At 41.4% G+C, this 288,358-nt stretch overlaps 12 protein-coding genes across 42 annotated transcripts in view; 3 read left to right on the top strand and 9 right to left on the bottom strand.

Moving 5' to 3' along the window:
• Nucleotides 1-3,029, bottom strand: part of LOC124066233 (arginyl-tRNA--protein transferase 1) — a 55,496-nt gene extending 52,467 nt beyond the window's left edge. The window contains exon 1 of one of the 8 annotated variants that reach the window (XM_046402480.1): nucleotides 2,817-3,029. In XM_046402480.1, the coding sequence (XP_046258436.1) occupies nucleotides 2,817-2,916 (100 nt within the window). In that variant the 5' untranslated portion in view covers nucleotides 2,917-3,029. Of the gene's footprint in view, nucleotides 1-52; nucleotides 197-266; nucleotides 307-2,816 lie in introns of those variants that run through there. The other 7 variants (XM_046402487.1, XM_046402485.1, XM_046402479.1 and 4 more) reach the window with 7 other exon arrangements.
• Nucleotides 3,030-3,269: 240 nt separating this feature from the next.
• On the bottom strand, nucleotides 3,270-10,352 carry LOC124066231 (delta-1-pyrroline-5-carboxylate synthase-like). Its single transcript, XM_046402477.1, has 17 exons — nucleotides 10,215-10,352; nucleotides 9,559-9,676; nucleotides 9,286-9,434; nucleotides 8,633-8,782; nucleotides 8,406-8,510; nucleotides 8,156-8,314; nucleotides 7,450-7,540; nucleotides 7,029-7,153; nucleotides 6,789-6,933; nucleotides 6,629-6,702; nucleotides 6,032-6,131; nucleotides 5,529-5,749; nucleotides 5,299-5,436; nucleotides 4,979-5,174; nucleotides 4,647-4,768; nucleotides 4,161-4,443; nucleotides 3,270-4,011 (listed from the first exon to the last, which is right to left on the bottom strand). Exons 2-17 carry the CDS (start codon nucleotides 9,653-9,655, stop codon nucleotides 3,830-3,832), a joined length of 2,337 nt encoding a protein of 778 aa, XP_046258433.1. The 5' UTR covers nucleotides 9,656-9,676; nucleotides 10,215-10,352; the 3' UTR covers nucleotides 3,270-3,829.
• On the top strand, nucleotides 10,245-14,049 carry LOC124066234 (E3 ubiquitin-protein ligase TRIM41-like). Of its 2 annotated transcripts, XM_046402489.1 has the most exons (7): nucleotides 10,245-10,367; nucleotides 11,341-11,780; nucleotides 11,881-11,976; nucleotides 12,076-12,309; nucleotides 12,425-12,447; nucleotides 12,552-12,685; nucleotides 12,773-14,049. In XM_046402489.1, the coding sequence occupies exons 1-7, from the start codon at nucleotides 10,358-10,360 to the stop codon at nucleotides 13,357-13,359; spliced, it is 1,524 nt and encodes a 507-aa protein (XP_046258445.1). In that variant the 5' UTR covers nucleotides 10,245-10,357; the 3' UTR covers nucleotides 13,360-14,049. The 2 variants fall into 2 exon arrangements, with proteins under 2 accessions (XP_046258445.1, XP_046258444.1); XM_046402488.1 differs by lacking the exon at nucleotides 10,245-10,367 and having other exon boundaries at nucleotides 10,478-11,780.
• Nucleotides 14,050-14,809: 760 nt separating this feature from the next.
• Nucleotides 14,810-19,885, bottom strand: LOC124066232 (hyaluronan-binding protein 2-like). Its single transcript, XM_046402478.1, has 13 exons — nucleotides 19,737-19,885; nucleotides 19,385-19,493; nucleotides 18,733-18,828; nucleotides 18,485-18,595; nucleotides 18,283-18,399; nucleotides 18,079-18,189; nucleotides 17,118-17,289; nucleotides 16,939-17,036; nucleotides 16,449-16,845; nucleotides 16,169-16,311; nucleotides 15,738-15,872; nucleotides 15,427-15,572; nucleotides 14,810-15,290 (listed from the first exon to the last, which is right to left on the bottom strand). Exons 1-13 carry the CDS (start codon nucleotides 19,794-19,796, stop codon nucleotides 15,123-15,125), a joined length of 1,863 nt encoding a protein of 620 aa, XP_046258434.1. The 5' UTR covers nucleotides 19,797-19,885; the 3' UTR covers nucleotides 14,810-15,122.
• Nucleotides 19,886-20,450: 565 nt separating this feature from the next.
• On the bottom strand, nucleotides 20,451-23,360 carry LOC124066278 (probable E3 ubiquitin-protein ligase TRIML1). Its single transcript, XM_046402547.1, has 6 exons — nucleotides 23,328-23,360; nucleotides 22,939-23,034; nucleotides 22,532-22,765; nucleotides 22,278-22,297; nucleotides 22,101-22,243; nucleotides 20,451-21,998 (listed from the first exon to the last, which is right to left on the bottom strand). The coding sequence occupies exons 1-6, from the start codon at nucleotides 23,358-23,360 to the stop codon at nucleotides 21,400-21,402; spliced, it is 1,125 nt and encodes a 374-aa protein (XP_046258503.1). The 3' UTR covers nucleotides 20,451-21,399.
• Nucleotides 23,361-24,828: 1,468 nt separating this feature from the next.
• Nucleotides 24,829-63,633, bottom strand: ablim1a (actin binding LIM protein 1a). 10 transcript variants are annotated; one of them, XM_046403051.1, is made up of 25 exons: nucleotides 63,372-63,633; nucleotides 44,469-44,606; nucleotides 41,793-41,976; nucleotides 40,648-40,757; nucleotides 37,989-38,115; nucleotides 37,776-37,869; nucleotides 35,753-35,840; nucleotides 35,263-35,327; nucleotides 34,094-34,171; nucleotides 33,799-33,957; nucleotides 33,535-33,579; nucleotides 33,174-33,209; nucleotides 32,935-33,064; nucleotides 32,252-32,371; nucleotides 31,352-31,456; nucleotides 30,921-30,968; nucleotides 29,746-29,886; nucleotides 28,900-28,985; nucleotides 28,572-28,695; nucleotides 28,277-28,338; nucleotides 28,090-28,150; nucleotides 27,833-27,840; nucleotides 27,250-27,324; nucleotides 26,105-26,185; nucleotides 24,829-25,881 (listed from the first exon to the last, which is right to left on the bottom strand). In XM_046403051.1, exons 1-25 carry the CDS (start codon nucleotides 63,382-63,384, stop codon nucleotides 25,768-25,770), a joined length of 2,292 nt encoding a protein of 763 aa, XP_046259007.1. In that variant the 5' UTR covers nucleotides 63,385-63,633; the 3' UTR covers nucleotides 24,829-25,767. The 10 variants fall into 10 exon arrangements, 8 of the variants coding, with proteins under 8 accessions (XP_046259007.1, XP_046259006.1, XP_046259008.1 ...); XM_046403050.1 differs by lacking the exon at nucleotides 63,372-63,633 and adding an exon at nucleotides 52,794-52,965; XM_046403052.1 differs by lacking the exons at nucleotides 27,250-27,324; nucleotides 63,372-63,633 and adding an exon at nucleotides 52,794-52,965.
• Nucleotides 63,634-64,251: 618 nt separating this feature from the next.
• fhip2a (FHF complex subunit HOOK interacting protein 2) lies at nucleotides 64,252-74,163 on the top strand. Its single transcript, XM_046403041.1, has 17 exons — nucleotides 64,252-64,571; nucleotides 65,560-65,638; nucleotides 66,224-66,393; nucleotides 66,534-66,638; nucleotides 66,762-66,884; nucleotides 67,045-67,269; nucleotides 67,373-67,569; nucleotides 67,735-67,849; nucleotides 68,003-68,079; nucleotides 68,187-68,379; nucleotides 68,789-68,952; nucleotides 69,764-69,910; nucleotides 70,003-70,093; nucleotides 70,255-70,398; nucleotides 71,471-71,611; nucleotides 72,176-72,279; nucleotides 72,368-74,163. Exons 1-17 carry the CDS (start codon nucleotides 64,527-64,529, stop codon nucleotides 72,477-72,479), a joined length of 2,232 nt encoding a protein of 743 aa, XP_046258997.1. The 5' UTR covers nucleotides 64,252-64,526; the 3' UTR covers nucleotides 72,480-74,163.
• A 2,082-nt stretch (nucleotides 74,164-76,245) lies between these two features.
• Nucleotides 76,246-95,205, bottom strand: srfb (serum response factor b). Of its 7 annotated transcripts, none has more exons than XM_046403044.1 (8): nucleotides 94,131-95,205; nucleotides 90,233-90,499; nucleotides 81,549-81,789; nucleotides 79,399-79,563; nucleotides 78,978-79,088; nucleotides 78,343-78,540; nucleotides 78,144-78,245; nucleotides 76,246-77,529 (listed from the first exon to the last, which is right to left on the bottom strand). In XM_046403044.1, exons 1-8 carry the CDS (start codon nucleotides 94,776-94,778, stop codon nucleotides 77,492-77,494), a joined length of 1,770 nt encoding a protein of 589 aa, XP_046259000.1. In that variant the 5' UTR covers nucleotides 94,779-95,205; the 3' UTR covers nucleotides 76,246-77,491. The 7 variants fall into 7 exon arrangements, with proteins under 7 accessions (XP_046259000.1, XP_046258999.1, XP_046259003.1 ...); XM_046403043.1 differs by having other exon boundaries at nucleotides 78,169-78,245; nucleotides 79,399-79,560; nucleotides 94,131-95,203; XM_046403047.1 differs by having other exon boundaries at nucleotides 78,169-78,245; nucleotides 79,480-79,560; nucleotides 94,131-95,203.
• Nucleotides 95,206-97,418: 2,213 nt separating this feature from the next.
• ptk7b (protein tyrosine kinase 7b) lies at nucleotides 97,419-168,449 on the bottom strand. 2 transcript variants are annotated; one of them, XM_046401438.1, is made up of 21 exons: nucleotides 168,131-168,449; nucleotides 167,849-168,000; nucleotides 121,036-121,332; nucleotides 113,387-113,489; nucleotides 112,945-113,129; nucleotides 111,110-111,257; nucleotides 109,094-109,224; nucleotides 106,426-106,692; nucleotides 105,495-105,631; nucleotides 105,240-105,375; nucleotides 104,496-104,615; nucleotides 104,011-104,160; nucleotides 103,489-103,636; nucleotides 102,891-103,018; nucleotides 101,948-102,148; nucleotides 101,219-101,380; nucleotides 100,836-101,068; nucleotides 100,656-100,736; nucleotides 99,916-100,067; nucleotides 99,615-99,793; nucleotides 97,419-99,392 (listed from the first exon to the last, which is right to left on the bottom strand). In XM_046401438.1, the coding sequence occupies exons 2-21, from the start codon at nucleotides 167,967-167,969 to the stop codon at nucleotides 99,232-99,234; spliced, it is 3,240 nt and encodes a 1,079-aa protein (XP_046257394.1). In that variant the 5' UTR covers nucleotides 167,970-168,000; nucleotides 168,131-168,449; the 3' UTR covers nucleotides 97,419-99,231. The 2 variants fall into 2 exon arrangements, with proteins under 2 accessions (XP_046257394.1, XP_046257395.1); XM_046401439.1 differs by lacking the exon at nucleotides 168,131-168,449 and having other exon boundaries at nucleotides 167,849-168,014.
• A 1,894-nt stretch (nucleotides 168,450-170,343) lies between these two features.
• Nucleotides 170,344-192,780, bottom strand: klc1b (kinesin light chain 1b). 5 transcript variants are annotated; one of them, XM_046401442.1, is made up of 17 exons: nucleotides 192,677-192,780; nucleotides 185,814-186,084; nucleotides 185,198-185,428; nucleotides 184,208-184,289; nucleotides 183,492-183,720; nucleotides 183,270-183,357; nucleotides 182,602-182,703; nucleotides 181,893-182,066; nucleotides 181,193-181,292; nucleotides 179,837-179,889; nucleotides 179,469-179,536; nucleotides 178,773-178,881; nucleotides 178,612-178,620; nucleotides 178,189-178,341; nucleotides 172,093-172,220; nucleotides 171,915-171,972; nucleotides 170,344-171,791 (listed from the first exon to the last, which is right to left on the bottom strand). In XM_046401442.1, exons 2-17 carry the CDS (start codon nucleotides 186,060-186,062, stop codon nucleotides 171,717-171,719), a joined length of 1,908 nt encoding a protein of 635 aa, XP_046257398.1. In that variant the 5' UTR covers nucleotides 186,063-186,084; nucleotides 192,677-192,780; the 3' UTR covers nucleotides 170,344-171,716. The 5 variants fall into 5 exon arrangements, with proteins under 5 accessions (XP_046257398.1, XP_046257397.1, XP_046257399.1 ...); XM_046401441.1 differs by lacking the exon at nucleotides 192,677-192,780 and adding an exon at nucleotides 189,795-190,202; XM_046401443.1 differs by lacking the exons at nucleotides 178,612-178,620; nucleotides 192,677-192,780 and adding an exon at nucleotides 189,795-190,197.
• Nucleotides 192,781-194,568: 1,788 nt separating this feature from the next.
• Nucleotides 194,569-197,606, top strand: mrpl2 (mitochondrial ribosomal protein L2). 2 transcript variants are annotated; one of them, XM_046401360.1, is made up of 8 exons: nucleotides 194,569-194,717; nucleotides 195,164-195,247; nucleotides 195,364-195,532; nucleotides 195,947-196,088; nucleotides 196,171-196,286; nucleotides 196,391-196,501; nucleotides 197,076-197,149; nucleotides 197,234-197,606. In XM_046401360.1, the coding sequence occupies exons 2-8, from the start codon at nucleotides 195,173-195,175 to the stop codon at nucleotides 197,441-197,443; spliced, it is 897 nt and encodes a 298-aa protein (XP_046257316.1). In that variant the 5' UTR covers nucleotides 194,569-194,717; nucleotides 195,164-195,172; the 3' UTR covers nucleotides 197,444-197,606. The 2 variants fall into 2 exon arrangements, with proteins under 2 accessions (XP_046257316.1, XP_046257317.1); XM_046401361.1 differs by having other exon boundaries at nucleotides 194,652-194,900.
• Nucleotides 197,607-198,779: 1,173 nt separating this feature from the next.
• Nucleotides 198,780-242,198, bottom strand: zmp:0000000755 (phosphofurin acidic cluster sorting protein 2). 2 transcript variants are annotated; one of them, XM_046401358.1, is made up of 24 exons: nucleotides 241,790-242,198; nucleotides 223,959-224,046; nucleotides 216,596-216,685; nucleotides 215,585-215,710; nucleotides 213,714-213,876; nucleotides 212,407-212,498; nucleotides 212,009-212,089; nucleotides 211,607-211,666; nucleotides 210,026-210,177; nucleotides 209,749-209,842; nucleotides 208,710-208,793; nucleotides 207,850-207,977; nucleotides 207,488-207,617; nucleotides 207,277-207,381; nucleotides 206,902-207,008; nucleotides 205,958-206,112; nucleotides 205,762-205,872; nucleotides 204,613-204,715; nucleotides 202,458-202,500; nucleotides 202,288-202,330; nucleotides 201,879-202,017; nucleotides 201,552-201,775; nucleotides 200,713-200,826; nucleotides 198,780-200,520 (listed from the first exon to the last, which is right to left on the bottom strand). In XM_046401358.1, exons 1-24 carry the CDS (start codon nucleotides 241,993-241,995, stop codon nucleotides 200,405-200,407), a joined length of 2,754 nt encoding a protein of 917 aa, XP_046257314.1. In that variant the 5' UTR covers nucleotides 241,996-242,198; the 3' UTR covers nucleotides 198,780-200,404. The 2 variants fall into 2 exon arrangements, with proteins under 2 accessions (XP_046257314.1, XP_046257313.1); XM_046401357.1 differs by having other exon boundaries at nucleotides 207,488-207,620; nucleotides 241,790-242,195.
• Between the last annotated feature and the right edge of the window lie 46,160 nt (nucleotides 242,199-288,358).

Here is a 288,358-nt window from a genome sequence, read left to right as displayed (position 1 = left end):
ATTTCTTTATAAAAAAGATTCTGACTCTGTGAGTGTCGGATTTTATCACTACCTGAGCATCAGCTCAGGGGCTTGTGACAATGAGGCAGCTGAGTGTGATGGTGAGGAAGTGATGTTCCAGGTTCGAATCCCGGTCTGGGCCCTTCTGTGTGGAGTTTGCATGTTCTCCCTGTGCCTGCGTGGGTTTTCTCCGGGTACTCCGGCTTCCTCCCACAATCCCAAAAACATGCACATTAGGTTAACTGGCTACTCTACATTGCCCTTAGTGAATGTGTGAGTGTGTGGTTGTCTGTCTTTGTGTGTCAGTCCTGCAATTGACTGGTGACCAGTCCAGGGTGCACCTCGCCTCTCGCCTGCAGTCAGCTGGGATAGGCTCCAGCGTCCCTGTGAAAAATCAGATGTTTGTATTGTGGTATTTTTCAGTAAAGTCATGAATAGGAGGGAAACCCAACCCAGAAAAGTAGAATGAGCTGGATGTGAGAGCAGCAGCTGCCATCAGCAGGGCACAGGAGTGCTTTTCTATCATTCACACCTGATCTGTATGACTTCACTGAGGCATGAAAGACGCAATAAAACACAGGAGGGCAGATGTTTTACTTTAGCGCAGGATTGCATTTGCATTGCCTATAACAACATTGCTGATAACATCACTGTACCAATCACAAAAAGAAAACCATGTTACATAGCACCTGCTTGGAAAAGTTCACGACAGAAACACTGCTCATATATCTGATGATCATGATGTTGATCTACAGACTGTTCCAGTAAAAACATGACACATTATAAAAGAAGAACCACTTGAACTCAGAGACCTGGAACAATGGCTTCATTTGTACAGTTGTAAGCTTAGTGCACTTTCATTTAAACTGCATCCACACAACCTATAACCTTTTCACACCATCACTGATTACTTACAAGAATTAGAGAGGCAGTCGTTCTTCCTCCAAAGAAACTGCTATACCCACATGATGTAACATATCCAGATTATCACTCTTATCTTACTTTAGAGAACAGCTCTCGTCTGCGGGCTTTGAGCCCAGTCACTAATCAACTGCATTAGGAGCTGCCTGAAACCTAATTATAATCAACCTGTCTCGCCCCTGCTCACCTCCGATGAATAACACCATTTGGTCCAACACAGGAAATCCCTTCTTCTTATATAGCTTTGTGTAGCTCTTTGTCAAAATCAGAACTTTTTGTTTTTTAAAAATGCAGGGTTACATCAACCCTGAGTGCCATTTAACAGCAGCCTCTCAACACAAGATATACCACAGCATCATTAGTACCTTTAAACTTTCTGTGATTAAAGCAGAAGGATTCTTAAGGGCTAAAGAAACTCTACCCCAGAATGAATATAACAAGCTATGCTTACTTATCATTAAGTATACAGTTATACAGCATGGGGAAGGCTCCTTCCTGGTTTGCAGCTTTCTATGATACAACACTCAGTTCTTCTTGTACAAATCTGGCATTTATTTCAAAAATGTCCTGACAAACAAATGTGTAAACAAGCAAACACAATTTTGTTTCTACTTCATCTGAGATTAGGCATTTGAATACACATGCCAAGTAAGAAGTGGTGGCATGACACGAAACTGATAAATGACATTTTGAAAAATAATATTAAAAGAAACAAAGGCATGCTCAATCCATTGGTTGGTCTCTCCTTGTTTCATTACTTTGGAAGTGAGGCTTGACGAGACCTCACGACTGGAACAGGAAGAGAGGCTTTTCCACTTTCCACTCCTTAAACTGAACAAAAACTGAAAACTCTTCAGACTCGGCTTTTACCACAAAATAATAATGATAATGATAGTGATTAAAAATGAATGAGTAATTATCTGTGCTACTATGCTGTTTTGTTTTTATCTCATTTCTGCTTGTCATACAATCTACAAACATTATGTTTTAAGTCTTGCTAAAGTGAGAAAGCTGTAGATTGCTGAGAAAACAAACAGTAAACATGTTGTCTCCTCTTTCAGCATGTTGTGAAATCTCAGCCTCTTTAGTCTCGTGTTTATGCAGTACTCCACTTAGTTTACATTCTGCGTTGCCTGTTACACCTGAAAAAGTACAGCAGATACTATACCATCCACCAAATGATAGACAACTATTATATTGTGCGACTTAGGGCATTTTGACTGTGTAACGTTAAGTTAAATAAAACCACACTGCTCTTACTAAAAATCACTTCTGAGCTTTCCACACCAGTAGATGTAAATACACACTAACGTCCTGGATTTGCGCATTGAATTGTATTTAACTGACAAATAACATAAAAGCTTCTAATTCTTGTACCACATCAACTGTACTTGGCTTGTGAGGACAACAGCACAGGTTCCCTGTCCAGCCTGCCAGTCTAGCTCTGCAGAGACTGGCCTTTGGCTAGCTTGATGCTAAGAGAGCTGTTAACGAGTCCACACTGCTTATGTTACAGCGACAGTTTTGAGTAAAATATTATGTCCCAAACTGAACAGGAATTCAATAACACCAGCCCTATCATTTCAAGTGCTTTAACTCATTTTATTCTACAATATATCTTGGGTTGTTTCTCACGATGAATGATGTGATCTGTAAGGTGCTAAGGGCTAAAGGGTTAATGTAACGTTAGCTGAATGCTAACTACACTTAGTAGATATACTGTTCATTCAGTGAAAGTACAGCATATATAACTTACTTCAACTTCTTGAATTTAAGATTATACTACAGTGCCAATATTCTTTGAAAACCGGTTACTATTCCAGGAAGTAGACGGAGGCCACAGGTCGTTATAGCCAGTTCAGTAAGAGCTAGCTGATTCTTCAGTAGACACTTACCATGAGAAAAGTTCCCCTTTTCATTTTTACAGTAACCACAGCGGTAACCATCGTCTCCGCCGAAGTATTCTACTATAGTGTAAGACTTATTCCCTGCCATGTTTAAGATCCAGAGAGGTGACAGCTGAGTTTAGCAGTGTCCGGGTAAGTACTGTACTGTTAGGCTGGATTCCAACCCCGCCCACACCCGAAACGTCACTAGTGCTGCGTTGAAGACAAATGGGAGCTTTCAGGCCTCTTATATCTAGAGAGCTGTGCTGTAGTTACGTTGGTTTGTGTGAATTTTCAAGAGCAAAATGATCCATTTTAACGGTTTACTTTTATTCAGTCTTTGAACAGTACTTACTACGGGTAATGTTATGTTCCGGTTGAAAATAAAAGGTGCAAGGCTAGCAAGGAATTAATTTGTAATAAGTTTGTGATGTGTAGTACAAAATCAAAACCATCATAAAGAACTGTACAGAATATTTATTGTCATCTGTGCAAAGATGATGTTCAGCAAAATAAACCTGAACCATGATCCTGCACAAATATTTAGACTAAATTACAAAGAGACCAATGGAGAGTGTGTACGTAGAAAAATAAGTTAAAAAAAATCACAGCTGGGCAATAGATTTTTTTTCTGTCACCATAAAAATGAGCTTACAAAGGAAAGGAGCATTGTTTGGGTAATGCTCAGACCGGTCACATACACACAGCTTTATCAAGAGCTTTTTCAACACATTTTCCTCAGTGAAGTAATTTTCTCAGGAGATTAGCATTTAGCCAAAAAAAGGAAAAAAAAAAAAAAGATTTGCAGGTTTATGCACGGGTTCACAAAACCAGAAACTTGGTTGTCCAGTAAATGTTGTTTCTGGTCTGCATGCAAGTTTCCTTCACCAACATATTGGATCAATACAGGTGATGAAGCAGCAGCTAAAAAGTTGAAGTTCTACTGACAGAGACAAACCTTTAAAGAAACTCTGCAGACATCAGTTATCTTGACTCCTGTTGATGAGTCTTTGGTTGGACACTTAGCTAAAGCTGCCCTGGGGGACAGGGATGTTTTCATGAAGGTATTTCATACTGCCTTGCTCAGAGAAGTCAGCCACAGTGTGCCCTTCCCCACGAAGAACCCATTTGGTGGTCAGAAGCCCCTCCAAACCAACTGGACCTCTGGCATGTATCCGTGCTGTGCTGATACCAACCTCAGCTCCTGAAATGTAAGTAAAATTAATTCTTTTGCATCATGTTCAATCCAGTGGCTGTTTAGATCCATTTACAAAAGAACATATATCCCCATAGCTTTCACAGAGAGCATTAAATAGATGGAACCAGGAGAACCAGGATTAATCCTGTACATACCTAGACCGAAGCGGTAGCCATCAGCAAAGCGAGAGCTGGAATTCCAGAATACACAAGCACTGTCCACCTGCTGCAAAAACTGTTCAGCTGTCTCTTCATTTTCGGTAACAATGACATCAGTGTGGGAGCTGCCGTATTTGTGGATATGGTCTATAGCTTCCTGCATGCTGTCTACCACCTCGATGCAGCACTCCAGGTCTCCATACTCTGTCCTCAGAGACTTCACCTCAGATGGGCTGAAAGTCAAGTAGGATGCAAACCGGGGGCCTGCATGGATCTTCACCTGAGAGAAAGTAAGGCCGCGATGATTTATCAACCAAATACAGAAACAATCAAAAACTAATAAAAAAAAAATTCTTTCTTGAATTATGTGCTAAACTCTCTCCAGAAAATCTATTTCTAGAGCTTAAGCCTACCCACTTGACCCCTTATTTTAATGCTATGTGCAATACTACAAATTATGGAATGTTAGTGCATGTTTCTCACATGTTCTGTTCTCAGCATATCAATGATCTGGTCAAACATAGGAGTTCTCAGCAAATCTCTGTGAATAAGCAGGGTCTCCATGGCATTGCAGGCCGCAGGGTAGTCACATTTGGAGTCTCTGACTAGAATGAAACATAAATTAGTAAATGCTTATTAACTGAACACTTCCGGGTTCCCCCAACAAGTTAATAACCACACCTTTTGAGCAACATGTGAAATAAAAACAATAACAAAATATTTCTTCCACTTCCACAACTTGGAAATCACGGTCACTCTAAACCAGTCCAGAAATGACAACTACATCAAAACAGCTACACAAAGGAACCACATACCAACATTGATAGCTTTGTCTATGCTAGCATCGTTGTCTATGTAGACGTGGCAGACGCCCTCACTGTGGCCCAGTACAGGAATACCCTTGGCTGCCTTTTGGATATCCCGGACTAGTTGGGAAGAGCCCCTTGGAATGATCAGGTCAATCAACTTGTCCAGTCTGCACAGATCTTCAACTTCTTCGCGTGTGCTCACCTACACAAGATAGGGGTAAATTTAGCATTTAATTTTATTAATTAATTTAGCACATCACAGGATATCTGAGTTAATACTATAATCATGTACCATGTTAGAATAATATGATGCTTTCATTTCTTACCAGCTGAATGGCATCAGACACTCCATGAATGGCAAGTGCATCTTGAGTGAGCTGATGCAGAATCTTATTAGTATTGGATGCTTCTTTACCCCCTTTCAGCAGCAAAGCATTTCCACTGGCAATAGCCAGAGCTGACACCTAAAGTACAAAATGAAATACATGAAAACGTGAGTTTAATTTTCAGTGACAACGATCTAAAGTTTCCAGGCACAGCGTTGAAGCTGACTGACCTGTGGAAGACAATCAGGACGTGACTCAAAGATGACAAGCAGGACACCGATGGGGACAGTGATCTGTTCCAGCTCGAGGTTGTTGGCCACCCTGGTCCTCCTCAGCACCCGACCCACGCTGTCACTGGAGGACACAGCAAGCTGACGGAGGCCAATGGCAAGGCTGTTCAGTTTAGCAGTTGACAGACTCAGGCGATTGATCATAGCCTGGGACAAACGACCTATGAGGAAAAAGAATTACAAACACTTTATAGTTCCATGTGGGGAAAAAAAAGGAATGACTTCTGCCACACTTACAAGAGCCATACTGATGCACGTCAGAGCTAAGATAAACACTAACCAAAGCTGACAAACAGATGATTCGAAACTTTCTTATGCCAGTTTCCATCAGTGGAAGAGGTAAAGATGAGTGATAACCACTGGCAGAGCATGACAACTGAGTCAGTCGATTGCATGCAGCTGTGGATTAAGGCGTTCAGTGCTTCTTCACTGAGCCTCTGTACCTGATGCTATTGCTAACTCCATGTCTCTCTTGTTGGCACTGAGAATCTCATCTTTCTTCTCTGTAAGCAGCTCAGCAATACAGCAGATGATTTCCCCTCTCTGGAAAAACAAACACACACACACACCAGCCGGTATGATTGACAAACACCAGAATCAAGAATAATTAAACTCATTGTGTGTTTTACATTATACTGTGATCAGTATAATATAAAACATAATGAGTTTGGCAACCTATTGCATCCAGTTGTGAAAATTATTTTTACTCCTTTCTTTCCTCTGTTAGTACTGAGAGGGTTTTAAGTTCACATCTTTACTGAGTACTGAACAACGCTAATCCTGTCATTTAAATTAATTTAGGAATGGTATACTGGATTTAGATGACTTAATTTATAAAAATTAGTTGAGTTAAATCTTAATTCAACAAATTAAATAAATTTCAATAAATGCCATTCCTCTGAGTCATTCAAAGAAGATACATGATTCTAAACACAGCCTAAAAACAATTTGGAACCCATACAATAATCTTCATCACAGACTATGGCATTTTTAAACTCACATCAATTAGCCGGACCACATTGAGAGAGCAGGAAACTGACCTGTTCAGGGTGCAGGGAGGCCAGAGCCCTGCCTGCATGCCGAGCCATCTCCGTCTGCTGCTCCACAGTTGGACCTGGTGGTGTCAATAATAATCACATCAAACATGAAAACACAAATACAACAAGTGCATAAATCATTCCAGATGTTTGTATCCATTACCTGCAGGTTTCACTTCAGAGAAGAAGGTGCCAACTTTTTTCCCTTCCACAATGTCTGTGATGACGTGGCCTGTGACTTTGGGATGTGTGCCATTGGCAATGACAACAGACGTGCCACCCTGCAGTGCCCAAAGGGCTGCTTTTACCTAATGCAGACAACATGACAGATCATAATGCAACTTCTTCATCATTCAATCGGCCCAGTTCTGTTTACACTTAAAATATTATCCGTCATGCTGACCTTGGCTTCCATGCCCCCAAGGCCGACTCTGGACTTGGTGCCATATGTGATCGACTGCTGATCACCAGGATAGAATATATCAATGAGCTTGGCATTATCTGTTCCTGGGGGACTGTCATACAAGCCTGCAGAATAGATTTTTCTTCATCATTTTAATCCTTCACAGAATCAAAGCAGTCACATTGATATGAATATCTTATATCTAAATCAATAAACCCTTATCAAAAAAGGCCAGACAGTATACAGAAAGTTTCTGTTAGCATATAACTCACTGAAGATGTTTGTAAGTATCAGAAAACATTACATAAAACAAACTGAGTAATGTCCTGAAAATAATCCTTGGGAACACTCTAACAGAGCACCAAAATTAATGCATACATGTAATAGTAAATCATAATCAAATTAGTGATTATTTCTGTACCTTCAACATCAGACAGTGCAATTAGGAGGTCTGCTTTCATTTCAACTGCCAGCCGTGCAGCCAAGCTGTCGTTATCTTTGACACTGATTACCTGAAATACAAACAGAAATTTCATTAAGCCAAAAGGATAATCGCTGTATCAAACATTGAACTAACAGAGCAGTTTAATGTTGCTACCAGGCAACAAAGGCCTCCCAGTTCCATGCAGAACAAATAACGTACGTATTCACATCTTTCCAAAAGTAGACAACACAAGCAGGTTCATGCACAATAGCATGGCAGAAAAGAAGACCATCAGACACGGAAATAGTAGAGAACATTTGAAAAGATCAACAAGTTATATGTTAATGAGGATGGAAATGTACACGCAAAGAAGCCTGTGAATATTCTCATTCATCCAGGTCATGGTTATCTCAAGGAAATTCAATCGAATGCAACTGGACTTAGTTATTTGTCTTTGAAGACGTTTCACCTCTCATCCAGGACTAGTCCCAGCCTAGTCAAGCGAGCATCAACTGATGAAGCCTCTTGGATGAGAGGTGAAACGTCTTCAAAGACAAATAACTAAGTCCAGTTGCATTCGATTGAATTTCCTTGAGATACACGCAAAGAACAACACATCTTTCATTTATTCAAGATTTAAACAAACCAACATCACAATTATGGACAGTTTGCATTCCAAGCATGCCCTTCGGAGAGTACCCACGTTTACCCCCTGCAGATCACTGTTGGGAACAGTAGGAGCAACAACAGCATCATTGGTGTTGATGATAGGAACGATGTTCATCCGCAGCAGTTCATGGAGGGTGCTGTTCAAGTTACGACGCTTCTGCTCATCATGAAAATCCAAGTTGGTGACTAGAATCTGCATAAGAGAACAGAAATGAATAAAACTAAGTAACATTTAACTAACTTGCTGTAGGCGTGTTATTCTGTGAGGATAGTTGAAGACACACTTGTGCGGTGCAGGTGCTATACTGTGTGAACATGGCTTCATACAACGCCATCAGACCACTCTGCCCAGCAGCTGCACATGCTCGTGCCTCCAAAACTGGAACTGACTGAAAAACAGAGAAATTTCATTTAGTTAACAAGGCTATGAGCAAAATAGAACAAATGCTCATATCTGAGCATGTGACTCAAAGGGGACCAAAATTGTCAGTGTTCCAAGGTTATTATTTACCATTTCTTTGAGTTGATTCTGTCCCGAGTGCAGAGCTTGTCTGACACTCTGAGACAGGAGGATCTCATGTCTCAGTCTCTGCTTCCCAAATGCCACAGCACCACTGGTGACAATCATCATCTCCCTGCCTTGATTCTGCAGCATGGCCACCTGACAGGAAACACAAAAACAACGTCTCAAGCCAAGATCACTTCTCAGTCTAGTTCATTTTCAAGTCCTCCTTGAGTCCACACATAATATTATGCTCACATTTTATCACACAGCCATCAGCAACTGAGTTCTTCTATTGTCTGCGTTATAGGAGCTTAGTCTATTACAAGCTACTGAGGGGTTTGACCCCAGAGCGACTGATCTGACACGCTAAGTTGTCCAAATTTCCTTACTAGGTCAGGAATGAGTCCACATGTCTCATTGATTGTTCCATCATACGAGGCTGGTCGAAGTCTGTGTCTTAGCTGTCAAAAACCATTTGCCCTTCTGGGGTCGCACACCACCTGATGGCCCCAGAATTTCCATTACCTTTATATCCTTTATGGCCTGAATAACCACAGCGCCCCCTACGGTACCCACAACAAATACAAATTCACCCTGTTTCCCCATAACATTGCATTTGGCTCCTACAGTCTGCATAAACAATATTAATGTGGCGTTACCTGCTCCACTATTGAGGCCAGTCGTCCCAGTGCCAGACCACACTCATCCCGTGTCACCACAGCACTCCCAAGCTTCACTACAATGCGTTTGGCCTGCTTTAACTCACTGCGGTGTGCAAAAGACTTTCCATGGGGACGTGGGAGCGAGACTGCAGAGAAACACATTTAATCACACATCAGCATGCACCAAACAGTATTATGGCATAAAGATCAAAAAGATGGTGAGAATAATGTCCCCTTTGTGTATCACAAAGAAACTGGCTGGTTACTTACATTTAGCCTGGGAAAGCGCTCTGATGGAGACCGGACAGACACTTGACTGCCGGATTCTGGATGACAGGCGAGAGCACAAGGCCAGCCTGGCAAACATGGCACTGACACTTGAGGACAGCTGTGATGACCACACAAACCAGTGTCAGATTAACAGTGCAACAACCTCATCTGAGATAAGCAGCTTTTGGATATGATAAACAGACCGCACGGTTAGCTTAACATGTAAACAAAATAAAACATCATAAAATAAATTAATGAACATTACTCATTTGATTCTCACGTGAAAGCGTTTCATCATGCGCCATGGGGTTATCAGCACTGTGTTGGAAAGTTAACTGAACTTGACACACTGACCCAGTAAATGTGAAGTAGTTTGAATTAGTTAGTGTTGCCTTAGAAATATTGTATTGCCAGCGAAAAACCCCAGGAATTAAGTGTTATTCCAACAAATAAACTCTAACATATGTGAAGCCACTGAAGTTTGCAAATTAGGTAAGGAGTCTAGCAGTAGCTATATGTCTAGGGTTGCTATTGTCAATACCCGGGGCTAACAGACGTTAGCTAGCATTAGCTACTGTCAGCTACCACACTGACTAGCTTAGCTTCCTCGTTTCAACAAAATGAACAGAAGGTGTTTTGTAAAAATACCTCCTTACCTGACAGTGTGAACGCTACAAAACAAACCACTACACTTGAGAGTGCACTGCAGGAGACACGTAATCAGCCAGACTGGCGGTGCTTTGCTGCCACATCCACAGCCCACGTTGGGTGGGAAGTGCCGTAAAAGAGCTATGCACGAATGTTGTTACGTAAGTTATCCGGATACGTTCATGTAGTTTGGTTGGAGCGAATCAGTCTTTACGCACGCAGAAATAGTACTTTTGATGAGTGTAAAGTTACACTTCTGCAGTAATGGGAAGTACAAGCACTGGGGGTAGCGATACGCAACACTGGCTGTTCATATTTGAATTTTATTTTTAGCTTTAAAAAATGCGACCGAAATTGTGAATATCTAACTACAAACAACCGCAGATAGCTTTGAGAATTTATGAATTATTGTTTTATATTTTAAATTTTGTTTTAGAATTAACCTATTGCATTAATTATTTAAAGTGTCATTAACAAATGCCTTCCAATGAACAGCAAATTGTACAACTCATTGTTTTAATTATCCTTGAATATTACTGTAGGCACATTTTGTACACGATAATCTTAACTCAAAGGCAAACTTTATTTGTTGGTTTAAGACCTTGAGATGGAGTTGAAAACTCCCGAAAAAGGAGGTTGGTGGATTGTTCTGTCGAAGTACTGTTCTCAGAGTAAAGAATGAAGCTTCACAAATTAGTTTGTCTCATGAAATTTTAAATGACGCTGTGCTCAGGACAAATAATTGGTCATTCAATTCACTGAATCCAGTTTGTTGGAAAACTGCCATTCGATTGTGTGTGGTCTCCAGAGACTCAATGACTTGAAAAAGCTACTGCAGGATGTCAGCTCATCTTTAGTAATCTGATACTGAGGCATATCAGTGACATGTGCGTGCCAAGAGAGGCCTGTGAATCATTCATGAGCAGGAAGGCCACGGGCACGACACACTTTGAGTTGCCATAACAGGCGCAAGCAGAGGTATGGGCACTGTTGAGGAAACTTTAAAGTGTCCCGTCTGCCGGGAGTTCTTCACAGATCCTGTGACACTGCAATGTGGACATGACTTCTGTCTCACCTGTATCCAGGCTGTGTGGGAAACAGATGGGTCTAATGATGGTCCTTTCTTCTGTCCAGAGTGTCAGGTATTTCTCCCCTCTGACCTCTCTCTGGAGATAAACACCAGCCTTCAGGACAAAGTAAAGGATTTCAGTACTAACAAGCCATCGACAGGAGAGCTACGGACAACACCAAGCAGGGAAACCAAATCATCTTCAACTATCCACTGTGATCAGTGCATAGAGACGCCATCGGTGGCCATAAGGACCTGTCTGACCTGTGATGCCTCACTGTGCCAGGCTCACATCCTGTTGCACCAGCAGAGGTCTGCTCTTAGGGAGCACACAGTTGTGGAGCTGACAGGGGATCCACTGTCTCTGAAGTGCAGGGAGCACCATGATGAGCTCAAGCTTTTCTGTATGGAAGAAAGGGTCTCTGTGTGCTGTTTGTGTGTCCTGGTCGGTATGCACAAAAACCACAAAGTGTCTCAACTCCAAGAAACCTGCACAGACTTTAAGGTAAATGTTACTATTGTTTTCTCATTGGCTAATGTGTTTTCTAAATGATTACTTCTTTATTTATTTTCTATAGGCCTGTTGTATTTCTGTTTTCTGTTAGAGCATGCTAGAGAACACTATGACCCAGCTGCTGAAGAGAAGAGGTGAAGCAGAACATGCCATCAAAGACTTGGAGTCACTGTACACACAAATAGTGGTACAGTCACATACATAGTGACATACTCCTATTTTATCTTCCATTTTTTATTGGCAGAACCCCCAGTTATGTGTATTTAAATAATGTTTTTCTTTCTAGAAGTCTGCTGCAGATTACAGAGAGAGAGTGTCAGACAAATACAACAGGATTCGTGTTGTTCTGGATGGTGACGAGCGTTTGATGATGCAGATTATAGATGCAGAAGAGGCACATACGACAGAGTGGCTTGAGGCCCAGAGGGGCGCAATGGAGGCTCAGATTAAAGAGATAGACAACCTCAGAGCATCCAGCAAATCACTCCTTGAGGAGACAAATGATCTGCGATTCCTACAGGTGGGTTTTTAATAGTACCTTGTATTATGACGTATCGACATGTGAAAGTCTTGTACAAATGCAGCTGAAATAGTTTTTTTCGTACAGTAATGCACAACCTGTTTATTTTCAACAGCAAATCACAGCACGGAATCTTTGGTGAGTATATTGTCATGCTATCATCACTCTTACCGTTTCCTTTTGTCACTGTCTATCTTTTGGTACGTTTTTTGTCTTCTAATGGTTTTCAGTTGTCATTGCAGTGACCCTCCGGATTTAGCCCCAATCCAGGAAATAGACAGAGATCTGTGTGACCTTGAGAAGCTGAGAACAGTAGAGGGGCTGGTGGATGACCTCTCAATGGCTCTGTCCCAACACTTTCCACGAATGTGGTCATGTTAGTAAGAAATCTAATATTTTGCAGTCAAAAATCAACACCCACTATCTTTGTAGTTGTGTACTGAATGTAGGTTTTTATTTACAGACCTAAGTTCTCCTTCTCTGGACTCAAACACAGCCCATCCAAAATTGGAAATATCCCAGGACAGGAAACAAGTTCACTGGAGACGGCAGCCTGCCAGTGAGTCTCTGAGCACTCAGCCATATGACTCCCAGTATTGTGTACTGGCTCAGGAGAGTTTTACAACTGGCCAGCACTACTGGGAGGTCATTGTCCAGGAGAAACCTTATTGGTTAATAGGTGTGAGCACTGGGCGTGTCGATAAAAAAGATGGTACAAGTCAGAATTCCCCCAGTCTGGGTGTGACTGACTTGAGCAAGACTTCTTGGTGCATCTACCATGGAGATGGACGGTACTTGGCCTGTCATGATACCCAGGAGAAGCAGCTTACAGTGGGGAAGAGAATTAGGAAAGTGGGAGTACTGGCAAATATCCAGAAGGGGGAGCTTTCATTCTACAATGCTGATTCTATGGCCCTGCTTCACTCTTTCTGTGTGCAGTGGACAGAGCCTCTTTACCCCATGTTAAACCCATGCATAGATGTGAATGGACTGAACAGGCAGCCTCTGACCTTGCTTTGGATTAAGGAGTCGTGGGATTGGCAGGTATGAGGTAATGAGGGCAAAGAATGAACTTGGACTGGATCCTTAAATGACATGAATGAAAATTCACTGATCAAATTCAGCCTTTTAATTTTCATGTTTATTCCAATTTTGCATGCTTTTAAAGATATATGGCTGTCACACAGCCATATATCAAACTAAATCAATGCTCAAAGAATTGACATACATCTTTATTTATGAGAAGCTAGAGCTAAGATGATGAACATGCATTTCTCATTAACAATAACAATGGGAGGGAAAGCAAGGTTTACTCTATTATGATGTTTAGATGTCATATTATTGTGATTGTATAGTGCTGAAGTTTTGCACTGTTAAGGAAAAAACATAAATCAGAATAGATTTTTCAACCTTTTACTCTAGGCTATGGTGGTTGTATCTGTATTACTGTTCTATTGTTTGCAGTTGTCACTTACATTGGATTCAAACAGCACGTTTGTTCTGTGGTAAAGTCTTTTTGTTCAGTCAGCTGCTTAGCAGCTCTCATGTTTGACTTGATTTAATTCAGGAAATAAATGACCCATGTGTAAACTACTGGCTTGCTCTATGTGCAACTGTCCCTTTGGTCAGACCATGGAGAACATGCGCGTATCCATTCTCACTTGTCAGTGGTACTACATACTTGTTGCCGTGCAGCAAACAAACAAACCCACGGAAGCCAAATAACATGGCAGAACAGAAGAGACTTAATTCTGTTTCTTTGACTATTCATGCATTATAGTAGTCCTCTGTGGACATAAATACCTACTTTCCGAAATCTTGCATAACCCAAGACTTAAAAGCTGGAGCGTGTTTTGTTTGTTTGGTTTATTAAAAGGTGAAAAGCCGGATGACAGACAGCTAATACATGTGTAAAGAAAAACTACATTTTTACCATGTTACATTATCATTTTACACACATTCCAGTACTGTGACTCCTGAATCTTGAGTTGCCATTGTTGGGTCTGGCGAGGGCATTTTATTGACTGCATATAAAGATGGATGATATGACAGCTCCCCAAAAGTGAAACCAAACATCCTGATCGCCCCTTGGTGTCTGGCTACCCTATAGGTCATATACTCACCACCTCCATGTTAGCAGGTGGGACATAAGCCAAACTAGAAACTCAAAGAACATGTCAAATAATTGTTTCCCCCTAAAAATGGTGTCTGTTACTTTAGGCAGTTGTCATCACGCTGATGTAAGACTGAAACATTTATCAGCATGGTCTAAATAACCACTCACTGATGTAGGACTTACTGTTCTGGCATCAATTATGCATTTGACCCCATTTCTCCAAGCAATGTTGATAAATCCCCATATTGTCATAGTTTTTTTTCCTTTACATTCATCTCCCATCTCACTACAGTTCTAAAATAATTCCTCCTGAGAGACCACTGACAAATACTTTGCTTTGATTAATAATAAAATATGAAAATATGACACCTTTTCCCTGCTCAGGCCAGTCACATTTTAAATTTATTGTGTCTTCTTCTTCCTTTTCCACACACACACATCATTAATATAACCTTTTAGCTCATCCTTGGCCAGGATAAGAGTAAATCTTCAAGGAAAAACATGGAAATATGGCATTCAGTTGTACAGAGAAAGCTTGGACTTTAGCATTGGAATTTTTTAAAATGATGGTGTAGAGCCGAAAAGGCACACCTGCACAAAACACAAAAGTTAAATCACAATGAGTAAGACTTACTCCATACATAACCAAGTCCTAATGGCTACACTTTCTGTTGTGCTGCTGAGTAACAGAGGCTTCTTATGGAGATGCTGCTTGAGTCTTTGACTTTATCCAGTCCAGGAAGTGAATGACTCGTGTGTAGACCCCAGGCTTGTTCTTCCTACCACACTGGTCTCCCCAACTCACCACACCATAAACAACACTGGCGTTGTTTTGATTACAAGTCAGTGGTCCTCCAGAGTCGCCCTGGAACAAGAACAAACAGCTGACCAGATTGCAGATGCAGTGTTGCACACAACTATTTTAAGAACTTACTCAATAAATAATCCATGCACTTTTTGAATGATAGCACACACTTAATTGGCAGCTTTCCTCTACTGACCTGGCAGGAATCCACCCCTCCCTGTAGGTGGCCAGCACAGAACATGCTATTATCCAGGACACTGCCATAAACAGTGGGCTCAGAGCACTTTTCCTGGTTGATCAGCAGTACATTGGCCTTGAGTAGATGATTGGAACCATAGTCAGCTAGAGATATGAGGTGGAAAATTTCAATTTTGACAAAACAGAAGAAAGGCAATAAAATTGTAACAGAGGTAGTTCCTCATTTCATTGATTAAAGATTCAAGATTTATGGGGTCTGTAGATCTGGCTGGTTTTATTTTGAGGCGCAACATGTAAAAGGGGCCTTACATTCCTCAGTGGCACCCCATCCAGAAATGGTGCACTCCGTGCCATCAGGCAGTTGGGCGTCAGGCAGGCACGCAGTCTTCACAAACTGGGTCTCATTGGCACAAACTCCATTGGTACCACTCAGTCTCAACAAGCCTGAGTGCAGTTTGGATAAAAATCAAACAAAAAATGAAATGATAAAGTATTTGATGTCTTGTATTTTTTTTACAGCAACCCCATGCCTTTGTTGTTATTTTAGAGTTTACTTTATCAATCATATTTGACTCTTTCCCTAATTGGTGACACTCTCACACCCAATCATTGGTTAACTAAAAAAGGATCAAGATGCAGATTTAAAATGCTGTCAGTAAGATCTTTGATTTAGATATTCTAATATTGTTGTTACTGTCAGAGCTCATTTTTAGATAAGATTGGAAAGACACATGAATTACCTATGTCGTTGTAAACAGCTGCAGGCGTCTCCCTGTAGTTTTCATGTACAATAGCTTCCTCAACTTTTATAGTTTGTTCTGTGGGCTCATCCATGTCCAGTGACAGACCTCCCACAGCCACCTGCATGTCCTTGCTCTTATCACTGTTCAAACACAAGCAACACGTGCTTCAATAAAGATTGAGACCACATATGAAGGCTATTGTATAATCAGCCAATGTTTGAGATTTTTGTTTGTTTGTTTGTTATCTCAGATTCCTAGTCATTGTGATTGTGCTTACATGCAGTGTCCGGCTGTCAGTACCCAGCAGCTCTCAATGAGAACTCCTCCACAAGTGTGTTTGAAGGCATGGTTGGAGTTCTTTGGCCTCACTTGCAGAGACACCTGCCAGGGAATAGCCCCGGGATTGACCTTCAGGCCCCCAAAGATTCGGGTAATGGCCTTTTTTGGCTGAGGCTTTCCACAGGTGGAGAACTGTTGCGGTGGCACGGTGCCATTGGTGATGTCAGAAGCATTAGTGGGAATAACAGGAGGTTGTGGAGCCTCAGTGGGCTTCTCAGGCGTCAATGGTTTGGTGGTCACTGGCTTGGGGGCTGATGTAGGTTCAGCTTTTGTGGGCTGGGGTTTGGGAGTGGTGGGACTGGGATCTGGAGGGACAATTGCAGTTGGTGCCACATCTGAAAATACATACAAGAACATGGCAGAAGATGTGAACAATTTTTGTTGGCTACACTCATAATCAGAAAGTTCTCTGAAGCTTCAAAGCTAACCTGTCGGTTTAGGACACTCTGTCACATCACAGTAGTCCCAGAACAACCTGTGACCTCTTCTGAAGAAACACCAGGGCATGTGGTCTCCATCTGGGTTTCTGCATCATACAAAATGTAAATCAACTTTTTTAAGTAGATGTCCCCTGCTATTTGAATGCACATGTTTCTTTTCTCCTGACCTGCAGAAGTTGTGAGGGCCAAGTCCATCTTTGTCCTCAAAAGATGTGAAAGGATTAACTCCTCTCTCCAGGATGAAGTGAGAGTTCCAGTAGAGGCATTCATCTCCATCATCTGTCTCACTCACATTGCCACGGTATGACTCTCCATCATCCACATAGCAGTCATCTGGGCCTAGGAAATATTCAATTCAAGGATTCAAGGATTCTTTATTGTCATTTCACACATGTGGTGGAACGAAATTAAACCTACAAAATATGTAACTGCTATAAATATAAAACAACACTATATAAATGTAAAAGCAATCAGAATAAAAAAATATAAATAGTGTCAGGGATGACAACTAGAGGGAGGGTGATATATATATGTGTGTGTGTGTGTGTGTGTGTGTGTGTTGGGGGAGGGGGTTAGCAGCAGAGGCTACAGAGGTCCTCCAGAGTTCAACAGTCTCACAGCTGGTGGTCCTGCTCTTAATGCTCCGCAGCCTCCTGCCTGAGGGGAGAGGAGCAAACAGTTTGTGTGAGGGGTGGGTGGGGTCCTTCATGATGCAGGAGGCCCTTTTCCTGCATCTGGAGGTGTAAATGTCAGTGGTTGTGGATAGGTTGCGTCCCACAGTCTTCTGTGCAGCTTTCACCACCCTCTGCAGAGCCTTCTTCTCTGCTGCAGAGCAGCTGCCGTGAAACACAGTGATGCAGGAGCACAGAACGCTCTCCACCACACATCGGTCAAAAGATGTCAGGACTGAGCTCCCCAGTCCTGCACGCCTCAGCCTCCTGAGGAAGTAGAGGCGCTGGTGTGCCTTCCTGATGAGGCAGGAAGTGTTGTTGCGCCAGGTGAGGTCGTCCGTTATGTGGACACCCAGGTACCGCACACATATACCACACACGGTGACTATATGAGCTATGATGATGCAGATATTGGGCAAGGAAAAGGAAAAACAGCAATGCAGGGTGTAGTATTTACCAACACGGCAGAAACGTCCTCTGAACCCTGGAGGGCACTGGCAGTCAAAATCATGACCATCCCTGATGCACTGTCCACCATTCTTACATGGATTAGGCTCACACACTGAAACTGTGGAGAAAAACAGCTAAAATGAATGCTTGCTTTAAAGGAAACTTTGGAAAAAGGCATCCCATAGTTTTTGGACAAAGAAATACTCCTTACAGCTTGTGCAGCGTGGAGGCTGGAAGGGCTGTTTGCATTTGCACTCATAGAATGGGGGAGATGAAGTCAGCACACATTCTCCACGCCCGCATATACCCTTCCTACAACGTTTTGGACCTGATAACACAATAGTTTAATTGCATTTTTGCTCACCAGTCTGCAGTCCTATATTGTATGGAAAAGGGACATTATATTTTCAAACCTTTTTCGCATTTCCTTCCCTTGAAAGGTTTGGGACAATCACATTTGAATTTTTTCTTGCTTTTCTGCTCACACTGTCCGTTGTTAAGGCAAGGATTTGGGTTGCATTGGCCTGAAAAATGGCAAGAGTTAAGTGGAGAATGAGAGATTTAAATTAGAGCTTTCCAGCGTCATGTAGCCAATGGAAAACATGTGGCACTGCACAGAATGATAATAGTTTGGCAGAAACAAAAGTATTAACTCTCTCACCTTCTGGTTCCTGAAGTTCAAAAAGCCACTCTGAATCACTGTGGTCATCATCTTCATCCTCATCACCACTTCTCTCTTGGATCTCAAAGAAGCTATCTAAAAGAATATTTTTTTCTTTATTAGATATAAAGCATTTATGGTCTTCATCTCTTTCTTACCTTGTAAAACTTGTATATATTTCAGATTTAGGGGGGAGATATGCTGCATACTGTAAAAAAAAATTACATGAATCATTGTACCTTTGTAGGAGATTCTCTTCTTCTCTCACTGTTTTTGTATGCTATCATCACCATGACACCATGAGTGTTGTTCAAGTTCTACCTAACAGTGACACCCAAAGCTTTTCAACCTCCTCTGGATCCACACTCTTGTGTTTTACAGTCTTCATTTATCTCATTAATAATTTGCATATATTGTGTGTTGCATTTTTTTTTCTTATCTATTCTGACATCAATGACATGACATCAATCTATGTCATGATTAAAGGTTCCCTACACTGTTGCTCTTTTATTTGAATCAAGTGTCCAAGGACCAAACTTTGATGTCTCCCAAGGCAAACTGTAATTTATGATTCTGTGCTGTATAAATCAAATTCACTGGATCTGACTTCTATATGTAATATATTAAGAAATAAATACAAAGAAGCTCTTACCTTCTGTTATGTCCTTAAATGTTCCTTTCTTGCCACGTTTAGAATGTTCATGATCATGATCATGATCATGATGGTGATGACGATGCTTCTTGTGCTTCTTAGGTTTTAGCTGTATCATAATTTGACAGCACAACATAAGACTGATAATAATAAAAATAATGTGCAGTTGCTAGGATTTTGTTAACATTTCTGAACTCAAATTTTCTTTTTAAACAGAAAAATGGAGAACAAGCTCTACTGCATTTTATTCTCAGCAAAATGCATTATCAAACTTTGCAGCACTGTAAATAAGAGCCAATGCATTTCCACATTGTTACACAGTTACTGTATAATTTAGGTAGTAAATACATACTTCAGCAGGTATGAGGAGCACTGCTAAGAAGAGGCAAAAGAAGAGGAGCTTGAAGTTCATGATGACAGTGAATCAGAAGACATCCAGGAGAGTAAAATGAGAGTGCGCTGTCTGGCAGATCACTCACGCTTTCTAAATATTTGTGAAAGTACTTTAACCTTTGATTCAACGGGGGTGTCTGGCATCCATCCCTAGTACTGAGTCAGTTATATTGATTTTATCTCTGCTCTTGGATAGATATTTTTCTAGTGAAAATATGCAAAACACTACTCATGTTAGCACTTGCAATGAACAAATGAATGGTGCAAATTCAGCAATACCAGCACCCCCACCATAATTTTTCATATTGAAATTCATTAAAATAGAATTAAACAAAATAAGCGTACATTCAGGTGCAACACAGAGGCTCAGAGAGCATATTTGCAGAGTCAGTGTTTGTTTGAATGTAGACTTTGGATCCACATTCACTAGGTGCATACAAGGATATATTACAGTGTGCTTTTTCTCTTTATGAAAATAAAAATAAGTTAAATGTAACATTTAAAGCATGACTTTATGCTCAATCAATTATACCAATAACCTCATTTATATAACAATATGAGTCATTTTTATGAAGTAAAAATGAATGTGAATATTTCTTAAACATAATTTTGTCATAAATAAAGAAAAGATAAACTCAACATGCACAAAAAGCTTTTCTTATGATGAGCCACACTGCTTCTAATATTTCTGTACATTCATTTGAAAGTTCAACACACACTCATACATACGGGCACTAAAAGAAATGGCTAGCTTTCTCCTTAAACATGATTCTTTGTACTTTACTATAAACCTTAATCATTTCAAAGAAGAGCAATTCCAGTATTAGCAAGGGTACCTGTATCGAATAAGGCACCCTTTATATTAATTATTAGTTGTAACTAACGGATTCATTAATGGTTAATATAGTAGACCTAATGCTATATATATTATGTTCATGCTCCTTCAGCATGACACTCTTTTACTCATGAGGGAAGACACTCGTGGACTGGACACACTCCTGGACCTTGATCTCGATTACATAACAGACTTAGTGGACTGTAGGCGGGGTGGATTGTTATAAAGTGAGAAAGCCATCAGCATTAATTTAATGTTTATCAGTTGTATTATTACAAAATAGAACAGATAAACATCAGTCAAATAAGTGTTTCATAGTCTATTCATTGTTCCTTTGATTCTAACTGATCTATAAATCATTAGATTTTTAGCCATAGCAATGTTGGTCCGTTGTATGAGAGTTTGTCCACCACTTTGGTCCAGACTGAAATATTGGATATATTGCTATTAATTCATTTTGTACAGCTATTAAAGGTCTCCAGATGAATCCACTTGACTTTGGTGATACCCTGAATTTTCTTGTTGTGCTTGCATGAGGTTGATGATTTGAGGCCTCTAGAGAAACATTGCAACAACTATGTATTGATTGTCATGAAATCTGTATAGATATTAATGGTGCCCAGAGGGTGAACTGTAATTCCCTGACTAGTCCTAGTACGTCAGTCAGGTTAAAGCATCAAACTTGTTTAACATCATGTGTGCATGTTAGCATGCTGAGCAATTGTTGCAACTTATAAACTTTTAGAAATGGTGCATTATTAGAAAGTGCTGCCTCAGGAAGGCACTACTAAATGCTTTTCTGAGGAGCTACTAATTCAAGATCACTGGTAGTAGATGTTGTATTACAGATTACGATAGGCTTAGAATTTGTGCCATTGTGGTCATGGCCAGGACACAGGGCCAGGTGGAGGCAGTCCGAAAAGGTACCTGCACAAAAGCAGTACAGTGGTGTCATATTGTCTGCCTCGAGAAACGTCACCAATCCTGCAGGGAAATTACACAAGACACCTATCTGACAGAATTGCTTTGTGAAAGGCAGCTGATGGGGCACCCCTCCATGCCAAGCTGTATACTCCCCATCAAAGAACTCCACACACCAGGACTCTTCCCCCCGGCCCAGCCAGCAGTCCTCAGTGGTGCCCTTGCGGGATATGGTGGGATAGGTGACACCCAGCTCCCAGTAAGTTTTCTCAGTCACATCAATCTCCCAGTAGTGGCGACCAAAGCTGTAGCTTTGCAAACTGATGACATTGAGGGTGGTGTCAAAGCGTCCGGGAAGGTCAGGAAGTTGCTGCCAGGTGTCTGTGTAGGTGGCACTGTCACCGTTTGCGGAGATTATCAGTTTTGGGTGGGCTGTCTCTGGATCCAGACACACCTCACTGGAATCTAGAGACACATATTTAACACATTTTATAGAGAAAAAAATCCACATGTTAAATAGGGCAAATCATGGTTAGAAACACCATTAGAAATAATGTGTGAACTGACAACTCTTGATGAGATTCTTGATTATTGGGGTCTGTGAGCAGATAAGCAGAAGCATGTTGTTGGTGAGTCGAAGGATCTGGTCAGCTTTGACTTCATCCAGGCTCACACTGATCGGGTCTGTCCTGTTCAACAAATCCACCACTCTGAAGGAATCAATCCATAGTAAGAAACATCAGCTGTTGCTCCACTTCTTCATTCTGAAGCTGTTTTTAAATTATCGGTTATGATTTGATTCCATACCTGTTCACCGTCTCCATGTCTTGCTGCTCGGGAAATGAAAAGAAAGACTATAGAAAAAGCAGAGAAGATTAAATAATCTGTGTTTTGTATCATATGACATTTTCCATTTCCATGCACAAATGAAAAGGTAAATATGAAATTTAAGATCATATTTGGTCCACTGAACTTAACCAGCTGTCAAGTTTAATCACCATTGTGTCATTTTCTGTGTTGGTCGGGTCCAGTGTCACAGTGAGTCTGGCCAGGTCCTGCTCAATCTCCTGGATTAGAGAACAGTTCTTTTCCATCAGCCCATCCAGGGCAGAGACAGCAGCCCTCTCCTCCATCTCCAGGTGGGAAAGAGTAATCCTCAAGTCCTCATCAAGGACGGCCTGGATCTCTTGATACTTCTGTATGATGCTTTCTCTTATCAATGAGGACTTTTTCTGAATGAAGCATAAGCATTTATCATTATATCATTCTGTCTTATCACAGGTGTAATTATAGTCTTACTGTTTTTGTTGCAGGATAACTGATGAAATGTTAAACCTTCAAATTCAAAATCCCAACAAAAACAGAAAGAATTATGTAAGCGCTGACTTATCTGAATGCAACTTACTGCGATTTCTGATTGCCGCGCTGCCAGTTTTTTCAGTCTATATTTCACTGCTTCCCTTTGCTTCTTTAGACACTCTCGGTGCTTTTCTGACGTCTCCTGTAGAAAGGGTTGTACACACACTCAGCACAGCTCAGTTCAACACCACTCAGTTAAGTTACTTGTGGTGAAGTGACACAGCCACAGAAGCAGAGGCAGTTTATTATGAGACTTGATGCAGGTATAGCAACAAAGTATATAAAACAAAGACAGAATGACAGGAGTGTGCTTACTGGAACAAATGCCTTGTCTTCAGACTTTCTCTTTGACTGTTCATTAAAAGGCACCACATTTTTAGGAATTTTGTTTCCTGTAACAGCACTGAAGGTTTCGCTGTGTTTCTGTCACCTAACCAAGCAGAAAATGATGCCCATTGGGCTCCTCATTGCCATTACATGACTGACATACTGCAGTGTTGTGATCCCAAAGGCAGGCATCTGTCTTCCATATTCCAAGTGTCATTGTTTGTCAGTGTTGCCACCTCCAGGAGTTTTCATTCACATTTGTCTCATATTAGTTCCCCCATGATTGAATGAGGCCACCCTGCAGCACTGTACAAGTGACACATTACCTGATTCTTAACAGTGACACTGTTTGATTTGTGAAGTTCATACTACAGATCCAACATGGTCAAAGGAGATCATTTTTATGATTTTAAGGACAATGTCATGTTTTTCCAGCTTTTAGGAAGGCTTCTCTGTGCTCACCTTAAACCTCAGTTTAAGATGTGAACTTAAACTGACAGGAAACTTAAACTTCAATTGAATAGGGTTGAAATCTGCAGATATACATCTTCTGTCGAGCAGTTTTAAGCTGCACTTTAAAAAGTATTTACATATTCATAGATCTTGGATTTTGCAGTGAAGGAGAAGAAGTAAATGCAATTTTATTACATCTTCATTAATTTATTGAACTTTTTTGCAGAAAAAAAAACAGATCAGAAAGAATCATTCCAGGCAGAACATTTTATATTTTTAAAACAAGTCTGCAGGGGAAACTATGTTTCTGTTGCTGTTAGGGGAGCCACTGTTAAGTTCATTCAAGAATGAAAATTAAAATTAGACAGACTTACATGTATACTGGGCACGTTATTTATTGGACTGAAAATTACCTTCCTTTCTTTTTTGTCAGTTACATTATCACTGTGGGGTAATTAAGTCCATGTCAAGCATCATTGTGAAAAATGCAGTGTGTTACAGTAATGTCCAGGCACGTCTCTGACATTAGCAGTACTGCTTTCATAAAGAAACTGATGTGCCAAGTTGGATAAACAACAGGAAAATCTTATTTTAAAAAAGGATAAATTAATTTGGGAGTTTCCTCCATTTAAGAGGTTACTGTAGCGGGCAAGTTTCACATGTCTTGCCTTCTCAGTTGGACTTCAGTGCATCAGTCTGGAGGAAGTGTTCAAATGACCGGTTTGCTACAAAGATAACTAACAAAAGAGAATGTAATTCAGTGTTCACAGTGATGCATTATCTTTCTCATGAGAGATTCAAAAGCGGTTTTCTAATTATACCAATGAGAATTAACACATTAAGAAAGGCTTTATTAATTAATCTAAACAAATTGTGGTATGATTTCAAAAATGGTCAACAACGACTTAATCTTTAGCAATATTACTTGTACTTGTATCTAAGTAAAAGGCCAAGAACTATAAAAAAATGTTTCTTCACAGGGAATCCAACTAATGTGTTTGTGAAAAGGGTCAATAGACCCCACATTCTGATTATACCCATTAAAGTCAACTGGTCATCAGACTACCGCTCAGCCTGGGTTACATCACTGAACTGGTGTGTTAATTGGTGAAATGCAAAGAAGAAAACAGAGAACAGAAAAGAGGCGGTGAGTACCTTTGGTATAGCCCAGGATCATATGGTTCATGGTGATTTAAAGCTTTATTGGCTTAGATTTCAATACAACAAATGGCAGTGTGGGTTTTCGTTTATAAAACAGTACTTTCAAATACAGTTGCTTTCTACATTAGGTGTTTTATCTATTGTTGGTTACTGTTGGATACGGCATTAAAATATATTAAGATTTGTACTTCCAATACATGTAAAGGGAAATAGTCTGGCCATGTTTATGAGAGCCTGAGAAGAGAGACATTTTTTTTGTCAGGGTCAGATGAATGTTTGGCGTGTACAGTAGGCAGGGGAAGGAGACTGATGATGTGTAGGTGCTTGGATGGATTATTTCCATGTAGATCCAGTAAAACAGTTGATGGGTCAGCTGACTGCTTTCCCAGTGTTCTTTTTTTTATTCAAAGACTCACTGAGCCGAATTCTTGCAAACTTTGGACTAAAACTCTTTCAGCCCAAGCGGAGGAAAGCTGACACATGTTCAAGCTACGAGCATGGACATTTCATAATGGCGCCATGAGGTTCTACTGTACTTACAAAGTTCCACAGGAATCAACAGCAACATATTAGGAAGAAACAAGCAAGAAAGAAAGGAAAGCAGTTCCACTCAAAGCAAAGCAAGAAGTAAAACAAGCGCAGTCAAACCAAATAACATGATCCTATGCATCATTCATTCTTTGTCATTTTTGAACATGGAAGAGATTCCCATTTCTTATTTCCTGTGCAAATCTACCTGGACAAATCATTCAGCTCACAGTCTCAGGAAGCATCAGAGCAAAAAGAGTCCACGGCTTCCTTAAATATACCAGGATAAAAGAAAACAAAAAAGAAAAAAACAGAAGTAAAGGAAACAAACCAAAACCTACATCTAGATTACAGTTGTTGTGTGCTATCTGGATGAATGTACAGTATGTGCATGCTGCTCTGAGTGCTAGAAGAGCTTGGCCTTCTTTTTCATGTCGTTGCGTTTCCACAGGGGAAGCCTGTCAAACTCCTGGATCTCCATTCCAAAGATGTCAAAGAACGTTTCAGGTGCTAAGTGGCGCTAGAATTGAGAACAAAGGTGGAGAAAACAAAGAAGGGGAGGGTGGGAGGGGAAGGGGGTGTTCGTGGTTAGCACCAAAACCATAAAGAGGGTCACTGGAAAAATTACAAGAAGCAATGGATACTGCACATTCCTTGCTACTGTTGTATTTGTGTAACATGTTATTTACACAAAGTAGAGAAATCCAGTATCAAATGCAGACAGTCAGGTGCAAAACTGATACCTCCAGTCTGGTTCTGTCCACATCCCTGGGCAGTTTAGCTCTCCCTCTACTGGTTATCATGAGCATTTCATAGGGATATACCTTCAGAAGGAAACACTTGTCAGTGAACAGGTCAAACCAGCAAGCTGGAGTTGAGCTTCAAAACTTGAAAACAAACTTTTAATCAAACTAAACTATATAAATTTAGATAGTTTTATAGTTCTGACTGTGACAGAGGGAACACTGGGTGGTAGAACAAGTACGTGATGGGAGGCCAACTGGGAGTGAGTGCTGTTTTGTAGGTCTTTAGGGAAATGCAAGGTGCTATGGTGCACACACCTTTTTTTGGTGTGGAAACGTGCAGTAGATTAGACAAGGGCAAAAACATGAAAACAGAATTACATAACAGGCTGTATTTTTAGAGTAATTTAATGCAAACTAAAAAGAGAACTAGCACCAGTAATGTGGGCCAAGTAAATCCATATGGGAACGATTGTCCTGGAAAACTGAGGCGCTTCTACTTTTCTAAACAGCTAACCCCATCTGTACCAGAAGAAACTGTACAATGATAGTTGTTAATTTAGCTGAAATGCTCAATAATAAGCAACTAGAAGTTCTTTGTGGCCTCTGACCAACTCATATCCAGACAGTAATGTACAATCTCTTATATACTATGCAGTATATAGTGATATGAGTTGTTTAGATGACAATCTGAGCGTTGGATTCTCCACTGTATGCCGCATACAGTATCCAGCCACATTAAGTCAAAGCTATATGCAGATGAGCATGGAGAAGCCAGCATGCTAAGCGCTAGAGTGACTCGGCAGCTCCTGAAGCGGCATGCTGAATCAGGAACCCGGCTAATGTGAGTCTTTCACCTCCGGTAAAAATCTCCTTTAGCTCCCTATTTCTTCCACCAATGTCCCCACACTGAGAGGGTTAATAAATACAGCTTGCTAATTATTTCATTTCATGCTCCTCCTTTGGGCTGGTCTCTTTTTCTTCGTTGAATTGTCAAGATTGGACTATCTCTAAATTAGTTGCTACATGTGTCTTTGTTTACTAATTACAATGCACTTAGATAAGTGAACAGTGTATAAATTTTGTAACATATTTCTGTGTAGATTGCAATGTTGTCATCAGTACAAAAAGAAGAAGATACTTGCTTTTGGTTCCAACATATTAGGCATAGATACTCCCCTGTCCATCCTTGCAAGTGCTGCACGGCCATCCTTAATGTGCTAAAGAATAGAACATACACAAATGTAATATAGTGGAAGGGGACTGCAGAGGTAATGGCAATGAATATGTCCACTAATGACAGTGGGCACAGTTTTCACTGGATGGATCAAGTAGCTTGGATACTGTTAAGTATCGTAATTAGTATTCAAGATGGGCAGTCGTTTACATGTTCTCTGCAGATTTTTTTTCGTTCTCTGAATATATTTAAATGTGACATTTAGCTGGAGTCATAACACTGGTAAACAACACACAAAACGAGACATGAGGCTATGATTGTACATTGCATTACAGAACTCTGGTTCAGCTACTGGGCAGTGCATGTTTGGGCATCTGAAATCACTGCACTGCATGCCCTGTAGCTGACGTTAATCCAACAGTGATGCAAGCATGTAGCAGGAGTGGGCAGTGTGCATTCAGGGCAAGGCGCCTCTTGCAACCCATGAGCAAGCAAATATATGATGCCAGGTGAGGAAGCATGCCATGTGAAAAAGCAGATGAGAGACATACCTGAAACTCTGCAGGACAACATGGGACAGAAAATGAGACTCACAGTTAATGGTTTTGCTGTCAAATCCCTTGCTAGGCTACTATCTACAACACTGCTGTCCCTGACAACACACTGTGTGAACCATAATGCAAATATTTCAAAGTGCACGTTCATTTATGTAAACGTAGCGTGCCTTTTTTGAATACTGATGCTGAATAGCTCAGGTGAAATTGACAAGAGATCTGCTTGGTGGCCACATTTTGGTTGCGGCTCTCACCTCTGCCTCCTCCACACATGTCACCATAGCTGTTGTACTGGGTGAAATCTGTAGACTGGGGCTGCGGGAACACACATATACAGTACATCAACATTAACATTATAAGCATTTCGTTGATGGTTTACTATGTTGAAAACATGTACACAATTGGTGTTTCCTCTGACTGCTAGTATAAGTAAACTCTCACCCGATGCAGCCCGTTTCTTCCATATCCAGGCAGAGAGTTGGTTTTGGTAGGAGAAGTCAGATCTGAAACATAAATATGTTGTGTAAATTATCAAGTTTGTGTTTGGTTTTAGATTTAAAAACCAGGAGCATTTACATTAACAGTGAATTTTTCAAATCACAAATATCATCAATTTCAAAATCCAGACCTGTTACAATAAAACAAAGGCAAGGATTGACGGGTTTAGCATGGACCTTGTTTCACAGTACATTGCTGACAACTCAAGAACATATTAGCCGATGAAACTGCTCTGTACCTGCGTCACAGTTGGTCTGTTTGGGGTCGTAGCGCTGAGCAGAGAGGCTACGTGCATGACGCTCCCTGATCTGTTCTTTTTCCATCTCCTCCTTCAGAATGAGCTTTCCCAAACCAGACTGAATCTGTACACACCCATACAAACACACATGATCATATAATTTACTGTATATCTACAGATTCAATGACTCAAACATTAGAGATGCAAAGCATGCAAGTATGGCTTTAAGGGATATAATTAATGGAGAATATATTGAAAACATAATAATCACTCTGCACTTATGTTGGTACTAGATGCCGAACTGAAGATTTGTGATCATCTCACCGACCTTGCTGAGATGTTCCTCTTGGAGCTGCTTTCTCTTCAAGGCCTCTTCTTCCTCCTCCTCTCTGGATCGTCTTCTCCCTTCTGAACCTAACGGTGCCCCACACAAACCCAGAAAGTTTCATAAAACCTAAAAATAAAGGTCTTATAAAGACACAAAGACATCGTTCTGGAAGAAATCATGCTTGACGTGTACTTGTGTAGTACAACCAGATGAAATGCTTCATTCAGAGTTCAGTTTTTGAGAAAGACAAACAAAACATGGCTGCTTCATTTGGCTGTACAGCAGTGAGGAACACAAACACACACACACACACACACACAGTGAATGAGTAATAGGTGGATGGAAAAACACAAATGTGAGACAGAGTTGACGAGACAGACAGACAGAGGGACTTATTGGAATATTTGGCTACACTGACATGATGTTAAGATTTTCCTGGATGTTAAATACACAGAACAGCACAATGTAAGACAGACAAGACAAAAGTCAGTTTGAAGTCAATCTCAGTTATCTCTGTCCAAGTCATTTGTGGCACTATTGTGTATAGCTAGTGCCCCCATCATGTGCAGTAGGTGAACATAAAATGGTGAAACTGATGCTATCTCAAGCAGAAAATAACATGGCAGCAACAGAAACCCAAAGAGCGCTTCTGATTTGCGCAAGCAAAACTTAAAGGCAAATACTGTAATGCCTGAATAACAGCGTGAGCTCGGAGTGAAGCAGGGATGCAGTTAAGCTTTTGGGGCAGCTAGAAGGGAGAAATTAGAACAGTTAGGTTGTGGTGAGGTGTCTGTTGTACTGCTAGAAGGTATCAGTGGAAGCATGCCCATCAGGAGCCTACTGTACCTAATACAGCAAGAGAGTAGGGCCAACGGTCACCCTCACTCCGTGAGCTGTCATCCGGAGAGGGAGCATAGGCAGCGGGGAAGGTGGCGGATCTGATGATGTCATCAGCAGACTTGCTTTGGTGTGCTATGGCAGCTGTATCTAGGTTGGTAACCATGGGAACTGCTCTATCAGTGTCTGGGTCACAGTCTCAACCACAGGAAAACATCTTCTGATTGTCTGGTTTCAAGATCATTTAGGTCATCCAGGTTTGAAATATATGGCGTCTATGATGCAAAATATCTTCTTTCCTAGCAATTCTACAAGTTTAAGGATGTTTAAGGAAGAGGTTCCACGATTTCAGTGATTACACCTGTTCTGAGAAACATCACGGACTTGAAAAAAAAAAAAGTCTAAAAACCAGCTAGCGTGCATAGTACACAAGGGAATTCTGTTCATACCATCGGAATATTTTTTCTTATACATGTGAAAGAGAGACTATGTAATTTTTTGCGGAAAAAAAGTACCACACTGTTTGTCTTACACAAATGAAAGTCTAGTTCATAAGCAATAAAACACACCAATTAAGTACAATGAGCTGCCACAGCTTGATGTGGTCACCACCACAGTGGCTATATAGCTAAATTTAGCAAACTTCAGATACGCATCACAGTATCACTGTTGGTACTGAGTCCACTTTGTCAGTCTTCTTTACTTTTGCTACTGCTATATTACATTCAAGGCACAAATAACATTTCAACGGTTTCATCACAAATGTGGTGCCATTACTCTTTGTCTTAGTCAGGCTTCCTTTAACACAGATGGCTCTGTGTGTTCAAAGTGTTATTATCCTGTAATGGTCACATCTCAGCAAAGGTTACATAGTCTCGCTTTAAGAAAAGGCTGACTAACATTACTGCTGTGACTTGATAAGATGGACAAAGTGCAGTGTAAAACAAGCTACAGGACAGACAGAAGAGGGTTGGAGACAGACTTCAAACAGTACTCGTACACTGACACTGGGGGTGAATACATGGTCAGATGAATACACAGTTCCAGTTCATTAACAAATGCTTTTGCACTAAAGAGCCAACTCTGTAACTCAATTACCTGGAGTTTCACTCTGAATTAGCTAATACTTAGACAGACATTTTTCACTTTCTCTTCTCACACTAAAACAGACTAAGGAAAAGTACCGTGTTGTTTGTAGATGGGTGGTTTTCTGTAGATGTTGCTCCCCTGATCTGAAAACATTCAAATACAGACAGAAAAGACATTTATGGAGTATGCAGTGCCTCTGTCATACAAATGAAAAATCTATTGTAAACAGCTCAATACCAAGCAATGACGCTGTATTTGCCCATTTTCTTGTGATATATCTGTATAGTTGTGAAAAAAGACAAGAAAAAGCAAAAGCTGACTCCAAATGGAGTATAATGAGATAGATAGATCGATAGATAGATCGATAGATAGATCGATAGATAGATCGATAGATAGATAGAGACAGACAGACAGACAGAGAGAAAGAAAGAAAGAAAGAAAGAAAGAAAGAAAGAAAGAAAGAAAGAAAGAAAGAAAGAAAGAAAGAAAGGGGATGAGCAGTGACAGGGTGCGCTCCAGCTCCTACCTGGGAGGTGGAAATGTTTAGGGGTCTGACAGAGAGGCGGGGTGACCGGCCGGCTGTCAGGCCTGAGTGGGAGGGGGGAGCTCCGGCCACTCGGCGGGTCAGTGCCTCCAGCGAGAAGAACCGAGAACAGAACATAAGCACGGATACTAAAGGGGAACCACAGTCTGAGCGGTGCAAAACACAGGGACCGATGGGACCAGCTGAAGTCATTTTGAGCGAATGGATGACATTCTGGCTGGTTTTGAATGATGCAGTTAATGAAGCTGCATGTGCAAGATGAAGGCATAAAAGATCATCAAACTAGCAGAGTTTAAAATAGCAAGATTACATGCTTGAGAGATATGTTATGAGTCATGAAGTACAACATCTGATAGTTTGTTGCATTATAAGAATTCACAGTTCAATAAGAGTTCACACTTAAGAAGTTAATATCTCCCAGCATGCACCAGCAAACTTATATTACAAAGCCTTTCTTTTTATCTCAGCATTAGAGTATACTACAGTCTGGAGACTCATTCTGACAAGGCAAAAAGGTCATCCATCATCCAACAGTCAGGGAACCGTCAGCTTGAATATTGGATTTGGATTACTATTATCTCTTGAGTGCTTGCAAAGCTGCAAAACACAAACACAAAAGGCCTGACAGCTACTTTGGCAGTGCCTGTGTTAGACAAAGGTGAATAAGTGCATGCTAGTAAGTGAAGAACCAGTACCTTGGCCGCATGGGTTTGACCAAGACATGGGTTTGACCATTCAGCATGACAATTATAGTCTAATGACAAATGGCCATGTATTCAGAATGACGGATGGGACATTGACAGGAGGTGTCATCCCAGGTGACGATGGAGATGATGTGTTGCCTTTGGGCAACCATGGAGAGGAGTGAAGTGGGGCCCTTACCTTGGCTATGGGGGAGGAAGTGGTGTCTGAAAGGGGAGGTGGGGCGGGAGTCACTATTTCTGGAGCCCACACTGTTACTGCACAGGGAGGAGCAGAGCTTCTGCATGCCTGTCAAAGCCTCTGCATGAAGGGAGGGCATGAAACAGGGAACAAACCCCAGGACCAGGCAACAGATGTGGGTGATTTGGGGAGGAGGTAGAAGTTGAGAAGGTGAGGGACAAAAGAAAAGGAAGATATACAGGAATCAAATGTCGAAAAGAGGAAACAAAAGACAACCAAAGTGAAAGGTAAGGCATATTTAAGGTGAACAGTAAGAAATAACGGAAAATATCTTATCATAAGTTTTTTTAATGGGAAGAAAGCAAACTCGTGAGAAAATTGTGTTTTTAAAGGTGCAATTTGACTTTAAGGCAGTTAATCTGCAAGAGGTGTTACAAGGAAAAAAACAACAATAAAACAACCCACAGTCAATTTTGGTGAAGTTCCACTGTAAAGTGATGAAGAGTTCAGAATGTGAAGGAATGTGAAAACTCTAGTGAGCTTATCCACTGTGTTTTAACAAGAAACCAATAAAGATCCACCTGAAATCCATGATTTGTCACAAACGATGCAAAAATATACACGCACCAGCGCACGCATGCACAAACACACACACACACCAGATGGTCTCTTTTAGTACCCACCTGGTCTGTGAAAATGCTGTGGTGACCGTGACAAGGTGGGGGTATAACCATGGCGATTATAAACTGGTGATCCTATGGAGCCCTGACTGGTGGACCGTTGGAGGATGCGTTCCCTCCTGTCATAAGAGCCCTGACACACACACACACACACACACACACACACAAAACGTTACATACATATAATACGTGACATACAGCATTTACAGGGGACAGTGAATTTGACAAAATGAAATGCTCACCTCACAGGGTGGGGTTGGCGACATGTTTCTTGAGGACTAGAACAATCAAACAAGTCTGAATTATGACTTTATTTTTAAGACCTTTAATAAAAATCAACTAATTTTGATTATTTTAGACTGCTCATCTACAGAGGCAAAAAACCCAGACAGCCAGACATGAGTATCAGAGTATTAAAGCACCACCGGCTTTAAATACCACCATTGTGTATCAAGACTGACAATGAGCTAGTGCAAGCTTCCACATTTTTGCAAGCTGTGTACCTACAACACACATGGTCTCTTTTTTTATGTGATGCACACCAGTGTTCCTTTCTTTGCCTTCTAGGATAATTTATCATCCGCACACAGTGACATATCTTACCTTGTCATCAGGCAAGGGGGAACGCTCCCTCCTGGCAGTGTGGAGCTGCAAGGGACACGGAAGTTCATCACTGCATGAAAGCTTTTATTACAGCATAAAAAAATCCCACAAAATCAGACATTTGTGCGAATTAAAACTTCTTTTCTTGTTTATTTCCTATTAGAGGAAAAACAGAGGTTCATTTGAGCCTCTTAATGCACAGTACAGTATGTGCATAAAGATGGCATGCATGCAGGAAATGATGCATGCAGTCTGTGCGTTTACCTCTCCCACACTCTCTCGTCTCTCCTCTCTCTCATCCAGGGAGGTGGAGTACAAAGGTTCATAGGTAATAAGATCAGGGCGCTCAATGTCATAAATGGCTTTGACTTTTGGAATGGCAGCTAGGTCTCTGTAATCAAGGATCTCATTGTCTACTTTTGCCTAGGGAAACAAATAAAGACAAACATGCACATACACACACAAGGATCTCTTAATGAACAAGGAGTAACTTTCAAGAAAGGGAATTTCTGACTAGTGAGACAAAAATTTCGACATATAACTCCATAACATTTCTTACATAGATCGTGTGACCCGGTGAGCCAGGTATGCTTGAACCAGGTCTGGAACAAATACTCTCGGATGACGACCTCGTAGGCTGTGAGAAGCAAACACACAAGCGTCTGTCAGTCACAATAACGTCTGTCAGGCACACAGTCTCCCATGATCCACAGCCCCCTGCCATCTGCATATCACCGTCATCTTTACCCAAAACACTCCAACATTATGTTTGGCTTTTATACTGTATGAGAGATGAAAAAGAATTGCAAACCCTACATTTATGTTGAATTTATTACATGAAGTGCTTTCAAATACTCACATGTCATCTCATGATTAGGTCATTCATTTGCAAATTTGCAAAGTGAATGAGTGCTGTGATTTCATGTTCTTATATGGGAAATGAGCAGTTTTGGATGGCAGCAGCAGGCCTGAATGTAATTAAATGAGCTTTTCACCTAATGAGCAAATGGGGATTTAGAAAAGACAAATTAGTCATCTGTGACATTGTGTGTGCTCCTCCAAATGTGTGCGCATGTTTGCCTCATGCACTCCTGATATGAGCATAACCTAAGGTGTTAAAAGACAAGACTGAATGGCTCCATGTGACACACAGAGAGGGCACTGCAGGCTGTCTCCAGTAGATGGCAGCATACAGTGCATTGTGCCCTATATATGGTGGAACACAGGATGATGCCATCTCATAGCCAATAGCGAATACAGTACCTGCCTTTCTGTTTTTTGGAGAAATAAGAGGGACGGAGGCAATAGCTGTGGAGGAAGGGAGAGGGGGGGTTCACAGGACATCACACAGGGGGTTGTGCCTCTCCAGCCCGACACACAATTCACACATACATCAAGACCAACGACCAACGTATCAACATCTAAATATGCACATGAACAAATATTTATACACATACACATACACACACACACACACACACACACACACACACATGCAAAGGCACACGTACAAGCAGTATCGTCAAAAGAGGCAAATGATTTAGACCACAATAGGTTAAGGTTTAACAGTTCAGTGAGGGAGTGGTAACAGCCTATGCAGATTTTCTCGTTACATATTCTGGATGACTATCTTTGTCAGTGAAACACTGTCACAAGACATGACCAGAAAGGTGCTTTCAATCAAGACAAAGTCATGGACAATGGAACCAGTGATGTCCAAATTCCTACCCGCTCCCTGTGTCTCTCCTCTGTTCTTGTGGTGTTCTTGCAGCCAGGATGCCAGACTGTTGATCCTGAAGAGGAACACAGAGAGAAAATACTTTGAGCACAACATCAGGTTATGAATGTATGCTCATTATTGAAAGATTTAGTTTATTTGCATATATGAGAAAATGTCTTTCAGAAGCGTTTCTGAAATGTTCTGAGACACTGCTTTCTTTCCTTGATGAAAAGAAAGCTTAAATTCCTGCACACTGTGTGCACTGGGTAAAGGGTAAAAGATAAGCTACATAAATTTAAATTAATGGAGGCACATTGGAGTCACTGCATGTATGAAAAGGCCACATTCCACACCACCATCTACAAAACAACAAATGGATTTTAAGAGTTTCATACCCCTAGGAAGATTGCATACTGCAATCCTTCAGTTTCAGTTCAAACTTAAAAGTGGAGTAACAAAGGTTCCTGTGACAGTGACAAAACAGGCATGTCTGCTCACCTTGCAGATACATCTCTTCTCCTTCTGTGAACATCTGATTGCACCTGCTGCATCTCGCACAGCTGGGGTGGTAGTGCTTATCTCCTGCCTGGAAAACAGAGAGCGCACAAAGCAAACCTGACATCACAAGAAAAGGAAGATCAATGAAGCCTGCAGTAAAGCGAGCGAAGTAGAGCTGTAACTTCCAGGAAATAAGCCCAATGCTCTACCTGTTCTCAGCTACATGTCTTTCCCTCAACACTCAAACCCTGTCAGGGATGGTTTCATCAGATCCCGTGAGCAGGTAACTGCTCCCCCTCCCTTTCAAGAACAACTGCTTATGAAATCTTAGCACTGGGTGCTGTTAGTGAATACGTTCCTTTGAAACAGGTCTTCTGCAAATAAAGTGTTTCTCAGCATTCTATTGGAATGTGAAATCCTTTTTTCCCCCCACAGTTCATATTCTCTTTCAACAAAAACTTTGGTGAGGTTGTTTTGCTTATATTGAGTATGACCACTAACATCTGCCTGTTTGACACAGTCAACCTGCCTTCATATATCTGTGAGTGTTCCTCTTTGAGGTAACCCACACAGTGCAATCCAATAAAATGATCTGACAGCTAAAGCACCTGAATTTCCATCTACACTGATGTGGCACTTTGTATGCAGAGTGCACCATTATAAAGCCTATGACACTTTGACCAGGGTGATAAATACCCAAATGAAATTCTGCTGTGCAACAACCCTCAGTGACATGTCAGCTGGCAAGTGGCCACTCAGAGATATGAAGCCACTGACTAATATTTGCATTTTACATTTCACTGTATCAAAAAGTCTACAGAATGACTATAGCAGACACTTCATTGCACCTCCTACCCAATACTCTTCTCACGTCCCTGTAAAACTCAATATCTCTCTCAGGTATAATAAAGGTACTTATGCTATATGTGCAGTGTGCCATTAAACACTCTCCCAATTTCTCTCCTCACTTAATAGCTGCATTAATTACACCTGCTTTAATAAGACTTTCACATTGCACTCCCAGAGGAGTAGACAATATGCAAACCCACCAATGGCTGTATTTGACCTGGGTCTTGGGTCAGTGATTAGACTATCAGACAGGCAGCTATGGCTCCGGCCTGACTGAGCCATTGGCATCAGCTCAGGGGTAAGATGCCAAGGCCTTTTCGCCATTGTCATAAAGGCCTGTCTTAGTGCTGGATTACTATAAGCCCAGCTGGCTGGCAAGCAGTGACATTTTCATGCCATTAAATGACACATAACTCAGTGTCTGACTGGAACACCGTCTGCAGAACAGGAGAGAGCGTCGAGGGCAGAGGTGTCTATAATGTTTTACAGAAACTGAGTTCAGACAACGTTAATAACGCTTAGACAAGAACTTGTAACAGAGTGATGGTCACTTGCTGAATGTCAAATAATATCCACTGTTTTATGCAATATTTGCATAATTCGTTGCAAAGCAGGCTTGTATGAATGCATGCATGCATGTGTGCTTGGGCAGAGTTGGAAAGACCTAAAAATTTGCTAAGAACTAATCTTTTAGTTGACTACAGTTTAGTTGCTCTGTGATGAGGGATTACGGCAGAGATTATCAAAGTACATTTCACATTTCCACTCCCATGCAACATCCTCTGTCTGTTTGAGAAGCAGAATTTGGATGTTACAACCAGCTCTCAAAAATGTCTTAACTGTGAACATATTCAAACTGCAAAACATAAAAACACATAATGCAAACATTAATTTGAAATTTAATATATGCTTTCCAAATATATTTGCTAAAAATATAGCTCTTAAATAAACCTTAAGGAGATCCAAGTGAAAGTATTTGTTCCTCTTGGAATTCTTTCAAACTTACCTTAGGCAGGATTCATGTAAAATCCAGGTACAATATAACAGTCTGTTTGCAGAAGCATATTATAAATTCCACATCAGATAGCTGGGTGCACGGAGAGACATCTGCCTGTACGACAGTGCTATTCAGAGGGATCCTGCATTTGAAGAATGTGATGTGTGTGTGTCTCACCTCTAGCACCTTCCCGGTAATGAACTGATGACACGCCTCACACTGGACACCAAAATGGATCTGGTAGTCCTTCTCACAGTAGGGGGCGCCATCCCTGAGAGGAGAAAGGCAGCCTTGAACACCAAATGGCAAAAACGTCTTACTGTGTGTTAACCTGAAGTAGGCTTGAATTTAACTTTAATTTAACCAAGCAGTCCGTAATGAGGTACTAACTTGCTGATGTACTCCCCGGTCAGCACTTTGCTGCAGGCCTTACACTTGAAGCAGCCCAGATGCCACTGTCTGTCCAACGCTAGGAGAGCCTGTCCATTTTTTATGTCTCGTCCACATCCTGCACAATCTGCAAAAGTGACAGGTTTTAAAAAAACATACACTATATATATGAAAGTATCCAGACGCACCTCTTTAGTCAGCTGTTTTTCAGAAGTTGGGTTTGGCCCTGTGATGGAAATTTTGTATGCTTTGCAGTAACAATGAGATAATGTCATACTTCTACTTTATACTTGAAGTAATCAGTCTGTAGCCTTAGTTGTGTACTGCTATAGTGACCAAACAATGACCTGGTGAACCTACTGCTATAGCCCCATCATAAATAACTTCCTGGGTAAAGCAGAGGGCAGGATGACATCTCAGGAGACACACTCAGTCCTAAGTTCTTGAAATGGATCACTGCCTTTTTATTGTACCCGACTGTTTTGTTGTCAACCTGTAGAGGAATGTTTGTGAAGCTCCAAACAAAGGACCAGAGACACATCAGAAAGCATAAAAATGGGTTGAAGTCTTCAGTCAGTGGGGCACACCTCTGAACTGCTTACTGCCGTGTGGTTCTGTGTGTTGCCTCCTCTCTATATAGAGATTGAACATTTTGGTGCATGCTACCCTTCCAGTCCTGTTTTTTCTTGATTAACTCACTACAGGTAGACAAGAAATAGCCGTAACAGCCCCTAACTTCAAATTAAGGGAAAGCTTAAATCTTACAACATAGCAAGTCATTTTTGACAATACTATGCTTCCAACTTTGTGGCAACAGTTCGGGGAAGGTACTGTGTGCACTGTGCCCCAGTGCACAAAGCAAAGTCCATAAAGGCAAGGTTGGATGAGTTTGGTGTGGAAGAACCTGACTGGCCCACACAGAACCTTGACCTCAACAACATTCAACACCTTTGGGATGAAATAGAACAGAGAGTGTGAGGTCTTTTTGTCTTGTTTTACTGTAGCAATGGGCAAAAATTCCCACAGAAACACTTCAAAACCTTGTGTAAATCTTTCCCAGAAGAGGGGAAGCAGTTATAGCTGCAAAGCTGTCTGTGTATGTAGAATACAATGTCACCATAGTGCCTGTTGGTATAATGTTCAGGTGTCCCAATAGTGCCAATATAGTGTTTTAAGAAATCAAGGAAATGCCTGTAAAGTAAATTTACGCTCTTTTCCTATAGAAACACAGCTTTTAATGTGCTCACTGTATTAAGCTATTGCATGCAGAGTCAGATATCTTTTCAGTTAGGACCCAAGACACTAGATGGTGATAGAGGATTACCAACCCTGTTCTGACAGCTGCCTCATTCTATCATCCACATCTCTCTTACCATGGCTCTAAAAGCTCCATCCATATCCAAGTAGGATCCCGAGGCTCTAAAAGTGTAAGAGGTTGGTTTCTAAAGGAACAATCATCTTGTCATCCCTTCTTTAATGAATAGAGGATTAAAGCAACACAGACCCCACTGCAACCACAGGGGACGATAACTACGTATGGCATAACGAGGTTGCAATGATGACGTGAGGAGAATCAGCATGCCTTATTTATAGGTGACCTTGTCTAAAAGCTCTTCAAACGCCAACAGAGACCAGGAGGGTTGGGGCAGAGAGAGAGAGAGAGAGAGAGAGAGAGAGAGAGAGAGAGAGAGAGAGAGAGAGGGAAGAGAAGGAAAGATGATGAGAGAAGTTGGAAGAGGAGGGGATTGAGGGATTGCATATTCCCTGCTCCAGAGCAAAGGAAATGCATGGCCATGCATTATTTAGCAAGGCCTGTCTTAGTGTTATTCATAAAGGAACATGGCTGGTCAAGCATGGCTGTGAGACGAGGAGAGAGAGGTGCAGGAACACCCTCAATGTTACCACTACAACATTCAGCTTTCAATCAGAACTGAGTTTCACGAGAACTGCAGTGTATCTTCTGCTATATTTTATATTAGGTGGAACTGTTGAGTAGTACTAACTACAAACTGTTGTACACACTTTCATAACCTTAGCATTTTCCCTTTTATTTCCACTGAAAGGAATAGTTTGCCATTTTATGAAATATGCTTATTTGATATCTTGTAAGGGGTTAGGATAGATGATAGATACCACTTTCTTAACTGTATGTTCAACATGAGGCAGCTCCATGGTTAAGCCAAGCCAGCTTCATGATTAAGCCAATCTAAGCTTGGTTTGAAAACTTTGAGCTCTTTGAAAACTTAGTAGTAGTATTAAAAATACATTTTTGTTAGTTTAAACAATGTTTAGTATGACCGACCCAAAAGCATGTTGCTGCTGCTGAAGGGCTTAATGCTGACCATGGATCTTTATAAAAGTCTTGAATTGGTTTAAACATTTTGAACAATGTTAAATTAAATTAATGCTGATAATGTGTGGACAAGAAGACTGGTGCAGACCTGAAAATGACTCTTCACAGCTAAAATATCACAGCTAAAATGTCATGCAAAAACCATATCTGAAAGCTCTTTTTTCTCTAGACTTTTTTGCTTTTATGAAACTTTCACTTTGAATCCTACTTTAAACTTCTTCATTCTAGGTGGAAGCCAAATAGAATAATGTAAAAGTGAATGTCTTCCTGTGAGGAGCATATGTTCGATAGACGACGGTTACTTACTGCTGGATCCCAGGATGTCCTTTGGTCCTGGAGACATGGGCTCGACACAGTACTGACACAGACAGTCCTTCCCGTTAAAGGTCACCCTGTCTCCAGCAGGGAACGGTCGTCTGGAAGTAGAGTGACATCAACAATCAGTCAACAAGACATGAGCTGTGGCCCCGTGGTAAGTGTAAGAGTTTATTATCTGCGGCTTCCAGGCTGTTTGACAGAGTTAAAGATGACAGGACCTGGTGATGCGGATGTGTGTCAACACTGTGTGCCTGGGGAGGTCATTTAGTCTGATGACACAGATGTGACATACAGCACGGTATTGTACACTGCTGGTATTCCTGCCATCTTAAACTCCACCTTTGTTCATCACGATCTTTTTCTTCTTATTATTATTATTATTATTATTACATAATTCTGAGCACAAAGTCATTATTACTGCATTGGAAGTCTGCACACAAATGTAAGAAAGTAAGATCTAGTTAACTCTGTAGAACAGCATCTGTAGATAAACTGAAAACCAATCAGAAAATCTGGGTCAAGTTTGCCAGAGATATGTTTTAAGTACAAATTCAATCAGGATGGCTGAGATAGTTTCATGCCCTGTTTCCTATTAAATTATTACTGTCATATGGCACTTTCCAGGCCACTAAAATGGGTATGTTCCTGTTTTCTCTTTTTTAAGGCCACATTTTTTTCTGTGGGTGCAAAGAATTTTCTAAACCAAGATATGATACTTGTGTGTTTTGCAATGTAATAATAGAATTTGTACAATTCACAAAACCGCTGCTACAGGTGTCTCAATGAAATCATTGAAAACAAATGATGTCGTTTGATGACGTTGCAAAGTAGCAGTGGATCGCAGAAGTTCTTGTCTTCATTGTTAAATAGTATTGGACTGATAAAAATCTATCTGAATTTTATTCATGTTACACTTAGTTACATTCCCACCTCACTCATTAACTCTCTCCTGGAAGTTACACCAACAGGTGACCAAATGAAACGTCGTACGTTGATTTCTTTGGGTTTGAACATTGATGGGAACATTTAGGACAACGTAAATACAATGCAGAAATATTAAATATGATATCTGAAGTCTCTCTGGTTTGATCTGTGATTTAGCAGCTGGTGTAAAATGAGTCACTGTGTCTTACTTGCAGATGGTGCAGACAAAACAGGCAGGGTGGTAGGTCTTGCCCAGAGCAGTGACCACTTCCCCCTCCACAAAGTCCCCACAGCCATTGCAGCGGGTGCCATGCATGCGCTGGTAGTCCAGTGTGCACAGATACTCTCCATTCTTCATGAAGAAGCCTCCCTGGGCAAGGTCACAGCCACACACTATATGGTACACACACATTGGCACTCTGAGAGTCAGGTCATGTAATGTTCTGTCCATATAACACAAAAAGCATCCAACCATCACACTGTCCAACTCCTCCACGCATCAATGGCTTTGTTAAGACTCGCTAGTCTGTGTAATCCCGAGAGGCGCACTGACCGCATGCAATGAATGCTGACTACAAAATCAGTGAGAAATACATTTTAACAGCTCTGTCTGGATACAATGTGAAGTGTAACATAAAATCATTTCATCAGAGGTGTTCACAGTCACAAGAACAAAACATGGACCTTCTCCATTTGGAGGAACATGGAGGGCCAATGTGGATTAATCAGCACTTCCACTGCAAGGTCTTTCCATTGTCAGTGGGGAGGTGGACTGTTCAATGTAACAACAATTCTACGATTGTCCAGCCAAGGAAATGGCCTTGATCTGTTTCTGAAGATAACTGGCTCTAAATACTTTATACAACGCTGTCAGTCTCCAACAAGCTTCCTCCTATTCAAACATAAAAGACTGGCAATGAAAGAAAGATTACTGAGGAAACAAATAAGAGTTTGGGATATCTTAGGTTGAGGTGATCTTGTTAAATATTGGAATGTGGAATACAACAACTGTGGCTTTCATCTCTGCGATATCAAACAGACACTCAGGGTAGTTAAAAGTTTCTGGCTTTTCTCTTTATGGCTGGTCCAGAGTGAGCCTAGGAATGTATTGTAGTAGCCTTTAGGAAATGCCACAGCAAAGAGGGAAAATATTTTGATGTTTGAGATGACTGCACCTAATCATTCTTATGCAATAAGCCACACTAAATCCTGGGGATGAATGGGAGCGAGTGAGGGAGAGAATCAGATTTAATTGCATTAATGCTCAGGGGTGATGAGATTGGCTTGCAAGCTAACTGAGTCAAGAGCTGCAATGGAGATTTGGTGGCCTTTGACTGTGATGTCCACCTGTCTCAGATTTTCAACAAACGCATGCAATTACATAAAATGTCTTTTCACAAACTTGACTTGGAGCCAAATTATGAAATTGAAATGAAAGTGAATTCGGGGAAACTGTGTTGTTTTGCTTTTGTGCATTTCATGAAAAACACATGGAATGTATGGGATTTGTCTGCCAAGGGATAGTATCTTTTAGTAATCTCTTGAGTGTCAATAAGCTCAGCCAAACTGGCATGACTGGGTTTTTTATTATTAGTCTTCCTACAGGCTGGAGACTGACAACAGCAATAAATTTAGAGCAAGGACCAGGACAGTATGTCTTTTGGCTATCAAAGCTGTCCTTGTGACTTCTTTTGACAACCGCTCACACACACACACACAGACACACGCGCACACACAATTATAGTACTACCGACTCCCTAACGGCATGTATATCCACTTGTAAAGGACAGAATTAGGTACTAATCTCAGTGTTTGCTGGCGTTATTCTTGGCCTTTGGTGAACTAAGCTAACAGTGCTCCAGTCACAGATTAACTATAACGGCTTCAGCGGGACAGGTTCACCCCACAAGAGTGAGTCCACTGTGGGCAGCTAGATCATAATCATGTCAGAATGCCAGAAATCCACCTGCAATAAGGCTAAACGCAGAAGGATTTGCACTTAAATTGAAGTATGTAGGTCTGAGAAGTGAAGTCACAACACTGTGGATCCCTCTTGTTAGTGGAGGGTGGAAAGGACATTGTGACCATTAGGGACTTGTACTGCTCCCACACAACTTTGTGCGATTGGGATGCTTTTGGGACAGTCATGGAAAAAAACCTGTTTAGTTTGACTTTTGTTTTTTGTTTTTTTTTTACCTAAAGTGCTTATCAGGCATATGACTCCTCTCTACCTGTGAACTGTCATTATATTATACAAAACACAACTGTGGTCAGCTCAGGCAGTGTTTAGCAGCATCTACTGAATGAAGGAAAGCAAATTTCCCACCATTGTGAGAGTATCAAATTAGCTATGAATTTTAAAACTTCACACCTTAGCTGCCAATTTTCACACAACCCCCACATTCTCTTCTGTTCAAAAAGAATTAAAAAAAAATACTTGTCTAATCTGTCTGAGGGCTCATTTTTAAATTGTAAACAACTTCACCAATGACTGGTTTATTTGTTGATAATATTAGAGTAGTCTCACACTGAGTACAGTTGAGCCAAATCACAAGCAATGAATGCTAGTGAAATCCATTCAGTACTTGATATTTAAGTACATAAAATTCCCACTACCTGCTTTGCAAATAAGTGAAAAAAAGGGCTGTGGCAATATTAGATTTTCACCATTATTTTTGCCAACCTGTTCTCTCAAAATATGAGTATTGAGAGAACAGTTACATTTTATGAATAGTGAAAAGGCAACCAAGTGAACTGATAAACAAAAGGTAAAATCTGCACTGAAAATGATAAATACTTCAGTTGTCATCAATGCTGGTATGTTGCAATAACTGATATCACTGAGAAGCTGATGATTATTTGCATTACGCTGTGAGTTACTGTACCTTTACAGGTGAAGCACTTGAGGTGGAAGTGCTTGTTCTGCACCCGCAGCACCTCGCCCTTACATGGCTCCCCACACTTGTAGCACTGAATCAGGGGCTTCTCTGTGGTGTGATGATGTGTGTCCTGCGCATGAGCCACTGCAAGAGAGGAGACGTTCACATTACCACTGAACTGTAATGTTGATGAGTCATCAGGGTTGCTGGATGTGGTAGTCAGAACAGTTTTTTTTAACAGTGCTTGTAGTGGGGTCTTTTTCAGTTGTGTGCACCTGAGGACCCACTCTGAACAAGGATGTAAATCTGCAGCCTCACATGAACACCAGAGATAAAGACCAATTGCTGAGAGTCTGTCACGGTGTAAAAAAAGAACAACAATGAGCAGGACAGCACAACTTGGGGTTCATGGCCCAGATAGTCTCTCCAGAAAGAAACAGTCTAAATATAGTCGGTCTTGATCAGTGGAGGATAGGATGAGAGGAGAAGGGCATGGTAAATGGCACGTTAAAAGGGTATTGATAAAATCAGTTTTACCGTCCTCAAAGGAAAATATTATGGGCCATTTGCTGTCTACGCCTGCTTATGTTCCCAGTAATCATTCTGCAGTGCATGCTATATATAGCCTCTTTTTAGCACATTTAAAAGTTTTAGTGTCAGAGTTTGAGATTAACATATGTCCCATGCTAACAAAAACAGTGAATAAACCGACTGGAGTATGTTTTAACGCTACAGAGTTTTTGCAAAGCCAAAGAGTTCTGCTCTTCCCCTGTGGATGTCAAGTGTCTGACAATAAGCAGAGCAAGGCAGCAGTAAAACAGAGCAGGCTTTAGGTTTGCTGTGACTGATTATCTCTCTGTGGAAGCTGCAAAAGAGTGAATGAAAAAAGCAGCAGTTTTTCCAGTAATGTCTATATCCTGTCATACCAGACTGTAAAGGCAGGAAATCAAAAATAATGTGAGTTAAGTTGAAAAGCCTTTATCAGTGCTAATTCACAGCCATGCTAAGAGCTGATGGGCCTCCACACTAGACGTTTGAGCTTTAAATGGTAATCAGCACGCTGACATGCTCAGGGTATCAATGTTAACATGCTGATGTTTAGCAGCTGCAATGTTTACTGTGTTAGCAGTCTTTGTATAGTGTGTCAGCATGAATTAACATTAAACTCAAATAACAGTGAGCCAGACAGGAATGAAATTAGCTCATACTTGGACAAAGTTTAAATTTTGACCTGATGATTATGCTCTATGAAATGTTTTCACCAGCATGACAACGGGTCAAATTTCATGGCAGTCCATCCAAATCACACAAAGCCATCAAGCCATCACAAAAAACGTCAACCTCATAGTGGTGCTGAAGGAAAAGCACCAAATTCATTTGGATCCATTGTGTGGAAACCACAAATGTTGGTACCAAGTTGACCAAACCATAAGGCAGACGTCGACACTAGAGGAAAGGTCAGAGGATCACCAAAGTGACCAAACGCTTTGATGGCAACTCAACAAATAGCTGTTGAGATATTTCACTTTGAAAAAAAGTGATGGACTGACACCCCAACACTGCTGTTAACATGACTACAAATGGTACTGAAATCTACCTCTGATGACAAAATTTTAAAATGACTCTAAATTGCACTGACATGAATAGATCTTAATCTGAGTAAAGATTAAGCCATCACTCTCTAAATGTGACATGTTGTGACAGCCATCATAGTCATATAAGACAGGGAAGCTTTTATCAAATTGCTTCATCTCTACAAGCCATATCCCAGTGATATCTTTAGATCCACAATATGTCTGCCTGTGGTCCTCCTCACTAAAATGTTTGGGTGTTGCTGACATACCGACAGACATTAATCCAGCTCTACTGTACAGGATGTAAATACTACTGCAGTGCCGCACTGCACATAGCTTATCAGCTATTCTGAAACCAGCAGATTATTTTACATTCAGGAGCATTAACTAGCAAGGCAGCCTCTTTCTTTCTTCATCTCATTTCGCTCTCTTTTTCAAAGATGCGTGCACACACACAAACACGCACACACACAATAAGAATACACATGAAAGGATCTTTGCTCTTTCTGCTCTGCAATGAATCATTAGTTTGCAAAGCTAAAATAAGACAGATAAAGACAAAGGCACAGAAATAGCATCATGACCAATCGATGGACTACCAGAAAGAGGCATTACTCTGGGTTATTGATGTGACTTGGCCTACCTTGCGTCCCATTTCCATAGTTGCATTGGCTGATAATGAGAGACAGTTTAATTGCAATAAAATCAAATCACCAAGAGAGCTCAGCCTTCAAAACACTATTTCCTTAATCAGACACTTCAACAGTCTTTGAATCATCTTCTGGAATCTAAAACGTCCTTACAGGTACCATTTACTTGTAAGATTTGGATCAGTCTATATTTGTCTACTCATAATTTGGATTTAAAGGGAACTGAGAGATGTTGTGAAGAGCAGTGAAAGAAGAAGACAGTAGGGAGGATGGGAGAACGTGGGTACGAGGGGTTGGAGGGTGGAGGATCTGTCACCTTGGTGTTGCTGATGTGATTACACTCAGCAGGACAATGAGTCATCTCTGGGCCAACCAGACTACTGTGACAGTGCACTAAGTCTCAGCAGCTCTGTGTGTGACATCGCACCTCTATGGAAAAACACAGGCCATCTGTGCAACTGCACTCTGCATATATATACAATCTAACAAAGCTCATACACACTGTTCATCGTAGAATAAATACTAATTTATTATAACTGCTCGTTTTTGTAATTCAGACATATCGGTAATGATAGCACTGTACTCGTTAAAGCAATTACTGGGATCGCAGACATCACTACAAGAGTCTGACAGGTCAAACATATGAGTGGTCAGACAATGAGAACGGGTGTTTGTATTACCACTGCATTTGGAGGTAAGATGTTCATAACAATCCATCACAGCCACAACTACAGGAAGAACGGAAAGTCAAAGCTGAATCAGGAATTTGACCTGCAAACTGTGGATCTGCAAACTGTGGATGGATGTTTACAATATAAAGTTTGGGTTGTAATGTGACCATTTCCCTTCATTTTCCCTTTCAAATACACTTAGCTTACCCAAGAATTTTTTGCCTGCCTGAATAACGACTGAGTGCTTGTCTTTCTTGACCCGTCTATTTGGAATGTCATCACATTCTCAGGTCAACATAATTGATTAACGTAGTTGAATACAATGTATTACTGATAGGAATCATGGCTGAGACTGGTCAGAACAGTAATAATAGGTATGTCCTCTCATATTAATGAGAGAGACATAGTTTCACTCTTTTCAAAAAGATAAGACTTATTATATACCATTTATTATTCTACTTGTTTCCAAAACATAAACACACTACTGTAACATGTTAGGTAATGCAACACTGGACTTGGACCTCTAGCTCTGGTTTGCTCTCCAACAACAGCTAATGTCTTTTTAGCTTAGTACACAACTCAACAAAATATATAACAAAGGGATAGTCATTTTTAGGCATTTTAATGTGGAAAGGTTATATCTTTCTATAAAAATACTGATCAGACCAGATTTAACATATATATTTTTCATTGTTGTGATGCCAACAAGGTCTCTTTGAGTCTGCTTGTATTACTGACTGAGAATGTCAGAATGTGCTGTCAGCGCTGCTAACGTCATGACAGGCTGACAAAAATCCAAGACAGATGTTTGAATCTAAAAATGAGTTTTGGATGGGAATCTCGGAGCGCTGTGTGTTTTTCCATCTTTACCCTCTCTCTCTCTCTCTCTCTCTCTGTCTCTCTGTCTGTCTGTCTGTCTCTCTCTCTGTCTCTCTCTACAGAGCTGTGCTTGCCTCAGCAGCCGTTACAAGAGGGGGAGAGGCTGTGGCAAAATCAAGCTGAGATGGGTACTCTACAAGGTGTTTCATAAAAATTAAAGAACCCAACATAAAACAGGCTATTAAATTTGATGAAATGATTCAAGCTGAACCATATATAAGATTTGTTTGGACAAAAAAGCCATTAGTGAGATCTTTTTCAAATTAGCAGGCATTCTTTAGGCATTCTTGTTGTAGCAACAAAACGGCACTTGATTTGTTAGAATGTATATTATATATCATGCTATAAATAAGTAACCACGTACATGAAGCAACCTCAGCACAGAGCAACTTACTGTGAAATACACAGAAGTAAAATTTTTCCGACTGCTGCTCACATTCCTCATTCTGGGCTGGATGTGTTGGCTGTGCTGACAGAGTCATCTGTCCTGCCTCATCACCAGGGGATAAAGTGACTGATATGAGCCTAAACACACACACACACACACACACAGCCATGGTGCTGAGGGAACAATAACCAGCAGAGCATCCCAAAGCCAGGCGCAAAGGAAAGGGGGCTGCTCTCTCCACCCCTACATCCCAACCAGCCCCCACCCATTTAAGCAGAGTCTAGCTGCGCTGGCAATAATAAAGGCTGCAGATGATACTCTAGAGGGAAGTGAAGAAGGCCATTGTGAATCCCCTGAGGACAGACTTTGCCGTAACACGTGCCCCTGCCTTGCTGGTAAATAACAATAGAGCAGGGTTATTGACAGAGAGTGCGGGATTTGCTGAGGAAGCTTCAGACTTTGTTGTCTTCATTTCCCACCATAAACCCAGAGGAATGCAAAGCCATTGTAGTGGCTTGGAAAAGCACTGGGAAAAGGGGGACTTCAATTAAACAATAGATGAGAGATGAAAAGATCGAATAAAATATTCAGGGTCTTCACCGCCTTTGTTACTGTAAGAGTCATAGACAGAAGAGTTTCCAGTACAGACAGACAGCAGCCCCAAAGGAGTGTATGTGTGGCCCCGTGTGTCAGCACAGTATGCATGCATGCATGAGGGGCAGATGATGAGAGTGGCAAAAGCAGTCATCTCCACTCCAGGCATCCATGCCAATACTTTTGGCCCCCGGTGTGTCTGCTTCAAAGGCAACAAAACACTTTATTCTCCAACATCCATCCAATCCAACCAGTTTGGGGTGGAATATTCCATGGGGGTCTGACCCATAATGAATATCAAACGACACGATATACACCCACCATGAAATCCCAGTGCGTGAGGAGTGTGTGTGTGTGTATGCGCGTGTATTTGGGGGAGGGTGTGAGGAGCTCTTCATCATCCAGACATAACAAGACTCTTAACCCTCCTCTCATGAATATGTATGGCTGCATTCACTGCCTCCACGCCCCTCTGCCCCACCACCAGCATCCCAGACAAAGCACTTCAAACATGGGCACAAATTGCGGGGGGGACCCTATCAGCCTCTACCAGGCCCCCAACCTCAAATAACTAATCCTCAGGGACCTGGGATTGGAATAATGATCTGTTCTGAATGGTTGAACGTTAGAGTGCGGAGTATTTGTTGTTGGGTAGGTTCACAATAATAATACTGCACTGATAAACAGCGAGAGAGACTTCGAGTCCAGTCACTTATCTGAGAGGAGACAATGGCGGCTTCATGAACTATAGAGGCCATTGTGTTTAGAAGTGGAGCTGATGAAGACCTTGGCTTTTTGCCTTTAACTGATGGCTCATCGCGATCCCCACACTCCTGTGTCATATTTCCTGTGATAATCATAGTGACTGATGCCAGACAGGCACAATGTATGGTTACAGTTTGTGTTTCTTTCATGTGATTCTCATGTCACTCTTGTTGTTTTAGCTTGTATATTTTAGGTCAGTGACTGTCTCTTCCAGGCCGACCACTTATCTCATCTGTATATTCTGGTCCTATGTGCCAGCTGTACAAACAGTGCGTGTCTGTGAGACTGTCTGTGAAAGGGTTTAGCTCCTCTTTCAGGGGGTAGACACTGACAAGCTTCAAAGATGAGGCACCACTGCAGTTGTCTGCAGCACTCTGCAAAATCACAGGAGGCAGTTACAGAGGCACATTACATTAGACCTCCATCTCAAAAGAGAGCATTCAGATGTTCAGACAGTGAATGCAGAGAGTTCTGGGAGTTGGCGGGTCTTTGCACGAGGCAGGTGACGCACATGTGATGACGCTCATCTCATCTCACAGAGTCAGCAGGGCTTCTTACGCAATTTAACGCTGAGAAAGAGCATAAATTAATCAACTAGTTGGACAAGCGTGCACAAGTCCCACAAGCACGTGTAGATTTAAGTAAAAAAAAAAAAAAAGATGAAGCTGCTTTGGATACACATGGCTCCAATAAATTGCAAACTATTTCAAGGGTATTCTTGGAATGAAAAATAGGACAGACGCCTGTGAGCAGACAAAATGCTAACACTGCAGTCCCTTTATTATGATTCATCATTCTGAGAATGCAGCTTAATTCAGTATTTGGTCAGCTGTGCAGCCTGATGGTACAGAGCTCACCTGGCCTCTCACAGGTAGCGTGATGAGATCTCTGTAGGTTACACAATGAAAACTTAGGTTGCAGGAGCATTCCCACAGCATTCTGTTCAGAGGAAAGAAAAACTCAAGACCTCTAAACGCAGACAATAAACTATGCTAATGGAAATGCACATTTAGGGGTGTGTGTGTGTGTGTGTGTGTGTGTGTGTGTGTGTGTGTGTGTGTGTGTATATATATATATATATATATATATATACACACACACACACATAGATGTGATCTATATGATATATATACATATATATATATATATAGAGAGAGAGAGAGAGAGAGAGAGATCTGTCTTTTGTAACCTCTTTGTAACCTCTCAGACAAGCCTCCTGCTACCAACAAATCCCAAGAGTCGGCAGGCAAGGTAGTGAGTTAAGTTAACGGAAAACTTTCAGAGGGATTGTGGGAGATGGAACACGTGGCAGCCAGAGGTTACGGGTGTTCTGCCAGCACAGGGACTCGATGGCAGAGGCCCTTTCTTCGTGGTCAGTTGAATCCACATCAAGAGAAGAGCTCCAGAGCTGGACGCCGCCTCCAGCCACCAGTGCTCTGTCAGATACATAAACAAACCTACACACTCCTATCTGTCAAAGAAAATCTGTAAACCTTTTTTATCGGTTGATGGAAATATTTTGAGACAAAACATAAAAATACCACATGCCCACACATAGAAGACAAGCTCTGTTTGTCTACACAAGCTGGAAGATGAACTCATAAAGCAGCCACTGAGACACAAGAGTAATATGTTAAGCTGACGTATAATGACACATTATGTTTTATTATGGAGATTAATTATGTTCATATTCAGCTTCAGTCCAGTTGACTTTAATGTGGAAAAAGGCAATGAAGTAGTTTACTTTTAGTAACATTTATAGATTAAGTCATGCTTATTACTCAACCACTTGTCCTTAACTTTTCCTAAAGGTTAAAAAAGTCAAAAGGCGGTTGTCTGCATTACTTCTCTTTTGAATTTAAACAGGACTTCTTTGTTATAAAAAAAAATTGTGCACATGTAGCTGCTTGCTGTGAGTCATACTGACAAACAATGGTCAATCTCACGACCGCATGCCCCTGTATATTGCCAGGAATGTTAATATCTCTGGAACATGTCCCTGACCTCACCCAGCTCATCCCGCACAACCGGGCGACCTCAGTCGTACGGGGAAACGAGCTTCTTTTTCTTTTAACAGGACACTATGAATGAGGCCACAGCTGACAACAATGGAGTGTACCTTTTAGATGGTTGCCATGGCAACGGCTGCAGACAGAGAGAGCGAGTGAGAGAGAGAGAGAGAGAGTGAGAGAGCAGGTCCATAGCTCTGCGCAGTGTGGATCCCTATACTGGTGCTCCACTTTTTTTCTCTACATGTTACCTTTTCCATCAACCTGCCTAAAAATACAGACTCTTTTAAGCCAGAGCTATCTGCACATTCTCCCTCTGAACATTTTATATTTGCTGTCAAGCTCCTTTACGACAAGCCAGATGCGTTGCTCCAACATACATTTACATAAAGACTGACGCTGCCCGATTAAGCAGACTCCAACCCAAGCATCAGCTGCTCGAGAGTATTTGGAAGGGCGTAGCACATTCAAGTCTTTAAGTACAGAAAATATGTCGCTATGTTGAAGATTCATACTGTGTCATTAGTCATGCTTCTTGCAAGCAACACACACCCACATAAAGAAAACCATGTCCGTATTGCAGTGACTATATCATACATTCACGTCTAAAACTAATAACTGAAAATTCAGTCAAACTAAATCTAATTCAAACAGCCGGATACAGCACTGCAAAACCAACTGGACACGCGGCACATCTACACACACTGCAGACAGTCAACAGCACGACAAGGAAAACAAATCCCATGAAAACACACACTCATCATACACACTCAAACCCTCTGACCACGACTGCTGGAATACCTTTTTCCTTGACCATGACCATTGGAATCCAGGTAAATCTGCACCAGAAAAGGCTCCGGGTATTGATCACCAGTAACACAGCAACTGCTAGTTCCTTTTTTTAGTCAAGACTGAAGAACAAAAAAGAGCCAAGACACCAGAGAGAGAGAGAGAGAGAGAGAGAGAGTGTGTGTGCGTGTGTGTGTGTGTGAGAGAGAGAGAGCGAGAGAGAGAGGAGGTGTAGGCGCCGCTAAGCTCTCCTCCTGAAAACACCGCTACAGAGAGGGGTTTGCCTCCCGACTGCCTGTTTTCCTCCTATTCCTCTCCTCCTCCTCTGCCCACTCCTCCTCTTCCTCCTCCTCCCCTTCCCTCTACCCCTCCTGCTCCCTCTCTCACTCTCTCAGCCCCTCTGTTGTGTCAGCCGCCTCTTCATTGCAGCAACCAAGTGGCTGCTACTGCTGGTTTGGGGCAGATCCCCTTAAGAACATACAGTACACTACAGTAATAATGTAGGGTCACATACTGTATGCTAACGGAGATGTACATTTAGGGGTGTGTGTGTGTGTGTGTGTGTGTGTGTGTATATACACACACATAGATGTGATCTATATGATATATATATATATATAGAGAGAGAGAGAGAGAGGGAGGGAGAGAGAGAGAGAGAGAGAGAGAGAGATATCTGTCTTTTGTAACCTCTTTCACAGCTATTATAAACTACTGGTATACCATGAATTTATAAAAAAAATAAAATCCTATTCCACAAACAAAAGTTCAAAAAAAAACAAAGTGAATTTTGATGGGGATAACCTTTCACCCCATTGCTGTGCTGTATAACCCACCTCAACTGAGACTTTGTACAACAGGACAGCTGGCAGAGGTCAGTTACTTTTCTACTTTACTAATTCCATTGCAGCAAATAGTTTGCTGTGCTGAAGAACTCATTTGACTGAACAGAAATGTGTGTATTTGATGGATGTAAAGAACAACAAACACGCACCTACAAACCTTAAAATCATCTTGAATAAAGTAGTGGAGTAGAAGACTGACTTGAGACAGTAACTAGTGATGGTTATAGCACCAAGCACCAAAATGAATAATTAAAATTAGATAAAAGATGTATTAAATACATTATTCACAGTTCAAAAATTGTTGCCTGAATGATAAGTGCTTTTTGAGCATATTATCCACTGAAGCATTGGCCAAAGTAGGGCCTCTGGGCCAAAGTTGGGCCAGCCTAAAGATTCAGTTTGTCCCATCCCATTTTTAAAATAGAATATAAGACACTATTGATGCTTTTAAACATGTAGGATCCATGATTAAGACTCGAAAGGTTTCACACTATGACAAGCAGTTAAGGGAACCTGGGATTCTAGAATCATTTTACATTCTAACAATCCAGTGTTTGCTTTCTTTTTCAGTTTTGGACCCCCTGATCGACAGTATTTAGAATGACAGAGAAGCAGAGTTATGTAATCAGATCCAATCAACCTGATCATGCACCTTAATGCCAGGCCGACCTTGAGTGACAGCCTGAGTTGTTAATAAATGCACCCTTTCCAGCTGGTCATGTTCTGTATGAGGACTGCATGCGAGGGCAAGAGGGGCCATCTCAGGTCGAAGGTCAGACTTACCGCGATCTCTAGCATGAGCTTTGTATCAATATCTTTAGTGGATCCTCTGAAATCCAATTACAGAGAGCACGGGAGAGGACATTCCTGGCTGCTGAACATACCGGCTCTATCATCATCTGTATATCATCTGCTGCTGAAATGACCAAATGAAAGATTTCTCGTCAACCCTGCTTTGGAGAATTAATTCATACACTTGCAAAAATCTGCAATTTAGTATACTATAAAGTGAAACGGCCTCTGCATCACTACAACCGGATGATAAACCTCATCCATTCACTCCACAAATAAACAACATCTATGAAATAGTTTACAAATATGATTTACAACATGATTGAGTCACTATACCACATCACACCAGCAGCCAGCGGGGGACCACCTGGTCTCTGGTCCCAATCTGTCCCAAACTGGAGCCTCACTGTATGTCTCTATGGCTGAAGGAAAGGAACAGTTGTGCATCAGCACCACCTCTGTAATTGCTGATACAGGCAGCCCATTATGCATTCAGGGTGCATTCATCCACTGCAGTGTCAACTGTGCCACCTGCTGGATGCCCAACAACAAGCATCAGTTTCCACAGGGGCGTTTTCATTTTATTGGGCAATGGAGGCATGCCAGTGAGGCAAATGATAAAAATAGTGAGCAGACATTTCTCCAGCACTCCACCCTTTTTCATTATGAAGGGAGACACACATGTAGCAAGTCTGTGATGACCAAATACTTGGCTTGGCGTGGCTTTTTAATAGGAACTGTTTTCACAATGTTGGCTGGTCAGAAACCACCTCCTTCAGAAAAAGAGATATTTACAATGTGGCTACTACTAATAGTGGCTTTCAAAGGACCAGAGGACGCTGAACATATATTGAGGTCCCGTTATTGTGTCTTCTCACAATACTGTAATGGACTTATTATCATCTTCCGTCTTTTAATAATCTCTGTTGGAGCTGCTGGACTTTCATGCTACAAGAGGCTTGCCAAGACCAATTCCTGATTAGCAAAGCCTATTATCCATGGAGGAAAGGTTTCTACTGTATTTGGCTCACCTATGTCTGACTGTCCATTAATAACCTAGCCAGAGAACTACACCCTGTACAGTCCTCATATCAGTGCAGAGCAACACCCTTATTAAATAGCATGTGAGTTTCACTGACCGTAATAAGTGTCATTTGATTTACAGTTATGGGCTATTGAACTGAGTAGTGAAGCCACACTGACATTATACTGTAATGGAAGAGGTCACATTTACGGTAAACAGCAGTGGTTTGTGTGGATATACTGGACAGTTATCCCTGGGATTAAGGATTGTAGGATGCCAGACAACTAAACACACACACACACACACACACACACACACATACACATACACATACACAAATGCACACAGAACTAATGTGCATAGAACTAACTCTGTGCACTGAGTGGCACATATCATGACAGTTGACAGTAAAATGCTAATAACCTCAATGAACCCCTCAACAGTTTTGGAGAAAAGACAGACCTGCCTTTCTGATGACGACAAGCACTTCACCTGCTTGTTTCTATTTTAAAGTGGGTTACAATACCTTTTGAAAAGCAATGCTGTGCAACCACTCTCACTTCTACAAAGTGTATTTCACCCGTGCCACATTAATATTCTGTGGTCTGTGGAATTTTTGGGCTGTTGGGTTATTTTGTTGTTTCCTTGTGGCATTATCAGTCACTTGAAGACCTCTGGATAACATCACTTTGGAGCAGAATCAGTACTACTCATATTCAGCACCACTCAGCTTGTGAAATAATGTAATTGTTTACAGCGTGGAAACAGTGGACACTATGTGTGTAAGAAAATATTGATACACTTGAGTATTGCAACACTTTCTTTTGTGATCCTCAAAATTCAAAAACAATTCTCAAAACACTGTATTGATTTTTAATAGTTCACATGCAAAGTTCGCAAAGTTCACTGTGACTTTGTGTTGCGTTTAAAGCCCCTGTAGCACAGTGTACGTCTTGCCAATTCACAGCTCTAGTGAACACAGTGTTTCAGATTTGTGAGACTGACGGCTCAACACTACAGAGGTTTCAAATAAAATGTTAAGAATAAATAAGTGATGACTATTGCTTCTTTGAGTTTAAAAGTCTTACAACAAAGTTTTTACAGATAATGTGTCAAACAAAAGTCATGGAAGAATACTTCCAATCTGAAAAGAAAAAGATAAAAGCAGCTATTGTCTGTCAATGTTTGATTGATTTCAGCCGTCTCAGAAGAAATAAAATGGCTAACATAAGCCTTGACCTTGTTGATCTTTGATCTCGGGTCAGTCAGAGACAGAACTTCCTGAGTCGAAATCAAAACTTCAGCCCTAAAATAGAAGAAGTTGCTGCTGTCTGTGGGATGTGCCAAGCAATGATGATTTTACTACAGAGCCTGGCATGCAGTCAGTGAATACATAAGGTCTGGAAATCTCAATTTGTCCACATGCCCATGTTGTAATCCTGTAAGCCATCATGTCACTTGCTCATGTACTGTTGCTTGGCAAAATGCAGCAGGTCTGCCATCGCATATGTGCTTGCATTATATAACTATGGAGAGGACAGTGATTAATTTCCTGACTTTTTCAACACTTTTTTCTATGAGGGAGTTATGGTTGCATAACTTGTGTACAGGAGATCTCACACATATGCGCAGGTCAGATGTGAAAAGCCTCAAGAGGTGTAATCACTCACTGTCATCCAATTAAAATTAAGTAATCTCTGAAACAACTAATCAATTCACTAGCAGACACCTACTCACAAGCAAAATACCAAGCAGGGCAGCCAAACTGCAATACAGGACTAAAACAACAAATCTTTGAGGTATGAAAGAGGGAAAGGGAAAGAGGAAGAAGGAAATGTAACTACAGTTAGTGTGCCTAAAAGTAGAACAAATGTTTTAAATCCATGCAAATGGTCAGTTTTTATCCCTCATTGTTTAAGCAAGCATTAAAGTTGACCGATGTTGACAGTCTGCCACATCTAGGACGGATGGTTGCAATGAGAGATGTGTCATTCAAACAGATCTAAGCACATATTTCCTCCTGTCCTACCTGTTGCGACATCGTTCAGCCTCTCACTTAGATAATAGTCATTTGGGTTGAGGTGGGGCATCTGCTCCATGTATTGTTTAGGAATGAGGTACAGGACCTCAGCCACATGCCCATCCTCGATGATGGACATGCGTTTGACCGAACTCTTGCGTTTCACTCGGACGCGATCAACATTGTGGCTGCGGCTGGAGCTGCACAGCTTGCCCAGGCTGTTGAGATTGGGCAGGGTGGGCATGGTGCCCTGCTCCCCCTCAACTGTCCCACAGAAAAGGGTGAAGCACTGTAGGTAGAAGTTGGCCAGGGTCGGACTCAGACCCGCTCTAAAATCCAGACACCTTTGGACATCAAGAACGTGGGGTGTTCGTTGAGGCACAAAACAGAAACAGAGGAGCCAAAGCCTGATGGACAACTTCACAGCTGCTCATCATTACCACACAGCAATATCCGGCGAAGCCTCCAGTGGAAACTCCTCCAGTTCGGATCCCTCCAACTGTCACTTCAGATGTGCGGAGGATGCAAGAAGTGGAGAGCTAATGTCCACCTTGAGGTGGAGATGCCAAACAACAGGCAGCAGGTATGACAAAGCTGGCTGCTGCAGGTACAGCAGAGTGAGAAACGGTGAAAGAAGCTTACACTATGAGTGTCTTCAGCCCAAACCAGCCTGGTGCCTTAAGCAGCTTAGGGCTGACGTCGAGCCTATGATTATCTTCTGGGTGGGGTTAGGTAGCTCTACGTTAGGTTGGCCCATGTATGGTGGGAGTCTATCCCTGATGTTAGTCATGTGCATCCCAGTAACTGCCCTGCTTATTCACATCTGTGAATAAAGCAGACGTTTCAAAATGCAAATACGTTTCATACTTTCAGTGTGCAAGATTTTAAGCCAAACTAAGTTAATCAACAAAACGGTCCTCTTTGAAAATGCACCAAGATGCTTCTAGACCATTCACAAAGTCTTTTTTTTGTGTGTGTGTGAATGTACTTTATTACTTTACTTTATTTACATTAAGGTGGGTTCATGTCCAGTAAATGGATGCATAACAGTGGAGACGGTGCAGTGCATCCAATACATACTTTCAAGGTAGATTGCTTTCAGAGTCTGCCAGTCCTTGACAAGGTCAACAACTAGCAAGGTCATACCAGCAGACAGCAATGCACAAACCCAATGTTAATCATCAATGGGATCCTTCACAAGACTGCATCAGCAATGAAGTGAAAAAGCCAGCAATGGCTCTCCATCATCCGGTGAAATTGCCGGGTATAGGATTTTGTAGGATGTAACTTAGTAAGATTGCATGTTCTGAGATTTTAATCTTTGAACCATCTAATGCTGGATGAATCTGTTTCTGCAAACACTCACAGAATATTTTCTTGACAGGCCAACACTCTTTCGTGAGTCAAAGATGCATTCACCTTCCTTGGAAATGTTAGTAGAGGTAAATTTTTAGTCTACGACGATGAAGAGGGAGAATCTGACCCCACAGTGCTCTGGTTTGAATTTGAACCATGGAAAAACAGTATAATTTTTTGGAAGACTGTTTCTTACACACACACACACATACAGATTAATAACTAAAAGCAAGAGAACCTTCCATGACATCTAATATTCATCAAACAGATAAGGCTAATCACAGTTATCTACTTTTTCCAAATTAAATTAATCCTTGAGGTACGTAAGCATGATGAAAGGCATAGCAGACAATGACAAAGCACAAAGTATCCTTTTAGCCTGGAGATGTCGGGCTTGGCCTGCACTTCAGTTTTAATGATTTTCCTCTTTGTCTGAGAGGGCGCATAGAAACAGGATGGCTGGAGCTTAGCTGGCTCAGTTAACTACTATTTACATCAGTACAGTATTTAACCAGTTTGACTTTATGTAGGTTCCGCTTACAGCCACACTTCCATTTTCCTGTTTAGAAAGCCAGACAGCCCGGAGTTTCATTCCAGAGAAATGAAGTGTGATAGTGAGGTATGTACACTCTGCCACCCACACATGCAGACACATGGACCTGAGAGTAACTAAGGACATTCTACTGCAGCGAGGCACTGCCCTCCCATTGTCATCCACTCTGTGGTAGCTTTGACACAACTACCCACACACTCAAAAATCAACACATATATGCTCAGAAAGCAAGACTGCTGTCACTGCACATGGAAAAATCAGCATCGCTCACAAAATGCATCCCAAACAATATCACAGCCTCTGCCATTTCTGCAACCCCCCACCCCCACCCCCCCTCTTCATCTGTTTCCCCATGTCTTACCATCCAGTCCAAAGCAAGAGGTGATTTTTTGGGCGTAGTTGCAGATACCATCGTATCCAGGCTTCTGACACACTGTATCCCTCTCCCCCATCTCTACACATTCCCAAACACACCGTCCCGTCCGGCAGCGCTTTTACTCCTTCTCCTGCTCATCAATTATTCAGGCTTTTGCCAGGACACATGCATGCGCGCGCACACCAACACTTATATTCGCACATACAGCACACACACAGACAGAGAAAAGTGCTGATGCGGAGGGTCGTGCTGTTTTGAGCACGAGCAGCCTTCTCCAGTGGTCGGATAAGGAGGGGGCATCAGATTAGCTTACTGCAGTATGGAGCCATGCCTCCTTTTTCATCCACCATTGATCATCCAGATTGTCACTGCAGTGTAACAGGTATGGTGCGCAGAAAGTGATAACCCTGCTCAAGGAAAGGGCGGGTAAGAGAAGGAGGTCTGAGCAGGGCAGAATTGGATATGAACCAGGTATCAGGGGGAAGATTTTTTAAATTTTCTTTCTTTTTTTTCTCTGAGACATTTAAAGCTATGCAGACATCCAAATGCAAGATTCAGAGCCGATTCCCGGAAAATAGCATAAAAGTCTACTCTACTGAACATGGGCATAAAACAGGCCCATAAAATAAAGTAACTCTATTGAATTTCCCTCGGGATCCATGAAGTATCTATCTATCTATCTATCTATCTATCTCTTTATGATTTGGATTCATGCTACAAATGTTTAAGCGGTGCTGATTTGCATAAGCACGTGAAAATAAGCTAGACTTAGCGTAAAAATGTTTTTCACAAAATAAAACTCTGCATATTAAATGTGATCACAGTTTAAACATCAAAATCTTTAACATTGAACCCTTGTAAACTATGATTCATGCTGCTAAGATTTGGCTAAAAATTTCATTAGGAAGAGAGGAAAATCTTCATATACTTCAGCACACATTACTCATTCAATACAGCAGATTTAACAGGATCCATGAAATCAGATATGAAATATGACAATGCAAACTTAAACAAGCTTAAGCAGCAGCACTGTAGAGAACTGGATGCACATGAAACATCTGCCACCCAATATTACGCTGTTTTGAGATTCTGCTGTGGAGCTGAGATAAATGCCTTAAACTGAAGAGAACCAATGTTATCAGAAGGGCAAACTGTAAAAATAAATGAAGACATTACATTAAATGGCATAACTGTGGCAGGTTTGAGGGTGATTTTCCAGACCAAGAGGGAGAATGTATTGTAGATGGAAGAGTCTGATAACGCCACACCATCCCCCAAATGCTACTATAAAAGTTACCTTGAACAATGCACTTAACCCCCTGTTGCTCTGGTTGAACTGCTCAATGGCCATCGACAGCTGACTCACTGAGCAGCTCACAGATAGGAATGAATGTGAAAGTAATTCTTGAAATAATATACAGTATGCACTTGGTTAATAATCAACAATAATGGTTTTATTAAAAAAATTACTGCTTTTAACAAAAGATCTAGACAAAAGACAACAGCACAGGAAATATTATGACACTGAAAGGCCCAGATGCAACAGTCTGCCCGCAAGGGCGTATTATAAGGTGGGGTGACTAATGGAAGGGCCTCCCTTCCAAGGTAAAAGCTGATGGCCTTGTGCTGATAACAGGGGGGAGCGCCTGCAAGACTGAGAGCACAATAATGGCTGATGCTTGCTGGACAGCCGACGAAGGGCTGGTAATCATAAATGAATGACATGGGGATGGAAGAGTGGAGTAATTTGAGGTAATTTCTAACTTCCTGCTTCTATAGGAAAGAAAATGTTTCAGTTGGTTTTAAGATCTTGCCTGTAGATATAGATACATGGATACAGATATCCAGATGCTAGAATGTCTAAAGTAACACAACCAGAGATCCACAATGTAAGCTTAGCCTGCAACAACATATTGATACCATGAACATAAAATGGGATCCCATTTATTCCAGCAAATTATCCATACAATTTCAAAAATTAAATGTGTGGCCAACCAACAGTCAACAAGCAGCAATTCCTCCCTAATCGCTTATCAGAATACTGTAGTTGTCTAACTTTCTGCCAACTGACTAATAATTTAATTGACATTTCAGCATGGAAAAATTGACGTTGATGATGACTGCCTAAACTATTGGGATGTCAGATTTTCTCCAAAGTATAGAAAAACAACATATTTCCACAAGGCTAAAAATATTCTGAATTATTATCTAGACAAAGATGTCTTATGTTCTCAATAAATTGTGCGGAACATGATGTAAATCAAATTTTCAAGTACTACAGCCAGGACAATTGAAAAAGTATTGACTCATGCCGGCCCATGACAAGCATGTGTTTTGTGACATAGTCTTACTAACACTCATGTTTGTACCTGATCTGTGACAATAAATTAATAAACCTCACATCCATGTAACCAACACAGAGATAATTGGCCTTTTACCCTACCATGCTCCTGTAGGGTGCAGGGTAGTTACCTCTCATGAATAATGATTGGCTGTTTGCAGGGGCTTAAGTGTGCTAATCAGATCTATGTACCACAGGGGGGCTGTCAAGCGGTGGGCTCTGAGCTCCATCGATCTCCACCAGCAGCCATGGAGCACAGATAAAGCAGGCCATATCAGTGATGCAGAGGTTCAAAGCCATCTTGTTACTCATGCTCAGCCGTACAGAGCATGAGTGACATATTGTAGAGCTTGAGCTTCTTTGGAAACAGTTGAGGTTTTACCTAATGACAGGATCAGACCCATCATGATGAATCCAGCTGCAGATTCAGTACAATAACCTTGAGGTCAGATTAACATTGCAACTTCTGTGCTTCTGTCCAGCCTTCGTTCAGTCAGTCACACCATCTGATCACAACTTACAGCAGGAGCAGGTGGAGGCTCTTTATCTCTAATGCCAGAAAACACACAGTCACCTGACCCAAACCAAGACCCACCTGGTGGAAACAAACCAGCTCCACCTCCATTGTTTGCAGGTACCAGTTGTTTTATGCTCAGCTAGAAATGAAAACACCTTTTCATCTTGCACTGAGATTGTTGCAACACGCGATAGTTTGCATTTTTGTGGCTTTTTTCAATTTAAAAACAGTACTTTTTGTCACCTCACCTGATACAAGCTTAACATATCAAATTTCACGACTACATTGTATCACAAGCCAGTCAATTACGAATGCACAGCATGTGCTACAAGTCCTCCAACATCTTTCATTTAGGCAACAATTAGGGTGTGTGCAACCTTTCAGTAGTGATATCGCTGATTAAAAATAATGTCAAATGTCAAAACAAAAACAGCAATCAAAGAAGGTTCATTTTCACAGCTGGATTAAAAAAATCAGGGGTCTATTTATAGGTAGTATCACGGCACAAAGTGTCCATCAAAATAAGTTGTAGGCTGCCTCGGAAAGGCTGCAGCGGTGGAAGCTGTAGTTTCTGCTATGCACCGGTGTAACCTACTTACAATAACAGTGTCATTATCACAGCCTGATCCTCCCCAAAGACGACGCAAATGGGCTCTCCTCTTCAATGCATCCATCTTTGAACCAAGACCTCCCTCCCCTCCCAAAATTAAGAGACTTTTTTTCCTCTATATGTATTGTTATGAAGGCTTCTGCGGCAAAAGATACTCACCTCTAGCAGACATGCCTGGTAGGTAGAGCTTCTCTTTCTTTGCCGAGATTAACAACAGGAGATGCCCTGTCGAAGCTTTGGAGCAGGGAAAAAGACCGGTTGACAGCCTGTTTATATCTGTATTTTAAGTTTCTGGCTGTCATTTAATGGGATTAAACGCAGGGAAACATAGAGCGTGCGATTTGGCAGACTAGACTAGGCTGCGCGATGGAGAGAACACTTTCCACAGCGACAGGGCGTGTCCTGGAACAGACAGCATCCTTCTTATTTCCTTCTTCTTTTAAGTTTATGTCCATATTTGAACGTAATGTCACAGAATTACCGAGTTTCAGACGAAGTCATTCTTGAGATTCCTTGCCTCCAAAATGCTGTGGGGTCACCTTAACGTTCAGCCTACTTTTTTTGTCTGGGATGACTGCGCTGTTCTAGACGAAGGAGTTGGTCTAAATCATAAAGTTGACAGCCAATCTGGAGCAATGAGTGTTGTTTTTCATTCCCTCCCTATTAATCTGGCCACTGTAAGGGAAATATTTGGCAATTTTTCATCACATGGACTCCTCAACTTTATTCTAAAAGCAGTGACACTATAAGTAAGCATAACCTCAGATGGGGAAAAATTATAGAGAAATAGCCCACATCAGTGCTTTGAGTGGGGGAGAATCATCAATTGATTGTACAGTTTTTCCATATAACCTATATTGGTTGTTTATCGAAATCCCATACTTGCTTTTGTATTTGAAGAGGACTTATTGACTGTTGTTTCCAAGCTGAAAATATTGATCATCGTCCCTCGGTGAACGCATTGGTGGATGTCTTCATTTGTATGCTTTGATCGTGCTCAATAAAGCCTGTGTCTTATATTCCTGCGCCCCCTGCTGGATAAAAATAGTAGCGTTTGGCGAGGGAAGTGCCACCGTGTCCAAAGTGAACATACGTTACTTGAGTCTGTAGACGTCTTGTTTACAGTGGTTGTACCAGGCCTGCGAGGTCCTGTGGCAAGCAACGTGTTACTGTTTTATTGCTTACACTTTTCTTTCGTTACAAGGGTCATTATATGAAACCTCCAATCTGGATCGAGGCGGTAACAACAGGAAGAAGAAGATAGAGGAATTCTCTAGGTCTTCTCGGGAGAAACTAGTCCAGTCGAAGAACAAAATGTTCTCCAAATTTACGTCCATTCTCCAGCACGCCGTGGAAGCGGTGAGTTATTATACAGTTTTTTTCATCGGCTTGCTTTTGTCTGTCGTCTGTTTTGTCTGAAAGTGGTCGTCCAGCCATCACATACCGTAACGTCAGCATTAGGATACGTTGCTATCTAGCCAGCTAACTAATTAGCCTAAGCTAATGTTAGCGTTTTGTGGTTTTGCAGTCAATTGGGTTGTCCTTGTTAGCGATAGCGAGTGATATCTGTGAGTGTGCTCATTTGTCTGTTCGTTTATGTTACTAACTGACATATTTCCTGAATGTTATTTCCTTTATCACAGTGCGACATCTGTGTTAAAGGCAGTCTGGGAAGCTAAGTTAGTTAGCCGCTAGTGCTAGCTGACAATAGCCCCAGGAAGCTAAAGCTGTAGCTGGCTGTGTCGTTTCAAAACAGCATTCTTATTGTGAGGAGTGGTGTCGAAATATTGGGACACTCGTGTCTGTCGTTGCGCAAACGTGTCATCGTTATATTACTAAGGATATTATAAGGGATACTCTGAGCAATCTCGTTCAGCTATTTCGAAAAACTTAATGTTACACATTAGGCTGCTAGCATTGACTAGCTAGAAACCAGCAGTAACCTGCTTGGAACCTGTTCTCAAGCTGCTTCATGTCAAGGGTTTTAAACAATAGATGTGTAACAGGTGACCCAGTGTATGACTTCAGGTGTAGATGTAAGTTAATAGGGAGGAAACGTCTAATATTAAGATAAAAATGCAAAAGTGTAAATTATTTGCCACTCGAACGTGAAATGTTTTGAAAACTGCTGGCATGTGTCTGTACACACTGATTAAAGTTATCTTGGAGTGGCACATGAGAATCTTTAAGCGCTGAGAAGAAGTTACTGAAAACACACAACAGGTCTTCTCAGTCTGTTTGAACTCTCAGAGTGACTAGAACATGTTGCCATGATAACTGGTGGTGTCTCTCTGGGCTACCAGTAGAAACATACATTATACATACTGTGCTTTTTTTCCTTTTTCAGCTTGCCCCGTCGCTGCCCTTGCAGGAGGATTTTGTCTATCACTGGAAGGCCATTACACATTATTACATTGAGACTTCTGGTAAGAAAAGCCTGAAAAAAATAAGTTAGCAATGGACTCATGCATGTAGACAGGTTACTCTCAAAGATGTTGATGTCTTTTCTACTGATGACACCAGCCATAACTGAGTGTAATGGCAGGACGCTAGGCCTCGCTCACGTATCAGCGCTGTCTATACGTGATGAACACAGGCAGCGCAAAGGGGGTGTCTGTGAACAGGGATACATTGAAGCATGCTGGTTGAGTTTGCAACAGACTGACTGTTGGATCTGCGCAACTAGAACAACAGCGTCTTTGCAGCAGTTCTCCCAGTTAGGGCAGTTTTAACAAAATTTTAACAAACTGCTGATGGGTGATTAAATGTACTGCAAGTATTATGTATCTGAGCTTGTTTCTAGGGGCATTTAATCGCTGGCTTAGCAAGACTTGTCACTCTAAAGCACTTGATCTATTATTCCGAAGTCACTTTTAAACAGCCTTATGTTCACCATGTCGTTTGATTAGGAATTAGGAATTATTTGATAATTTTGATGAAAGCCAACACTACACAAGGCCTATGTAGTTTTAATAGTTCTTCTGATATATTTTTGTGTTTTCCCCTGTTAGATGACAAAGCTCCAGTTACAGATACAAACATCCCATCCCACTTGGAACAGATGCTGGACATCCTGACCCAGGAGGAAGGGGAGAGGGAGTCTGGAGAGACAGGACCCTGCATGGAGTATCTCCTACACCATAAGATCCTTGAGACCCTCTACACCTTGGGCAAAGCAGATGTAAGACAGTTGTGTGTTTGTAACTTCATGCATGATAATTTTAGAGAAATGTACAAGCTGAGGCTAAGCTCAGCTTTTTCTGTTTTTATGGACTATGGTCCACTATGGTATAATGTTCTTTTTGTATGACTTCCCACCAGTGTCCTCCAGGAATGAAGCAGCAGGTGCTTACCTTTTACACAAAACTGCTAGCACACATTCGTCAGCCTCTCCTACCACACATCAATGTCCACAGACCTGTACAGGTGAGCAGTGATGCAGTCTGGATTTTGGTCTGTTTTTTTTCTAGCTTTGTTCCTCAAAATAGTCTGCTAACTGATGGGTTATGTAACTTTGTTTTCCCTGCCACTGTGACATTCCTCTGTCAGAAACTGATCCGTCTGTGTGGAGAGGTGCTGGCTGCTCCTACAGAAAATGAGGAGATTCAGTTCCTGTGTATAGTCTGTGCTAAACTGAAGCAGGACCCATACCTTGTCAATTTCTTCCTTGAGGTGAGTTGCTATGACACCAGTGGGATAAAAAAAAAAAATGAAGTGCATTCACACATTCTTAAATATTAATCTGTATACATGACAAGCAAAATGAAGCATTTTTGACCATTTATAAGCATACTGTTGAGAGAATTTTTCTTGTTTACGATGTTATTTGCAGAACAAGTCAAAGAGACCTGAGACAAGAAGTCCTGAAAGGACAGAGGCAGTAAAGGAAAGTGTGTTGGCTCCGGACACTGGTCAGTCTCTGACAGAAGAGCAGGCTGACCGTCCAGAGGAGCCACAGGCCGCAGCTACGGCCTCCACTTCTAGTCCAACCAATAACAATAATAAGAGCAACAATTACAATCTGGTCACCTCCTTACTCAACCTCACAAAGAGCCCTGTAAGTAATCTCCATGCAAGGCTTTGTTTTTTGGTTTTTTTTTTTAGTGATTTGCTCAAACTTTTTGCTCAGACCATTTGCCATCCATTTGTCCCCTACTCAGGATGGCAGGATAGTTGTGAAGGCCTGTGAGGGCCTGATGTTGCTGGTCAGTTTACCAGAGCCTGCAGCTGCCAAGTGTTTAACTGAAAACACTGAGCTCTGTGAGCTTCTGACTGACAGGCTCGTCTCCTTCTATAAAGCCCTTCCACAGTCCATGGATCCTTTGGACATTGAGACAGTGGAGTCTGTCAACTGGGGGTAATTTTTTTTATAGTATGTGCTACATATTTGATAAAATTTGAAGTGTGATTATTAGTAAACAGTGAGTAGCCCTCTAAAAGCATTCACTGTGAAATGTTAGTTGATGCATTAGAATAGTTGTGTCAGATCTTTGATATTTTTATCTTTTTCTCTGTCTTTCAGTCTGGATGTATATAACCTGAAGGAGGATGCTGCTGTCTTCACAGGGAAGAGGGCTCTTATCTCCTTCCTGTCCTGGCTAGATTACTGTGACCAGCTCATCAAGGAGGCTCAGAAGGTCCTTAACCACTGCTGACTCATTGTGTTTTGATGCTTCATACTGCAGTCAGAGTTATCCCAATAAAAGAACTTCTCTCCAAAGAAGTTGTTTTTGTTTCTGAAAGCCACAGAAGGCTGAACTATATTTTTGTTTTTCTTCACTGTCTTTCAGTCAGCAGCTGCAGTGATGGCAAAAGCAGTGAGAGAACGATTCTTTGTGTCTGTTATGGAACCACAACTGATGCAGACGTAGGCCACTTTGAATCATCAGTCAATCATCCTTTTATTGAGATTCTTTGTCTTGTCTTGTGTGTCGTGACTGCTCAGTAATGTGGTGTTTTTGTGGCTGTACATAGGTCTGAGGTAGGGATCCTGACCTCCACAGCCCTGCTGAACAGGATCATCAGGCAGGTGACTTCAGAGGCTCTGCTGCGGGAGATGGTTTACTTCCTGCTGGGGGAGGAGAGAGATCCTGAGACTTCAGCTACTATTGCCCAGAATCCACTAAGACACAGACTCATTGAGCACTGCGACCACCTGTCAGACGAGGTTCTTATCACATCGTTGTTATTTAGGCTGTACCTTTGTTTGCCTGATCACACTAATTGGAGCCGTTTTCTTATAATCTTTCTTGATCACATTTGTGTGCTTTCAGAAGTGAAAATCATGTATTCGTAATTTATTCTTGTTTTGATATTTTGAAGTGCAGATGGCCATCTGCCCTTCAAGGATTCTGAGTTCTAGTGAATCATATGATTAACCAAAAACACATGAATTTCAATTAGTATCTGACAGAGCCATCGCACACATTTTCATCACACAAAAGAGAGATGAGTCATCTCTTTGATGTTTGAGACATCCACTGCCTACATTTTTGTGTCAGTGAGCACATACTTGGCATGTTGTTCTGGGTTTATAGAGGGAGCTAAGCCTTATTTCTTCTTCTGTTTCCCCCCAGATCAGCATCATGACACTGCGGCTATTTGAGCAGCTCATCCAGAAGCCCAACCAGCACATCCTACACAGCCTGGTGCTGCGCAGCCTGGAAGAGAGAAACTACTTGGAGAACAAACCGCAGGAGGAGCGTGAGCCCCTGGAGAATGGGCAGCCCCATGATGCTGTGTAAGGTCCAGCCTCTGACCTTTGACCTTCCCAAGTTGCCTTAAAATCCTGCCTGGAATAGCACGTGTACAAACACAGACAGTGGAAATAAAGTGAATGCATCAAATAGCTGTGTTTCTTCAGATGTGCAAACAGGTCAAGCTTGACCGTTCCTTAGTGTGTGTATTTTAAAACCGTGATTAGTGGGAAATACATACATGGAGACTTACAGATAATGAGCAATAGCTTGGTTGTTTCCTGAAGTTATGGTTTTGTGACTCGTTTATTGTCACGTAAATGAACTAAGTCACTAACAGCACAGTAATTCTGATGATACATGATATTACATGAACATATTGTTGAAACAGTGTGAGAGGACTGAACGGAAGAATGTCAGTGACGTTTTTATGACCGCAGAGACACAGAAAACTATTTTAACACGGAAGTCCAGATGCAAATACAACTCATCATCCTTCGTTTTCATGAAGAAATTCATTCATTTCTCACATCGCACAACAGAATTTGAATGCTGCCTTACAAGCCCAAAAAGCCCTAAAATGCTATCATCCCATGAAAGACTGAATATTTCTCTCTTTTAACCACGTTTTGGAATACTAACAAAGTCGACTACCAGACTGGGGAGTAGAAATTAAAATATCTTACTCTGATCCACCAGTGGGTGTCTTTCCTCAGAGTTTTGCATAGTGTTGGAAGATGTATATATGCACAGGCAAAAAAAAAATGTCTTTGTTACCACTTGGTACCACTGATCAGTGATCATTAGAGGATATTCTGACAAAAATACTCTAATGATCCTGTGCTTTTCCTACAGAGACCTCGAAGAGGATCCACTGTTTGGTGATGATGTCTCTCCAGACAGCAGGCTGTCTGGTTCTGATTGGCTGAGCTCCTCTCCACCACAGAGTCCTGACCACTCAAAGTCTGATGGGAAGACAGAGGTCCACAAGATTGTCAACAGGTACGCAGTCTACTCATGATACAGCACAGAGTAGAAGTTTGTCAGTTTTTTTTCCCCCAAAATAAAAATTCAACAGTTGAGTTCTGTTGCAGTTTCCTGTGTTTGGTGCCTGACGAGGCAAAGTCGTCATATCATGTTGAAGGCACAGGCTATGACACCTACCTCAGAGATGCGCACAGGCAGGTAAGGCTCCTTCTACAGTATGTTTCATTTTTGGGATAGACTGGACAAAGAGCAACAGTGTAAAAATTCAGGTCATTAAAGTCATTGCTGATGAAAGTCAGCAATGGCATTTGGATCACTAGAACAACAGATACTGAGTGTTGATGAATTGCTCTCCTCAGTTCAGGGACTACTGTGGGGTCTGCCAGCGGTGGGACTGGAGGGGAAATCCAAAACCTTTTGAGAAGTGTAACTTGGACATCCCATTCTTTGAGGGCCACTTCCTCAAAGTGCTCTTCGATAGGATGGGTCGAATCCTGGATCAGGTCAGTTTGATCCACCGTGTAGTAAACATTTGTAGCAATACAGGCTTCATACAGAGCAAGTGCATGCTTTAGTGTTGAAATAGCTGCGTGAAATATGTGTTGCTGTGGGGGTCTTTAGCACAGAGCAAAAAAGGTGACGAATTTCAAAAAGGAATCCCAGATCTCTCCTAAACTGGTAACCTTACCTTGACCTTACCATGTCCAACCAGATTACCTCAACTAAAGATTTCTGCTTACAAATCAGCGCAGCGTTTTATTTAAGGTCAAACTAAGTGAGAGACGTTTTTATCGATTTTCACCAAAAAATGATATATTTTTTTTAAAGAGGCAGATAAATTTACACCAACTGAAAGTTTCTCTGCACCCAGAAGTTGTTGGCTTCATGCTACAACAGAGCATTATTCACTGCATTTTACTTTAAATGAGGTCCATAAACTGGGCTAAAATGCAAATGGGATTCTAATCATGCAGAGAGCTTCTATTTTTTGAATAACAAAAAGCAAAAATAATGAGCTCTGTCCATGAACTCATTCTACAGATGATGTTAGATGTAATTGTGAAGATGACTATTAGCGATTCAGAAGTGAAATGCACTTTTTGGAAGCTCATGGGTTTCGTGTAGCATTTAGAAAATAAAATCTAAAAAGGGTGTGCAGTATTTATTGAGTCTGTCATGAGAAGCCTCTTACTACTTTGTCATTCTGTGGACGTTCTTCTACACACATTTCTGTTTCATGGGAAACATAAATGATAAATGTCATGTTCACTTCCTCTCTATTTAATTTATATCTGAATGGGGGGGGGGGGGGGTCAAGTAAGGACTGTTTTCATTGTCGATTAAATGTTTTTTTTATGTGTTGCTGTTGTTTAGCCTATAAATTGTCCCAAAATTGTGAAAATATCTCATCAAAATTTAAGGTGGAACCAGCAAATGTTTCTTTTGTTTGGAAAACAACTGAAACCAGCAATAAATGATCTCAATACTTGGTGGCTAATTTTGTTTTCGATCAACTATTCGATTAATCGACCTATTGCTGCATCTCTAATCTGTGATTCCCTCTCTGTCCTCCAGCCCTATGATGTCAATCTGCAGGTGACCGCCGTGCTGTCCAAGCTGTCTTTGTTACCACACCCCCACTTGCATGAATACCTACTGGACCCTTATATCAACCTGGGCCCCGGCTGCAGGTCCCTGTTCTCTGTCATCGTCAGGGTAAGGCTGTCGCTCATACAGTGCTTGTCTTATCCATCACTGCTAGCGCTCACTGCCATCCCAAAAGCTTATCTTATCACTTTTATTTGGTTGCTTTGACATGCATGCTTATGTTGATAGATTTTTTTGGCATGTGTAGTATCTTGACATGTTTGATTAAAACATGCCGCAACAAATAATCGCGTTTGAGTCAATTGTTGGGCTGTGTCTTGTGCCGTTTGTACTTATTTTGCAAGTATTTTTGTGCATCTCAAACTTGCTATTAATTTTGTGAGCGTGCTGAAACTTGGCCTGCCTCTTACTGAATTAAGTGTACATTTGTAACTGTTTTGTTCTGTGATTCAGTCCAGCTCTTCTTTGAAATCTATCCCAGTAGCACACGGTGTAAGAGGCAGTTTACAGGCTGGTGGAAGCAGCTAATTTTCTTGTTGATGTTCTGGTTTGTTGAGGGTAATTAAAGTAATGTCTATGAGAGTAGCAGTGATTTACTGTTGCACCTTTGCCCAGCGATGGAAGCAGTGCTGTTGTGTTTTGGTAACTGCTTTATGTTCTTATGTGTGTTAGGTGGTGGGAGATCTCATGTTGAGGATTCAGCGCATCCCAGACTTCACTCCCAAACTGCTGCTTGTGAGGAAGAGATTATTAGGTCTAGAGCCAGAGGGCATCACGTACGTATTTCCCCTTGCTTCTGAGCTCTTTCTTCTGAGTTCTCTTTTTGAAGACACTTCTCACCTTCCTGTCTATTTCTTCCTGCAGTATTGACCACATGACCCTGTTGGAGGGGGTGATCGTGCTGGAGGAGTTCTGCAAAGAGCTGGCAGCCATCGCCTTTGTCAAATACCACGCAGCTTCCTCCTCCTCGCCGTAATCTTCCTGCTGTTCATCCATCTGCTTCGGCCAGGCCAGCAGGTCAAGGTTAAACTGGGCCTTTGGGGTGTGCTGGTAGCGGTGGCACAGGGTTGGCAAAACATTACCACTAACCGCTCATCCCTACAAGACTGTTAAAAGCCCACGCTGATGGGTTTCACTGCTCGCCCTCTTCTGACCTCTCGGGCTCCACCATTAAAAGCCTGAAAGGTCTTGTTTTTGAGCAAGTCAGAGCACAGACACTGCCTGGCCAGCAGAAGAATAAGAGGAGGATAGAGGTCAAGGTGCATAGATGCCCCCCAACCCCCACCATCTTTCTTCCTCACGGGCCAAAAGTTGATAACCCTGTAATTATTACATCAAGGAGAAAATGTGGTTGTGTATTTATTTCCTCCCCCATAATCACCCATTTGTAATCGTCATTGCCTTAGTGTGGAACCACACCTTTCAGTTACAGAAGATTGTTTCCTTTTGAAACATTTTTATCTCCACTTCCATGTGTTGTCTGTTTGAAGACAAGAGGCTGTAGAGAAAAATGCCCACTACCTTCAACCCCAGTATGTACCTGTAGTTACATATATATTGAACTGCAGTATTTACAATACTGCACTCATATTTTACATGCCAAGTTATCTTATTTATTTGCTTTCAGGTTGCCTTTTTAACTGATGTTAAAATGAATTTAAAACAGTCAATAAGGACTAAGCAGATGCTATTTACTTTGTTTTCCTTGTCTTTGCTCAGTTTGTCTTTAAGTGCTCTCAAAGATCATCTGTAATCACCCAAAGATTTCACCATCCATCATGTTTAGACACATGAACATTTTGCAGATTGTGAATTTGCACACAGCTCTCATTGCGTTGCACTCGTTACATTGTTTAAGTTCGTTGCTGCTTTGTTTGGCTGGCTTTTCGGAAATGTCAGTTTGGTGTTTGTTGGAAGAGACATCTTGCTTTTGATTAGTTCTGAAATGTTCTCCAGACCCCGTGTTGCATTTCTCACACACCAGTGTTTATTTTATCCAGCGGATGCTGTTATTGTTTTTACACCTTGTCAGATTGTTTCCTTTTATTGATTGGGAAGGATGCAGAGGAGCCAAACTCATGCTTTTATTGACCAGTGTCTTACAAACTTAGTCTTACTAACTTAGGACATGTTGTTGCTCAGAATGGTTCCCGATCTTTATTTCCTTTTGATCTACCATGTTTCAAGTTGTTAGTTGTTCAAACAATATGCGAGTTCTGTGTTCAAAGTGATCAAGTCTGACAATGAAACCTTTTTGTGTAGGAAAAATACATCATCCTCGCGAGCCCTTAAATTTGTCTGGCTCACAGTATCCTAAGACCTCTGAGTTTCTGCACAGCTTATCATGACTTCAGATGAGGTGTTGTGCTTACTTGCAGTATTACCTTTACATCCTGATCTTGAATGACGAAGACACGTTCTCACGGTGCTGTGCATTGTTAGGATGTGCTGCTTTGTTGTCTGCTGGAAATCTCAGGAGGGTGAAGATTGAGATTTGAATCTGTCCAAATCGAGATGCTACTTAATGTAACTTTGGGTCTTGTTGTGTTCGGTGTGAATGTTTCCATGATTGGTAAGCGTGTTTGCTCATGAGTCTGTGTATGAGTGTCAAGATGTATTATTGTGATGGAGAATAGACAGAGTCATTCACCCCCCCCCCCCCCCCCCCAAACCCATTACTCAAGCACCAAAACTACATTATGCAACTGCTTGCATGGAATCAGATTTGCACATTGTCTTTCCTCATCTTTGTTCATAATGTAAATATAATCAACAAAAACTTTGTTACTCAAAAATGTTTTGTTTCATAAACCAAAAAAATGAAAAGAAAAAAAGGATAGGATGCATTAGGAGTAACATTTCTATTTTAATGGGAAACTTTTTTTAAATTATCAATCATGCACATTTTTTAATCAACTATCTTTCCAACTTGTTCTGTACATTTGTATGTTGTATGTGTACAATAGCAGTAGAGATATACTACCTGGCATAAATGCATGCTTATATATTATTTTTCATTGTTCAAAGAAAGGAAAAAAGGCAGTCCAGCTATCTGGGATGACTTCCTAGCTGTCGGCGCTTTGTCCTTTGAAGATGCTGACAGGTAGCTATGATGCCTTACTTCACACTGTGGAAGACTTCTAGAATCCATGTGGAAAGGGTTTCTGCTTCACTACAGTTTGCTGTGGCTCTATTATGCCTATCTCATGTGTCACATAGACTTTGTGCAGATGTACAGGACTCTGAGTGTAGTCAAAAATCTGATGCCAACTGATTTACTTTCTCATGTCAACTTAGACCAATCACTGTACGATGTTGCTGCATTTCTTTTATGCTCACCGTTGCTTTCTTTTGGTGTGAAATGAGACGAGTCTCATTATGCTTCTTTCTATCACGGTCAGTTTGATTGTAGTGATTGTGCATTGCATAATTGAAACATTAAGTTAAGGTGCATGCTCACTCCTCCCACCTCCCAGATGCCTCACAGAGTGATTGTTAAGCGATTTCTGCAGTCTCATTTGTTCTCTCACAGACGTTTGCTCATTTATTCCTCCTCAGCTGTCTTCATTTCAGCACTGTTGCGTTTTGTTCAGGACAGTATGGTTTTGTTCAACATTCTCCGTCCCAATTAAAAAAACAAAACAAAAAAAAAAACATTCTCCAGCAGGAGATGTGGTTATTCTTTGACCAGTTCATTGTCTTTAATCTTGGTTTTATTACAAAATGTCTGTACAACAAAAGAAAAAAAAAATGCACAAAATAACCATCTTTCAATGACCAGATGAAAACCACAAATTCTGTTCAACCATCCCCTTTTAAAATATCTTTGAAAAACCACCAGATGATATGGGGAAACTGAGCGTCTTTAACCTGTTATTCTCCTAACAGCCCTGCAGGATGATCTGACATCACGTACAGGAACAGACCAGAAAACACTGAGCGTGAAAATGACCTCTCTCACCAGTGAATAAGTGAACAGCAGTCAGCCTGGGTACTTTATCCTCAAACTCTCTTTGGCTTCAAGCCAGCCACACTCAGTCATCCAGCTAATTCTGTAGAAATGAGTCAGAAATCTCTGGGCATGGCAGAGGATTGTAACGACAGGGCCCAGAGTCATGTGAAGTGGTCTGGAAATAAGTAAATCCTACATTTCCCTTGCCTTGCAGTGATTAAGAAATCAGCCATGGAAAAGAGGCACTATGGTGCAGAAGGAAGGCTCTCAGTCTAATAACTCTCTCATTCTTAATGATTGTTGAGGTACATACTGAGATTGCAGTCAGCGAGGGTCTTACAGTTCTTGAGGAGCATATTCATATTTGAAAGCACCTGAAGTCACTTTTCCAAATTAAGAGATCCTTGTTCTTAGAAAAATATTCATCCTCATTACCGTTGTACTAGCACAGCACTGAGGCTGCACTGGATAACAGAGTGCTTCCATACAAGGGAATACCAAGGCATTGATTGCAGTTTTGAAGTGGCATTGTCAAGTCTATACAGTGTCTCGTCAGGCAGGAGATTTGTGTCAAATGCCCTGACTCAAGCCAGTAGTAGCATCACATTGTTAAAAGTTCTGCAGTCTAGTGGAGACAAATCAGAGCGACAGGTTTACAATGGATAACTTTTTTTTTCTTTTTTTTTTTTTTAAACAAGCTGGAATATAAAGTTCATTTATTCCCCTGATGTCCTGATGAGCACTCTGTTTCATCATCCACAGAAGCTTCATGTCAACTATTTTGGCATTCAAAAGTAAGTGAATAAACTAAATATCTTTTTTTTTGGGGGGGGGGGTTATTATTAACCGAGTTACTGTCAGCAGAAATGAATTCATGTTTCTATGTGAAAATGTAGATGGCGTTATGCTAAAGTTTAAAATAAATGAACATTTCTATCAGATTGTCACAGTTGAACAATTTATACCCTCAGAAAAGTGCCAGATCAGGACTTCATTAAGAAACCTGACATGCAAAACTGATGCTAATCACATCAGATGTCTTCCCAGCTAAAGAGTATGTTAACAGTAAGTCATAAATCCCTTCTGTTTTACATTTTGCTACCCAGCTACTTGAACCAGCTTGAAGTACAGCCTCTACAAATGTCACAATCAGAAACCTGTAGTAAACATCCAGCATTCTTTGTCCATCTTGTAGTGAAAACTCCCAACAGCATGACAGTATATCAACATATGATAGTATATTAAATTAATTTACATAGAAATGTAAATAATTCATTTTCTTTATGCAAATCATTTTCATGTACATACAAAACCACTATGTAAAAAAACAACTACATGCCGTTGCACAAACTAAATCAGGCTAAAAATAAAAGTTATCAAAAGAAAAAAAATATGTACATTTCCAAATGTCTGCTTTTTTGTTTGTTTGTTGTTTTTTTTTTTTTTTAAATCAATAAGCATCTCCCGGCCCACTTCTGAACCCCAGATAGGTGCGCGCGCGCACACACTCACACACACGCAAACACACACACACACACACACACACACAGACACACATGCTGGTGCATGAGCTGCTCACACTGGAACATTCAGACAAACAAATGTCTCTTTGGCTGGTGTGAAGCTGTGGCACATTGCAGTGTGTGTGTGTACATGTAATTACACATTTTCAAAAAACACACACAAAAATAACACCATCTAACAGCATAGAAAATAGCTTCCGATGATGGGTGTAGGGATATATTTCTTATACATCTGCGAATATATATATATTTGTATACCAAAACATACTGTATACTGTGTAAGGGTCAGCCACACATATGCCCTTTGATTGTGTGTGTGTGTGTGTATATATGTACTTTAAAGTCACATTCTGAAGTGTGATGTGAAACTCTGTTGGAAGGCATCAATAAATAGAGATGTCAGTCTGTCTGTCTGTGTCCCTGGGTCTGCCATGTTAAACAGCTCCAGCCGTCTGTCAGTCACTCTTCGAGTTCTGTGTCGCATCCAGGTTGACCACCTGGAGCTCCGTCAGGTTACTGCTGCTGCCGCTCGACTGCTGGCCAATCACCATCTGGAACACAACACAGCTAGGTCAGGACACGGTGCAGGGCCTCGAGGACAACCAATCACAAGTCATCACATCACACAACACTCAGCACAGATGGAAAACCTGTTGCGCTGCATGCCGCCTATCATGGAGTCGTGTAAAACAGAAAACACAAACAAAACAGAGCCTGATGTTTTCTGTAATATTTAAGTTATGTAATTATATTCTCTATTTAAACTCCTGGGACAGACATAAGACCACACCACACATAACTTTAAGTTCTATAGGATTTGCATCTCATATAGAGTTACATTTCATTAAAAACCAATATATTTAAAACCAGTTCACATAAGTGAAATCTCTATGATTTTTTTTTTTTTCTGGACTGGACTTAAGGTAAACAAAAAAGATCCAAGCTTTTGATTCCCATGCACCGCTACAGTTGTGTTTTGTTAAGTCTATCTCATGTGTATTTTGGTGCACATCACAGATAAAAACAAACTGCCAGCTGATCATTCACATTCATACAAAGAGGCGGCAGGCGACAACCCTGTGGCCTCTGTGTGCCAGTGCTCTGTTAGGATGCATCAGTGCGATCACGTGACATGCTGGTTGCATAGGGAATATGAGAGTTTCACTTGTAAAATGCAGATCTTGCCGTACTGGGTGTAGCTGCACCGCTGAGACGGGGATCTGCACCGTGCCTGGAGGTCCTGTGAGGAACACCTGAGGGACAGCACCTGGGGGCATTATGTTTATTTGAAATTATTCACAAATGACAAAGTGTTCTGCACTTGTCACCAAGTGAACGGTGTGTGTTCTCCCCGTGTCCCTCACCTGTGTCTTGGGCCTGTGCGTGGGACACCTGCATGGCCGTGGTGCCCTGGGAGAAGGCGTTGAGCACAGCCAACCCCCCGTCGGCCAGAGCCGGCGTGGAGGCGTACATCACTGTGTGGGGGCTCGGGTACATCATGTGACCCGCCACAGATGTTGGCACTGACGAGGTGACGATGGTTGCTGGGAGACTCACTGTTGCTGGAAGGAGAGCAGGGGAGGGAGGAGGAGGGAGAGAAAGCGCGAGTCACGCTGAGGGCAAGAGGCGTGTATGCATGCTGACCAGCAGATGGCGCTGAATATCCATCTAAATTCAACTTATAACTCCTGATGGTGAAGTGTGCTATGGCACAATAACACTGTCCTTGAGGACACAACTCATTTCAGACAGGAGCAGAATGGAAAACATGACGGTGCAAGCAGCAAAAATACAACACAACCTCATTTTAAAGGAGTCTCTACACAAGCTGCTGTATGTTATCAGTACATTGTGTGAATTTTGAACACTGCACGTCACATTTTCTGGTAGCCTCTTTGCACCATCTGGAGTGCCAGTATGCACTGTTTCTAAATGTGACTTCTCTAAGAAAACATACAAATTCTCATCCCAGGAGGTACCCGAAGGAGGCAGGACTTACCGGTGGAATTTGTGGGGGTGTGGGAGATCTCTGGGCTGCTGTCACTGTTGGAGGTGGGCTGAGTGTTGGGGTGAACCTGGATAGCCTGGAGCTGCTGGGGGACTCCCGCTCCTGGAGGCATACAGAGAACATATGGCCACTACGGTAAGTCATGAAACACCCCACACGAGGAACAGCAGAAGCTGCAGTGGGACTACGGGGAGAGCAGCAGTGGGGGTGGCATATGGCAGCACTGGCAGTACTACTGAGCTGAGGGAGAAGATGTCACCGCACAAGTACCATTAGTAATGCCAACAGTAGGTGCACGATTGTTAGTCACAGCAGAAGAGGCAGCAGTACTAGCATCAGCAGCAGCTTTATGAGGATGTGATTATGATAAGTATAAGCAGGCACAGTGGTGGCAGCATGCAGGGCAGGTCACCTGTGAGGGAGACAGCAGCAGGGAAGCGGAAGACAGCCTGCTGTCCCTGCTGTGGCTGTGAGGCGGCGGTCAGGGACTGACCATGCTGCCCCTGGAGGGCCAGGGAGTGCTGCTGCAGCTGGCTCAGAGGAATGGTGGGGGTGCCAGGGGGGAGAGGGGTGCCTGCTGGAGGGGCATGTGCGCACACACACACACACACACACACATAGACACACACCACAAGGAGGAAATTATACTAAGTGCCAAGGGAAAGTACAGTTTGAAAATAACAGAGTAAATTTCTACAAACGACTCAGAAATAAACGACCTTCAGTTGGCAAAGCTCATATAAAATGTATACATTTAGTGATGTTGCAATCTATAACATAATATCATTCATCCATCTAGCAAGTTCTAAGTGATTAGGCTAGATAAAATGACTGCGGTGCAACAAACAGCAACAAGAGTGATTTTAATTTTGAAGTAATTGATATTAAAAGTGTTGAGTTTTCTCTTGTGCAAAGCCATTTGTAAAAATCTTTTAAATTGCAATGCACTGTTTACATCCACGTGTATTTCCTCTGCTTGTAACACCATTTCTTCACAGTGCTCACGGCGAAAAATTCTAAATTACAGCTTAATGCTTCATAAAAGGCCAGCCAAAATCATCTTTTAAACGTTGCATCATGTGTCCGTTTTTTGTTTGCTTTTTTTTCCTTAACATGACTGTGGAGTTACACCCTCACATTTGGTCATATGCTCCACTGACAGTTGCTTCAGGAGGGTGGGCAGGCCCTGTCAAGCTGTCAGCTGAGGAGGTTTTAGTGTGGGTGGGTGTGTTGTTCCACCTGGCACTGCTGCTATGTGCCAGACAGGTGGTGTAGAGGAGAGAGGGAGTGTGCAGGCAAGAGAGGGAGAGAGCAATTGGAGGGAGGGAGAGGGTGGAAAGAGAGAGAGTGTTAGAGAGAAGCTTGGAGAAGGAAGAGAAAGAAAAAAAATGGGAGGGAGGTGGCAGAGGCTCTGCCTGGCTGTCCTTCAGCTGTCAGTTACATACAGGACCCATCAGTGGGCATCATGTGTCTGTCCATTCAGCTGTGGCAGAGCAGACAACCAACACACAGCAACAACTAGATACTGACATTACTGCCAGTACTGAGAAAACACAACACTGATGAGCACTGGGCCCGTTAATCCTCCCAGGTGAAACAGACACTCTTGTACCCGTCAGCATTTAAGTGACAACCAGCCTTGTCAAGTAGTTTATGTCATGGGCGGTCCAGATACATGTTCCAGAGAACTGAGCTCATTGCACAGATGAAATAATATCAAGTGAAATTATGATGAAATTCAAATATTCATCATGCCTTTGGTGGAGTCATGACCCTTGGCATCCCCAGGTCCCACTTGGAGACCCATAGATGTAACCCCTTTATTCCTCAGCACACATCCACAGAAGTGGAATGAATAATTACTGGGGAAAGCCAATTTAGAAAGACCTTAGGGATCCCCAAATCAGAGCCTGCTGCCCCGAGGTCCTCATTGAGTCAGTGTGGTAGAGCTCCCCTGTGTTTCAGAGTGCATCTGTAAACCATACCCCCACCCCCCCAACTTAACACAGGGTCACATCTAGTTCAGGACCACTCTGTCACAAAGCTTCGGCTCCACAGAGTACACCTCAATTATAATTTCAGCACAAGCCACAGATCCTTCATTGAATATTCATGACTAATTATGGGCCGTGTTCATCAGCCCTCACTGCCAAGTCTATTGTGTCCTTCTCACTTAATTATTCCTATCCCCAAATGACAATCAAAGGCAAGGCCAGCGGCCAATAGACGTGGCTTTGCTGTATACTGTGGGCTCTGTAAAATCTCAGGGCGCTGAGTGATGTTGACTGGCTATGAGGGGCTGTTGTGTGATGGAAACAGCTCAAAGAGAGAGAGGCACGACCACCCCGACACGATGGCTGAGGTCAAGCCGAGGCGCCATTCAAATTCTAATCAGCTAATAAACTGAACAACACAGTGACATTCACAAAACATGAAGGCCTGCACAAGTGTCATTGTGATCGTGAAGAGTGATGTTAATCAAAGTGTAAAGAAAAGAAATGAGAATTGTAACAAAACTCTGGATGTTGAGGTAAAGACGGCAGGTTTTACTCTCTTACATACCAGGCATGAAAGTGAAGCCGCTGGGCAGCTGCATGACCCCCGTGGAGGCGCCGGCGGTCTTGAGGACGGTACCGTTGGCGCTGACATTGCTGCTGGCCGAGACAGGCGCCAGGTAGTTGGTGATTGGAAACGAAGGTCCACTGCTCACCTGCATGGTGGTGGAGGTGGTGGGTACTGTGGACTGGGCGCTGCTGGTAGTGCCTGGTAGGCTGGCGACTGTGAAAGTTGGCTTCAGTGTATCCTGTGGCAGAAAGCAAACACTGTGAGTATGAAGACAGGAAAGATCATCTGATGGAATTACATTATCAATGGATTCTTCTAGAGAAGAACAGGACTGGGTTGAGGAGTGCTCCAGTAATTGAATATTGAAATACTATAAACTTAAAACTTAATTGTATAAGAGAACGGTGAAAATTGAAGCAGTAGAAGCTGAGGGATCCATCAACCTTAGTGTGGGTCAAGCTTCCAAAACACTGGCTCTTACAGTTCCCACAATGCAATGTACTATTGCCTTTTGATAGGCCTTCTGTGACTGGTAAATGGCAACATCTTAAATCTACAGTTTCTTACTCAAACTTCCTGTTAAAAATGTTAAGTCTGAATCCAAATTCATTACCTTGACGAGTAAATTGAACTCGATGTGCAAAATCAGATGCATGTGCAAACTGATGCATTAGTAGCCTACTTGCTCTACTCTGCTACAACCCATTTATTCCAGTGACTGCAAAAGCAACAGCAGATGAGTTTCATATGAGGACACCTAAAACAACACCATTAATGAGGCCTTTCCTCTGTGAGAGGCTGAAAGCAGGGTCGGCAGGAGGAGGAGGAGGCCTTAATGCTCACAGTATTTTCAAGGATCAGTGCATGGGTGACAGAATCCAGAGTGGGTTTTAATAGACTTGGGGCAAAAGACATAAACAAGGTAGGGAAACTGGCTGGGACCCCTCTAATTGCATCCATAAGTACGAAAATAATCAGCGCTGAGTTTCACTGAGCAATGCCATTCTTAAATGCAAAACCAGTAGTTTGTTGCATGTTGCAAGTCAGAGACAAAAGTTTCCAGTTGTCAACAGTGAATGTAGGAATTTCAGTGTAAGATATCCAATAGAGAAAAAAGAAACATAGCAGATGAGCAGAAACACGACTGTGTACTCCGACACATACTTAAAGACTCACAGCATCAACCTCAATCCAACATCCATCACCATTTCACTGTGCTCATATTTCGTCGAGCTGCTATGACAACTAGCTGACCATGTTGTTCTGTTAAAATCGGGCAGATGAGATGCTCGCATAAAGCTATGATCAAAGGAGGAGAGACGCAGCATCACACCATACGCTAATGTGAACATCCACTGAACAGCAGAGCAGGATGTGTTGGTGAGTGGGCTGCATCATAAGAGCAGGGTAGGCGTTCAGCCAGGACGATAAAGCACATCGAAACCCACCGTGCCCGATTCCAACGCACTTATACAAACACTTATCACTTGATACTAATGATCTGTAATAGTACAATGGCAATAAACCAGCACACTAAAAAGGCACGTAAGAATTCGCTTTCTCCTGTGGGTGCTATGTTCTTTGAGGGTTTGATTAAACACCGAGACGCTGCTGAGACATCATCAGCAGAGACTGAATACTCCCTATTGGGTTACGTTAATGTAAGACAAGAGGAAAGGCCCGTAAAGATAAATGACAGCTGCAAGTCCAACAAGGATGCATATGTGTGTGTCCCAGTTCACTGCCTTGATCACCTGATTCTCCATGTATTCAGAGTACAGGGGACATCATCAGTTCTGAGGACACAACCTGCGTATTGCAGTCCTCAATATCCCATAATGCTTTGTACACACTTCAATCTCTGGTTCCAGTCAGGTCAGAAGTATTTTTTGCCCCCTCCCCATTTCCTGTCTGCCTTATGGACCAATGAAAAAGCCACTGCATAATGTAAATAATGGATGCCAGACATAAACTTCGATGTTTGTTCTTGTTGCTGGCCGATTTCATATACACAGATTTTTAGTCCAGTAGTCATGGGGTCACTATGGGGTCTTAAGTCACACTGGAGATTAAAAATCCAAATATGTCAGACTTTCTGCTGGTTTTCATTTTGACGATTCCTTTTTAAATCTGTCTCTTCTGAGCACCCAGACTTCATTTCAGTGCAATATATAATCACTAGAGTATCCCTTTAATCACTGAGCGACACAGAGAAATGAAAGTTACAGTGTACCGAAGTGACATGTTACAACTTGCAGTATTTAATATGGTAATGTGGAATTTGGGAACCCAGTTTCATAGTGGTATTTACACTTTGTCAGCCATTTTAGGGCAACTTCCACACTTCACTCTGAGGAAAGACCTCATTGCTTGGTGAGAAGGTGCAGGCTCAGCCAAGACTTTATGTCCTCTGAAGGACATACGTATGCTGACCATGTCCTTTGGAAGATCAAGCAACAGAACTGGGACAAAACTGCTGTGTCATAGACACAAACCACACTGCAGCAGTATGACAGATAAGGTGAGTGAAATAATACAGCCTCAGTAGCTGGAAACAACAGACAGGCTTACAAGCAAATGACTGAGGTGTGTTGCTTGTAAATCTCAAGAGTCACAGTCATTATTACTAAGAGAAAGGAAGCACAGAGGCAGGCAAGGCCAACCTCTCTTAAAAGAGCACTGTTGGTTTTTATATGTGACTGATTACATGGGTGAGAGGTAGAGGATCCAGCAGGGACTCCACTGATAAGGCCTTGCAGCCGCACCACCACTACCATGCAAACAAATAGAGGGAGCTACTAGAAGGCTCGACTCCTAGTCTTCAGCCACAATACACTCAGCTGACACCTCAGTGTATATGATAGTCTGCTAGCATGGCTCATGCAATGACTAAGCCAAAGCTGTTTTTCTTTTCTTTATTTTTTTATTTACTGGACCAGTTAAAAAAGTCATATCATCAGGGGTGCTGCAGTTAACTGCGACTCTCATGAGCCTCGTCACATACAGATGGTTCAGCAGGTGGTGTCTTATACAAGCTGCTCTGAATCAACAAGAGTATACAAAATCAAAACTACACAGTGCTGAGCAGTCAGTTGGTGTGCAGCTCAGATCCAGGCCCTGCTGAGGGGCTCTGACAGTCCAAGGTCCTTTACCTCTTTAGTTAAACAGCAGCTGGAAAGTCAGAGGGGGAGGGCCACACAGACGAATCACAGTTGTTCTGCCCTTTCAACCAAGAGGGAAAACTGAATAAATTTACAAAATGACCAATCATTCCTCTACTGTCCAACTATTAGACCTGTCCTTCACCACGGACTGATTACGGACAGCCAGATTGTGCAGACACAGCTGTCACCACATCCTTATAGTATCATGTTCAGTAAAACTAAACAAGACAAATGGGAATATCTCACTCTATATCAGCACATGTCTTACATATTACATCATAACAAAAGGTGGTGTCAAGAGGAGCAAGAAGCACTTTTTAGCCACAGTAAGCAGCAGAGTCTGTGTGGGGCAGGCGAGGGGTCAGGATCAGAAATGTGTGAGCTTTGGGACAGGGGACAGGATAGGGGAGCGACAGAGACTACAAACAGCTGAGGGTACAGACAGCTGGCGGGAAACCTGAGCACCTCTGAGGGGGAATTAACCCTTTGTGGGCCAGCTGAGGCAACAGGAGGGCACGTGTGAGGACAGACGCCATCCGATTGAGCAGTTCTCACCATCGAGGGCCGCACAAAAATGACTGAATTGTCGTAACGGACGGAGATGCTTCTTATACAAATGTAAAATGGGAGAAAAAAAAAGGACAACATGGCTCACCAAGGGGACAAGGTCACCATGTCCCAGCCTTTCCATATTACACTGCTCAATGGAGAAATAAATGGCTGCTCTTGCTTGAGAGTTTAGGGTTTCAGAAAGTATACACTAATTAGTCACACAGGGTTTATCATATGTCCTAGTCTAAGAGTCTAGTCAAAGTCAATATCTCGGTGACCTACATAGCCAGCTTCCACTGACCTACTGCTTTGTTTGACCATCTCCGTGTGCCTCCTGTTCGACTGTCCAGTCTATAAACAGCGCTGGTCGGGGCGATGCATAGTAAACATAACCTGCTGTGGTGCCATGCATTCCTTCAGGCCAGAAGTGAGAGCAGAGATTCATCTGTGATGCAGCCAAAGCCTGAGCACGGTCATTTCCTCCTTAGGTCCTGTCCATCTCCTGCTGCTTTTACATGCTGACACATTATACCACCGTGCCACACTTTACCTGCTTCTAGCTTCTCAGGACTTACTGCTTATGTTATATTAGGTAAAATATATTTTTGAGGAGTTTTTCCTCAGATGACACGAGCAATCTGAAGATTTCTGGAAAGTTGTTATGGATGTTTTGTTTTTTTAAGAAATTTTCCTGACAGAAAATAACTGAAAGTGAATATAATCATTAGCTGCAGCACTACAATACTTTAGATTTCTTTGTACTCGAGCACACAAGTTGAGTTGGATAGTTATGAATTGTATTTAATTGTTTTATCCCAGATACCCTTTTTACCACTTGTGTTCAAATCAGCCTCAAGACTGCTCTCCTTGCTTTCAAAAAACAAATAACACAAGCAGAGACCAAGCTGGGAAACAAACTTAGTATAATGAGGTACCAGTACATAACAAATGAAGTCACAATTTATAATCGTGCAAATAGAGGAATCAGAATTCAGAGACATTTTCTTCTCCCTCGTTTACAGTTCTTTCAATGTGCTGGTTTCCAATATTTTATGTGTATTTAAGGGATCTATATATGGTAAAAAGAACAGAAGCACCCATTGCTTTCCTTCACAGACATCATATGGAAGACAGTGCTTTAAAGGAGGAGGAAATGAGAGAGTAATTAAAATGAGACGGACATATTTGATTCCCTATTCATGAGGAATTAATCACTCCAAATCGGAGGTGACAACTGGTAGACCAGTCCAGTGTTGGTTGGAGAGAGGCCATTGTGCAGTTGACTGGTGCCTGGCCCTCGTCTAATCTCCCATTTGCTGGCTCCCATCTCCCAGCCTGTCACCCTGCCAGCAACATGGAATTTGCAGCTCCATTTGGGACTGCTAAAAAAGGCAAGGCAGCCCAAGAGGAGGAGGTGCAGCCAATGGCGGCTGACCTGTCCAGTTGCTTGCTGTAAAATAAGGGGGTGGAGGAGGAGGAGGGGGGGGGTGACATAACATTGCTTTTCTCCACTCTAACACAGCCAACATGCTGCTCTCCCTCTGACACCACCACCTCTCTCTTCATACAGTCTGTTTAGGAGCAGCCTTGTGATAAGAGCACATATCTGAGCAAATTAACTTTCCATTATCTCAGTGATTCTCTCTTGTCACCTTCTTCAAGCCACAGCTCTGCCCAACGGTAACAGCTAGACGGGAACACACACCGACACTGTTCAGTACTGTTCTCCGTTTGATGCTGCGAATTAATTATCAAATCACTTTCATTTCTCTAGTGAGGCAAATTCAAATGTATACACATGAATGTGTGCGAGATGTCTGAAGAGCCACAATGCAGGGAAAACAAGCATGTCAGCTGCTGGTCAGTCACTAAGTGATCTTAGTGGGATGGGGGGCAAAGACAATGTGATCTGCACTAACAAGGAGAGCAACAAATAAACTTCACTGGGGTTACAACAGCAAGAGCACTAAAAGCCAGAACAGCAGGGAGGAGAGAGAGAAAGTGAGAGAGAGAACAAGATGGAAGGAAGGCGTTTGGGGGGGGGTTAAACCAAAGGAGACTGATAGAGAGAATTCTATCCTAAGCTAGATCCTCTAAGCAAACATGAGTTGTGGGATTTGCCATTCCCTTCCAAAAATAACCCGGAAAGCATAAAAACATCTGTACTGTAGGAACGTCTAATATTAAGAAGCAGTCACAGAGGCAACATGAGGCGAGAGTTTTCCAGACAAAGCGAGTCATGCACCTTACATTTAATGTCTCATCATTAACACTGCATTCTGCCCAAAGGAAGACACTCTCAGGGGAATAACAGACTGAATTTGACTCATGAAAGTAGTCAAGCCAAATACGGTTTCTAGAAGCCCGTGCACATCATTGCCCCTGATAGATCAGCCCTCAGTACCAGACTGAGGTGTGGTGACACTGACCCAAGGATTTATTCAGCCCAGCTAGATGCATCAGCGCAATCACGATTAAGCGATTTTGGTGTGACTCAGAGTCTTTTCAAAGGCTTAAAAAAACACAAAGCTGAGTGCATACTGTAATACGAAGCATGACTCTGAAGGGAAACCTTAAAATTTGTTTAAAATGTTCAGCAGAACTTTGATAACACTGCCAAGGAAGGAGGAAACTCTGAATCATCAAAGGCTTTAATTTGGTGAGCCAGCCCCAAAACATGAAGTCTAACATTAATGAAATGCACGGTATGGAATTTCTGCAATCTAACAAAAGACATTATTTATTGACCACCGTTGCTGATGAAAATCTATGTGACGTGACTCAGGCAGAGATGTTAACAGACAAGTTAACATTTTAAAGTGTCATTCACATCGCGTTAATCAAGTTTGCTGACTTCATTTAAGATAATGTAAAGTGCACAGGTGGAAATATTACATATTATGTCTACAGACTCAAGCCTACTTATATTAATATTTGTCACTATGCTAGATAAAACAGTAGATGCCCTGAGTTTAGGAAACGTTCCACATCCATCAAAGTCCACTCTACCGGTGCTTGAGCTCATCAGCCATGACAGTAGAAAAAAAATACACAACAAAATAACAAAATGGCTGCAGCGTTACATCACCAATTGCTGTTGATATTTTAAAATCTTTCCATGTGTCTCTCTCTCTTAAGCTAACGAGAGGGATATGGGCAACAAGCACCACAGTTTCACTCATCTCCTCCTCTTTCTCTTTGGCTTCTCCAAAATGTCCTCCACACCCCCCCCTCTTTCACCAGCCATTGCAAACCCTGAACTGTTTAGACTAGCCTGGACTGTATGTATGACATACTAGTCTCTTGATGAATGGTGTCCAGACGCTGCAGAGGTGCACGCATCGTCTGCGTGTCACACTGACAGACCTGCATGCACAGAAACGATCCCTTGAAATCGAGGCCTCCGCATCCTCGTGCCACGTCCTAACTGTAACAGTGCGGATCCTGACATGGATCACACGCTGACAATTTCTCATGTTTCCCACTGTGAGCTGTGTTTAAGGGGCCCATGCTGGTCTCCCACACTCACAACTGCAGCTGGGGGCAGAGGTCACAGTGTCACTGCCAGCCACTTAAATAGACATCACATGAAACAAAAGTATCGCTTAAACGTTTCCATTCCACCTGCTCATATCTACATCCATACCTCTACTCCATATCACTAAATGAGTGGGGGTGGTGTGCATGTGTGTGTGTGTGTGTGTGTGTGTGTGTGTGTGGGGGGGGGGGGGGGGGTCACAGGACTCCAAAGACAGCTGCAGCTTATAAGGAATGTGAGGGGCCTCAGCCAAGAGAGCAGGCAGGGAAACCATACCATATATGGCAACAGAGGCAGAATCTAATTTTTATCAATGAGCAGAGCGGGTATGAGAGTGGCTTAACATGCAAAGGTTGAGCTCCCATCCCTGACGGTGTATGGTACGTGTTAGTTATTGCCTCTTAAAAACAGGACGCAGGCAAACGGGCCTGAAAGTGTCTGTCTTCAAAGGGGCGTACTTAAGACACGTAAACAGTGGAGGGAATCTCGGCTTCCTCGCATGTGATTGGATGAAGGTGAAGACAGTGAAACGTGGGTGCTGATGAGTTTATCGCTTCATTTCAAAATCTCTTAAACCTGACTAACACCGGGAGTAATGCAGCAGGGGAAAAAAAGCAGGGACGTTTGCTGCCGCTTTACACGAGGGGTGACAACAGGTCACACAAAACATCTTTTCATCTTTTACTATTTATCATTTCAACACATCACATCCTAAATTCAACTTATTTCTGCCGTGACAGTTTCTAAAAAAGGTACACACTTACGTTTCGATTAACGAGCGTTTCATCCGTGAACCCAAGTCCTTCTCGAAATCAAAGATAAACACCCAAATCCTCCATACAGCAGGCTTTCTCATCCTAACACAACCCAGACCTGCTGTGATTTATCTCAGCAGCAGAGTGTTACAAGGCTTTCCTGGATGAGAGGTCAGAAAGCGTATGTGTAGATAGCTCCCTTTAGTAAGTGGGATAATAATCCACATTTGATCTGGCTCTCACTGCAGTGTGGATCGCTTTGAAGGACTAGTGAGACTTTCTGGTTTAATTAAAAAATGACTCAGTGCTCAGAACCCAAACCACGAGACCAAAACAGAGGCCTCACATATAACAGGCAAAAGTTCAAAACTGTGTTTACAATAGGACAAAGATTATTTTCCACAACTGCTTGTGGTTTGATTTATTTGCTCTCCTCGTGTGCTAGTCTAGCCTTTTTTGGAGCGATTTCCCACTATATCCATTGGTGACTCTATGGTTCTTTATCAGGGCCTTTTTTAAATTCACACTGTAGTCCATGTCTCCACTAGAAAGCAGACAGTCAGTGAGTCACACTTTAACTTTAAGCATGAGGAATGGGGTTTGGGGACTGGTCAGTTTTGCACATTTACATTATGTATTCTTTAGGAAGATCTTCCTCCTCTTGATTCTCACCTTTGTGTCGCCCATGCTCTCCGACTCCGACACCTGGTAGGTGAGGTCTGTCTCCTCAAAGCCCGTGGCGCTCATTCGCTGGTCCATGGAGGGGTCAGAGCGTGGTGGCGAGTCTGGCGAGTTGAGGCATGTTTGGATCAGGGCTTTGCCCGTTTCGCTTGTGATCATGGGTTGGAGTTTGCGAGTAGCAAAAGTGTAGACGTGGCCCGTTTCACTGGCAACAAGCAGCAAAACCTGGGTTCCTGTCAGGGTGGAGAGTTCGTATGCCTAGGAAGCAGAAAGAAGAAAATTCAAGTGTCTGGCAGAGGGGACGAGTCAGGCTAGAGTTCAAACAACAGAGAGATACAGCTCGCCAAATTGGGGAATGGATTATCTTCATCTCACAGAGGAATTAATCTCTAGTGGAAAGAATATAAGAGATTCCAAAGGTAAAAAAAATAAACTGGCCAAGAAAACACTACAATCTAAAAACACCCTGTAATGAGCTCTGACGTATAGCACAAATGAAGCTAAAATAACATGAGATAAGGCTCCCAGAATAGAGAGAGTGATATAGCTTAGAGAGTGATTGCAGTGAGGGACTGGCTTACATAGGCCAGGGTGGAGGGGGGTGGGGGGTGGGCGGTGGCAGTAACCCAGTCCTGACGGAGGACACAAGGAAAAGTTCATAACATGCACAAACCTGAGGCCGACATCACAGCCTACCAACTCATCATTCATTACGCTGCAAGCACAACAACACACTCACATTCAAACACTCCAGTGTAAAGGAAAAGCACAATAAGATTCAGCTCCATCCAACATACACATACACACACACACACACACACACACACACACACACACACACACACACACTACAAGGTTGCACTCACAGCGAACTCCTGAGAAAAGCTTTTGATCTAAATGAGTCATAAGTTCTGTGGAGGACGCTTCTGGTACAGTGCCATTACCATCACCTTGGTGAACACAGTTACAGCCGCAGCTCGCTGACAAATGTGCCATTGTAAACTGGAGCACACTATTCTATCAGGCAGAGCAAGACGGTGGAGACCAATCACATTCAAATTTAGAGATTTTATTGAGCTGCTGTAAAAGGATGCCTTCATCCTGGTTTACGCAACCTTATTCTAACACTGTGTTCATTATGGGCCCTATCAGCCCAGTCTTCTATATCTGGGCACATGCTGAGGCTGATCATGTAATTGCCTTTTGTGTGTAATAAAATGACGACAGAGCACAGTAATTATGACCAACTACTGCTATATGGGCTCAACGCTACACTGCGCTTCTTTCACCTGAGCAACATTAATCACGTGTGTTGAAGAACTGTTTAAACTGACTGCTATTGCAGCATTGCAGGAGCAGGTAATGAACTACACAGCTCCAGTCATCCTCTTGTCCCACTGTCATCCTGCTTGATTAGCTGTGCAGCAGCCACAGAAGGGTCTCTAACAACAAGGCCTGATGTTTGGCTGACATCCAAGGCAGAAAAGGACTCATTTGTCAACTTAAGTGTGCTAGGTGGCAGCACAAACTGGACCTACACAATACTTTAATAAGTTTCCCTGCTCTGATGATTTTCTCATAAATATTCACGACGGCAGGGGTCCACTCCGGCTGTAATTGGTTCCTCTGTCACACAAAACATCCCAGTCAAGCCTGTATATCTAATAAAGAAGGAACATGGGATACGCACGGATGCAAATATGTGCATCTGTAGCTGTGTAATTCCAAACAATAGAAAACAGTGGCTTTTGTGGCCACTGCTCTCTTCTGTCTGCTGGTAGTTAAAAACATAATCTCAACCACACACTTATCATTATATATTTGATTATTATTATTATCTGTGCAAAGTTCCTGGAGTTGTAGGTGGTTTCTTCATATGGCTTGTTTTGTTCAACCAACACCAACAAACCCCGCCAAAATACTACATTAAAAATTACACAACAACAACAACAACAAAAAACTGCAAATCTTCACATGGAACCAGCGAATGTTTAACAGTCAACTAATAAAGTAATCAGCTGTTTAAACACCAGACATACAATATCAAAACAGCAAAAGGGCAGGTGTAAATAAAAACATTAATAATTGTTGCATTCAATAGAACTGAGTCAGCTGCAGAGCCTCAGATTTGTGCACACCGACCAGCTTCTGAGGCTGACTGTTGCAGCTAAATGGAATGGAAGCGGAATTGCTGTTATCAATAACACCTGTGCTTTTCCTGTAATGACAAGTCAAAATGTCTGCCATGAAAGCAGCCTATTGAGCATAGTGACAGACAGCACACTAATGAAAACATGACCTTTTCTGGACAAATAATGACACAAAAAAGGGAACCACAAGGAGCCTGCAGCACAAATTGAACAATCTGTATTGTGCAAGTGTTTATGTGCACATAATCTAAAGCACATACGAGATGAGAACAAACAGGCCCGTGCTTCACTCATCACATCCCTCACTATGAAACAAGGCTCTTTCTAGAAACCAGTTTGAGACCAGTCTACTATGAATCTTCCCACTCCACCCACCTGTCAATTTCTGTGATGGCTGACATAGTGTAGGCAACATTTTCAAAAATTTCCATTTGCACACTGTGTCAAATAGTGTTCATGCTGCCAAGAGCCTACATGAAGACACCTCAGTTTCCACGACAACAGTCCGGGATACATAAAAAAAAAAAAAAAAAAATACTGCCGAGTACACAGTACAGACACTTCAAAGTAACGTGAGGACAAATGAGAACTCTTCCACTACAATCAAGCATGGCCTACAAGTGTTTATTTACGGCCTTAATGAACTGGCCGTGTGTATAGCAACACAACTGCTGTGCTAATGATCACCAGTTGAGCTCCACACAAAATAATCAACTTAAGATATGCCACACAGCAATCTTTTATCACTGCAGCAACTGTCTGCTTGAGATGCGGATTGTCAGGGAAATATTGCATCGGTACCAATCTTAATAGACAGAAATGGAGGCAATTCTAACAACTGTGGAGCAAGTTCTGTCATATTTAATGTCAACTGCTTATTATGTGCCAGACCCAGCAAGCAAATCTGAAAACAAGACATCGCTGACCGGACGAGGCTGAACGCTTCCATCAAGATGTCCACCGCCACAGTGCACACACAGACAGTCCCAGGCGTCTCTCTTCTGTTTGAGTGCTCTCTGACTGTCCTCTGATCCGTTTCTCTGGGGTTTAGTCAGCTGTTGGCACCTACAGGCCCTGCTCCAGCTCCTGCTCCACACCACATGGCTGCAGCCTGTGAGCAAAGCCCTGCTTCATGCTGATTGGGGGAACAGCCTGTGCACTGAATGATGGGAACTCTTTCCAACACTTCTAGGCCTGCCTGTCTGTCTGTCTGTCTGTGTGTATGGAAGTGTACGGGTACATGTGCATGAATGAGTCTGCCACTTAATCAGGAAATCTGTGTGCATTCGTGGGTCAGGCTCTCTCTCTCTGTGTGTGTGTGTGTGTGTGTGAGAGAGAGAGTGAGTGATAGCTGGGGTGGGCATGGTCATAAATAGATCTGTCATTTGCTCAAGTCTATTTTAAGCAAATTGCTTATCATGAATGTTCTTACTTCCTCGCATCCAGTTAGTCAGTTTGTGCCACGATTGTCTTTTGGAAGAAATAAAAATGAAATGTCATTTTCTGGCCCAAAAATTCACGTCTTTTTTGTGGATATTATAATAACCATGCAGCACTTTCCCCCACCTGAGTGATGCTTGTGCAGATTATTAAGGTGCAACTCAAGCCTCACTGCAAACTCCATGAATGAATACACAGCAGCATGTACTGCTGTGTATTTGGACCAAGCAACACCTGAGTGGCACTCAAATCATATATTACAGTAATTGGCTGAGAATCAAAAACATCACCTGACTCACCTTTTTCATAATACCCGTCTTCCTCTTGCTGAACGTGGTGTAACGTCTCAACTTGTTGTCAATAAATTCCATCTTTATCTTTACGCGCCCACGTGTTTTCTTCCCCGGTTTTGCCCCGGCGACCCCTCCGGGCACCATGCCGTAACCTCCGGGAGCTACCCCTACCTCCTGCCCCGTCACCGCAGCTTCCATCTCTCTCTCCCGCTTCACTCCTCTCCTGCTGTCTCCGAGTGAGCCCACTGGGTCATCGTCATCTCCAGAGTCCGAGTCATTATCCGAGCCGCTGCACAGAGGAGCACATTCTCTGTCCGGATCGAACCTGCTTCCATGAGACAGTACAACTTCGGTGTTTAACCCCACCATGTTACCCTGAACGGCGGTCTGTAGAAGGGTCACCCCAGTCCCGTTCCCCGGTCTCGCACCTCTCGGACCCCCTGGACCATTAGCTCCCAGCATCCCAACGGCGTCTCTTTCCCCCTGTCGCCCGGCAGCACCGGCGCTCTCGCTGACCCCCGGTAAAGCTTGCCCTGCTCTGATCAAAACGGGACGGATCCCGCTGCCGACAACCCCCGAACCGTGCCCTGTAGTACCTCTGCCTGAAGCTGATCCGTTTCCAGATGGTGCCGATCCGACCCGGCTCGGTAACATTCTATTTACTAGACCGAGCCTCTAAACACCAGCCAAACAAGCTGGAGTCTTGTCACGTTGCCTTGTAAAGGACTGCTAAAAATGCATACACGCCTGGGCCACAAAATGTAAACAAACCAGGTCAGTTGGTGGTTTAGAGACTCCAGGAAATAACCAAGACAAACTTTCGAAAGTGATGCTGCCCCCAAGACCCTTCAACCCAGGTTCAGTTTGGTTCACCCTCCTCCTCTATTTCCAAAACTCTGAACACTTTCTCAAAAAGGAAAACGCGAACAGCGCACTCGATGTTGTTCCGCCATATCACGTAGTCCGTGTTGTCAACCAAAAGTAACGCAGTTGTCGATCTGTTAGCACCAATATTCTTATTTTTACTACATCATTAACAAAACATCTATCTCTTCACGGTTCAGGGACGTATAAAAACATCTCCTTTGAAAGGAGCGCTTAAGACAGCGGATTGATATTAGAACGCAGGAACTACTTCCCTCCTTATAAAGAGATACAATGTTTCCTTATTTGGTGCTGTCTCTCCTTATTTGGTGAGTCACAGCGTCGCCTATTGATTGGCTAAGGATTATCTGAGTAAGGCTGTCATTGGTCGATAAGACAGACTCATTGGAATAAATACCAAAATGGTTGCGCTACCGACAACGTCACCGTGGACAGACAGAGACACCAAAATAACAAAACATGCAAGTTTTTATTCCCCACAGGTTGTCCGGTGCCATAACACAAACTACGTTTTCCCACCGTTTGGATGCTGGTATATGCCTTTATTGATCTGTGTTGGTCGAAGGACTTAATATGATTCGGTAGATGAGATTTTAGATAAGATTTTGTGCAGTATTGTTTTACTGTTGATGGATATATGTTAAGATGAATTAAGGTTGTCATGTATGCATTAGGCCACTTAAAGTCCCAAATTATTTTAACAATCACATTTATAGGATTTTATTTTATTTGTGTGCATAATATACTCATCTCTTTCTCCTAAAATAAAAAATAGTATAAACTCTCCTGTAACATGCCAGTTACCTTGAAGACTAGACCTGCCTCACACCTAAGAAAAGCAAGACCACTGTGCTGTGCTGAAAAGCCAAAGATACATTAAGTATTCGTAGTTACAATTTTTATAAACTTGAATTCATGTTGCTGTGCCACATGCTAATCTAATCTACATGTGTGTGTTCCAGTAAGTCTTGACAGTGACCGTGCACAATACCAGGACTTTGACACTGAAGTAGCTAAATGGAATTCAGCCTTAATCAACTGTATTATTTCCAGTTGTGGCATGTCAAAATGTCTTCTGTTGAAAAAGATTATCAGGAAAATCCATCAAGAGACACCCTGGTGTACTTATCTGGCAGTGTCTGAAATGACACGCACCCATCCAGGCAGGTTAAAACGAATGAAACATATTAAGGCTATCAGAAAATAGTTTCTCCTCCAAGATTTGTTAGCAGGATGCTTGGGGATTTTTATTCGAGTGTATGCATTTTTACAACAAGAACGCTTTAAGGTGTAAAGTTGGCATGGTACTACTAGCACTGAAGCAGCTGAAGTTTATCCTATCAAATAAATATGCAAATTTAGCATCAGACATGAAATGACAGAATACATCTAGCAAACCGAACACTGTCAAGAGCTGTGCTATAAAAACCCGTTTGCCTTGTGTGTGAAAGTCCCCTCAAACCACAAACTCCCACACAGGCTACCATGTAACCAAACCTCTCCTAGTCTGGAAGAGGGAACCCAGAATGTCTCAGGATCAGCTCAAATATCTACAATGAACTGCTGAGGTCGCCTGTGGGCACCTAATAAAATGTGATGTTTTAAATGATGACATGTTTATCAGATCAAAGAAGAACATTGTCAGCAATCCAAGACAAATCAGCCTCTTACTCATATGGGAATCTTCTTTTGCAGCTATAAAAGGCCATGCAAGAGTATTCGACTCTAAACATAATTATATGGAAAAAGTATTTGGCATGCTTTCATGGTCAGATTTATAAAGACCTACAGAAGATACACACCTCCCTCTAGTGGTTCAGCAGAAAGAGAACTTTTAGGATTAGCAGTGGGATACGAGGACTGTGACTATAGGTTCATTACATATGAAATATGTATAGTTTTTATTACTCCTGACCATTTTCAAAAGCAACCCATCAGTTCTAAGACTGATTCTGTAGTTACAGGCAGCTATTATTACAGTCTGAAAATCAACTTGCAGAGACTTGTTTGAAGTAGATACTCCGCCTCAGAACAGTAAAGTTGTCTGGTATCGCATTTGCAAGCAGGAGCCATCATGAAAACTCTTCAAGTGGTCACATTTTTAAGGAAAGAAGGGTGAGTAAACTCCAATGATTCTTTTCACAGCAATCAGCTTGAATACCAAACAACACAAACGCAATGTGTTTGAGCAGAGGAGTGCCTCCTTTGGAGTACAAAGATGGACTAAAAAGCATATTCAGTGAGATTTTTGTCATGCAACTTCAAATGATGTGAAAGTTGATTTTCACTCCAAACTAAAAAGGATGAAAAAAAAAAATACACATAAGCGCATGTGCACAAACACACACACACACAAAAATGCATCTTCAAGAACAATATATTGATAACTACAGCATTAATCACAACACATTGGGAAAACACTGTGAACCTTTATTGACAGCAGCATGTATACTTTTGTATATATCTGTGATTATTGTCAACATTTGCTGAAGCAGATTAAAAAAAGACGTCTAGGTGTGAGTGCCTAGCATTCATAAAAACAAAACTTTACACTTAAAACAACGTATAAAAACAAGTTCATAAACAAAAGGCCATTGCATTTGATTAGATAATGTAAAAAAAGAGGGAAACAATTAAGATAATCCTTCATTTACCAGGCACTTAAAAATGAGTACTGGTGACCAGCAGTCACTCTTTTGACCTCCTTTGTACTTTGTGTTAGCATATTCAGCTTGGTTCCTGTCTGAACGTACATTGAGATGGACCATGAGAATGAATACATCAGAGAAGTACCTTCCTAATATAAACATAGTTAAAAAACAAAAGACAGGACCTTCATCATAAATAAACAGGCACCTGCATGTCCTACTACACAACATGATAGAGAGGGATATTATTTTAAGTGAAATTAGTGCATGGCTTCTACATTATGTACACATTGCCTGGTGTGATGGTCCCCTTTGCAGCTTTGCACAAAACAACTGTACTGGCAGGAAAACTGAGACCTCTGAAGAAACTACATTGCAGGTTAAACACAGTGATAGGTTGCATCCTGTAACTGAGACAACACGATAATGTTGACATGGTATGGTGGGTGTTCTTACCCATTGATAGTGACTGATTAAGCACCTCAAAGTTAAAACAAGAACAGACCACACTCATAAAAAAAACAAACAAAAAAACACATGAAGCCCACACTGGCACAGTCTCATTGATTCAATATATTCCTTGGCTATAAACTTGATCTTTTTTAAGTTCCTGAAGTGTTACCATAACACGAATTGCTTTTTCCACAAGTCTCCTCACATAGCAAATTACAAGTGTAACAGACTGGAGAACCTTCATGCAAACCCCATTCCACTTCTCCTTTGAACATACATTGGAGGATGGGAACAGTTCAGTGGCGGGCGCGCACACACACACTTTGGATGATGTTGGTGGGTCCTTGGTGGACAGAGTAGCTAGGTGTCTCCTGCAGGGTTAAGGTGACAGGTTCAGGATGCAACTGGTTGGATTTTTACAGACCTGTTTGAATGGTTTTACTCAAAACACTCAAAAATGGTTGATGGAATATTTAAAAAGCTTCACTGCTCCACTGAAGACACATTAGTTCTCACTTTCCCTTCAATATTCTTTCTAGTTTAATGAGAAACTCTGAGGTTTTGACAGAGCAGTGAGCCTGCATTTCCGGAATTTCTCCTAAACTTCAGACCAATCATCTCTATTGATCTGTGCCAGTGGAAGCACTATATCATCACTACAAAGCTGCTGGAGGTCTACGCGAGTGTGTGTGGACGGGTAGAGGCACTGAGGTTGTGAGGCTCTGTAAAACAAAGCGTCTCTGGGACAGAGCGGCCGCAGACACACGGGCAGGCAGGGTCACAGTGGAACCACAGACTGGGACACAAGGGAGAGGAGGAGGAGGAGGAGGAAGGGGCAGGTGGTCGTCCATGCTGCAGTTAAGGCAAATGTGAACTCCTGGCACTGCTCACAAGAAGCCTTTAACACAAACGTGAATGCGTTTCCACAGATATAACAAGAAAGTCTTATCCACACACCTGCTTTTTGAAATGCATATATATATTTTTTTTTTTTTTAAAAAAGAGTTTTCTCCTCAACCCTCTTCCCTGAAATGTGTGAGACTACTAATCCAGCATTCCTGTCTTTATTTTAGGGGAAGGGGTTGGTCAAAGTTCCCCTCTGATGTGGGGTTATGGCCATCTCAGACTTTGCTGTCAGATGGCAGCTCTCCCAGGGCGTGTACGATGTCAGTGAAGGAGGGGCGCTCTTTGAGGCTTAGAGCCCAACAGCGGGACATGAGCTTGTAGATTTTGGTGGGACATCCGTCTGGAACGGGCAGCTTCAGCTTCCCTGTCTTCAGACCTGGAGCGATGGAGGGTCAGCAGAGAGAGGTTAAACCAAATCAGAACCATGGATTACAACATTTTATAGACCATTAATAGACATTCTGTATTTCCTAGAGAGATGATTATATGCCAACTCTCTTATTCACATTTAACATCTCTTTTCTCTGGAAAGATGTCGTTTTGTCTGTGCTGAATCAGAACCTGGAGTAAAAACGAGCCACTGAAGCATCATACTGACCTTCTAGTGTCTCATCATCGCTGAGTTTGGTATATGGCAGTTCCCCATGACTGAACACTTCCCACATCAACACTCCAAAGGCCCACACGTCAGACTTAGTGGAGAAGTCATCCTCAAACACAGACTCTGATGGGAGCCAGCGCAGTGGGATCCATGCCTGTCTGTAGTGGTAGTACTCACTACATACACAAGAGAAGTGAAGCTCATATTAGTCAGACAAACAGAGACGTCTCGGATTTTTAATCATGCCATTTAGTGCATCTGATGATTGTTATTAAATCAAGCTCCTTTTCTAGCAGACCTGTTGTACACGTCCTTGCTGAGACTAAGCGATGACACTTTCACCCGCCTCTGACTGTTGATCAGGCAGTTTCGAGCAGCAAGGTCTTTGTGAACGAAACGGTGATTGGAAAGATGCTCCATCCCATGAGCCACCTGGGCACAGATAGAAACCTAAAGGGAAAGAGAAAAATACAAGGAAAAAAAACAGTCAAGACAAAGTGAAGAAATTACCAAGGTTTTCCTTGGTTACATCAGTTGAAAATGTTTTTTTTTGTCTATTTGGAAAAAAAAGGCTACTGTGGTTACCCAGTAACCTCACAGGGACAACAACACCAAGGCAGGCACTGACCAGGAGGTGAATTGCCCACCACATAACCCTCTGTAAAACCATGGCTTCTAATGCCTACACTTCTTTTGCATGGATTAAACCAAGAAGACATCACATGTGAATTAGTTGCTTTGGAAAGAGCCAGACTAGCTGTTTCCCCAGTCTTTATGCTAGGCTACGCTAACAGTCTGTAGCTTCATATTTAGAGCAAAGACATGAGATAGGTACTCATCTTTTCATCTAACTCTCTGGGAAGCAAAAAAGCAAATAAGTGCATTCTAACATATCTAAATGCAGTCATAAAGGAACATGATCTTATAAGGAAGGTGACAACTTCAGTGACATTTATGTGACTAAGCTGATGTACATTTCTATATTTTTTGTAATTTGCCTGGTAAAATGTCAACCACAGTACAACATTCATCACTTACTTTGGTCTTGGTGCTGATGGGCTGAGATTTGATCTTGTCATCTTTGCTTTTGGAAATCCTCAGGAACTGCTTTAGGTCTCCCTGGTGTGATAAAAGCAAAAAAGAACCCATATGAGGTAAGAACATTAAATGTGTTTCTTCAACCCCTCTGTGTGTTTGCCTCTTTTTCTGTGTGATTACCAGGTCGTAGTACTCTAGGATCATGTAGTGGGGCTCTGCCTCCCTACATAGGCCCAACAGGCGGACGACGTTGGGGTGGCTGAGCTTGGTGAACATTTCAGCTTCCCGGCGGAAGTCGAGCTGTAGCTGTTCGTCTCTGGTCTGCAGGCTCTTCACCAACACCACCGTCTCCTCATCGTTCTCCTCGATACCCTTAGCTTTGCATAGCAGCACCTCACCAAACTCCCCTTTACCTGAGCAAACAGTGCAAAAACACCAGAGAATAAATGTCAGAGCTGAAAAAAAATTGTAATATTACGGCTTATGCTACACTTTAAATCGCAGCACTAGGACAGTCATTCTCAGTTAATACACACAGGAGAGAATCGTATTAATGAGTCTACCTAAAGCGGTGATGGTTTGCAGGTTCGCTCGAGGAAAGTGAAGCTTATCATTGTTCACATGGCTGTGGCGTTTCTCGGTTGTTGCCATGGTACCCATGTTGGTGAGGGCCACCTCTTCTTGTATCTCAGCGGTGGTGTGTCCATTTTGTTGAACAGCCCCTCCTGATGCACACAAAACACATCCCACAGGGTCAAAGGTCATAGACACAGAACACATCCCAGCAGGTATGAAAGTGTACTGTTAATGTGATGTGTATCCAACAGTCAATTTCATTAGTCAATCAAATCTCTTGAAGAAAAAGACAACAAACACAACCAATACTTGTTGCTCCGCTCAGCCAAATCTAAGACAACTGCCAAAGTGGACAGTTATCCGTCAGTTATTCAGAATAAGATAGCAATGAGCCGAGATGCTGAGAATAAAGATTTCACAGTGCTGTTCTGTCTCAGTTTTATACTACTTATTGTGTACAGGACGCACTACATACAGTATGCATGTTAGCTTACATTTGCTGTTCTCAAACTGTCCTCTCAGTCAGTTTCCAACTTTATCTCTGGCTGCTGCATTTTACATGTTAAATGCAATACCCAAGAAAACCACAAGATGGCAGCAAATACGCTGGACTTCTCAACAATACTGTGAGGGACATGAAGTTGAAGGAATATCAGCTACTCACATAACATTCTGCCTGACCACACGCCATAAACATTTTTCCCCATGAAACATACCATTGAGACACTCCATCTCAGGCTCCTCTCCGTCCTGGCCTTTCTGCAGTCTTTTGGCGTTGCGTCTCTTTTTGCAGTAGAACATGAGTCCCAGAACTACAATGATGTAAGCCACAGCGGCGCCCACTGACAGACCGATGGTTTGGATCATCTTGTATGGAGCCTTGTCTCCCTCTTCATCAATGGAATGCACTGGTTTGTCTGTTGGGGCACAGGCAGCAATTATGGTGATCAATACCACATATTGTTGTGACACGTTTTGTTGTTTCAGCATCTGTTTTAGCATAACTGGTTGGCAAGTTTAAACCTTTCCAACAAAAGGCTTCTGAAAATAAGAGCTGTAAAATACTTTGAATTAGTTGTGGTTTACTGCAGAGCAAATCCAGCAGTGTTAGGATTTGCAAAAGTAATGCAACAAATCTTAGAAAGCAGCTACACTTCCAACCTACGTTTTATAGATTTAAAAGGTAAGGACACAGTTAAAGCCATAATAGTATTTATGAACATACAATCGGTTCAGGCGTTTTTCTGATTTGCCGCTCCGGCTTCCTTTGGCGGTGCTGCTACTCTGACAAACATCTACATTTAATTGCCTCCCACTCTGAACTAATCTGGAACACCATCCTGCTGCTTTGGACAAAAATGAGCAGATATGGGACACCGACGCAAGCGTGTGACCATTAATTTTCAGATTCAGTCAGCACACAGGGAGAGTGAAGCATTATTAGACCTAACGTCTGCCCAATCCCATCACCTCAGTGACAGCTGTGGCGTCAGAGACGTGGCTGTGGTTATTACCCTGTCAAGATGGATGACAGGCAGAGGGTGAAGGTTTAATGAATGCCTTCATCCTTTACAGGTGACGATGGCCCCATATGTGCACCTTTATACCTGATAAAGGAAGCCTGTGTAAATATGTTTGCGTGTGTGTGTATGTACTCACCCACTACATACAGCTGAGCCACACGGTCTTTGATGCTGCAGCTGTTTCCGACCACACATGTGTATCTGCCAGTGTCATCTGTGGTGACATCTATTATCACCAAGGAGCCATTGGGCATCTTCTGGAACCTGGAAGAAAGAAGGGACAGGACAGATAAAGACGAGGGTCTGGAGGTCCAGGATTTGCCACAAATAAGAGAAAAGAAGGGCCAGGAAGGTCAGAGGTGCACTCTGAAATTTCTTAAATTCACATCCTCCAGTCTCAAGCATTCCTTCACGAGGAGTTAAAACAGCTTTACATGCTCAGACAAAAGTGATCAGGTGTAATATGTTTTGCATTTGTCATATTGTAACATACTGACAGTACAGAAAGCTAAAAAGGTACTAAAAAAAGGTACTAAAAACACGTATCTTAAATCATTCCATTGTGCCACTTCAAAACAAACTTATTTGTACGAGATGTTCTTCTTCAGATGTGTAATACTATATTAGCACGCTCAATCTTGTCTGAAACCTGTATTCACACACTTTAATCTTAGCCCTTGATGGTTGAGCCATCTAAAAGGCAGATTGAAAGGACATACACGTGTCTCACTTACCTCCTGTTCTTAATGAGGTCCAATGTCTTGTCTTTGACCATCCAGTGGATGTGAGGCTCGGGGTCGCCGGTGGCCTGACAGTGCAGGACAGCTGTGTGGCCTTGGTACACTGTTGTATTCTCTGGCTCCACTTTAAATCGAATGTACACTACATGTACACAAACACACATTCACACAGGGACACATACACATGCGCTCATTAATACAACACATGGACCACAAACTGGGCCGTAACATTTCCTTTACAGACTGCGGTGACTGTGTACACATCCTCTCAGTTACACCCTAAAACCCAAATGCAATTCATTACTGGGCTATAAAAAGGCCACCAAACAAACGCGGTAAATGCTGCTGTATTTGCCACTTGATGATAAACATCAATGACTCTGTCCTCATTAAAAAAAAAAACCTCAGATGCACCGAGACCACAAGTGCTTTGGATGTGGGACTGATGACTAATATGGTAGCGTGACCCTTCCTTTCATAATTCCCTGCCTCCGGGATGATGAGTGAGCGGTTTACCGGCCACAGTGAGGGTCACCAGGGCTCTGATCTCCCCCTGGAGGCTGTTGGAGGCGATGCACGTGTAATTGCCGGCGTCACTGCGGGTGACTTTGGTGAAGTGGAGCTGGCCGTTCCTCTGCTGCACACGAGGCGGCAGCTCTCCTCCATCTGCAGGGGGAGACAGAGAGAAGCACAGGGGGGTTAGGAGGGCTGAGTCTGGTGCTGCGTGAAGAATTCAAGTGGTTAAATGGACTCCATCATGGCAAACAGATGAAGGAGAAATGATCCATGGTGATGAATCTTCCTCACCCTTTGTTTATTGCAGATTCTGTGCATGTTTCTACATATTCTTGTGGAAACAGTATTTGTCATCATTAGCACGAAAGGAATGAAGGATACCCGCTGCACTGCTGGATGAGTTATTTCCAAAGACAGTGTTTAACAGTGACTCCTTATCCGGTTTAAGCTATTATGAGCTGAGGTTAAGCCAGTGGTGCGCACACCTGCTTTGGTCCAGCGGATGGTGGGGTTCTCTCTGCCTTTAGCAGAGCACTGGATGGTGATCTCCTTGTCCAGCTCCAGACACTGAGCAGGCTGGGGGGTCGGTGTGAACTTCAGCTTCTCTAAAACACAAGTCAAAAGCATCCCACGCACATTACACAACATGGATCGAGGGTATCCCATGCTCTCTATGCCAAAGCCTCATTCGTGCAGCTCGCAGCACAGATGAAGTGGCACATAGCTGACGCAAATCATGTTCGGACACATTCAGGGATATGTGGCTACATGCACACAAGTACACACAGCTCTGAGTATAAAAACTGAGACCTATCAGAGGCTGAGATCATATAAACAGAGAGAATGGCCAGACAAAACAGCTACATGTTAGCCCATCTATCACAGTAATCCTACAGCAGAAGAGCTATGCTGATAAGACAATGTGTGAAAATGGAGGCTGGAATAAAGCTGCTGTACATGAGTCATATTTTTACATCTCTGTGGGTGTCCTGAAGGACGCCAGAGAGACACAACACAGACATGCTCCTCCTATGTTAGGAAACACACACATTCACACACTCCAAGCCACAGGTATGACTACATGTGTATTTTGTATTTATGTTTTCTCTCAACACTGCAGTGGATATGATTTCACTTGTTTAGGTCAGTGTGGGGAATAACTACATGCTCGGTAAGAATAGTATTATTTACTTTACGTATTGATCAGCTGCGTGTGATTCGCATCTTACCGAGCACTGTAACTCTAGCTTGCCCCGACAGTCGGCCGGCCGCAGTCTTTGTTTCACAGCCGTACATCTGCCCGTCGTACACCTCCACGTTGTTGATCCTGAGGGTGCCGTTAGGGAACAACTTAAAACGAGAATCCTGGGGACAAGAAAACAATTTAAATGAAATTACACTCAACAAGTAAAGCAGATATTAGGCAAGGTTTCATCTGCTGGGTGTAGTTATAATGCATGCCAGAAAAGACAACAATAACTGACCTCTGATGTGATCATGATGTTGTTGCGGAGCCACGTGACCTCAGGTTCAGGGTTGGCCTGAGCGTGACAGTGAAGATAACCCGGTTTACCCTCCTCTAAGCTGCTATCCTGAGGCCTCGTCACCCACACGGGGGCAGCTGTGGAGACAAACACACACACACAAAACATGCATTATAGTGCCACATAGGTACAAGTATTTTATACTTGACCACACAGTATATAGGTAACAGCTCGTCAACCACATGCCAGGGCCCTGAAGAAGTTATACACAAAGTGTAATGAGCTTAACCCATTGGTCAGTCTAAACACAGACGTCATTAATAATCCGTGTTTCCAATATGCTCCTGAAATGAAACATGACTTGCTGTAATATGATCTAAGTATAGGCTTGCTTATGTTCTACAGGGGAAAACTGCTGCTGCTCTGGGGGGAAAAAGACTAAAACCTGACATATTTTTGCCATTTACTAAATTATGCTGATTCATCCTATTTCTTCACTCCTGCATGTGTCTCCTGTATTTTGATCCTTTATTTCTACAGAAAGCTAACCACTAGTCATTTGTTAAATGATTTAATCAAATCTGTTTTAGGCGTTTTGGTATTCCCCTTCCATAAAGATTAGAGGTTCACAAGAGACAAATTAAAAAAAGAAAGAACAAAGTTGAGGCAGCAGACTGAGGTATTTTGACACTTTCAGTGTCTTTAATGGGTGAAGCTCAGAGAACACTGGATCCTACAAATCCCACAGGGCATCATGATATTTTCAATAGACACCCCCTCGTTGAAAGGCAGGTGTCATGTTCAGTCTGTACTGTGGACCTTCTGCTGAAAAGTCTGATGACATTATTGGAGTTTTGTAAAACTTTGCACAACAGTTTTTACAGGAGTTTTAAAATTGGGTCCCTTTAGAACAGTCTGCAGTATGACTCACTTGCCACGGTGAAGGTGACCTCCTGTGACTTGCGTCCTGCCTTGTTCTGCGCCACACAGGTGTAGGTTCCTGAATCCCCCTGCTCTGTGGGACTGAAGACCAGATTCAGGCCATCCTGATACACTCTGCCCTCTGTGGGTACCCGCTGACCTTCTCTCTCCCACCAGACCTCGGGCTCAGGTCTGCCGAATGGGGGGCGACAGGCCACACGCTGTAGGGTGTCCACTGTGAAAACCTTTGACATTTTGGGCACCATGTCGTGTATCTCTGTAGCCAAGATCAGGGAGAGCGAGAACATTTTCAGTGTAAAGTAGCAATTTGAATGCTGAAATTGATTTCCATTTACACGAGGCCCCTGATAATCATCAATCTGTCTTCAAAGCCACCGAAGCGTTGCTAATTTTGAATTTCATGAGCAGCCCCGAGCATGCTTAACTCCAGCACGCAGATCTGTTAACGGATTTCCCATCTTGTTAGGAAAAGCAGCCTGATTTGTAGTGCAGGCCACAGTAATTAGAGAACAAAGTGCACAGTAGTATATAGGTTGTATGGGAATTAACTATGGCCTGTGTGAGGTGGGTCATATCAAAACTGGCAGCCCCTATACAGAAAGTGGAATGTGATCTGTGCTACAAAGGCTCACAAGACCTCTCACCACTGTGTGGTTTAATACGCTGTGTGTCCCAAATGGAAGTCATTAATACTTTATTGGCCGACAACACTTTGAAAGCTGGTCAGTGGCTGCGACCTTCTACGAGTCTGAGATCTAAATCAATTAATGAGAACTGAAGAAAACACACATTTCTCAGCAGATGAAAGAAAAACCGAACTGGGAGAGGAGGGGGAGGGCAGAGAAATGAATGAGGTGGAGCTACGATGGAGTGACTGTTTAAACTTGTCCCCTAAATGCTGAATTCTACTGTGACACAAACCCCATAATGCCTGCAGGGATTACCATCAGATTAAGCGAATTAAGGTATTTAAGTGGAGCTGCGGTTCACTGGGTTAAAACTGCAGATACAGTCGAACCTTGTTAATCCAAAACCCTTGGGGAAAAGGGGCTGTTCAGAAGGAATAAAGTACTTGGGACCCTGAAACACAGAAATTCCAGCCCTAAGCTCATTCAAAATATTTGACTTGCATGCACTTGCATTTCAAAATGCTGGCTGATTAGTAAGATGAGAAGATACTACAGCTTGTTCATGCTTTAAGCTCAAGCGGCCCTTTAAATAGCTGTTTAAAAGGAGTTCTCTCTGGAGTCAAGGTTAGACAGGGAGAGAGCAGGTGTTGTTATGCGTAATATTAAAAACTCTGATGTGTCTGGACATGTGTGTTACACTGTTTTCCCTGCGTGCAAGAGTACCCAATCTCTTCATAAACAGCCTCTAAGTAATATTTGTTGAAGTTCTGATGTTATGTTAGGCTTTCATTTTAAAGCACTTTAACCCACCTGCTCATTTGTATGTTGTCATTTCTGAAAAGCTAATTCCTACTCATGTTGGATGAAAATCGCGGGGGCAGGTCTGATGACATTAAACATTTCACGAACTTATAATTACACTGCTCGTTAGCTAGTCTGAGTCATATGTTATCTAATAACGCTTAACGTTAAACGCTTGTTCAGCCAGGTGCTGCTGTATTGTGGAGGAAAACTGTTGTGCTAAACAAGCTGGACTGTTGGAGGAAACAATACGAAAGGGAAGCAGGAAAATGTTCCGACGTGGCGTATGTAGAGGATACAGCTGGGCCGAATGTCAATAAGGGAATGAGATTATCATCGGAGAGATCTGGTTCTAAGTGAAAGAGCCAGGAGAAGAGAGGGGAGAGCAAAGAGAGATGGAGGGCAGGAGAAATATGTAAGCCAAAAGCCCCTTCTCACTCTCACATTACAGACTCACAGGTGTTTATCTCTCACCACTTCAACAACTGCAATTATGTGTGTGTGAGTGCGTGTTCTTGTACATGTATCTTTGTGACAACCAATTTCAGTTTTAAAGCTTAAGAGTGAGGACCTTTGTGGGAAGTGAGGACATTCTGGTCTGTTCTCACAACTTAAAAGTGCTGGTTGAACTTTAAGACCTTATGGTTTAGGTCACAGAGTTTCACATACATTCATTTACTTGTGGGATCCTTCCGTAATATCGACATTGCCTGTTCCACCCCCTGCCTCTCTCTCTGTCACTCTCTTGAACACATCATGTTTCCCACACATACACATACACTACTAGGGCGGACTGCCCAGGTATATTAACGGCTGTTGAAGTATATTTGGCGATCCATTTTAGCATTTTATGGGGAGGAAAAAACCAAAACCCTGAGTTGTGTTTTTTGGGTGACTTCATAAACCATCGCGCTGACAAAGATAGTCAACAGAGCAGAAACAGGGAGAGAGAGAGAGGTGTGTGTGTGTGTGTGTGTGTGTGTGTGTGCAGTCACAGAACAGCAGTGTGAAAAGAAAAGAAAATTGAGTAGAAAAGGCAAGGTGGGCAGATTCACAGAAGTCTGCGAGTAAACAATAAAGTGAGGTATAGAAATAAGTCGAATTCATGTTCACATAAGAAATAGCCTATAAAATACAAACAAATATTTAGTGGTGATGGTTAAGGTTATGGGGAATGCATTATCTCAAAGGCAACCTTCATAAGCATAGACGTATGTGCGTGTATACCTGCGATGAGAAGCGAGGCCTCCAGTGTAACTTGGGACCCACTGAGGCCACGGCCAACACACTTGTAGGTCCCCGTGTTCCTGTTCTTGACCTGGGTGATCAACAGTGTGCCGTTGGAGAGCAGGATCACACTGCGGAGAGGAAACAGAGCATTTTATACTTCCAGTTCGACTCTATACTATAGACACTATAGCAGACACACGCGTGTCACCCATTGGACTGGAGCCAACCAGTCCAACCGATGCTTGCATTTTCTGTGGACTTTTGCTTTTTTGCTTGGCATCTTGCCTGACTCTATCCTGATTCGTACAACACAAGTGATTTGCTGCTCCCAATAGGTTAAAGCAAATGCTGAGAATATGACCAGAGAACACAAAGAAAAGTGACCTACATAGCGAGTTCACTAAAAAGTCTTGTTCTTTTCCTAATGGCTGGCTCCTGGCCTCTGGCAGGCTGAAGGGGAGTATCAGTGCCAGTGACGGACAGGATGAGAAGTAATTAAAGGCTGACCTTAGGCCAGCTCCAGGGATGACAGATAAGGAGCTGCACATCCAACGCACCACAGAAATCAGCTCCACAGCTCCACAGCTCATCACGTCTATATGACAAAGTCATTCCAAAGCCCAGGGGAAATGTGAATATATAAACCAGAGAGGAATAAGTAAAAGCACTGCTTGGTACATTTAGGATGCTGTGGACTTTCTGAGGAGAGTTTTCCAAAAACAGGATTCATTGAGGACTATCTGCTTCTGCACTGGATTCCCTCAGGAGGGCTGATGTTTCTCTCGCATCTCTTCTGCTCTGTTCAATAGCAGGATGGAAATGAGCTTTGGGAGCTTGTGTGTTTCCACCCGAGAGATGGAGAACAAGTCTGTGGAACATTATTTTACTCTGATGGCAGTCTAAAATAATCACAAAACAAAATGAACAAAGGCAGATATTTTTGGGGTTTTTTTTTTTTGAAGGCAATCATGAGCTCAGAAAGAATTGGTACGGTTTCACATTTCTGCCTCCAAGTTGGTTTGACCCATGGGGCAGATGTTTTCTGTCTGCAAAAATAGCTTTGGGCTCACAGTGGCATGCTTTTTCTTAGCTCTTCTTTCACACTTGTGAAAGCAATCTTCATCTAACATTCACACATAATCTAGATTGTGCGTGGGGGGGGGGGGTCGTCTAAACAGTGCAGGTGCTAAACAGATGATAATCCCCGCAGAGCAGCTGAATTCCTCTGGCATTAAATCAGCCAAGATCAATAAACACAAACACACATCACACCAAGCTGAGACACTATTCCATACAGTCTCTCTCTGTATGTTTTTACAGTCACGCTTATTACCATCCCCTGGTGCTGAGTCATCACTACTGAGGTGACCAAACCTGCCTGTGACAAGCTCATTACACAAGTGACTAAGCATTGATATTGGAGTCTTTCACCTTCCTCACTCACTCACTGAACACAATAATCACCTTAAAAACCAGGCTCTCTCTCTCTTCCCATGCGGAACAGGCTGCCTGCAATGTGACTACATATAAACATGAACACTGCAGGTATACTCCGTACTTGGTATAGAAATTGGTTATTATCTAGTGCTTATGTATTTATAGGGGACATGCTGGTAAGCTGATTGTAGCTTGAGGGGTTTTTTTCCGCTCAGTGTGTGAACACTTGGAGAGCTGCCTTTATGAGTCCTTTATGATACGCAGGAGAGAAAAGGCTGTGTTCAGGTGATGTATAGCAGACTGCAGAGAAACTTTACCATGCTCTGTTCCAGCAATAATATTCCTTAATGTGCAATCCATCTTAAGACTGAGTAGTAACAGCACACAGAGAGCTTGGAGCCTCATGCAACAGTTCCACCTCATTGGGTTCAAAGGAATACTTGAAGCTGGAGCTTATATAATGGGAAGCAAGGAGGGGAGATAAAGTCGGGGCAGGGGGCGGGTGTGAGTGGGGGGAGTAAGAGACGTATGGTGAGACAGATCGAAGCAGAGGGGAGTATTTAGCTCTCAATGTACCGAGACTTGTTTGCCAACGGCTCGTTTTCATGGTACCACTCCAACGTGGGGGCTGGCACGGCAGTAAACTGGCAGTGGAACACGGCCTCCTCGTTCTTCAACACCACCAGGTCCTCAGGAGTGACCACCGGACGCGGAAAACTCTTATCTGTAAGAGAGGTAGACAAACATCTGCATGATTACATCTGCAGGCATTGGGCCATCAAGTTCCATCTGCAAGGATGCTCGTGCATCCCACCAATCTGCTGCTGCTTTATTAAAAGCTGGCAACAGCAGCGTGTGGCTGGTGAGCAAGTGGCCTTCAGGTGGCAGTGTGTGTCAACACCTCAGGGGGCCTCCTGGGGAGACATAATGAGGTCAGTGAGCAGACCTTGCACCTTATCTGGCCCATCATCTCCTCCCTTTTTTTTATCTTATGGATTGCAAAATTTAACAGGGGAGATCATTTATCTTCTCTGTGATGATCTTAAGTGAGGTCAACAACTCAAGAAACAGGAGGAGAAATCTAAACCTGAATGACCAATTTAATATACAATTTAAAATCTTCTAAAATCTTAAGCAATGAATAAGAATTTTGTATTTTTAACAATGCAGGTTATTGGATTTTGCTGTGGATTTCATATCCCTCAGAGATGCTTTACCTGCCTAATGTCTTTGCTCCAGTCACACACTTGGCAACACTAGGCTGCTCTAACCTGCCAAAACCAGAGATTTGGTAGCATGCAACCTTGAGGAGGAGTAATACCCCCACAGATTTAGGGACATTGTGATACACCAAATACAAAACTGAAGGGCACTGAGCTCAAGAGAAATGCGAATGTGAAAATTCCCCTAATCCAGGTTAAAGTGTGAGAGAATTTCACTTCTGAACAGCTAATACAGTTTAGGTGCCAGTGGCAGTATTAGGATATGGCCTACTGGTTGGTGTTGTGAAAAAGAAAGGCATGCACTAGGAGCACACCTGGCCCACCCAGGAAGTTGGCAGGAAGGGCTCATCTTAAAGAGCCATGACCGTGCATTGAAAACCTGTCTAAATCTGTCAGCCTTTCCTTAAGGTGAAGCCCTGTGGAAGAGCTGACGGTGGCAACGTGGTAACTGGAAACTCAACAATTATCCATTCTTCATTCAGCCAGGTGCTAACCTTGCGTGTGTGTCTGTATGTGTGTGTGTGTGTGTGTGTTGCAGGTGGCTAATTAGAGTGGAGCCAGGTTTCTCACACAGATGTGCTGCTGTATGTATAGTAGTAGCTCAGTGTTATACTGTGGGAATAATACACAGAGGGGCAGACATACACAGTGCAAACAAGAAAAGTCATGTTGCAAGCCTGCAGAAATACAAATAACCTCCCCATACAACAACACAGTACACCAGACTGTCTGTGAAAGCCACAGTTACGCAGTCACATCAACAGAACGATGCTGCTGCTAAGGGAGCTCGTGTTTATGTTCGCTCTGTTGATATTTATGATGTTGTTTCTGTCTGCGTGGGTGGTAGAAAAGGAAGGTGCTAACACACTCTCAGGTAATCACATTAGGAATGCCACCACTGCCTCTTCCTGCTCTCTCTCAACACTAATGGGCTATATACCCCCTCCTCCTCCTCCTGCTCTTCAATGCACTTCCTGGATGCAGATGGGAAAAAAATTCACTGAAAGCTGAAAATATCTCATTATTAATTACAGGAAACTACTGAAACAACTCATTACTGATCAATTAATAATGAGTCATGAATGGACAAAACAAGCAATTTGAAGATTTGTCTCTTAGAATTATAATTAAAAAATTGAGAAACCAAAGATCCCCTACATGTCACAGTGGATGAAGACACACACAGACCTATAATGTTGAGAGTGAAGTTGCTATTGCTGCAGACGTGTCCGGCTGCATTCTTGGCACAGCAGTAGTACAGGCCGTTGTCATCTGGACTGGCACTCTTGAAGCTGAGAGTCCTCTCTTTGTTGTTGATCTGATGGTTCTTCTCTGTCAGCTTCACCCCATCCTTGAACCACTGGCACGTTGGCCTGGGAGGGAGGGGAGGAATAAAGATAGCAGACATGAGAGAGGTTTAGGACACCACAAGACAAATATTGGGATAAAGCCATGTGATTGATGGGAGACAAAAAAAAAAGTGGAGAGGGAAAGAAGAAGAACAGGATAAGAAGCACATAAGGACATGAGAGAGGCCAACAAGGACAGAAGAAAAGTTTGCAGTATAGTCCTTAACATGATCCTTAACCCTGTGAGCTCTGAACTTGAGGTGACGAGGGAGGAGACTCACCGTGGGTGTCCATCAATGTGACAGCGCAAAGTGACCGGCGAAGAACTCTCAATCTCTCCTTCTGAAGCAGGCTCCTTCAAAGTCACACCACCACTTTCTAACCCTGCAAACAAGTAAAAACAGAAGAGACTGTAAGTGGGAGGAGGGTGGGAGCAGAGGAGGACAGCGGGAATAATCGAGGAGAAGGACGGGAAAAAAAATTGAGTTAAGTGGTTGTCCTGTCTGTCCTTGCGGGACGCACGGCAATGCTAACGGGTGCAGCAGGGATGAGGGTAGTCGGGCACATCACGGTGACAGCGCTGTGACTCAGGAACAGAGACAGAGGACAGAGCTAGAGAGACATCACTGTCCTGCACTCGCAGGAGTGAACTGATCCTTTACGGTGCTTTTTATCGATGTTTAATGAACAGCTCATTGACTTGCTCTGTTAAAAGGGCTACTGTCCTGTCAAAGCAGCCCCAGAATAAAAGGACATAGTGAAAATATTTACATTTTCAGTCATTAATAGAATTACAGTTTGGAAAACACTGGAATATTTCTATAAACCAGATCAGGTGTGTTTATTATACTGCACCACAGGAGGAGCAAATGCCACGACAAAGTGATGAGAGGCTGCCCTCATACAAGAAACAAGAAACCTGATCAGTGGTGTCAGTGTGACAGATGAGCAAGAGAACAAATGAAGAAAACATATGGCGGGAAATCGATCCACAGCCGTCCCCTCAACACATCATGGTGCGGTGAGAAATGAGCGGAACAGACAGACTGGTTTTACCATCATGGGTCTGACCCAGCACACCGGGATTTATCATTAGACTACATACAGTTTGTCAAGAAATCATCACAGTGGCAAAACATTCCTGCATTCTCCTAAAAGAAGGGTGACACCCGATCATTTTTTAGGGCATGATTCCTTTCCAACGTCGAAGGAAGACTAGTTCATATATCTCATGAGGCTCTCCATCATAAGGACTCCTGCAAGCTAAGGTTCTTTGGTGTAGTCAGAAATTTAGGGTCAGACATAATAATTTTGCATTTGATCTGATGGAGACACTTTTGCTGACAAAATCAACTGCTGAGTTAGAAACACACTAAATAAAGAAATATTTAAGTTAGAGAAACCAGAGCTGTCTCCCCTTCAGTGAGGGAAACCTCAGATGTGGCTGTTAGACAGCCTTCACAGTATTGCTGGAATTCCCCTTCCTTTGCTCTGTGTGTTGACTATACAAATACTTGATGGTTACATTGAGTGAGAACCGAGGCTAATTGTTATTAATGTGATGATATATGAGCTGTAGTTGACATGCAGTAACTGAGCACCCACTGTGGTTACCGGGTGCATACACTGAGCATGTTTGTTTGGGATACAATGAGACCATGAGAGCTTTATGTGTGTGTATTATGTGCATGTTAGAGTGGGACATTCCATCATGGTGTACTCCGTTCTTTGGCCTGTGGCTGAATATTGCATCTCTGCTGATGTTTGGATCATCTATGAAATATGCATGGCATGAGCCTCCACCTGAGAGGGAGGTGAAGAGAGGGGGGGAGTGCAGAATCACTGTGGGTTCAGAGGGGGCGCTACAGGGTGATCTGTCACAATGAATTACACTGGAAACTCACAGTGCTCTGCACCCCAAGGGATCATGGGAAACCCGTCTCCACAGTAACAGAGCACTCACCCCTCTTGCTTATATCCCCATCTGCGCCAGCCAGCGCTCATTAGCTTCCTCCTAACACAGATGCCCCAACAACTGTGAGTGTGTGTCTGTGTGTGTGTGTGTGTGTGTGTGTGTGTGTGTTTGTGTGTGCACATCACGCTACGATGGAGCAAATGTGTTTTTATGTGCCTGTTAGAGACAAGTGTTTGTGTAGGTGCGGTGATGGTGAGGTGTGAACCAGCTGATGATGCTGTGCCCCAAAGCATGAAAGTATATGTGCAAAAGTACTTGAATGACAGTTCTGCAGAGGATGGTAATTGGCTGTGTGTCTCAGTCAAGGCCGTTCCACCCAACAGCTCCAGTGCCTTCGTGAAGAGGGGGAGGTGATGAAGGCCAACAAAGCAATGGGGACTCAGGGCAAGACACTACCAGACAGACCTGTTATTGGTGTGCTGGAAGCATAAGGAGTTCGACAAAAGCAGAAGGGGAAACAGTGAGTCACTGAGGAGGAGGAGGAGGAGGAGGGAAGAAAAAGTTTGAAGGAACAATAAGCATCATCTGCAGCATGACTGCCGTTTGCAAAATAAAATCAAAGAATTTGTTATAACCTGCCTGGAGTAACAGGTGGCTGTTACTGTAACTGTCAACCTCAGGAGACATTACTGGATTGTTGTTGTGTGTTTTTCTGTCCATTGTCGATTGAGGGGTAAAAAGTTATTCAACCTACAGATTTTAACCTCTCCCTGTCTGGTATGTCTTTCCTGGGAAAAACCCTCTGACATCTTTTTATATTTGCAATAAATATGTGACATTCCAACAGCATGAGTCTGTAATAACGAGGAAAGTGGGTAGCTAGTGTGAGCAGAAAGAGACAAACAAACAGGATTAACGGGAAGCTATGACGGGAGAGGAAACACTGCTTGACCTCTGTGAACAACGAACACTTAATAGACACTGTCTTGTGACTGTTTCTACCACTCCTGACCTATTTGGTGCTCCAGCACTTTAAAACCAATTTTTGTATCATTTCATTTCCAAAATTGCCCTGGATTTTCTGACAGTCACATACCCTAAACTTTTACAAACTCATAGCTCCATTCACAGTTCAGGTTTCTCCAGCTGTCCCCTCGACAAACAGAAGGCACTCTTTCATAACCTATTAGCGGCAAATGCTTCGCCATAATCCCCCTCAGAATGCATGACTAAGTGTTGGAGCAGGCCTGGCAGCTAACGCCATAATTAGGGGCGTATAATTATTATGGTGGGGGCAGAACAGGAAGCTCTATCAACACAGGGATGATAACAGATGAATTGTGAGGATATTGTCAAGGCAGATGCTTGGACCATTCATCCCTCAGCGTGCCAAAAGGCAGCTGTACATGTGTGTTAGTCTGTTTCACTCGACAGGCTGATCTGTTGCCATAGAGAAGTCTGCAACAGAGAGGCAGGGTGTATTGTGTTGTCCTGGGCAGTACTGGGAATATGATTTGACAGACAGCACCGTAAGGGTATGGAAATAACTAAAACATGTGGCAAAACAGCTTCATATTGTGGACTATGTAAAAAAAGAAAATAAAAAGTGTTCTAACACAGCCCTGGGAAAAGCGTGACAGACTACGCTCGCTGTTTTAGAAGTGGTGTCAGATTTTATCAGCTGTGGATGACAGAGGTCAATGGGCCAGGATACAAAGTCAGGCAATACAGAGATGCTGCTGTGACAAGGCAGAAAGAGGAAGAAAGGAGTAGGGGGGTGGGGGGCACTCTGACAATGGAGCAAACACACTCTGCAGGGAAGAAGCTGGTGGATGGAGTCTGGGCCATTAAGCATGAGGAACTACTTTTTGTCAGCTCACAAAAGACAAGAAAAAAAAAACAGAATTACCGCCTTGTGATTGTATGCCCCTGCCAACCAGTCAAGCTGCAGCTGACATAAGTTTCTGTCCAGACTCATACAAAATACGGAGGAAAGACTTTGAAGGAATTTAATGAAAGGTAAAGGCAATACACGTAGAGAAATGGAGGTTATGATTATATTGACGTGTATGACTATAGTGAGAAACATGCCGTCTTCACTTAGAGACTATTTTCACAGAGGACTGATGGAGAGCTTCATCACATGGTTCAACAAGTGCTAAATATCTTGTGGTGAACTACTGCTGTGTGTAAGTTCAATGAGAGAAACAAACAAAAAGGTCCTATTCCTTGTAAGGGTCACATGCTTGGTCCATAAAGCTGACTAAACACGAAGAAGCTACAAATTCTAAAATGGGGATGCACACACACATCTTCAACCAGCAACACAGAAGATCTATGCAATCAGCACAGATTCAAGGTGGACAACCAAGATTAATGTCACCAGTTCAGTATCTGATAAAATGTGATATATGGTAACAATCTGAGCAATGGACAGAACCTTCATCATTTGATTTAATCTTATTAGACAATTACATAAAATTTTCTCATAATTAGCGTATGGCTTGAAACACATTTTGTGAAGTCACAGTGACCTTTGAACAACAAATTATAATCAGTTCCCTCATGATGCTCCTGAGGTATTGGGTTCTTAAGAATGAGACACACAGACATTCTGACAGTCTGAAAACACGATGCCTGCAGCCGCAGCTGTCACCAGCATGAAGGCATAAAAAGTTAGCAGGAATAATGACAGGATGTGAGAGAGAGTGGAGCTGAACTAGTGATGCTCCAAAATGTGTCTGCTGAACTAAGGACAGCTGCAGTGTGATTAAACCAAGATGGCGTGTGTGTGTGTGCTTGTGTGTGTGCGTGTGTACTTGCATGCAAGAGAGTCCCATGATTTTAAAGATTAAACAAAATGTGCCTGCTTCCTTGCTTTTCCACTGTGTCACTGCCTTCCAAAAACACTGTCAGTCTGCATCTTGTTATCGAGAGTCAAGTGAAGCATTACCTCCAGGACCAACAAACATGCTGACAATAGTGATGCCTGAGCCTGACGCCTCTGCTGGACGCGGTCTTGCCATGGAGACCCAGTGACCGGGTGGGACAAAAGGATGAAGGGGGTGGGGGCTAAAACCTCTATTAGTGAAAACAGAGGGGGGATAATTACTCTGAATAACTCTCAACTGGCAGGATTTGTCCACCTACCATTGAGAGCAAGATAAATTAACTCTCTCTGCAGAGGGTAAGAGTGGGAGGGGGGACAATCTACTCTGGTACAGTCCATGTACAGTACATATGGAATAACCCACCCCCACATCTACTACTATGCACGCAAACTAGCATACACATGAATGAACACACATGCAGGATTAATGCCAGAGGGGGGTTTTACTTTAAAGCTGCATGCGGCTTTATCGCCCGTTAAATGTATGTTGGGGAAATATGAGAACATCTGTCACAACATGGACTGATCCACCTAAATGATCCAGAGATGGACAGCTAACCTGTGCATTACCACACAGAGACAAATGTTTCGATACACAGACAAGGTGTAGAAAAGTGATCAAGTATGATTCATTACTGCATTCTACTCAACTTGAGCGTTTGTTTCAGAAAAGTATGTGCTATGCTATAAATAATCTTGTGTCTCCTTTAACAGAGGTATGAAATTGTACTGTGAGTGGTTTCTTATCTGAAGTCGTGCCTGAAGAGCCCACTTTTCTTATTAAACTGATACAAAGTTACTGATATCACAGTTTGCTGCAGAACGTTAATGTGTAGTGCGCTGATAACACCACTTCCCGGTGGCCACACAGCCATCCGTCTGCTGCTCAAATCCCTGAACATCCGCAGTACATATATATTAAACATTAATGAGGAAATATGGAAAAATTACAAGTAAATATATTACAAATAAACTAACAACACTGGTGAAATAGCTGAGGTTCAGAGCGCCAAACTTAAAATGGAAGATTTGTTTACTTAAACCTGCATTAACTGATTCATCTCACTAAATTCACTGATGTGTTATACTGATGCTATGTCATGTGCCTAAAGTTGTACAAGTCACTTGCTTGTTACACACAGGTGTATGGGATGCCGCTGGGAGTTAGCAGTCTTGTTTCTAATAAATAAATTACATGGCTCGGTGCATGGACTCATGTACTCATCGATACCCAATACCTTATACATTAGCTGCTTTGTGCACCAAATTTGTCAAACTACTGTTTTCATTCAAATTACACCACAATCTCATCCATTGTTAATTAGATCTGCACTGAATGCATTAGTTGATCAAAAAAATCAAATAAAATAAAATGGTTGCAAACTATTCTAAGTTTATACTGAATTAATAGTCATTTTTCAAGAGTAAATGTCAAACATTTGTTGGTCCCAACTTCATAAATGTAAGGATTTGCAGCTTTTCTTTTGGGTTTTGGACTATTGGTAGGGTAAAAAAAGCAATTTGATGACGTCTCTTTGATGAATTTTCACAATTTCTTACATCCCGTAAACTAAACAACAAATAATTGATCACGAAAATAATCACCAGATTAATCCATGATGAAATTATGGTTAGTGGCAGCCCTTTAGTTAATATAAGAATATTGAATATGCTGTCTCTCAAAGCATTTCTCTAAAGGGCCACAGAGAATTTGGATGTTTGATTGAGCAAGAATGTATTACAACCCTTATATAAACAAGAGTTCATATACATACATTTTCATGATCAAAGGACTTCAGAAAGAAAAAAAAAGAGATTTTTTAAAAATTATTGCACCACTCTTCCTCCAACATAAATATGTCTCTCTTTTCCAATCCGCGGGAATATTAATGACCTGGCAGATTATACAGTTTGTTCTGGGTCACGATGGCAGCTCTTAAGAACTGGTGCTTCATGTCTAACTTGTTTTTATTTTTCGTTGTAGTCTGTGGGAGTATGTCAGTTAGGCTTTATTGACGCACTAGATTATATTTAATTGCAACACATAAAAGCAGCTCCCTTCAGATCAGGCATGGTTTGGAAAAGTGATGCGCTTCTTTGGTCTATCTGGCTAAGACTTTTAATCGTTTAGAGTCGGCACTCAGCATCTCAGACCACAAATATCCACTGGCGAGGACACATCACAGAGCAGGGGTTAAACCTCGGCTCTCTCTCTCCATCTGTCCCCTCCTCAGTCTGTCTCCCGGTTTGCTACACGGAGGTCTGGACACTCATCTGCTCTCGTAATCAGCCTTTGAACAATTAACATCACCGCAAAGAAAAAAAAAAAGCCCCTTCCAGCTGAATGTAGCTAGTGAGGACAATATATTCCAGATGGAGCCATTTTTCACTCTGCTTTGCTTTTTGTTTTCCACCGCCATCAGAACAACCTCAGTGTTCGTAAGACACAAAGGCTTTTCAGTAACAACTGGTACCTGAGGGCCTTCCACAATACATGAACAAGGTAGTTGTTTATCCCGAACGAGGCTGTGCAAAATTCCCATGGCTTCCCCTGAAACTTAAGAGGGTCGTTGAGGTTTGGTGGGGGCTAAACAACAAAATTAAGATACTAGTGTGCCTACCATTAATGGGTCAAAAAAGTCTAGAAAGTGACTGAGGGAAAGGCCAGACACGAATAAAAAGCTGGAGCAAAGAAGGCAGTGTTAAACTAAAGCTAAATAATTATATAGCTCGAAAGTAAATTATGCTGCTCAGTAATTTCCAAACAAAAGTCTTTTGATAGTATATGGGAAAAGAAAGTGTTGCACAACAGAGGAAAAAAAAAAAAGGTACATGCAACTAGAAACACATGCTTGGTGGCACACATATCCAGTTTCCTTTGGATAGACGGAGAGGAAGCCACAAAGAACAAGGCAGCAAGGTGGAAACATTCCTTCAGCTCATACCTGTCATCTTATACTGTGACTTTTGTTATGTTTTTTCTTTTTTTATTGATCCAGAAACCGGATGCATGCTCTCGTTGCCATTATGAAACCCTGTCAGCTGGCAATTTTCACTCAAGAGGGTTTCTTTTTTTTTTTTTGCCTTGAATGGAGGGTGAGAACGACTCGAAATGAAACACTCACACTTGATATTGAAGGAGGCATTGGTGGAGTGGAGCACCTCTCCTGTGGCCGTGTTTTGTGCGACACACTCAAAGTTCCCCGCGTCTAGCTGCCGATCCACGGCGGTGAACTGGAGGTTGCTGCCCTCCTGGAAGCGCCTCTCGTCGTCTTCCAGGTGCTGGCCGTTGTGAAGCCAGCCGTAGCTGACATAAGCCGGATCGCTGACTTCGCAGCGTAACATGGCGCTGCGGCCGTGCAAGGCATCCTGGGACTTGGGCTCCTTGGTGAACTGCATGGCAGCAGCCTGGACAGATATAACTGGAATAGGAGAGAGAGAGAGAAAGAGGGAAAGTAAATGATTGAGGATTAGAATGGGGCTGCTGTTAACATTTTACTGCTTTTTCCGTTCATTAAGTGTGTGCCATGGCGACCACTTAGCCTTGCGGAGGAATGTGATGTTTAGACAATGCTGGCTAGCTGTGAATTATTTTGTCGTAAAATTATCAGACCCGACACAGAGAAAATACTTTTTGCTGTTAGAGAGGCTGTGATGAGAGTGGGTGATGTGCCACAGTCATGTGCCATCAGCTCAGACAAGAGAGACAAGTCTCTCAAACAAGACATGATGTGCTGCACACACATCCTCACGCACACTTAAATCTTTTTATTTCCCCCTCATGATGCTGTGTACAGGCTTTGTGCGAGAGCCGTGTTTTCTGCTCTATTTACCCACATCTCAGTGGAGAAAATGACAAGAGCGTGACTTGGAGTAAGAGCGGAAGAATAATTCAGTCATGTTGATTTATGACCGTTATAACCTAAAGAGATCACAGTACTTAAACTAAAAAACATTGAAGAAAAGCAAAAGTAAAAAAGCATAAGTATAGAGACCACATGATCAGATGTTTTATTTGTGTTTACCATTTTTAGTTTTTTTCTACTTTTTAATACCAGTCATGGACCAAGCAGAACCTGAAAGAGCATGTCTATTACAACACTGCAGTAGTATGTGGCAACAGAGTTATGATCACTTCAGCTAACCAATCAGTCTTCATATTTTATTATTTTTAAGAGGCTCTTGGATCCAGAAACTGTAATGTTTTCTTTGCAAAACTGCCAATTTTTACGCTTGCTTACTCCAGCAGTCTGTAATGTGATCTTACACCTCTGCAAGATAATATCTGCCTTATGTCTACCTACTGCTAAAGGACCGAAAAACATGGCCATAATGTACAGTATATTCATTTTTATTTCAGTTCACTAATTTGTCTTTCATGGCAAGCTGCACTCATAATTGTTGTTAATTGGAAAAGTCTTGGTGATGCAAGGCTGCACTCATCTTGAACTTCTCATCAACAACCATCTGAAGACAGACCCTCAGGTGTATCGTGCAGCACAATGTTATCACACCTGATGTCAGGGTTTGTTATCATAAGGAACGGTCCAACACTAGAGTCAGTTAAGCATACATACACCTGCGTAACCTGTGTGCCTTTTGCAGGACTGGAGCCAAGTAAAGAGAGGAGATCTTTCAGTAATGTTGAATCAAAGAGGCTGCTGAAGATGAGACAAGGTAAATCCTCCATCTTTGACCCTCCTTGTCCCACTGCTCCTGTCCGTCTCTTCATCAGGTTCACCTTTGTCTCAGCTCCAGGTGGCTCAAGCCGACAGACACACAGGTAAAAGAAATACGCTGCAAGGCTGATCGCTGAACGTGATAAGCCCAGCGAACTCGCCTTAAATGACCCCTCGCCTCACATTTTACAGACATGACAAAATCAGAAGTAAACACCCAAAAACGTATCAAAAAGACAGCTTAGGATGCAAAGAATAAAAATACACATCCAACCTATGTCACACGCAAGGTAGGTAAGCAGACTGAACTGAGCCGTAGATCAACAGAACATGTTGGAGATATATATCATGGATTCACATTCTGCGCCCAAAAATAAAGTCTGGTGTATTCTTGCACATCAAAGTGTGAAGCTGAAATAAAGACATATCTGTTAAGTGAACACCTCCCACACAGATAAAACCCGAATGCCTCATTACTCCTCCTGTCCTTCATTTAAGGACAGATTAGCACAAGCAAAGCGTCCCCTCACAGCACTGAAAAAGCCATACCACACGGATTCTATCGACAGCTATGATATTACCATTTGCAGTACTTCTGTGAAGCAACTTCTTTGTATGTTTTTGTCTTTTAGGAACCACTTTTACAGAGATGAGATTTTTTTTCTACTTGGTAAAACAGCTACAAGTGTTGAGAAAAAGGCGCTCCAGTCCAGTACTTTGGTTTTTGTCTGTCACACCTTTTGCTTCTTTATTTGAGCAGGTCTGGCAACCAGGGGGATCGATGGCTTCTTTGGGCGATTGTCTTTTCTTTTAGTGGACACAGTGTTAGAGGTCATAGCACAGTGGCCTCTCTTGGAGCTGTAACCTGATGTGAAGGAGAAATCTACAGGCTCCAACAAGGAAACCTGCTGCCACACAAAATTTCTCAGCTTGGATAAAACTTCACCTGTTCATCTGAATTTGTGCCACAGAAGACAGAAGTGACAACCATCTTGTGCAAATTCCATACAAAGATTTTATATCTTATCGTGTCTTTTGTTATTGTCTTTTCTTTGTGTAGGGAGAATAACCAATGTGTTTTTCCGGGGCGATGTTGACTGATAGTTATCAAGGACACTGATAACTGACATTTGAAGCTGGTGTACATTTGCAGTACAAATAAAAATGTGTCGAAAGTGTCGAAGTTTAGAATAACCACTGATGGAATGTACAGTAGTTAAGTATAATTTACTCACATACTATAATTAATTGCAATTATAATTCTTCCATTTTCTATTTTTTATTTCCATTCCCCCACATTTTGAAGGCTAATATTGTACTTTTTGTACCAGTGTATTTATTTGGCAACTGCAGTTACTAATTACATTCAGAATATTAAAACAAAATATTAAAAAAACAATTATTTATAAATTAAAAGTATGTTATCTGTAATTGGACCAATAAAAAACACTGGTATCTAGTATTCAGTCTGATAATTGTAAGTTATTCATCCAGCAAAACAATTTAACATTAGCTTGTTTTACCTGGTCAAAGGTGAGGATTTGCTGCTTCCATGTTTTATTATAATTGTGAGCTGAACTGAGTTTTGGACTGCTGGTTGAACCAACAAGCAACTTAAAGTTGTCCCATTGAGCTCTGAGAACTTTTGATGGACATATTTCACCATTTTCTAACATTTCATAGAGCAAAGAATAAATCTATTAATAGCAAAACGTGATCAAGAGAGTTATTGATTACGGTTTAGTAATTAGTCCTAACTCACGAATAATCCTTCCATCATCTGAGATGAGCTCTGCTGCGATAGCTTTACATGATTTATTGCAGAAAGGATTGTTCCAATTTCTCCTCTGTATATGCAACTGGTTTGTAACAATTCTCCTAGAAGGCTGTGAATTTGTTCCAGCCGTGTAAAACTGAGATAAAAGGCAGCAGATGGGTTGGAAACACAAGCAGTCATCCCCAACTTCCACCTCAAACAATCTATCAAGTAATGTTCACAGACAGCCAGTCCTCCATGCCAAGCTTACAGCTGGAGTGTGAGCCTGCTGAGCTTCCTCTGTGCACGGCGATGTTACAGGAACGGCAGCATGCAGTTGATGGTTTCATTTGAGATGCACGTTGACATGCAGTGTGAGTTTTGTGCGTGTGTTTAGATAGTGAATGCCTTCTGGGAAAAGGCCCAGCAGATAAGGTGTTCACATACCACAGGATGACAGACAAGATGAAGAGAGTGAGAGAGAGTGAGGCACAGTCTATCACATCTGAGGAAATCTGCCAAGTTTACTGTACTGTTCAAACAGGGAACGCACCGTGACCTACATCTCTCAAACACACAGCAGGCCGCCCTGCCTAACACACACATAAAGCACACAATCATGGACACAAAGCTGCAGCTGCCACCCCCGATCCCTTCTACCACCATGACGGCAACATAAATACTTCTGAAGTTGTGACCAAATCGAAACAGTTAATTTAGGTCGCACAAGAGCTGAAGGAACGGGAATGCTTGGCTCTGCACAGAGTGACATTTCAAAGAGATAAGAGGGGCAAATGCTATCCAAACTCCCACGGAGGGCTCTTCAAAGAGAAAGCGGTTGAAAGGGAGAGTTATAGATAAAGGAGAAACAAACAGCGAGATTTGGGGTTGGATGGGAATCAGTGCAAGAGGCTGAGGCAATGAAAGGCGTGAATGTTAAACTGACTGATGTCTACAACTGGACTAACTACAGAACAAAGAAATACAGTGAAGTAGAATGAATTATTAAAGGTGTCCTGTGGAGCTTTTGACCACTAGCAGTGCTATGGGGAATTAGTGGTCCCCTGTCCTGTTTGGTTTGCATACAGACGACACAAAATGCATTCCTCACACCAGTTTCAAACCACTCAGGAAAAAAGTGTGAAGAAGACGTGAAGCTAGAAAAAAATGGATGTCAACATTGACGGATTTAAAAAGATATAATAAAAATAATAATAATCAGTTTTTCACATAAGGAAGGAAATGCCTCCAACATGTTTTTAGACCTCAAGGATGCACATTAATGAATTTTGGTGAGAAACACCAAACAGCTTTTGTTTGTTTTCAGTAAGCCTTCACAGAGCAACCTTTAAGTTTTAAAATTACATGTCAAGACCGCAGCTGTCACGTCAATGTCACATTCGTGCGACAACAGTGTTCACTTGGCACTGAACTGACTGTGTGTACTAGTTCCCCCTTGTCTGCAAAACTTCAAAGTTTCAGCAGCGAAGGAGCAGCTACACTTCTAGAGCAGTGTGCAGCTTTGCTTTGGCGTGTACCTGACCTCTTTTTCCATAAACATTGAAAGAATATGATTTTGTTACAAGAGCAGCACAGCTCGTAGTGTGTGGTTGGACAGAGTGCTGCGTCTGTGCTGAGGCCAGACAGTGTGGCTATCAGAGCAGAGGGAAAAGTTAGCAGTGAAGTTGTCTAGTGGCGGTAAAGGTACAGCGTATGTTACAGTCTCCCCAGGAGTGAAAACTGCACATCCACAATAGCTGCTGAGCAAAAAGTTAAAGGACTCTGTGGGCCTGCGAACAGCAGCACACTCTGCTCCTCCAGGTTGTAAAATTAGAGATAAATAAATTTATTTGGTACCTTTTTGATTAGTTTTATTAATTTTGCGTATTGTCAAAAACAGTTGAAGTGTAAATAAGTGTGTCAGGTTGCGTCGCCCCCCCCGAGATGCAGCTGGGACGCGAGCCTGCACGGGCTGGTGTACGCAGCTGCACACGTTAAAATGAGAGTGAATACGTTTCGTGAGACGTGAGAAAAACGCGCCTGATGCGCTTGTGGTGTAGACACAGAGCTAGAGCTTTTATTTTTAGGATTAACAGTTTAGTCTAGACAGCACCTCAATTTTTAAATGATCTACATCGGAGAGGAGCTGCTGGAAACTGTAAATGTACATTCTGATGAGTGATTAATCAGTCAAGTTTCTGTTGACTGACAATTCAATTAATTTAAAATTATTAGCCGGCTTTTTTTATTTTTAACCTCAACAAAAGAATCTATAGAAAACTGCCTGGTGCCAGCTTCTCCTTGGGACCTCCATCTCTTCAAAGATTAAGAAAAAAAAAAACAACAGAAAAAAGAGTTCTGGCTCTTATGCCAATCAATATACACTTGCTGGGAAAAGCTTACAATGGATACGCTAATGCAACCGGATGAGCTGTGATCGTCATGAAATATTAATAGTTCTTCTCGATCGCTCTCAAAACAGGTTGGAGTTTCCCTGGATTTCAATCAAGGTATCTGGAAAGAAGTTGGAAGAGACAGAAAAGTAGGTTAAAGATGGAGGGGGAAGCTGCCGAGAGGGGTAAAATGTCTGCACAGAGGGAATCTCCTCTTCAGCTCGATGCACAGCCGACCCCATTAAGCCTCGCTCGACTGTCAGGGCTGTCAGGTGGAAGTCGCCTTTGAGTCGGCCTGACAGCCAGAACCCACAATAATGGGCTCATCAGCAACCCACGCCTCCTTTCTCTCTTTCTCTGCTTTGTCTGCTGGTACAGGCAGGCAGGCTGCGGAAGCAGAGTTCGATTATATTTCAAGACAAACTACACAGCATCATCACATCAGCACAGGGAGGAATGCAAGACAAGCAAGTGGGGTCAAAGAAAGAGGATGGGTGTGCACCTCGGACATGTGCGCAATGAAATCAATATCCAGATAAGATGAACCGTTTGATCTTAATACAAACTACACACTGGCTTTCATCATGCAGTCAGGTTAGAACTGAAAAGTAACTGAAAAATACTGATTTTAAAAATGTTTAAGATAAGAACCTCAAGTCCCTCAGATGTTGTTATCTTATCAGTGAATATCCTGTAATCAGGATTGTGTGTCTCCAGTGGGCCGTCACACACACCACAATGTTATCTGTGAAAGTGCTGCGGGGGGGGCGGGTGACAGTCACAAAGGATGACACGCAGGGCTGAGGCTGCAAGAGCTCATAGGGGAAGACACCCACAAATACTTGGCACCAGACACGCCCGTTGAAGGAGCTCAAATAGCCCGTATGTGTGCGGTTTAACAACCTCTCAGTGGACCGTGTCGGAGCAAGACAGCTGCTCTCAAATATTTTAGAGTGACAGGACAGCACATCGAGGAGTCGCAGGAGTGAGCGTTGCTGACGGGGCGCGAGACGGGCAGCAGAGCGCTCAACACGGCTGCTTTTAGATTTTTATCTCAACGCAGCTTCACACAAATCCCAGACTTTCATACATTAAATTTCTGCAGATATTCATTGAAATGCTATCAAACATTCTTGGTTTACAAAAAAAAAAAATCAATTAATCAATCCAAAGTCACCAGCGTCTCCTTTGCCATCATTAATGAAGACACACCTACAATCCATGATGACTTTATATTCACTCCCTTCTCCTACCAGCCACAAAATCTACACAACCTAATTAAGGATAAGAGCAGCGAGACACAACATAACGGCAGCCGTCTTTGCTCAAACTGCACTCAGTGACAACAAACAGTGCGACTTCAAAAGGGTACCAAAAGGAAATGGCACAGGGATCATTAGAGCCACAAGTCCATGAGTTCTCATGAGATCCGAACAAGAACTCGGTATAATTTGGAAGCTGAATGAAACGTCTTATTTAGTTAATGGCAATCAGGAGGTCAGATAAGAGTCTACAAGATGAGTGCAGACTGGAAAACCATATCATCAATTTTTCAACATGCAAAGGATCAGAAGAGGGAGAACAGTGTTACAAACTACTCTCTTTAAAAGCCTCACAGGTTGAGCGTGACAGGATGCACAAGTCTACCGCTCTCTGGTCAGCTATTTGAGGGAAAAATAAGAATGTAAACCTAAAATGGATCCTGCTCTTCATCCTCAGGGTCAGGTAATAAGGTCACCTTAACAGAGCTCCACTAAACAAGTCCGGTGTGCCAGCAGTTGGGAGAAATAAAATGAAGATCATATTTTTGTTTCCAGCAAATTAGCAAACACTGCAGATTCCTGCTGCTTAACTCGAAGGCCAAGCTAACAAAATCAGCATTCCTACTAGGGTGGATGTCAAACAGAGCTAAGAAGAGGGCAGCAGGAGAAACACCTGCAGTGCTCAGAAAAGACATTAAGATGCAAAGTGTGGTAAAACAGACATGCACCAATGCTTCAGGTCAGTTTTAATCTACTCGGAGGAGGACCTGTACCTTCAGCACCAACTGAAATGTGTAACGTACAACAGTGTCAAGTAAAAAAAGCTGCCATCGCATACCCGGTAAGATTCTTTGTCTCGTTTATCGATCCAAAATCAAGTAACTTCCCAACTTAAGACTACATTTTGTTCAGTGTTTGTTTTGTTTAGATTCAGCGAGCAGCTTGGCACATTATTAATCCTCCACAGGGTATCAGAAAAAGTACTATTTTGGTATCTCTACCTAAACTTGCATTGAGAGAAACTATAGGTTATGTAGGAGTTACCTGCATAATCCTTATTTTCACATATTATTAAAATAGTCCTGAGGACTATTGGAGACACTATTTAATGGTTAATTTCAGTCTACAGTAGATTATCTCCTTGTTTCCTATACACTTAGTAGCAGTAAGCAGTAGCATCAATGTGACACATCTGAATGTTATAGAACAATTCGTTACATCTTGATGAAATCTTGGAGGTGATAGCTTGGATGTCATGTCAGCACTTGCAGAGAGAGACACAGATATCCATCTGTCGATCTGGAAGCAAGCAAGCTGAAATAAAACCTGAGATGAAAAGACGTGATAGCCTCGTCCTCCATTGTATTTGTGGACCAAGATGTCAGAGAGATAAACTGGACCAAGAAGGAAGGGCAAATTTCATGGGAAACACCGAGGCCCACCAACAGAGCTGTCATTACCTGTCAACACATTACCAGGTAGGTGTGTGTGTGTGTGTGTGTGTGTCTCAGTCTTCCACTGACTGAGATGCTTCCCCTGGCTGCCTCCTTGAAAACTGGTTGGCAGATCTTCCTTAGACCTGACAGTGTTTATGGTCACATAAACAAAGTGGAAAAAACCCACAAGAATATAAAATAGGTAAGGCTGCGTGGTAAGCTGCATTATGATTCATTAATGTTGCGAAAAATAACAATTTACAACAAAATATAAAAACTAAATGTTTGGTCTATAAACCAAGTGGTGTTCACAGGATAGTAGAAGCTAATCTCAGATACTGCTGTCAAATTGAGTTTATTTTGCTAGATGTGCATTTTAACGCTTCAGTGATCTCTTGGTCAGTATTTTTAACAATGCTGTGGGTCAACAACAGTTTGTGATCTCCAACATGAATTACACAGAGAAATCACCAGTGCATGAAGCTGAAATGCCGCCCAAACAAAGAGGTCAGGTTGCCTTATTCAACTTGACAGCAGAGACGTTAAGCAGGACAGAGTCAGACCAGGTACAATGTCTCTGTCAAAACCATTATAATGGGAGTGACAGCCTGGTTCACCACAGACTGAGCTCATTGCTGACCTCCATGGGCCTTTTCAGAGTTAATTTGTAGAGGGCTGCAACTATTGCTTTGCTTCTATTATTGGTTACTGAAGTCAGTTTTTTGGATTCAACCAATTAATCATTTACTGAAAGATGATGCCATCAAACAGTCACATACTCTTAAACATATGGAACCTGCAAATGATTGGTATAATTATGCTTGATGTATGGCTTAAATGAACATTTGACACTTATTAGCTTTCTGAACAATTCCTTTATACCACTTAATGACCTCTAAAGTCTACAGCGATTCATTTTATGTTGTTTGACTAATAGAGCAAAAAAAAAAAAAAAAAAAAAAATTAAAATAAATTCAGTGCTAATCAAGTCCATGAAATCAAACCTTTAAGCGTTTTTATAAATTATATCAGAGCCTCACGCAAGGTAAATTTCAAGTGTGAGCAAACAGACAACCTTGGCCATTACAGAAACACCCCCACTCTATCAAGCTGAACTGGATCAAAGTAATACAAAAGAATGAGTGCCTGCTGTCTCTTTCTATTACATACAAAAAAACTGACCCCAGGTAGTACTTGATTCTCTGTGAGGCATACATCAGCACAGCAAATCTCTGTGTTCATTCCTCTGCTTCTAATTGAAAACCATGTTCAAAGCAGCAGAGGCGGGCTGCCTTTTTACCACCAACACCACTATGTACACCTGCTTCCTTAATTCAATCGCTGCTCTTATTGTACCAGGTAATTGCACTGCGGAGGGGGGTCTCATTCTGCAAAGCCACTTGCTCGTGTGTAAAGTGAGGGCCCGGCTCATTATAACAAACCTCACTGAGATCACTATCAGTTTATGCCCGTTTCTCTCCATCTCACCACGACAGCAGGGAGCAAGCTCTGCACCATCTAGACAAAGACACCCCTCCTCTCCAGCTTATTATCAGGAAATATTGGCATGGCAACCGGCATGCAACCTCTCCAGGTGGACCAGAGTGCTCCAACATTTTGCTTCACTCTTCCCTCAAACAGCAGCAACAGTCATCCTTGACGCCTTAGTGGAATTTCTAGCCTGAGCCCCATTTTGACAACTCGTAAAATTAGCTCTTTCATAAGAAACATGACATTGATTCCATCGTAGGTGTGTTTTGTGGATCACAGAAATTAATTTTGCCCAGAAAACTACTTGACATGGCATTTTGACAGAAGTATGTCACTTCTACGCTGTTACGAAATGCCCTCTCATCCCTCCTAACGAGCCGCTGCTTGCCAGCACACCTCTTTGCTTTTGAAAAGAAGAAGTGCTCCATATGGTCTCCATGACAGGAAAAATAATAAAAACACTCATGTAACAGCGAGAGCAGGAGGCGGGTGAACAGGCGTCAGCCATAAATCTCCTAATAAGCACACCGGGAGGCGGTCAGCAGCATCAAAGTGTTGGCACTCCGTGATGCTTCAACTGTGTTTTAACAGGCCACCCATACTAGACATTACCGCCTCATTATTATTCATATTAGGAGGCATGTAGTAGACTGAGACTAGTTTGTCTCCTGTGGAACACCAGAGGGGATCTCCATTAGATGGCCAGGAGAAAAAGGATTCATCACCATAGCTCATAGCTTAAGCAGGAAAACCATCCTTGAATAATCTGCATCAGAAAAAGATAAGAGTTTGCACTGGATATCCAAAATAGCTCAGAAGTACAAATACCTGTAGTCACAAAATCTACTTCATGATCTACTTCATTTTTTTTTTTTACACCCAGTTAACGCCATATCATGTTTTTGCATCAAATGGTTGACTGTTTTATCTCACTGCTGAGGTTATTTAACTCAGAACATTACTATAGCATCACAATGTCACGCTATTCTGTATTATTGTATGATGTCTAAATGGCAGTTCAGGGAGTTTTACGACAGATGAAGTTTGAGAACATGACGAAGCCTTTCAGAGACAATAAGAGCCACGTCTCTCATCACCCCCCTCCACTGCTCTGACCCTCTACACCAGCCGTCAGAACTGTCATGTGTATCGAAAATAGAGACATCTGAGCACAGCCAGCTCTCACCGATTTTCAACACCCACTCATAAAAGGCAGACTGTTGAAACACAGGCAGCCTAATGGATCGCTGTGGAACCCACGCACACTGAGAACAGAGCATAAGCTGATAAGGAAGGAGGGAGGGAAAGAAAGAGGAATAGAGAGAAAAGAAGAGGTTATACAATTTGAGTGGAACGCCCAAACAATAATGAAAAACCTTTGCGGGGTCCACAGATCCGATCCCGTCTATGAAAGGGGACCATGGGTATTACCCATGGTGCACAGCAACCTGCAGTCACAGCCTTCCCCTGCAGCTGTGCTCTTCCGAAACAAAGCGAATATGGGAGCAATTATTAGATTAAGATGGATTAGGCTTTGCTCAGGTAAGGCAGGTTGGGTCGTTCCTGTCTCTTTGGTCCTGGAAAACTGGGCACTAATCCTGTAATGACACCACTTTTAGAGGGAAAACGGTACAGCACTGGTGAATAAAAGCCTGCCATTTCTTGCACGTATGTTTAGTTTTTTTTACGCATACAACAAAGGCTCGGCACACAGCAGACACGAAAGCCTAATGCAAACTGTTTACACAAGTAAGTGCTCCAACTACCCCGCAAAGGGCATGAGAAAAAATTAACAGAGGATTTAGTATCAAACTAAATATAAAGGAACAGTAATGTCAAACATCTGGGGTCACACTCCACAATATTTTTCCAGCGTTATGAGCCAAAGATGGAAGATTAAGTCATAGTGGAACAGAGGAGCTCAGCAGTTTGCAGTCAGGCAAAACGCAGTCTGAAGTCTGATAGATGTTTCAGACTACAGAGGCCGCTTTTAAAGTGGGAGTCAGCGAAAAGAAACCGGCTGCATGGTTTAATCTTCCTCTGCAGGCCTGTACACACCACCTCAATGGAGTAATATGACAAAGATGAGATAAAGCAGAGGGAAGAAGTGGGATGCTGTTTCTAAGCATCTTGCCTACTGAAATATGATCTACAAGGACGAACAATTTCAGTGGATTAAACAGAAAGGGGAGGGGGGTGTACCTCCACTGCATAACCCAATGCCAAACATTGCAGACTTGGGACAGAAGCATTATGGAGTGCAGCAATCACGGGACAACATGTCTCCAGAATGACAGGAGCTGCTTTTCGCATCAGTGGAGGTAATAAATGCTGGTTCCAATGCTGGCTCTGGCAGCAGATGGGCACAGAGTCCTTGGCTGCCAGTGCTGGTCTCCTCTCTGCAGGCAGCTCTGGCTAATGCCTGCACCTCAGCTATGTCCAGACATGAGTGCCAACCAGGAATGCGGTGGCACTCTACAATCCCTCCAACAAACTATCCAGTATGGAAGGAAGGGAGCAATGAGCCGAGATAAGTTGGAAGGAAGATGGGAGGATTTTCAGAATAAAAGCGGGGGGGAAAAAAAGAGAAGCGGAGGTTCCCAACATTTGTCTTGAATACTCTGATGACAGTCTTTATTATGTCCAAAGTCACTTGGGCTTTTGGCTTCATAAAGGCTGTTAAAGAGTCTGCTCCAGTCTCAGTCATTATCTCACACTGAGGAGGACAGGACATGGTGTGGGAGAAAAACCAATCATCTTCAGTACTACAATTTCATTCTGGGTCAATCCAATGCCATTTTTCTGCTGCAGCATTGAGCTGCTAACATATTCAAGCAGGTTAATTAAAAAAAGATTTGAAATTAGATTCTGCCACGGCAGTGTCAATTTCATGATGTAATGAGACTGATTACAAAGAGGACAAGATGGAATACTTAATGATGGATGGATGAACATGCCCATTCTCAAGTGTAAAATTCTTTCAATCATTAAGTGAGCTCCAGAGTACAATAACGACTCCATTAAATTTTCTTACTTCGTCTTGCCGTCTCTCTCCATCACACTGTAACAATCCATCTGCCACTGGCCTTCCAAAGTGTATTTTTAAAAGCTTCCTGAATCCCTACGGCAAAAGCAATATCGCGCTATCCTCAACTAAGTAACTGTGAAACAGTATTTGTTCTTTTTATTTTAGTGAATGCAGCTTGAGGCCATGTCCTTGACTGAAGCTGACAGAAGACACAAACAACACAAATCTTTGACATAAGAGTTCATGAAAGCATGGAAAGAAGGAAGTGTGTATCTGCCTTTGTCATTTCATTTAGAAAAATGGACTCCTGGCCTCTCTATGCCTACCTCTCCTTTCCTTCCTCAAACACGCAAACACACACAGATGTTGATGCTGGCAGGAGGGAATTAAATAAACCTGGCAACCAGGTTGTTTCCAGAACTGGTCGGCTGTGAGTTGAAGGCTTCCTAGCAGACCTTGGCTGGCTCTGCAGAGTGAGCTCAGTGTGGTCACCACAGTTTAATTAGGCACAACCTTTCTGGACAGACGTCTACTGTAACTGCAATCCCTGGAGTCTCCTCTGCTGTAAGAAAGGACCCTGTGACTGCAGACCACATAGGTGTGAGTGTGTGTGTGTTCAGGAATCTTTTGACTCAACACCAGAAAGGAGCGTTTCAGTGTGAGCTGAGATGAGCAAAGAAGAAGTATTTGCTCTATTTTCTACAGCTCCTACAACTGCACACAAACATAAAAACTGGAATTCTAACTTTTATTTTTTTTAATTAACGCTAGATAATTTGCATGCAGCTAAAATCTAACCTAAAATAAGAAATGTTTGGCTAAATCAGCGACAAACAGACTTCAACACCCCAAATTCCAAACACAACTTGGCCCAACAAATCTAGCTAAGAGCAGACAAGACACACAAGGAACTAATTGTACAGTTAATGAGAACGTGTGTCATCTTAATAAAATCTGACATCAAAAACATCCCATTACGAGAGTGTCGTTCCAACACTGTTCCTGATGTTTTTTATGCGTCTGTAACCCAAATCCTATAATTAAGCTGTATTATCTTTTAATTAAGGAAGGCAGTGTGTGCCGTCATGTTTGCAAGCCAGCAGGTGGTCCGTTTGCACAGCCATGGGGAGAAAGGAAGGGGGGGGGGGGGGTGGGGTGGTGGAGATAACCTATTTCTCTATTTGACTCTACTTTGGTTTACTATGCCCAGTTTAGATCTAGTATCCTACATAAATATACTCTAGTTTGCTTCTCTCATTTTTTTCTTGCATATTTTTCAACTAATTCCATATGTTTTATGTTAGGAAATTCATGTACTTTCTAATTTAATATATATTACTATACATAATCTCTATATTTTTGTATATCATTAATTTGTGTATCCATTATCTTGCAATGTGTTTTTTGTGATAGGAATTGGAATTGTGTTGCTGGCTTTTTGAAGTGTGCTTGTATTGGGGAATGTAATCTTGTTAGGATCTCTGCTAATCAGCACCTGATAAGTGTGGGCCCAGACGAGACAGACTGCAGTTCACTCCTGGCATCCAGCTGATCTTTTTCTTCAGGTATGAAGTGAAAAATTTTCTGCAGGTTGTTTGGCATGAAAAACAGTATTTCTCGGGATTTGTCATGCTTTACACACAGTTAAAATATACTATCAGCACTTCAAATGTCACTAAAGTGATCTCATCATTGTGTTCTGAATGTGGTTTTAGGTTTAAGGCTGTTAGATTTAGACATATCCATTTGTATCTGAATGACTGAAGATGTTCTTCAGTCACAAACAATATGCATACCTACAAATGTATCCATCTAAACTAGTCTTTGTTCCAGTTTGAAAGTCTTAGACACATAGGAATGTGTGCGTCACTGCATGAATCTTTAAAGCAGTGAGTGTTTGAAAAAACCATTAGCAGATACTTCTCTTTCGATTGATTTCGTTTGTATTTACTTTTGCCATGCATATCTAAAGGACATTACAGCAGAAGTGTCTCTTTCGAATCATATGGGATGGCTCTGTGTGTGCCCTGGGGGTTTCATGACATTTGCAACACCTCTGATTATTTGAATAACAGAGGACTGGGCAGGATGTGGCAGACCCCCAGTGAGGCTCAGCATTTACCTTTGAAAGCAGTGTTTGCATTAGCATAGAGAGAGCTGCACCTACTTTAAACCTCTGTGCTGAAAAGAAAAGAAGTGGGAGGATGGAGAAATCCCCCACAAACCTCTAACGTCTCCTTTTTATTGCCAGACCTGTTAAATGAATATCGAATTTAGTGGTTTGATATATTCTCTGTGTTACATTTAGTCGTAAATCATCAATAGACTATGAGGTGGTTGCTGGCTGCATCACAGTGATAAACACTGATGAAGAATAGCCAAGTGACGCATGTACTGAGCAGAGCAAAGATGAATCATATTAAGGGATAACAACTATGCATAATCTCTAAAACAAACAGGATAATTTCCAACAAAATCTGCCTGCATAAAAAAAAATTGACTCCAGCTTTAAAAATAAAAATAATTCATGAATAGGACTGTCTATTAAACGCCTTTGTGGAAAATTTGACTGTTCCACAACCTGTCAGCTTTATTAAAGCACTGCTATGTACAGCCACCATTATTGTGGCTGCGTTACTTGGCAACACATGCCATTTGTCGTGTTTCCACCCACTCAGGTTGAGCTGAACACGGTCAAGGTGATTATGTTGTTTTTATGAACAATTGAACAGCTCAGAGCTCACCCTTCACGCCCGCCTGCTTTGTGTTCACGCAGCATGAACGAAATGAAGAAGGCAGCAATGGCTGTGTCAACTAAAACCAGATTACTATATGCTCACCACCTCATACACACTGTAGATTAGGGGTCTCTGGGCAGGAAATGAAATGTTTAGTCTGGCCACATCGACGCTGTGAGGAGTGTTTGTCCAGGTACTACACCTGTTGATAGGCATCTAGACACCAACACAGCGCTAGCAAGGATCTGAGATAGAACAGGAAGACTGACTTCCGTGGGGATAAGCGTGACCGATAAACGGCAACGCAACAGGGTTGAGACGGTGGGTACAGCTGGGCCAGTGTACGACCTTCCTGCTCAAACAATTTAATGGCTCCAAGCTATCAGCAGGCTTTCACCTTCAGAAATAGCAAAATGCTGTCAACAACCTAAAAAAGCTTTAAGTCTTTGTCAAGAGACAGGTCTGTGTCCGTCTTCTGTACCAGTGAAGAAATCCCTTAAGAATAATCATAATCTTCTATGGAAATCCCTCTTGATCACTTCTAATACTTCTACTACTGTTTCTATTGTGCCTTTCCAGGAACTTAACCCTGATGGCGTGGGTTGATGTGGAAGAAAGCATTTGTCTTTCCACTCATCAATCTTTAAGCAGAGAACACACTTCAGAGCAGAACCGCAACTGGGATTCATCTCTGCGTCTGTTCTACAGACGTCCATGTTGAATGTGTGTACTGACATCAGATGAAAACAGGGGAGCCGAAACAGGGAAAGAGGGAGGTTCACATTGAATGAGAGACAGAGTAAGAGAAAGACAAACTGGAGATTGTTTTTGACGTATACTGTTATTTTTCTTTATTTGCATTTGAGTATCCTGGGGATAAAATGGAAAGCATGCACTTATCTGGATGGTCTGTTTCCGCTCAGGGCTCTGGTCTAATGAGGATGCCGTGCAGTGTATGCGGTTACAGACTGCGGCTAGACCAGCAGTGGCCCTGATCAGCCAACTCAAGCCCCCTCCCCCCCTTACGCTCCAGATTCAGTGGATATTCAGGGCTCCTTTTCAGAAAAATCATCGGTCTGAGGAACAACAACTTGGTTCACTTGTTTAACATATTACTTGCTGACTATTTGTAGTGCAGAAGGATGTTCAGTTCTGGTAATGACAATGGTCTGGGAGCAGCACAGGGTGACCTGTCCACACAGCAGGATGGACAAACTTGCACAGCTGTGAGGTAGCCATTTGTCTAAAATAATGGTGATGACAGCAAGGACAGTCTGTGCACACCATGGAAACACCCCATTAGAACAGACATGCCTTTAAACAAAACTGTTCTTATTCTCCAACCAGTTGTTAAAATGAAAAGAGAAATTTCAGCACAATTCAATTTCAATACAAGATGTATTTTTTTGATCTATTTTATTTTTCTGTGATTGGAATTGGGGCTGTAGAGAGCTCTGACGTTCACTGAATAATCTGGGTGATATGAAAAAAGGACATCTTCAAGCCTGAACATGCAAAATTCAAATATGAATCAGAGCTACTGTCGCACTCGATACCCGAGTTAACAAAGCATCCCACAATTATCGGAAACATTTTTGTTTTTCAAGGTGATGAATTTACTGAAAAGAAAAAGCAGTGTTTGATAGAAAATAAAAGCCATGAAATGATAAACTAATAAACATTTTTTTTAAACAAAGCATTTGTATTTGGTTTACTCTGTGATCGTTCTGGTGCACTGCAGAATGAAATAAGTAATTCAGAAGGCAGATGATGAACTCAGCTGGGTTTCTTGAGCTTATTACACTCTCTGCAACTGTTGGCTAATGCATAGCTCACTGTCTCCCATAAAAGATAGATGCTTTCTCTTCTTGAGTACAGGAAGCACTCTTCTTTATAGCACTTCCTGAATTGTAATGACAGTAAGTTTGCTGTGGCAAACTCTTGCAAGTCCACACCATACAGTAAATGAAATGGGAAATCAAGAATAAATCTCAAAAGTCACTGGGAGATGAATGTTTGACATAATTTGGTAAATAAAACTCTCAGCAACTGGTTTTCCTCTCCCTTCAAATGTAAACAGCTTTGGAAACTAGTGAGGCGTGACTGGCACAATGGCCTCCATCCAAGTCTACTGTCACTCATACTCTGGGGAGAGACACCTCACTGCAGGAGGTGGCGCGACCCCCTGAGACTTAACGAAATGACACCTTCACACACACACACAGAATAAGAGAATCACAGACACGCAATTATACGCTCTAAGACCACTAATTGGCTTGCTTGGCTGTGTGTGAATACTAACTGGGTGTGGGGCAGCAGCTGTTGTTATAGGCAGTTCTCTCAAAGGTGAAGAGGAGAGGAAGAGGAAGACAGACAGAGAGAGAGAGTCTATGTGTGTGTGTGTGCTTGGAATAAAGAATCTGATCTCACGCTGCGTCACCCCCAGTGCCAAGAGCCAATTACCTGTGTGTGAAGCTGGAGCCCTCCCTGTCTTTCTGTCAGAGCCTGTCTGGTCTTAAAGCACGACCGGACAGTGCCGTTTCCTGTACAAGTTCTGCTGCCCGCCTCAGAGACGCCGGCATGTCTCCCGTCCCAAAGTCATTGCCATCTTTATGCACTCCAGGCTCATTCAAATACTTATGTTCCCTTCAGTCCCTTAACATTTCTCTCTACACAGAAGACTCTCACTACAGCGGGATTTAGTGTCTCCCCACATATAAGCTGTACTGGAAGACCTGCCCAGATATTAATGGATGCTTGAGCATATTTTGAGCTATTTTAACAGTGGTAGAAACTCTTCAAGACAGTCTGAAGTCATAAAGTGAAGAGGAGGACCAGATAGCCACTTAATGCATAACACAAGGTAAAGTTTGCCTGCCAGCTAACACACGATTTATCTTTACTATATAAAGGCTTACAATGAGTTGTGCATGTAATGTAATCCAATACAATACCATATCCCGGCAGTAAGGCCTAACTTTGTCAGGTCTATGGTCTGATCAGCTTTATCAAGCTGCACGCACTGCTGGACGGAGCCAAGAGTTCTGTTTAAAGCCGCTAAGTTACTACAAAATGAAGCGCTGTGTGCATGTTGGGAATGACTGAGTACAGATTCTCTCTACCAAATGTATTAGCAGTGTTAATGTGTTAATTCTTGAATTTGTTTTCAACAACTTCAAAAACAACCCCATCATAAGGACATAATAGAAGAATGCGTCTTCAAAATGCATCAAATCAAATGCGGGACTCGTTCTTCCCCGCTTCATTTGCACATGAAATGATGTTCCCTCTCGTGTCTGTAATTGCTTTGTTTTGCATTGACAAGTGACTTGTGCTATTTTGCCACTTGACACTGTTTTGCTACATCAGCTCATCTGGTTCAGTAATTTGCAGTAGTGTACATCTGTTTGTACATTTATGATTTTGATGGAGATTTTACTGATTTATAAGATAAGATAAGATAATCCTTTATGAGGATAATCCTTTATGTGTTTCCCATTGTATTTCTACATTTAATCTAGTTTAAAAAACTATCGTCCCTTCATAGGCACCATAGTTGGTTGAAAGCGAAGTGAAGCTACTCTAAGGACATCAAATCACATGTAGCCACTCAGTGTTTTAGTCTCACCAGTAACTGATTAACCCATATTAGCCTCACAAACACAAGAAGACGAGCTCAGACATTTTCCTGTCTGGAATGTAATTCAAGTTAAGACTCTGAGTGGATGCTTTTAAGTTATATATACGTTCCAACAAAGTCAGCAAGAGCTTCAAGATCGATGGTTTGCTTAAAAGCAGCCGAACGACACTGAAGTCTGAAGGTCTTACAGTGAAGCAATAAGCTGGACATTTCCCATGACCTTAAAGTAAGTGTGTCTTGCTTGCAGAAACAGTGGCAGTGGGAATGTATTTAAGCTTACCTTTGATGGAAAAGGCCACAGTCACACCCAAGCAGACATGAGGAGAGAAGGAAGGAAAACAACATTAGCCGTGGGCACAACATCAACACAGACAAAATGACACAAACAGGAGAGGGTCTTCTTGCCGGCATCACTTCTGTCTCTTTTTTTTATTTTTGTACGTTTGTTTTTTTCTAGAATGTCCTTAAGGCAATATGGACATTTGTATCTTTGAAATGCGTTTCTTTTAATGTTCTTTCTCACACACTGCATGAGCTGCCTCCTGGCACCTAAACCCCAGTGCATGTGAACGGACTACAGGACGAGACAAATCAATCCAGCTGTAAACATGGCTCTATCTATTCAGCCTTCATATATTTCCCCCAAACTATACGGTCATGATGAGTTTACAGTTCATCTCCGCTGGCGGTATAAAACCCACTGGCAACAGCAAAAGTAGTCTCATGGGCCAAAACAAAGGGCTTCTGGGTAATGCTTTCATCCAGAAGAGAGTAGTTCAGGTCAACACATCTCCCTCCCTCACTTTCTCTCTGCCTCAAAGGAACGATCTATGAAAAGGTGCACCAGCAACATTTTCTAAAAGCCCCTATGAGCGGAGCAACATAAATCTATTTTTTTCCCCTTCACTGGTTCGCTGTCCTCATTTATCTTCCCACTGTTTTGGGCTCATCTTGGCTCAGTCTGAATACCACAGGAGGAGAGAGAGAGGAGAGGAGTAAAAGCTAGATAGCAGATAGTACATTGAAAAGAGTGAGAGAGATGGATATCCATTTTTCAGTATCTTGAACACCAGATCCTTGCATCCATGGAAGACCCCTTGCCCTCATGCTCACCCCCTGAACCTTGCTGACATGCCCAGAACACATTGCTCTATTGCCTGTAAAATAGACACACTGGCCTATTTATAAGAGGATTAAGTAAAGAAAGAAAGACAGCAGGAGGGTGTTCTGTCTCTGCCAGCACTCCCAGCCTGAGGGGGAGGACCCATTACAAGGACAATACACCACATATATGTAGCCTGACGTGATCTGTGGCCCAAAGCAGAGCTCGTCCAAGTCAGGAGGTATACGTGTTTTCTCTATGACGGATTCAAAGGTAAACACACAAAAATGTCCCAGTTTTTTTTTTATTACTCTCTCCTTTCTTTTCCTGCCATCTCTCTACTGTCCACTCTCAATATATAATGGTACAAAGCCCTGTCCAAAGAAAAAAGCCACATTCTGTGCAAAGTGTGCAAATTTGTACTGTGAACCAGTGGGAAACTGTCTTGGCGATGGTGGAAAACGGACAGCTTCTCCAGCTGTCCAAAATAGAGGTAGCTATCATAGTTTATTAGCCGTCGGACCATCCGCTTGTATCTAACCACCTCTGTTAGAGTGCTAACCATGGGGAATTGTCTGGAGATAGTTATGAAGTTGTTCCAATATATATTATTGTGTTAATGTTGGCAAACAGGGTAACTCATACAGTGTATGACTCCATTACATTAGCATGTTCCCCAGCAGGCCAACCACAGCAGTTTAAAAGCTGACCAAATAACCCTGTGAGCAGTCACTGTGCCACCAAACTCAGTGAAATTCAGAAGATGAATGTAATGTAAAAATGATACAGCAAAAAGTCTGAATGTTGCTTAACAGACAGCAAGTTCTCCCTCCTATTATCTTACAACAGAAAAAAAAATACATAAAATGCCAGTTAATACACCAGAATTGAGCTGTGTGGCATAACCCAGCTGAGTCCCACTGCCTCAAGTTCATCTCTGAACATCCTCAAAAGAAGTATGTCCAATAAATCTCAGGCGGCTTTTAAAAGGTGTAAAGGACACCCTCTCTGTTAAGCATCATCTGTAACCGTCTCGCCCCCACCCCGAGTATCAGTAGCACAAAGAGCAGCTCTGCCTCCCTTCACATCAATGGTGACCGCTGCCTCCAGACCTAGTGATTTAATGATTTTCCTCAGGCTTCAGAGGCTGGGTGAGCTTCAGAAACGGATCCTTACCTTGACTTTTAAATTGCCTGTTGCTACCGAAAAGATTTCCCGACAGAACAACAGTGTGGCTTTACCAGCAAATGCCAAACAATAACAGATTATGTTACACCATAAAAACAGGAGTATCTGCATGTCTAATTTCAGCCCCCTGCCCCACCCCTCGCAGGCATCCAGTAACAGTTTGGTCTATCTTTCCATCTGGCCTAAACCCAGAAACCAGGCTACAGGGCTAATACAGCCTTGGTCCAGTTCTCAGGTGTCAGCCCTATTGAACTGAAGCTGGGAGGGACGGTGCACCGTGGTGGGTAAAACCTCCCTTTCAAACTCAGGACCAGTGGGACAGCAGGGAGGAAAAAACACTGGGCTAGGGATCGTTCATTCCTTGTAGACTTCAACACACAGGCTGTTTGTTTCCATTCTCAATTTCAGAGGGATGTATTGATCCACAGCCCTGTACAGCTTAAGGTCTTGTCTGAGGAAGGACCCAGACATGCCCTCGTAATGGGCTGATAGGCTTACACAGGGAGGGGATATGAGCTGCATTGCAAAGAAAGGGGAAGAACTCTCACCAAGTAAATGTATCAAGTAATTAGATTATTTATAAGAACATATACAGCTGTATGTCTTTTGTATTGGGACTATGTGTTTTGGATGTAAGAGAACAAATTTTGGGTTGGGGCAATGTGAGGCACACAGAGCATCCTTCATGCATCTCCTTGTGTCCAGACCGGATCTTCCAATAGGCGTTTCCACAGCAACCATGGCAGGACAGCGATCCCCCAGGGAGATGGAGCCTCAGCACTGGTCAAAGGTGAATTAAGGGTAATTTATTTTTGCTGAGAGAAGCGATCCTCCACCTATCTTCAAGCAGCCATCCTCGTTGTGTGCTTGTTCTTAATAGGAGTACGAGTTAATATTAATCCACCTGTGACAGATTTGTTCAGCTGCTGTTTTTTTAATCGCATTAAACTGACTTGTTGAAAATTTAGCAGATATGTGCATTAAAATGATTTTAGTTTTCCTTCTGTAGTACAAACCAGAGCAAAGAAAAGGGCAGATTTCTTACGCTGTTTGCCCTCAACCTCTCAGAAGCATCAATGCTTCTTTACCCTTTTTGTGACAACAGCACAGCAAAGACGATCTAACCTCAATCTTAGGTTTGGTGACCTGAATACGGCTGAAGCAGAGACAATGCCCAGAGGCCATTTCATATGGCAGAAATCTAAGGCAATATCAACTGTATGGATGTTAAGTGTTCCCCCACCAACCCCTGCACCATTCAGAAGGGTTAAAAGGGTATGGTGTCAGTGAGGGCCAACACTAAGACGGTCCAATGCCACATGAATGTTAAGGATGTTTTTGACAAAGCTGCAGCACTACATTGACCTAAAACCCTGGGCCAAGCAGCCAACAGCAGCCCAGCTCAGCGGGTGACCTGTCCTCATGGCTTATTTAATGGCAGCACTCAACAGCACATGAAGAGAAATCACAACAGGCACAAATATTTCCATACAACCCACAATGCAATCCACCGGCACCAGGAGATACTATACGGCTAATTCAGGCAAATGACATTTACTGAAGAGTTATTTAGATGCTATCGGTGGCTCGGGTCTTTGTGCTAAGGGGATTAGCGCCACCGTGCCCAGTGCTGAAAGGCGTCTTTGTGGCTGTAGTCTTTAGCGGGATGGGAGAGCGGCTCAGATGCCTGCGTGGAGGGTGTCAGTTATCAGGGATCCTGCCATGCCTTGCTAATCTCTGGCCCCGCAGAGTTCCTGAACCCCAGCCAGCGTGTCCTACGCCAGCCTCTAGAGTTCCCTCAAACCAGAGGGACAATGATAGGTATTCACAGGGGGAGCCACTGGACTGTCAAGTTCCTCTCCTTGAGTGAGCAGCATAAGGGCAGGGGGGAAGGCTAGGGCTGCAGTCTGGAGGATCTAAAGCACCACTACTCCTTAAGCCACTATGAGCACTCAACAGAGACAAGCTTCAGGCACATATATTGGCACAGCGTATCCACACAGGCACAAGCCACTGTGAGGCAATAAAACCACGAGGAATGTTTTATTAAAGCGTCTTCAGGTACATGCCTCCAGTGATCTAATGCATGGCGTTGTGCAGAAATCCTCTGTAGTGCATTTCTTCAGTTTCTCTACCACCAGACAGTTTTGTTGTTCATGAAAAGAAAATGTGAGGACTTGAGATTATAGTGGACATGATGACAACAAAGCAGCATTAGTGGACTGAATATGAACAAGCTGAACAAACAATTTGTAATGCATATTAATTTCTGATTTAGCCTTTCTTCATTTACACAATGTAATTGTTTTATTCCAAAGAAAATACGATGACTAGTAATCTATGAAAATATTTTTTGTTTTACATCACAGCTCTTGTACTGTGCATAGTGTTCAATATGAAGTTTTATTTATAATTAAGCAATATTTATTTTTGATTCATCATTTTATTTTATTGTTTATTTATTCTATTTGCATTCCCCATTTACTACAAACACTCTTAACAACTTAATCAGTTTTCCGCCTTTACTGTCTATCCAAAAGAATTTCTGCAGGCTACACTGGTTAATGAAAAAGTGGGTCACAAAAATACGCTGCCATATGTTCAGATCAGCATTGTTTCACATTCCCAAATGCTTGCGTGCGTTATCTCTGATGTTTTCATTAAATGTAAATGAGTGAGCAGAGGATATGCAGTATGGCTGAAATTTTCTCTCCACACATGCTGGAGTTTAAAAAGTTTGGACATTTGGAAGGGGGTTAAAAAAGGCTGCGTGGGTACAGTGGCAGGAGGACAGAGGAGGGAGGAGAGAAAGAGGGGAGTGATGGATTATTCTGACCAAATGAAGAGATGAATTAATGAATTAATTGTGGCTGTCACTTTCTCTTTCACAGTATGGTGTTCAGGGTGAGGACGTCTGCCCCCCACCATTCCCTGGATCCCACCTCTTCCTCCGCATGCTTTGGCCCAGCACAGCTTGGCTCTCCCCAACCCTTTATGGCCTCCTTTCCACTCAACTGGGAAGCAGACACACAGTGGACTATCGTAAATGCTTGGCTGTAGAACTTCACAGAACAGCGTCTCATCTCCTCTTCAGGTTTCTCATTGTCCCCTTAACCTGATGTGATGTGTCAAGACCCCGCCGCCCCCGCCAAGTATCGGCTCAATCCTGCTCAGGCACATCATCTACCTCTTTCAGGGCAGTAAATAGCTTGGCAGATTGCAATCCAGGGTTTCTTACAGTAAGCCAAGTCCCTAAAGGCATTTATCCAACCGCCCAAACAGTTTTCTGGCTTCCAAAGGAGCAATAAGAAGTCAGGCTGAAGATCAAGCAGTTCACTGCAACAACTGGGCTATGAAGTAAGATCAGGCTCTGTGTTAACTGCTCTGAGGAAGTACTCTGTGGTAAAAAAAAAACTGCAGAGTAAACACACAAAATATAGTTTGACACAGAATCTAAACAGATTCAGCTGCAATTTAAATGCAGGACAATAATCACAACACTTGTTGGTTTTGACAGTGCTGTTCACTGAACAAGCATGGGGGATGCGACATGGTCAAGCAATCAGGGACAGCACATCTGTGGTGTCCCAACAACAATCCCCAACACACACACACACACACACCTTTTGGCACTGCAGTGGAATGTAGTTGCTAACAGCTCAGACCTATCTTGGTGCTCACTGACCAGCCAGGGAAGTACAATGTCTCTTTTTAAAGGAGACACTGAGATGAAAGAAGCCAACTTAATTACCTTGGTTACAATAGAAACTTCTCTGTAAGGCCATCCCACTTCCCCTGGCAATTAGGACTCACTTCCCCCCAAGTACTCATGAACAAGCTGTGGGTCGACACTCGTGTGACTGAGCCGCCGCATGAAGACCAGATACCACCTGTCGTCTGCTAGTCGTTCACAGAGCATGTAGAACATGTTGACATGATGGATTGGCTCATGGGTGCTGTGACTACATAAATGTTACAGGAAGGAAGGGAGGCCAATCATTTTAACAGAGACAGCTTGAGTTTTTTTCTGTTAGCTTGATCAGTTCCATATTTATTTTTTTATTACCTTGAGTTCAATGTTCAGTTATAGATTAACATGTTATGGGATTTATGACTTTGAGTTTGATGTTAAGCGGAGAAGAACTAGTAATTATGCAAGTATTTATTAGTTTGATTTAGATATTCATTAGGACTTTTCGGCCATATTTAGATTACAACATTTAACAACCGATGTCTAAAGATTAGAACCATTGATAAAGTAGAATAGCTTTGTGTGTGAGACTGGCAAATTTATCAGAGATTTCTGATGTGCTTTCAGATGACTCAAAATGGTTGCAAACCAAGTGCCTTTGTCTCACTGTGAACAATGAACCAGTATGAACAATAATTATATGGCGAGAATGTTGGTAAACCAACTACAGTGGTGAGGTAGCAGCCGTGGTGTTTTTTTTTTTTTTTTGATGATTAAAGCAGAATAATTAGCTCTAATTACTTCCTGCTTTACACACCATCTCCTGCAGGTCATGCACACCGAGAATGAACAACGTTTTGTTATTCCCAGGATTTAGACTGAGGGGGAACCCGGTTTGAGAAAGGGGGTTGAGGAGGAAGGTGGGTGGGTTCAGTTGAGTTTCTGCTTACCAGACTACTTAAAATACAGGCATGGCTGTAGGATCTGGAAAGATGAGATCTGGGGCACACAGTTTGAGTTAGAGCCTTTAATAACGTGCAAGCTTGGATGTGAAAAAAGCACACATACGCACTCTTGAATGCAGCAATGACACGCATACATGGGAACACAGACGGTTTGTTTGTCAGATTAAACTGAGAAGGAATTGAGTGATAAAACCACCTATTACAGGCTCATTGGTATGTACATCACAGCCTCTCTTTGTATTGGAGTAAGATGTGTTGAGGCGCGCTCCTCTGCTCCTCAATGAGAGAGTGACAGCCCTGCTAAACCCAGACCCCCTCTTTAAAGCCCTTGAATTCGCTCTCGACAGTGGTTCCACTAAAACCCTTCTCTGCATTAGTATGGGTAACAGCTCGCTCAGAGTGGGATGGGCAACGCACATGGCATGGACAAAACGCCACGAAGAAAAGGGACCTGGCAAGCGCTAATGAACTGGTTCAATTAAAACAGCTGCACTCCATCAACCACCATCATGTTTGCGGCTACAGACATAAAATCATTTGGATGAATTAAGCTAGCCGTTGTGATTATATAATCATATCAGAAGTATTCATCACCACTACTCATCACTGAATACATATGCATGAGGATGTTCTACCCAATATACAACAGACCATGTTTCTATGTGAATAATGTCAAGTATCAGAGACTAATGTATGCCCATCGATTACTATAGGTACCCTTGTATCTTAATGGCACACAAGCATATGGGCTCTAAGGATAAAAATGGTGGTTGCTCAGTCTGTTGACTACTTTGGTACAGATTGAAATAAATGTTGGCTGAACTGAATGAGATATTGAATGTGTAAATCATCACCATTTCATTTTTTTTAGACAGCAGTAATTGCTGATGTAAGAAAGTCTGACATAATAGAGATACAATTCTATTCAATAAGACAATATCACATTTAACACAAAATGTTACAGACGAAGCTACCACAACTTTCTTTCCTGCCTGTGGCCACAGCAGAAACAACAACACAATACAGTACCATCATCAGGTCAAAAATTTCTATACCTCCAAACTGGGTTGTGATCAAACCCCCGCAAAGCTTAAAGACTTTTTCTTATTATTATTATTATTAATATTAGTATCATTAAAATTATTATTATTTTTTATTATTGTTAGTAGTAGTAGTTGTTGTACTGGTAGTAGTGGTGATAGTAGCAGTAGTATTATTCATTTTGGGGCATGAAATAATCATATCATTTACTAATGGCTTTAGCTCTAATGCTATCATTCTTACCAAACTGTTTATGGGAAGATGATGCATTTGCACGCATGGCTCATATTTTTATCTATGAAATCTCTTAATGCACTCATTCTGTGGTGATGATCCGCAGCAACATTTGTGTTAAGTCCCGCTGCTGCCCTGGAGATTCATCAACTCATCAACCAGGTGAGTCAAGGTCCACTGCAGAGTATGAGGACTCTTGACTCCTGCTGACTTCCTGTCTGTCTCATTGGCTGATCAAAGCCTTCCATGACTGAGAGCTCAGGCTGGCTATTATTCTGACCTCATACTGACTAATATTAACAAGCCTGGGAAACCATACTCCCAACAGCTGGAATGCCTGACACACATTGTCTGAATCTCCCACAACTCTCCCAGAAGTCCCAGCTGTATCAGCCACAGGTTAAGTGTTTCATTTTGGCCGTGTTTTGATAAAATGCGGGGGGTAAACATTCAGAGTGCTCTTAAGCACGACAAAAAACACAGTCATGGTTTCGGAGGCATTAAAATGAAACCTTGAATCCTGTGAGTCACACTTGCCCTCGCCAAGCTGACACGCATTTCCAAATAATGGTTTGACAACAATTATCCGTCATGCACTTAGAGCATGCAGGGTCACAGTCAAACCAATCTATTCTATGCACACCTGTATGGGCACGCAGGGATTTCTCTGACACCAAGCACAATAGTAATGAGCCTATACAAGCTCCTCACAAGTCATCCACATCAATCAGTGACATATGGGGGGCAGATTAGATGGACTGCATCCATCACTTGACATTACACACTATTCCTGCAGGCTCTTCTTCCACAGAAACAAGATCTGAAGCACTTTATTTCACTGCACCGTGTGTGTATATAGGTGTTTTTCTCAATTTGGGAGGAGTTGTTTCAGTACAGAGTGCAGACGTGGACACAGCAGGGATGGTACCAGTGTGCCAGAGGAATGCACTAAGGTGAGATCTTTGACCCATGAAAAGTAATGCTGGGTACCCAAGCCCCTGCTGTGGGTAAACCCTCACTTCAATTTATTACCTGGCATAACCAACGTCACCTACACACAAACACCGATATAAACTCACATACATTTCACACCTGAGGACACCAGGAACAAGCTGCACAAAGAGATGAGCCAAAAGAGGGTTGGGCTGAACCCAGATCCCTGGACACTCAAGGTCCACGTCTCCCTGGCAGCACAATTCATTTCAACAAGAACACAGGGAGACCCACAGCAGAGGGATCTCATTATAAATGTTAGCTTTAGTTTACCTCACCCGCGAATACTCATGGACTACCTGCAGTCCACACTTCAGCTCTTTAGAGGGGGATGGAAATATGAGGCTATTATGGTCCTAAAATTCCAGTTTCACCCAACATACGATAACTGTTCGTAAGAAGAAAGGCAAGCCTTTCTTGCTCTTTAATCTGTGTCATGTCTTTCAATTACGTTTATTTCTAAAGGGGACCTTTTAGCACAGACAATGGCTTTAGTGTTTTACAGACAACAGGAAATGGAATTAGTCAAAAATTCAATGTGAAAACTGCTCATTTCAAGCTCAAAAACTGTTTCATGTATCTCAGTGGCCAATTAAACAGCTTAAAATAAGATCTTAAAATAAGATTGTGCAGAATTTCCCACACAGCTGGAAATCACTGACTCTGTGCTCAGACAAAGGAACACATCATGATGGGTTGTTTTCTGAAAGGCACAAAATCAAAAAATAAAAAGAAGTTATTTTTGTAATGTTATATTATATTTGTATATTATAGTTGTAATTGTTTCTTATAATTTCCTGCTGTTTGAGCACTGCAGACCCAAGCAGACAGCTCGTCATGTTATAATACACTGATTGAAATATCCCTGATAATAGCTCTAATTAGGCCACATACAACTTTCTCTCTTCCCTCCACCCCCCCTTCCTCTCTCTCTCTCTCTGCCCTGTAGAAAGTCAGAGCCCCTGAGAGGCTGGCAATGAGAAATGCAGAGAGCCAGCTCACATTTCAAGACAAAGCCTGATCTTCTGTCAGAAAGGAGACACTTTCCAAACCGGACCCGCTATTTATCACCAAGAACCTGTTTTTCTGCCTGTTCCCCATCTCACACCTCTGCTTTGAAAAGCTGCCCTTCAACAGAGAGAGACTAACGTCAGGGTTCGAGCTCGCCTGAGCTTTATTGTTGCTGTGCACGATCGTACAATGAGTACATGCCACCTAAATTTCCTCTGCTCCATCTGCTTTGCACTGAGAATGATGCATCGTTGACAGTGTGGACAAAAAAAATCTATTATACTATGCGAAGGTATGCAAGGTGACGTGGACTGTTTGAGTTTCACACAAACAGAAAGAGAAGGGTCGAGGAGACACTGATAGCCATTGCGTCAGCATAGTGTTGGTTTACTAAAGTTTGGATAAACTGTATTTTCTGTGGAGACTTTTGCCTGGCAGTACAAAGGACACAAGAATTTACATCCTGAGAGTTATCAACACTGCAACAGTCCAGCTTTTGTCTGAGTAAACAGAGAATGCACAGCAGCTGAGGCTGTTTAGAGAAAAGTGACAATTTGTCAGGATTTAAAACCTTGTTTAAATACACAACATGGCGGCTGCTGGCTGAGATGGTGTTTCCTGTGTGAAATTACACGGTGGGGATAATCAGATAATAACCCTGTAAGGAGTAGATTTGCCTTGTTTAAAAGGTGAGAGGTCATGTTATACAGAAATCCCAGTGTTTCAGGACATAAGGTTAAAACACATGTCTTGACCTTTGATCATTAAGCTCCAGCTCAGGCCGACATGTTTGACACCCGGGGTCAGGCTTACAACTACAGAGACAGTGGCTTACACAGAGGGTCAGAGTACCCGTTTTCGAACATGCAGCAACAAAGAACCACGGATCCCAGCAAATGAACTTCACTGTTTAAACTCTGAGGGCACACCCAGCTTCCTGCACTGCTCTGAATCCATGAAAATACCTTTCTGACAAGTCTGCCACTTATAGCTCAAATGAAGAAAAACATCAGAGCTCTGGAACTTAGTACTCTGCAGTAATAGCAAATATAATCTTTTACCACAATGCACTTCTTCCCAGTAGCATATAAAGTGCAAGCCTCTTGAAAGATCAAACTGCTTCACTCAACCAACATCTTACAAGGTAAAGCAAACATTAAATGTATGGGGGGAAAAAATCCACAGGCTGGCTGAGAAGAGTAGTTTTTTGTTTATTTTGCAGAGCAAGCCGTTATTTCATTTGGATTAGCACAGTTCTGTTGGAACGCAGCCAAAAGAAACAGAACACTTGAGCTCCGTCTCCTCGAATACCTTCAGCCGACCCACATTTCAGACTCTGGCGGCCACCTGCTCGATGCTGCGTGTTAACCAAATTAAAACAGAAATGGCACTGCTAGCAACGTAGCGTCGTTTAGAGGGCTGAGAAGTCGTCAAAATGCAAAGATGCTCTTTTTTGTTTCTCAAAGGAGGATAACAATATTAAACTGCAGAAGAGCGAGGCCTGATGAGACCATTTGCTGCAGGCCTAAAATCACATGAAAAAAAAAAAACTTTCCCCTGAAGGTTCACTCATTCATCATTTCCACAGCAGGTTTGTGTAGAAATACTCTCACTGAACCGAGTCAAAGAAATGGACAGAGCCGTGAAGAAAAAAATAAACAGAGGTTTAATTTACAAACTGGAAAAATCAATGAAAGCCTCACATGAAATGACTTGAAGCTTCTTTGGGAACTTGTCTTGGCCATACAGTAATATTCCATCATAAAACGCGGAAAATGGGTCATTGTTTATGGCATGCACTGAGTAGTCTAGCAACACTACATTTAACAAGATCAAAAACAAAAAAAGCATTTTCACCAAATAAGAAGCATATGGTTTTCATTCAATTACAGCAATTTTCTCTCTGGCTCACATTTAACAAGAACCACTTGTTCACCGCTGCACAACTTCCAGAGGAATCATCTCACCGCACGGCTCAGGGTGACCTGAGGAACTCGCCACCTGAAAGCAACTCTCATTCATAAAAACAGACCTTAAAAGAGACATCAGATGCACCACAAGATCCCGTGCATCATTTTCCTTGCAGGCGTACATACAGAAAAAGTAATGATTAAGAGTGACTCACGGCGAAGGCAGTAAATCAAATTCAGCTTATAAAAAATGTACTAATTCCAACATGTCACAACTAAATTCAACTGTCGACCGACTATAAACAATAGAAGCAAGCGTCCGATTGCAATTATGAGTGCAATCCCAATGCACATCTGAATTCATCTGTTCTCAAATATGTGCTCTTCAACCATTCTGAAACACACAACCCTGATGCTAATACTAACTACCAAAGTATTATCAGCAGGACTCTGCATTTAATTTGTACATGAAAGGTGACTTTTGTAGATTTTAGGCAGGGTTTAGTAAAAACAGCTTCAAGTTACTTTAACTTTGGTAAGCTGAGCTGCTAAAACATTACGTGGGATCCTCCTTTTTTAATTACAACACAAGCAAACAACCTCATGAAGTCTCTTGTAAAAGGAACACATTAGCAGTATGATTTATGATCCTGTAACCACAAAGCCCTGAAGTGAAGTTCAGGATGGTTTCAGGGCGACTGTCAGAGGGAGTAAATATAAAGCTTTCCATCCTCACAGAATCAACTGCCAGAAGGTTTGAATGTAAAAATCTGGTTGTTTAAAAAAAAAAAAAAAAGAGGGGGAAAAAAAACAACACAGAAACCACTTCTACCCAGCAGCTGGGTTTGCCCGGATCAGACGCAGCATCAAAAGCGGATGTGTTATGGTTTAAAGTGATATTTGATAAATTAATCTGTAGGACGTGCCCAGTCTCTCGATCACATCACCTGACCCGTGGAGAAAATCAGATCAGGGTCACAGGACTGAGCTGATGAGTGCGAGCGCTGGGAAAAGAGCACATCTGGAAGAACAGAAACAGAGTTTAGGAGGGCCAAGATCACCTTACTGGAAAACAGAGCAATTGTCGGTTTCTCCCAAAGCACGCATGGTCACTTACAGACGCAGTGTGTGCTCAGACACAGTCTTGTGCCAACTGATTACTTACGTCCTTAAGCAAAACAAGTACAGTCACCCATTCGTTCACACCTGGAATGAGTTGCTGCATCATATTTCCTCTGTAGATAATCTGTAAGCGCCTGTTGTCAAAAATGTAACCTTTAAACCATCTGCAAAGTGTATCTGGAGCAAATGGCTGCTTGGTGTGCTCCTGACCTTTAATCATTCATTACACTTTTAAGGCTGACAGGGTTCCGCTTGGGAGCTCACACCTCCATCTGCAGTGTCTCTTCCTCGCTTTGAATCGGGTTAATGCTTGTTAGTCCATCTGTACTGAAACCTGAGCAGGTCTTTGGGGGGGTGACCTCAGCTTCTCTCTGAACCTTGAACCCCAGTCCCCGCCCCCCTTTTGTCCTCCAGCTGCCCAAATTACTCATACACCCATTGAAAATGAAAATCTTCATTAGGACATTTTAAGATGCACAGTAAACCACTGTCCAATCTTTATGGACTAACCCACCAAAAGTTACTTTGCTATGCAGTCTGCAGCCAAACCTCCGAGTTCCAGCTGTGATATGAAATCAGAGGAGGCAGCTCAAGTCCGATTTGTGGAGGTATATTTATGATAAATTTTCTAGTTAAGTTGGGAAATATAAAATACTTCTTAAACTTGTCTCTAGCTGTTTCCAGTATTTTTTAAACTTACGTCACAAGGAAACGTAATAAAGACATGAATCTTTTCTGACAATGCTGTCTTAGGCATTTTATAGTTGTTCAAAGAGAGCCAAATGTGGTTTTACTAAGAGTAAAAAAATACAAAGTCCAAGTGCTCTTTTCCTTCCTTCCACAAACATTTACGTAATATAGTCAAATTTCCAAAGTAAACCAACCATTTACCAGAATTAAGGTACAAAGCAATGACTGGAAGAAATGCACAGACTTGAGATGATCCCAAACGGCAACCTCCTCAAAAATAAAACATTTCTTTAACAAAAAAACAAAGAACAAAAAAAAAAAAAAAAAAAACCCAGCGTGAGTGTGAGTTTATGAATGTAAGTGTTTACTGAGGGAAATGGGATGCAGGGGCCAAAAGCTCTGGGAGGTCTGGGCCCTGTATGCCTTAAATACACTGCGCATATCCCTGTACGGCTCTCGCCATTTCCCTGTACTGACGAACTCGCTCATGTTTAATGCCTTTTGAACAACCGCAAAGTTTTAGAAAGAGTTACAGTGCCAAAAAAAAAAAAAGGGATCAAACACAGAGGGAGGGGTGGAGGAAAAGCTGCAGGACATCCAGCTCTTTCTTTTCTCGGAGATGAGAAACATTTGTGCGAGTGTCTATGAATAGTAGTGCTTGTTTAATTCATGACTGGCCTCTTTTCTGTGAGGTGTTGTCAAGTTTAGCCCCAGCCAGCTGAAAATCTGAAGACATGCTGTTCTAATAAGCGGCCGTGATGTGAGGATAACTGCTTTTTTCAGAAGGATTCAGGGATGTTCTCGCTCTTTACAATTTAAGGGAATCGAATTAAAGCTAAGTGAAGCGACTTTTCATTTTACTTAAAGTGAAAAGTGCAGCATTTTCTCCCCAAAACAACAAATTCATGGTCTGTGGTGATTATCTTGGGAAACCAAGTCATGATTTCGGGAAAAAGACATTACTGTTGAGCTTTTCAAGTCTTTTTTTTGTGGCCATCTACTTCGATAATATTCAAGAGAAGGCTAACACAGCCGATACCTCCAAAACTATAAATAGCACTACAGGTAATATGTATTTTTGATTTTGAGGTGAACTGTCCCTTTAAGGTGCAATATCAATCACTGTTTAAGAGCTGTGGCTATAACATCTTTACCAAATCAACATCCAAAAAAGCAGTAAAAGCCAGGGAAACGCTACAGCTACAATCTGACACATTTTGTTCCTGTTTGACTTGTGCGTGTGAGGAATGCGGCAGGCAGTCACTCAACACTCATACAACTCGAACATGATTTATATTTTTTTAAAGTTTCTCAACCTTTTTTACATCACAGTGTGAGGGCGCTTGCAGAGTGCAAGTTAGAGAGTAGATTTCACCCTTCAAAGAACAAGCGAATGTGTGCAAAGGAGGAACAGAGGAGAGCGAGGAGGCGAGAGAGGGGTGCACCCGTTGGCTCGTGTGTCGCCTGACCTCATTTTAAGATGGACCTGCGAGGTTGTAGGGAAGGCAGGGGTGTAGCTTTCACTGCAACCCTTTCTTTGCTTCCTCCAAAATGACAGGACGAGAAGGCACACACAAAGGCAGAGTAAGACGTCTGCCTGGAAACCATCCGCTCAGAGATGAAAGAGCCCCAGTGAAGTCATACTGCAAAAACGCAACGAGAAGAAATCCACGGCTACGCACTGACAGTGTTATAACAAAAGACAGAGCTTTCTGCAAACTATGTCGAAAAGAATGTTGGAATATTTGTCATTTCAGTGAGTAACAGCGAATTGCATCACAAGCTTTGCATTTTCTTATGCAGAAATGGTGAGGATGAAGCATCACCACTCACACATACAGAGCAGAGGTATTAAATGTGTGTTTAACCAACTACCTTAAAGTGTCGGGTCTGCTTTGTTGTCTGGCTTCCTACAGGATCCATCAATAGTGCAGGATACACTGTAATACATACAGGACAAATAAAGCGCTCGCTATGAAAACATAGACAAACAGTTGTCCACAGGTGCACATGCCACATGAAGCACACCACACCAACGCATACACAAAACTGTTTTTCCCGCGTGGCGTCAGTCTGCGTTTACATACTCAAACTCAAATTCCAGAGGCAGTGAAAGCCTCATGTGTTCAGCAGCACAGACCCCCCCCTCCCCCCTCCCCCAACCCCCCTCTGCACCACAGGAAGTCAACAGCCAAACAGCCGCTGGCCGTCTCCTGCCACGGCTGTTGTCCAAACCCTCAGGGAGAATGCAGCCTTTGCCCTCCATCCTGACCACACACACGCACACAGAGGCAAGACCGAGGTCCACATGATCCACAGCGAGGAAAGACAGGACCATTGCCCTCTGTCTGGGTCCCAACCTGGATGAGGACACAAAGCGGCGGTAAAAGCTGTAGGGTGGTACAGGGAGATCCTCATCCGCACTGACGCAACTCCAGGAGGAAACAACCGTAACAAAACTTCTACATCCTCTACTCTCCAGCACAGGAGGGGTAGCCGGGGGACCATTGTCAATTGTCAGACACAATATGGGCATTTCTATCTGTTGTCACCTCAGCAGATAAGAACAGGAAACAGTGTCCTGTGCTCCCCAATCAACAAGGCTGCTGTAGGCTGGCTGCACCTGCACAGAGCTGCCCATTGTTGTGGTGTGTATTATTTGGTGTGTTTGTCCAATGTGGGCTTTCTGAGCGTAAATACTGATACTGTTGACTGAGGCTGGTAAAAGCTGATCCTGATCACAATGACTGGAGAGAATTTTTCATTTTACTTCACTTCACCTTTTATATTTTCTGACATTTCACAGACACAACAAACAAATATATCAATAAAACAACTGCCAGATTAGCTAAATTAATCAATAGTATAATATTTTAATTCATAAAAATGTGAGCAAATCCACCATAAAATGCTCCAGAAAACACTGAAATGAAGCACATTTGTAATCCAGCACACTAGAATGAAGACAGTTACATTACAAGCAATGAATTCAAGTGTTATGATCACAAAAAGTTACCATCCAGTGATTTATTTATAGAAAACTTTCATGCACATTTACTATTTGCTGGTTTTTCAGTGGGTCCTTTTCATGCAAAAGAAATCCCTAAACATACAACCATCAAGACTGCCCCTCAAGACTTTTATTCTTGGCAGAGTGGAAAATCCTTTTAAAACAGCTTTTAGACAGTGCCGCGCTAAAAATTCTCCAAGTAAATCCAGAATAAGCATTTGTAACTTTGATCAAGTATACTGTCCAACACACACACTAAAAATCAGCTCTAATTAAACCCAAAGAGAAGCCTCACACTTTCAATCAGCCTCCCCTTTGAATGCTGCAGCAGTGTGGAAGGACGGAGGGAATAATGCAAGACAAACAGGAAGCACCTTCCTGGAGCAGATGTTACTGGACGAACCTCTGACCCGCGTCACACTGGTGAAAACAACTCATTGAACAAACCAACAGACAGAATTTCCTCTGACCTGACAGCGAGCAGTAAGGGCTCATTGCATTTCAATTAGCACAAACCTGCAGCAAAAAGAAGAAACAGAATAAAACCTCTGGAGAAAAGCAAAGTGACCAGACCAGCTGGTCAACAGTATCATTGTTGAAGCCATTTACATCACATGTTCAGTGTCAGGGTGAATCAGACACTGTCATACTGCATAGGCCAAACAAAAAGACGTGCACGAACATTCAGAGGTCAGCCAAATCGCTCAGCGTTTCTGTCATGTTGCTTGGTGCCATAACCAACATCGTGTTGCCAGGCGACTGCATGAGCAGGTGAGGAGGAAAACTTCTGCAAGAGTTGTTGCTCCTTCACCAGGTACTAGAAACCAGGAGTTATCCAGAAGGAGTTCAAAGACCAAACGGTCACTGTGGGACAGCCCACAATGCTTAACTTAGCGTGAATGATGCATTAATTTGTGTCAGTGCCAACTTGAGAGAAAAAGACATTTTTTTGGATCCCCCGCAGCAGAATTTAGCAGAACCATTCTTCATTTCAGCTCAGAGGTTCATTTTTATCAAATTCTCCTCATGCCGCAAACGTACTCTGTTAGTCTGCCTCTGCTGTGCCATCCCTCTGTCAGAACCGATTTAAAGAAAAAAAAAACACTGAAGTCTGCATCAGCACAGACTCAGAGGGAGGTTCAGATAGAGGACAGCAGAGAGGAGAACGGGGGTTTAAAGGGAGTCAGGAGTTGGCAGAGTTTGTGAAACTGGAACGTACAAAGTGAAGAGGAGCAGATGAAGGTGAAACGGAGTGCGAGTACAGCAGCAGCAAAGAGAGATCAAGATGAAGCTGGGGAGCCTGGTGAGGTTGTTTAACATAATTGAAACCATAGAAAATAACGATGCTGGCAGTGTAATGAGCTTCCCTCTCTGCTCTGGTAATTACTGTCTACTAACAGAGAACAAAGCCGCCCATAATCTACTAATGCTGCTGGGTGTACTGGCCGCAGGAGAGGAGATGTATAACGGACAAACATGGCTGGGCAGACCTCAGGTCAGCAGAGGTTTCAGTGGGTGATTCTGTAGACAATGAATAAATTTACTCAAAGACGGGCCTCACTGTTAGAGCCTAATCACAGGGCAAACAGCAGAAAGACGAGCAGCTCTGAAGAAGTGTCAATAACAACACTTTCACATTGTTAACCAGAACATAGTGTCATACACACTGCACAACAAAATGCAGCGGTTTAATGCAACTGGAGAGCAGAAACTGTGAGGGAGCAAATGAATGAATTCCCCTCTTGGCCCATGGAGTGCCCATCTACGGTTAGAGAGGGATATTCAAGTTTTGGGTCCATTTGTTTTTTTGTCTTTCTTTTTAAATAGATTTCAGCACTGAGACATGTCCACTTTGGACTTGCAGACATGCCTCCATATATGGACAAAACTTGACCAAAACGTCAAGGTCAAAACTGATAACATTAAATACAGTGCCATTTTCATGTCAATACACTATTCTCACTGCTGCTTTGTCATGATTTGTTTATGATTCATGTTAGCATGGCACAACATGAAAGAGCCCACAGAAAGGCTGATGAGCTCAGAGAATGCCTGCTGTGATCAAACTGTGATATAGAATTTACAAGAACATTTTGTGCTGAAGAAAAAGAGAAACAAATACAAAAAAAGGGGAGAATGAGTGTTAATCCAAACCACAAAAAATGCTATCAAGGTTAGCCAGAACACTAGCTGGATGTTGAATGCTGATGTAAACAAAGGCAATGACCTGATCGAGAAAGAAAGCTTTTCCAGACGGCCGCACAAGCCAACGTGTTAATTCAGGCCAATTACAGATGGCACCGCAGTGGTGAGGGCAAAGAATTTCATCAATTCGAAAGAGGCTGCGTACATTTCTGAGTTCAGTGCCAGAGCATCACAATATACTGACCGCTTAAGAGAGGAAAAATAGCTGAGAGGGGGTCTGAACGTTTAAAAAACACAAGTGGAGTCTAGAAAACAAAGCTCTCCAAACGTAGGCAGTGACCAAGAGCAAGACAATAGCAGACAATAGATAATGAAAAGATTTCAACTCACTGTGACTGAAAATCAGCTGCTGTATTAATAATAACAATAATATGGTCTAAGAAAAATGTTTTCAGCTTGTGCAGACACATTTGATTGTAAATGATCGAGATTCACAGCATGTAGGAGATATCAGTCATCACCGTCTGTCACATGAAGGCAACATTTTCTTTGGGCTGCTTGCAAAACATAAAAAAATCTCTCCCCTCAAAATTAGTCTGAGGCATCTCTTCTTTACCTCCACGTGTCTTTCGGGGGCAATTTCAAAGAAAACCCTTTCATGAGATTCATTGTTTGTGAGACCTGAAAAGATACGACTATGCTCCTCCAAAGCCTGAAGGAACACCAGTGTGGCATTTGGTTCACATCCAAAATGTATGAGCTTGGATTCAAAGGAACCGGAAGGCTCTACAACAGTCACAGGCTCCCTGTGCCAAGAGCTGATAAAGCCACCAGCTTAACTCATACATTATCTTGGCTCCATCGTACAGAGGGAACCCCAGCTCTGCAGGTTTAGTCAGGTACCAAGAGGTTAATGCTGTACAGGCTGCCATGGTGACAGCTCTAACCCTCCCAATGGCCTTTGAGCTCAACTGCAACCCACAGTGGACAGAAGACATAACGAGGAGCACTGCTAAACACAACAGTACAAGCTGGGTGATAAAGTAAATCAGCAGAGATGTGAGTATGCACAAACTCCTGAAGGTAAGTATATTCTCTCCAAACAGCAACTGGGCCCTCTACAGGGCCAGCTGTAGCCAGCTGACCCCATTCATTACAACACGAAACATAGCTGAAGGCCCTTCTCATTAAACACCAATGGCCTTTTCAGCCTGTTTAAATCTGCTGGTGCAGCAGGGAGGAGCTGAGGGCTGATTGAGAGGTGCCTGATGTCACTCTGTCTGTGGCCCGTTGCTATGATGAGTTCATTCAGCCTTCGGGACACAAAGAGTTAATGGCTGCTGGGATTATGCAATGGCATGCCAGACGCCTTTCTCCTCTCCTGCCCTCCTTTCTTTCTCCCTCCCTCCCCTTCAAACCGGCTGAAGCCAAATTAGGCATTCCTGCACGTTTCGATCAGATGCATCTGAATGCTTTGGCACCGACATGGAAAGAAAACAGGGATTTTGTTTCACTCTGAAGGCGAGCTTCCCCTCACTGTGGCCTCATATCTGCCCTGCAGGGGGAAAGTGGTCGTAAGGATTTACGACTGTCGGAGTATCTGCACGGTGTCAAAGCACTAAAACCATCTGTATTCATCATTTTAAATGCAAATATGAAACCACAGGTTATCGCTGACAGAATGTAAGTGATCCAGCAGCAGCAGATCAGACGGGGTTGAGGTTAAAGACCCACAGCAACTGCATCTGATAAGAGAATAATAACGTCACATTAATAAAGGATCACTGCAGCTAAACAAGAGAAGAAAGGCTCACTGTGTTTTAGATTATAGCTTAAACTGGTCCACCTGGTTCCTGGTAACGAAGACCTGACCGCGGACGAGGGCTGGGAAACGTGACGACATGAACCATGAGACAACAGAACTTCATCTACCAGAGGAGGTGTCACTATGCTGTGTATAGTGCGTTAGCTCTCCCTTCTGTGTCTCTGTGTGTTAGTGGGCTTTCATACCAAAAATTACACTGTATATAGTGGGGGGTGTTATTTAAGGCTGCCAGATCCACGAGTTCAAGGATTTATCGGATGAAAAAAAGACTCCACATTTGTAATATTACGAGCAAGGATTTTGCAACTCTGGAAAGTTATCCTGACAGCAATGACGGAACAGAGAACTGCGTTTCTGTGTCAATAAACGGATCCCAACACACTGGTTATCACCTCTGACTGTGTGGTGTATTGTAATGATCACAGGAGGAATAATGTTTATTTTTTCTTTGACACAAGGTGAAAAAGGGAAAATGTACCATGACTCTTTTTGATGAAGTGGCCCATTAATTGCCAGGCTTGTTGTTTACTTGTTAGCTTGATTAGGATTGGTTGAGATTGAAAGCATTTTGGACCCAGTGTAATTATTCCCGACTTCTTTATTTTTATTATTATCTTTTCAGATAACGTTTGATGCTCTTTAGGTCCCACTGAGACATTTTTTTTCCCTTTTTAAATCAATGAGTGTATGTGAGGTTTCGGTCGTCGTGCTTCCAAAACTTTAGAACCATAAATATTTTCACCTTAAACCTCAAACACATCTAACAAATGTAAACTCACAAGTAAACATTATTTTGATTACCGATTAATCTAAGCATTATTTTCTCAATTAACTGATTATTTGTTTTGTCCAGAAAATGTCATAAAGTTGTGAAATATATCTGTTTGCAAGTTCACACAGCCCAAGGAGGTGCCATTTTTGTAAATTAACTTTCTGTTAGTGATTAGTGGATTAATCGGCCAATCGCTGCAGCTCTCCTCACCACTGTTGCCATTTGAATCAATAGCCATCTTAAACCATTACTTTTAAAATAAATTTTGGGTTGGATCATTTGGGTTTGAAATACTCAGAAGGGAATTTTAGGACCTAAACCATGGTAAATTACAAAGCTCTGAACTGAAGGATGGCAGCAAGTAATCAGTAACACCATGGAACAAAAAGAGACAGACTTTTCTGAGCCAGCCGCAGTGGTGGGTCGGGGTGCAGGCTAACCACTCCTCCAGCCCAGACAGAGACAGAGCTGTGCAGGCAGGCACCAAGTCAATAAACAGCAGAGATCCCTCCAGACAAGACTGGCAGCCACGAGGGGCAACAGAACAACTAGGACAGGAAAGAAGGAACAAGATCTACGAGGCCAGACTCCAATCACAACCACAGGGCTCGAGAGCAGAGCCAGCAAAACCACAAACTCCATGCCAGCACACAGGCGCTCTATCACACGCACATACACACTGCAGCTCGAGTACATGGGTCATTAGGTGCAGTAATCATCATTTAAAGCGAGCAGCTCGGTCAGCGCACTCCTTTGTTTATTTGGCTTTACTGACGACGCGGAGCCAACGAGGGCCACGGAGAGACGTGATCATTGTGATCTGTGGTCATTTTCCGCTCTGACCAATCAACATCAGGGAGATTCTCAGCAGGTACGCCTCCCACACAAGCATAGCAAACAGTTAATGTCACAGCTTGGCAAATATCGGCAGACGAAACATCTTGTAAGTTATCATGTCTATCATTCCTCCATTAATCTCTGCTGATGGGGATGCTGTTTAGGCAACCATTAATCCACAACTTCAGCTGGCAGTAAACTAAAGATAAAATGAAGCACCTTTACCCTGTTGCTCCTCCAATTTATTTGAGTCATAAGAAAAATAATGATAGTGGGGACAATAAGAGCAGGAGAGAGTAACGGGTCTTTTCAAACCCAAATTTATGCCTCCTTGCTTTCTTCCCTCTGCTGCATTACTATTGTGCTCCAAAAATACTGTTTCTGTCGTGAAAGAAATTGCTGTTTGTTGCATGCTGTTGAGGAATCCAGTTTCTAATAAATAAATCACCCGGTATGGGATATATTTCAGATGGTATCGGGACAAGCCTAATGAGTACGCACATTGATGACAATTTAGCCAGACGTTCACCCTCACTCCAGGCTCCTTTAATCTTCCAAAAATCACTTTGGAAGCTTCAACATCTTTAAAGATGGCAGACCTGTATTCATTTTCAGGTCACGGTCTGGAGGACAGAGAATCGAGGAGACATCAGCACATCGATTTAGAGCCGACAAGGACCCCAAATCAGAGATACTGAGTAGCCATGATTGTGACCTCTGACAGAGTCCAAGAGGATCCTCCCCCAGGACAAGAGCCCTGCATAATGGAGTGAATGCAAACGGCACATACCGACTGGGTGAAAAGGGGGACTCAAAAGTTCAAAAGGCCTCACCTAAACCTGAATCAACAACACTGTCTGATAAATGACCAGAAACAGGAGCCATGGAGGACCTTGAGAAATCCTCCCCCAGTCTCACGACTTGTGCTACCAGTCAAACTGTCTGATGTGCATGAGCACACTGGAAACCAGATCGCATTATTCAAGTCTATTCAACAGGCTCTTTCTTCTCGGTGCTTTGTTTCACTGTCACGCTCAGCTAGATTTCACTATCCTTAAAACACTCTTTGAAATGATTAAAAACACATTTTAGCCTTACACGGTGTGAAGGTCCCAGAGATTAAAATAAAATGAGACATTATTTTACCTGGATTCTCTTGCAGAGCTAATGTATGTATTTCGCCTAACAAAACATTTCTACACACAGATGAAGACCAGTGACACTATACATACATATATAAATGAATCCTGTTGAAACCAATATGACGAGATGAATAAGAATATTTTCCAGAATGAGTATCTGTTAAGATTAAAGCGGAACCGGTGCAGATGTATCATATCCACATATTTCTCAGCTGATAAATGACAAACAGGAATGTGCAAGATTCGGATATAAGATATTTGATAAATAGGATATTGTAAACTAAAAATCAATATCTGAACCGGCCTCAAAAATTCATTAGTGGTCTGGGCAACAATTAAGATCTGGCAAATATATGAAAAAAATAAAAAAAATAAATCACAAACAGAACACACACTGATGTCAGCAATTACTGTCCTGTCAATCATTTGTATTAAAAGAAAGAAATTTGTTAAATGATAACATAATATGACCGTACCATGATATGATAATAACAGGGATGCAAGCACCGACTACTTTTTTATTATTAACTAATATGCTAATTTTAACAGGTAATCAAGGAATTGTTTTGTCTATAAAGTTTCAAAAATAACTGACAAATGCTCATCCAAGCATCTGAAGCGATGCCTTCAAAATGCTCCTTTTGTCCAACATACAGTACAAAACCGAAATCCCAAAGACTGATAAAAAAGGGAAAGCAGCAAATCCTGACATTTTAAGAAGCTGCTGTTTGTGCCTTAGTACGTAAATGATCAATTGATTACCAACTAATCTTCTTCTGATGGACATACATCAATTTAACACTGCAGCTCTGGACACTCTGGACTAGTGGGTGATACTGAATTATGGCCCAGCACTTACTCTGCTCTACGACAAGAACTAAACTAGAGACTTAACAATGCTGGATTTAAAAAAAATATATCAGCACAAATTGGTGTGGTAGGAAAAAAATACAGGACAATAGGGCAGGGCTCAGGTTAAAAAAATACAAGGGCCTAGAGGTTAAGAAAAAATTTGTCTTGTAAAAAATATCACATGATAAAACTATATGATGAAAGCTGTTACAACAGTTTACTGCATCAACAGCTGTGAACAAAAGACACTAATCTCATGCTGAGCTCTGTATTGTAATCCACTCAGATGTGTTTAAAATAAATTCCAATTTCACTTCAACTGCTGTCCACCACAGGATGGTAAACTGCTGGATGTGCCTGAAAGTAAACAGACAAATTCCCCTCCGCACAATATATTATTCACCCAGTGTTTGTTTAGGCATCATTCTTTCATCCCCTCTGAATCGAAGAATTTAGAAAATCAGGACCAGCGTCCAGAAAAATGGCCTACGGGCACAGCTGGGTTAATAAGAGCCAAGTGTGTGGATTTCAAAACGGAGTAGTGGTAGGTGGCTACGTCGACAAAACCTCCGAAAGAGTCCACATGGGATCTGCTCAGAGTGGCTCTGCAGGCCCTGAGCTGAATTATTATAAATTCTGCAGATCAGCTTTATAGATCCAGCACAAAACAGTGGTTGATTCAGGAATAAAGGAGACTTTCTGAACTGTACTGACTCCCTGTATCTGTTATCCCTGTAGGGAAAACACCATCCAATATGCAACTGAACAACAAATCCTTCACACAAATCCAATTATTTAACTGAGGTTTGCTACTCCTGCAGTTCACTCACACTATCTTGTTCTACAGCAGGTTAGGGAAGATGGAGAGTGGATACAAAAATAATAAAGACGAATGATAAAGTCTGGACTTGGGAGTGAATTCCATCAAGAAATGTGATTGCACACCTCTAAGTCATCAGGAGGTGAATGTTATTTTTTTGTACGGGCATCCAAATTATTAATGAGACCTGAAATGCAGATCTTCTCCAGCTGCACTGTGAGGGAGCGAGATCAAAGAGGAGGGCCTGAGAAGAGATGAGTGTGTGTGATCTTACTTAAACATCTCACATACATCTCAGCTCCTCGGCAACACGCCCGTCATTTTTATTTCTATAGATACTTCTGCAATGACATTGCCTTGATAAAGCCGAGGCAAGACACGAATGAAAAACAAACCACAAGACGAGAAGGAAGGGTGAAAGCACTAGGTAGGCTGGTGGGAGGAGAGCTGCTGCATTAACATTACGGACATTAACTCCATAAGTGGCTTTCATCTACTCTGAGAGCTGTGCCAGGAGCACAGCGCTGGTCAGCTACAAATAGAAACCAGATCAGGATACAGAAAGCAATAGTGGAATGGCAAAACAGAGTGATGACTGCAAACCAAAAGAAAAATTTAAAAAATTAAAAAAAAAAAAAGATCTGGGTAAATGTTTGAGCAGTGTGCCCAGACCCTGCAGATCATACAACCCTCAAGAAACGGGGTGCGTTTGGTGTGGACAGCATCGTGTGGGGAATACAGCCACTACAGAAATATCTCGTTCGCCGCCATTTCTGGTCTTTGCTGTGCTTTAAAAAAAAAAAAAAAACAACACACGCACACATTCAGAGAGCGCCTTTAAAAATAGAACCTTTCTAAAGCCAGATACAGCTCAAGGCCGTCATGACAGTACCTGGCTTGGCTCTATTCATGAATGTTATAAACACAAACCCATAGCAGCCTCCCCTGCTGCCTGCACACAGAGGACACATTCATCCCAAAGTGGGCACCATGAGGAGGACTGGTGGGGGGCGACACACACTTCAACTTAAAGGAATTTTTCAGCCACTCTGGCTATCACCACTGTGTTGAAGGCACGGGGAAAACACAATCTGTGTGTCGTCTACGTTTCAGCCTTCATGGGGCGATCAGATAAAACTGACTCAGTTTTGACATGATGAGCGGTGAGTTAATGAGCCCAATCCTTGGCAGGACGCGAGCATTCCTTGCGCAAACTAGGAGGGATCTTTTCACGGCTTTCTTTTTGCTCCACAGCCGAGGTTATGAACTTTAAGGCGTTAACAGTGTTGGAGGGCTCTGCATCATGTAGTTTCTTTTTTATTTTTTTTGCTTTTCTGTTTTGGATAACAGTCAGGCAGAAGCATTGCTCTCCACCCATACGTGTGAATAGCATCCATAAAAGCTTGCCAAGCTGAGGCTCAGAGAAGCACTTCAAACATGCAAAAAGAGTTATGAATATGATAATCAGAAATGGTGCATTCAATGTGTTGCGTGGGGACGGAAGTATACTCCTGGGAATACATAACGACATGGCGAGGCTGTCTCTGGTGATAACTGAAAACCTACCAAGATTGCAGAGTCCCCCTGATCCAGATGAGAAATTTAATTACTGTGTAACTGGAGTCATATGCAAACAAACACGTTGTTTGTATTGTGTAAAACAGAGCAAATTCTTTTAAAGGGTGTATGTTTCCACTCAAAATCTTTCCACATGAAAGAATTTATGTCCCTCTCATTTCTGACCAACTGAAGGCAGAAGCCTCGATTTACCCAAACTGCAGTTGTTGGTTTGCCCCCCCAAATTTGTGAATGGGGGAGGGGGGGAGGTCACCCCCTCCCCCATTCACCCCCAAACAAAATGTAATTTACAAATCTTTAAACTTGAACTTAACTTAGGTTTCTTGTGTCGTAATGAATGAGAAAGGTGGCTGTAGCCATGCCGTTCACTCTCAGTATTGTCTGTTGTGTTTCTCTGGCAGTTTCTCTAGTCCAAATGAACTAAGTTGAACCAGCAACAGCAAACCCTTCAGAAAAGCATGGAGGTCAATGTCGGGGTCCGCATCAGTGAGTGTCTGTAATGTGAACGTTTTTTCCTTGTTCTAAATGAGCAGAAATAAAGTGTGTGTTTACAGTGTGTGTGAGATGTACAGTGGCTTGTTACCAACCTTGGAGGCAGATAAAGCAGAAAGCGTACATCGTTTCCACCGGTGGTTTTCTCCTGTTAATCACCGCAGGGGCTCTCCTGGCTTCCCTCCGCCGGGTCTCGCTCTCTCCTGCTACATCCATGACCGTCCTGGTGCTCGGCGGCTCCCCGGCGCTGTTCTCCGGCGACTGTGGGAGAGCCGTGGGAGGGAGCGTAAAAGAGATCCGTGCGTCACCGTGTGCGTACAGGTAAACTGACCCCGTTACCTGCGCAGGTCCCCGGGGAAGCCACACGGTCCGCTTACCTGGTTGTTTTGGAAATTAGCAGGAACAAGGCAGAAACATGTGAGGACGACGCTTCGGTTTACAGGCCAGTTAGACAAACGACTTAGCGAGTTGAGACTGAGAAGCCGCGCCGAAAGTTAGACACGAAGGTTAAACTTTTACGAGACGCAGGGTGGGTTTGGATTCAGGCCGCAGTGGTTCATTACTCGGTCTGTGTAGCCGCCGTCCTCCTGTGTCCAAAGCCACTTAGCGCCGGCCCAGTTCAGTGTGCAACAACAGGAGTTTCGCTCAGCGGTGTTTCCAAGTTGGCTTCCTCCCACTCGCCAGTGTGAGTTTTTTTTTTTTTTTTTTACAGAGCAAGTGGGGCGAAACAATACATGTGAGTTCCTGTAAGGACTTTCAAAATAAAAAAAAATGAAGAGTGATTTCTTCTCCCATTCTTCCGTGAAATTTGAGGAGTCAGAAAACGACGTGAAAAGATATTTGTTTGCGTGTTTGTTTGTGTATTTTTAGTTACATTTATTTTATCTAACTGTACCTTTCATGCGGTGTAAAGACTACAAGAGAAAGCAAAGCAATGTTTAACTCTACCCTCTTTGAACACATAGCAAACTTAAATAACTATATAAAGATCTTATTTTTCTTTCATTTTCATGCGTTTATTATGAGCCATACATTTTTTTTCTCTGCCCCACATGATCTTCTACACTTACAGGTCGTATTTTCATTACTCCTGTAAGTAAATAAGTTGCTATTTATGTGTATTTGATTTTGTACACTACCAATCTGGTCCATGATTGTATACGTACCATCGACGTATATAAATTTCTATGGACCAAATAAGTAAATAAACGTTTTTTTAAAAAAGTCTTTTTAATTTGAAATCAAAATATTACACATCCTGTATTAATCTGTGTTTTTCTGGTCGCTTGACGTGTATTCCCTTTCTCCCTACTGCGGTGCTTCCGGTGGCCGTTCTCGACCTGGGAAAAGGAGTACAACACTGCGACCCCCTGGATCAACCTGATCACTGTTTCCTTCAAGTGATCATGTACTGAGTTAAGAATAAGAAGAAGCAGATCCATTTCAAAATTACCATAATTGGCCCCCACCAACAACAGTGATGTTACTTATTTTGTATTAGAACCATTTGTCACAATTACTATTAATATCTAGTTTCTCTGTAAAGACAAACTAGATAATAATCTAGTTTAAACAACAAGTTTAAAAGCTCTGTAATTCCTGTATATATGTCTTTTATGCATGTAGGGACTAATAACTGTAATATCACATAATATGTGATTAGTATACAGGCAGTAGTGTTTTTTGGGGAAAAAAAAATGTCACAGTGCTCTTATTTCAGATTCTGTTTGACAGGTAATAAATGGTACAGAGTCCTGCCCACGCATGCACAGCATTCTCAGCATGAGGGGATGGCCCCTGCTGGCATCACTGGTTGTGCCATGTGTGGGACTGGTACCATGTTGCTGGTCCAGCTGGCACCTAGATGGCTGACAGAAACAGGCAGTCAACAGAGCTTAAATGATTGAAGAGTCGAACCAGCGTTGCCCAATGATAGGATGAGGCTGTGGTGAACATGTGCGGAGAACACCCAGTTGTAAAAAATTAAATACAAAACCTGGCAGCCACTTAAGAATTCCTAACGTATGAGGGAACAAAGCACTTGAACAGGAAGTCAGGAGCATGCACTCTTCTTTGATTTGTGTCTGAGGGCACAGAGTCAACTCTCACACACTAATGAACTCTGCTACCCTGACTTGCTGTTTGCTTCCAAAGACAACAGAGATTGAGCCTGACAGCTCTCAGCAGAGCGAAACCATCCTTGGAGCGGTTAATTCAAAAGCTCCCACAATTCCTAAGAGGCTGAGGCTCCACATTAAAGCTCTGACATAACCGAGAGATTTCCAGTGAGCAGAGAAACCCGGGCCGACTTCTACCAGGATGGGGAGAAGCATTGCATCTTGGCAAGGCATCAAGCGTTTACACAGCTCCCAGACTTAATCGGACGCTGATGTTTAAGATCCTGCTCAGTTACTTCACTTTTATGAACTGCAAGTTTGGAGATGGTGCAAAAACACAACACTGGTTATGATCTTGTCAGGTATTTTAAAGAAAATCCATTCAGTCAAATATTTGAAACACAAGGTTAGGGGTCTGTAGGGAATCCACATGTGACCTCATATGAATAAATCAAACATAAAAAAAACCCAACTATGAATAGAAAATTGTTGGCTTTATTTGTGAATCAAAATCAGGCAGTACTTTTGACATATGGGATTGTTTAAGAACAAGATCCAAACAGATGCACACTCAGTTCTACTCTTGCTGATTTCCTAACAAACTACATGATTTGTGGACTTATGATCAGAACCTATTTTATAAATTTATTATAAAGGATGAAAAGAAAAACAGGGACACATGTAAAACAAGAAAAAAAAAATCAATAATAATAATAATTACGAGACATTCCAGTTCTTTTGAGTAGGTTCACTAAAAAAAACAAAAAAAAAAATGCAATCGAAGACAGAAGACACCCATCAGAGAATTGTGCAAAATCTATCATTATCACATAGTAGAAATCTAGACACATCATCATGGATCATGACACATCCTAATCACTGTAAACAACATTTAAAAAAGATGCGCTCGCAGCTGGCAGTTCAAACGGCATCAGAGAACATTCAGGTTGACCAGGATGAATTAAGTGACCCAGATCAGCCTCGTGATTCTTCTTTATATACAATTTTAAAAGTTGAACATTTTCATGGTTGTGTTTTTCAGCTCAATGAGGCCATACATGACTCAAAGATTGTTCTTGTGTTTTCTCTGCAGTACAGAAGAGAAAGTGATGCAGGGGAAAAAAAACACACTCGGATCCCAAAGCTGTAGAGGTAAAAGCAGCAGCCTATTTAAATTGTTTTCCAAAACTATGTATGAACATAAAGTTATCCCTAACAAGCCACATAACTCGCATCACAATTCACCCTGTTTCCCAAAGCTTCAACCAACACCTCGCGTTGCAAGGAAATCTCAACAGGCAAATGTATCAACATTAAAATGAAAATAAAAAAGATTTTTTTTTTTAAACAGTGTAATCACGTCAACTTTACATCATTTGAAACCCAACAGACCTATTTATTATATTTCTAATTTTTCTGAGAAAACAATGAATGGCACAGGAAGACACAAATATCTGAAATCAAAAAAACATAAGAAGAAATATACCAGAACGGGTGACACTATGGCAACAGATGAAGTCAAAGTGCAGAGTCACAGTGATTCTTAATGAGGGGGAGATATGAGGTATGTTTTGTTGGCCACATGTAGGAGGCACTGAGGCGACACCAATATTAGGAACATGATGAAGGAAACATACAGCAATCTGACTGTCCAAGACAAAAAGCAACAATGTCAATTTGGCTGAAAAGGTCTTTGGGGTTGAATCTCAGAGGAAATGGGCTCTTTGGGTCAGATGCTGACAGGCAGATGCAGGGTGCGCGGGAGGAGGCTGACGTTGTCTGGTAGTGTTTTCGGTGATCATCATGGCTGCGATAAACGAGCCAATGGAAGGAGCACTGTCTAGGCTCAGTTTCCAGTGTAGAGGTCCACATTGCTGGAGCTCAGGCCCCGGCTCTCCCTGAAATTACTGCCACCACGAGTCTGACGAGAAAACAGGAAGACAGAACACAAAGGGGCAGTAGAGGAAAGTTAAAACATAACATTTCAGATAATATAGCATGAATTCAGGACAGTTTAAAAGATTATGTGCAAACGTTTCCTCACCTGGAACGAGTCATCGCTGGGTTTATTCAGGTAATTCAAAGACGCAGCTCGCTTCATGCTGTTGATTGGAGAGTAAGAAAATAGTTCATACAGAGTCAGAGATCAGCATGCAATATCAAACGCTCTGAATGAACTTTGAGGAAAAGCCATCATAAAAGAGGATTTCTTCTGTTCTTACTTGGTGCTGCTGCGGGGTTCTGGTGGCCCGTTGCCCTGCAGTTTCTTCACCAGCAGCTCGCTGCTGCGTCGTAAAACGTCCCTGAGCTTCCCCAGAGAGCCGCTCCGCTGGAGGGCTCCGCTGCCGTCCTGCAGACACACACAGTCATCAGCACCCAAGAATCTGCAAGTCTTTTTCTCAACATGTGCAGGCGCAGGCTGGTGTTTTACATTACTTATTGTGTAGGCTCCTTTTATGAAAAGTATAATCATCAAGTCTTTGTATGTACAGGTGAACTTATCATTATGGTCTAATGATCTTGTGATTTTCATGTAGAGTTAATCAAGCTTAACTGATTTCTGAAAAATAGTCAGCAACCATTCTGAGACTTGATTCCTCATTTTAAAGCAAAAATACCAAAACATTACATAGTTTGAGCAACATATTTGAAGAATTTTCTGCTTTTCTTTGTCTTTTGCGGCACCTTTGGGTTCTGGTCTACAACGTGAATGTGGCACCTTTGGGCTGCGGGATTGCGTGCTGGACATTTGTTACTCTATTCTGACCATTTATAGATCAAATGATTAAACTTATCAAGAAATGAACTGCCAGATTATTCAATAATGAAAATGATCAGTCAAATCCAAATTGTTTGTTACAGTAATGCATCCATCCATCCATTCATTCATTTATAGATTGGTGTAGTGCTTGTCACACTCCAGCTATCCTGCATGCTGTGTGTTTTAATTACTGCCCAACCAGTAAAGACAGCATGAGTGTCTTCCTCCGGCTGCGGTGGAACCCACAACAAAATATTTATTTAACAGCGTTTGAGGTGTGATCATCATAACGCAGTAGAGGCTTATGACCAGCAGGGGGAACTGTGACTAAATCTGAAGATTTACATAAATTTGTACTAGGTCGTTATGCAGGCGCCAATAAAATATGAAACAATTTCTATTTCCACTGACAACACATTAATACAAATGGTCCCATCTGATAGAGAGAATAGGCCAAACTTCACAAATGAAAAACTTTATTTGAGAATACCAACAAGTGTTGATGCAATAATCATCACAATGCAGAATGGTAAATATAATGCAGTCCTACTTACTAAGATAGTGCTTATAGACCTTACCATTTATGTTCTTCCACTTTAGGAAACTGAAGTCACACTATATATGTCAAGAATAGACAGTTCAATAAATAAGCATTCCACTAACACAACAATATTGTCATAATTATGTGATGTACATAATCAATTCTTTTGTTCAGAGTTGCATTAGAAGTATAGGAGTACTTGTTGGAAGGAATGAAGAATCAAGGCAAGTAGCATACTGAAAAGCCGTATAGTGAATGCACTTGTCAGATCTATAAATACAGTCTACAATTACACTTCCGAAATGTTAAAGTCATTTTTACATTCAGTGAGTTAAACATCTCAAATAACATGTTGATGTTGAAACACTCGCACTGTACTGTGGGTGTTTAAAAAACATGATTCACCAAAGTGACAATGTTTACTGGCAAACAACCTTGTAAGAAAAAGGCAGCACACTCCATTAAGCTTTGTGTTCAAATACAGTATCCATAGCCAGAGTGGGCACTGTGACTGTACCACCAAAACATACACAAATACACACTAGAACTACTGAGGAACCCAGGCTTCCACTCAATTATAACACAACAAATAAAGGCAATTCTGGGCATTTACGTCCTTTATTTTGAAATTATTATTATTTAGAAATCTCTCAAGGGGTCAGCGTCTATGCGAGACACTCCGGTTGATCTCTGCCATCATGTTGGCTTTACAGCCTCAGCCAATTCCCTTTGTAAATGCGAGCTGCTGTGTATGCTTTGTTCCAATGTAGAGCCTGTATGAATATCAGGCTCTACATTGTCCTTGGCCTCTATCAGACCAAGGACACTGAAGCGAGTAACGAGCAACGGCAACGAGAGCTTGCTATGATCTGACCATTTTGCGGGTTAGCTTTGGCCTATTTGATGCTGGCCCCTCCTTCAATGACTACAGGCAACACTATGGCATTGTTGACGAACGGCTGCCTTAATATTCAGCCAAAAAGGTAATCGACGTTTAAAAAATGTAAACAAAATTATTTAAAAAAAATGAAATTAAAAAGAAATACATCTATAAAAACAAAAATAGTAACACTCCCTTCTCATTTCCTGCCAACTAGGCCACAGAAGTTAGAAAAGAAATATTTTGACTAGCATGTGAAACTACACCGTACCATTTATTTTCAAACTGTTTAGGCATTTGATTTCATTATCGCATTAGTCAAAAACAGAAAACAGGTAATGGCCGCAAAAACAGCGTTCTTTAAGAAACAAAAACATGCTATAATGGCTAAATACAGGGACCAGGTTGGAAGCTAGCTTCAAGGTCACATTTCACTTATTGTAGAAGCAGACTGTTGAGTGCTCAAAGCAACAAACAAATTCCGAGTAAGACCAATACAGAGCAAATGTGAAAATGATTTTGTAATATACTGACTCTATAGTGACTGTTTTCTGTGACTGTAGGCTGGAGCCAAGGCTGCCATCAAAGGTGACTTTCTTGATCTTTTTTGTTTTGCCATCTTCCAAGCAATTATTTTCCTGCTCCTCTATCTAGCCAAATGAATCTACTATGCACGAATGAAAAATCACACACGGGTGTTGCAGAGAGGAAAATGTGCGAGTGACTTTCTCACAGGGAAGAGATTTCACACACGATGACTTCTTTAACGTTAAGTGAGACAAAGAGCTGAAATAAGGATCTCTGAGATGGTGTGCGACAACAGGGTTAGTGAGAGGAAAAGGATAGAGCAGAGATGAGAAGACCAAACGTCCCAGTGGCTGTCAGACGAAGAGGGGACGGAAGGGGGGGGGGCTTTCTGAGTCTCTGCCAGATGGGGGCGCCGGAACGGCAGAGGAGCTGTTGGTTTGAGAAGGCCAGAGGGAATGACAACACACATCCTTTTGCTATTGTGTTGGGGAAGGAGAGAAGGATGGAGGAATAATCTTGATGGCTTAGGCCTGATAAAAGAGAAAGAGAGAAACAGACAAAAACAGCACACATTTTAAGATTAACAGCTCTGGCTTGGGTTTCCTGCACTAGACACCTACACCTGATCCTGAACTTCATCCCCTTTCTACACTAAGCTGTAATAGTCCGATGTTAACTATCCTACGCCAGATTTATTGTATTAACAACTGCAGCTTGGCATCTTGTTATAGTTTCTGTAAGCCCCAACAGAGGAATTTCCACATTAAAAACAAAATGAAAATCCAGCTGCACAGGAGCTGTTGGAGCTGCTGTCTCTTTGAAGAATTACAGCTGTCTTAAGAGTTACATTCCAAAAAGCAGGTCAGTGATGCAGCAGAGGCTGGTGGTTGCAGTCACTGTGACTCAGCTGTTTCTCTTTCCTCTCTGGGTACCAAGAAGTCTAAACTTGGCACCCTGCACCCAGCCAGTGACTGTGCACTGCAGACGTGGAACATCTGCAAGCATCAGCGCTGGAACAGGTGCTAATACAGCCCTGACACTGACGACAAGAGGGGCTGATGTAGTGAATAATACCTCTGTCTGCAGTAATCTGAATCCACAAACCCTGCAAATTATCTAAGGCAAAATTTTCATCTGCATTTGTAACCTTAATCCTTTGGCACTTTGGCTTAGCCTATTACTGTAAAACATGACTAATTATCTAGCTTATCAAATAATGTCGCTACATCCCAACCCGCCAAAGCATACTGTGTGGAATGAGAGCTGAAGAGGGAGAGTACAATCCACTGAGTGAGAAAAAGGAAATTTGATTGACAGGCTGATTGGTTGTCACGGCAAGAGTAATCAACAAGGAAGTAGGTTAGTGATACACAGAAAAGGCAAAGGATGAAATCTAGAAGACATGCAAACTAACAGGCAGCACACTGATGCATCTTGTTGACAGCATAAAGCACGCACACGCGCGCGCACACACACACACACACACGTACTTGTAAGTCAAAGCATGTGTTTTGAAGAGATGACATATGCCACCTCTTCTTCATTACTTCCTTGTATCCCTCCACAAACTAAGCAACTGAGCTCCTGTAAAGTGGCACTTCAATTAGTTCCACCTAAGTGCTGTGATAAGAAAGCAGAAGGTATTTATTCAAAGTGTGTAAACCACTCCGATAGGCTCACTGACATAAGAGACCTTCTGAGAGCAGAATGAGGACATGTTTAGGCAAAGCTACACAGTAGGCGAGTGACGTGACATGCCCTCTCAGCAAATTTGTACAGACAAGTAGACGGTACTTTACAAGTCTACAACCCAACGGCAAAGTTGTAGTTAAACGGAGCACCTTTACAGATTTTTAAATGAATGGATTCATGGAATTTGTTACATAATCTTTAAGTCAAAAGCACAAATGTTTTTCTATAAATTAACTTTTAGAAACAACTGTTAAAAGCATGAGAATGTTGTGAGTGCATTTCCTGTTTTGACTGTGTGTACTGTGGCTGTGACGTGGAAAATGAAATGCGAGCACACACCCAGCAGTCCTCCGCATGCCAACACGTTTGAAAGACAAACAGGTGCACCCCCAGATGAACGTGCATGCTGTCGGACTAGCCGTTTTATGCGTGTGAACATGTGTGCAGAGAAGCATTCACACAACAGCCAGCAAACGAAACCCCACATTTCTACATGATGTTACTCTGAGAGGGAGCGGCAGACATCAGGTTAACAGAGGTTTCTCAACCATGTGAAAACACAGTGAACACACACGGGTCCATTAGTGCGCATGTTAAGAGTGAGCCCAGCAGGCTGGAATTGCTACATGCATGTTTGGACTGGGTTGGTGCGGTGAAGGGCGTGGCTGCACTTTAAGTGAGAGACGAGGCACAGGCTCAAGTGAGGCATCTCTTCTGGCACAATCCTGCCCTCTGGCTCATGTAAGCTCCACCAGAGGGCTGCTTGGAGCTGGGACACGGCTCTAGCAGCACCTATTTAAACTGCATACGCCCCTACACTGAAGAACCGTTTGTAGCACCAACCTCTTCAGTAATGACTTGCACTGTGCAGAAAATAACAGCCCTGCAGCGAAATGACACTATCGATTTTTGAAACGCAGCAACCTTATAATGAGGCTATAAAATCAGCAGGATGAACCACTACATATGAACCTTCCAGTTTACTGTGTGGAAGGACAAGCATCAGCGACACTGGGAACCCTGTCAGTTGTGTTTAATGGTGGAAAACACCACACGTCTTAATAGGGATTTAGACAAGCTGTATCTCTGCAAGTCCCGCAGAAGCAAATAAATATTTAATATGTTGCCAGGGTGCCACAGAATGAGCTTGTGCCTTTTTGTTACAGCTCCACTTGTGCAGAAGCAATGCCGGCAAAACAGCCATTTATTAAAACGAGACACTTGGACTTCATTGTCGTGCAATGAACAACAAAATAATGAACATCTGGGCCCAAAGCAAACACAGATGCTGTCAAAAACAACAGGTCAGCATGCCAAGACACTCAATCAGCTTTTCTGTTTCGCAAAAGGGATTTCCAAGTCAACCTCATGAGAGGAACAAGGCACATATACATCAAGCTGATGGACTGGCACAGATACAGTTCACTGAGTGTAGCCAAATCGACAAGGTTTTTTTTTTTTCCTTAAAGGTGTGCCTCAAAGCAATTTAGTGCAAAAGCAGGTTGTGCAACCTGGACTTTGTTTCCAGAATCACTCATATACAGAGACATCATAAGAGGTCATGCACAAAGGACTAATTTGCGCTTTGTGCAGTTTGACCACAGTGAAGAGAGGGCCTTCCTGAGCTTCCTGTGCGATGCATCGTTTAGTAGGGCTTCCTGACTGGCTCTGATAATTTAGGTACAGGAGCCAGAAGAGTCAGTTTCCTGCCTCCTAATGCCTGGTCCTCTTGTCTCACCTTCCAAGTTAAATAACAAGTCACTGTCTTTCTTTTTTTAAAATTCTTGGAGGTTTCTTGTATTCTTTGTAGACTGTCCTGTACCAGTCCATGCTCTCTGTGACTTCATTAACACCACCTTGTTCTTCCAATGAGGTCACTGGCCGTGATGACTCAAAAGTAGTGGATTTGTACTCACCCCGTTCCACTCCACGCCCATACTCACTTCCTCGCCAGTCTCAGAGCCGCTCTCATACTTAACGCTGGTCAGGCTATCCCTGCTCCTCCGCCTGTCACCCTCTGTATCCTTCAGAAGTTCCACCACACGTGTCTGGTGGATGGGGTCGATGCCCTGGGAATAACACACAGGTACAACACATAAACAAACAAACATTTCATAATCAGAACTGGCTCAGAAATTAGCAGTAACCTGTGAATGTGGGTGAGCGTGCAAAGTTACAGGGAGGTATTTTAGGGATTTTATGTTTTCTGTCTCTTAATGCATTCAAAACACCGTCACTGAGTCAAGGGAACATTTTTAAATGACCGTGAAAGGGGGGTGATGTTATGGAAGGAGGGTGGAGGCTCTACAGGGGCTATCAGTTAGAGACAAACCACTTACTGTGTTGCTCTGGATCCATAGCAATGTAGAGAAAGGGAAAGAAATATAATGAGATTTGCTGTCCTGACATGGGGAACATATTTAACAATTCACAAAAACAGGAACTGATCATTTATCCGCATGCAGAAATTGACATATTCACTTCAGGATATGCTGCTGACCTGCTTGCGAGATCTCACGGCGCACTCTTCCAGGGTCTCAGCAGCCTCTAGTTTGCCCTGTCGGCGATACAGGGCGCCCAGGTTCCTCAGGGTGGTGTTCACTGTAGGGCTGGACACAGAAACAGGCACACACCAATTTATAGGTCATTTGAGAAACATCCATCCATCCATTTTATCCATCAGGGTCGCAGGGGGTCTGGAGCCTATCCCAGCTGACTACTACTGCACACCCTGGACTGGTCACACCAGTCAATCGCAGGGCTGATGCACAAAGACAGACAAACACACACACACCTAGGGGCAATATGGAGTAGCTTGTGCATGTTTTTGCGATTGTGGGAGGAAGATACCCACACAGGCACAAGGAAAACATGCAAACTCTGCACAGAAGGGCCCAAGCAGGGATTCAAACCGCATGCAGAAATTGACTCTTGCTGTGAGGCGACATTGCTAACCACTGCTCCACCGTGCCGCCCATACGAGGAACAATTAAATGCAAGTGGAAGAGCTATGTACTTTGCAGTAAGACAATGCTAAAAACTGTTAGTTTAAGAAAATTATGCCGTTCTAGTCACATACAAAGAACACAGCAGGTATTTCCACAGGTTACTGACTTTATGCATTTATAAAACAATAAACAATTTATTTTTATCTTTATGAGCAAGGTGTAAAACCACTTATCAGGTCTTGCCTCACCTGTTCACTTTGCATGCCTTGTACCAGCCTCCGTACTCTCCGTATGGAGTATTGTCTCTATGCTTGCCCTGGAAGTAAATAAGGGAGAACAGGAAGAAAAGAGTGTGAAGGGGTGTGGAGCTTTGAACTGGATCAGCAGCATTTTTCCCTTTATTTACACATAACCATCATATGCCCACTGGGGCTTATATATTGTATGTGAAGGACAATACCGTGAAAAAGAGATCACATTTCAACTTCCTTTAAAGTAAAGTCAACCTGTGCTCCCATAACACAAGCTGCCATCAGACACGCTTCATTCAGTGTTTTTAATATTTGCGCTTTCTTTTGTTCAGAATGACATGAGGTTGATGACACAAAGCGCTCACCTTGCTCATCTCCTCTCTTTCCTCAGCATGCATCCAGATGGGCTTGTTTTCAGCTGCAGACAGACAGACAGCAGAGGTAGTCTAGACACAGCGGTACAACAGGACTAGAAAACAGATCAACTGGTTCACCTGAGGATGTTTCATTGAATTCATCTTGAACTAATCATGATGCAGGCTGAGTTTTCCACCTTATTTCTTAAGGTTTGTTAGATAATCCTGTGGCTTGTTAGGCAGACTAACTGTATTGGTATTGTTTCTATATGTTAGGTGAAAGAAAACACTTCTGGATGTGAAATGAGCCACAATATAATACAATATTTATCTCTGTGGGCTTATTTAGTAACACTGTAAATACAGTAACACACGTTATCACGTCTTTGTTTCAAATTTAATAACATTTTTGCAGAAAGAAATTTAAGAAGTTAAGAGAGGGTGTACTTCTCAAATCAGAAAACTCAATGGGCACTCAAAAGCACGATTAAATCGTTTTACTGTACAACAACCAGGTGAAAAGACTTGTACTGGTAAGTAGACTATCTAATTATAAAGGTTAGCACACAGTTTTGAGATACAATAGCAGCACTTAAACATTTACAATTACAACTAACTATATTCCTCCTATTAATTTATTTGATGTGTCTTTAAAACTCCCACACACAGAAACTATACCTCCTTAAAATTAAAAGATATTTAAGACTATTTCCTACTCAAAACATAAACCATTGTTTACCACTGGGACACAAACTGTTGGTGCTTAATGCTGCTGTGCTGCTTCCCCTTAACCCTGGAACACTGTTGTCAACTTAAGTGACACATGAAAAATAAACCTTTCAGAAAAATGTGAGATGATTTTGCTTTTGCTCAAAAAGCGTTGGTGTGGCACACTGTGTGCCGAGTCCCTTTCATTCCTTTTTCAAAGCAGTCAATCTAATCCCTGAAGCAAAGCTGATAGAAAGCTTTGCTTAAACTAAAAGAAGAAAATTTAAATTTCATCTTTAAGACAAATAGACTCTTTCCTTTCTCAAATAGTTTATTTAGGTTGATTTAGTCCTCTGAAGGATGCAGGTCAGCACCCTGTTTAGAACACTGTCCACTTTTTAACCACCTCTCCATCACTGACCCTGCTCGCTGGTGGAAACAAGACAATGGTGGAGGAAAATTGAAAACAACAAGAACAACTTTAATTGTATATTCTGTGGAGCAGAATAGTGTAACCCACCACCATTTTTCTTGGTATAATGTTGAATTCATTTATTGTGTTTCTAGACTGACTGAAAGAACAATCTGCACCACAGCAATACAAAAATAACCCTTTGAACCCCCACATGCTGTACAGTGTTTACTATGAGGCCTTACCATCAACAGATCCAAACTCTTTCTCATGAGCACGAGTCAGAATCTCTTTGTACAGAACCTCAGCCTCTTTGTATTTCCCTTGTTTGAGAAAGCAAGATGCCTGAAGAAGAAAGAGAAGTGAAAGCACATTTTAGTGTTGGATCAATTAGGCCTGTTGACTCACAGTGTGCCTCCTTAGAGAGACCTCCCCATATTTCTGCGGTGCACCGTGACTCATGAAAAATGATATAGTAGCACTACTGATGGCTTGGTACCCTATAAGCAATGATTATTGAAGCTTTTATATAAACACCTCTGAAGAAGAGGACACTTGTGCTAAAAGAGTAAAGTAACATTACATTCAGCTGTCTTTCCTAACTTGTATCAAAGCCTATGTCTCTTTCAGGCACAGTGTAAGCCTGAAAAACACCACCTGAACACAAGTTTCAAAGGGACAATCCAAACAGAACATTTGCAGACAGAAAACTGTTATAGAGTCTACAAGCTGAACACCCCCGCAGAGACAACGCTGGGCTCAGAACAAATGAATGACGCCGCTCACAATAAAACTACACCCTGCCTGTGTTTACCATGGTGCATTCACAGCTCAATAGGGAGTGTGATTCTTGTCGAGATGAAAACTATACAAAAAGGGCTTGAAAGGAAGAAGGGGGAGGAAGCACAGCAACAGCTGATGCTGGAGTGTTAACTCGTCTCTCACCAGGTTGTTCTTTGTTTTGGCCACATTGGGATCATCTGGGCCAAGCCTGCACTCATAGATCTCCAGGGCACGGCAGTAGTAGTACTCCACCTCCTCGTACTTGCCCTGGTTCTGGCAAAGCAGGGCCAGGTTGTTCAGCTGTTTGGCCACATCCGGGTGGTCCTTCCCCAAGACCTGATGAAAAGCAAGAAGAAAACATTTAACATTCTAGTTTGCGCCTCTGCCTCAGTGCCTTTGGCTTTGTGCATCTATATCTCCCCTTATGTACCTCTGCTTTCACACCTGCCTGCTGGGGGCACTCGGGAGATCTAATAAAAGGCTGGCTGATCCATAGAGAGGTTACAGAATAGAACTTTCAGGAAAAGAGACTCGTACTCTGGTGAGCTCAGCTCTGTAGCGTCGTTGCGTCTCTTATATTATCTCCTACCATGCACCCCCCAACACCTGCTATCCATTTTCAGCTGTGCTCTCAATTAAACTCTCCAATTCCCCTCTGACTTGGGCATGGCACCCAGCGGAAAATGCACAGACAATTTAAGAAAATCATTTGCTCTTTTTCCTATTTATAGTTGCTGCTGTTTCAATAGCTCCAGTAGACATATTGGAAATATTAACTCTGTTAATTAATTGCTCACTGTTGCTGTGAGATGAGGGCCTAGTAGCAGTGCTGTAGGCAGCTCTACTGGTGCAGTCCAGGGATATGGCCTACCTTTTCTCTGATCTCAAGAGCCCTCTTGCAGAGAGGCTCAGCCTCCTTGTACTTCCCCCTCTTTCCATACAGCACAGCCAAGTTGTTCAGTGTTGCGGCAACCTGGACAGACAGAAACAGAAAAAACCTGATTACGGCCAATTACTTCCTTTTTACTGGTAGCTTGGTTTCACACTATGAAAACATAATTTACTGTTGACCTATCAATCATAAAAATGCATACTATTCAATCAAGCAGTCTTTTCAAAAAGCACAAAGCCACCTGGATTACACAGCATGGTAGAGACCTGCCTTTGCTATTCATTATTGTGTCGAGGATCAGTCTGAGTGACACGACTAACAATGTGAAGCAAACTGCAAAGCCCACTGAGCTGCAGCGACCAGCACTGTGCTTTAATAGCTTCCTTTAGGCTTTATGACGTGTTTAGGTGTCACAGTGTAAATCGATACTTACAAATCTGTTGACAAAGGCAATGAAATACGTAGTGTATTTTCATGTTTTCATGTCATTGTAGTCTGGTGTATTTGGTTCATTCCAGCTGTATGTATATTAAGTCCACAGGCAAATGGTCAAAAGTCCATACTTTAACAGCCGGAAAGCCATATCTATTTAAACATGGACTTGTCCACATGAAGAAATGGTTGCCATGACAATCGTGGAGCCTTACAGCCGGATGGTCTTTGCCCAGAGTTTTCTCCCGGATGGACAGAGCATCATTGAGCAGATGGGCAGCTTCTTTGTATTTGTTCTGATCCCTGCAAGGGTGAGAGGGAGGGGACAGTGAGATAAGAGACAATATTTCTCTCTCTATGACTGAATTTGTGAAAGAAGGAAGGCAATATGGCACAAGCTGAACTAGCTGAAGCCCCTATATGGAAACATTTCTGACCTGTAGACCAAGGCAAGGATGTTGAGCATGGTGGCCACGTCAGGGTGATCATGTCCAGAGGTCTTCTCCAGGTCCTCCAAAGCCTGCTTGCACAGGGGGACGGCCACCTCGTACCTGCCCTGGGAGGCGTACTGGATCACCAGGTTGTGCAGGGTTCTCAGACGAGCAGGGATCTCGTAGCCTCCCTGCTGAGCTGCAGCCACTGCCGCACTGTTGTGTTGGTGCTGCACTGTGGGGTCACACAGGAAAACAAAAAATCTCTGAGCTGGTTATAAAAAGGACTACACCTGCATGCACACGGTACTGTGGTTTCAGGGAGTAATTAGATTATGGGGATAATTCAGTCAGTTTTTAATGACATAATGAGATTACTTATCCCAGTGTCCTGGGCTTACACTAATAGTCAGGCTCATTTACTAACGGATGGATGTGACACCAAAGAATCCAGCCTTTAAGATCTAATATCAACCAAAAACACAAGATCTTTCTTCTGAGCAAGTGCCTTTATCATTATTATCATTATTGCCCTACTGAACATTCACTATGTAAAAGCATCATTATTTTGACCAACATAAATGCTATTTATCACAACTGTTTCACTAATTGCTATTCTAATATAATAATTTGCTTTAATCACGTATTGAAAATGCATTGTGATAAAAATGTCTTTACTCTTGACGGCGTCAACATCATTTTGGAAGAAATGAAGTTCTTACTTCCTTGGCCATGCTCCTCCTCATCATTAGGGAAGAGGTCATCCAGGGAGTCCTTTGGTGTCTCTCGGTCCTTCTCCTCTTGCTGTCATGACAAAACAAACCTGCCAGTCAAATCCTCTAACAGACAGGAGGAACTGCACATCACGAAATAGTTCAATGACAGGTAACGGAACCAACATGGAAATGAAAGATGGCAAGCACATCAATCTGATTACCTCAAAGCAAGCATGAGTGAGATAATATCTGTTTGGAAGCTTGATACATATATGATTATATCAGCATGAAGAGATACCAGCTGGCATCACTGTTGTTTAGTTTTTAAAAATCTTTCTCACAACATTCAAGTCAACTGCTTTCAGCAATACCTCAATTAACATATCATATTTATCAAAGATGGACAAAAACTACATGTTAGGTGCGAGGGCAGCACAAAGCAGCCCGTTAAAAACTGGAAAATGGAAAAGTTGCTAAACAAGGATCCTTTAAGCTAATGGCAGGATGAACTCCTGTTGAGTTAAGCAGTTAGTCGATGCAAACTATTACAGCCAATTTTGTAACAAATAATCAGGTCAGAATATGCAGTGATTCATGCTGCCATGAGATTAATGAGGACTTGACCAGGAAGGCTCATTCCTGGAAGACCTGGCAATTTCATATTCCTGTCACAAACACTAAGCTATAAGCTCCCCAGTGTCAGATATCACTGGCAGCTTGGTGCCCTATAGTCATTTTAAGATTGATTAAAAGTTAAGTTGTTCAAAGTCAGTTCTCAACTTTTTCACATAGAAGTTTTCCCAATTTTACTTGGTAAGCTAAATAAAAATAAAATCCGAATAATAATAAATAATAATAATAAATACCCCCAAAACATACAAACCCAATCTCACTTCAATATATTCAAGTATCAATCAAGTAATAATCAGTCTGTAGAGACACTTTTATTATAAGTGAGGAGTTTCTTGAAGCTTCCTGTCACTGTACAGTACTCACAGTGGGTGAGACATCTTCATCATATTTTTTAAGCTGGTTCATGAACTCCAGGTGTTTCTTCTCCTCCTCCAGCTGGGCCACGCTCTGCTCACTCTTCTGCAGCTTCTGCTGGGTGTTGGCCAGCTCATCCCGCAGCCACTGGTTTTCCTGGCAAAGCCTCCTCACCTGCGCACGCAGCTTCTGCTTTTCTGACTCCACCGCATTCAGGTGGTTGGACAGGGCCATCATCACCTGGGACAGAGACAGCATTGAACAACAGTGACATTTAGCAAGGACAGACTGTTGAAGCAGCACGGCAGGAGAGTACAAACTGGGGCTGACTGTGAATGAATCATGATCACCACACAAGCTCAGTATAGAAATGAGGAAGCTGTGAGGAAGCAGAAACACACAACGAAGCGAGCAACACATGATTTTGCGAGTTAAAAGACACAAAATTTATGACAATGTGAACCATTTCCTGACAATTCTTAAAAATTTCAATCAACTTTATTTAAAAGAGCACATATTTTCGCAGATCCTTTTTCGCATGTCCTCTCAATGACCAAACTATATCAACTCATAAACAAGAAGAAAACTATTCTGCCCTCCTCATACCCCTATAGCCCCATCTTACCTGTGCTTCTCCCAGGCCCAGTTCAATCATCTCCACTGATTTGCGGAGCAGGTTGGACTTCTCATGCACCAAGTTGGCTTCTTCATCCTTCTTGAGGCACTTGATAGTCTCCAGGAGGCTGTGGAGGATGGAGTTGTGCTCATTCTTCAGAGCCTCCAGACCCTGAATCACTAGCTTCGTGTTGGAGATAATCTCCTCCTGAGAAAGCTTCTCAAGCTTCTCTTCCCGTGGATACACCATGGTGGACATCTTCTATGTAGCTCAAGGAAACCTGTGCAGATTAAAGAGAAAAAAAAAACAAAGGATAGAGGGGCAGCTGTTAGAACACTTGAACCCACTGGAAAATGTGGGAAAATTTAAGCATCTGCTACATTAAAGCACATTTCCATCATGGCTGACCAAACAACCAGCTGTGCTTGTTTAACACTAAAATACACAAAACCTAACCAGAGAAAGCAAGCTTCAATTTCAAAGGATTTTTCAGATTACAAACCAGCTAAAGCATTTTCTACCAAAGCAACATGACATTCTCTGTTCAAAAACATCAGTGTCTGACAGTGAAGAGCCCTGCCCTGCCACAGACACAACGTCATTTCTGTACTCCGCTTATAAGCAACTTGACAGCCATAAAGGGGAAATTAACTTGTGTTTTATTGCTATATGGAGATGGGGGATTCAAATTTCATGCAGGAGATAGGTCAGCCTTTCTTTGAACTTTTAAATAAGACAAATTCAGAATGGATGCAGTACAATGCCATTAGAAAGACAGGTACTTTAATAAAACTTGAATGAAAACAACTGTGCTCCACAACTGAGTCTGGGTGAACTTCTCAGCCACCTCCTTCTTTCAGCATTCTGAAGGAGTAACCACATACAAATTAAAGACACGGATACAGCTCCTGCTTCATGCATAGCCAAGGGCCACAAGGACATATTATTCTGGTCGAAGGACTGTTGGGATTTGGCACATAAATTAAGCTCCAGTTGGGAGCAAGGCTGCAGCTTGGTGTGTAACAGAGGGCACACAGATGCTGCAGTGTTGTTGCCTTCTGGAGTCAAGGAGAGAATGACATCACAAAAAAAAACTCAGTAATACAGCACAGCATCTGGTCAAGTCAGAGAAAAAAAACCTCAGTGTCAATAATATTGTGTTCTGAAGAAATGTCAGTCCTTTGGTGAGTACATGGAACATGTGCTATTTTCCCCAGTCTGAAGATAACCTATGACTCACTGAGCCACGTCGCTGTAGGCTACATCACGCAAATGTCAGTGCAAAAAGCAGCCCCGTCCTTCTGACTGGTCCAGGCAAAACGCTGAGCTACTATTATTAGCATATAGTTTGTAGCATTCCGTTTTTTAGCAGCATTGCGGATAAGATGTAGAGGATGAGGGGGCTTACGGTAATAAACACCAGCTGAGAGCCATCTGCCAAGAGAAAAATATACTTCACCATTAGTGAGTCACTCACTGCTTTGCTACTTGCATTTCAGCAATTGTGTATGAAATTGAGAAAATAAAAAAGACCAACAACAGCTCCACACTACCGTAATAAAAAGCCCCCTACAGAAATAGCTGTAAAACTCGGAAAAACATTTTCTTCAATATACAAGAAGAATGATTTGTTGGTTAGTTAGTTCTACTTGAGACATCACAACATGGCTGCTAAGTCTGCAACTAATCATTATTATCACTATCAGCTAATCTGCTGATCATTTCTCCATTACAGGTTAGTTCAACCAACAGTCCAAAGGCAAAGGATATCTCTTTATCGTCACAGAACGCTAAGGAAGTTGCCACACCTGAGAGGCTTCTTTTTTCTTTGTGTAATTTCAATGGACCTCAGCTCAGCTCTAGAGCTGACACTTGCACTGGCAGAAACACAGACAAGTCCAGCGGGGGCTGTTACTAGAATCCAGTAATTACGTCCCTCTTGTGATGTTATGCACATCATGTAATCACAGTTGGGCTTTGTAGGGACAGTGTTATTTATGATGCTAATATATTTCATGCTGGACACCGGACAAGCACTTGGGGGCTACAAACTGCCGTTAACAAATGGCTAAATGAGTTTTAGTCAGGATGACAATGATGACTATCTGTGCATCACCAGCTGGAGGCTTTAGATGGCCAGAAGAGCAGCAGTGACTGATGTCAGGTAAACTAACACTAAGGAGTGTTTGGAAGAAGGACATATCTACCTCTGTTGTCAAGTGAAAAGCCCTCTCAATTTATAAATGATGTTGTTTCCTCCACATTTCTTCCAGTGAAAAGCTTTACCATCCTCAGGTACATGAGCCTGCTCATGCAAATACACTGAAGAATTCAAATCATGTATTTATGAATTCGGTGCATGTTAGAATGAAAAGGTATAAATTAAATTTTCCTCTTTTCCAACCAAACAATGTTTGTGTGTTTAATTAAAGAAGCCTCAGTGTGGCAAGGGCAAAAGTAGAAAAGTGGACTAAGCCTGATATCAAAGCAGATAGTGTCTCAACATCAAAACCCCACTGCAATGAAACAAAGTGTTACCTTCTTAAACCACTTCAAGAGTTTTCAAATGATCAAATATATTGAAAGCATTTTTAGGAAAACTTACATGAAAGAAAAACTACACTACAGCACAGATAAGGTGAAACATATTCTGACTAAAAACTCACTTTACATATAAGTCAAATCAAATGTGAAAATGAATAGTTGAACTCTCAGTTGCATGGTTAAAGAGGTGTCTGACTGTATTTTGAATTAAGGATTAGTGGAGTCATATGCTATTTGAGCACTGTGCTAAGTAAAGGGGGTGAGTGATAAATAAAGACAAGGTGGGGATTATAAAACCCTGACATGTTTGACTGACGAGGAGAGGTTTGCTTTGCCATCTGAGCCTAAAGTACATTTCTCCTTGAGAATGTCTGGCGCCACGGCTCTTACCTGCTCTCAAATGATCTCTTTGAAAGATCAAGCATATTCACAGATCAGACGGCTTATTACCCTGTACAGTTACTTTGAGTCTCAGCAGTTTAACGCCTATGTGGATGACAGAGCTGACTATCTGGGTACAAGAGCAGAACTGCTTTCATGTCAGTCAAGGGAGAAAAAAGCAGCTTTGCTTTGATAAAATACACAAACACCTGTATCAAGGACTCCTGCTTTCTTCAGAAGGTTGAAGTTAATATTTCCCAAGTCCCCAAAGAGATGAGATAAAAGTCCGACAGGCCTGTTGTTTTTCCTTTAAAGACTGCCCTTGAATTAATCTTTAACATTTACATTTTTGTGTTTTGTACAAATCATGTGCACATGAAACAAATGATAGCATCGAAAGGTTAAACTCCAGAAGAGCATGACTCCACATACTGCTGAAACAGATCACAGTGCTTTTGGCACAACACAAAAATGCACTCAACATGTACGTGTAATACTATACAGCAGCAGATATTCACTTGATATGGGCTTTTATCCAAATACCCTCATGATCAGGATCAAGTATTAGTCAGTGTTCAGCAGCAGTGAGTTGGGTAGCAAATAAAATGTTTACCTCTTAAACTAAGCAAAAAGTACACACAAGCACACAAGAAAAATACTTTCAAAATCTCCCTCTGCACAGAGCTACTTGACCTGCCATGGTAATATATACACAACACAAGACATGGTGCATTAGCAGATGTTTCTTCCTCTCATTGCAACAGATGGAGTACTTAACAAAATTCAGCTTTACAATCAGGCTGCAATAAAAAAAACCAGCATGACATATTTATACTACATAGAAGACCATTATACTGAAACTATTTCTCCTGAGATGGTCATTGCTCATGAGAAAAAAAGGGAAATAGCTGACAAAATATAAAAAATGGGCAAATTACACTCCCAAATAAGCATTATATCAATTACCAAATCCACTAAATGCCTCCTAAAGGCTTAAGCCACATATCATTCATGCTGGGAGTATTTTTAGCTACTACTGCTAAACCACCAGACCAGAAAACTAACCTTGGTTTCGGTGTCAAATCAGAGCCTCATAGAGTTTGGCATGGAGAAAAGCTGATGAGGTAACGACTCCTCCTGCAGCAATAGCGCTACATGCCAGCAAAGTGCATGATAAAACTGCTGAGCTAATCCTAAGCGATCCTCCTTAAAATGAAAAAAAAGAAACCTTCAAACTGAGGCAAATTGAAATCAAACAGGACCAAAATTAGAGTGACGGAAGCCAGTGGTTGGGAAGAAGAGGATGGGCGCAGTTTGCAGGATGACGATGACCTTCCCACTGCTCAGAGCGACCAACATCAGCTCAGGGCGCACATCAAGAGACAGCCCCGCCCACAGAGGGAGGAAAGCAGAGCAGTGTGTAGGAGCAGGTCGGATGGGGGAGGGAGCCATCCTGATCTAGACTCTGCTCCTCTATGCTCATCAGACACAAAGGAAGAGAGTCTAATGAGACACAATGAATAGACTCAATGACAATATTTACATGTTCAAGAGGAGTCACACACCATCAGGGCCGAGGGTACACAGCACACTGCAACACTGAAACCAACCATCGCATGGTGCTAAACACTGAAAATCTTACAATTACTACTTACATACAGCCTGCAGCCCTACGTTCTCACCTTAGGGCCAAGCAATAAATGTCTGGCGAACCAGTTTTCCTTATAATCAAAAATCAAACCATTTATCTTGTGCAATCCAGAAAATGGTCATAAAGTGAGGAATATATGGAGCTCATCAAACAACTGCAACATGACACTGGACTCTAATGATCGCATATATCTGTATTTATATATCTATGTTTTTATATATATAGATATATATATGACAGATGGACAATCTCTTATGTGATTTTTCCAAGGTTGACTAATAAAGCAGTGATCTGAGAATCTGGCTTCTGAAAACATAATTAAATTGAATGTACCTACTACAAGCACAAGTCAGCACCTGCCAATAGACTGGCAATAGATCACCTAGTCAATAAATCAATCCAAAGAAATCTTAATGTGTTTCCACATTTCAAATTACTAGCAGAACCAGAATGCAGTGGATCACATTATACATATATATATATTTTTACATAACAGAGGATGTTCACTTTGTGAATCTGTGAAAATTACCAAATTTTGTTTACTAATAAAAACAAATCTCTTAAAAAACAACCAAACAGACCAGTCTCAATTTGATACTGTTTTGATAAAGTGGATAAGAAACTGAATTTTACGGACAAGCCATATGAGTCAACCCTGCTTGCAGGAGGATCAAAGGTCATATAACATTGTAGCAAATGTACTGTATCTCACTCAGAAGCCAATACAAAGGCCCAAGAGGAGGGAAGAGTGTTATGAAAGACCTTTATGTGTTTACAGAAACACCTTGTTGGACTCTGAAGAGTTTCACTCTTCATTAAGCTCCACCTCCAGAGGCCTCAAGCCTCACATCAACTCCTAAAGCCGTCACTCAGTCACTCATTTCTCATAATCCCTCCCTCCCTATCACTGCACTACAGTCATCCAAGTCAAGTCATCTATGAGAGGAGGATTAAGCGAGTAGTCCTCAATTGTACGTAAGTGCTACTGCCCTCTTTAATTGTCATACTGTCATTCTGACTAGATTCAAACTCATTAGAGGTTGGCTTTAAAACTATGTGGATTTGTTTTTAAGCAAACCTACAGACAAAAGTTTATATATTTGTTCTACAACCTTACTGAAAATCTGGACTGAGCTCTAGTAAAAACTCTTAATGAGAAAATACAAACGTAGCACAAGCTATGGAAACAGACAATTTGACAGAGGGTGTGGTGCCTGTTGGTACTACAGCAGCGAAATGCTAACACACGAATGGAACAAGTCAGACTGCAGTGTGTGCATCAACAAGCCAGTGGCTGAGCTCTGTGCCATCTCCCCAGAGTCGCATTTCCTGTCTACATGATGAAGTCTGACACTAACAAATCACTGTCTTCCTCCGTTTCCTGCACAAACAGCAATCCAAAACACTATCTGCATCAACACCAGACACAAAGGATAGCCCACCATCACAGAGGGTGTGGCAGGGACAGGGACAACCAGGAGGGAAACGCCACTGTCCATAGTCATGCATCACTCCACTGACGCCAGCTGCTACAGGGCCTTTTCCCACTAGTTGACTGAAAAATATCAACCTGAATGTTGCTATGATGAAGGCCGAGGTACTAAGTAAAACATCTGCCTGTCACAAGAGGTTTAATATAGAAATGAGACACCTGTGATAATGACAATGTTGATCATGGACGCAATGTTAAATACTTTTGAAAAACAATGCAACATGTTTGATTTAATATAGTGGTAGCTACATGTTAATGACTCTGCACAACATTAACGTGCTTGGAACACAAAGAAGGAGTCTCCTGAATATTTACAAGTTTACTTCTAGACAAAACAAAACAAAACAAAAAAAAACAGATGCGGCGGTCTATCGTTTGATATGAGCGTTGGTCACCATTAGACTCACAATTTCAATTTGTTACGACTTTCGCAGTTCAAAAAGGAACTATTGTTTTCTACGTTAATTTACCAGGCACTCAATTGACAATAAAGGCAAGTTTTATCCGTTCTTGATGCCACCAGATTTATTATGACATTATGTGGGCGAATACTATCAAGTTTAGCTAACGTCAGAATGAAGTCTGCTTTTTGATCTGTTTATCGCGCCGGTCAGCTAATAGCTAGTTTCAGCTAGCCTGCTAGCATCACCACTCCCTACTTGTTACGAGTTCGCCCTGACTGAACCACCGAGCTGATAATTTCTATACACGGCATCTTAAGTCGGCATCACTTTATTACACTGTCATATAGAGGGTCCGTGGACTTATATCCTAGAAGTTGGTGATAATACGGTTATCACTTACCGAGAGCTAGGACTGACGGCTAGCTCAGCCCCTTTAAATCCAAAATGTCTCCAGCACAGCGAGATTCTCCCAGCAGCCTATGCGGCTCAGTTGATGTGATGTAGAGTGACGTCATGTTTTTTCTTCGACACTTTCCTTAGAGTATCTATCTATCTATCTATAAAAAAATAGAATAAAAATACACTTAAAGGACACTTGTTTGATAATAATAATAGTAAAATAACAGTGTAGTAATAATAACAGTATATAATGGTAGCAGCAACGGTATATAATGACATCAATAATAATAATACTAATAATATATGTACACATAAAAATGTTATACATATATATATATATATATATATATATATATATATATATATATATATATATATATATATATATATATATATATATATAGCCTGTGCAAGGTGTGCAAACATACATAACTGCAATATTTGATATGTACACATGAACAGATATATGTATATGTACACACAATAATATTATATGATATACTGTATATGGGATATATAGTATAGTATAGATATAATATATGCATAATAAATACTTATTAAGACTAAACAACATATGCATGGGATGCATATATGATGGGATTCAGAGTGCAAAAGGTGACAGGTAGATTTAGTCCAGGAGTATAATCATGCAGCGACATCTGGTGGTTAACTTGTGGGCAATACAAGAACAGTGGTTTTACCAGTTTAATGTTAATTTTCTAAATGCTTTTAAAACAATTAATCCAAACCTATATTTTTCTTTCCCCCCCCCCCCCCGCCCAATTAAATATATTGCATCTTTAGAGTTCTCAGATAACATAAAGATGTAGCCAAATGCCAAAATATTTTTTTATTCTCATGATGATACATGATGAGAGACAAACCAGAAAATAAGATTGACTCTTAAAATAAAACCTCAGTTACTGACTATAATAATAAACCTATAAAATAAAGCTCCCAAAAAGTAAATGCTTTCCCATGAATAACTTGGCTCAATAAATCCAACTGGATCACATATTTGACTCAACCTTAATTCTAGGACTATTCAATGACAAATTCAGTTCCAAATTTTAAAACCAGGAAATGTATATGGGCCAGCCATGGGCCTATTTAAAACCTTTTTTCAGGTCTTGGTAACAACAAATTTTGAACAAATGTAAATTAATGTGGTAAAAATATAGCAAAGCTCATATATAGTCACTTACATGTACATCACATCCATAATTATATGTCTGTGAGACATGTGGACATATACATTATATATGAAGTTTAGCTATTGCATCATAAATCAGATTTATGTGTATGAGGCTGCTCAGAGGCTGCCTCTGGGCTGGATGTGGCCTGTGGGCCACCAGCTGAATGCTTCTGCTTTAGGCAATGGAGTCTCAATGATCTCATGTGCATCAAAGATTTACACACAGACAATATATTTGATTGTTGTTGTCATAATACTTTATTGATCCGTGGGGGGATTTGGGTTTGACAGAGAAACTTTTGACAAAAGCACCGAAGAAAAGCACCGCATTCCTCATCACTATGTATGAGACTGTGGTTCATACAGTTTAAAGGTTTGAACCAGGTTTGAAGCCAGGCTTCCTGGGACGGTCACTAGCTGTACCACCTCCTCTCCAGCCAATCTAGTACACGCAAACTGGCCCTGTCCTCAGACTGACAACTACTGGGCCCTCCCTTGTATAGCCATAGAGGCAGAGAATTATGGTTGTGGATGGATGGTTATATTAATATGCAATAAGGCAAACCTGCCACCTAGAGGCGAACAGGGAAACAACTGGTAGATTTAGCTAATATTTATGGACTGCATGTATTATGACGGGCTGAACGACACAGCCTGTAATTTGTTAAAAAGGGAAAGTGCACATTTCATAAATGGTTGATCAAACTCACTAATTAACTTGTGCAGGTTAGAAAGGAGTGAAAGCAGCTCTCTGAGGTGCTGTATACGTCATCAGTGCGCGACGCAGCATGCAAGACAGTGAAGGACGACAGAAAGTAGCTTGGGATGATTTAAGTCAAATATAAAGGTTGGTTTAATGTTTCCGATACACTGGACTGTATCGCAGATTTGACACAGAAAAAAGGACCAGTTTTGTTTCGCTTATTATCACGGAACACAAAAGGTGGATCCGGTGTTTGAAGTGAATTATTGAACCGGGTTTACCTCATTTACTTGAAGCTAGCCATAGCTCACGCTGACTTTCCGTTTGGTAAGATTCATTTACTGCAAAGATTAATTTACTGACGTTTAGGTATAACCAAGCCGATAATACAACAGTAGAGTCATTGAAATGCAAATTTAATAGTAACGTTGTTGTTTGCCAGTTATTTTATCCCTTTAGGCTTAAACGTTACATAAAGTTGGAATCAGGGTTAGAGGAAAAGCCATCTAGCCGAATAGACAGATTACCATTAACTGAAGGAAACATAAGCTAACAGGTGTCAAACCGGCTCTGCTCTTCGCCTCTGTTAGGACGTTGTTATGATGGCGGTGTCGTGTCTAACGCGAGCTCTGCGGTCCCTCGCTCTCTCCCAGCCTGCCCTGCTGTCCTCGCAGGTAAACACCCAGTGTCTAACAGTCATACTGGAGATCTGATTCATTCATCACAGCATCGCGACATCACAACATCACAACTACCTGACTGTCAGCTGTGTTGATTTTTGTGTTGACAGGTAGTCGCACAGACCAAGCTGGGAACTGTGCTGCCCAGTTCATTCGGACAGTTCAGGGGCTTCCTGACCACAGCCTCCCTGGAGCAGAACAGGACGTACTGGAAGCAGATGGAGAAGTACACCACAAGACCTATTGGAATAAAAAAGAGAGGAGGCAGAGATCACACAGGTAAAGAGTGTGGACACCATAAGAATAAATGTTTGTGTATTTGCAAGTTGGAGGAGGATGAAGTTGAAGCTGGCTTCCAATGTACCCACGTGTCTTCACGACTAGATAAACAGAATAAATAAATCTTGTGGTTTTAAATAGTCCTTGGGCTACCAACTGACCTGAGTGCAGACCTGAAAGTATGTGATTCAAACCAGAAAAAAAAGAGTGAAACTGCCCAAATAAGTGGAAGAATAAACTATAAGTTTGACATATGAAATCCCATTTGATCACTTTATGAGCATGAGAATCGTGATAATTTTACAGCTAAGTCATCAATCAGAAGTCAAGTCCAGCATCGGGTGGAGGACTTACTGCACCTCATGTTCTATTTGCTCTCATAACAGCTGTGCCATCTTTCTTTCTGCCACACAGGAAAGATCCGGACGCATGGAATCGGCGGTGGTCATAAACAGAAGTACCGGTGCATAGACTTTCAACGACTACGCTACGAAGAAGGCAATGATGGCCGTCCTTTTGAAGAGAAGGTTGTTGAAGTGCGATATGACCCATGCAGGTTAGATCAGCTTTCAGCACACAGGATGCATGCTGAAGGTTATGAGCACAGTTAGTCATCCTCATCTGTGCTGTCCACACAGGTCTGCTGACATTGCACTGGTAGCTGGAGGCAACCGGAAAAGATGGATTATTGCTACAGAAAACATGCAGGTTGGAGACATCATTAAATCATCTGGAGTTATTGGACGCATGGCAGGTATGAAACTTCCCCCGAGACGATACAAGCAAAAATTTGGCGGATTTTGGAGAATCGATATTTAACACAAAATTCTACATTATTACTCATGTTTTACTTTGCAGTCTCGGCCAATGAGGGCGATGCGTACCCACTGGGAGCTCTTCCTGTGGGGACACTGGTGAACAACCTGGAGGTACAACCAGGAAAGGGATCTGAGTACATTCGTGCTGCAGGTATCCCATCTCTTGCATGTGTTTTTGCCAGGGGTGTCACAATGTACCAGTACTGATGATGGCTGTGATATTATTGATGTTAATAATACACATTTCATAATATTATATGAATAATCCAGCACAGATGCTAGCCTCTACCTTTTATGTGTATGTACAGTAACTGCAGCTGCTTATCCTCATCAGTGCTGATATTTTCTTACAATTTATCAATTAATTATGGAGTCCCTGATGGGTCAAGGAGGAAAACAATTGCTGGTTTTCTAAGTCAGATCTAAATTGTTCTCTCCCCTGTGTTTGTGATTTAAGAACAGATGAAAAAAAATCCTAATCTTTTCCCAGGATTATCTGAGATCTTTAAAAGTTTCACATGCAGCAGTTAGCTAATGAAAGAATGTATAGACTCCTACTGAGGTAATTTCTCTCAGTCGTCACCCTCTAGAGAAGAATTGAATTTGTTGCATTACTATTATGTACATCAAGATTCTTCATCTCACGTTATCTCAATGCCTTATGCATTTGGAACAAGGAATTAACTGCTGAAAAATGTGAATGTTGGGCTTAATTTGGTTTGCAGGTACGAGTGGCGTTCTGCTCCGTAAAATCAACGGGACAGCAATCGTTCAGCTTCCGTCGAAGCAGCAGGTTCAGGTGAGGTTTATCGGATTAAGACTTTACTCGCCATGTTAAAACCATTTTCTGCTCTGAACTGAAAGCTGTCATCTCGACACACAGGTACTGGATACCTGCACTGTCACAGTGGGACGTGTATCCAACCCTGACCACAATAAACAGATTATCGGCAAAGCTGGTCGCAATCGCTGGCTCGGCAAGCGCCCTTCAAGCGGCAAGTGGCATAGAAAGGGAGGTTGGGCTGGACGCAAGATTAAACCTCTGCCTCCGATGAAGAGTTACGTCAACCTGCCCTCAATCGCAGCTAAATAACACAACATGAGCCTGGACGCGTTTGGGACTGGAGATTTGTTGTCTCTCGCTTGTAATCACCTTGTATGTGTTCCCGACAGTGAAATTAAACTGATTGTTCCACAGGAAACATGAATAAAGATGAGCTGTTTGTACAGAAGATTAAAAATTTTATTAAACACAACTGCTTGTGAGAGCATGGAAAGAAACAAAATGATATAAAAATCCAAAACATATTTACATCTATAGTAAAACATGCAGAATAACCCATATTTTTAGTGGTAAATTTAAAAATACTGTCATGTCATTTAAAATAGGGTTTGTGCAAAGACACTGGGTGGCATTTCAAGTAACGGGAGCAATGAGATGGCATGTTGTATTTGAATTTTGACCTTTAATGAAAAATATTAACACTGATGTTAAGGGTTAATTTTTTGCAGTGCGAAAGTGAGCATGCCTGCTCATTGATCCAGTCTTGCCAAACACCCCCATGCTACCTCTAGATTTGGGCCAAAAAAAGAAAAAAATACCACTCAAGGTCAAATACGTTGAAACTACACTTGTCGCCTGTTTAGTATTTAAAAGGCTAAGTCACATTCCCTCAAACAAGTCTGCCCCGGCTAACGCTTCACAGCCCGAGTTTACAAATGTCTAAGGGCCAGTTGAGCTCCTAACTAAGGGAAGATAGTGAACCCTTCAAAAAGCAGGAGACAAGAAAACTTGACCGTATAGTCACAGGCAGACCTGTGTGGTGGTAGCTGCAAAGTAAGCTTTTCAACAGCAAGTGGCAAAACATGAAGTAACAGACACCCATGATGGATTCTCAGACCTCACACGGCGCTTTAACCCATCAACATAAACAATAACATCCTTATGAACAAGGGCCATTTTGGGAACAAAGGGGGAGGAAAAAAAAGAACAGCCTTCTCTTGACTATAGGTAGTGGTTTACATTTCAAATATAACACCTCTGTCACTTCACCTCAAAGCCAAAGTGTGTCCCAATTTGAGCTAAAAATGTGTATAAAACCACATGAAAGTGCATTACAAAGTGAGGGAAACGTATGATAAATTACATACCTAATAGCATTTGCATTGTACAAGTCAACTTCATAGTTAAGAGTTCTGGAAATATATTTGGCATTTATGTCAAGAAATAAAAGTACACTATTTGTGCTTTCAATTTAGTGGGAGGGGGAATTTGCAATTCACAATAAGACATCTTGTATATATTTCTATACAATACTAAAAAAGCCAGCCTATCAAAGCTTGTAAGTCTTCACTTTATAAAAAGCAACAACAAACTCATACAGAAGGCCCTTTGTCCGAAGACTTCCTATTGCAAAAGTTTCACGTTAACACTATTCAGGGAGTACCATCAAACATATAGCACACCAACACAGACACACACAGGCAGTGACTTGGACATCTGGCAAGACTCCATACACTTTTCATCTTATTTTAAAAGCAATTCAATACTTGCATTGTGCTTGACACTACTGTCTAAGCACGTTTCGAGTCAGACCAATTCATCTGTATTTTATCCCATAGCAGGCCTACACAATACTAAATGACCAACTTAGCAGTAAGCTTTAGGTTTGGTACTACTGGCATGTCTAACCACAGTGAAGCTGTATTAGAGGACACAACTGTAACTGCTTGGTTATAATGAGCACACGTCTTGTAAATGCCTAATGCGTTTACATTTGGCCAAATGAGAAGCACTAACTGGTAAATCTGTCACGACTAATAACACAGTAATCTTAATGCTGATCTCCACAGGGACCACAAATGTATGATTTTAGTTTCCAGTTTAACATACCATTAAGTTTGGCCACATCAAGAGCTGTGGGGAATAGACTGAAAAACAAATACGACTTTGGCACATCACTAAACATCTGGAGTAATCCAGCATTTGTTATGTTACTGCGGGTCTGTCAGACGTCCTCTCAGGTAAGCCATTACCTCAATCTGAACACACGGTGGCCACGCTTGCCTAATGAATGCAGTTAAAACTTAAAATTACTCCGACAAGGCCCAATTACAGCACAGGCGAAAACTGCAGCTGGGAAATGGTGAAAAACAATTCAGGACCTTGACACAAAACAGATCATACCGTCACAACCTAATTTGGCATTCAGCTGAAATATGTTGTTTTGTTTGTCGTCTTTACCCTGCTTCTAAGTGGGTGATACTGTACAGTCTGAATGTACACTAACACCGATACAAAATCTTCAGCACTTACAATAACAAAGTGATCGATGACCTGCTCACATGTTACAAATGTGTCATAGCTACATTCATCATAGCTACCTTCAAAAATAACTTGATTGAGTTGGGTTTTTTGTTTTTTTTTTGACTTGCTTTAGGTACACAGTGTGCTTAAAAGCAACGAGGCAAAAAGAACTTCTGTTCCTTTCTATAAAAAATGTACTTTTTTGAGAAAGTAAAGGGACGAGTAAGAAAACTGAGCACTGAGTTAGAAGAGAAGGTTTCCATCTAGATTCACAGCAATAGTCCAACTCTCAACAACAAACACAAACACGGTCTCAAACAATCTCACACACGCCACTGCACATCACCATCACACTCCTCCATTGTCTATAGAGTAACAATAAATGTAGGATTTCACAGAAATAATAAAATGTTAACAAACAAAGTGCAAACACAGCTGCCATTATCGAAATGTGGCAAATTGTCAAAAACCTCAAAATATCTCCGAGGCGGTAGCACAAATCTTACAAAATAGTACTTGTTCTTTTTGTAGTGTGTAGAAAACAACAACACCCAACAACATCAAAACATCAAATTGACATTAACATGAAATTTGTGTATTGAACACGTGGTTGTGAGTCAGCAAGATTTCCACAGGAAAACTATTACTGCTGGGGGCCTGTTGGCTTTTCCTCTAATTCTCTGTAGCCTCTCGGTGAGACAAGTGCAGCGGAGAGTCTGGTGGTGGTTGGGTGGAGGGTGGCCTGGGTCACACGGGCTTAGTGTACCCAAAGATGCCCACCGGGAAGTGCTTGACATGTGTTGGCCACTGGGCAGCGAGCTGGAAAAACTTCACATCATTCCACTCCACACCATCGATAGTGACTGAAAAAGGGTGATAGTTAGGGCGTTAAAAATGTGATGTAATATAAAGGATATTTTACAATTTGTGCCAACAGCTCTAACACATAACACTTTACATCACTGTTCTTATTTAATATCCAAGAGGTTCCTGACATAAACACCAGATGGCAGTATAGTTTCAGCTGTGAGGTTGTGTCTGCACATGAGCCTTACCTCTCAGCATCGTGTGCTGGTGCTTGGCTGTACAGATCAACCTGCTGATACCATCAATCACTTGGCTCTTAGAGTCCAGCTCTTTCTCCTTGGGCTTCTTGCTGAGAAAAATCACTGCAAAGAGAAACAGGCAGTGAGCTGAGGTATTAAAAAATACATTTTTTTTTTGGTACATTAAGGTGTTCCCCACCCTCTAGGTGTTATGGAGTACTGCTGCATTGTGCCTCCAGAGGAAGCAGAGGAAGGTCTTGTATAAATAAACTGCCTCAGGTGATGTCACTTGAGGGTTGGTCTGAAGGCTACAATTTGAAAATGAAAGCCAACCTCAAGGCAAGGAAAGAATGGGACTTACCAGGTCTCTTTATCCAGCTCTGCCTAACTGCCTCCATTGACTAGGCCTGAGGCTAGCAAATCAAGGCCACATTAGCTGCTACTAGCCTAACACACCTCAAACACTGACCTAAACTGTTGGTGTGGTTAGTTGTGGGTAATGTAGGTACCAGATGTAAATAAGGGAGGATAATGAGCAATGATTTTGATCTTTTTTTTTTTTTTTTTTTTAAATAAACCAACCAACAATGCTAAAGGTGTGAAATACCAAATCAGTGAATTACTCTGTTATCAGCTCATTATCCTTTCTCATCTGTCTTATGCATGGGCAATTTTAGAGCCAGAAAGATTGGTTACATTTTTGGGAGTAGAGCATAATTAAAAAGGCAAACATCATCCAGCTCAAAGTCACGAACATTCATGTCATTAATATGTTCTCATTAGTAGATTTGTTTTCATTTGCTCTGATTTCTATGTAGGAGTGTGAAGTCATATTTCCCAAAGCGCACCTTTCTTGTTCTTCTCCTTGGTGACTACAGTCATGGCCATGCTGGGTGGAGGGGTGAGCTCTCCTCCACAAGGTAGGCGACTCACTTGAAGTGAACGGAAGTTACTCTTCAGGGTATTCTTTAGTCCCACGTCTCTCTTCTCCCCTTCTTTCTTCTTTTCTGGGCCTTGCCATGTCCAGTAGTCCACCTGGAGCCCCATCACTTCACTGCCTGAACATGGAGAACTACAAAGGAACAGAGGAAAAAGTTGGAAACAACTCATGGCAAGAAAGGAAAAAAATAAAATGTGGTTTTGTTCCTGATAGTTATGTGTGTGTCTTGTCATACCCAGCTCCAGAAAGGGAAGTGGACACAGAGGGAGACTGTGGGGGGGTTCCCCCAATCTCCTTCCCATACGGACCAGCCGATGGGGGTGTGGGGGAGGACAGGATGCTTGTGTTGCCTCCCATGGCATCATCTGAGTCCACTGCAAATTGCGGGGAAAAACAGTCTCATACACAAAACTTCAAAGTAAACCTATAAAGCTACACACTGTAGACAATGTGTGGACATGCATCAAATCTAGCTATAATCAAGACAAAAACAATTCTTCTTTCCTGGTCTGAATCTGTATCCAGTGAAAAGCATCTGTGTTTTGTTAAATTTCCATCTCAGCACAAAGAATCAACAGTAAGATGTTGAAAACACTAACCTGATGAAACATGATCACACCTTCGAAAAAAATGCCCTTCCTTACCTGAAGTCGAGAGGCTTTGCTCTACGATCCCAACTTTCACAACCTACAAGAATAAAAAACAAAACATGTTTCAGTGTGAAAGTACTATTACTAAACACAGAATGAATGGAAAATTCTATCTGGTATCTTTGTATATGAAAAAATTAAATAGAAAAGTAATTTGTTCTTACCCCAATAAATGGCACAAATTTCTGACAGGAGTCCTCATCAGGGCTGTAAAGAGAGTAAAAAGGCCGTGAGTATACGGCCGGAGTTGGGCTGTAACACTTGAACACACCAGAGGTGCACATGAACACTCAATGGTCCTGAGGGAGGATGACGGTGGCATGGCCGGCACCATGTCCCATCGCGGCAGAAATGGCACATGACTGGCTTAGGTGGAATGGGGTCATCTAGGGGTCACGTAACAATGAGATGAATGAGAGGACCGCTCCTTACAACCAAAAGAAGATGGGGCCTTTCTTATCAGCCAGTGCTAGGATAAGATAGCTAGTTTCATACATGGGACTAAAAGTGATAGTTTGTGTTAACCATGTTGCTACTTTACACTAGTACTCTGAGCATGTCACCGGTTCAACAGTACATAGAAACACAGGAAAAAACAGGACGCGAGTCAATTCAAGTTTGATAAACAACGGAAGCCACAACAGCTGATTTAAAAAAAAAAAAAAAAAAGGAAAACTGCACCCAGTTCTGGCAGGGAATGGTTGAAATAGTTTTATCCCTCTGCAACTGTCCTCTAATGTGTGGTAAAAAAAAACAAAAAAAAAAGCTGCAACTGTTAAACTAGCTGGTGAGGCTCTGCCAGTCTTTCATGAGCCTGCAGAGTAGATGGCACCCACGGCAAGCAATAGGAGGACAAGCAAGGCTTCTGGTCCCATTGCAGTGCAGATACAGTCACAGCCTTCAGCAATCGTATCACTTTGGAACGCTGTATTATGTTAATATATTTCATTGTAAGATGTAGGTTCTGTAAAGCCAACTCCACCACTGCACAAAACACAGCAGCTGTTTGAAAATGCTTCTCTAACTTTGTGTGTCCTTCCTGAAGTTGTTAGTAACAACTTGGTGGTTTCAAACGATGGTGAAATGTGTTTCAGAGTTAGTAATAATGCACTTTATGAGTGGGGAATACCAAATTAACGTTACTAATGTTATTACTCATATTGTTTATTTTGTCTGATGCTGAAATATTTCTCTGGCCTTGCAGCAGTGAGAGCAATCAATAATACTGAGCGAAGCTTCATAATTATGTAGCAACTCCTGAGGGCAAACAAATACATGAGATCACTTTGATATCAGCATGAAATCTGAGACTAATATTTTACCACTATGATTGTGGGTCATTCTAAAAGACTTTGGTTGGTGAATATTTGGGACTGTTTTAAAGGTTGTTAGGCAAATCTTCACAGCAAAAACACAAAAGACAGAGTAAGAATCAAAGTCACACTGAACTAAAGACACAAGTCAGGACAGAGTGCAAAAAAAGTGAAGTTACAGTGAGTACCGAGTGTGAAAGGGGAAATGTTAAGACACAGCAAGAAGCCCAAGTGGAATGGAGGATAGAAAATAAGGAGGGCAAAACAAAACAAGAGTTGAATTAGATACCTGATGTAAAAATCAAAATACAAACTCCTTTTCCTTGAATGCAAATCAAAGGGGAAAGGGGGAAGAAGGAATGCAACAGTGTTAAAACTGTGTTGTATTTAGAACCTTGTGACCAATAGGAAGCCACTCTTATAAAGAGGGAAAGAGTTTGGCCAAACCTCAGAAAGTGAAACAAACAAATGCACACAGAAATGCAACAGACTTTTGCTGAGCGCATCTCTAAGTGTTTGGGACATAACTGGACTGACGCTGGACTTTGCAGGAGCAGAGGCCTTTGCTGACCTGAAAGTTGAACCCCTGATCTATTAAATATTATAATCAGTCATAAAGCTTTTATCAAAATGAACTTGAAATAGACCTGAGCCTGCATCTTATTTAAGTTGGAATTGACTAATGTGACTGCAGTAAACTGTGCACCATTATCATCAAAGTTAACAGCAACTTGCATGTGCATGCTGAATATATGTGCCTGTTTGCATGCATTTAAACCTCCCCCATGCAGTTCAAGCGATGACCAGTCGTAACTATTGTTGTTCTAGGACTCATTTCTTAATGAGAAAACAGACACCCTGATCATTAATGTCAGTACTCCAAGTTAGAGATCATTCCAACACAGGCATGCTTTAAAAAGACAACAAAAAAAAAGCACAAATACCCGCATACAAACATATGCAGCACATGAGTATGCTCAAACTTCAATGATCAAAGTGACTTTACCTCTTCTGTTTGTAGGTGAGCATGGCTTCTGAGATGGGGAACTGGTGGGACACATTGGCACCGGCCAGATACTGAACAACTCGTCCTGCTACATCTATGTTATCTGCAGGGGGCAGAGAGACGGGTTGTTAACAGCACGCCTCATCTGTTCCGTGTATGACGCAACAGCCAATTTTCAACTACAGCAGATCACTATAGGAGTGTGCATTATCAGTTTCATTCTGCCGAATAACGGAGATGGGGGGTACTGGGTTTACAATGTCATGAAAATGCTGGTGAAATCAGCCATACGACACACAAGATGAACTGTGTGACAGACAGAAGGCCTCTGGGCCCAGCATTAATTTTTTACAACCTCAATGTGGAAACACACTGATTTTTAAAGTCAATTTATTTTGACCTATTGCCTCTTTGCAGTTTAAACTCATTCTCCTTGCGAAAGCACCCAAGGCCAGATCCTGTCCAAACACTTCCTTTTATGTTGTAATGACAGCTAAGTCAAGGATAAGAGAGACGAGGAGAAAGACGAAGCACCCAGTACTTTTTTTTGACATCTTATTTCTTGGAACCCCTTTTGATGTGATTTAACATGGCATGTGGAACTGTAACTCTTGCACCTATGGGGTGTAAATTAAGTGAATTAACAGGCGTGGATGGGTGAGGATTATCAGGCTTGCTGGGGCAGAACAAGTGAGAATAGATGAAGAAGGTGGGAATCGTGTGAGCAGACAACTGCAAGACTTGCAAACAGTGGGCGTAAAAATAAATGCAAACCTTAACAGAAAAAGAGCCTTAACTCTACAAAAAATCTTGAAATGATTAATAATGGAAATTGGCTTGTACATATCCTAATATTTTACTGGTTGTGGCAAACTGTAATGAGCTTTCAAGCCAAAACTACAAAGATGCAGAAAAAGTGCAGAAAAATGACTTCTTTTTTTTTTTTTTGGGAGGGGGGGGGGCAGGATGAAGGCTCACATATTACACTAAAGAAGGCTCTCGCTGTTCTTTGCAGTTGGATGAAATCTCTTCTTGCCATCCATCAGCCCCTGACCCATGCTCTGACCTCATTTCTTTCCCTTTCAAGTTGGCTGAGCATTAGACACACACCCTTGCTTTATTGCCAGACACCAGAGCTATGCATTCTACCTGAGGCCGGCCGTTCCGTCCTGCAGAACAGCTCCCTCCATGCAGTGTCCATAAAGATGCTGTTGAACCTGCTGTCAAAGGAGGCCACATACTTTGCCAGGGGATGAGAACCTGTCCAGAAAAAAAACAATGTATAAAGCATTGCTAAGCATATGCTGCATGGTAGCCTGGTTTGTAATAATCCTGGATGACTTACCTATGGGGATCACAAGGAAGCGTATGTAACTGAGCCAGTCAGGTGTCTTGTTGGCCAGCTGCTCCACAAAGAACCTCAGAATGGTGCTGAGGTAACTCTGGTCGCCTGCCACTGCCACCTTCATCGTCGGTGGTGTTTGTGCGTTACAGTTACAGCTGTGAGGGTTAAGGTGAGAAGAGAAGGAATGAGTCATTAAAAGAGATCCAAATCATAAAAGATGTGGCTCAGAGAGTGTGTGAGGGAATTTCTGGCTGTCTGAAAGATTCTTCTCTCAGCAGGGGTTTTCCTGGTTTAAAACCAATCCTACCTTTTTTTTGGGAGCAGATTATGTCATCTGCTATGATTTAAACCAAACAGTGCAATAGCTGTTAGATCATAATTCTACAACGAAAAACATAATCTTTAAATATTTAAGAAAGGCGTCCAATAGTATGACGAGGTCTTACTATATATGGGTTTTTTTCATGTTGTTTGTGAAAACATTCGAGGAAGATCCCTGCAGCCACCCAAAACAAGGCGACAGCACTGAACAAGCAATTTAGCATCAGATGTGCATGGCTCTCTGGGACATGGCCCCAGCTGGAGTTAACAGGCTGACTGAGGCGCAGGTGTGTATAGACTGGAAAAGTTGTCATTCAACTGGATTAAAGAGAAAACAGATTTAACAGGAGCAGAATAGCTGGCTGAGACAGCTTCGTCTCCCACTGACATGACTTCCTGAAGAGATGGTAGCCAATATGATGGATCCAAGAAAGAGAGCAGAAGGCTGAACTTTTCATCAGAAAACAGACACAATCTGACAGAATGGGTTCAAGCACGGAGAGCACTTCGGCAGTGTGAGAGATAGCGTCCTGGTATTCTGTGGCAGCGAGCCATCGTAAACATGCACTGTTCGAGGACTGCTCAGAGATATGTGTGTGTGTATATGTTTGTATGCGACTCACAATCTCTGGATACGAGTGACGATGGTGTTGAAGGCGGCCTGAACATCAGCAGCAGAGCAGGTGGACACAATGGGCTGGGCCTGTTCATGGAGCAACTCGGCTACATACTGCACAGAAACACACATGAAAGGGACACAATGAGTTAATGGATATACACGAGGCAGGGTTGGAAAGAAAGCAGGAAAAACAGACTGGAGGTGTACGCAGAGTGTACACAATGAAAAATATTTTTTATATTTCAGTATTTTTATGTTAATGTCAGGAAAAGCTTGTAGCAAGGCTAGCAAGTAAGCCCTATTCAGCATGTGTTTCTACTCTGTATGTGAAGAGAAGAAGGTCAGTACGACTTGAAGTATTGTGTAAAGAAAAACACACCTGTCCTTGCCACTCCATCGTGTTGATGAGGATGATGCTCTCTGGAAGGCGTTCGTCAGAGATGAGGATCTGGTTCAGCTGATCGTAAACAGACTTCCTGGGAACCTTTGAAATAAATGACGAGGGGAGAGTCTGAGACAGAAATCACACTTCTAGAAATAAATGCAAAGATCACATTCACAGCTTGGTACTGCATGCATGAATTATTTACCTGCGCAATGAGTCGTGAGTCCGGGGAGCACTCGCTCTCCATGCTGCTGGTCCTGTCGCTCTGGGCTTTGGAGTTCTGTCTGTCTTTCATGGAGGTGCTGCGAGGACGCCTCGGCAGCCTGTTCTCCACTCTACTGAGGAAAGGACAAAGCACGACAAGCTCAAAATATATGACTGACAGAGCAAGGAACCAAATGAAATGGACTCAAAAGTTTATAAAACACATCAGGAAAAACTGTCGAGTACACCTGTTACAGATTACACATTTAAACAGATAAAAAACTAAAAGTACCTTGTGTGCTTACATGATGACATAACATTATCTTGTGTTCATGTTTGCAGATGTAGCGATCTGCTCTGTACCTGGGGGACATGTGGTTCTGGGACTCTGTTTTGCAGAGCTTGCCAACAGTGCTGGTCATCCGTTCAGTACTGACGTCCCAGCTGCTCACCTCCCCCAGCCCTGTCCCGCTGTCATCAGGCTCTGGCTCCTGAACCAAATGGAGGGGGAGAAAGCAAAGACGAGAAATGAGGGCTGTAAGAGGACAATACTGATGTTTATCGTACAACACAGGCACCGTCATGTCCCATCTAACTACACCAGTTTGGTTCCTGGACTTCAACTACACTCTGCTTTCTTTCTCTGGAGGGAGCTAGAGAGGAGCTGCCCTAGTGAATAATTGAGCTTAGCTGCTGAGGTTGGAGATAATGATGCAAGCCGACCATGACAGACAAGATGAAAAGTCATGGTCTTTCAGCAGGTGGCCCAGGAAACACTGCTCCTGCAGTTTAGGTATTCCGTTTGAACTGGATTAGTGGAGCAGTGTGCCGAGCTGGCTGCCCGGCACCCAGAGGGGGAGCCAGGGGTTAGACGAACAAGGTCGGACTGATACGACATCACAAAGACAATGACAAACACAAACGCTTTCTCCTTTCGATCCTCATCAGTCAGGATCTATCCAGCATGGGGCTGCCTTGTCTGCTCTACTGATTCATAATGCATGACTGTGCTGTTTGGTTTCCCTGCCCTTGTAAACCTCTTTGCCTCCCTCCCTCCCTCTTTGCTTTTTATTGGAAAACATCTAAGACCCATGGGAGGAAAGGGCACTCAAGTGGAGAGGGCAGGGGGTTTGAAAAGAAAAATCTGAGAAAGAGACGCTCAAGGGGGGTTTAGTTTAGGGGAAAAAATGTCAAGTACAACTACTGCTGTTGCAAAAACATACCCCAGTGGTTGTGTCTGTGATGCTGTCATCTTGATACCGGGCCCCTTGCACCTTACATCTGTCCACGGTCAAAAAGTCTCCACTCTGCAAAGTAGACACACACATATTTTAAGCATGGATATCACTTTTCTGGTGTATATATATGAAAAAATCTCCTAGCTCCAAATGGGAGCTCAGCCTGCTCAGGTCAAGACGGACCACTCTCAGAATGCGTAATTGACCAATTGATGACTTCACAGATGGGTACAAATATCTCTAAAAGCTTCTATACATTTCACTTGAACCGTCTCCTGATATATAAATTCCCAACAGGAATAAGTGACACTTGTGTGCTCATGTTTGACTGACTAAAAGAAAAGTGTTTAAGTGCATCCAGTAACATCATCTAATTCATTTCAATATTAGATCAAAGACTTTCCATTTATCCTGCAAGACGTGTTTATAAAGTTCAACTGGAGACATTTATTGAGCAAAATGGAGGGCTATAGTAGTCTGAAATGCTCCGGGCTGTTTTATTAAAGGCTAAAATGGATTCCCAGATATTTACAAACAGCACTCCCTCTCTCGCCATCAGACTCAACGTGTCTCTTCCTCGCTTTCCTTGCCCTTGTTGTTTCCAATGGGCCATAAATCTCTGAGTAGGAGTTCAGAAATTGCGCCATCCAATCTTCTCTGTGAGCATATTTGTGTCTGTGTCTGTGTGAGTTGATGGTGGTGAAGAGGTCATTCGGTGTCATTCCCTATAAATACTGGAGGGCAGAAGGGGGTGAAGAGGGTAAGAACTGAAGGCCCCCCATCCAATTCTGCTGGGTTGGGACCTGGTGGGCTGCATTACCCACATGAGCATTGTGCATCAGAGGATCCCTGAACCACAATAAGTACAAGACATTTAAACAGTGTCTGGGGGGAATTAGTTTGCGTAACACTGTTTGCAAAAAGAACCTCTCCAGCAACTCAGAGGCAGAACTTTATGGGTAAACAATGGGGCTAAAGGGGATTAGTTGTGTTTCTTTCTACAGTCAATGGGTGATCAACTTACAGGACATGACAGCTCTCTCTGCTGGCTTTTTTGGCTGTGTATGCTTCCAATTTCTGTCTGGGAACTGGAGTGAGACATCCCTTCAAAAAATGGTCTGAAAGCAAAAACAAGAATTTGAATTAGAGAAAACTAATGACTTGAAAAGAATACTTTTTTTGACCAACTGTTTTTTCCTGGGCATTTCCATTTGAAGGGGAGGAATGCCATCAACCAAGTGCTATACATCATGTAGGCTGTGAACAGACATGATTCAATATCTAGAAATATACAGACATACTTGAGTTTGGGTTTGGGTGTGCTGAGGACGCTCTCATTGTCCTCCATCTCTGGCCCACTGTCACTCTGGTTGTACACCTCCAGACTATCATAGAGCAAGTCCAGATCCTCCTCCACCTCCTGGGTCTGGTCAACTGGGTCAGAGTCCAGGACCTGTCACACAGGATTTACACATCACACATCAAAACAATCAGATGGACTATAATCAGGGATTTATGATTATGGATTAAATAAGTGTAGGGAGTGACTAGTGCTGTGCATTAGCTGATCACTTTCACAGCTGTGCTAATGGAGCTGGAGAAGAATGAACAACAAAACCGAAGGCTGCAAATTGAGAAAATCTATGCTATAAATACATCCCTTCCTTGGTCCTAAGCAGGCCAATTAAAAGGTAAGTGAGTGTTAGAGGACAGCTAAGGTGCTGAGTCTTGATCTAGCAGCTGCACAGTGGGGATGTATATCATAAGAACTGCACACAGGCAGGCTTGTGGACTAATCAGGTGATTAATGCCACTCCATAAGTGCAGAAGCTGGCAGGGAGCAGATAAACACAGTCTGTCCCCTCTCCTCCTCTTGGCTATGTATTTATAGAGCTGTAGCCCTGTGCACTGTCCAGCCATAAGAAAAGGATTAGAGACAGGGAATGTGATAAAAGATCATCGGGCCACCTGGAGCTTCCAGAACCATCCAGCAAAGCACAACTCAGATGGCCTGAAGGATCGTGTAAGCATCACTAGATTAAATCACACAAGCCTTTTTGCCCCATTTCTTTAAAGCTACATATAAATTTGAAGAAAGTGAAACAGTAGAGCAAATCTATCAAGTTTGGAAACCTACACAGAACCTAATCTTCTATACATCTTGGATGATGTAACTGCTGGACTGTCTCTGATGTCAGAAAGAAGAAATAAGAGGAGAAACAAGGCAACAGATATCTTAATTACTCCTATACATTTCACAGTTCAATGGGTATTATTACCATTATAATGGCCTAACACACATTATGTACTAATGGACATCTAGGGGTTGTTGCACTCAAATGGTTGACGTCCTGCTGGTGACCTGATTACAGGCTATTATGTAGAAACCGCAGAAATTCAAAGGACTTGAAAGAAGAAAATCACAAACCCAAATAGGACAAGTGCAAGAGCCTATAGCTATCATTAGATTAAGTGGTAGAGAATAAAGTCGTTAATGGATTCTACATAACATACCGTTGTTAACGGAAATGTATGAAGCATGCATGCATGAACACAGAGGTTATGCAGCCGAGCAGCATAATGCTGCTTGCCCCTCTGTGGCGGCAGTGATTTCTTTGTAGGCGATTCTCCTTTGGTCAGAAGCACATTAACAGCGATGTGGCAATGTGCTGTTTAGACAGTTAATACTGAGATCATTTCCTCCTCCTCGGAGGGCAATTTAGTAAGCGACACGTTTCACAGATGACTTTCTATATCTTGATAACAGAAGGACTGAGATATTCCATGAGGGTGCAGTAAAATTCTCCACGTTGTTTCATTGACAATGATCGTGTTCTCCGGGTGTCAATCAAAACAAAAGCCAATTATCTTTTCACACTCACCTCATCTGTTACCTTGAACCTCTTCAACAAGGCCACAAACTTTTGCTTAAAGTTAGGTTGCTGCAACAGAAAAAAAAACAAGCAATGATGAGACAAAGAAGCCCATGAAAAGGATACTGCATGATTAAATATGCATGACAGCTGGGCTCAGGCTTATCAGCCCTCCCAGTAACCGTCCTCTGGATTACTCATTCATAGCCACCCTATGTAAAGGCCATTAGAATCAGTCCAGTGAACCCACAGCCTTCATTTACGTGCTTGTCCATGTCATCCTAATAGCTTGAACAAATGGACAAATGTTTGCACTTCCCCTTAAAAGCTTGCACAGTAGCAAGCACACGTCTCAAGTTACTCTCACAATCAATGATTGGCAAGCAGAAAACGCGATGGAAAAGGACTCACTCTGGTCATGGAGGTGGTTCGAATCATTTTCCTCCGGGGCTTCTTGGGCTTCCTGACCTCATCGTCTTCATCATAAAGGTCCTGAAACACAGAGAGAGTGGATGAAATTTCTGAAATCTCAAGTACCTTTAAATTTCTATCTAAATATACTTAAGCTAAATATAACAACAGATCTGAAAGGACAGCTGCCAACTTCCTCTGACTAAATCAGCTTTTGAAATTGTTATTGTATAAAATTGCCAGTATATAAGCATGTTACTATGCAAAAGTGTGTCAGTCTGAAACCAGACTCTTTAATTTTATTAAACTAGATGAGCATTTTATTTATTGAATTTCTTATGTACTTAATTTCACTGGGTGTTGGATATATTGACTGAAGTAAAGCATTTGGAACTGACCTGGCCATGAACTGCATCATCACTGGCTTCCTGTTCTGACGAATAGCTGTCATCGTCTTCCTCAGAATAGTTATCCATGTCTGGGGAGCGGTCTGAGGCAGGCAAAAAAACGTCAAAATCAGGAAAACTTTGGCAACTTGTATGTTAGGCAGCATAACATCTGTGCTGGCTGAAATCTGCAAGCTCCCCCACAGATACATTTTTTTTATAAAAACGCCAACAGAGAGAAATTAGTGTTTATGTGGCAAGAGCAGAGGAGTGCAATCAAGCCTCCTGAACTCAAAATGAAATCAGTTGTTCAGAAAATGCTCCTTTACTGCCTTTGAAAGGCAAAAGATGTAACACACAACATTCAAATTTTATCGTAACGCAAATTATGCTTTCGGTGTATTTTTTTACAAATATCAGTGCAAAGAAAACCGTTTTGACTACTGGGGAAGAATGATGAACAAAATATAAGGTAATGTAAAAAACATTTTCTGTGCACATAATCAAATGCAAAATTTGCTTGCAGAAATGTAATGAAACTATTATTATATGTAAATTAGATCATAGAACTCTTTTGTGATCTAACATTCTGATTAAGTTTTAATGACATTTTCGTGATGGAAGTAGTTTAATCTCATTCTTTTTTTTAATGGTGGATTCTTTTGGTTTGAACAGTCACATTCCTAAAGAGGCAGATTTTATGGTGTGTTTGACAGCTGGGGACAGGTCAGGTGCTGGAGGTTCTTTTCTTTTCTTTAAAAAAAAAAAAAAAAAAAAGAAAAAAGAAAAAAACAACCACAAATTCTGACTTCCTTTTGCATCCTGTTCTGTTCTTAGATAGGATGGAGAGAGAAAGATAAACATCTTCTCTTGCCTCACAGTGACACTCGTTTAATACTTGGTGTATGAGCTCATCTGTTATGTTTGAGCAGCCTCCTTAATAATATCCAGAACAGGGAGGGATCAGCATAGCGGGATGAAGGCGTGGAGTTCGAGCAGGGCCCAATATCTCTCCCCATCCAGAATTAGAAGAGTGTAAGGTAATAGGCCCTAAATCTGTTCAACTGTCAAATCAACATTGCAACCATAGCTGGAGAGAATAACATATCCCTGGCCATAGGTTGTCTTGGGATTAATAGTTTATTCTGTCCTCGGGTTTGGAAATTGGAGCCATGTGGAAGGCGGGAAGAGAGGGGCCTGGGCAGGGAGGGCTGGCTGCGGGGTGAAGGCTGAAATTACAGACAGGATTTGGCCGGACAGGACGGGAACAGGACAGTCTAACAGACCCACGTAGGGGGACGGGAGATGGCTGTGCCCACCTGAGGTTTTGGTCTTGCGGCCAGCTTGGCCACTACCGTCCTCATGGTCGATTGGCTGGCTGGACAGAGAGTACACGCTGATCTCTGCCACACGCACTGGCGCCTCCTTCACGTTGCTATGGAGACCCAGAATCTGTCCTCCGTCTGTCGGGTGTTGCATCACCTGAAAATAGGAAGATTAACATAGAGGCAGGACACTGATTTTAAGAATCCACTCAAATAAAAAATATACACATGACAGTGTAATTTTACCCCCTGCAATGATAAGATTATCTTGTCTTGAATAAATACAACACAGGATTTGGTTTATAGATTCATCTGCCTCAACATCAAGTCCTCGTTACCTAAAATGCCTTCTTGTCTTGCGCAATTCCTGCATCTATCAATCACTCTATAGAGCCATGTCACAGCAGGATGGAACAAATAATATTTCTTCAACAGACATGTAGGATGGAAGAATTTTATCTCTATCTTGACTGAGCCAACACTGATCCAGCAGAGATTCAGTTGGCTTCTGTTCCTCCCTGCTTCTGCTCACAGAGATTTACAGACTGATTACAAGCTGACAGCTATGCTATATTGAAATAAATCTTTATTAACACAATGCTGCTCTCCCATTCTGAATATTTAAATGAGTCAGGCCAATTTGCTCATCTCATATCATCCAGTTAAACAGTATAACACTGTCTGCATAAACTGTTTTGAATAAGATGAGAAGGGATGAGCTTTCATTCTAAGCTCCATCTGGGGGGTACTTTCAATATTTCACTTGATGAATCACTGTACAGGGAGTAGGTTCATTTTGCTCGAACACTGGCAGGGGTGCACTTGAATGCTGCATGCAAAAAGTCCAATAAGTGACTTCCTCCCACATAATGCCCCAATGGATTCAGAATGAGGACATGAGAGAGTTTACTCTACAGCAGATGACAACATAATTACCCAACAGAATCCAATAATGGCAAATCTAGCTTTATTCATAGAAGTCTGCGGGTCGTTTCACTGCAGCAAACACCAAAACAGCACAGCAGTTGAGTGGTGTTTTAAAATGCAATAATGCATTAGACTAGTTTTTAGATGTCAGTCAATTCCTGCCCTGGAGCTACTGCTGGAGAGTAACTCCGGCTCAGCCCATTTGTTCACGGGTACATCTGTCAGCTGCTGTAATTAGAATTGGGAAAATGTTACCTGTTGTTCTCCACTCCAAATAAGTGACGTTCAATATCTATGTCTAAACTATGTCCCCAGCAAGGCATTTTAATTGATGTGTATCTGCTATATAAAGCCTAGTTTCCAATCTGTTGTTTTCTGTGATGGACACTATTAACTCTGCTATTAGGAAGTGCTCTCTGCCCTGCAACACATCGGTTCTACACAGTGCTGCAAGTTGAGTGACCTCCACAGAGTGACACAATTAACAGCAGCAAGTTTCAGTATGTGAAATATACAGTGACAACAGGCATGAGTAAGCAAGGCAAGTGTGGCTATCTCTACGTCAAACAAATATCCTCAGCAGGCTTTATATCAGCTCCTACTCTATCATTTCTGCATAGCATGGCTGAACTGAGTGTTTTCAGAAAAGTGCATGTAAAGCCAGCTCCAGATGGCCCATAATCTCACAAAGCAGTACGTGTGATGAGCATGAATCATCTGAAATGATGTGTAACACAGGAGGGCCCTGTCTCTGGCAACCAAGACATGCTACGCAGACACTAATAGCCATGTCAATCACTGTCAAAGAAGAGCAGAACGCAATCACAAGCTCAGAAAAAAATGACAAGTTTCTCAAGAAAAATTAAATGGCTGACAATGAAACATGAGAAGAAATGATCGAAGGTAATGCCCCAGTCCAGGCACTATACAGTGCGTACCTCAGCCATATTGATAACTCCCACAGCCAAAGTTTTATAACCCAGGATGGTTCGATTCTTATAGCGTTTCCTCCTCTGCAGCATAATCTGCAGTCTATTGGCGTCCCTCTTCAGAAAATGGGGATACTGGAAATAATACAAAAAAATTAAGTCAGATAAACAATGCAAATCACATTATCTATTCATCAGCCTTTAAGATGAAAACCCACTTGCACACTTGTTTCAACACACTGTTTTTGTTACTCCATGAGAAAACTGGTTTTTCATTTGTGTGCCATATAGGATCCCAGAACTCGATCTTAACGTTGACCTTTCTTGCCTATAAAATTCGCACACTGGCCATAATATTAATAATAAGAGATTGCATAACCAAGTTTAACAAGTTGGTTGAAGTGCTGTAATATCCATGTCCAATACTTCTTCAACTTTTTCTCGGCAGCAGTGTGATTTTAGCTTGGCATATTTGCATCAGATTTGTACAATGAATTAGCTTTTTTTTTAAGATAAAATTTACAACTTTTCTATCAACATACTTAATGTTTGCTTTCCACAACTTTGGCTTTGGATTAGTTCACCTCAACAACCGACTACCTAGTCCAGTTCACAAATAGCCAGCATCCACACAGTGTCAGTTTCTTCAAAGCTGAACCATTCTGTTATAAAAAGTTTCTGCCTCAGCGACTCCATTAATGATCAATGTCTGTATGGAGTCAAGTTGCATTTAGGAAAACATACTGTCATCAACAAAAACAACAGCAGTTCCTGTCCCCCTGCTAGCGCCCACAGCTTATAATGAAACAATGAAGTACAGGCTAATATTAAACAACTGAGAATTTAATCTGTGTAAAATACTGTAAACACACCATGTTAAAATATACATGGGTATTTTAAACTTCACACTATTGCTAGGGGTTAAAGATAAAGGCAGATAAAGGCTTCAACACAATCCTGCCTTTCAAGTAACTGCCATATCAGTGTGAGAGTTCACAGTATAATGTCAAGATTGCTTGCCTGTAGTGAGAATGTGAGCTCCAGATCTGTCTCCATCAGTCCACTGGGAGGGAGGACGTACTCATTTGATCTGAGAAGACGTTTCGAACCCTGGAAGAGAAAATAAAGCCAAATGTCACTGTAAGCATGCTTAAAATAAATGCTACATATAAACAATGACACCCTGGAAACTTCCAGGTTTGCAACTTCAAATTACCACAAATCTGTAGTGAAATGAAATGGTAAACACCATTTGTTTTGAGAATGTGTACTCAATGAAATTCAGTCTGCTCTCTTTGGAATAATCTTATGCTGTTTCTTAAGACTATATCTATCCAGAAAGTGAAAGCAAAAGTGGTGCTGTGTGTGCAAGCCTTATTCTAGTAAAAGCCTGCTTCACATTCACACATTTATACAGTATCACACCTTGAAAAAGCCTAGTACAAACAGTCCTCCACTCCTTCAATACTTTCTAAACAACAGTGCTACTAGAACATTTGAAATAGGAGTAAGATGCTCAGGCACAATATCAAGAACTGGTGCTGAGAGTTTTTCCTAACTGACATATGGAATCAACCCAGCAACCACCTCATCACAAGCCTTAAAGCTCCTGCCTATTACTCTTTATCATGCCTTGAGAGGAGTGATTGGTTCAGGTGGAACTATGACTGTAACCGGAAAAGGTTTTGTACACCCTAATTAGTGCATATATGCAGGATTCTTAAATGCAGGCAAAAAGAGGCGATTGACTGGTTTTGTGGTTTTGTGTCACATTCAACGTCACAAATGTGCCAGAAAACAGAACAGTGGAAAGCAACAGGGAGGCCAGTGACAACTTAATTGTGTTTTTTTTTTTTTTTTTTACATCTTTTAGTTCGAGTCCTGCTTGAATGGACAAAAAACTATTTATAGGCCAAATTCTGGAACTTCAAAGTGCGTCATAATGATAATTAACATGTCCACCCGCGTTTCATGTTTCCATCAGAGCTGATGAATATCCATGACTACTGCAGAGTCACTGCAGTCATTTGACCCGGGAATGAATAGTGATGGTACCCTTTCCCACCGAACAGAAAAGTCCGATTTTAGCAGGGTGTTATTGGGTTTTATCAGTCCAATTTAAAAAGGGCTTTAGTGAAGTTTATATAGCTGCTATTATGTTGCATGTGTTAAGCAAGCTGCTAATCAAAACCAAATTTAGATTTATTATATAATGACTGCTGCAATTCCGGTTGAGAGAGACTCATCACTTAAGCTAATTCTGGGACCTGGCACAATGTTGGTCCAGCCAAAGAACACGGGGGATTTAAATACCATAGGATGTCAAAGTCTCTTCCAAATGTTAAGGACACCGACACACAGTGTGTCCTGAGACGACCTGTCTCAGCACTGAGACACTGTGAGCTTTGGGCTAAAGTCTATCATGTTCTTTGCCAAGTTACAGTTTCATTATTATATTCCTTTTCTGCCTCTTTACACCACAAAACATGAAATCTAAATGTGAAAATGAGAACATAAAAAGCTTGGTTTACAGTTTTATGACAAGTTGTGAGTGCTGAAGACCTGTTCTGCAATGTACAGTAGCTGACAACTCATCCATTGTAAAAATTTCACAAGCCCACAAAACTCAGTTCAGCTACCTGCTAAACTTGCCAATAGTACTATGTAAGACTTGTTGTGCAGCATGAGCAGGTAAAGGATATCCTGTGTCTGGCTTAATACCCTGCTCTTTAATAGTCCAATGCAGTGGGTACAACATTGGATCCCAATGTCATCAGAGCTGCTAAATCATGTAACAGATGCCAAATGAAACAGTTGGGTGTGCACTGAGGAGTTATCACAGGGCATCAGAGCGTATATGCAGGAATGCAGGGCTGCTATTGTAGGTGGATAGATGATAGAGAGGGCAGCAAGCCAACAAACGTCTGGAGGCCTTGTGAGCCACAGCCGGCAAGAAGGTTACAAGGATCTGTCACAGCCAACACAAATGGCATACAGTACATACCCACACTTCAAGTGACTGACTCCCTCCATTCAACCAAGCAGAGTTAACAACTGAACAGAACATTGCACATAGCTTGATATGCCTGGGAAAACAGAGCTGACACCACACACCTGGATTAAACGTTTCCATGACTATGAACGCATTTAAGCAGGTGAAGCAAGGCAATTTTGTTTCATGCACAGTGGAAGAGTCAAGGTGCTGTATGGAGACATTAAAACAACACAAAACTAATTTGGAACAAGTCGTTTCCAAATAAATTCAAGGCTAAAACAAGTGCAGAACAAAAGAAATGAATCTAGATTGAAATAAAATAAGACAAAAAAGCAAAAGAAGAAAAATCCATGAGTAAAAAGATTAGAATAATATAACAATAATAAGATCAAAAAAATGGATTGTTGACTGATAATTTCAGCACAAGCTGAAATAGTGTAGTATTTAAGTAGTATAATCACTTTAGTCAATATTGAATAAATGATTATCCATCTGTAAAATACAGCACTTCTTCTACATAATAGCTTTTTAGCTAGTACTTCCCATACAAGAAACACAGAAAAACAGCTTCACCAAAATAAAAATGCAGTTGCTCCAAAGTAAAGTCTTATGAAAAAAGTGAAGAATGTTGCATTTGATGTCTAAATGCAAAACCTCTACTTCCTCTTTTCCTATGTCACTGGCACTGAGTGAGAAGCACAAAGTAAAGGGCAAATCATGCTGGTGTTACACAGTAAACCAGTGTAATGGCAGTACAATAACCACTTATGTATTTATTAAAAAAAAAAAAGTAGTTACATTGGGTATTTTCTCATCCCTATAAATAAATAGTGCTATCGTGTTGTTGCTTACATTGCTTAAACTCAGTCTTCAAACTTGTTCAGATACAAGCATGAAATACTCAGAGGATACATAACACTGTGTTCTAGCTTACCTCACAAAGTAAAAGTCCAATTAGTGTGAACAGTTTAAAATACATGAAATGAAACTTGAAAGAATAAAAGCAAAATTTGAAAAAGTAAATGGGGATTAAGAATATTTAGCTTTGCTGACACTTGCAAAGAATTCTGTTGCAATAAGCATTTTTCTATTTGGCCTAATAGTTCAATATGTTTCAGAGAAGGACAGGCTGACAGGACCGTAACAGTAGCTGCAACCTTTGTTTTGTATATAAAGAAAAAAATATGAGTAAATCTCTATCGGAGCCTGACTGTGTCACTAACTCAAGCTCCACAAAGAGGCCTTGTATACACTCTTTTCTCATGCTCAGTGGTGGGTACAATGAATCAAGGCACAAAAGCTGAGCACTCTCAAACTGCCTGACATGCATTAACAATACAGAGGCTTGGCAAAGAAAGCTTGTACTGAATGTCCTTTGCCCCCTCCTTCTTTTGCCCTCTCTCCCCTGCTACAAGCTTCTCCACTGTCTTTCTGGGGCCATATGGGGGGATGTTACAGCCCCTCTACTCTCCCAAGCTCTACAGGCCTGTGGGAAAACAAGTTCAACTTCACACTATTTCTCAAGGTTACTTTAAAAAAAAAAAGTGTTAAATCCTCTAAATTGGCTCCCCCATTTGCAGCAAAGACAGCATATGATTTAGGGTCAGAACAAAAGCTCAATGTGCAATTGTATTAGAGAGATTTTAACGGTATTTTGAGTCTTTTGCTTTCACCCAACACACATCTAATACAAACACGCAAACACACACACACACATAATTGGATCATATCTGAGTGCACTGCAAATGGAAGAGCTTTGGACAGTGGCTTGCGCCGAAATGAGGATTGCACGGCTTTCCTATCATAATCCAGCTGACATCAATGGTTGGCTACAACCTCAGGAAACTGCAGGCAGAAAAGACAGAATGCAAAATGCAGAATCATGTAGTGCACATGCAGAAGCAAACCACACTGCAAGGCAAATTATACAAACTGAAGTTGAGGTTTGTCTGAGGAATTCTAAGCTACACGATGTGACCAGGGTGTCTCAACGGTGAGAGACAGACAACTCCTAGGGAACACACGGCCTGCCGGAGACTTAAACTGCACTCTCATCATCCCTACAGCAGCTCTGGGAGACCATCCAAATGGTTAGCCATTACAACGGTTGTGTGTGCGTGGAGGCCACTCAACCTGATGAGACCCAGAGAGAGAAAAGAGACTGCCAATGTATGCTGAACAGAAAACCGATGACACGTGGTAATGAGGCTTTGTTATTCACTGTCTGAAAACAAAACCCTCTTATTCCTCTGTCATCTTTTCCAACTGTCTCTTTATCCCCTCAGTGTCTCTGTTCTCCCTAACCAAACCTGCTGGAAATTGCATTTAATGCTCCAGTTCCAGAGCGGCGGAGAACAGAGCTTTGCCCTGTTGTCCTAAGGGCAGCTCAGCAGAAATGGAGGGATTTCACGCTCTGGAGACAACGTAGCTCATGGATAAAGCCACACTTGGTTGGTTCTCCTTCAGGATGACAGTAAAAAAAGGGGGGGGGGGGGGTGATTTGCTTCTCTTCAAACAGAATCACCCAGTATTGCATAAAATTTCAATTACATTTCATAATGAGGAAGGAAATATGGAGTGTGACAGAAAAAATGGCAATTACTGAGGCGTGACAGCTGACAGCAGTAACAGTGAAGCTAATAAAAAACAGGTCTGAAGTTTTAGCCAATGGTATAACAGCTATATAAGTTGCAAAAACCTTAATTCCACACCTTTTTATTCTGAGTATTAACCTCCAACAGACCTTACACAAGAAACACTTACTTTGACATTCTAATCAATGGCCTACCAACAAAATGCATTTCCTCTTCAGAAGTGGGTAAAACTAACTTTATTTTTTTGTATAATTTTCTCATTACACAAAAACAAAACAAAGAAGCAAAAAACAACTACCATACATCAACCCATGAACAATGTGGATTGCCTTGCCTTTGGTGATGGCTTTTTTTACCAGTTGCTAACAAGATTTTTAACAAATATCTGTCTTCTCTTGACAATGTTTTTCCTGTAATATTTCCAAAATACAGCACTATATATGATCTATTTATATCACAGCATGAACATTCTTCCAAAAAATGTGTGAATGGTTTACATTCACACATCTTTTGTTACACAGCTGGTCTGTTACAGACAAATATTTGCTCCATTGGGGGTGACAGAGGATCTTATTAAATTCTTCCAACAGTATTCTCTCCAGATACATGACAATGTAGTAGACTGTTGTATTCTCTGTATATGCAAATATTCCATCTTCAGAAATATTCACACCAAGTTCTTTTTCCCATTTCAGCTTTACATATAATGTATTTCTCTCCTTTAGTTGCTGGCATAATGTAGATAGCACTCTACATTTCTTTGAATTGTAGATAACTATTATATTTCTAATTATTCAATTTTTGTTTAAACTTATACTGGATTTTACTTCCCTCTCATAAAAATCCCTTAATTGCAAATATCTGAAGTGGTCCTGCTTGTCTAATGTACAGTTTTGATTCATCTTCTGAAAACTCATGAAATTCCCATCTTTTAGGACTGTACACAGTGCTATTATTCCACCCGGTATCCAATCTTTGAATCTTTGGTCAAGAATATTTGGAATAAAACGTTTGTCTTAAATAGGCTCCAGCCCCCCCGCGACCCTGACGGATAAGCGGTATAGAAAATGGATGGATGGATGTTTGTCTTAAGCTACCCATTGAAGTAAATGATTTCATGTTTTATTCCTTAAAAAATGTTCAGAACTTGTATATTAACTGTTGGGAAACCTTTCCACTAGACAAGAAATTTCCTCCTCCTTGTGTTGGTAAATCAGACATGCTGGGCAGGCAGTGTCAGACACATATGTACCCAGAGGTATATAAACTCGGGATTAGTGTAGCAGAGAAGGAGCAGTGGGATGCATATTATTACAGCATCAGCAAAATAAGGCAATTGGGTCTGCCAAGATTATATGTGATGTGTGGGTAATATATAAGCTTACATTTTGATTCATGTAACACTGAATCTTTCAGGTAAAAGTTAAAGACAAAGCTGGCTCGCTTCTCTCTTCTCACTTTTATGTGAATCTAATTCTCAGATTCTCTTCTGTGTGGATTTTCTGGGCAACTGTAGTCAAGGACGTTTAAGTGTACTCACTGGACTTAGAGACCAACTGTTTTAGAAACAGTGGACCATCATCTTTACAACCACTACGAGGTTTATTGCTGAGTGTGTGTTTTTAAAGTGTGAGGCCTGTCTGTAGACTAAAGGCAGGGCTCCCTGCCACTACAGGGTGAAGTCTGATCTTCTAATGGTCAGGGGTGTTAATACATGATCATAACGTAATTTAAAAACAACAACAGAATTATGGTGCAATAACTACTAGTATACTAGTATTGGAATCTGATAAGGTTCACAGCTTGTTTTTTTATGTGTATATATATATATATATATATATATATATATATATATATATATATATATAAAATCACTTTATTTGAGTTTTCTCAAATACTTAAATTTCTTTTCCTTTTCTGACTCCCATACAAGAAACACAGAAAACAAAAAAACACACAAATATGCATGTGAACACTAATGGGGTGGGACATTCACAAGATAAAACAACCTCTCTGACTCTTGCCAACAATATGTCGGTCAAAAAAACAAAACAATATTCTCAGGAAGATTATTGTCATCCTGCCCTTCCACACAGTTCACTCTGTGTTCTAGGAATTTTTACATTCCATATAAACGATGAGGTGATTGCTCAACAATTTTGTGTTGCTCAAGAGACAAAAAGGAGAAAAAACAAAACATATCGCAGCTATCATCTCTCTAGCTTGTTTATGCAGCAAAGCTACAGTCCCTGTAAAATTAACTGGGCTTTTCTTACACCTTGGTACTGTATTTTAATTCCACTTACAACGACTGGTTTTTGGCTTAAATTATACAGATTCTGCGATACCTAAGTAAAAGACTTTTAAAATTTGATGACATAAAAATAAAATCAATAAATGATTTAACTCGTACCATGATACTAAGCCACACATGTTAGAACTGAACACTTGTCACAGAAATGCATTAGCAATCAATGTAAGATGTACAATCCGTCTTATGGTACTAATGCGCCTGCTTAGAGTCGTAATGCTAGTTTGCCATTTAAAGCACCTGCCTGGATATGACTCACCAGAGCTTCTCCAGAGCAGCTCAGGGGGGTTTTTTATCAAGCAGCAGGATTAGTACCATGTCTTATCATCGTCTAAGCCGTGTGATTCTATTCAACAGAACACAGCCCCGGACAAAGAATTGAGAAACAGTGAGCCACAGACTCAAGACGGTGACACACTGCTATCAAATGTTTTGCAATTGAGCTTGCTACTCCCATTGCACACGGTAGATTGACCCACCCACCTGTATTTTGACTGCTATAGACAGGGAGTTCAGCTCTTTGTCCAGTTCTTTAAGGACGACCAGCTTTTTCAGCGTGAGGCTGCAGAGTCTGAGGAGAGGAGAAAGAAGAAGAGAGGAGGAGGGGAAAAGAAAGAGATCAGTGGCATGATTAACACAGTGTGAGCACACCTTCATGACATGCTGTATCATCTGGGGATGAAGAGGATGGCAGACAAATCAACACTCACTGCTGTCACATTTTATTTCTGCTCATGTCTTTATTCTTTCTGTGGTCTCAAGGTATGACAAAAATGTATGATAATCATCTGTTACTGTAAAGACAAAGGCAACTTAACAACCAAATCCTATTCTACTTAGCTCGTTGTCATCAAGGAAAAATCTACAACTTGCTGAGACTAAATGTGCTTGTAAATCAGGATTCCTATTGTCAGCTTCATGGGCGAATTCTTCATGGAAATTGACAAGCCACAGTGCAGTGAAATGCCTTCAGTCAACCTTGTTTCAGCATGCTGCCACACACTGAAACGTTAAACACAGAGGCTTTCAAGACTCAGTGCCACCTGTTCATAAATAAATAAAACAAGTCAGAAACATATATATACATACGCCTCTAAAAGAAGTTAAAAACATTTGTGACTGGCAAACTAGGCTTTTTCCTGAAGAAGACAAGTACGGTCCAATAAACACACATTTATGTCAGGGGGTCCACATGGTGACAGGTCAGGCCTTTCTTGTAAAACAAAAAGGTTAGATGCAGACACAAGTTCAAAAAAAGTCAACATCTGCCATGCCAAGTTCGCTAAAACTTCCTCTTGACCCACTTTTCCCACCAGCCCTGCTGGATTAAATTGTGATCAGTCTGAGCCAGAGTCAAGGGGAAGGAGGAAAGACAAAGCAAACAAAAAGCTATCCAGTCACCCACTTTCCTTGATAGCCACTCAGCAACACTCACTGACTTCATTCAGGCACTCCCTGCTAGGCAAGTATGATTCACAAAGGCGAATCATTTTGAAGTAAAAAAGAAATTGTGTTGTTAGAGACTACAACAATGCCGTGGACTGCGTAGAAATGAATACTGAGGGGAATAAAGAAGACACAAGGGTCTGTGCATATGTAATTTTTTGCATACTTTAATCTGTCTTCAAAAAAAATTAAAAGGTTAAAAGGAAACTTGCACACAAACATAATGTTTAATCGGTCAGACATTATTGTTAATCACCACAGATGATCTCTTTCAAGGCACTGGTGTGGTGGTGGTGGGGGGGAATGATTTGTTATTATTCAGCATGTCTTAGCGATGTGTTATTTAACATCTTTACAGACGGGTGAGCACAGTTTGGTTTACAAAAAATGATACTGGTCAATCAATGGGTTTTCATTTATATGTAATTTTTGTGGCCTCTTTCCTCTTGAAAAATAATACAAAGTTACATTATTATCTTTTGGTTTTAAATTCCAGATTCACTACCTTTTTGCCTGGGCTGTAGGACCAAATGACAACGCTACCTGATTGGTCCTACCAATGCACTTCCCCGCTGGTCATTGCACATTCAAAATTGATTGATGCAAGCTGTTTTCTACTACATCACTAGTGACACAAGCTATCAAACTTGTGGTTTTATTTACTTGTACTACTGATATTACTGTAATTATTATATGTGGGGAAGAAAATTGATTTACTTAAGGAAGTTTTAAGGCTCACATTAGAGCTGCATATGGAAGGGGAGGAGAGGAAACAGCTCTTCATGTACAAAGAACCACAGAGAACAATCACTCTGACACAACACTCAATAAAGAGTGACTCTGTAGGCACAAACAGATAAGAACAGAATGTGTTAACAGATAATTAGAATAGTTATTACAATTAAAATGTGTTCTCTTTCAAATCAAACATCCCAAAATATGAACAGAAAGTACTGTTGTTCCAAATCCATTTATAACCTTATTTTTAATCTAAAATGTACCATAACCACATCATGCGATCTGCTTCTTCTGGAAACTTAAAGAACAAATATTATTAATCATGTAACAAACCGGCCACATTTTCACAAACTGACCAGACGTAGTCCAGTTGTATACTACATTTTAATCCAGTGCTGTTTTGCAGAGATGTAGTTATTTCATCATTACTAAAAAGGACATTGATTTGTTCAGGGTTTTCATTGACAAAATTAACAGCATAAAAAAAAGAGGAAAGAAGCGAGCCAAAGGTCATTAGATCCCAAGAGAGGTGTATCCCAGCAGCCAATAGGACATACCTTTAATGATGACAAAATAAATGATCTCCCTTTGGCCAAAACAGGTGACAACGTAATTCTATGACACGTTACTGGAACCATTTGGAGTAAATTGTCAATCCACTTTGCTGCACGATTACCTTAGTTACCTAATGTGTATTATAATAACAAATGCAAATCTATTTAGGGTCAGAGTAATTAAATGTTAAACCTTGTGGATCCAGCTCGCCTTATGGTGGGGATGAGTCACCAGTCAACCACAGCTTTCAGTCAGGAGGGAGGGAGACAGAATGCAGGACTGATGGTTTAACCCCCCCCATTTTACTCTCTCAGTAGACTGGGATTCACATGTAATTAAAAAGGCTGCAGCCACTGAAGGGGTCACCTAAGGAACCAGGGATTTTTTATTATTAGACAGAGGTGTTATCCCCACTCCTGCCTGACACTGTGTTGTACTGCAAGAGAAACGCATGGCCATCTGTTCTGGCCTGGTGCCAGTCCGTCCCTGTGCTCCTACCCAGTGCCAGTTCACTTTGCTACCCAATCGGTGACTACAGCGACAGACCAGGTGTCACACAACAGCACTAATCATTGTGCTAAAAGACCTGGCAGAGGCAGACACTGGGTCAAGGATAAATCAGCTAGTTTTAGAAAGGATTGTCGGTATGGATATAGTGTGTTTGTGATTGCAGAAATATAGCGGTGAGGGATGTTATTTGTGGTATGGCCTCTCCTCTCAACAGACTTTGGCATGCACTCAAGATCAAAAGAGGGACTTGCAGAAACCCCTCAAAAGATGCATTAATCCTCCATTTTTGGCATGTCATTTCCACATTCCCAGAGAGAGCCTGGGGTGGGATCGCAGCACACCTCTCTGTGCCAAATAAGTCTGAAACATAGCAGCGTTATCAATCCGAAGAGAAGACTGGGTGGGTGGAGAGTCTATACAGCAGACTCCAGTTCAATATTTCTGTGAACTGGCAGTGGAAAGCAATGATAAATGATACATTTTCTGTCTGTTTTCCAACTGATAAGAGCCCGAGGGGGAAATCCCTCTTTCATTTTCAGCGCATGCGCTCATTCGTCAACACATTGCCTGCCAAACTCTTCTCACTGGGTCATCATTGCTGTAGACTGTTTTTAGTGATCCTCCTATACAAGCTTCTCTCCTGATTTTTTTTTCTAGTTTAGATGAGACTTAGAGGTCAGGGCACATTGACAAGGGTGGAGAAACTACTACCGAAATTAAATTGTTTAAATAACAAATTTTAACCTTCTTGGTGGTAGAACATATTGCACTACTGTTGCATCAGTCTGCATTTGTTTCAGCTACAGTGAAAATACCCATCATCAGTCATGTTCCTGTACACATGGTTAAAAGATAATCCAAGTTTGAGTATCTGCATCTATGAAGCCTTTCTGAAATGTTTTCAGACACAAACACAGGACTCTATGATAACTGACAATCTATCAATTATTGCTTTAGTTTAAACTATTTTTGTGTCTAGGTCTTATAAAGTGTCACAAAGTCTGCAACAAATCCCAAACTACAGTCTTCATGTCTTCTTTTGTCTTCAAAATAATTGTTTTCCGTCAACAATTACATAAACCAGATAAACGCAAAAAATCCTCACATCTGAGATTGGTTTATAAATGCCTTGATTAATTAATTCATTATTATAACAGTTTAATTTTCTGTCGATTGTCTCGAAGATTATTTCATCTATAATTTCAGCTCTTTAATAACGTTTGTTTCACTTTTGAGCCAAAGTGTGATTTTTAAAATGTCCACACTCAATGTTAACCTTGAACACTGTGAGGGGAATAATAAAGTATCACTCAAATTGTGTCAAAGAGACCAAATCGACCCTAAGGCAGTGCAGGAATCAGAATCATGTCGTGCTGCAGGCTAATTATTGGAAACGCGCATATCTTTTCCTAGATGACATCTTCCATTATTGACGTGAACATATAAAACAACTGCCAGTAGTGGGACATCTCTCAAAATGAACAGTTATTGACTGCTCTGATAAATGGTGACTAGTAGGGGCCTGAGCACTTTGCAGCAAACAGGTTTAGCCTATACGGCATTACTCACAGCAGCATGAGTAGTACTGCTCCATCTAAGCCCATTAGCATCTCCAAGTCACTCGCTGTACAATCACTAACTGCTGACTCCTGAAGGTAAGTAAGGCCATTAGATTACGAGGCCATTTCCCTCTTTTAGATTACACAGTGTTCCCAGAGACACATTACTTAGGCAATCAAAAGGATGGAGGTGGCAAATGATTCGTTTTGTGTGAAGTGAGGAGAAAAGCTTAGACAACCAACCTTATTTACAGGGAAAGCCTATAAATCTGCACCAAAAGCTCTTTAGTTGAACTGACAACAGAAACAGTTCCGCAGCCATGACTACTGTATCTCACATGGAAAAAAGGCATGACAACATAAAGCTCTAATTAAAAGATAAAAACCAGGACTTTCAATGAACGGGTAGCAGGTGTACCTTATGGTGCAACAATGTTTTAAACCCGAAACAGATCGGCATTTTTAGATGTTATTAGATGGAAAAGAAACTGACAGCTACTGCTGAGATCTCTGTGCTTTAAAAGACGGTCTGTCTGCGGCTAAGCTTGAATCCTTTCACGTCTATCTGTCCTGGACAAATAAAACAGCTTATCAGGCAATACACTCAAACAGTCATGGTCAAATATTTGGTTGTAGATAAGAGGTGTGTGACTGTGAGCTATATGGCACAGTGCATTATCTTATCTTGGTTGCTTCATCCACTTTCACTTCAGTAATAACAAGAATGCTTCAGGGGAAAAAGTAACAAACATTTCAAGCTTTCACAGTTCCATTTAAGCTCAACTTTAACACTTAATTACTTACAAGTATGAAGCTTTTTAGGTAAACTGAGTCACCAGTGACCAACAGAGGCTAAGTACGACAGAAATGTGCATCTACACTAAATCACCACCTATAACAAAATCACGCACGTTACAAGGAAACAGTCATGTTGCCATGTCTTGGCCAAGCCCCTCTCTCCCTGCCAGCGGAGATTAAATAACTTAGTTCACCTGAATTGAAGCAATACTGGAACATCAGACGAAACCCAATCAATTGGGTGAGGTGGATTAAAGGTGGACAGCAGGGTCAAAGCCAGGGAGCAAAGCCTAGGGACACATTATGTGAATAATCCTTTTCGTTAGCCCCTTTGTGACCTCAGCCTACCTGTGTCAGGTTAGCTTTCTAGAACACACACGCACATTGGTTTCTCTGAAGTCAAGTTTCAAAGAGAACTTCAGTCGCTCGCTGCTTTGACTTTGGGTCTTTGGTAAAATGATATGTCTGGTCTGGAGACCGCTTTTGTCAGGAGACAGTTTATATTACATATACATCAGAAAGGTATTAAAAAAAAAATCAAAAATGTAAAGCCCAAATCTGAAATTAACTCCCCAGGCACTTGGCATCAGCATCAGTTTTGAGAGGATGTGACACGAAGTGTATCGGGAATAACTGAAGGCAAGAACACTGAGAATAGAGTTTCCCTCTGTTGATTCTTTGTTTTTGAAAAGTTCTAACAAAGCAAGATGCAAATCTTTCTTCATATCACAAATGCCTTATGTTAGCTACAACTCGACTAGCAATACTATGAGGAAGAATTATTTCAGAAAGTCTGGTTTACGATGTTAGAAATGCTTCAGACATGACATGGGTATGACAACATCACTAAAAGGTGTTTCTTGTCTGAAATGGTGTCAACAAACGCAAATCCTGCCTTCAGCAGCATCCGTCAAAGCCATTAGTCCAAGATATGGGTGTGTAAGTGTGGCTACTATCGCTATGCTATTTTGGGACCACTTTAGAGACTACAGCATCTCAAATAACTTGTAACACCATGAAGTTTTAGAGCCTACAAAGAGACAAAGGTTACAATGGCAATAGATACAAAAACAAAAAGAATCCTATGTTGAGATGAGATATGGCTGCTTACACAAAATGTCATGTTTTACCATTGCTTATGTTCTCATTTGTCTCAGTTAGAGGGACTGAACAATTAGTGGCAATCAAACTGTTCTTATCTCCCTACTCCTAAAAACATCTTAACATTTATGGGGCCATAAAAAAGCTTATCATGCCACTATGGACGTGGGTCTCACAGACCACAAACAAATACACACAGCACCAAGAGAGACGCGAACGAACACTCTGAATTGAATGATATGCTGCCTAAACAAAAACACACTTTTGTAATTCTTTTCCCCTGGTCAGCGTTCTGGTTGATGTTTTGCCAGTTCCATGCCCTCGGATCACTGCACAGCAATTGTCAGAGGCACAAAGCAGGGGGAAGTGGAGGATGGAGGATGACTGATGTAACAGAGGGCTGACTGAAAAAAGACACTGTGTATGTTAGGTATGTGCTGGGGGGCTTCCAAGCTTGGGGGAAAAAAGGCTTCAAGTCATGCTTTTACTGCTTTCAATGTGCTATTTCTCCTATCCTCTGTCTGAGATGTGAATGCAGTCACATTCTTTTAATAAAGTATGCCTGAACACAATGCTCTGCATGGAATTATTAAGGAAGCAGTGTATGGTACTGGTTTGTATGAGGGGGACTGAAAGAAAAACCCCTTTCTGTGAAGTTAAAGCCATGGCTCAGGAATGCCATCGTACTTTGTTCTTACATAACACTATTACTTGTTCATGTCTAGTTGTATAATTTAGTCCAAATAAAGGGTACGCCTGTCTAAAAGCTTCTTCTTCTGAATATTTCACTCCCCTAAGTTTTTTTTCCCCCACTTTTCTCTTATATTTTATTTATAGGCATTCAATCAAATTGCAAACAAAGAGAAAAAAACATAAAACAAAGCTGCATTCTCAAATCCATACCCACACCACCCACGTAAATCTTCTTTAATAAATTAGACCTTTCTACGTTTTTGGTTTGAAATTGACAGAAAGCAAGGAAGATTGCAAAGCACTTTGGCTGGAGACAGAACAGAGAAGCAGTAAGGGCAATAATGGTAGGTAATGTTTATACAGCCAAACTAATTTCATCAAAAGCGATGAAGACTAATTCAGAAGACTGATTGATTGGTTTTAACAAGTTCACACAGTAGGATGTGCCATAAGAGCTTAGCCTGCACTTAGGCTTGCATGCAAAAGCTATTTTAGCCCCCAAATATCAGGTTATGTGTGCCAGATGGCCATATGCTGGTTGGGCTTTAATTCCCTGAATGAAATCTTCTCAAGGCCACAGTGAAAGAGGAGGAAGAGGCTGTAACCAGGGTACACAAAGAGAACAAGAGGAAGCTGTTAATTTGGCAAAGCCTGATTTCTGTGACTGCTTCTGTTTGAGAGACAAGTTAATGGCAACAACAGGAACAGAATTCAAAAGGTAGAAAACAGAAAAAAAATAGTCTGAAATCCAACAGGCTTAGACTGTGTCAAAAATGTTTGCAAGGCCAAAGGCTTGATGAGGCCGAGACGTGACTGCCTAGATATTCTGAAGTCAACACATTGCTGAATGTCAGAGGTCAGCATCGAGACAGAAAGTACAACTATATCCTTTAATCTTGTATAGATCATAATTCTCTTGATGCAAAACAGCAGATGGTGTGCACTCATCAATCAAAAACACAATACAAAATATTTTGCATTGAGATGGCAGCTTCAGAGGTCATGTGATTAAGCTAGAGAAAGCCCCTACAAAAAGAGGCAGATCTTTTGAACATCAAACACACAGGTAGCTGTATGCAGCATACCCATCCTGTATTACTGTTAATTATAAATTCCAGGTATTTATCGTAGTAGAAACTAAAATACCCAACGAAACCTTGTTAAATTGTTAAACTGTAGCATAATCCAGAAGGTGGGAGGTGTTTCTTATTGGAAATTCTTCTATGCACTAAAAAAGCCTCCACGTTCCATCTGTATGCTCACTGTATTTCAACAGTCATATTTTAGCCGAACTGTGGCTACATGTACAACTTCCTAGTCAAACCTCATGCACCAATCTCGCATATCTCTGGATTGTTGGAGGAAACTTGAGCACCCACAAGGAAACACACACAGACACAGGAAGAACAAGCAAATTCTACACACAGATTTCAAACCCATAATGGTCTATTTTCAGCACTTTTTTTTACAATTCAAATCTTACAAAGGCAGATCGCTTAGCTAAACAAAAAAGTAATACAAGGGTTTAAACATAATAAAAGAATTATACCAGCCCGATCATGAACCGCTAAGGGGCCAAAGGCATTAAACTGTGACTAAACTTAGTTTTGAAGAAATTATTATTGTTGAGAATTGGTGAGAATAGTAGAAAACTGGATTCACTGGTAATCAAGATGCAAACACAGCACTGCCCATTTTTTTTTCAAACATCATTTATTTAGCATGTAGTTTGCATTAAGTCACTGCTAGGAAGGATTTTAGCTTTGATGAGTCAACAGGTGCCTATGAGACATGAGTTGCAATGCAGTGATGTGCTGTAAGCAAAGGGCAGGACAGGTGCCACCAGTCAGGTATGAAACAACCACCTGAGGGACATCATGAACAGAAAAACAGATTGGGCAGCAGATAAACTGGTCATTTCTGAGAATGTGAGAGAAGAGGCTGTAATAGCTGCAATCATATCTGTCATAATACTCTGTAATGTGGTCTTTGTGAACTCTGTGGTCATGAGGCTCCCAGAGCTGTGATACAATCTGACTGTTTCTGGGATTACCAGCACTTTTTATGTAATACTGCACAGGGCTACTTCATTGGTGCTCTGTGCCAGATTTTGTTTCTATTTGGTGATTTAAGCTAGTGCTTTCCCGTTTGAACAAAGATTTATATCCGCTGAGTCAATCAGCAGCTTGACCAGTATGCTCTTGGTGTGTGGGTGGTTTGGTAGATTGCTTTTCTCTGAATGAAATACGGGGCAGAAGAAAAAAATAGTTTTCTCCACTGAGGTCCATCTGACTTCTTGTTGCTCTGCTCTCAACTCTTCAGCCTCTTTGATGCTAATTAAACCCCATGCTGCAGTCATACTTCAGTAATCTGACAATCATTTCCAGGGACTTAGTAAATAGCTATCATCCTCTGTTGCAGTTTTTGCAGTGCTAAACAGCTCTTTTGTTCAGCTTTGAACACAAACTGATGAGGTCAGCAGGGCCCTGTTTGTAGTGGCCATGCAAGACAAGATCAGAGCAGACATGGCATGTTTACAGGCGCAACCAGAGCCAAAGTAAGACACCTTGAACAGATCAGCTGCAGTATGTCATGGCGGAAGGTAACATGACAGATGATATCTCTCTAGCATACATAATGATGATATTATTGTTTATTTCATTGAACATCACCTCTTAATAAGGGCAGGTCTTCAAGACCATACCTGCTGCATCCAGTTACTTCAAAATGAGTCTACAGTAGCCAATCCAACAGATACAGGTGAATCCTGTGCGCGTCCCAGCCTCTGACAAAGTCGTGACTGAGCTTTAAAATCCTGTTAAGGTGGATGGTCTGGAACATTCCTTTGCCTGGAGTCTACTAGTAGGATCAAAAGCTCAAGAGCAAAGCCTTGTTTAAATCAGTCTCTCAGTCTGGCCTACTGACCAGGAAAATACAAACACCTTAAAAGAAGAAGACAATTAATGGGAACAAAAAGTGTGAAAAAATGACAGGAATGGATATTTAATCACAGGGTTACTACAGCCACGAAGCATTATAAATACTAAGGCTGTTTCCTGTCAGTTTAATACCAGCAGAACAGCAACTTTGTTGCCAGAGATGGCTATAAAGACCTTAATCAGACATAGGTATAAAGAATTAGTACTAAATTTCTGTCTGTTGACTCTTGTCACATTTTCGTTACCAATTAAAATATTGATACGAATTATAAATTTTCCAGAGCTCAAAGCAATGTCTTCAGATTGTTTCTTTTGTCCAATCCACAGTCAAAAACTCTTAGACTTTTCATTAACTATGGTAAATGCAAAGAAAAGCAACAAATCCTTACAATAAAGAATCTGGTGCCAGCAAATGTTTGACATTTTTGCTTAAACTGAAAGAACTAACCGGCTATCAAACTAGTTAGAGAATGATTTTCTGTTGCTCAGCTAATCAATTTATCAACTACCTACAGCAGCACTAACAAGTATCTGTATCAATATGCTGTATCAGCATCAATGTAAGTATACAAAGGGTACAAATACATGATGACAATTTCGTTCAATACTGAACAGAATAACTGAGGTTTCCACTGTAGCTCTTACACAATCCTACAAAATATTTAGCATAACAACATGTATAACTTAAATGTGCAGACTATGTCCAAGTCCAGTATTCATATGGACTTGCAGAGCTTATATAAGCCTTTTCGAAGACCACTTAAGGTGGTTCAGCTCAGTCTTGAAGAATGGGTTGGATTGGACAAGGATGAAAATAGATGACCCTGGAAGCTTTTACATATCAGAATCACATCTTTGCAAAAATCATGTTTAAAACATTAAAACATATTTGTTGTTGTTTATTGTACCTAATCCCATTCACCTTGTTAGGAGGTGTAAAAGTGAAAAAAAATTATTTGCCTTTTAGTCAAACTTACACAGTGCTGACATTTCATCTAAAGGACCCGTGATAAGCATCACACAGGAGTAATGTGCTGTTTAACTCATGCACCCATCACGATCATATCTATTGTACTTCTCTCAACATTGATCTGAGTTCTTACAAAAAATAGACCTCACACCCTCAGCCTCATGTGCCTGTAAACAAAGACAAAGAGTGATTATCTTTCTACTGTGTCCTGCATGAGGCATACAGATTAAAAAATATAGCTTTAGGAGAAACTATAGCGCAAGGTTGTGTGTTGTCAGTGTTAATGATGCAAGCAGCACTGCAGCAGAAGAAATGCCCTTCCACATTCTGACTCAAAACTATTTTCTGCAATGTAGACAACACATTCTGAAAGAAAAATGAAGGGCCTCTATGGACTAGAAATTGTGCAATCAGTAAATGTACAATGGTCATCGGTCAGCATCAGCAAATACGGTATCCTCAAACTTTCCAGAAGAACTAATGGTGCATTGACATGTGCATTTATTGCTGTGACATCCACCAATGCCGCTGATTAAACAACTAAAGCTTATATTTATACCATTTTGGCACTATCACTTTAAATGAACAATGGCAGTGCTTTCTGACTACTCGTCCCACTCAATTCCATTGGCTTAATATGTCCAAGAAACTAATGTGCTGAATGTATCCACACTCCAGTTGTTCCAGAGCTTCTATATGCAGACCTCACTTTTGTCTGTGTCCATGCAGTAGTAATTTTAACATCAGTGATTACTAATAAATAACAAATACGCTTTGAAAAATACAACGTGAAAAGAGCTGTAGAGATGGACAGCTTGCTTCTAGCATGGCAGAGAGAAACACACTTAAAGACAAAAAATTAACTCCAGCCTCTCTAGATTTTTGGATAAGCATTAAGTGGCCAGTATAATCTGTCCGAACTACTTGTTGGATGGTCAACAGATTCAGAAGCCCATTCTCCTCTGACCTTTCTGTAAGTTTTTCCACAACCAGCATGTATGCGAATGTGAGAAATGAGTCGTCGGCGTTTAACTTATCTCTCTAAAAGACAAGCTGGCTGGCAGGGCATCTAAATGAGTGTTATTAGAGAGCTGACACTCTAGGGACTATTGTGTTTTCAGATAGACAGCAAAGGCAAAAATCCATTTCTCAGGATATTATTTAGCCAAGACACGGGCAACATCTCCACTGGGTTTATGAGCACAGCAATAAGATTGCACTAATATCTGAATCAAGGGGATAAACACAACTATGCATAGCTTGCTTTTGCTTACAAGAACACACTGTGCTAAAATGGAGCACAGTGCAAGCTGTCATTATGACACTACTACATGTTTTGAAATAGTCTGTCATGTGCACTCGTCCATCCACACCATCATCACCATGTTTTCTATCTGCAATAATGGTCTCTGTGTTGCTGCTGGCACATACGGCTCAGGAAATGCCTGAAGGGGAGAGGTGGGAAATAAGTAAAGAAAGAACAAGAGAGAAATACGAGTTGAGAGACATTGTCCCTGATGTGCTTATTTTGAAAGGATCCTCCCTGTGTCAGAGGACAGTTTCCTTGCCTGGTTTGTTGAATCAGGAAGTTGGATCTCTTCGCTAGCAGAGAACCCAGTATCCACCCACACAAGTATCTGGCCTTTCTCACATTCTGAGGTCCAGGCAGGGGGAAACAAACCTTTCTTCCCTTTGTGAAGAATTCAATGCAAGCATTTAGCACATGCCCGTTCACTCAAAGCTCTGGGCCAGTTCAGCAAAACTTTTCAACAGGGTGAGCAATCCACAGCTCAATTTTTGTCACCCCCCTGCCCGAGAGCAGGTTGTTGGTCAACAACAGAATACAAAAGGCTACTGAGGACACGGCAAAGCAGCCTGGATTCAGCTGCACCAGCAACCCTCTAGTTGCCAGGAATGTGAAACGTTTCCCAAGGAAATTCCTCCTCCTCCAGGAAGACAGGGAAGGAAACCAAAAGAAGTTTGACACATTTCAGGCAGTGGGAGTGAGCATGAAAAAGAGGGGAGTGAAGGTGCTGATTGGTCTACTGCTAGCAAAGTGTGTGAACAGCATGGTGGATCATAGAACCGAGTAATGTTTCCAGAACCAATTAACACACTTTAAGAAGGACCTACAAAAATGACAAAATAGTCCCAAAAATGTACTTTCTAATTCTTTATAACGGTAACAGACAAAATGCCATTGCATTCAAATCTAATTTCCACAATCAATATCATTACTTTGACTTATTACCTCTAGCTGCAGCAACACATCACTGCGTTTGATCTCTTTAAGAGAAATTATTTATCAACGAGGTGGGTGCCTTCCCAAGCTCTTACCCTTAAATTATCAAATGCTTTCATTGTGGCATGGCTCTGGGGGGCACTGGAGATGGCTGGTGTGCCTTGTTTATGATTGCAGAAGGAAGCGGAGGATTAAGCAGACAGTGTCTGTGTGCAGCATCAGATTACCAGCCCATCTTTTCCTGTTATGAAATCAGATTACTGCAGCTCCCCTGCTATGAGAAACAATATTCAAGTCTTGAGATGAAAGAGTTATCAAGGAGATGAAAGGAGAAAGTAAGCTCATATTATCTGACAGACAGGCCTCTTTTATTTGCATCCTGATTTAATGACTTGATCTTTACTTTAAAAATGAACATACAGAGAATTAGACATTAAATCAAAGAGATTAAGGCCAGGGATGAAACTGGAGAAAGCAGTTCATCTTCAGAATATAATAAATGGCCATGTGCATCACAGTAAAAGAGATCTCCACTGACCTAGAACAAAGAAGATATAATAATGTTGCTCTAGTCCAGGTGTGAGTTTGTTTTTGTTTACCTTCTTTATTTGCTGACATACGCAGTCAGCACACATCGGTTCGATTCACCATACAGAACTGGGACAGAAGAAACAAGCATCTGACCAGAGCCTGAAAAGAACACTCAATAATTACTGTCGAGACACGGCTCTGCCATTCACCAGAGAATAAGGTCATCTTGGGACTCAAATGAATCAAACAGGCAGAAAAAAGGATGGTCTGTTCACTCGAGATAAACGTCAGAGGAAAAGAGGAAAAATGCTGTTTCGCAGCTTGTGGGAAAACCCTAAAGATATCGACTTTACCTCTCTGAACCCAGATAACGAAACTTGAAAGACAGACACATATTTGGAGGGAAAAGATTCATTCTCTGAAAATGTCATGCGAAAATATTTCCAGATATTCGTTCAGAGTTCAGTTCAGTTCAGTAAATAAGAATAAGTTTATTCTGCAAACCTGTAAATTGATAACAGCTGTCTATCATAACGACCTCCAAACCCTTTTGGAAACAGTGAAATCTGGTGAGCTTGCTTAGCAAACATGACTAAACTGCTTGGTTGCTCCCATCATGTTAGTGATCAAGGTAAAGAACACAACTTTTCATCCCAAGTTGTAAAATTTTTTTGAAGTTGGTCAGAAGCTGCAAGACATACTTTATTGTTGTTAGATAAACACTGCACCATCCTGACCTCTGCATTAGTGTCATTCCTGCAAACATGATTCCTCAGCAAATGCATGCCTAGCCATAGATAAAGACAGGCCATTTGGATTCCTGAGCAGACCACTTAACTCCTAGTATATACTGCAAAACACCAACTCTCTCCACTTTTGGTCTGATGAGAAAATAGTTATTTTGCTATATAATCATGGGTACAGTACACCTCAAAGCATTGTATCCGCACATGTTTGTGAACAGTGGGAAAGAACACATGTGTAAACAAAGCCACTTTAACTATACCTAAACATAGAGGCACTCATCATCAATCATTTTCAACTACCTTTAAATTTCGCATGCATTTCGCATGCCTACAGATGTTAGCCAGAAAAGCATTGGAAATCATTTAGTTGGCATTAAGCATGGCATGGATACAATTTGCTTTTATACATACTTTTCAGTTTTAGGATTCAGGACATGTGCATTTTATCTCTTAGCTGTCATAGTCAGCAATATTACCACAAGTATTGGTCAGCAATTTGTTCAGGGGGAAGAGGCAGAGTAAAACCTCTCTACTCCCAGAACACTATCCAGATGTTTTGAATTTCTTCAGAAGACAGTTAACACAAGAAACAAGAACTAAAAACTCAGGTAAATAAGCTGAAATAAGAAATAAACACTAATGCCATGTGGTATTAAAAACACTGAAGGGTGGCAGACTGGCAGGCAGTGCTAGAATAAAAACAACACTTAGCCAACTGTTCCAAGGATGGGGCTGCCACAGCACTAGTCTGGCAGGTGAAAAAAGTCAAATACTGAATCACACACACAGATAAAATTGTATGCACTAGATTCTGGTTGAATTAGATATGATAAACAAGTAATAACAAGTGAGAAGAGTACTGGGATTCTTGTCCAAATGGTGTCTAATAGTCAAGAAGAACAGAAAAGCAAAGTAAATGAAGGTAGCACGTCCTAGCATTCTAGTCCTTTAGTGCCCCATAGGTGTGACAGCAGCACAACTGTAAGCACCCACAGTCCCATGCTGAGACAGCCTGTAAGAGCTGACAACATTTTTCCATTGTGAATAAAATATTTTCCCCTAAGCATGGCTTTCAGTAAGGCTGCAGGGTTTAGGTGGATCAGTGTTTTAAAATACATCCTCTTCCTAATGAACACCAGCTGGGTATGATGTTTTAGAGTACCACAATTTAAAAACAATAACAAAAACCAAACAAAGCCAACTGCTAACAGTCTTATGCCCTCATGTGATCCGTGCCACTTAGCTGGACACCCACATTTGCTAAAGGCTAGTGGAGAAGAGCTAACAGCTGCACACAAAATGGCCCAACCCCTGAAAGAATGCCAAGGCAGAATCCCCAAAACAGGCTTTGGGTTGGGCTCCATGTAGGCCCTTTCACACTAATCTAGTTTAAAGGCACATACTGCAGAAACAGGCTTAGGAAATTACTTTGCAAAATGCAGTGAGAACTACAACTCTGACTCTAACCATGTTAAACAAAAAATTCCAACTCTTCCTTCTAAATAAACACCTGTGTTGTACAGAATTACCTACAATAACTTCTACTCAACGCATTTCTAACAGATTACTCTTGTGTCAGGCAGCAGCTAAGGCGGTCTTATGCAGCTGCTGAAGAATGACTAGTAAACCTTTCCTCTATGGCTCATCAATAATCCATTATCATCCACATCCTTATCCATCATTAATACAGCCCCTTTATGTCATCCACTAAAAAGCAACCACATAGTGTGGAGGCAGAGATGTGGGAAGTAAAGGCGGCATGTATGGCACACTGTACAAATGCACAGACATGCCTCCTACTTTTTCTGTTAGCCAGCAATCTTAAAACTTAATGCATACAGCTATCAGACAAGGCATGCTTACTCAAGGCTTATGTCTGAAAATGGCTCTTGTAGCTGCTTGTACAACATCACTGTTTTATTTATTTGTGTCCGAGAGAAGAGCTCTGAAACCTCCAAGCACTCTATCACAAATATCAATGATTTTATTATTTCTGTCATGGGAGATGTGAGATTAAGGTTGTGAAAAGTAACTGTCTTTTCAAAAGCTACAATAAAAGCAATGCATCATACTTTCAGATATAGAACTACAATAAAAGGGGTAGTGTGCTGTCAAACTAGAGAGAAATGCTGTCACTTCAAACTCTGTTCATTCTCTAGCTGGCTCCCAGTCAAGCCGAGTTGCCACAGACAAAACACCATCACTGTAAATTAAGCCAAAGAATACAAATAAATCAAAATCCGATGTTTTCCTGGCGCTATGATTCCACTGACACTTGGTTACTCTCACACTAAAGAGGCAGCAAGCAAAAACACACACACACATCGACTGTGGAGGAAACCCTCCCCTTACAAGCCCACTTCACTCCCAACGAGTGGAACAGATCTAGGTCAAAGCTGATTAATGTGCCCACAGCTCCCGAGAGGTTTCTGGTCAGGTGGCAGCAATGCCTGCTCACTGACGATGAATACTAATGCAGGGTATTACTGAATATCACTGCTATACTCCAAATTAAATGAAGTAATCGAAATACAAAACAATGCGGATGACTGGGAGCTAATATGCATGGGTACACAAAAAAGTGACAACCAAAACAGTGGACTCTCCCCTTGTGTCGGCTGCTGTATCAACACTGAGCGGTTGTGTTTGTGCTGGTATTATGGCCGTGTGAGACCAGTAAGCGAGCGCTGAGATACACGGGGGGATATGTGAACATTAACAGTCCGCAACACATCAACGCACAAATAAATGCGGGTTTCCGCCAGTCGTCGAATTGCCTGTTTTCTCGGACAGCTCGATACATAGGGCTGCTGAAAGGATGAAAATGATGCCTGCTCCTTGTGAGACGAACTGCATTGATGCCATTGTATTTTATAGTTACGTTGCTATTAAGCGGCATGCATTCCGTAAATCAGCTCAAGCACAAGCCTACACGGACAAAGGGAAAATGTGATATCTGCACAGCTTTGACACCGTAGTGACAGCCACAAGGCAGAAGAGGAACAGAAGCAACCCGTCTCACCGATAAACTAGTTAGCTCAACTTTTGTTAACGCTGGCTAGTTATCATAACGGTCGTGGTAAGATGGAGTATAACAACTGTTAGGACAATTCCACACTGTGAGACCACGTCTAAGATATCAGTGAAAAGTAAACAGCTCAGCACTGGCCATTTTAGAACACTGCATCTTTATTGAGTAAAAATGGATTTCAAGTAAAATGCTTTCAGTGCGAAACATGAGAGGAACTCGACCACCAGTGCTATTTGCTAGGTAGCTTTAGCATTAGCCACCTCGCTAGTTAGCTTGCTAGTAAGCAACCCAACACTGTTTTGGAAATGTGTGGAAGCTCGTCTCTCTCGCCGAACGACACAGTGGAGGAGGGCGTTGTTTGTCCGATGCTAGCCCGGTGTTTATTAAGCTACACGATGATTGTAAACATTGTGGTTTGTGGTTATTTTACGCTAACACAACAATGTTAACGTTACCTCGGAACGCAGCTTGGGGATGATCGATCTATCTCCCAGGTCGCAAAGAGGTTCATAGGTACAGGCATGCTGCCGGAGCCCAACACCACAGCCCCGGCTAACGCTCCGGTCGGGAGGGTTGTCGGTGCCGGTCCACCACCGCCACCGCTGCTCTGGTTCAGGAAAGCGGCCCGCACGCCTCCTCTCTCTACAGCCGCCGCCATCATCACCTCCACTGCCAGGGGAGCAGCTCTAGCTAAGTGTCGGACGAACGCGGGAGCCGCTGAACTCTTTGCTGCCTGCTCCTGCTCCTGACTCCCAGCTCCTCTACACTGACTGGAGATGATGATAGGCGGGGCGGGGCATGTCACAACTGATAGGGGGCAGCACGTCCCTGCTTTTAGGGTGGGACATCTTTACCGTCAACTGAGCGTCAAAACATGCTGCCCCTACATGTTTTCCTGTGAAGTTACGGGACACCTTCATGACAGGAAAAGCATTAAGGAGTAACTATTATAGACACTGTAATTAGAGGGTCGTTAGCTTTTTTTTAGCGTATACATCTCCACTCTTCCATCAAAATGTTTGTAGGCTCTGTAAGTTATAGGCGTTAAATAATCTAATCAAATTTGTTTATCCAGAAATGCTATGTTAAACGATCCCCATTTCAGACAGAAATTCCCGAATAAAGATAGGCTGTATCACTTAAATATGGAGAAGATTTAAAATTGTGACTGAGTGTGCTATATTGCTCTTGTTCCTCCCTGCATTTCGTTTCAAATTAATATAGCTGAAAATACTCACTGTTGGAGAGGTTAGAACACACTGTGGCGGAAATATATTGCACATGCTCTTCAAATCTTTTATTGTAATCAAGGACTTTGTCACTTCAAGTCAGAATTTTTTTATTGGTTGGTTAGTAGGTACATTATACATCGATAATTTTAAAAACCCTTTAACATGATCGATAGACAGACAGATACTTTATTGATCCCGAGGGAAATTCAAGCATCCAGTATCACATTACAGCAGTGTAGGTTAGTCAAAAAGTAGACAAACAAGACCTAACTGTTAGTAGGAGATATTTAGATAACAACATTACACATTCATAAGAAATTCTGAAATATGAATTAGTGTAAGTAAACATAAATATCTGATCATTGAAAACTGGTTTCACAGTATATCTTCAAGTGGGCAGACCTACTTTGGCAAAAATTCCACATTATTCACAATTTGTCATCAGTCTGCAGTCACATAATGACACTTGGTACTTAATTCTGGCATTGTTCTCATGTTGTGAAACCCATTGACTGAAACAGTGACTAAGGGCTCAGATAAAGCTGACTTGACTTGACATGTTCAGGAGGGTTGTGTAATGTGTGTGACTGACTGGGAGAAAAAAATACTTCCTGATTTTGTCAAATGTTACTGTGTTTGGCACAGTCAGTTGTCTGACCTGAAAACAATGCATCATTTTAGCAAAACATTCTCCCTTATCAGTAATGATTGTTAGCAGGTTCACCATTGCTTCGTAGACCTTTTCAGTTGTTTGTTTAGAGTTTCAGTAGAGCATGGCATGTGCCACAGCTCACATAGACACACAAAGGTGAAATACCCGTTGAAAAACTGTGCTTTGTTACAGTCTCATGGGATATATTCTTGCCACTGCAAAACATACTGTGAGTGTTAAATCTAATCTTTAATCATTCCCAGGCAACTCTGTGCACCTGACAGCACTCAGTCTTCCAGACCAAAGCAGTAGCAACATCCCCAGCAGTGGTTGTTAGTAATGATGATGATACTCACAATAAAATTTAAAGATATGTCACTCCTTAGCTCATTATTTCTATTTCTATTTATAACCATCCATTATAGCAACATAGATTCACATAGAATTCATCAGTATATCTAAGACTTATACAGCTCTTCCTACATAGAAATGAATGCTCCATGGTCCTTACATAAAACTGAAAAGAGAGAAAGAAAGCTAGAGGACAGATAATCTATTTGTATAAGTGAATGTCTTCAAAGCACTTTTGATATGAGTTTTTAAACACTAATCCATAGTACATGTTTACCTTACAATATTTACCAATTTATCATTGATATCCTAATGCATCAATGATAAATTGATATCCTAATGCATCAAAATTACCATAATGGATAATATAAACAAGGAATAAAGTTGTGGAATGTGTCGCCACCCAGTGTTTAAAATTTACACTACAACAAAATGCAGGACAACACAGACCAACTTGCATGTTGTGATTCACCCAATAGATGGCAGACTGTCTGCATTTTTGGTAGGAAATTACAAGATCAACCTCTCTCTCTCTGTCTGTCTCTCTTTTTACCCCCCCCCACCTCACTTTACCCTCATGATTGAACCCCCCCCCCCCACCCCAGCTCCTTTAAGTGTGAGTGGGTGGGTGCATATATTGTGACACTGTGACACCACTGATGTTTCCACCACACAACAGTCTGACATTTCATAAGCCAGCCTTTCACCTTTATTGAATTCTGGAGAAGGGAATAAAATACCTAAGCATCAGTTTGTCACATAACACCTGCTCCATGGCAGGCATCCTCCCACAAAATCAAACAAATTGCTTGCATCCTAATATCAAGCAAGGAAAGGTCTGGAGCCACAAAGAAGCTGTGAGGTGTGATGTTTTGAAAAGGTTGCAGGGCAATTGTTGTTGCGAGCTGAGAGTCTGTCTGAAGGACAAAGGACAAAGACAGGAGAGTGAGCATTGTAATGTATCTTTCTGACATATGTATATAGGAGACAGACAATAGTCCACCGATAGTTCACTTTCTCTGTGAAGCATCTTATTCCTTCTGTAATGGAGAGCAAATGTGGTTTCCACGCAGATCTTTATTTTTAGGTGTGAACATTTGAGTTAGGCTTGTGACATTTTTTGTATACCACCTCCACACCATCAGAGTTAGACATTTTTAATGAGCAAGCCTTTGATTACAAGCTAAAAACAGTGCTTTTCTGAATCACTGCACAGGGATTCAGGATTGCAGATGCACGTGTTCTTGTTCAAATGCAGAACTTCAAGGGCATTGGGTTTTTGTAAGGTTTGTGAAAACTCAGCTGAGTGTGATAAACAGCTCTGGTGATGTAGTAGATGGTCACTCTGCCCCAATGATGACGCTCTGTAAAAAAACAAAAAATGGCATGTAAAACACATGATACATAAAACATGATAAAGTGCGCTTTTAGTATTAAAATGGAGTAAATGCAATGCAGTGCCAACATGTATAAAAAAGACAACGTGTTGCCACTTCCTCCCGCTGTACAAAAATGAACCCAAACTATCCCAAACACATCTTGCTCTAACGAAGTCATTTGGAGTCAGGGTCTGTGCAGTAGTGATCGGGCAGAGAAGTTGCTGCGCCGTGTTCCTGCCCGACTCTACACCGACCCAACTCAGTCATGAGCAGGGCTCAGCTGTCAATCATAAAGTTTCACTGCTTTCATAGCATCAAATAACTTATCAGAAAATTGACCACTTGAATACACATCAGCATGCTAAGAACTGCCTGAACAGGCAGAAAAAATCCTTGGCAAAAATTTCTTTGACATGTATTTTGAGTTTTTGGTTTGGCCCATGTCCCATCTGCTAACATGGAGGGAAGGAATTTACTGCTGTTACTGAAACATTCTTCCAGGGAGCAATCTTTTCAGGAGCTCTCATATTATCCGTCTTTACTTTACAGCCAGTAAACCCTCTAATGCCCTTCCAGTGAAGAAAAAATGGTGCGGGGCCATATACAACACCAATTTACAAATCAGTTTTATTTACCAGCAACAGTTTTACAAAGTGTTCCTGAGCCCATGTAGTAATATTGTTTATACAATCGTGTGTTTCACAAAGTGGCAGACCTCATGGGGCACCATGATTGAACATTTCAGAGATTCCATTTCTATACCCAATCATGATACCTGTTACCAATGAACCTGTTTACTTGTGGAATGTTCTAAACAGGAGGGCTTGTTATAGCCGTACACAACTTTCCCAGGCTTTTATTGCCCCTGTCTCAACTGGTTTGAAACATATTGCTGGCATCCAAAATGAATGAAGGTGATGAGGGAAAACATGAAATATATTGTGAATATTCAAAAGAAAAAAGAAAGGACAGCAAATCTAAAATTTATGTGCCCATTTTTATTTCTTTTCACCCCTGCCCTTCAGACAAGCTGAGTCCATCACTGAACACCAGCTACACAACCAGAAAAAGCTCTGCTTTGTAACTTTATCCAAGAATTGTCAAACACCAGATATTTCTGCTTCCACCACTGAATGGAGAGTAATGGGGAATGGGTTAGTCTCTGCTGGATTTATTTTTTTTCTTTCCTGCCGCTGAGCAATACAGCAGTACAAAATCAAATCTGATAATGTGGTTATTGTTCTAGCAGAGAGAGTATTGTATTGATATAGTATAGTCATTGTGTTCACAGTTAAAATGCAACTGGTCTCTGTAGGCAGCAAAATCTGAACCATATTGGCACATTAATAAGAAGTGTTTAGGATCACTTGAGAGGCACAGAAGAAATGCTGTGCAGCCATATGTTGACCCTCGAGGAGCTCAGAGGAGCTAAAGCGCCGCAGATGAGTATGAAAACTCTGTGGGAATCATGCAGCACAAGAACTGTTTATCTGCTGTGGTGTCTACGACACCCAAATCAACATCTGCCTTCCTACTCACTTCAAACATGTGATGATAAAGGTGTACACTGTAAAAGATTAAAAGATACAGGTGAAGACATGATAATTTTCAACTTGAGCTGCATCAACATGCACGTTCTGGTTAGTTTCAGTGAGACTGCAGTCTCAGTTTTTGAAATGTCTCTTTCACTGAAGTGGAAGAGAAGCTGATGGTGTGATCTTTCAAGCCACGGTGAGAGAAAAGGGTTAACCTTCTGGTCTATCAAGGCCAAACCATTTAACATGGGTTTAAAGGGGATCTCATTCATCAGGGAAACTGTGCACAGCGTTACTGTTATGTTTCTCATTTCACACACATATTACAGCCAGCTCCAGTCTCAGCTCAGAGTGATTGCTCTCTGGTGAGCAGTCAGACACAATTTAAAGGTCTTGTCTATTTGTAATCTGCAGAAAAGATTGCCACATGCCCTGATACAGTAGAGCAGATCAATCCAGGGTGCCTGTTTTTCCTCCTTCATAAGCTGTCGGCATACCTCTTACTGCTAATCACACTTCAAAATTCTAAGGGCTGCAGATAAGCTGCTGATGTAATTAAGGTTTTGCAAGCCTAGCAAATTAAGGATATTATGTCTCATGGATGATATCCTTCGTTACGGCACAATCGATGCACAATTTCCTGCTTTTTGATTCATCTCAGGTATTATCATTATTTCTTTGTGTGGGCTGGGTTGTGATACTGAAAAAAATCTAATAACATAAAGGAAAAAAAGATAGGCAGCTGCAAGGGAGGTGGAATTGAAGCCCACTGTCTCTTCTGTAAACAGCAAGTTTCAAGTTACAAAACTCATTCCAGTCAACAATATGTTAAAATCCCATCTGAATTTTTTGAGAGAAAAAGTTCTGTGGAAGGAGACAAGACCACGGCATCCTTCATTGAAATTACCAGTTTTAAACAGTTGATGCAGTCAAGCCTAAGCAGATACACCGTAGATATAAAGTCGGATTGAGAGGTCGAATATCTGCTCTTTGTTCACAGCATTGAAATGTTTTACTTTAAAAACCATCTGCCTTACTTTATGTAGTTTGAATTCCTCTCTTTGAAAATTACAGAAGGTCACGTAAAGGGTGGGCTGAGGTTCACGAATTCAGAAGGAAAATTCTTTTAGGTTTTCCAGTCGCTCATTTGAACCTCTCTGTCTTCAATCATGTAACTATCCTTTGTAGCCTGGATGCTCATTTTTTCCATGTTGAATTTTTGATGTCTCACAGTCTAATTTTCATTGTTGCATTGTGTTGCTGGACTGCCATATGGATGGTGTGGGTGTCTTCAGAGGATAAATAAATAAAATGTGAGATTCTTTGTTTGCTTACGCATTTTGTTGCTTTAGGAGAGGACATTTATCATCTAAAAAAATCTTTACAAAACCACAAAAAATAATTCTGCATTTTAATTTCAGTTGGTGGCTAAACTGAGACCAAGAAGAACAGAGATGGATTCAAAACTTAATTTCATTTTACCACCTACCCCTGAAATGATGTGGGAATCCCATTTGGAGGTTATGAAGAGCTTCCCCAACAAGTATCATGTTACAAAGAAAGCTTGGCAAGAATGCATCTGTGAGTAGAGGTTTCTAAAAACTTACTACATTTAATGCGTATTTGCACATGAATAACACAGAGATTTCTATTCAGTCTAGCCAGCATGTTTTTATTTTGTCTCTTTTTTGCTGTGTAGTCATAAAAATTCTTCTTAAGCAGAATGCATTAACATTTTGAGTAGAATAAAATCACCCCTCTATTTTCTTTTCTCAGATATCTACAGATTTACGCTAATATCAGAACTACTGAAGAAAGACGGATAGTGGAGAATGGTAAGAGAGGATAAAAGAGGAGAGACAGCCAGGGGAAATGAAAAGGAGATGGAATGAGTTGATGAAATCCTATTAGAAAATACAGTATGCATAGCAGGAGAGACATGTGCAAGCTTTGAATCTCATCTTGATCTCACAGTGCATGAACTCTGCATAAAGAGCACTCATATTTCCATCCATTCAGTGGTACCAGTGCAGCTCCACTGATCTCTGAAGAATGTACCAGCACATTCCCCTGACGCTAGCTGTGTTTCCACTCCGGACAATATGGTCCAGAAAGTGCCAGAACTGTGAAGGCCATTTGCATGAATGTCGAGCATAAAAAACAGAAACAAGCTGGCAAGACAAAAACCCTGTACTCCCTGCAGGAGTCCAAAACACCTGCAGCATGTCCTGTGAGGGCTGAGCAGGTCTCAGTGCACAGCCAGGCAGCCTCACAAAAGCCACCTTTGGACAAGAGCCATCATTAGTGGAAATGTTGTGCTGCCATTAAAATTCCCATTTAAGTAGAAGCACACCTGCTAGCTTGTTCTCCTCCCTCCCATCTTCTTAATGCAGTCAGATGGGAACCATTGTTGAAAGCAATCATTTTGCATTTAGATTTCCCAGAGTAAAACGAGGCGCAGGGGGAAACTCCCTGCTTGGCGACAAGTTTCTCACAGAGAGAGAGCTCTTCTTAATGAGTCCTTTTAAGCTTAGCTGATTATTTTCTGCTTTGGAGTTGTAGCTGGATTGCTGGTACATGTTTTCTCCACTATTAACCCAGATATCCAAAATGGCAGCCCCAGGGTATGTTGGATTGCTCTTCTCCAATCCTTTGAACTCCACAGCAATCAGACAACTCAAACTTCAGCTACTTTTCACCATGAAATTGAAAAGGTATCTGTCTATCACAGCATTCCCTGAAGACACCAAACGAGAAACTCATCTTTGTCCCGAAATGCCATCGTTGAGCTGTGATGCCATTGGAGGATATGCCTGCAACAGTACCTGGAGCTCCCTCTGTCAGACAAATAATGCAGTCCTGTTGATCCCGAGACCGCAGTCTCTGTGTGTCCTTTCTCACTGAAAACTTTATCATGGCAATCCAAGGCCAACATAATACAAAACATGAAATGTCAAGGCTAATTTAATCTAATAATTATTCGATTATTTCAGAGATCATTGCAGTGGTAGGTCACATCTAGCTCTGTCAAGAGGATCTTCTTTATAGGCAGCACCACAACTTGACATTTGCATCCGGCCTGAAATAATTTGACATTTCCTGGCTTTGGAGAAATATGCAGTTGAATGTTAGATGGTTTGCTAAGCTTTTAATTTTCCAGCGGTTTAAAAAGTTTTCAGCCTTTTGTCAGAAGACACTAGATGGGAGACATGTGGGTGGTGCTAACACTCTCATCCAACACTGCAGAGACATGGGCTCGACTCCTGGTAGCAATATCTCCGCCTTGATCGTGTTTCAAAGTGTCTGTAGGTGGATTGTGGCATTAGTCAAGATGACGAGGATGGTGATGCAGCTTTCACACCAATCACACTTACTATATTCTGACAATAATTCAATCAAAACTATTATTAATGATTTAACATGGTATCAATGACTCAATATCCTGCTGTAAATAACCCAAACAGGAAGCCAGCATGACTGGACCATGAAGTTCTAAACTAATTTCTTCTGATGTGTGAATGGGTGTACTAGCTTCAGTGCCTCCAGCTCATCTGTCCATACTTAGTGAACTGTGGTGAAAGGATGGATGGGCATTTCAAGGAAACGGCATAGCTGTGATGAAGTCTGACAGAATGTTGCTGTTCTAATACCACCCACACTGTGCTGTAGATAGGATACATTTATCTAAGCTGCCAGTTATGAAGTGAAAGTGCCACCAATTCCTGAGAGCCAACAAAAGCTGCTGGAACGTGTTACCAGATAAAGTGGTCATTATATAGTTGTGCTTGTTTTAAGTTGCCCTTCAGCATGCACTGAGCTGTGGCAGGAAGCAAGCAGCACATCCTGAATGTCAGTGGGCTGTGCTTTGACCTCACCTTTGTCCATAACCTGTCACGGATGTGTCTCGCTGCTCTGCCTATAAACACCTATGGGAACTCGACATACCTGATTTTACTGACGGAGCAGAACAGGAGCAGGGAAAGGATCACTTCGCAAACACTGACCTGAGGGCCAAAACAGAGAAACAGTGTCAACTTTATCTTGTTGGTGAATTTTAAATCTCAGGAGCTTTATTCCTGACCCCTGTCAAAACTAAATGATGTCAAAGTGAGGATGTGCTTTGGTGTGTGACCTATGTACCCTGGACATTAGTTTTGAGGAAAATACAAGTAGCACATATTTATCAAAGCTTTACTTTGAATTTTGAGCCATATAAGGCTTGAAATAAACTGCAAATATTTATGGCTGTCACAGTAGTTACAGTGAATCTGACATTACAACCAGGCGACAATTAACTGAGCAAAATATGTAAATTTAAAATGCCGCCAAAAATGTTGCTTTGTCCTGATTGTTATTACTTAAGAGAATATTTAATTAAACACTCTGGCCCTGCTAAATACACACCTTCAGTTAGTAATCACATTTGTTTGGATTTATTTTATTTCACAAAACTAACGACTCTAGCATTTCTGTCATCATATGATACACACATCTAGGTGTTATCACACACAAGTCATCATGTTTGTATATATGCAGTAACTCCCAAAATCTATGTACTGGAATGAAACTATTTAAGAGAAGCCTTCACTTTTCATTTAGGCTGGATTACCAACAATTTATATATATATATATATTTATTATATATGCCCTCCTCAAGCACAATGTAATCTGAAATAATAAGGACTTTGAAGAAATAATTTCCCCTTTTTATGAAATACTCTTATTTGCTTTCTTGCAGAGAGTTGGATGAGAAGATTGATACCTATTTAAACCAACTACACCAAATCACCGTGCAGAGCGAAGTGTGTGTCAGCTTGTGGATGAAAGGCTTGTGATCATGACAGCGTGGGATGGGAACATTAATGCCTTCCTCCTCGGCTGAGCTGTAATGCTGGGTGGCTCGGTTACCTTAGTTAATTATGAACAATGAGCAGATGTGTGTTTCCTTCTGAGTTGTGAAAAGGAAAGAAAATAGTTCCACCATGAAACTGCTCGCAACAAGGTCTGTGGATTATCTTGATTAACCAGGTCATGATTTCTGGAGAGAGACATTACTGTTGAGCTTTTTAAGCCTTTGTTTTTTGGCAGGCACATGTGCATCACATGTGAAGTGTGATCAATAGTCCTATTGTGTTAGAGAGAAAGCACACATCTCTATAAATAAGAGGAAACGTATGGTAGAATCCTAACTGATCCCAGGCCATCCTTGTGGATTAATCTGGCCCTGGTCTTCAGACACATACCACCATGTATCACCATTATTATTGCTGGGATTAGATTTAGTGTATATTATAATTGCATTACGAAAATAACACATTGATGGAATACAGTGAGTCTTTTTGTGTATAGCACCAGTGTGCTATTTTAGTGCATTCTCTGTTTCTTGAGTGCATGGCCGAAAATCTTACACAATAAGGACCTGGGAGGACAAATCAAAGCAGAAAACACAAGTTCTCCCAGGGATGTTTGATCCAAATATGTTAGTAGAATATCTGAAGCTCCAGGCTATATAAAGCACACATTTATTAAATTATATTCTGTTAATTCTACACAGATGAAGTGAAGTAACTCCTCATCAGTACAATTTTGCAAGGTTGTGAATTTCTATGTCGAGACACCCACACATCCCATCACATGGCACAATAAAGCTGCAAGGTTCTTGTCTCTCCAGCTGGAGGCTGGATTCCTGTCTTATCAAGGGTAAAAATCATATTCAGGATTTATTTTGTGCAGATGTGGTTGGCTCTGACAAACAAAAGCTTGCAATACGGAACAAAACTTTTTCAATGCTCACCTTTATGAATGTTATTCTTTTTAGGTTGTTCTTTGTTGTTGCCAGAATTTTTCTGTGTATGCTGCTTAAAATGTTTCTTCAGCTTCACTTTTTGCTCATAGCAATGTATAAATAAAACTGACAGGCACATGAAGAGTTGTGATCTATGAAAGAAAGAATTTTTGGGGTATTTTAGTGCCTGACAAAATACTGAATAGACATGTCAAATTATGTTCTTATTTTTTTAGAACTGTCATTGTTTAATCTTGGAATGAGGGAGAAATGACAGAACATATATTTATTTCAAAACACAGAGATAAAACAATTTTTGACCCTTTCAAACATCTAAAGCAGCCACAGCGTTAAGGTGGAATTTCGGTTTTAAGATTAGCTGAAAGATGAACTTTATTAAGACAGTGACTTGTATTATATGGAAAGATACAAATATTGAAAGCTAATTTAGAACACAGTCTTGGCTCAGCGGTAAATTCAGGACATTTCCAGTATGTATGGGAAACAGCTGTGCACGCATGCACAAAATAAGCCTTGTTAATTTTCTGAAGTTTGGGATTCCAGAAGATTAAGAATTTGTTTATATGTGGCTGTGCCGATGATTACTAGGATTGCTCTAAGTGCCTGGGCCAAGGGATTAGAAAATCATAAGAAACTGAAATGTAAAATGGTCTGTTATCTCATGCCAGGGAGAAGCGTCGGGACCAGATGTTATCTTTATGTGGGTAATGGGTTATCACATCTTGGGGCACAGATTACAGATTTATTGTCCTTCACTTACATATTATTGAAATTTTCATTATCTTGTCCACACACTGTCACCTCAACGACTCAGCTCCTTCTTCTCAGCCGATGCATAGTCACAAAGCAGCTTAGCTTGTGTCACCTCATTTACCCTCTCACACCAATCTTAATAGCTCCTTATCACCATAAACATATCACTGAATTCCAGCTATGGCTTTCCGGTTATTAACTTTCATACTGGAGCGCTAAAGCTGGTGGGAAGAGATGGGGAATTTATTTAACCATAGTTTGAGGATTACAAATAGTTAATGGTTGCTTGGCTTTAGTTACTTGGAATGAGATTATGAATAGATTGACGGATGCACTTCATCAAACAATATAATGGACCCTGAGTCAGATGTCAAAATATAACAAAGAATATACAAATCAACCAAGAGACAGGATTTAGTCTGACTCATTTAGCTATCTAGCCAAATAGGCATTTCACCACACACACACGTATCAAACAAGCAAATAAATAGAGGTTGAACATTATATAGACAAATGTTGAATGAAATTAACTTTTATGTAATAGCCATTATCACATTAAATTATCCACTTAAACAATATGACCCGCATCATAGCTCCCGGCTTAATTACCAGACTAACTTTAATTTGATGGTGAGTCTCTTTGCCTGTAGGGCAATAAACTGGGATTAAAATATATTCTCTGGACACATGGAACTGTCACATTATCATGCACAAATGTAAGTGGGATTATGTCAAGAGAGCAGAGAGCCTGATATTTCTAGTGACATAATCACCCCACAGCAAAGTCCAACAGTATGCAGTTTTCTGAAAAGCCTATCCTATGTGTGGTGGACATTAAGTCCTGGATATCCCTAACACTGAGCCAGCATGTAGTCCTATAATGTGCTTTACTTTATGTACAAGGCTAAGATTCTGACTATGCTGGGAACTCTGTGAGGTTTTAAAGAGTCACGTCTTTGTTTAGAACTAAACATCAGAATGCTAACATGCTCAAAATATCTTTGTTAATGTGCTGCTGTTTACCATCTTCAGCATTTTAATTTGGAATATTAACATGCTACCAGTAAACATAAAGTGCAGTTGAGCCTGATGAGAATATCATTAGATTCAAAGGTATTTGGTCATAAACCAAAGTATTAGACAAACATAGAGTTTGACCTCCTGATGGCACCAGATGACCAATCAGAGGATCACTAAAGTAAGTAGGATTCATTGTCTGGGAACCATAACACCACTTAAATAGAAAATTTCAACTCAATTTGAGATATTTTAGTCTGGACAAAGCTAGTGGAATGCTCGCCTGACTGACAGTGCCATCCACTCTGCCATCCCTTAAAAATTCCTGAGAATCAATGAATAGATGTTAAAAAAATCCTTTAAAGCCAAAAGGTTGTCACTGTATTTGTAGCTGTTAGCTGTGTCACTTTTGTCAATACAGTGGTTGTGTAAGAAAGATGCTAAATGAGCTACAGATTGAAAAGTGCTCTTTCGTTCCAACCAAGAATGGCAAAACAAAAGAGTCCTGCTGATGAAAAAACACCAGATTATAGGATTTTAACTAACTACACATAGTGTAGCGTGTCGCTTGTAAGAGACTTACATCACACTGTGCATCTGTGGGCACAGACACTATTGAAAAATTGTACCAAGGAAAAATGTACTGGGAAACTTTGACTCTAACTTTTCTTAAAAAAAACCTAAAACAAACAAACAGAAAAAAAACCAAAACAAACAAAAAAAAAACTATACAGTGAAGACCTGGTGTTCTGTTGGAGACCCCTGTGGATGTCTGTGGATGAGATCTAATGCACAGCATGTCTATGAGATCTGACAAATGCACCATCACCCATTGATCCCCATACTGCACATACCCACTGCCCAGCTGAGCCTTCCTGTCATCAATTATTGAACAGACAGCCTCAACCTTAACACCTGAAGAAAAGCCACCGACAGTTTTAACTCAATTGTGAGAACTTGAGGCCAAATGTCTGACACCAAACTACATTTACATTTATTTGGTCCCAAACTTTAGTCATTAGAGTGAAAAGGTTGAAAGGTTTTGGGGACAGCAAACTCAAGTCAAGTCATTTCTAGTTTGCTCTTGCAGAGAAAAATGCTTGGCGGTAAGAATTTGCAAAATACCGGCTAGATTATGTGTTTTTTGTTTTTTGTTTTTTTTTTTTGAAACAGAGTTTGGCCAGGTGTTCAGTTTTCATACCGAAGAGTTTGCATAGGTGATTCAGAGGTAGGAATTGTTAATATGTGGTGATTGATTACAAAACTACAGAACCTTGGTGCAATGGAAAACATTAATTCTGAAATTGTCAATGTCAATATTCACATATGGTATTTTATTTTTTAGAATTCTGTGCCCTTATTACACAAAGAAATACACATATGGATATATGGATTACTGCCAAACCAAGTTTAACATGCACAGAGGCTGTAACTCTGAGTCTGTCACAGTCATTACAAAGTAGAGGACCCAAATGCAGACACAAGAGACAAGTGGAGGCACAATGAATAAAAGGACACTAAAGGCAGCTGCAAGTCAAAGTAACAACCTGTTGAGTCCATACAAGAAGAATCCAAAAGAGAGATTCACAATAAAACACAAATACATAAAGAAATACGGAAATACACAAAAATGATACACAAAATACACAAAAATGAGAGCTTCACACAATACAGTCTCTATGCTTTACTCAAACTGTTAGCTCACATAGTGCTTTTCCAGTTGCACTTAAACCCTTCAGAATTAATGTTTCCCTTTACTCGACACCTTGACAAAAAAGGGCTTGTTTGTTATGATGGCTCTCTGTATATATGTACAAGGTAAGTGTATATATACAGAAAGCTACAATTAATCACAATGTGGGACCTTACTGTATCTCATGTGCACACAATAGCATTTTGAGCATTCTGTGTAGTAGAATGTGGCCTGTGACATATTGTTTTTCACTTTGTGGACACTCATTCAATAGTCAAGGCTTGATTACCAACCAAGCCTATTTGGACAACTTCCCTGGGGGACCTATGGTGTTTAAGTTCATCATTATGTCAGTTCATATTGTGTTCACTTGGTGCATGTTACTAATTAAATTTAATGCGTAAGATATTAAGAGAAGTTCTATTTAACCTGTGAAAACAGTTGTATAATGTACTGTGTGGTTCTGGAGGAAGCTTTCTAAAGTCTGAGAAAATAACCTTGGTGACTAGTAGTCCACCCTGATCCTTAGTTGTTGCAAACAGCCTGGGTATCTCAGCCTTTGCTGCACACATTTTGAGCATTCTGTTTTAGTCCCCCAACTTCATAGAAGTACAAGCCTAAATTGCTGGAGTACTCCTTTTAACATGAGATCCCAATCCCTCATTACTGTTTAAAACCAAATTAAGCTTTGTTGAGGTTTTTAGTTTTTTTTATGTGTCTTTCCATGAATTCATGAGTAGCCAGCTGCAAACTCCATCTGTCCAATTTGAATCCATATTTACAACTATTCACCTATAAATCATTCATTTTCACTTTCAAGATTTCACCCCCCTGAAACACAGAAACATGCAGACATCCCAGCGCAGGTCAGACCAACATCCCTGGGCAAATGCTGACAGTATTTGCATGTTGCAGAAAAGCTGGATGGTAGTAATAAATTGCTAGAAGTTCAGAGTGTTTCATAAACATTATGGCAACATATAAGCAGATGATGCAGTGCTTTGACTTTATACACGCAGTCTGTGTTTGTGTGTCCTTAACACATGGTAACAAGCTTACCAAAGCAATCTCATCCTTGTGCCTCTTTGCTTATCTTTTCCTCTCACAGGGCCTAGCATGTATAACAGAGTGTGTAATTTGCCATGTGCAACCTTGCCCACTTTTCTCTGGTAGATGTTTGTTGTCAACACGCAGTCAGTCGTGCACACATTTCGAAAGCAGTGGCAAAGACTCCATATACAGCAAGATCAATACAAATGGACTGTTATTAGATGTGATTTGAGGAGGTTGTTTGGGGGTGGAGGGGGTTCAGCAATTGGATAACTCCCCCTACACAATGCTGTAATCGATCTGAAATCACCAGCTTTTTCTCATTCCAGTCCATGATGCCTTATTGGACTGCTGTGACGACCCCCTGCAGAGAAAGTCTGAGCTCCTACCTTCAGGCTGTAGATATAAACTTCCCACTCAGAGACAAACAAAATCTGCTTTGTTTTCAGCTTTGGCATGGCTGAATATGCACATATGATCCTTACAGCAATACGGATTTGGTGTATTTGGCATCCAGCTGTCTGGATGTGATGCTATCTTGTATTTGTACTGTGAATCTTTGCTTGTCCCAGTGAGGCAGGTGCTTTGGGTTTCCATTTGTTTTCTCACCCACAAGAATTCAGTGCACTGGAGCTGCATATTAAGGAGTGCAATCGCAGGGTCTGAACACTCTCATAGCCTGACTGTCAGGAGGACAGATGCTGGCTCAGACTATAAAGGCTCACCCTATAATGGCTGCTATGAGTATTACTTGTCATAGCACCCGTTCAGCTTTGGAAAGGAAAAAGAGGGAGAAAGAGAGAAAGGGGAATGCACTCACCCTGCCACCAGACTCATGAGGAATTGTTGTTGGATGGTGGAAAGTGTGAAGGACTCGGTATAATATCCTGGTCAATTAAGGCATCATTTGTCAGACTCAGTTTATTTCAAATACAACCAGTACTAACATCACCACTTCCTTTTTTTCTAGATACAAAATATAGATAATAAGATGATGAGTCAAGACAATAAGCTGAGTTTGGGCAAAGAAACGTCCTTTTTTATTTCTTTCTCTATCACAAACATTATGCACTCACAGAACCTCAGTCAACTGAATTTGCTGCACTTCTGTAATGAGAGGTAATTTTTATTGAGCAATAAAAAGGCTCTAATATCAAATACTGTTTATACTGGAATTAACCTTAAACCCTCTTTGATCTTGAATGCCTTCAAGCTCAAAAGAGAAACCTCTGCGCTGGGAAAGAATTGTTTCATCTACCAAAAGCTATGAAGCAGCTCAGCCTGGTCAGTTTGTGCTGTATGACAGTTTTATGATAGCAGAGCTCTTACTGTACCTTTTAAATGATAATAATAGCTGAATACGACTAGATGCAAATTATGGCGCTTACAGGCCTGAACTATGAAGCCCCACAGGGCACGCACCAAGTAAGCAAACAACGTAGAGGCACCGACGACATAATCCTTTCAAACAGATAAGATTACAATACTGAACAACAACAAGCTCAAACCCAATACACAACAGTGTAAGTGAGCTGCATCTTTATCCAAAGGCATCATAAAGTACTTGGTGGAAATGTAAGGAGAATAAACCTAGAGTTGTAAGATTTTCATAAAATACAAAGCTATTTATAGTCAGCCATTTTCTGCAAAAGCTGTTATTAGTGTATTTTTATATGTTTACTCCTAATTCTCTTTACTCCATGTCAGGACTGTATTAAATTACTGCTAATGCACAGAGAACCTCCTAGTGCTGCAGTTTCACATTAAAGGCATCCAACTGGTGAAACATGGGGTGGCAATCTTTTTTCTAAAATAAATATTACCACATTTCGTATTCATATATCACCAGTTCTCTTTTGGGGGGTGATATGTTACTTTGTTAATTTACTGGTCTGCTTCTGCAGAACGAGTTGGAGCCACTGCTCAGCAGGCAGAGAGAGTCAGAGAGGAAAAACAGCATGTGGAACCAGCATATTTTTACATCTCACTCCCTGAATTAAGGATTTATTTCAAGCAAGTTGCCAACTCGCCGGAAGAGTGGAAAGACTAAGATGGTTTGGTGAGTTTTATTTTGTTTCTGTAGGGTTTAAGTGTGATTCAGCAAGGCAATTAAGTTCATCTTAGCGTAGTGAAAGAAAGAAGCTTGAATTCAGAAGGTGTATGGTTGTATATTTGTTTTAAATAAGGGAAATAGGCATAAGTAATTTCTTTTTCTGACCGTTTGTAAGTTACAAAGGTCATGATTACTGCTTGAACACATCCTGTAGATAAAGCATGATATCAAAGGGGTTTTCCTTTTGGTAAAGCAGAATTACTCTAATGAGTTACTTTTCTAAGTAATGCTGTGTAACAAGTTACTTTTTAACGGTAGCAATCTTGTACTGTTACAATTATTACGATTATTTTATTCAAAGCACCTTTCAAAATTAATCACTTACTCCAAGTACTCTTAGCAGAGCAGAAAATTTTTTAATGTAAAACAAATGATACCAGTAAATCACATCTCTCTGTGACTGGCTGTCACTGTGTATTATCTGCTTGTTTCAGAAAAAAGTTCCATCCTGAATGCTTGTTAGACAGTGAGAGTGAACTGCCATTTTCAATCAAAGCAGGCTACACTAGCATCCAACTTGTTAACTTGTTTCCTGAGCCAACGGCCAACATTTCCAAACTTCAAAGAACTGTTTTCACGCCCACATTCTACTGTGAATCAAATAAGAGATAGAATATAATTGCCGCCCATGAATTATTCAGTTGTGGGATTTATGATAAAACAAAATTCTTATCAGGGCTTTCCCTCAAGGTCCTGCAGGATGCTTTTCTGCATTGTGTATGGCTGGCTGCTCGCACAAGGTTCTGAGGTCTCTATCTTCTTGCTCTCCTGCTTCCTCTGATGCCCACCAGGAGAACAAAGTCAGCAGAATTCACACACAGTCTGACATCAAGTTGCTGCCAACAAACGGGCTGCTCACTCTGCAGCAAAGTGGCTCTGTAGATTAAGACTTCACACTTCAAACACATAACATACAGGAGACAGTTTTGTTTTTTTTGCATGAATCCTTATAATATAACACCATTCTACCCTTAATAAGCCATGTTTACAGTGATGAGGGCTTGCAGGTTTGAGCGAAGTGGAAACACAATATACAGGACAGCTGATGCTGTTTTGAATAATTTTTATAACTGTACCGAATGTAAGAAAAAATAGACAGCATTTATGTGAAACAGTATAACTGCTGAGATCCCCTTTTTCTCCTTTTGAACACATCTGAAAATGTGGATCTGCAAAATGTTTAGCACTTGAAAGCACAACAAGAGTTCTCCCCTGCGTGCTCAGTTCTTGTAAGAGTTGGGACCTGTAAAGTGAGTTTGTTCCTCCACTAAATCTATTGCTGTGAATCCTATACCACAGGGTTTAACAATGACCTCAACAAACTCGTCTCTTTCTCTGGCACTCCGTGACTGATTGTGAGAGTTTCCATACTTTGCAGCTTACTTTACTTCAGAGCTGTCTATCCTGGGTTTATATCAAAGGGATAAAGTTTCTTAACTGCTGTCCAATTTTCTCTCTCTCTCTCTCTCTCTCTCAAAAAAGCCTCCCCACCCCCACCCCCTACTATTCTCTGCACCAAAAAGTCACCTCCAGATATATCTCATACACATCAAAATTGAAGGCCTATTTCATAAAGGAGGTAAGGCACAACGTGCCATCGTTAAAGTGCATATGCCTATCTTGAATTGATAGATGGGACAGGTCTTCACATTCAGCATTCAGTTCTTTCCCTTATATATCAAATCCATCCTTGTCATCCGAAAGTTTGCATTCCCCCTGTGATGATGGCCTGTGGCTTCAAGGTACTCATGGGTGATTATGGACAAAGCTGAGTCAAAGCTGGGTCTCACAATCCATTTTACTTTTGGCACCGTCTGTCAGACATCTTTGTTCTGATATGAAGGTGTGACCTCGGCAGTTAAGTGCCTGAGCTGACTGTGGGAGTCAGCGCTTTTAGAAGTCTTTCTCACGTGATGGAGGGAGCTTTGGTGTAATATCTTTTATGAAAAGGTTGTTCTTTCTTTTAGCCACTGCCCTACATACAAAGCTGCACACAGAAACCATTCTCCCTGTCACACAGTGCAGCATCTGCAGTGGGGCTAATTTATCCCCTGAGGGGACTGTGGTGATGCTAACTGGTTAGATGATTTGATAGCGCTATCAATTACCTCAAAGCTCAGAATGCAGTATGGTCTTTATTTTCCATAATCCCTCCAGTTACAAACAATTTTGATTTTCGGTCAACCAGTATCAGTTACTTGCTTTTCATCCCTGTCATTTAAAATCTCTGGCTGGTCTTTTGAATGAAGTTCAGTGTTTCAATTGAAAAAAAGCAAAGAGATACACACATCTTTTACCAGGGCTATCAATAATTCTGTTACTCTTGAGTGATGTGCTCCTTTCTTCAGTTAAATGTTGATTTAAAAAAAACCCAAACAAACACAACTTTCTGTCATGAGATCACATAGCCTATTTATCCATGAATCCAATGTTCTAAAAAAGACAGAATTTTGGAACAAACCCAAAAGTATAAGAACAAAACTATAAGGAAAGCTATCTGAATCTGGAGCTTCTGAAACATTTTCTTCCTAGTACCTTTTTATTCTAAGACAAATGATTGATTGAAATGAATTTGTCATTTATAACTTTTTAAGAGGCACAAGAAGCTAGTGCAGTGTTTGATGATCTGATCTTAAATTTAGTCTGTTAAAATGTCTGGTACAAAATAAAACAAAAGTTGTTTGCATCCAAGTTTTACTGAATTGAACTTTGCCTGTTTCTTACTTCAGTGTGGAGCTTTATGTGGCTCCAAGCCTTTTAAAGCAGTTACTTTTCATTCACATGCACAAGGCCAACTCCAAACTAAAATATGCCATGCTGATGCCATCTGGCTTTATTGTTGATGTAGTTCACCATTAGCTAATGTAAACACAACAGCTACTCTTCCTGGAGGCCACATAAATGTATTTTAATTACAATACCTAGCTGGCCCTTCAAAGGGATGATTCAGACTGTCAGGCCAAATCTTTGGCATATCCAGATTGTATCCACTTTTTTTAATTATATTTTTTTGGCATTTATGCCTTTAATGGATGGGACAGTCAGAGAGAGTGACAGGAAAGGGGAGGTGAGAGAGAGGGGAACTAATCCACTCAACAACATGACACCCCAGGTTATATCCAAGTTTAATTTTTGTATGCACATAGACTGTGATTTTTTAAAATATGATCCAAACTGCATTTGGACCTGGTTTGTAATGGAAAATAATACAGGTCTACTGACTCCTCATAGTGCTTTACAACACTTGCCACAATCACCCAGCCATGCAGGTTGCCATGTTGCTCATCAGGATATTTCTATGCTCAGCCATTCACACATACTGTACACACATCCACAGAACAGCCATCAAGGACAATTTGATGATGAAGTATTTTGCCCATGGACACTTTGACATGCTGCAAGAAATGGGGTTCTAGCTACTGACTTTGCTATTGGTAGTCGACCTGCTCTATCTCCTGACCCACAGCCACACTGCACTCCAACCAGAGTGTCTTTTGTGTCATTCACAATGCAACACAGAAAGCTGAAATCAAGTCTGGAGTAACAGAAGTGGATCAAAGCTGTTGATAGATTAGTGATGTCTGGACACGCAAATCTGATCCGATCCTTTGCACAACAATGTGGAAAGTCTGTATTAAATATCTGATTTGAGAAACAAATTAGGTTTGCTTGCAGTCTGAAAGAAGCCAAAGTCGACTAAGATGTAGAAGGGCCCCTCAGCATCTCACTGAGGGCCCCAGGAAAGTCAGTCCTGCATATGTTTTACACAGTGGGCAGTTTGGAGAAGCTTTTCACGCATTGCAGTGACTATCAATATTGCAGCAGGGGCAGCAACATGTCAAACTCTTTGCCTTAGCCCCAGGTGGGTTCTTGTGCTCTGTAGGATGTCCCGTGCCAACAGACAGTTTAAGGCTGCCGTCGCACTCTGTATGTCATTTTGATGCTTCTCTCAGACAGCACATGGAAGCAAATGCTGGTGTTTGCTTTTAGCACTTCAAGGTTCTTTGGAGGCCACCTAAAAGTGAAGAACTGAAGTTCAAAGTGTTGACCTGTGTTGGTCCCTGGGTATGCATTTGAAATCACCTCCTGCCAATGCTGTGTAACCCCATGACAGGCCCACTCTGTGGTATTCTGGGCCAGAGACCAGGGAAGAGCTTGATTTCCTGTGATATTGTAGCTTTCATTCTGGTTCAGGTACTGTACTGTTCACCTGACCTTTGAACACAGAAGAGTATAAACCTTTGCATTACCAACTAGTCACATTCAGAGCTTGTCACGTGACATTTCAGTCCTTCATGCTAAACACCACCTCTCTCGACTACAGACATCCCAATGATTTTTTACCACGTTAACAGGATAGATAATAAAACAAACCGTTAACTATACAACCCTAGCAGCTATACGGTATCCTTGGGCTGTATTCACATATTAAAGCTCAGTTGTCATGACCACAAAATATATTTTCAACATCAAAATAGTCATTGCTTCTCACTAAAGAGATGGCAAGAATACCTCCCATAAATGATAACACTGACAATTGTTACAGATACTTCTGCTGGACAGTGATCAGCTTATCAATACTCAGGAGTCTTTGATGATTTAGGCTGCAACATTTATTGTGGCTATATCAAGGAGGAACAGGAAGAGGAAAGTCATCCATACAACAGTCATGAAAGATGTCAAAGTTTATAAACCTGGTGCAGACTATGTCACAGATACTCATCCTGCAAGCTTAGTATCTGTGACATCGTCTGCTGCTAGACTGATGTTATTGGCTATATTAGCCCATATGCACAACCTCCACTTTACACTTGTTTATACTTTTAATATTCAGTCAATTATATTTCTTTACATTTATACTCTGTACATTTATACTTTGTCTGCATAACTTCTTCCATAGGATCCAATTTTGGCACTGATAGTCATCTACTGGCAATGTACTACACTATTTCCATTGCACTGACTGCAGGCTCAGGATTAGTAGGCTAGGTTAACACTCACTCACTCAAGTTTCCGTGCCTTAACTTTTCTCAGGTTTTTAGACTGTGATCTATCTATCTATCTACCCAGAAATGGTGAAATTCAATGCGTCTACATCTACAAAATTAGACTAATGGCTGTTTCTTTCAGTTTCTAAAGGAGGAAATGCATTTACCCTTGTTAGCCCTGATCATGTTGCATGGAGCCTCCCAGACCACTGTCAGCATGTTGTAGAGGTACTCTCCCTCAGGCTGGGCACAAACACCTAAACTGTATTGTCTAAGGAGGACGGCAGATTTCTCCCATGGCCTTGCTTGCCACGGTTATGGCGGTTCACTTACTACCAGAGTGTCTTCTGCTTCCCCAAACAGCTACGATAAATCTCAAGAAGAGACGCCACCAGTCTGCCTCTTCACAGATTCAGTACTGCCTTCACTGTGACCCCAAGGCCTCTGCCTGACCTGAGTAACCACACTCACAACTTTTAAATATAGGAAATTCCTTAAAAACACTGACCAGGCTAGTTGAAATATTCAGGCATGTGTGAAGGACTTTCTATATAAATACTTTTTATGAATTGCTTTCATCTGTATTTAATTTACATCATACATCTTCAATAAGTTCAGATTCTTAAGGGTTATTTGTCAAATGACATTAAGCCTGATCTTCAAACCAATTGATAGTGAGACCCGAGCAGCAATTTCTTTTGTTCTGTCACAAGAAAGAGTTGTGATCATTTTGTTCTCCCTGTGCCTGCATGGGTTTTCTCCTGGCTTTCCAGCTTCCTCCCACAATCCCAAAAAACATGCCCATTAGGCTAACTGGCTAGTCGACATTGCCCCTAGGTGTCCGTGTGTGAATGTGTGGTTGTCTGTCTTTGTGTGTCAGTCCTGGGTGTACCCCGCCTCTTGCCAGTAGTCAGCTGGGATAGGCTCCAGCCCCCCGACCCTGACGGATAAGCGGTATAGAACATGAATGAATGAATGTTACAGTTTCGCACATACCATGATGACTCTGGAGGTGCAGATGTTGCTACTTATTTTTTCATAGTGAATGTCTCAGGTGTGTAGGTTCAAAGGCTTTGAATGAGAGACAACTAAGAGAGACCTGCTCACAATGAAAGGGGGAAATCAAAATTGAGGCCAATTCACCAAAGAAACAGCTTAGTTGGTGACAAAAAGGTATAAAAAAGAAAGAGGAGGATACTTACAAAAAGGTAACAATGGACTAACAATCCTTGACAATAAAAGAAGAATCACTTTACTAAAATGATGAAAAAAAAACACTGTTGTTATCCAGAGACTAAAACTCAGATAAAGCTTACAACAATAAGTACAAACTTGGCAACCACTTGAAAGTTCTCGCTTAGTCATCTACAACCATTTCTTTAATCTGCAACATCAAAACAGTCTTCGAAACCTCAGTTCAGCCCTCCAGCCCATATAAAGCTACCCTCTTTTCAACATTTTTGCAACCAATTCTGTAATGATTTTACTTTAAGTGAGAACAGAAAAAACCTCATCCCTGTGTCCATCTCCCAAACCTTCCTCAATCTCCCACATCCCACACAGTAAGATCTTTGGATAATAACATTTGATTTGTAAGACTAAAGTAAATAGCGATTGCGCTTAATTAGGTCGTACAGCACTCTTTAAATTATTCAAATGATAAACAAAGAGTACAGTGGGACCAAATGCATATGAATTATTTCACAGTCTTAGCAATAGTTTAAGACAAAAACATTCATTTGATTCAACTTTAAAAACTGCTGAACAATTTCAGTGAACCACAGCATATTTACATGAAGCCATTTAATGAAGAAGTATAATAAAAATATAAAAACCCTAATGGCTACTGATGGCGCAATAAAAGACTCAAATCAATAAAGACAGACTTCTTGGAGGAAATCCAACACTGAGGCACATCATTTGGCTCAAGTCACTCTGACACAAAAAAATTATGAGCAGGCAGCAGTCTAAAGAGAAAGCTAAGGTCATGTCCCATAAACAATGTTGGCTCGGTGAGCTGAATGGTTAAACTCATGGACTTGGACAGATAACAACTATAGCTGGGTGGTTGGCATAAGAGTCTACTGAGGCTTTTTATATACACAACTAATTAATACACAAGGGTTAATGATTATTATACAAAGGCTCACTTTAATTAAAGTTGCCCCTATCCATACAATTCCCACACTTAAAGCCATTTAAACACACACACAAACTGGCACACATACACTCACTTTCCAGCCACAGGAGAGGAAAGGGAAAAACTTCAAAAAGATTTATCACTTGGCTTGAATTGTAATTCTTGTATGTGGTCTGCAGGGAGCTGTATGACATACAGAGTGACAACTATTAGCATTTAAGGTGGCAAACACACGGATCACCACTGTCGTACACGGTGGAAACAGATGAGCTGCCTGCATGTTAATGGAAGCTCAGCGGAGGATAAATAATTAAAGACAGCATTACATTATTAATGAACTTTCTTCAAATGAGCATTGTTGAGTGGCAACAGGCTGAAGGAGGATAAGAAGCAGGAGGGCCCCGCGAGAGTTTGACAGTATGGATGCCCCAAGGGGCTGATATGGCCAAGTGTGCCCAGGCCTTCATACTGCAGGCTGGAGATCAGAGGGACTGGAGGAAGGGGGACAAGAGGGAGAAGAGAGCGAATGTGTGGAGGGGAAGAAAAGAAAGAAATGTCGGCATGACTCAGAGGAGTTTGGCTGGGATGTTTCTGCCTAGTGGCTGGTTGGTTTTTCATCCAAGTTTCTCACCTTGATTAACACTTCAGGAAATTAGCTGTGGATGCGTGCAGCTCCTCAGGGTAAAAGAGCCCCTCGGGGACCAAACAGCATGCCTGAAATTTGAACTATGGGTATAAAAAAAATGTTCCTGGTAAAGTAACGATTAATTAAAAAAAAAAAAAAAAGATATAAAAAGCTTATTCCATAATGACCATATCAGAGATGGGAAGTAACAAACTAAATTTTGAAGACCTGTGCTGAAGTAGAGTTTATAATAATGGAACTTTACATGGCTATCTCCATTTTTCTCTCTCTTTATACTTTTACTTCACCATTTCAGAGGGGTACTTTGTGCTTTTTATTGTACTACATTTATTGACAACTACTTACTTTGCAGCTTAAGATTTAATAATTTTAGTTTCTCTTCTCTGACCTTATTTACAAAAACATAGTCTTTTAAATTCTGAACATCATTAAAGTAAAATGGGTGAACCACAAGGGTCAGTTCTTGGACCTTTGTTGTTTAGCCCATATTAATGACACCTCTGGGGGTTTCACAGTTGGAGTGGAGTCTGTTTTACATGTCGTGGTATAACACATATTGCCGCAGCCAAAAACTAACAGTCTGTTGGAGAAAGGCTGCACATCAGCTTGAAACTTCATGCTTGAAACTGAATATTAAAAAAAACAAAAAAACAAAACCTGTACATGATTCTCAAGACACTTTTGAGACACCATGAGGTTAAAAGATACTGAAGTAGAGAGAGTACAGGATTTGAAGTATCTTGGAATTCACCCTTCGCTAAGTCCTGCCGCTTTACTGTTGCTACTCTGTCAAGCTGTCGGAGCGAGCATGGAGCCCCACTGTCACCAACTGCAGTCCCTGAAGAAACATTATCTAATTTTTGGAAAAAGAAAAAAACCGATAGAAGAACTGAGAGAAGTAGGATTTACAATATACAATAGATATTTGAAGAACATATCCAGGAAGTCAAACTGAAAGTGAAAACAGGTTGAAAAGATAATTTAGAAGGTAGAGCCTACAGAACACAATCCGAAAGTGAACCACCACTTCTACCTGGCAATCAAGACAGAAGATAATAAAAAAAAAAATAAAATAAAAGTAAATCAAAGTTCTGGTTGGTTGTAAAAATATTCTGGCGTTTATTGCCCCCCCACCACTGCTTCTCTGACGTCCACCCTATATCTCACTCCACTACAAAGAAGGCATTGCTGTTTTTTTTTTCAATGAAAGAGTCACATGGCAGCTGTTTCTGGTCAAACAAACAGAATTTTGATCAACAACATAACGGTCTGTCTCTGTAGGTATCCTTTCTGTTATGTTGTCAGGTGCTTAGAATAACAGTCCGATCCTGTGAGTTGCAACACTCTTAGAGGAGGTACTTTGACTGTCGAAATCGCACACAAGGAAAGCAGGTTAGGTTTCACAGAAGTGCAAAAACAAAAGCATCATGTATACACATTCAGTGAATCTCTGAGTGCTAATTAATGAAGAAAGACTTCGTTAAATTTAAAGCATTTAACAAACAAATTTCGTTCCACTATATACAGATAAGTATTACTATTCCACATCCCCCATAGAACAACATTTAATTACTGCTAGCTTGAAATGTACAAAACAAGCCTGAGTTGATGTGGCGTCATTTGAAGGGCGGTACATACCAAAGGGTCACTTGTGTTGGGCACCTGCTTTGCCACTTGCTCCCTCAGCTAAGGTTTGACAAACACATAAAAAATGGAGGTTGCACTGTTAGGATCAATTTGCCCTAACTTTAAGCAAATCAGACACTGCTTAGAATTTATTACAGCTCTAACTTCTTGGTCCTACGCATCAGCCTCTGCCATTAAACCTTAACATCCTTTTACAGCCAAGCTATCAAAGTTCTGGACAAGAAACAAGTTTTCATCACTTCAGTGTTCTAAAGAAATATATTATTCTCAGTTTTGACAAATTCATGAAGCATTTCAACCTCACACTTATAGTTAAATGTTGCTCCCATTTAGCTCCTCCCATTTTTTATATTTTCATAACTATCACGCCACTAACACCTGTGTTATATATTGTGTAGTACTGTGTAGTTTATCAGAGGGGAACTGTAGTATTAGACACTGAAAGACTTGCACAAAATATATTTTCAGTTAAAAGTGCAACCTTCTAGAATTTCCTGTGTGCCTGGTCATTCAGAATTTAAAGACTTCTTATATTAACTATCAAGTCCTGGTTAAAACTCGGCCGGAACTGTGATCACAACACCAACCAATCATTCTTTGTGGGCTTGACTTCATGCTATAAATGCATTTTGTTTTGATTGCTTTATTTGTCTGTTTCTACTTTGTTTGTTTGTTTTCAGCTGTTTGCTGTTCTTGTTTCTGATGATTATATGAACTGATTTTCAGGTTTTTAATGACACATACTGTATAATTTAAAAATTGTGTAGTCTATTAATGCCCATAAGAGGGGCTGGTGCTGGAAATTAAGCTATATAGACATGTACAACAGCTGTCATTGTTCTTCTGTGCCTGACCCTTACAGGTAAACTGATGATAATAATTATAATAATAATAAGACATTTGACAGGCTTGAAACATTAACATATTATTGTTAATAACAGTCCATTAATAATATACTGTATGTCTGATAATAATAACACACCCTGAAAGCCAGGCAGTTCAGTCATTCTTACATTTTATTGATTACTGCTTGCACAACAGAAAATGAAATATGAAAAGTTTATTCTACAGCAACCATAGCATAATTCTCATTATGCAGATTTTGAAGAAAGGAAATTATACAGTAAAAGATGGATGATTTGATTACCATGCACAAAAATACCATGCACCTATAGGAGAGATAATTTCCTGCGCTGACATTATGTTTGGAAATTATGTTCATGTTGGACAGGTTGGTATTATAAGTCGGAGCAATCCTCTGTCACTGACAAGTTTGTGGAGGTGTGCTTTATACAAGGAACTCAGATGGAATATAAAACACAATGGACGTGACTCACAGGACAGAGAGATGTGCAATGAGAATAATGTTCACCATACAACACTAGAATAACAGAGAAAATCAGGTCACAGTGATTGTCAAAGGAGCTTATAGAAAGCCAGGATGCCAGTTTTTCAGTGTGTTTGTTTGCCTGTTTTTTTTTTTCTGATCATGTTTCTTTTGTCGTGTTTTTAAAGGTTTGACAGCCAATAAACAAACAGTTCTACACTGTGTGATTTCCAGTATTTAAATACCACATCAACTTGATATTTTTTCTTTTTCAGCAGACCGCTGGTTGACTTAATAGACTTGGATTTGTTTTATGTCCCTTTTTTAGTGTGCAGTTTCTTGCTGATGCTGCAGCTTTCAAGAAAGGCCATCCGAAGTGTAGAAATAAAAGACTAGTTTATGTTTTGCCTTCTATCCAAGAATCTCCCATATGCTCACTGTTACTCTTCAAAATGGGTTGATTTTTTTGTAGTATCCTAAAGAAATATCTTTCCTTTAGGGATGTCTGTGTAGCCTGTAGTTGCCTCTGTGTTGCACCAGCTGCTTTGCAGAAGGATAACAGCTCAGCCTGAAATACACTATTTGCCTTCATAATCAGATGGCACGTTTTGGCATTGAGTTGTGATCATTTCCCTGGTCCACCACAGACAGGATGGAGCATTTAAAGTACACACCTGTAGTTAAGTTGTCAGGAAGTGTATATTTTGCCTCCTGTGAGGTCCAAAGATATATACGGTATGTGCTGATGCTTTTTGCCTCTCCAAAGTCAAGTCACTGGTTCAATGCTTTGTAGGACATTTATTCTTGATGAGAAGCAAAGCAAACTTCTAAAGCATTTTAGTGGACTATTAATTGCTGCAGAACTGAAGGGGACTGACAAGCAAGACTTCTAAAGGAATCATATGAAAGCCAAGAGGCAGTGGTTTCTCCAGAAAACCAAACTACAGAATCCATTGAAAGACTAGGTCACACTGATCCTCTGAAATCTAATTTCCCCTAAAAAGAATGTCAGAGTTCTGCTCCAATAGCACTTTTTCTAATCAGCTATAATTACCTTTCATGCACTTTTGTCACTTCACTTAAGGTGTGGCTTACAAATTCTTTCATTAAACCCTCACACTGTCATGCAGTGTTACATTTGTAATTTACTTTGACCTCTGCTATGCAGGATAACCTTCAGTTTCATGCATACAACCATTAATCCTCTAATTTCCTGATTGCAGATACATTGTGTGTGGCCACGTATGAAGGCAAGAATACACAACAAACGCTGTTTGTCTTGTTTCCTTGTTTTTTTAAAGCAGCTTTGGGCCTTATGTATTTGTACTTTTTATTGGAGCCATTGGGTACGTACAGCCTTTGTGCGCATTTCTTTTCAATCCATCCAATTTTCTTTTAACACACAACAGCATTTTAAGCCTTCTTTTAAAATGATTTCTTGCAGCACCAGTGACCTTGACTTTTTTCTTTATTGTCATTGCCTTTGGATGTAGCTTTGGAAGAGACTAACCCTTACTCTCTCTCTCTCTCTCTCTGTGTGTGTGTGTGTGTTCTGAGTGTGTTCTACTCATTTTAGCCTAAGCCATGATCTTTTCCTCACGATGACCAAGTACTTTTTATGGATATAAACCATATTGCTGTTAGGTTCTTTTAAGAACAGGACCAAAGAACAGAGACAAACACACTGGTGAGAGGGAACAAAAGGTTCTTTTAATCAACTACACAAACTAAAACCAGAAACAAATGCAGGCTGTGGAGGCAGGGAGCTGGCTGACAGAAAGAAATCTTCAGCAGGAGAATCCAGGTAACTCTGACGATCAGCATGCAGAGGAAGAGCGTAGAATAATCTGGCAGCAAGCAGGAGTGAAGGCCAGGCTTATAAAGTGGAGTGAACAGGCTGATAGAACTCAGGTGTGTCTCAGCTGCCAACAGGTGGAGCCAGCCACACCCCCTGCCACCCACAGGCTCTGCAAAAGGAACAGAAAATGGTAAGGGAAACAGAGAGAGCACAAAAAGAAAAGCACAACAAAAAACAAACTATGCCAAAACCATAACAATTGCAACCATTTCACATTGTTTAACACATGATTATAAAAATGAAACTCATCAGATTATTCTGACTAATATGGTGATGGGATGTTGGACAAAAGGGCTTTTGGTCGGTGGTACATTTTTCAGACAATGCCCCCAACTAAATGACTCCTTGGAGTCAGAGAGCCAGGTAAGCAGTTTCTCTGTGCCTTTATGCTTATTCCAGCTTCATGTTTATCGTACAGACATGAGAGTGGTATCAGTGATCGCCATTTGAGTTTCAACCAACCTAAAACAGAGTAAAGAATCAACATCTTTTCTAAGCTTTTCAAATTTTAAAATGGCAAATAACTTCACATGGATTCTGATGGTTGGAGGAGCCCTGGAATGTTGATCCTCAGAGACTGTGGAGAATCATCCTGGTCTGCCTGCAAGCTGAACTGTGGGGAAATCAAATGATATTGTTCTGCACATCTCCTCTGCTTCACTGGGAGCGTAGTGAGGGGATTGTCTGCATCGCTTTAGCAGTGTCTTGCTCATGCTGTGGCACATTGACTGTTTCCTGAGACAACGTGTAGGATATAATAACAAGTGATGTGATTGGCAATCTGATTCTCAGTCTGAGCTAAGCTGTGTGCAGTCACAGTTTGCATAAATATGCAAAGCTTCACAAACTGAGAATCAATAGAACAAATATGAAACTCGTCCTCTGCCTAAATGTTTGCAGAGCGTCAGCTCTCTCAAACATCATGAAAAATCTGGATGTCATTTGATTCCTACTGGTTTTTTGATAAGATTTCAACTCCCAAACACAGTACTTCTAGTTTGACAAGGATTCCTGCACAGCTTGAGATTCAAGCAAGTTATTGACATATGTATTATTCAGAAACAGGATGATTTGCCATCATTAAAGGACAGGATGTACAATTTTGCATCTGTTTGACACAAGGTTATGAACATATGGAAACAATTCTTTGGATGATTTATTGATCAGAGCTAAAAGAGAAAGATAAAATTAGATTAGTTATAATAAATTATTAGACACATTTTGCTCTACATGTTTTATAAGAAAATCTGCTTGTGTTTTGCTAAAAGGCTCAGACATGTAAATTATTTAGGTTTTTCCAAAATACTTGTGTTTAAAGAAGAAAATGAGCAGACTATTTGTGAGCAATTATGAAGTGATTATATTTGATTATATACGATTTTTCAAAAATAAACACAAAACCATTAGATCGGAAATTACAAAACAACAGAAGCAGCATAGCTCAGAGAAATGAATGCACGGCTTATCTGACAACTGAAAAACTGACTTAGGTGAAAATGCAGTGACAGTCTTGACAGTAACTCAGGAAATCCAAACAGATTACACCTGTCCCTGGACCACTGCTCTGTCTTCAAAATACAAATTAGATATCCTTGTCAGATATGAGCCAGCGAGGCCTCTGAGATCTTCCAGCAGCACACGACTCAGACAGAAGCATTAAGGTAATTTATATTATTCTGTCTGTCAGACACAGCTAAAAAGTCACTCTTTAAACAGACAAATTGCAGATGCAACTTTTAAAACTAAGAATACTCTGTAGATACTGTATGTGGTCCCTTGTAAGGGTCTTTCATTCTCCTTGTGGACAATTTTGGGGTGCTTTCTGTGGGAATCCAGTCTCGGTATCTGTGTGGAAATCAGAACTGCTTCACATTTCGGAGATCACCAGTGCTCACCGACAGTGCCTCTGGTGTGTTTATTGATGCCACTTACCTCAGCCTCGGGCTAGATGCATTCATAGAAGACAGCTTCTCAAGATGAGTGACGAACAGCAAGGTGGGACACTGACCAACTGAGAGGGAGGAACTGAGAAGAAGCCTCAAGGTGAAGAGATGTGTTGAGATGTGATGCAGCTAGCTGCCATGAAAATATTGACCAGATTTTTGCAGGTGCTTTGAATGCATGTGTCTGAGACGCAAGACAGCAGGGATGTGATAGCGTTAGTGTGGAAGATATTTCTATATCTCTCTTCATTTCTTATTCATATCTCCTGTAGGTAGTCCTTGAGGGACGAGCTAAGGCAGTATATCATTATCCAGTAATTTACTCATTAGTGTTCAGTCATGACATTCCTGGTCTTGGCTGATTGGCAGAGGGACTTCGGTTCAAACAGCTGCTCATGAAGCAGACTCCTCTGTTTATCAAGGATGAACTCACAGTGATGCAATGTGGCATAAGATCCTATTAAGTCTTGAAGATATGGCATTTATTGAGAGGACCAGTGGGTAAAGGAGCAAATAAGCTTGAAGGGAGGTAGAGACACGTCCACCTCTACTTTTTATGTGTTAGTTAATGAGCATGTGGCTCTGGGTGGTCAAAGAGGGACCAAGGTGTGAGCCACTGCACGCCGTGAAATCCAGCAGATGCCTCAGGAATGACATCTGGTGAGGCAAATGGTCCAGAGTGCAAACATTCAAAGTAATTACAGAGTAATTATCCAGCATTGCTGCCATATGGAAACTGAGTGAGTGCCATACATCTTATTTTTATTCTGAGATGGATCAGTTATTCATACATCAGGAGGCGGCACGTTCACAAACAATTTGATGTAGTCGTGAACTTGGAAAAACATCCTCTCTGTAAATCTCTTCACACAGAAAATTTGCAAAAAGTTGAATTGTTTATTGGTGGCATTCTAAGCCTGTCCTTGTGCTTCGTGCCCAGATCACTGAGTCAGTTATGCTAAACAAACTGCTCCCAGATGGACAAATTATTCATGTGAGCCTTAAGTTTCGTCGCAGTGGGAGGATGCAGGATGTTCGTCATGCTGAAAGCAGGTTTGTAGCTTCATCAACAGGACGTGGTCTGCTACTTCAGCAAGGAAAAAACTAGAGAAAACACTTTGTGTCTCATGCTAACAAATGGAGTTTCTAATTATTTTTGACATTCTTATTCCCATTTGCCGATCACATGGAAAAGACCACAAAGTAATTAATTTGCTGTTCCCAGTTACAACTTTTGTTTACCTTCACGTGACCTCTTATCCTCCATGTTTTTGTTTCTGATGTTACTGTTACTGATGTTTTGTTTTATTTATTTATTTCTTGCATGAAAAGTGGACATAATGAACACAGCACATCAGTGAAGTGATTCATTTTCACACTTCTAGCAACAAAACCTCCAGTGAGAACAGCTGTAGATGTAACCCCTATCATTGATCTTGCAAGGCATAGCTGGAGCTTCCAGCTCGCTTTTTTGATGTTTCTTCCGTCTCTTCATGCTGCTGAAATGCCTCACCCCCTGCCTGAGGAGCTGAGGAATCACCTGAAACCAACACATAATCGCTTATCTACACCTGTCATGCTAGGCCTGCTACCTTTGCAGCTATTTGTTTTTTGATCCTCTTGGATATCAGTTTTTCAGCACTTTTTCACGCTTGCACAAACACACACAAGCACTGAGCATCACAACTAGCGTGCCCACACACACATACAAACACACTCACACAATATAATATTGCTTAAGGCTTGAAGAAGTGTGCTAAGATGCATGTCCTGCACAGGGCAAATACAGAGAACACAAGATGGAGTTATTTTCTCAGATAGAAGACCTGGTTTCTGACTTTAGCAGATGTGCCTGTGCTTATACAAACTCTACCCTCAGTGTGTGTAGAGTATTTGCAAACCTTGGTGCTAGGACATTTGTATAATTAACATTTGTAACATTAACATATACATAGATACATAATTGTAAATGTGTTCATTTGGAATTCTAAATTATTTGCACAAAATGCCAAAAAATGCATACATTTTTTTCTACTGTTTGCCACTAGATTGTTCACATCATATATATATGTTTTGCATATGTTTGTTGTTGTTGTTGTTTTTTTTTTTTATCTTTTTGGTCACACAGAGTTGTCAGTCATAGTAGGAAGAGAAGGTGCAACTCTCACTGAATAGATTTCTATTCATTATTCAAAAGTTCAAGTCAGAGATGTGCAAATCAAGAAGCCCTGAAAACAGCTTTTAGTGACCAACCAAGATCTATATTCTTGCCCCTCTAGCAAGCATAAATAAACAACTAAGCCTTTATTATTTAATCTTCATGAAAATACAGAGTTGTTTATTTGGGATATGTGCAATTTGCAATATAGAACATTTTTATAGAAGATTTTCTTTGTCAACAACACTGTTTCTGTTTTGTGCTGGGCTGATCCAAAAGGACAATGTTCAGAATGACAAATAATTACACCAACCATTCACGACAGTCCTTTCTTTTGCAAAGCTTTGATATATTGTATTGAGCATTTAGACTCATGAAAAAAAGAGGACTCCGTGTTCTCTCAAGCTTTCTTTGTGTGCATTCATCACAAGTATGCTGGAAGAAGTCATGCTAGATTGATAACAGGATGGAACCCAAAACAGGCTCGTAACTTGTTCACTGAGGGAGCCCTGGGAGGCCCCTATCTGATGAGTGAAAGAAAGGGGACAAGCAGAGCAACAGTGTGAGTGCAGATAGCTGGAGATACTGCAGGGTTATTGATGTGCTGCAATAAAGCAGCAGGAGGCCTGTTAGTACAAGCTTAAGAGCTTGTCTCCATCTCCTTAAGACTATCAATCATAACTACGTTTATAGCCAATTAACACTGGCTCATTGCATCAAAGCCAACTGATGCTGTCCCAGTTTTTTTTTTTTTTTTTAACCAAAAATGCCTATTTCTGCAACCTTACAGACTTTCATGTAAGCTAAAAGTGGGTACATGCATAGAGAGCTGTGACATACTTGATGTGGATCTTCTGTATTGTCACAGTTCACTCCCTGAGCAAGACAAGTCAATTAATATGGAAGAATGACACTGAGGCACTTGAGCTTAAATTGGTAATAATAAAGTAATAATTAGTTTTCATGCTACTCAACTTTGCAGTAGTAATATATATTGCATTAAAAGACATGGAGGGAAACCATCCAAAATGCTGAGTGGCTGTCAGCAGAGTGTTATATAACTTACAGGGTTATGCCCCTGATAGCAAAATCCCACTGACATTAATGAGGAATCCTGATGTTGTTTTCCTCTCTAATAAATAATAACACAGTCTGGATCTTATGCCTGTGATCAGTGTCAAGACTGCATCCTATGTTTTCAAATGTATTTATCAGCAGTGAATCATCAATTTAGACAGCTGTGGAAATCAAAGGAAAAAAACCCAAAAAGCATTAAAGCAGTGTTACCTGATCTTATGGCCACTTGGGGGTGGTGGACAAACTAAAAGTGCAACGTGGACACATTATCATCTTAAGTCAACATGGTGAACATGCAAGAAAGACAAAGACAAACTGTCTTTGTCCCTTGTTTTGTGCTCGGCGGGTAGCAAACAGTTGATATTATTTCACTCGAGCTGAGACGATGGGGAAGGCAATTAATGTTTCAATAGCTATGCAACAGCTGGCATGCAGCACACTGCAAAAACTAACACACACAACATAGCATAACTTGTAGCTGTGGCGTATATAATTATGCACTTCAGAAATATCACAAAAAACATAATGACAGCATTATACTATAATTATTACACTTCACTGTATCAAATGAACTTGAGACGCACATGCCGTGTGGGCTGCTTACTACTTAAGATGGACTTAATATTTCTTGCTTCTCCCCTTCTTTCATCTTATATGTGTGTTTCATGCTTATTAATTCGGCTTACCTTGCGGTCAACTTGTACACACTTCCCTTTGCGCTTCACTTGCAAAGTGTGTTTGTTTTATCAGTTACGTATGGAACACTAGAGCGGCAGTCAATAGTTCCACCTGTAGGAATCCCATTTCACTAACAGGAACCAAAAAAATAGAAGGAGGTCAGACAAGTAGAAACTAAACTGACAATGAGGCAGTTACAAGATGTTATGTTATGTAAAAAATCAGATTAACCAAATGCTAATGTCACCTTCAGTCTTTTTATTTGACTGTTTAACACAGTTTTAATACTGTCAAGAGTATTGAATACCACTCACATATATTTTGCACTTATCTAATACTACTGTTGTTCTCAGGAAACGCCTATGAACACAATGTTGTTAGAAAGACTGACATTACATTTACATTAAAATTTAAAGGGTGGTCAGTGAGGGTTGCAATACCTTTTTACTAATGAACACTGATTAAAATGGAGATAAAGCACGGATGTTTTCTTTATCAGTCGACAAGTGTCTCTGTTTTGAATTAATGCGGTTCAGAAGTTGAATCACCTCGACGGAAATTAATCAGAACTTGCTTGGAGAAGACGAGAATCAATAAATCAAGCACTCTGGTCTACTTTTCTGAGCACATAAGGACACACGGGGACATCTCCACTTCTTTCGTTGCAGGCCTCTTAAATTCCCCAGATGTAGTCATATAAGTTAGACTGAGCTCCTCCTGAGAAATAAACTTATTATAAATAGCCAGTTTTTCAGTTGTGTTTCTACTTCAGCACATGCTGAAAAAGTTCAAGAGAATAAGTAAAGAAAATGTTTGTACTACAAACGTGTCATAGGGAGGTGGTCAGGGTGGATGGTAGGTGTATAAAGCACAGGACCATCACAAGAGACCAGAGACTCGAGCTGAGAAGAGGGTTCACACCGTGAGGTCAGGTTCAGACAACAAAGCATTTTGTTTCATGTTGGGGTATTGTTCCTTCTTTTCACCCAAATTTAAATTTTGTCAAAGGTCACCAAATGTCAGGTGTTGAAATATTCCCTCCATCTGAAACCTGTGGGTGAAGTCACAGACCCACCACCTATAGTGATCTGATTGTGATGACATATTTCTAGGTGGGATTGGAGTCCCAAGGTTTTGCCTATATATCAGCTCATTTTTTTGTGTTGGCTTGAATTTTTAGGCTTCCTCTTTGACATCCAATACAGACATCTAATCAAGATATACTTTAAATCATGCTGTCAAAGTCAAAACACCGCTCTAATGTTTGGCTTCCTTCAAGGCTTTTCGGCCTTGAAACATCTTGTCCTGCCAGTTCCTTCCCTACAGCACTGTGTTTCGGTTGCAGAGCAGCTGAAAAATACGATTAGGTTCCAAAATGAGGCATAAAGTTTGGAAAGTGAGAAATGTCAGCACCTGGCTACCTGATACTCAAGTCATTGATATTGATCAACAACACTGTCAGCTTCCCTGCAGATGGATGGTGGTCATTTGGTGGTCTGAGGCCAATAAAAATCTTAGTTATTGCTCTTTAAAATGTCATCAGGAGCAGCCTGAGAGAAGCAGACAGAGCTGAAAGATTTCACAGAGAATTGATGCTCCCATGAGATGTGGATGTGACAGACAGTGAGTGAAATGCTAGAAGGCGTGCTCTGTGAGGGCCTTGACTCCTTCTCCTCATTTGATGATAGACTGCTGACCCATAGTGTCACCTGTTTTTACGCTGCCTTTGCTCAACCTCCACAACGATCAATCACAACATAGATTGAGGTCTCTTTTTCTGACTAATATACAGCATTTATTTCCTTTAATGAGTTAATCTATATAATTTTTTATTCTGTCTCATTTACATCCAGCATGTGACTTCCTAATATACAGTAATAACTGTAGCCTTCAGTGTCACGTGAGAAGTAAAAGTAGTGTATGTGTGAGAGAGATGGATGGAGAATCACACACACCCCTGTCACAACCACCAGCAGGACTTCTTTGACAAGGGCAGCAGCCTTTTATTTATTCTGATGGCTCTCTCCCTCTCAACACGGCTTTGAAGGTCATATCCCCCACACTGATAAGAAAGCTGAAAGAAAGGCATTTTCACGAGTGATAATCAACTGCTTATTCCTTCAAATGCCATGTCCGAGAAGTGGCTGGTACAATCTTGCTGTAATACAAGCTGCCATGTGGTTTTGTGTTGCTGGAGGGGGATTTGCTGCTGTAAGGTAGACGGGCTGACAAACAGAATTGATTGAGGTTGTTTCAGCATAGGAGAAGCTCAGAGAGCACCAAAATGAGCCATAAAACTTTAGAACCAGTGGCTGACGAAAAAAGTTGGAATTTCAAACAGACAAAATCACGTAAACATATCTGTGGCGATTCACACACAAATGTTTTGTGTTTAAGTTGCTTGGAGGCCAAACTCCTACAGTTAGTTTTATAGCTCATGTCACATTTATCCTCATCTTCTCTGCATGCCTTCAACAAGTTATGAGTGTCAGCCAGACATTTAACTATCCTGTCTTATATTTATTTATATACTGCCTGTCTAGAGGAATGGCAGCATATTTAAGGAACCCTTCTGAAACAGTGCCAGTCCTTTCTCTGGACTGAGTTTATAGAAGCGAGAGGAGAAGACTGTCTCTCAGCAAACGATTCGCAGATTTGAATCAGGATCGATTACACGAAAATCACAAAGGAGCAAAGCGACTTCAAAGAGGAAGGCAGATGAGCCATGTATGGAGGAATAACAAGAATAAAGAATCAAAGGTGGAAAAGAGTTGCCGGGGAAATTGATTGGATGTTGGGCATAACAAAAAAACATTCTTCCAAGTGGTTGAGTTACTTTATACATGTTGTGCTTTCAAAGTTGTCCTTAGAAACATTTCAGTTCCTCCGAGCTGAATCCATATCTTGACGGATTATAAAAACGTTAAACCACCTCAGACTTGCTTTCCCCTTCCCTTCACCGTGATATACATTTACCTTAAAGCACTTTGGTTTAGCTGTGCTCTCACTTGGCCCTGCTGAAAACTTTTTAAGGTTTCCAGAAATGAAAGTTCATAAGGACTGCAGATCAGCCGCCTCACCAATGTTGCTATGGCGACATCGCTTCTGATAATGGCATCAGCAAGTCCTCCTACCTATGAGACAAAGCAACTCATATGAGTGCTTCTAGTATGACTCCTGAGCATTTTCTGATATGCTGCCCACCGTGGTAAAGGTCATGAGAAGATTAAGCAACTGAAAGTTTTTAGAGAGTCTTGAAAATCTGCAATACTTCAACACTCATTTCTTTCTCTCTAAGGTTAAAATTCCAGCAGGGAATAAGAAGGTTAATAAAGGAGAAGATTTTATAACATGGTTACAGGAAATAAAGGTGCTAAATAAATAAAGGTGACATTTTAAGACTTTATTAGGGAATAAAAGGCTTTGCTTCAGGTGTTACATGAAGCTGGAATTGTTCTAATACCAATAATGCTACACTACTTTCTGTGTGTTTGAGGGATTTTTCCCAGAAACACTTTTGTGATACTGGAACTGACAATATAAAAGCTTACAGGAAATGGCTGCAGGTTTATATCACACTGCAGTGTATAAGGGGGTATAACAAAAAGGAAACAGATAATTTACTCATATGGAAATGCCACAGACTAAAGTGGATTACATCCAGTTTAAACAATGACTAGCACTTGGTTTTTGTTCCATCAAAACTTCAAAGTGGATTTTAATGAAAATGCTTTTCATGAGATGATTACTCCAGTATGCAGGGGGACATTTCCCTCTGGTATTATTAACAGTTCTGAACTAAACAATCTTGATATTCTATTGATGGTAATACCTGGAGTGTATGACAGTTACACCTCCCAAGAACAGTGTGTGTTGGTTCACTGCTCAGTCTGTGACTGAAATGCTTTAGTTGCGATAGACTGGACCCCTATGACATTTTTTAAATTGTGCCAAAGAGGATCATTTGGTATTATTATTGGCCTGTAATGGAGTTTGTAGGACACATAGCAAATGCTAACCGCCCACTGTATCTTTTGCTATGAAACCAGCCTTTTGCCTCTCTTTTCCATGTTTTGGCCCTAATCAAGAGGCTGTGGGTTGGCTACGTTTAACTTTGACTGATCTTATATTCCAAAATTCTTTGTGTAATCAGTGTAAACACATTTCAGCTTGGGACTGTAAAGCTGAACTGCGAGGAGTGCAATTACTGTACAAAACAAGTATGGTACAGCGAACGAATCGGTATATATTATAGCATTGCAGTTCTCTCTCGACCTTCACTGGAGCTTTCCTGCTGGCTGCATTAAAACATTTCATTTCAATGAGAAAGCAATCTTGGATGCTATTTACTTGAACAAACAGAAAATTGAGTGCCAAAACTGGAAATGGATTACATGTTGATGTTTATGCATCCTTTGTGTATACATGTTTATCTTTTAATGTCTGCTGATATCATTGGAAGTGTAGGTGGAGTGATTTTTGCAATCATACCCCAAATAAACATGTTTTATCATTTAGGACATAATGAAAGCCTGGAAATGCATCAATCATTGCATCTCTTGATCTGTGTTGCATGTAAACACACGCACAGATCAAGGAGAAACCTGAACAGTGACAGTGCTGAAATTTCAGTCAGATAATTGAAGTGACTTTAGGAGAGAAGAAAAAATCTTGCCAAAAAAGCAAAAAACTTGCTAAAAAAGCAAAAAACTTGCTAAAATAACTATGTTGGCTACCCATCAAATGTTGTGGCAAGTGAGAGCTTAGCAGAGAAATACAACAAACCCCACAGGCCCCACTTACAGCTATACATGCTGTTCCTCACACACCTTGCTCTACAATCTCCTCTCTCAACACTCTGCAATCTTCTGCAAGGCTTTCAGCAGGACGTCAGACTATTTATACTTGGCAGCACTCCATGTTGGAAGCCATGTTTCACCTTGTCACAGATAGGAAAGCAGGAGAAGTGTTATTTTATGAACCATCTTTTAAAAAGAACACTCCAGAAACAATGCCTTTTAAGATACATTTCAGATCAAACATTACTCATGTCCTGTCAAGTTCGGGGAGATGATACAGATAGTTTTAAAGATCTGACATTTCTTAGGATGTCTTGTGAAGCAGAGGAGCTTTTACAAAGGCTTTTGAGGCTGCTATATTTACCCCTAAACTTTGACGTAAAGGAGCTGAGCACGGCCAAGCCGTATTGTCTCTGTGCATCGCATCTCAGAGGAGTTTTGTGGAAACCAATACCTCGCACACACCAAATCAAATCAAGAATGTCAAATTGAAGCTGCTGGATTCCTGGCCCATCCAGAGTCTCGGTGCATGTCGACCTCACCTCCCTCCCTTTCCACAGCACAGCCAACTTCTCAACTGCTCCAAGCACTGTCATTACAACGCAGTCAATACATTGAAAATCCTGTACTCAGTTATGTGGGCCAACCTGGGGCATACAGATCAGTATCTACGGTGAGAAGCATGGCTATAAATGAATTTGGGTTCTTTATTTCATGGATTGAGGAGGATTTGGTCTTTAATGGTCTGGAATGTGATGTTTGCAGTCATGACTGATATTGAGCTGCTGTTTGGAAAAGACAAACCCTCATGAATGTTTATTTTTCAACTCACATGTCTGTGCAGCCTGTCAATAATAATGACTGCTCCTCCATGGACAGCTTCATAGTGAAACTGTAATTACGTGTCAAATTTATTCCAAAGTCACATACTGTGGCCTCAGATAATAGTTAACAAGTCACAAGAATCACCCCGCCAAGAGAAAAAGCATCTGATCTCACTGAAATCATTGATTCAAGACAGATAAAAGGCAGAACAAACGAGTGCAGCACAAAGACTTATCTACTCTAACGTCCTTCCATGTTCTGAACGTCTGTTCCATGTCTCATTCAAAAGGAAAATAAATTCGAAACAGCGAAGTGCCTTTTAAATGTAAGAATATATATGATTTATTTTAATTGTTGTTCATTGCTTTTTGTAAAATAGAACCAAAGCTGTCAAGTATTACAAAGAAAAAAATGGTAACAAGGTAATAATAAATAATATAACTGCATTGTATTAATTCTAGTGAGCAAATAAACAATTACTTTCAATCAGAACTGAAATATAGATTTTCTTTTTCTAATTTGCTAGGCTTCATTTGTGTATTGAACTCAGTGGAAAGATTACTTTAGAAACACCAAAATGATCTTTCTTAATTAGTTTCAGAATAAAAACACAAATACAATACAGCATAAAATTAAAAAAAAAGATTAAGATTTTCTGCTTCTGTTTTAAGACGGTGACCCCCGTCAACCTGTACTACTTTAAAAGCATACTGAAAGTTTCCACAGTGCCTTTCAAAAAAGAAAAAGAAATATCCTTGGAGAGTGTTTACTGCAAAGTCGATCAATATGAACATACTTCTTCTTTTCATGAACTCTCAACAGCTCATTCATTCAACTCATGATTTCAAGTCAAAAAACTTCAAATCAAGAAAAGTAAATACTGTAGGTTGAACTGACATTAACTAAGCTGTCAGTTTAGTTGTGAATTAAGAAAATGATGAAGCATTTTTTGATTTCACAAAATTATGAAAATGAATTTATAAGCTTCAGTAGAGGAGAGGCTGAGTTGTCTGGGTTTTTGAGAGGTTGCAAATGATCATTTATGCTGCTAAATGCTTCAGAATTGCAGAAATAATCATGAGCAAGGGATGTGGTTGGTGTTTAAGAAGAAAAAAAACAAAACATTAAAGCAGGGCTGCCCTCTGCATGTGACAATTACCTTTAAAATTGAGTTCATCAGACCCTATAGTGGCATAACCAACCTACTGTGCATTTAACCAAGTGGTTTATAGTAAAATGTCCTGATCTACTGCATACATCAGTCCAAAGCCAAATGTATAAATAATACACAAATAAAATAATAAATAAGACAAATAAAAGGGCTGAGTCTCTTCAATCAAATTATTTTTCAGCATTCAGGACAACATAAGGATTTGAAGTTTGTTGCATCAGTGTGGAGTTTTTTGTATACTCATTTCATAACTATAGATTAATATTCACTCTTCCGTTGTTTATACCTAGTTTCTCAACACTTCAGAGAGTTGCACAGAATAATTTGAATAATGCTCCACAAATCATGAAACCAGCAACGCTCCATCCAAACTGAACGATGCCTCCTTCATCTGAAAAAAAAACAACAACAAAAAAACATCTCTTTAGTGTGATAATGAAGATACTGACCAACCAGTAATGAGCCAGATAACTGACACATGAGCAGACAAAGCAGAAGTGCTATACATTTACATACTAATTTATGCATTTAAACACAAGAGCAGGGATATGTTGCTCAAAGCTTAAAACTACTCAATATTCATCACACATCTTTTTTCCTTATTTCCATTTTTTGCCTGCATTAATAAACAAACAAAAACAAGCGTAGGGCTCACTTCAGGTTCACTGGCCAATTTGTGTGTGAAGCTGGTGAGTATAACAGCATAAAGTATCAAACCCAAGTGAAGTCTGGGAGTGTGCAGAAGGAGGAGGAGACAGTCAGGGAGAAACAGGGGATCATCTTTCATTCAGACCTATTTTCTCAGTGATCTTAAAAGTTACACTTCTTTGTGGGATCACTCTGTCAGCTCTGCTCCAGTTCTGTTAAAAAAGAAAGTGAAAAGTGTTTCCTGTTCAAACCAAAGTCCAGGCAAATCATCAAGGAATGTGTCATGTTTAGAAAATCATGTAAAATGGTTTGTTTGCTTTTCTCATTGCACTTTAAAAACTTTATTTTTTTAAGGGAATAAGTTAAACATTGATTTGCATTCTTGGGGGGAGTTAGATGAAAAGGCTGATACCAGTGGATGTCTGCTACAGCTACATGCTCATTAGTGTAGCTTAGTGTAGCACAAAGACTGGAAGCAGCATAGTTCTGTCCCAAAGTAACAAAATCAGTCAGTCAGCTCCTTTAAACCTCATTAATGAACATGTCATATCTCGTTTGTTTAATCGAGACAGAGTGGTTATGTGCAGGACTATTTCTTGGTTGTGCAGTGACTGTTTGAGTCGCAACCTTGAGGTGATTTAACAAGAGTAATTTTTTTAGCATGTTAGAATGTGCTAATTAGTGAGCTTCATACATACTTGTCTGTGTATTTCTTTATTTTTTCACCAACAGTTCAGGCTACTGAGAAACTGGGAAAGTAAGTGAAAGAGTATATTTGAGAAGTTTGGATGTGAAAAGAGGTTTGAAATAATAGAGGCTTGGGTTTCAAAGCTTAAAATGCAGTGGTTTCCACCACTAATGATAATAAAAGACACCCACAGGACTGGTCAGCTTTTGTCTTTGACAGGAGTGGATGTTAACTGGATCTAACAAGAAGTTAGAAGTGTAGTAGCTTTACCCTTGAAGTAAACTGAGCCCTTAAAGTTCAGCAAGCACAGATGATAAGAATTAGAGAATTGGTGTAGGCCAAGAACAGCAGGGTCATGTAGTCCTCTCAGTCCAGCAAATGCAAACCTCAAACAAAATAACAGGCCCAGAGAATGAAAATTGATTGTAGGAATAGATCCAGAACTGGAAGAAAGTCCACATTGTGCCAAAGCAGACAATAGTGCAGAAAACCACAGGCTCCGTTGGAAAAACGTTGGTAGTATGGCAGCATCTATGATGTGAATGAGGCTCTCTCTCTCTCTCTCTCTCTCTCTCACACACACAGACACACACACATACACACACAGGTCACATAATTACAGGACTGTTCGCTGTCCAGTAAACCCACCAGTTCAGTCAGGAGGAGTGACCTATTTACTGTGGTTGGAATGGGTGTCCAACACTGCATCACATCAGATGCCTGCTGTCCACACTAAATCTGTTAAACATGCACTTCTGTTCTGTCATGTAATAAATCATGTACTACCTGTTAGCTGTACACTGGAAATGAGACAGGAGACATAACAACTAGGAGATGGCCTGCGTTTGTAACTTTAAACAGAAACATGTGTTCTATATTGTGACATTTAGATATTTCTTTACTGGAAATGACAACCAATATAGGCAAAAGTTAAGTGGACTGTTACCAGCAAGGGAGAGTTTTCTGACCAGAAGCTTTCAGCTCCCTGGTGACCTCCCTGCAGCCAGCTGCAACCTTATTTAGTTTTTTGTAGCAGAGTGAGATGTCATGTAAGGGATAATGCCTGACAAAGTGTCCATTATCATGAATTAATGGAGGTGAGCACTGTCTGATGGTAGCGCTTTTATTCCTGATAATGAATGCCATCACTTTGCGGAAAATGAAAAAATAATTGATACTTTTATGCATTTTATTCCTTCTTTCCTCAAGCCATAACTCTTTCTTCCAACATCTGAGGGTTTGACTAATACGTGGAACAATCATTGCCGCCCTTTCCTCTGTGCCTTGGCATATAACCAGGTGATTATACACTAACAAAAACATAATTATTAATATTTTATTCCATATATATATATTCGTCATTTAACACATCTTTACACATTACATTACATTACATTACCCCTTTGTTTAAAACTGCCACGAGCTGATCCGACCCTGCACCCCTGCTCTCCCACAATAATCAACCTTTCTTTCAGCAAATAGAACAAATATATAACCGTCTCCCTTTTCTGACCCTCCTTCCCCTAATAATTTTTCTGAAGTACCTTGTATAATTTGAAACACAAATCCGAAGAAGCAGGTTACGCCCAGTGGAAGCTGGGTGTCATGAATGTGCAGCCACATGCACTCAGAGCTTACTCAAGAAGTTAGGGATTCGTGGTTGGGGATTACAGGCTCAGCTACTGAGTCTCTCCCGAGAGAGAGAGAGAGAGAGAGAGAGAGAGAGAGAGAGAGAGAGAGAGAGAGAAAGAAAAAACAGCTTCAAAATATGCAAATCTGTCTCATGCCTAACACACTTAACTGTGAATCAAATATGAGTGTACATTGCGGCTACAGCATTATGTTACTGATTCAGCTCACTCCCTCTCTGCCCATTTAAATTAAGCACAGTTGGTAAAGTTTGTAAAATGCTCAGCAGCCCACTTTCAGGCAGCAGGGTATTGGACAAATGTCAAACCTGTCACCTCTCTTATATCATTCTGTGTTAGTTTGCTCCTCTTGTCCCTATACATCTCCACACTCGCGACCTCGTCTGATCCGTCCCTGAAGACCAATTTCTTTTTATTTTACAGTATGTTTAAGTCATAAGTGATCCACAGGGTTTGCTGCTGTGGAAGAATATGAGTTGTATTAGAGGATGAAGAATAAAGCTTGCCTGTGAAAGCTCCCTGAAACAGCAGCAAGGGATGATGGGACATCGTATAAGCTTCTATTGATTTGGCAGACAGACATAGGAGCTACTATCACCATATAATATGTGCAAATCAAGGATTAACTAACACTGTCACTTGTGTATTACTAGGGTTAGTAGGCTACAAAAACTTTGTTATTTCTTATTTTAAAATCAAAATGATTTGATTTATATTTGTGGCAGTGGTACAAAAGCATGTGAGAGGGGAAAGTTGATTGACAGTAGACTTGACATTTCTCTGCAGCATTCTTCAACATTCAGTAACGATAGGCAGCAGCCAGCAGGCTATTTGGCCTCATGCAGTGTGGCTGCAGCTATGACAAGTGCACAGCAGTGCTTCTGTGAGGTACAGTAGCTTTAATGAGTGGATTGGAATATGGAAGTTATGTGCATTGTAGAGCCTGAGTGCAAGTTGAGAAAAACGTCTGCACTCTAAAGAAAAATCTTTTGATATAGAGGAGTTTGTCTCTGGTGTGTGGGTTCAAAAAAATCACAAAAAAGGAGTCTAATGTGAAGTTGCACATAAACAAGAAAAAAAATCAAGAAGGCGAGAAAAGCACTGCTTTTAAGTATAAGAGTTTTATGGGATAGAATATGCAAGAATGATAAACAGTGCACAACAGATGATATGTGACAAAGGCTGCAATCTATCACTTGGC

The sequence above is a fragment of the Scatophagus argus genome, chromosome 10 (genome assembly GCF_020382885.2).
Source record: "Scatophagus argus isolate fScaArg1 chromosome 10, fScaArg1.pri, whole genome shotgun sequence".
Classification (NCBI taxonomy): Eukaryota; Metazoa; Chordata; class Actinopteri; family Scatophagidae; genus Scatophagus; species Scatophagus argus.
This window is presented reverse-complemented; position numbering and strand designations above follow the sequence as displayed.

What these genes read in the sequence shown, in the direction of transcription:
- LOC124066231 (XM_046402477.1), bottom strand. Translation starts at nt 9,655, where the DNA reads ATGTTTGCCAGGCTGGCCTTGTGCTCTCGCCTGTCATCCAGAATCCGG. An exon ending in TTGGGGGCATGGAAGCCAAG is followed by an intron (nt 6,934 to 7,028) that starts GTCAGCATGACG and finishes TGTCTGCATTAG; the next exon opens with GTAAAAGCAGCCCTTTGGGC. An exon ending in CCTCCCTGCACCCTGAACAG is followed by an intron (nt 6,132 to 6,628) that starts GTCAGTTTCCTG and finishes TTGTTTTTCCAG; the next exon opens with AGAGGGGAAATCATCTGCTG.
- LOC124066234 (XM_046402488.1), top strand. Translation starts at nt 11,187, where the DNA reads ATGGGCACTGTTGAGGAAACTTTAAAGTGTCCCGTCTGCCGGGAGTTC. An exon ending in AAACCTGCACAGACTTTAAG is followed by an intron (nt 11,781 to 11,880) that starts GTAAATGTTACT and finishes GTTTTCTGTTAG; the next exon opens with AGCATGCTAGAGAACACTAT. An exon ending in ATGATCTGCGATTCCTACAG is followed by an intron (nt 12,310 to 12,424) that starts GTGGGTTTTTAA and finishes TATTTTCAACAG; the next exon opens with CAAATCACAGCACGGAATCT.
- LOC124066232 (XM_046402478.1), bottom strand. Translation starts at nt 19,796, where the DNA reads ATGAACTTCAAGCTCCTCTTCTTTTGCCTCTTCTTAGCAGTGCTCCTC. An exon ending in TGCTCCTCATACCTGCTGAA is followed by an intron (nt 19,494 to 19,736) that starts GTATGTATTTAC and finishes ATTATGATACAG; the next exon opens with CTAAAACCTAAGAAGCACAA. An exon ending in AGAGTGTCCTAAACCGACAG is followed by an intron (nt 16,846 to 16,938) that starts GTTAGCTTTGAA and finishes ATGTATTTTCAG; the next exon opens with ATGTGGCACCAACTGCAATT.
- LOC124066278 (XM_046402547.1), bottom strand. Translation starts at nt 23,360, where the DNA reads ATGAGGAGCCCAATGGGCATCATTTTCTGCTTG. An exon ending in TGGGCATCATTTTCTGCTTG is followed by an intron (nt 23,035 to 23,327) that starts GTTAGGTGACAG and finishes CCCTTTCTACAG; the next exon opens with GAGACGTCAGAAAAGCACCG. An exon ending in AATGAAGAAGTGGAGCAACA is followed by an intron (nt 22,244 to 22,277) that starts GCTGATGTTTCT and finishes TGATTCCTTCAG; the next exon opens with AGTGGTGGATTTGTTGAACA.
- ablim1a (XM_046403050.1), bottom strand. Translation starts at nt 52,815, where the DNA reads ATGGTCATGGTCAAGGAAAAAG. An exon ending in CACCGGGTCACACGATCTAT is followed by an intron (nt 33,958 to 34,093) that starts GTAAGAAATGTT and finishes TTGTTTCCCTAG; the next exon opens with GCAAAAGTAGACAATGAGAT. An exon ending in CTAATATGTTGGAACCAAAA is followed by an intron (nt 26,186 to 27,249) that starts GCAAGTATCTTC and finishes TTCCTTCTGAAG; the next exon opens with GTATATCCCTATGAAATGCT.
- fhip2a (XM_046403041.1), top strand. Translation starts at nt 64,527, where the DNA reads ATGTTCTCCAAATTTACGTCCATTCTCCAGCACGCCGTGGAAGCG. An exon ending in ATGTCCACAGACCTGTACAG is followed by an intron (nt 66,639 to 66,761) that starts GTGAGCAGTGAT and finishes TTCCTCTGTCAG; the next exon opens with AAACTGATCCGTCTGTGTGG. An exon ending in CTAGAGCCAGAGGGCATCAC is followed by an intron (nt 72,280 to 72,367) that starts GTACGTATTTCC and finishes TTCTTCCTGCAG; the next exon opens with TATTGACCACATGACCCTGT.
- srfb (XM_046403042.1), bottom strand. Translation starts at nt 94,778, where the DNA reads ATGTTACCGAGCCGGGTCGGATCGGCACCATCTGGAAACGGATCAGCT. An exon ending in AGACGGGTATTATGAAAAAG is followed by an intron (nt 90,500 to 94,130) that starts GTGAGTCAGGTG and finishes TCTGCTTCCTAG; the next exon opens with GCATACGAACTCTCCACCCT. An exon ending in CAGCGGTGCAGCTACACCCA is followed by an intron (nt 77,530 to 78,168) that starts GTACGGCAAGAT and finishes GTTGTGTTCCAG; the next exon opens with ATGGTGATTGGCCAGCAGTC.
- ptk7b (XM_046401438.1), bottom strand. Translation starts at nt 167,969, where the DNA reads ATGGATGTAGCAGGAGAGAGCGAGACCCGGCGGAGGGAAGCCAGGAGA. An exon ending in TGAGATGGAGTGTCTCAATG is followed by an intron (nt 101,381 to 101,947) that starts GTATGTTTCATG and finishes TGTGTGCATCAG; the next exon opens with GAGGGGCTGTTCAACAAAAT. An exon ending in TCCTAGAGTACTACGACCTG is followed by an intron (nt 100,737 to 100,835) that starts GTAATCACACAG and finishes TTATCACACCAG; the next exon opens with GGAGACCTAAAGCAGTTCCT.
- klc1b (XM_046401442.1), bottom strand. Translation starts at nt 186,062, where the DNA reads ATGTCCACCATGGTGTATCCACGGGAAGAGAAGCTTGAGAAGCTTTCT. An exon ending in TGGGCCTGGGAGAAGCACAG is followed by an intron (nt 185,429 to 185,813) that starts GTAAGATGGGGC and finishes TCTCTGTCCCAG; the next exon opens with GTGATGATGGCCCTGTCCAA. An exon ending in CTCTTGAGATCAGAGAAAAG is followed by an intron (nt 182,067 to 182,601) that starts GTAGGCCATATC and finishes GCTTTTCATCAG; the next exon opens with GTCTTGGGGAAGGACCACCC.
- mrpl2 (XM_046401360.1), top strand. Translation starts at nt 195,173, where the DNA reads ATGATGGCGGTGTCGTGTCTAACGCGAGCTCTGCGGTCCCTCGCTCTC. An exon ending in AGGAGGCAGAGATCACACAG is followed by an intron (nt 195,533 to 195,946) that starts GTAAAGAGTGTG and finishes TCTGCCACACAG; the next exon opens with GAAAGATCCGGACGCATGGA. An exon ending in CGTCGAAGCAGCAGGTTCAG is followed by an intron (nt 197,150 to 197,233) that starts GTGAGGTTTATC and finishes CTCGACACACAG; the next exon opens with GTACTGGATACCTGCACTGT.
- zmp:0000000755 (XM_046401357.1), bottom strand. Translation starts at nt 241,995, where the DNA reads ATGATGGCGGCGGCTGTAGAGAGAGGAGGCGTGCGGGCCGCTTTCCTG. An exon ending in GACGGAACGGCCGGCCTCAG is followed by an intron (nt 204,716 to 205,761) that starts GTAGAATGCATA and finishes TGCCCCCTGCAG; the next exon opens with ATAACATAGATGTAGCAGGA. An exon ending in AATTTGTGCCATTTATTGGG is followed by an intron (nt 202,331 to 202,457) that starts GTAAGAACAAAT and finishes TTATTCTTGTAG; the next exon opens with GTTGTGAAAGTTGGGATCGT.